Source organism: Salmo trutta, chromosome 1, assembly GCF_901001165.1.
Source record: "Salmo trutta chromosome 1, fSalTru1.1, whole genome shotgun sequence".
Classification (NCBI taxonomy): Eukaryota; Metazoa; Chordata; class Actinopteri; order Salmoniformes; family Salmonidae; genus Salmo; species Salmo trutta.
Window position 1 is genome coordinate 41,821,593 of NC_042957.1, and position 283,276 is coordinate 42,104,868.

General features: G+C 42.7%; 12 protein-coding genes, 3 long non-coding RNA genes and 1 pseudogene across 25 annotated transcripts; 4 read left to right on the plus strand and 12 right to left on the minus strand.

The window, feature by feature from the left end:
• Positions 1-1,511: 1,511 nt before the first annotated feature.
• Positions 1,512-23,419, minus strand: LOC115196073 (uncharacterized). Of its 5 annotated transcripts, XM_029756630.1 has the most exons (11): positions 22,697-22,969; positions 22,245-22,527; positions 21,881-21,954; positions 21,664-21,736; positions 19,931-20,008; positions 19,387-19,437; positions 19,233-19,304; positions 5,769-5,916; positions 3,333-3,420; positions 2,467-2,537; positions 1,512-2,386 (listed from the first exon to the last, which is right to left on the minus strand). In XM_029756630.1, exons 3-10 carry the CDS (start codon positions 21,948-21,950, stop codon positions 2,482-2,484), a joined length of 636 nt encoding a protein of 211 aa, XP_029612490.1. In that variant the 5' UTR covers positions 21,951-21,954; positions 22,245-22,527; positions 22,697-22,969; the 3' UTR covers positions 1,512-2,386; positions 2,467-2,481. The 5 variants fall into 5 exon arrangements, with proteins under 5 accessions (XP_029612490.1, XP_029612455.1, XP_029612481.1 ...); XM_029756595.1 differs by lacking the exon at positions 2,467-2,537 and having other exon boundaries at positions 22,697-22,959; XM_029756621.1 differs by lacking the exons at positions 1,512-2,386; positions 2,467-2,537; positions 3,333-3,420 and adding an exon at positions 23,021-23,419 and having other exon boundaries at positions 5,780-5,916; positions 22,697-22,715.
• A 736-nt stretch (positions 23,420-24,155) lies between these two features.
• Positions 24,156-51,465, minus strand: LOC115196093 (manganese-transporting ATPase 13A1). Of its 3 annotated transcripts, none has more exons than XM_029756653.1 (25): positions 50,768-51,465; positions 50,440-50,529; positions 49,887-50,150; positions 49,414-49,569; positions 48,187-48,256; positions 40,004-40,110; positions 38,335-38,464; positions 38,046-38,101; positions 37,784-37,910; positions 36,451-36,588; positions 36,165-36,285; positions 35,685-35,842; positions 35,373-35,548; positions 33,433-33,543; positions 31,117-31,242; positions 30,847-30,955; positions 30,167-30,360; positions 29,339-29,435; positions 28,896-29,086; positions 28,697-28,811; positions 28,213-28,409; positions 27,357-27,499; positions 27,022-27,133; positions 26,630-26,773; positions 24,156-25,505 (listed from the first exon to the last, which is right to left on the minus strand). In XM_029756653.1, exons 1-25 carry the CDS (start codon positions 51,095-51,097, stop codon positions 25,395-25,397), a joined length of 3,573 nt encoding a protein of 1,190 aa, XP_029612513.1. In that variant the 5' UTR covers positions 51,098-51,465; the 3' UTR covers positions 24,156-25,394. The 3 variants fall into 3 exon arrangements, with proteins under 3 accessions (XP_029612513.1, XP_029612504.1, XP_029612523.1); XM_029756644.1 differs by having other exon boundaries at positions 28,893-29,086; XM_029756663.1 differs by lacking the exon at positions 50,440-50,529 and having other exon boundaries at positions 28,893-29,086.
• Positions 51,466-51,528: 63 nt separating this feature from the next.
• LOC115196105 (coiled-coil-helix-coiled-coil-helix domain-containing protein 5) lies at positions 51,529-55,866 on the plus strand. The gene is made up of 4 exons (XM_029756677.1): positions 51,529-51,683; positions 53,981-54,121; positions 54,690-54,841; positions 55,216-55,866. Coding segments are annotated over exons 1-4 (324 nt in total). The 5' UTR covers positions 51,529-51,681; the 3' UTR covers positions 55,245-55,866.
• A 1,754-nt stretch (positions 55,867-57,620) lies between these two features.
• On the minus strand, positions 57,621-80,987 carry LOC115196110 (LIM homeobox transcription factor 1-alpha-like). Its single transcript, XM_029756691.1, has 9 exons — positions 80,747-80,987; positions 77,144-77,229; positions 76,856-77,048; positions 61,325-61,557; positions 60,948-61,108; positions 60,718-60,795; positions 60,371-60,452; positions 59,886-60,041; positions 57,621-59,796 (listed from the first exon to the last, which is right to left on the minus strand). Exons 1-9 carry the CDS (start codon positions 80,788-80,790, stop codon positions 59,639-59,641), a joined length of 1,191 nt encoding a protein of 396 aa, XP_029612551.1. The 5' UTR covers positions 80,791-80,987; the 3' UTR covers positions 57,621-59,638.
• Positions 80,988-88,043: 7,056 nt separating this feature from the next.
• LOC115196117 (GEM-interacting protein) lies at positions 88,044-131,614 on the minus strand. 3 transcript variants are annotated; one of them, XM_029756704.1, is made up of 21 exons: positions 130,885-131,614; positions 121,997-122,140; positions 119,090-119,177; positions 116,062-116,158; positions 115,675-115,726; positions 106,559-106,684; positions 104,052-104,116; positions 102,182-102,289; positions 101,873-101,953; positions 101,508-101,672; positions 101,196-101,333; positions 100,554-100,744; positions 100,171-100,304; positions 99,872-99,967; positions 99,245-99,405; positions 97,153-97,329; positions 96,867-97,004; positions 93,346-93,548; positions 91,041-91,374; positions 89,322-89,424; positions 88,044-88,940 (listed from the first exon to the last, which is right to left on the minus strand). In XM_029756704.1, the coding sequence occupies exons 1-21, from the start codon at positions 131,120-131,122 to the stop codon at positions 88,222-88,224; spliced, it is 3,558 nt and encodes a 1,185-aa protein (XP_029612564.1). In that variant the 5' UTR covers positions 131,123-131,614; the 3' UTR covers positions 88,044-88,221. The 3 variants fall into 3 exon arrangements, with proteins under 3 accessions (XP_029612564.1, XP_029612573.1, XP_029612581.1); XM_029756713.1 differs by lacking the exons at positions 121,997-122,140; positions 130,885-131,614 and adding an exon at positions 121,097-121,445; XM_029756721.1 differs by lacking the exon at positions 89,322-89,424 and having other exon boundaries at positions 88,811-88,940; positions 130,885-131,613.
• A 1,402-nt stretch (positions 131,615-133,016) lies between these two features.
• On the minus strand, positions 133,017-169,224 carry LOC115196133 (procollagen galactosyltransferase 1). 2 transcript variants are annotated; one of them, XR_003878804.1, is made up of 13 exons: positions 168,835-169,224; positions 143,590-143,700; positions 142,587-142,704; positions 139,861-139,995; positions 139,494-139,698; positions 137,969-138,088; positions 137,607-137,683; positions 136,954-137,060; positions 136,561-136,693; positions 135,538-135,665; positions 135,279-135,367; positions 134,927-135,133; positions 134,471-134,612 (listed from the first exon to the last, which is right to left on the minus strand). XR_003878804.1 is itself a non-coding variant. In XM_029756733.1 (12 exons), the coding sequence occupies exons 1-12, from the start codon at positions 169,050-169,052 to the stop codon at positions 134,342-134,344; spliced, it is 1,830 nt and encodes a 609-aa protein (XP_029612593.1). In that variant the 5' UTR covers positions 169,053-169,223; the 3' UTR covers positions 133,017-134,341. The 2 variants fall into 2 exon arrangements, 1 of the variants encoding a protein (XP_029612593.1); XM_029756733.1 differs by lacking the exon at positions 135,279-135,367 and having other exon boundaries at positions 133,017-134,612; positions 168,835-169,223.
• A 136-nt stretch (positions 169,225-169,360) lies between these two features.
• LOC115196153 (6-phosphogluconolactonase-like) lies at positions 169,361-177,565 on the minus strand (annotated as a pseudogene).
• LOC115196137 (zinc finger protein 572-like) lies at positions 177,117-179,362 on the plus strand. The gene is made up of 4 exons (XM_029756750.1): positions 177,117-177,658; positions 178,031-178,118; positions 178,215-178,323; positions 178,518-179,362. The coding sequence occupies exons 1-4, from the start codon at positions 177,333-177,335 to the stop codon at positions 179,195-179,197; spliced, it is 1,203 nt and encodes a 400-aa protein (XP_029612610.1). The 5' UTR covers positions 177,117-177,332; the 3' UTR covers positions 179,198-179,362.
• A 663-nt stretch (positions 179,363-180,025) lies between these two features.
• LOC115196145 (zinc finger protein 24) lies at positions 180,026-187,697 on the plus strand. The gene is made up of 4 exons (XM_029756764.1): positions 180,026-180,481; positions 183,407-183,543; positions 183,853-183,958; positions 186,235-187,697. The coding sequence occupies exons 1-4, from the start codon at positions 180,178-180,180 to the stop codon at positions 186,846-186,848; spliced, it is 1,161 nt and encodes a 386-aa protein (XP_029612624.1). The 5' UTR covers positions 180,026-180,177; the 3' UTR covers positions 186,849-187,697.
• Positions 187,698-188,430: 733 nt separating this feature from the next.
• Positions 188,431-191,034, minus strand: LOC115196162 (zinc finger protein 808). The gene is made up of 4 exons (XM_029756785.1): positions 190,324-191,034; positions 190,010-190,122; positions 189,618-189,723; positions 188,431-189,389 (listed from the first exon to the last, which is right to left on the minus strand). Exons 1-4 carry the CDS (start codon positions 190,577-190,579, stop codon positions 188,452-188,454), a joined length of 1,413 nt encoding a protein of 470 aa, XP_029612645.1. The 5' UTR covers positions 190,580-191,034; the 3' UTR covers positions 188,431-188,451.
• A 111-nt stretch (positions 191,035-191,145) lies between these two features.
• On the minus strand, positions 191,146-199,320 carry slc25a17 (solute carrier family 25 member 17). The gene is made up of 9 exons (XM_029756798.1): positions 199,035-199,320; positions 198,757-198,817; positions 198,577-198,643; positions 198,306-198,457; positions 195,978-196,094; positions 195,607-195,755; positions 194,528-194,623; positions 193,176-193,261; positions 191,146-192,132 (listed from the first exon to the last, which is right to left on the minus strand). The coding sequence occupies exons 1-9, from the start codon at positions 199,107-199,109 to the stop codon at positions 191,982-191,984; spliced, it is 954 nt and encodes a 317-aa protein (XP_029612658.1). The 5' UTR covers positions 199,110-199,320; the 3' UTR covers positions 191,146-191,981.
• Positions 199,321-199,823: 503 nt separating this feature from the next.
• LOC115196176 (uncharacterized) lies at positions 199,824-200,943 on the minus strand. Its single transcript, XR_003878806.1, has 2 exons — positions 200,643-200,943; positions 199,824-200,272 (listed from the first exon to the last, which is right to left on the minus strand). It is a non-coding gene; the product is annotated as an uncharacterized LOC115196176 (long non-coding RNA).
• A 215-nt stretch (positions 200,944-201,158) lies between these two features.
• LOC115196183 (uncharacterized) lies at positions 201,159-204,312 on the minus strand. Its single transcript, XM_029756817.1, has 4 exons — positions 203,752-204,312; positions 203,370-203,441; positions 202,807-203,099; positions 201,159-202,164 (listed from the first exon to the last, which is right to left on the minus strand). The coding sequence occupies exons 1-4, from the start codon at positions 203,963-203,965 to the stop codon at positions 201,454-201,456; spliced, it is 1,290 nt and encodes a 429-aa protein (XP_029612677.1). The 5' UTR covers positions 203,966-204,312; the 3' UTR covers positions 201,159-201,453.
• Positions 204,306-217,604, plus strand: LOC115196193 (uncharacterized). 2 transcript variants are annotated; one of them, XR_003878813.1, is made up of 5 exons: positions 204,306-204,389; positions 204,603-204,739; positions 205,874-206,062; positions 206,303-206,433; positions 216,336-217,604. It is a non-coding gene; the product is annotated as an uncharacterized LOC115196193 (long non-coding RNA). The 2 variants fall into 2 exon arrangements; XR_003878811.1 differs by having other exon boundaries at positions 205,874-206,433.
• An 11,403-nt stretch (positions 217,605-229,007) lies between these two features.
• On the minus strand, positions 229,008-230,088 carry LOC115202557 (uncharacterized). The gene is made up of 2 exons (XR_003880012.1): positions 229,651-230,088; positions 229,008-229,192 (listed from the first exon to the last, which is right to left on the minus strand). It is a non-coding gene; the product is annotated as an uncharacterized LOC115202557 (long non-coding RNA).
• A 95-nt stretch (positions 230,089-230,183) lies between these two features.
• Positions 230,184-254,183, minus strand: LOC115196203 (nuclear body protein SP140-like protein). Its single transcript, XM_029756828.1, has 15 exons — positions 253,646-254,183; positions 247,102-247,276; positions 246,648-246,869; positions 244,707-244,826; positions 243,029-243,162; positions 238,940-238,987; positions 238,478-238,526; positions 238,128-238,331; positions 233,937-234,076; positions 233,663-233,731; positions 231,758-231,885; positions 231,504-231,621; positions 231,247-231,321; positions 230,918-231,061; positions 230,184-230,681 (listed from the first exon to the last, which is right to left on the minus strand). Exons 1-15 carry the CDS (start codon positions 253,787-253,789, stop codon positions 230,568-230,570), a joined length of 1,884 nt encoding a protein of 627 aa, XP_029612688.1. The 5' UTR covers positions 253,790-254,183; the 3' UTR covers positions 230,184-230,567.
• Positions 254,184-283,276: the final 29,093 nt, after the last annotated feature.

Consider the following 283,276-nt stretch of genomic DNA (forward strand, 5'->3'; position numbering starts at 1 on the left):
TGAGAGAGCAGCTCCACTATATGAATTGGGAGACTGGATAGACATGGAGGAAAGAACTGCTGTGCTGGAATGATGGGTGTGCACACCACGAAGGGGAGTGCACAGGACAAAACTGGCAGTGGATTATGCTGACGCTCGGCACATCCCTCTTCTACAGTCTATGCCTAATCAATCTGAAGTTAGAGAAGGGAGAGGGGGTAGATTTTATAAAGACCTGGCCTAACAGGGAGAAAATCATTTTTACAGAACCAACAGGCATTTACACATTAGAAGTAGGCCCAGGCCTGTTATGGGTCACAAGAAACCATCACGTTTAACCCTGTTTATTTGAGTACATTTTTGGTCCATTTGCAAACTCTATATTGTAAGAGTAATGTTAAGCAGGGATGTCAACACTTATAAACTATACATGATCAATAACTAATAAGCTAATCCATATGTTGTATCTAGTGCTGTATTTTCCTATTTATATCCTGTTTGTTCTGTGAATGTTGTTTTCTTCAGTGCCTGAATATGTGACTTGACTTTTCAATTTGTAAACAGGAGAAGCCCTCTCTCGTTCTCATCCCACAAGCATCCAGCCTTATTTTAATCTAAATAAGAATTAATCTCTTGCCGTGCACCACCCTCCCTCCGTGATTCCCCAGCGCTCACGGTCACAACCTCACTTTTCTCCCACTCCTCCTCTGTCCTTTCTCTCATTCTTACCATGCACCCCACTGCAAGAACAGCCCACAGACAATACATATGTTTGTAATACAGCAATAAATAAGATGAAATATCATGGTGATTTGAATCAGTAGGCACCTTTCCTATTTGGTGGTCAGAACTTGAGCCAATCTGATTCCTTTTACACAATTTCTTAAAAAACAGACATCACACTGTTCATGCAAGTGTAACCCTATTGACTGTTAAACTTCTCTGAGGAAATATTCCTTGTCGGGGCCACATTCAGTTGTTCATCATGTTTCTCCTGGTAAGAGGAAGGCTCAAGGCTCAACCTTATAACATGAAAGATGGTGAGAGAAAACTTAAGATGTGAGAGTGAATGAGATTGAAAAAGGAAGAAAGGGGGGTTATGAAACACTAGGCATAATGTCAGGCCTTCGTTCTGCGCCAGTGACCCGGTGAAAGGAGAGGGAGTCAAGATGAGGTGGGGGAGGGGCTTCCTCCCTGATGGACAGGAGAAGGGACAGAGGAAGACATAGCAGTGCTGGAGGAGAGAAAAGAGGACTGAATCTCTGGACAAAACAGAAAAGATTGAGGGATAAGAAAGGGACAGGGAGTAAAGTATTATACATATGATACAAGGGTGTGTTGAGAGAACTAACAAGTTGTGTGTACAGAGAATACTTCCCCTTGTTACACACTGAAACCAATAGATGTTTCAAAGGAGTTGGGATGGCATAATGTTTCACATTTCCTTGTTTATGAAGGGTTAAAAACAAATACAGGATTGGACCTGGTTTTAAAACAACTGATTCAATGGTCAGAAAATTCAAGACAAATTCAGATAATTACTGTTTAATAATGAATCTTTTTTTTTTAAATCATACATTTTTTTTTACAAGAAAAACAGACAAGAATGTTCAGGAAAATAAAGGAAAGCAGGTATCTTACAAATTAACTCCAAAATGCATCCACTGCAAGTGAATATTTTCTACATCTTTTACTGTAGGTGAATATTCATTAGCTATTTAAATAAAGGGTGAGATCGCCCTCTGGTGGCCAACAGCATACGTTTTGTAGGGAGACCGGCCTCCGTCCCAAATGGCACCCTATAACCTATACAGAGTAATACTTTTGACCAGAGCCCATAGCACTCTGGTCAAAAGTAGTGCACTATATAAGGAATGGGGTGCCATTTGGGAGGACTAAAATAGTATAGTGGTGGAATAGAATTAGAATAGATAGAAAGTTATAGTTGAAATAATCCACATTCATCCCATGAAGAAAGATACCATAGAGACGTATTTACAAACACAACCACACAAGGCACCACAGAAAACAGCTAAGTTAGGGAGCCATGGGTACAGAGTTAAGACATGACATAAATACTGGAAATACAGAAAAAGCCAGACTGATCTTTCTCATAGGTCATTCACTGAGTGAACCTGGACGAGACCAAAGGTCACAATAGAGTCTGTGCTATTAAAGGTGTGCTTTGCCCTGCTTGTACAAAGCCAGAATTCAGTTTGCTTAGTTATCTTTTTTTGCCATGAAAAATCTAGTTTGGTTGTACCATGATAGTGTATTGTGATAACCCTAAAACAGAGGTACTAGAATGATACGGTGGATGATGTGTTGGTTGATACAGAGGATACGGGTCCTGCCAGTAGATCCCTGACTGGGTCAGAGGAGAGATCCTGAAATCCCACATCAGCCGCTGATGGGAGCAGATGTACACACTTAATACATGATCACAACAAATACATTTAATAAACACAACAAAGAGAATATACTCACTAGGCGGCAGGTAGCCTAGTGGTTAGAGCGTTGGACTAGTAACCGGAAGGTTGCTAGATTGAATCCCCAAGCTGACAAGGTAAAAAAAAAAAAAAAAAAAAAAAAAAAAATAGGTTGTTCTGCCCGTGAACAAGGCAGTTAACCTACTGTTCCCCGGTAGGCCGTCATTGAAAATAAGAATTTGTTCTTAACGGACTTGCCTAGTTAAATAAAGGTTCAATAAAAACATAAATCAACTCAAAACAATTGAAGGGGCAACGCAGTTAAAAATGTGATTTTCCAATTTTTAAATTCTTCCACACAGAGGTCGAAATAACACTGAAATTGTTAAAATTATGATAATGCCCTTTTTGTAAGAGCGGTTTGAAAAAAAATGCCTGGAATTTCAGCCCGTTCAGGTGGGATGGAACTTTTGGCCCACATCATGACTTCACAAGGTCATCTGCTTATAATAGACCAATGACTGTTCATCTGGGTAAGGGGGTAGGCTCTAGACCATCCTATCAGGGATGTGTATGCAAATATCTTCAAATTTGCTTCCTAACACCCACAAGATCAGACTGAACATTTCAACAGCCAAAGGAGGCGCAGGGAATAAAATGATCAAGATTTTTTAGTTATTTTTCATTAAATAAACAGTGAAATATTAGACATAGTGATGATTTAAAAATCAAAATAAAGACTGCACGAGGTCTTTAATAAGTCAAGAACTGTTCAGCAGGGAGAAAACGTTTTGAAACAGAATGAAAGGGGAAGGTACTACCTAAATTGAAACAGATTTGAATTTTCTGTTGCAAAGGCTCTGCCCTACTGAACACGACCCTGAGAACCACTACACCCATCCATCCAGACAGACATGTCCTTACCCAATCTCCTGCTTGTCTCCTTCACCAGTAGCTGAGACTGTTCCTGTATGGACAGCAGCTCCCTGACCATCTTACACTGGGTGTCCATCTATGGAGGAACATAGATGGGGTTTTTTATTACGTGTATAGCTAGCAAACCACATTTTAAGAGGGTGATATAAGCTTTTCACAACTTGAACAGTAATAAACACCGACCTTCGATATGCACCCATCTATAACAAAAGCCAGGGCTGCACCGTGGTTGAGGCAAATAAACACTCGGGCGATATGGCCAAAATATGTCACAATACTTTATTTAAATTTTTTTTTTTTAAATACAATTTCTAAATATGCTTTATGAGTAGTGCATGACTCTAGCATGGCAACATATTAATTCTAAGTGTTTTAATGGGCTTTCTCCATTTTGATTGAACAATATAAAACAAATCAAACTTCAACCAAAATGTTGAATATAGTGACTGGGCACTTTGAATACAGTGTTTGACATGACAAGGAATCAAAAAGCCAGAGGGGTTATTGTGACAGGGTATGAACCAAATGTTGGTCAGTGTTTTCCAGTGGATCCTAATTAGAGGTTACATTTCATGTGCTCTTACTTGATGGAGCTAAAATAGTAATGTGTTTTACATTTTGAACTTTATTTAACTTGGTAAGTCAGTTAAGAACAAATTCTTATTTACAATGACGGCCTACACCAACCAAATCCAGACGACGCTGGAGCAATTGTGCGCCGCCTTATCACGGCTAGTTGTGATACAGCCTGGAATCGAACCAGGGTGTCTGTAGTGACGCCTCAAGCACTGAGATACAGTGCCTCAGACCGCAGCGCCACTCGGGATCCCAGGCGTTGCCTATTCCTCTCAGATTTAGAATATACCATTGCACAAACACACTGGTATCAGCACAGATAGATATTCCACCGGACGTATAAATGTGAAGCATCCGCTTGGTGTTTCCACTCACTGGAAGCCCACTTGGCCAGCAGTGGGAGAAGATGGAACTAGATGGATTTTGGCTGACATTCTACAAATGTTCTCATCAATGGAACATTTGATCTCAATACAGTTCTGTTCCCAAAACTATAATCTGTTATGAACAGAGTGGACTACCCTTTGCAAAAGTTTTTATTTTTTTATTTTATTGTTTAGGAGAGCAAAGGGGAATTGAGTTATTGCACACGCGCACTTCACAGAGTAGGCGCTCCCTTACGGAAATATGCAGATGCATGTTAGAACGCGCCAATAGGATCTCGCTAGCTCGTGCTTGGCTCTGCCCACTATGACTCAACTGTTCCCATTGGAAACGACAGGCTGTGGTCCATCTTGGTTTAGTTGTAAAAAATCTTTGGTATCAGGCTAGCTTGCCAGCTTAGCGATTCGCGTCTAACACAATTTGTTTGAGGCACAATTCTCTAAAAAAAGACAAACTGTTTGCAGACACTAAGATACAAACTAATAGTGTAATTGTAGAACGTTTGTGGATTTACATTATGAGCAAAGTGGAAAGCAGCATTGTTGTCAACATCTTGTTGCATCTGCAGCGTTGACCATGCAGACAGTTACTGTGAGTGAACGGCTAGTATACCAGTATATAGTAAAATACAGTATACCGCCTAGCCCTATCTCGGGCTACTAATGGACGTTTTATGTTAGATTCATTAACACACACAGGGGTGTGATAAAAATGGAGAACAAATAATTGCTCTACCCTGAAGGCAAGTGTGGACACTGTTCAGACACATTAGCAGTCAACAAAACAAATATTGCATTGGAGCTATAATGTGTGCACTGCAGCTACCATCTTTTACTTTCTGAGCATGGGACATAGAACACTGAGGGGTGAGCCCACCCAACTACCTCATCCCCATATTATTTATTTTTCGCTCCTTTGCACCCCAGTATCTCTACTTGCATATTCATCTTCTGCACATCTATCACTCCAGTGTTTAATTGCTAAAATGTAATTATTTCACCACTATATGGCATATTTATTGCCTTACCTCCCTAATCTTAATACATTTGCACACACTGTATATAGACTTTTCTATTGTGTTATTGACTGTACGTTTGTTTATCCCATGTGTAACTCTGTTGTTTGTGTCGCACTGCTTTGCTTTATCTTGGCCAGGTCGTAGTTGTAAATGAGAACTTGTTCTCATCTGGTCTCCCTGTTTAAATAAAGGTGAAATACAAAAAATTGACATCAATGCATGACTAAGTGAAAATTTGACTTAAATGCAAGTTAAGATATGCCCAATAGAACATTTAAATAAATAAACTCCAAAAGGCCTTTTTCCTGGACACAAATCCAAATACTGGACTACAAAACTATTACGACAGAGATTCTCCATTGAGCTTGCTTTTAGTCTAGGACTAAGCCTAATATGTGTCCAAGAAACCGTCCCCAAATGGTATAATACTAGTTTGTCCATATTACCACCATGTCCATAGTGGACAGTACAGTCTGCTGTCTGCAGAGCAGGCTGTGGTAATCAGGTTTGTTCTGGATGAGCTGGCTCTGTGAGGACTGGGCCAGGCAGCTAGCGTCTAACATCACCCCCTTCTCCTGGCACTGCTCCACTTGCCTGCAAAGGGAAAGAAGATGAGATATACCGACACATTTACACTAGGCAAAAACCATGGGCTGTAGCCAACTCTTGTGTCGTTTTCATGCCATTCTGAACAATGAACAATCATTGGGGGTAGATCAGCTTTAATATTACAGATAGATGGTAGCTTCCATCAGTGTAATTGTATGCATAACTTCCAATGCTCCATCCATATACACACACACACACAGTACCAGTCAAAAAGTTGACACCTACACATTCAAAGGTTTTCATTTTTTTTTTACTATTTTCTACATTGTAGAATAACAGTGAAGACATCAAAACTATGAAATAACACATGAAATCAAAATATATTTATATTCTTCAAAGTAGCCACCCTTTGCATTGACAGCTTGGCATTCTCTCAACAAGCTTCACCTGGAATGCTTTTCCAACAGTCTTGAAGGACTTTCCACACATAAGCTGAGCACTTGTTGGCTACTTATCCTTCACTCTGCGGTCCAACTCATCCCAAACCATCTCAATTCTGTTAAGGTCGGGAGATTGTGGAGGCCAGGTCATCCGATGCAGCGCTTCATCACTCTCCGTCTTGGTCAAATAGCCCTTACATAGCCTGGAGGTGTGTTGGGTCATTGTCCTGTTGAAAAACAAAATTATAGTCCCACTAAGCACAAACCAGATGGGATGGCGTATTGCTGCAGAATGCTGTGGTAGTCATGCTGGTTAAGTGTGCCTTGAATTCTAAATAAAATCACTGACAGTGTCAACAACAAAGCACCCCCACACCATGCTTCACGGTGGGAACAACATGCAGAGATCATCAGTTCACCTACTCCGCGTCTCACAAAGACACGGCGGTTGGAACCAAAAATCTCAAATTTGGACTAAGACTAAAGGACAGATTTCCACCTGTCTAATGTCCATTGCATGTGTTTCTTGGTCCAAGCAAGTCTCTTCTTATTGGTGTCCTTTAGTAGTGGTTTCTTTGCAGCAATTCCACCATGAAGGCCTGACTCACGCAGTCTCCTCTGAACAGTTGATGTTGAGATGTGTCTGTTACTTGAACTCTGCAAAGCATTTATTTGGGCTGCAATTTCTGAGGCTGGTAACTCTAATGAACTTATCCTCTGCAGCAGAGGTAACTCTGGGTCTTCCTTTCCTGCGGCGGTCCTCATGAGAGCCAGCTTCATGGTTTTTGAGACTGTACTTTCAAAATGATTGCATTTTTCCGGATTGACTGACCTTCATGTCTTAAAAGTAACGGACTGTCGTTTCTCTTTGCTTATTTGAGCTGTCCTTGCCATAATATGGACATGGTCTTTTACCAAATAGGGCTATCTTCTGTATACCACCCCTACCTTGTCACAACACAACTGCTAATGCTCAAACGCATTAAGGAAAGAAACACAAATTAACATTTAACAAGGTACACCTGTTAATTAAAATGCATTCCAGGATGAGAGAATGCCAAGAGTTTGCAAAGCTGTCATCAAGGCAAAGGGTGGTTACTTTTAAGAATCTCAAATATATTTAACAAGCTCTTTTTTGGTTACTAAATGATTACATGGGTGTTATTTCATAGTTTTTAATAGGGATGCACAATATTTAAAAACAATTCGGTAAACATAGCGGAATCGGACGATATTATCTAAAATGCCAACATCGGTATCGGCCAGATGTGTAGTTTAACGCCAATGTGCAAAACCAATGTCAAAGCTGACGTGCATACCTATATACATGACGTAATGACTGCACATAAAATGTAACGCTACACATGCAACACAGCCTTCCTAACCTAGCCCACAATGTCTGCTGTGTGGATCGAGCAGTCAACAAGTCGAGCAGTCATTTGAAAGCGTAAGAACACTTCAGCGAGACAACTCAAAAGGCAAAACCCATTAACACCAAGATAATGAAATTCATTGCCCATGACAAGAAAACGTTCTCTGTCATGGGTGATGTTGGCTTTCGCGACTGGTCGAGCACAGGTACACACTAACGGTTACCAAGTGCGCAATTTTTCAGATGTCGCCCTACCGGAGTTAAGTTACACAGTAATAGCGTCACGACATACTATGGAACGTCATTTGGGTCTTTGTGTGTCAAAAAAGATAAAGCTCAAATAAAACTGACGTGTTGAATAAGCTTTTAATTTGACATGTCAAATAACAGTTCTATTATATAATTGTGTGTTCTGAATTTGCACGTGCAAGCCAAGCGCCACCACTACTATCAGTAGCACTGTCAAAACTTTCCAAAACGCAAACACAGGCCACGAACGACGTGTTTACAATACTTTATAGCGTACGCGGTATTATTTGTTCGGCTAGCTTCATCTGGCTAGTGATGCTCGACCGGACCGGGTTGTGAAGCTAGCCACAATAAGGATTAGGCACAATAGTGGAATTTGCAGACTGCCTTCAAAATAAAAGTACATATTTGAAAGCGATGCAGAAGGTTACGATTGGTGGAATCATGCCATATTTAGACTAGATAATGTTAAACAAGGTTGTGAAGCAATGAAATGGGGTATCAGTCTAAATCGGTGACACCCACAGAACACAACTGTGAAGAGTTTACGCAAATATTAGCGTTGTAGGTCTTATCACGGGACATCGCCTTCCCAGTCAACCTATTGTGTGTATTGACATTCATATTGCACTGTACAGCTTTACCTAAGGATTGGGGATCAATGAAATGGGGTATCAGTTTACACAATACCCAAGATATTTTTTCCCAGCATCTTCCTCAGAGTTATCAGACTCCAAAACATCCATGCAGTATTGTTTCTCCCCCTCGGGAATAGTGTTCAATACACATAGGTTGACAAATGTGGCTCAATTCACTTGTTTCAGAGTCCCGCAATAAGCGCTACGACGCTAATGTTCTCTGGGTGTCACCGAGTAGACTGATACCCCGTCATTGATCCACAATCCATAGGTAAGGCTGTATAGTGAAATAAGTATGCCCCAATGCAATTCTGAAGTATAATACATCCAGTTTATTTATTTAACCAGGTAGGCTAGTTGAGAACAAGTTCTCATTTGCAACTGCGACCTGGCCAAGATAAAGCAAAGCAGTTCGACACAGAGTTACACATGGAATAAACAAAACATACAATCAATAATACAGTAGAAAAATCTATATACAGCATGCACCAATGAGGCAGGATAAGAGAGGTAAGACAATAAATAGGCCATGGTGGCAAAGTAATTACAATATAGCAATTAAACACTGGAATGGTAGGATGTGCAGAAGATGAACGTGCAAGTTGAGATACTGGGGTGCAAAATAAATACAGTATGGGGAAGAGGTAGATTGGATGGGCTATTTACAGATGAGCTATGTACAGGTACAGTGATCTGTGAGCTGCTCTGACAGCTGGTGCTTAAAGCTAGTGAGGGAGGTAAGAGTCTCCAGCTTCAGAGATTTTTGCAGTTCGTTCCAGTCATTGGCAGTAGAGAACTGGAAGGAGAGTGCCAAAGGAAGAATTGGCTTTGGAGGTGACCAGTGAGATATACCTGCTGGAGCACGTGCTACGGGTGGGTGCTGCTATGGTGACCAGTGAGCTGAGAAGGCGGGGCTTTACCTAGCAGAGACTTGTAGATGACCTGGAGGCAGTGGGTTTGGCGACAAGTATGAAGTGTGGGCTGGCCAACGAGAGCATACAGGTCGCATAGATAGACTGCATCCAATTTGTTTTTACATTTTAGTCATTTAGCAGACGCTCTTATCCAGAGCGACTTACAGTAGTGAATGCATACATTTTTTTCCGTACTGGTCCCCCGTTGTTGAGTAGAGTGTTGGAGGCTATTTTGTAAATGACATCACCGAAGTCGAGGATCGGTAGGATGGTCAGTTTTACAAGGGTATGTTTGTCAGCATGAGTGAAGGATGCTTTGTTGTGAAATAGGAAGCCGATTCTAGAATTAATTTTGGATTGGAGAAGTTTAATGTGAGTCTGGAAGGAGAGCTTTCAGTCTAACCAGAGAAATAGGTATTTGTAGTTGTCCACATATTCTGAGTCAGAACCGTCCAGAGTAGTGATGCTGGACGAGCGGGCAGCAATCGGTTGAAGAGCATGCATTTAAGAGCAGTTGGAGGCCACGGAAGGAGAGTTGTATGGCATTGAAGCTCATCTGGAGGTTAGTTAACACAGTGTCCAACAAAGGGCCAGAGGTATACAGAATGGTGTCGTCTGCGTAAAGGTGGATCAAAGAATCACCAGCAGCGAGAGCGACATCATTGATGTATACAGAGAAGAGTCGGCCCGAGAATTGAACCCTGTGGCACCCCCATAGAGACTGCCAGAGGTCCGGACAACAGGCCCTCCGATTTGACATACTGAACTCTATCGGAGAAGTAGTTGGTGAACCAAGCGAGGCAATCATTTGAGAAACCAAGGCTGTGGAGTCTGCCAATAAGAATGTTGTGATTGACAGAGTCGATGAATACGGCTGCACAGTAATGTCTCTTATCGACGGCGGTTATGATATCGTTTAGGACCTTGAGCATGGCTGAGGTGCACCCATGACCAGCTCTGAAACCAAATTGCATAGCGGAGAAGGTACGGTGAGATTCGAAATGGTGGGTAATCTGTTTGTTAAACTTGGCTTTCAAAGACCTTAGAAAGGCTGGGTAGAATAGATATAGGTCTGTAGCAGTTTGGGTCTAGAGTGACTCCCCCTTTGAAGAGGGGGAGACTTTCCAAGCGGCAGCTTTCCAATCTATGGGAATCTCGGACGATACGAAAGAGGTTGAACAGTCTAGTAATAGGGGATGCAACAATTTCGGCAGATCATTTTAGAATGAGAAGGTCCAGATTGTCTAGCCCGGCTGATTTGTAGGGGTCCAGATTTTGCTGCTCTTTCAGAACATCAGCTATCTGGATTTGGGTGAAGAAGTGGGGGAGGTTTGGGCGAGTTGCTGTGGGGAGCGCAGGGCTGTTGACCGGGGTAGGGGTAGCCAGGTGGAAAACATGGTCAGCCGTAGAAAATGCTTATTGAAATTCTCAATTATTGTAGATTCATCGGTAGTGACAGTGTTTCCTAGCCTCAGTGTAGTGGACAGCTGGGAGGAGGTGCTCTTATTCTCCATGGACTTTAGTGTCCCAGAACTTTGAGTTTGTACTACAGGATGCAAATTTCGGTTTGAAAAAGCTAGCCTTAGCTTTCCTAACTGCCTGGTTCCTGACTTCCCTGAAAAGTTGCATATCACGGGGGCTATTCGATGCTAATGCAGAACGCCACAGGATGTTTTTGTGCTGGTCAAGGGCAGACAGGTCTGGAGTGAACCAAGGGCTATATCTATTCCTGGTTCAACATTTTTTGAATGGAGCATGCTTCTTTTAAGATGGTGAGGAAGGCACTTTTAAAGAATAACCAGGCATCCTCTACTGACGGGATGAGGTCAATGTCATTCCAGGATACCCCAGCCAGGTCGATTAGAAAGGCCTGTTCGCTGAAGTGCTTTAGGGAGCGTTTGACAGTGATGAGGGGTGGTCGTTTGACCGCAGACCCATTACGGATGCAGGCAATGAGGCAGTGATCGCTGAGATCTTGGTTGAAAACAGCAGAGGTGTATTTGGAGGGCGAGTTAGTTAGGATGATATCTATGAGGGTGCCTGTGTATACAGATTTGGGGTTGTACCTGGTAGACTCACTGATAATTTGTGTGAGTTTGAGAGCATCAAGCTTAGGATTGTAGGATGGCCGGTGTGTTAAGCATGTCCCACTTTTGGTCACCTAGCAGCACGTGCTCAGAAGATAGATGGGGGGCAATCAATTCACATATGGTGTCCAGGGCACAGCTGGGGGCAGAGGGTGGTCTATAGCAAGCGGCAACGGTGAGACTCGTTTCTGAAAAGGTGAATTTTTAGGAGTAGAAGCTCGAACTGTACAGACCTGGATAGTAAGATAGAACTCTGCAGGCTCTCTCTGCAGTAGATTGCAACACCGCCCCCTTTGGCAGTTCTATCTTGGCGGAAAATGTTATAGTTAGGGATGGAAATTTCAGGGTTTTTGGTGGTTTTCCTAAGCCAGGATTCAGACATGGCTAAGACATCCGGTTTGGCAGAATGCGCTAAAGCAGTGAATAAAGCAAACTTAGGGAGTAGGCTTCTAATGTTAAGATGCATGAAACCAAGGCTTTTACGGTTACAGAAGTCAACAAATGAGAGCACCTGGGGAGTAGGACTGGAGCTAGGCAATGCAGGTCCAAGATTAACCCCTACATCACCAGAGGAACAGAGGAGAAGTAGGATAAGGGTACGGCTAAAGGCTATAAGACTGGCCATCTAGCAAGTTCGGAACCGAGAGTAAAGGGACCAGGTTTCTGGGCACGATAGCATAGATTCAAGGCATAATGTACAGAAAGGTATGGTAGGAAGAGAGTACATTGGAGGTAAACCTAGGCATTGAGTAATTAAGAGAGATAAAGTCTCTAGAGACGTTTAAACCAGGTGATGTCATCGCATATGTGGGAGGTGGAACATGGTTGATTAAGGCATATTGAGCAGGGCTAGAGGCTCTACAGTGAAATAAGACAGTAATCAGTAACCAGGACAGTAATGGACAAAGCATATTGATATTAGGGAGAGGCATGCGTAGCCAAGTGATCGTATGGGTCCAGTGAGTGGTTGGGCTGGCTGGCTGCACGTTGATTCAGACAGTTAGCAGGCCGGGGCTAGCAAGCTAGCACAAGGGCCTTAGAGGGACGTTGCTATGGGGGAAAGTATGTTTTTGCCTCCTCGAGCGGTGACGTCGATAGACCAGTCGTGGAATTAGTAGTGTTCAAAGTACCAGAGGGGTTCAAGTCCAATTGGCAAAATGGGTATAGTGGTCCAAGTAACTGGCCGATGGATCAGCTAACAGTCCAATATGCTCTAGATAGCTAGCAGGCCACGGTTAGCAGAATGGGCCTTCAGGGGACGTCGCGCCTGAGGGGCCTGTTGGGATCCTCGGCAGATTATGTCGGTATTCCAGTCGGGTTGCGGTTAGCTAGCTGCAATGAATCAGATGAAAAAGGTTCAGAGTTTGCGGTAGGAATCTGGGGATATGGAGAGAAAAATAGGCCCGGTATGCTCTTGTTTGAAACATGTTGTACGAACTGGCGAGAGCTTTCTGAGCTAAAGGTTAGCTGATGACCGCTAGCAGTGGTTAGCTGACTGATAGCTGATAAGCTAGCTAGCTTCAGTTGAGGTATTCCAGTTAGAAAGTAAATAGAAATAGTTTAGAAAAAACAAAAAACAGATCCACACCACATTGGGTGAGGCGGGTTGCAGGAGAGTATTTTGAAGTTGAGGTTTAGGAAAAATATTAAAAAGAATGCGAAGAAAAAGATATATACATGGGACGAGACAAGACAAAGACGTCTGACTGCAACGCCATCTTGGATTCCTTCAATGTGATTTCAACAGATGTCAACTTACCAAAATGATCTTTTGTTGATTTTATATAAAATATTCCAACCACGTTTAGCATGATGCATTCAATTATGGCATAATTATACTATTTGTATTAATTTGCATCACTGTCAATGACATACTTTTATTTTGAAGGCTAACCGCAAAGTCCACTATTGTGGCAAATCCTTATTGTGGCTAGCTTCACATAGATGGGTCCGACCACCATTAATCAAATAAGAACTGTCTTATAAATTAGGGTTATTTTAGATGATGACACCTAGCTATATAGCTAGCTAACTATAACTACTGAAACAAATGTCGTTTTGCTATGTTTTTGGGGAAGAACATTGTTTGCATCCATGAGCTAGCTAGCTTTTTTATGACCAGCACCGTAGGTGAGCGAGACAACTTTACCAGCATCATAGCATACATAACGACGAATCGTTGTGATATGAAATACCAGTGAGTGTAATAACTACATAAAAAAAATTATGAACTCGTTAAATTATGTGACGTGCTGATTCAGGTCCTGATTGGTCAACAAGCAAAGACCCAAATGGCGTTCATTAGAAATCCTGATTGAGAATGAAACGATTGAACAAATGAACAACGAAACAGCCCAACAAGTGAAAGAAATAGGTTTTGATTATGTTTTACTGGTAATGGGGACATACGTAAATGCCAACAGAATAGCTTTTTGGTCAGTGTGGTGTGTGTGTAACCTTTTTATTTAAATAGGCAAGTCAGTTAAGAACAAATTCTTATTTATAATGGACGGCATACCCAGGCCAAACCCGGACGTTGCTGGGCCAATTGTGTGCCGCTCTACGGGATTCCCAATCAGGGCCAGATGTGATACAGCCTGTATTTGAACCAGGGACTGTAGTGATTCCTCTTGCATTGAGATTAGAAGTCGACCGATTATGATTTTTCAACACCGATACCAATTATTGGAGGACCAAAAAAAGCCGATACCGATTAATCGGACGATTTATATTACATATCTGTAATAATGACAATTACAACAATACTGAATGAACACAACGTAATATAATACATATAAAATCAATTGTGTCCAATAAATAATGAAACATGTTCAATTTGGTTTAAATAACACAAAAACAGTGTTGGAGAAGAAAGTAAAAGTGCAATATGTGCCATGTAAAAAAAGCTAAATTCTTTGCTCAGAACATGAGAACATATGAAAGCTGGTGGTTCCTTTTAACATGAGTCTTCAATATTCCCATTTAAGAAGTTTTAGGTTGTAGTTATAGGACTATTTCTCTCTACACCATTTGTATATCATATACCTTTGACTATTGGATGTTCTTATAGGCACTATAATATTGCCAGTCTAATCTCAGGAGTTGATAGGCTTGAAGTCATAAACGTCGCTGTATTCAAGCACTGAAGGCTGCTGGCAAAAGCAGGAAAGTGCTGTTTGAATGAATGCTTACGAGCCTACTGCTGCCTACCACCGCTCAGACTGCTCTACCAAATCATAGACTTAATTATAATATAACACAGAAATATGAGCCTTAGGTGAAACCCGGAAACTACCATTTCGAAAACAAAATGTTTATTCTTTCAGTGAAATACAGAACCGTTCTGTATTTTAATCGAACGGGTGGCATCCATAAGTCTAAATATTGCTGTTACATTGCACAACCTTCAATGTTATGTCATAATTCTGGCAAATTAATTACGGTCCTTGTTAGGAAGAAATTATCTTCACAGATCGCAACGAGCCAGGTGGCCCAACTGCTGTATATACCCTGACTCCGCTTGCACAGAACACAAGAGAAGTGACACAATTTCCCTAGTTAATATTGCCTGCTAAAATGAATTTCTTTTAACTAAATATGCAGGTTAAAAAATATATATACACTTGTGTATTGATTTTATTAAGAAAGGCATTGATGTTTATGGTTAGGTACATTGGTGCAACGACAGTGCTTTTTTCGTGACTGCGCTTGTTAAATCATCACCTGTTTGGCGAAGTAGGCTGTGATTCGATGATAAATTAACTGGCACCGCATTGATGATTTGCAACGCAGGACAAGCTAGTTAACCTAGTAATATCATCAACCATGTGTTGTTAACTAGTGACTACGTGAAGATTGATTGTTTTTTTATAAGTTTAATGCTAGCTAGCAACTTACCTTGGCTCCTTGCTGCACTCACGTAACAGGTGGTCAGCCTGCCACGCAGTCTCCTCGTGGAGTGCAACGTAACCGGCGTCCAAAAATGCCGATTACTGATTGTTATAAAAACTTGAAATCGGCCCTAATTAAAAATCGGCCATGCCAATTCAATCGGTCGACCTCTAATTGAGATGCAGTGCCTGAGACCGCTGCCGCCATGTGTGTGTTAACTATTGAACTGTACTAGAATGTTTAAAAGGCTGCTAAAAGTTATAAAAATTAAAAATCGGTGTGTTTTTTTGGCAAAGAAAATATTGGATATCAGTATATGCCAAAATTGTCATATCGGTGCATCACTAGTTGATGTCTTCACTATTATTCTACAATGTAGAAAATGTGTTTATTTTTACTAAGAAAGCCTGGAATGGAGTAGGTGTGTCCAAAGGTATGACTGGTACTGTATGCATGTATACAGCCTTTTAAAAATATATTTTCCTTTATTAATTTTCAACTAACCCTCCCTTAATTGCAGTAAACTACTGAACAGCACTTAGGCTTCTACTTCCAGCTTACACACACACACAATTGGAAGACCCATTTGTGACCAAGCTTCAACTTCCTGACTGATGTCTTGATATGTTGCTTCAATATATACACATAATTTCCCTTCATGATGCCATCTATTTTGTGAAGTGCACCAGTCCCTCCTGCAGCAAAGCATCTCCACAACATGATGCTGCCACCCCCGTGCTTCACAGTTGGGATGGTGTTCTTCGGCTTGCAAGCATCTCCCTTTTCCTCCAAACATAATGACGTTCATTATGGCCAGACAGTTCCATTTTTGTTTCATCAGACCAGAGGACATTTCTCCAAGAAGTACGATCTTTGTCCCCATCTGCAGTTGCTAACCGTAGTCTGGCTTTTCTATGGCGGTTTTGGAGCAGTTGCTTCTTCCTTGGTGAGCGGCCTTTCAGGTTATGTCGATATAGGACTTGTTTTACTCTGGATATAGATACTTCTGTACCTGTTTCATCCAGCATCTTGACAAGGTCCTTTGCAGTTGTTCTGGGATTGATTTGCACTTCTATCACCAAAGTATGTTCATCTCTAGGAGACAGAACACGTCTCCTTCCTGAGCGGTATGACGGATGCGTGGTCCCATGGTGTTTATACTTCCGTACTATTGTCATACTGATGAACGTGGTACCTTCAGGCATTTGGAAATTGCTCCCAAGAATGAACCAGACTTGTGGAGGTCTACAATTGTTTTTCTGAGGTCTTGGCTGATTTCTTTTGATTTTCCCATGATGTCAAGCAGAGGGGCACTGAGTTTGAAGGAAGGCCTTGAAATACATCCACAGGTACACCTCCAATTGACTCAAATGATGTCAGCCTATCAGAAGCTTCTAAAGCCATGACATTTTATGGAATTTTACAAGCTGTTTAAAAGGCAGAGTCAACTTAGTGTATGTAAACTTCTGACCCACTGGAAGTGTAATACAGTGAGTTAAGTGAAATAATCTGTCTGTAAACAATTGTTGGAAACATTACTTGTGTCATGCACAAAGTAGATGTCCTAACCGACTTGCCAAAACTGTAGTTTGTTAACCTCCCTGGGCAAGGTGGGACGCTTGAACAACAATGTTGTTTTGGTTCCAAATAATCCATAGTTATATTGAAATAGCTCCGTTTTGTTTGTGCGTTCAGGTCAGTATCCTAAGGGTGACGCGCGAGCGCATTTCGTGACAAAACATTTCAAAATATTCCATTACCGTACTTTGAAGCATGTCAAACGCTGTTTAAAATCAATTTTTATGCGATTTTTCTCATAAAATAGTGATAATATTCCAACCGGGCGACATTGTATTCATTCAAAGAGAGAAAGAAAAACATGGAGTCTTCTCGTGGACGCACATCTCCAGTGTCATTGTTCCCTGCCTGACCACTCACAAAAACTCCAGCTGTTTTTCGCCCAGAGACGTCATTCCACTTTCTGGCGCCTTCTGAGAGCCAATGGAAGCCTTAGAAAATGTCATGTTACAGCAGAGATGCTGTATTTTTGATAGAGATGCCACAGAAGGAGAACAAATTGTCAGACAGGGCACTTCCTGTATGGAATCTTCTCAGGTTTTGGCCTGCCATATGAGTTCTGTTATACTCACAGACACCATTCAAACAGTTTTAGAAAATCTAGAGTGTTTTCTATCCAAATCTACTAATTATATGCATATTCTCATTTCTGGGCAAGAGTAGTAACCAGTTTAAAATCGGGTACGTTTTTTATCCGGCCGTGCAAATACTGCCCCCAAGCCCCAACTTAACAAGAAATTTAGGGAGTGGTTGAAAAACAAGTTAATGACTCCATCCTAAGTGTATGTAAACTTCCGACTTCAACTGTATGTATGTATAAGATTCTATTGGTTGTAAGATTTTTGTTGTGTATCAGTTTTTAAACCTTGTGCCATGGAACCGGTACATAAAAAAAATAAAAAAATCTCTTCCCAACTATTTAGTAACCTATATGGCACAGATGTGAATTTTGGGGTCCTTAACTGAAACTGGTATATTTTTTATTTAACACAACGTTCTTTAATGCAGGGTCGACAGACTAGTTCCTTACTTATTCACTTCCACTTGCCTCTTCCATTTTTGCAGAAATGCTGCAATTAGTTAGTTGTAATTTTGGGTAGAGCAGACATTTCCATATATTTTTGTTAGCTGTACGTGTGACAACGCCACCAGTCCTATCTATTCTATCATCTTTGTAAATTTAACTTAACATTTTATTGAAAAAGGTTTTTAATCAATTAGTATATTTAAGTTGAACCACAATATTTGTTTTATGATTTTTTGTCTTTTCTGGTGGATTAATTTTGTCTGGCTTGTCATTCCAAATAAAATGTAATATTTTTTGGCCATATAATTTAACAAAAAGCAGGTCGCTAGGTGTAGGCAAGACCATAAGCAAATAGGTAAACTGGGATATGACTGAAGAGTTAATCTGGGTGATTATTCCAGAAATAGGCAGGTGTTATCCTTATCATGGTAGCAAGATATTATCTATATTTTTGCTAACTTTCTATTAAAAAGATATTGAGTGAGAATTTTATTTATTTCAGGACATATATACCGAGTATGTCCAAATCCCCATCAGACCATTTTATTGGTAAACTACATAGTAATGTAAAAGTTTTAAAAAATTGTGCTCAATCATAATTTGGTTTTAATCCAGATATACTTTTTCTTAACATAGATCCTCTATGAGGCTGTGGAGGGATCCAAATTGTGGATTTAATAGGAAACATGACCTTTGTTTTCAAGCCCTGGATTACTAACCCCTTAATATTATTGTTGGATCTAAAATTTAAACAGCTAACATTTCAGTGGCAATAATAAATAGATATGTTGATAGTGGACAACCTTGTTATACTCCTCTTGACAGTTTAAAACTTCCTGAGAAGTAGGCATTATTTACTATTTTACACATAGGGTTACTATACATACCTTTAACACATTTTATAAAAAGAGATTTTTGCTAAAATTGAAATATTCCAGGCATTTAAAAATAAAGTCCAGTCGTACTTTATCAACGCCTTTTCAAAGTCTATGAATACCAGGCCTGGGTATTGATAGCTGACTTTGGCTAATGCCCAAATTGGACTGTAGCACCAGGCACATGAGAAGAAAATCACTTTGACAACCGGAAACTTGGAGCATGGTGAGTGCAGAACGAGAGTGAACAAGTGCATGTAATTTGTGTGTGTGAGAGAGAATGTGCTCACCTGGCCAATTCTTCAGCTTTACTCCGGTGCTTGTCTAACAGGGACTCCCAAGATGCACTCTCAGCCTGCAGCCTGAAATCACACAGGTGGAATAAAAATAGAACATTTTTATTCACTACAGGCACACACACACAGTGACGAGGAAGTCAGTTACCTGTGTATAGCCTTCCTGGTCTGCTCCATGGTGTTCTGCATTGCAGTGTCACTAGCGAGAAAGAGAAAGTGAGCCATAACAGATGACTGAAAGAATACAGAAATGGCTGAACTAGAAATAAAGGACAATACAGATGAATGACAGCCCTTTTTCCTCTAGGGCTGTGCTGATACCAGTATCGCAATATACTTTCCATGCCAAAAACAAAAAGCCTTCCTTTAAAAACCTGCTGTATGTAAAATATTGTGTGCTATAGCTTTTTTGGGGGGGGGAGAACTCTGGATGACATGACGCTGCTTGTTTCCAACATTGGGGTTGTTTTCCAAAAGAAGTTAAATCTGTTTCCTTGCCACGATACTGACTAGTATCGCGATACTCGGATCATCCCGGCCCCATTTTTGTCATGTTAAAGGATCAGGAAGAAAGAAAATCAGTGCTGGAATAATAAGGGTAAAAGAGACTGCTCAGGAAAAATGTAAGTATGTTTAAAGACGTTAAGTCAGTGAACAAAATGAGGTTGAGGGCTGTGACGAGACAACATTACCTGGCTGTGCTAGTGGGAGGTTGCTGACACTGCGGCGGTCTTTGGCCAGGCAACGCCACCCCTTCTGTACTGCCGCCACTGAGACAGGGAAAAAAATGGTAGTTACGAATTGTTAACATTATTAGACAACACTTAAAGTGAATTCGGAAAGTATACAGACCTTAACTTTTTCAACAACTTCTTCCGTTACAGTCTTATTTTAAAATTAGTTAAGTTGTCCCTCCCAATCAATCTATACCCAAACAGAGCAAAAACAAGTTTGTAGAATTGTTTACTAAAAAATAATAAAGACATTAACATAAGTACTCAGACCCTTTTCTCAGTACTTTGTTGAAGCACCTTTGGCAGCAATTAGAGAGCCTAGAGTCTTCTTGGGTATGACGCTACAAGCTTGGCACACCTGTATTTGGGGAGTTTCTCCCATTCTTCTCTGCAGATCCTCTCAAGCTCCGTCAGGCTGGATGGTGAGTGTCGCTGCACAGCTATTTTCAGGTCTCTCCAGAGATGTGCTGTTGGGTTCAAGTCTGGGCCACTCAAGAACATTGAGACTTGCCCAAAAGCTGCATTATCTTGGCTGTGTACTTAGGGTCCTGTGGGAAGGTGAACCTTCACCCCAGTTGGAGGTCTTGAGCAGGTTTTCATCAAGGAGCTCTCTGTACTTTGCTCCGTTCATTATTCCCTCTATCCTGACTAGTCTCCCAGTCCTTGCGGCTGAAAAACATCCCAACAGCATGAAGCTGCCACCACCACCACGCTTCATTGGAATGGTGCCAGGTGGAATCCAGAAGTTACACTTCGCATTCAGGTCAAATAGTTCAGTCTGGGTTTCATCAGGTCAAATAGTTCAGTCTGGGTTTCATCAGGCCAGAGAATCTTGTTTCCTCATGCCCTGAGAGTCCTTAGGTGCCTTTTGGCAAACGCCAAGCGGGCTGTCATGTACCTTTTACTGATGAGTGGCTTCCATCTGGCTACTCTACCAAAAAGGCCTGATTGGTGGACTGCTGCAGAGATGGTTGTCCTTCTGGAAGGTTCTCCCATCTCCACAGAGGAACTCTGGAGCTCTATCAGAGTGACCATCGGGTTCTTGGTCACCTCCTTGACTAAGGCCCTTCTCCCCCAATTGCTCAGTTTGGCCGGCCGGCCAGCTCTAGGAAGAGTCCTGGTGGTTCCAAACTTCACCCATTTAAGAATGGAGGACACAGTGTTCTTGGGGACCTTCAATGTTGCAGACAATTTTTGGTACCCTTCCCCAGAGCTTTGCCTCGACAATCCTGTCTCAGAGCTCTACGGACAATTCCTTCAACCTCACGGCTTGGTTTTTGATCTGACATGCACTGTCAAATGTGGGATCTTATATAAACAGGTGTGCCTTTTCAATTGATTGGACATGATTTGGATTTACCACAGGTGGACTCCAATAAAGTAAAACATTTCAAGGATGACCAATGGAAACAGGATGCACCGTAGCTGAATTTTGAGTCTCATAGCAAAGGGCCTGAATACTTACGTAAATAAGCTGTTTTTTTTATAAATTTTTAGAAAAAAATTATCTAAAAACCTGAAAACCGTCCGAATGCACTGTATGCCTTCTGCAAGGCACACAACTTAAGCTCCATTCAAAATACAGCACCGAACCAGTAGGGGGCAGAAGTAAACATTGGATGTTTTTTTTTGCTGGATGTTACAATCCAAAACCATTACTTATTTGATAGACTTACAAGGATCCTACCAACCTTGCGTCTGAAGTGACTCTAAACTGCCGTTGGGTGTCATGCTCAGTGAGTCTTGTAACTTCTTGACTGCCAGCTGGAGACAAAGAGGAGAGAGATGGGACACAAAGACAGCTAAATTGTCAGCCAGGATCACAGACATTGAAATAACCTCCAGGTTGAAGTTAGCCTGACTTTCAAAACACACAGACACTAGCGAATTGCAATCACTTAAACATACCCTCATAGAAGCCTTCATCAGTTTCTCTAGCCTCTCCTCCTCTGGTAGGGATTGGCTGATTGACCTGCATATAGCTGGATAAGAGGCATTTAGACAGAAGCATAGCATTTACAGGTTACAAGAGAGCATTTTGTAAATCACTTGGCACAATTGGGGCTTCTGTCTCGTACTGCCATTCATTGTTAAGGGTCAACCTGGGATAGGTGGCTGACTCTAGCCATAGCTTGGAAAGAGTATATGTTTTACGGCTCAAGAAGACGTAAACAATACTCTCTATCCTACCAGACGCTCTGGCTAGTGTCACTCATCCCAGACACCACAGCCAATGTTGTCGATATTGAAAAATACGGGACTCGGGTCTCACTCTGGGAGGTGTTGGGGAGGGAAGGGAGAGAGCGTCGGTCCCTGGTCGACCTCCTCCAGGATTTCCTTCGCGCGCTGCTGGGGCTCAACGACCGACCCTCTGTTAGAACACCCCCCTCAGGATCCCCAGAACACGGCTCCATCTGTACCTCTGTTTCTGACATCTGGATGTTGGTGGAGGCAGGAGTGTGTCTGCAGGGAGTTTTGGGGTGAGGAGCTACTGGGCTTGGACTCCCAGGGCAAACTCTTTTGAGTCCCCGCTGAGGCTTTTCTTCATCGTGGGCCTTGATCAACAGACAAAGTGGGCTTTTAGATCCTTCGTATGTTATCGTCAGTGCTATGCTAACTTCATCAGCTAGCTACCATTTTAGTAAGGTTATATTATGTATATTGGCCCTTATGTGCAACCAAAACCGCTTAGACCACAACACAATGAGCTGTTGATTGTCTTACCTTCTTCTGGTGTTCGCAGCTGCTGATGACGTCAATGGAAAGAGAAAGATTAACATAACCACATGAGCATAGTTTATGTTGAAATGGCTAGTTAGCGGTCTATAGACGTGGCTACCACTAGGACTACTTTAAAATAGGGGGTGTTGCCGGTGTTAGCTAGTAGCTAACGTGAGGTCGGAAGTTAACGTTAGCAAGCTCCTCCTTTGACGTGAAATACAATACGACCCTCTGAGATAGCGCGCTAATTCCACCCAATTCTTCACAGCAAACAAGTGAACTTCAGGAAAACTTTCAGAAACGTTATTAACTAAAACAGATACAAACCTTTCCGATTGCTTTCCAGAATGAATATCCGCCATATTTTTTTTTTTTAAATCTACTCGCGCTCAAACAAAATCGTCCCCTCCCATTTACAGATATGCATGTCGGGAAATGTGGTGTTGAGTGACGTGGCCCACTAGGAGCATCTATGCACTGCTTTGGCTCTAGCTACCATTTCTCTGCATGAACTGTCCCTTAAGCAGTTTTTTTGGGGGGGAGGGAGGACGAGTTGCGTTCTATTCCTCTCAAGATAACAACCAAAGTGTTACCATAATTCAGCTTTTGAAACAACCCATAGTTTTTCGCACGGTTTGGCACCAAATGGAATCTTTATTATACTTATTATACTGAACAAAAAATATAAACGCAACAAGATTTTACTAAGTTATAAGGAAATCAGTCAATTGAAATAAATTCCTTAGGCCCTAATTTATGGATTTCACATGACTGGGAATACAGATATGCATCTGTTGTTCACAAAAAAAATGTAAAAGTAAGATGGCACCGACAGACATGGAAGCTCTGCTTCTAGCTCCTAAGCAACTTTGCAGACAAGCGTTTCGCTACACCCGCAATAACATCTGCTAAATATGTGTATGCGACCAATAAAATGTGATTTGATACCTTTAAAAAAAAAAAAATGCCTCAGAATGGGCTTCAGGATCTCGTCACGGTATCTCTGTGCGTTAAAATTCGCATAGATAAAATGCAATTGTGTTCGTTGTCCATAGCTTATGCCTGTCCATACCATAACCCGACCGCCACAATGGTGACATCAGCAATCCGCTCGCCCACACGACACCATACGTGGTCTGCGAGGCCAGTTGGACGTACTGCTAAATTCTCTAAAACGACGTTGGAGGCGGCTTATGGTAGAGAAATTAACATTAAATTATTTGGCAACAGCTCTGGTGGACATTCCTGCAGTCACCATGCCAATTGCATACTCCCTCAAAACATGAGACATCTGTGGTATTGTGTTGTGTGACAAAACTGCACATTTTAGAGTGGCCTTTTATTGTTCCCAGCACAAGGTGCACCTGCGTAATGATCATACTGTTTAATGAACTTCTTGCTATGCCACACCTGTCAGGTGGATGGATAATTTTGGCAAAGGAGAAATGCTCACTAACAGGGATGATTATCAAATTTTTTATTTCAGCTCATGAAACCAAAACTTTACGTTTATATTTTTGGTTTATGGGTGGCCCGTACCACATTCATCATGACATCATCCCACCTCTGTTGTCAGTATAGTAATCTCATCACCAAAATCAACTACTAGATTTTAATCTGTCACAATAGATTGCCAGTGTAGCAAGCAAGAGTGCACCAGATATTTTTACATTTAGCAGATGCTCTTATCCAGAGCGACTTACAGTATTGAGTGCATACATTTTTCATACTGGTCCCCCATGGGAATCGAACCCACAACCCTGGCATTGCAAGTGCCATGCTCTACCAAGCGAGCCACACGGGACTTAAAGTCCTCTCAAACATAAAACAAAAGGATCTGAAGGCTTTTCTTGTGGCCTCAACTTGACTTCCAGTTCAAATGTATGCAGCTCACTCATCACTTAAAAAATATATGTTCAACCCCTATGTAGGTATAGTAGGCAGTGCACCAATGGAACATGACAAAGTAGCACTTGACAAAAAAAGCACCACTTGTATTTTTTGGTCTTTTATAAGTCAGTAAGAGTTTTATCTTTTTACAAAATGAAGAAGAAAAAACTAAATGGAAAAAAATCAAACACTTCGCAATTCTCTTGGAGAACGCCCTGTTGTGTGTGTGTGTGCATTTCACATGGGCCGGCACACAATCTCAAACGCCACACAATACTGCTGTCTTCTTGGCCTTCAGTGATAGAGGGAGGGATGGAGAGGGGGAACGGGAAGGCAAGAGGGGGAGTCTAACTAGACCTGGGTATCCAATAGTATTTATTTTCTTTCAAATACTTTAGCTGCACTTGTTTCAGCTTGCCTGGCGCAACGGAACAGTCCCAAAAGTCCAAACCCTGCTTATCTGGGGCTCCTGGCAGGATCAACCAAAACGCTCAAAGTATTCGAAAGAAAGCAAATACCATTTGAGGCCAAGTTTGTCTCTAGCATAAAATAAATATAATTTTAAATACATTAGTGAAGAGGGGGAACAGAGGGACAAAGCAGGACAGTAGAGAGATGGGGTAACATTTAGGGGTGTGGTGCAGCAGTACTGCGTGTCTGCCTGACATGCCTAGTCCATCTCCTCAGCTGTCTTGTGCGTCACATCAGCCTTCAATCTTTTCCTCCCTCCACAAGTCTCCTCAAACCTCTCCCTTTACAGTTTGGTTGCTGAGGGCAGCTGGTTGCTCAAGGCAGCTGTTGGCATGGCGATTCAGGAAGGCAGCCTCAGGGTTCCTTTTCCCAGCAGGAACTGCAGAACGCGGTCGACCAGCAGGGCAGCGACAAAGTCAACCACTAGGACGCGGGCAATGACTAGCTTGAACTGCAAGGGAGAAAACACATAGATTATAATAATTTATACATCCTTTTGCGCCGTTTTCCCAGACACAGATTAAGCCTAGTCCTGGACTAAAAAGCAGTTAAATGGAGAACTTCCAAACATATTACTATAAACTTTGTTAATTCATTATAAAAAGGTTATAACAAGTTATGAAGCAATACATCAAAGCAATCACACAAAATGTGTCTGAAAGTACAGATATTGGATCTTAATTTGACCCGTTTCATTGCAGGAGGAAAATAATCAAGCAGGAGTTGAATGTTTGAAGAAATATTTTGAATCACCGCCAGGGGGCAGCTGGAAGCAATGTTTATGTACAATGCAATAGCGTACCTACAATGTATCTTAGCCTGCAGGTTCACGGTGTGCCAGTTCAAGGAGCCTATGCAGGCTCTATGCAGGCAACAGTGCGTCTCGTGTGAATTCTTATGTGGATTATAAAACATTTAAATATTTGTTGGGGCTATATGTATTTTTTGTTAGGGAAAATCCTTTTTTTTTATCAATTGTTTTATTATATGTTCAAGGCAAGCAATAGGCAGAATCAATTATTGGTGGCCTCAGTGCCTGTGTGGTCCAGCGTCTACAGCGTCTACATATCTGACCCCGGGACAGATATGCCTGTGTCGGCATTGTTTCAAATCCATCCCACTGCCTCTTCAATAAAAGCAAAACAATTACGAAAAACACACTCTTTAAAAAATACCTTTAAGAAATAATAAATCATCGGACAAATAACAATTAGATTGTGAGCTCACATCCAACATAAAACATAATTATAAATAATATAAGGTATGCTAAATTGATTAATAGAAAATGCACAGACCTAGCAAGCAACAATAGACTGTGAAACAAACAGTAGCCTATTATTGGTTTTCACACCTTTCATTATGTGACAATAGATAGGCTAATGGTTAGCCTACAGAATATGAACAAATATAGCCCCACTGGTCTGAAAAACTCGACTGCTCCCGCAAGGAGAAAGAGAACTGCTGCTTTTCAGTTAACATAACTACTATAAATCACGAAGCTCATTTGAATTTCCTAATGAGCAGGACATTTTTGTGATCAAATTAAGATCCGACATCTGTATAATATATGCTGACCTCTGTTGGTATATCTACAAGAGCAAACTGCTCGTTGAATTCAGGCGAGGATCCTGAGAGAAGGCCCACGATGGCCAGACCTGAAAGGGCGATACTCCATAGCAGCGGTCTGTTCTCACTCAGAGACTCCATGAAAGGATGGCCCTAGAAAAACACACAGTATTAGTGGAATACATGTGTTATTCAATGATGGCTAGGATAAGTACTGCATAGTCTATCCATTGTATAGAAAATGGGCCACATTTTTTATTAGGTATCCCTTATGTAGGCTTAATGAAGCCTTCATAAGCCCTATATAGAAGCCTCAAAAATATTTTATATGCAAAGAAAGGCCTTATAAGGGATCATGAAGGCTACATTAAACCTAAGACATGGAGGAGGATGAGCAGTACCTTGTAGTTAATGGCAAAGGTAGCCATCTGCATGGCCATAGACATTATGTACACTGTGCTGTTGATGAGACTGGGCTCAAACTCTTTGTACAGGTCCGCAAACCGCTCCGCCCTAAAAGATAAAGGACAACAGACAGAGGATTATGAGAGGGGATATTTGGACTGGTTGGAAACAAGACAATGTCAATAATTGTAAGGTGAACATGTACGGTTAGTACTGTATGGGCGCAAATACAGTATGAGCAAGTCTGTAGGTATCTATAGTGTGTGTGTTTGTGTGTGTGTGAGAGAGAATGTGTTTGCACGCTTGCATGTGTGTATGCATGTGTGTGTACCTTGGAGGACTTCTGCTCTGCGCTCCTTTGTACAGGTATACCAGACTACAGAAGTGAACAGCAAACTGCAGCAGTACTGTCAGAACAGTGTACAGGTTGAAGATGTTAGGTAAGGGCCGCTCTTTAGACAGAGTCTTCAGGGGCTGGACAGGACAAGAGAAAATAGGATGAAAACTTAAAAGGGCGCTTTCACATCTCCCCTGTATGATCCATTTCCTGGAGCGTTTGGTGCCCTGAGCCGCACTATAAAGCATGTGTGAAACACAAATTAATCCTGGCTAAAACGAATCCTGGACCTGCATTTGTAACGGGTCCAAGATCCAGGACCAGAGTATCAGGAGTCACATGGAACTTTTTGCCAATTGTAAACAAGCTAGCTCGCTAACGTCATGTAGAATGTGCGTCTTGCTAATCGCACCCTGAAATGGTTATTTTCAGGTCTTGTGAAAGCAAAACTTATTTTGTAGAATTCTCACACTCTCCAGGAAAACGGACCAGGGCACCGAATTTAATGGGAAAACCCCCTAAGTTGAGTTAGAGGCTTAACTTGAAACTACACCTGTTAGCACTAGGGCTACATAATGATATGGTTTCCTACCAATCACAACTACAGTACATGCATTACATGGATGTCACAGGTTCTTTCTTAATACTCTTTCCTCGATTCCTTATGTCCTTTCCTCCTAAAAAATGTCTGTCGGGAACTGATGAAAGGATTCAAGGAAAATAAACGCTTCCCTCTGACGTTTTGAGGAGGCAGGGAAGGAGGCAGGGAGGAGAGGACACAAGGAACTGAAGGAAGAAAAACTATCAAGAGAAAGCACTACAGTATTTTTTCCTCCATGTGACCTTTCACCTTTGACCTGGAGATGAAGAGAAAGCAGCCGGCCAATAGCAGGCCCTGTAGGGTGGCCTGGAAGTCACTGAACTTGACCCCCTCCAGGTAGAGGACAGACTGGCTGTAGGCCAGCACCAGGGCGTTCAGCGCCAGGATCTTAAACATCTGTAGTGTGGTCACCAGCGTACAGCGGCCCTGCTTTATCACGTGGCAGACTAGGCAGGAGGAGGTGATAAAGAGGGAGAGGGAGACCGTGTGTGAGTGAGAGAGAGAGAGACAGTGAGTGAGTGAGAGAGAGACAGTGAGTGAGTGAGAGAGACAGTGAGTGAGTGAGTGAGTGAGTGAGTGAGTGAGTGAGTGAGTGAGTGAGTGAGTGAGTGAGTGGGCGAGCGAGCGAGAGTTTGTGTTAATTTGTGTTTGTATACAGTGTGGGTGTAAACAAAAACACATTTTATAAAATTTAAAAAAATGTGTATTGATTATGTGTGTGTATGTTCCTCACTGCACTGTATGGAGGACAATTTGGAGGTGAAGGGGGCAGCAATGGAGGCATCTCCCAGTTTCACTACTTGTATCTGATCTTCTTCCAGCTCCCTTAAGACTTGACTAATCCTCTCCTACAACAGAATAAACACCAAATGGTTAACAACACGCGCAATCACCTCTCCCTCTCTCCCTACCCCAACACACACACGCACCACCTTCTGTGCAGCTAGCTGCTCCTCTCTCTGGGCCATGACCCTTTGCCTGGCTGCCCTGGAGGTCAGTTTGACCCCTGAGCTGGTGACCGGAGGTAGGGAGGGTCTGGAGTCGGCTGCTGGGGTCTCCTTCTCTCTGCCCCTCTTCCTCCTCTCAGGCATACGCTCTGGAGCGTTGGCCAACAGAGCCACACCTGATGGGGGGAAAGGGGGAGGGAAGGAGAGAGGGTAGGGGGAGGGGGGAGAGAGAGAGAGAGAGAGAGAGAGAGAGAATGGTCACAAAATGACACACATATAGCGACATTGTTTATGATAAGAGGATGGCATAAATTTCCCTACTGAGACAATAAAGGTTGAATTGAAGGTATCATGGTCTAAGACAGGTGTGTTCGTTAACGTTGCTGAATATTGTGCACAGCTTTGAGTGACATGTCAAGTGACCTCACCGATATGAGAGTGTTTGAGTGCTCCGACGTCATTGGTCCCGTCTCCGCACATCAATGTTGTATAGCCCAATCCTTTAAGACTAGTGATTACAAACTCCTGCAACACAATAACAATACACACAGTTAGCACAAAACTAGCCTCAAAATATACCGCCAGTTCTTGAGTGTTGCTTGTGCACCGAGTGTACAAAACCCGAAAAACATTTTCCTAATATTGAGTTGCACCCCCCCCCCCCCCCCCATTCTTGATACACACAGGAAACTGTTGAGCATGAAAAACCACAAACCAGTGCATCTGGCACCTACTAACATACCCCGTTCAAAGGCACTTAAATATTGTGTCATGCCCGGTAGCCCTCTGAATGGCACACATACGCAATCCATGTCTCAATTGTATCAAGGCTGAAAAATCCTTATTTAACCTGTCTCCTCCCCTTCATCTACACTCCCCAATAAGGGATCATAGCTTTCAGCTGGATTCACCTGGTCAGTCTGTCATGAAAAGAGCATGTTTTCATAATGTTTTGTACACTCAAGAATATATGTAGTCCATTTTTTATTATCTAATAAATTCATTACATCAACAAAAATTTTGTAAAATAAGAACAATTGGAATTGAAAGGTAATCAAATCAAACAAAGCTTTATTGACACAAAAATAGAATTCAGTGGCAGTGTCCAAAATTGAACCCTATTTAATCCCTATACTGTATAGTGCACTACTTTTGACTAGAGTCCTATGGGCCCTGGTCAAAAGTAGTGCACTAGAAAAATAGTAGGGTGCCATTTCTGACATAGCTAACGTCTATATGGAGGCAAGGAGACTGACCTTCTGTTTAGGGCTGACCCGTGCGAACACCCGGACATGCGGCAGGAGGGCGTGGAGCAACCGGGTGTCACTGGTCAGTCTGGTTAGCCCCTCCCCCGTCACACACAGATCATACTGATCAACCAACGAGGGGACAGATGGTGGGGGCAGCGGAACACACACACTGCCGTCTATAGACTCCCACTGCCACTCACCTGGAAGGAACAACGGCACAAGTTACCGTATTATAGGGCATTCTTAAAAAAGCGACACACTACACCTGGGTTAAAAACATACATATTATGTCAAATAGTCTCAAGTACTTAAGGTGCGCTTGATTTGGTTTGCATATTATTCCATTGTACTGGGGCGAAGTAGATCAAGTGCAGCTCAAGTATAATATATATGCATTTGACCCAGGTCTACAACACATGCACGGTCCACTATAAATCCCTTCATTACAACAATCATATGGCTATATCATCAATGGATTAGTCTGTAGATTAGTCTAGTACAGAGCCCTCCAACCATGTTCGTGGAGAGCTACAGTCCTGTCTGCTTTCTGTCCAACCCCAGTTGTAACTAACCTGATTCAGCTTATCAACCAGCTATTAGAATCAGGTGCACTAGATTAGGGTTGGAGTGAAAACTGACAGAATAGTTTTCAGATCAAGCATAAATTGGCTCTTAGTTTTCCCTACCCTGGTTGGGTCTGGCCTGCAGTATGAGTGTGTGTTCCTTCTGGATGAAGTGGAGCTCTCTGGCCACATGGCACGCTGTTAGAGGGTTGTCGCCTGTTATCATCACCACCTGAGGGAGAGACGGAGGAGAGGAGGGTTATGTGTATGTCTGGTGTATAGTGTGTGCGCGTGACTGAGTGACTGCGTGCATGGATGTGCCTGATATTATTGTAATAATTGTAATCTGTGTGAATGTGTGTGAGCGTGAGTGTGTTGAGACAGCCTCCTCACATGATGCGATGCCTCCTGGATCTCTTTAATGACAGCCTTGCTGTCGGTCTTCAGGGGACACGAGACGACCATGAAGCCGGCAAACTGCAGGTCACACTCCAGAGCATCACGAGTCACCTCCCGCACCTGTACAGACAGCCACAAAGCACCCATTCACACAAACAACCAACCCCTGCTGTAAAAGAGAGACACCCTCAACTAACCGCTTGGCTGAGGTTCACTAAAGCCTTGCAGCTAACGTGGTACTTTATTTATCTCGAAGACCCAGAACTACCCCACCCTCTCTTTCGGCTGAGTAGCTGGGTTGTTGAGAGTATTGAAATAGCGTGCCACGTTAACTATGAGGCTTTCGGGAAACTCATCCCCTCACACAGAGCAGGACAGGACCGATAGATGAGTTAGGTGAGTTAGACAGGACAAGTAGGTGAGATAGGTGAGTTAGAGAGAACAGGGCAAGACGGGTGAATTAGACAGGACAGGACAGTTTATTAGGTACACCCATCCAGAACAGCCTGAACTCTTTGGGGAATGGACATGTTGCTCAATTAGTATCAAGGGACCTAACATGTGCCAGGAAAACATCCCCCACACCATTACACCACACCACTAGCCTGTACCGTTGACACTAGGCAGAATGGGTTCATTATGTTTACACCAAATCCTGACTCTGTCATCAGAATGACACAACAGGAACCAGGATTCGTTGGACCAGGCAATGTTTTTCCACTCCTCAATTGTCCAGTGTTGGTGATTGCGTGCCCACTGGACCTGCTTCCTCTTGTTTTTATCTGATAGAAGTGGTCATCTGGGTGGTCACCTGCTGCAACAGCCCATCCATGACAAGGATTAACGAGTTGTGCGTTCTGAGATGCCGTTCTACACACCACTGTTGTACTGCGCCGTTATTTGCCTGTTTGTGGCCCGCCTGATAGCTTGCACGATTATTGCCATTCTCCTTCGACCTCTCTCATCAACGAGCTCTTTTCGACCACTAACTGGATGTTCTTTGTTTGTCGCGCCATTCTGTCGTGCATGAGGGCGGTCGTTTCTGAGATAATGGATCCGGCGCACTTGGCACCACCGATCAGACCACGCTTAAAGTCGTTTAGATCACTCGTTTTGCCCATCCTATAACGTTCAATCGAACAGTAACTAAATGCCTCGAAGCACTGCCTGCTTTATATAGCGATCTATTTTCGTGAACATGGTGGTGTACCTAATAAACTTTTATTTTGTACCCCTTTTTCTCCCCAATTTCGTGGTATCCAATTGGATCGCTGCAACTCCGGTAAGGACTCGGGAGAGGCGAAGTTCGAAAGCCATCCATCCTCCGAAACACAACCAAGCCGCACTGCCTCTTGACACAATGCACATCCAACCCGGAAGCCAGCCGCACCAATGTGTCGGAGGAAACACCGTATACCTGGCGACCTGGTCAGCGTGCACTGCGCCCGGCCCGCCACAGGAGTCGCTAGTGCGCGATAAGACAAGGATATCCCTGCCGACCAAACCCTCCCTAACCCGGACGACGCTGGGCCAATTGTGCGCCGCCCCATGGGCCTCCCGGTCGCGGCCGGCTGCAACAAAGCCTGGGCGCGAACCCAGATTCTCTGGTGGCACAGCTAGCACTGCGATGCAGTGCCTTAGACCACTGCGCCACCCGGGAGTCCCCAAATGTAACAAATTTTGACCAAGGGATCCATGGAATAAGTATAGAGAGTGTTATACAATACAATGTAATATTATTAATCTACAATTTATGTTCTTAACCTTGGGCAACATGGGCCTGGGAGGCTAACATATACTCCACCAATTATCAATTTCTCAACTCAATACTTATTTTCCCCAAATGTATTATTGTAATGTTTTTACACAAGTGAACTGTCATTTAAGCTTTAAAATTGCTACGTTTTTCCTCTCTGCCCCATGGAAAAATGCTCTGCCCCATGGAATATGTAGCGTTGCAGGATATTAGCTTTAAATCTGCAATAACAACAATTATCTCTGCCACATGACAAAATGTGTAGAATTGCAGGAAATGTACTTGAAAACGAACGTTTTCTCTCCAATGCTAAGAGGCAGGTCTTCCAGGGCACAAAATTTGGGTCGTCCAGCCATGTACAACCGACGTCATAGTAAAACTCACTGTATGCTATCTTTTTATCTCACGTGAGTTGTGTTCTGATTATGAGGGGGTCCCTGATGAATTTGCTATCACAAAAGGGGTCCCCGGCCGCAAAAAGTTTGAGAAACCCTGAGTTAGATAGGACAGGACAGGTAGGTGATAGGTGAATTAGACAGGACAGGTAGAGTTACCTGTTGGTGGCTGAGGTGTCCGATCTCTCTGTATCCCAAGGCCAGAACCCTGGCCCCTTCTCTGGACATCTCCCTGTGCACCTGGTCATAGCTGGCTGGGCACTCTGAGAACTACAAAAACAAACAAATGGTTAGAACAATGATAATGACGCAAAGAAAGTGTAATAAGCAGGTTGTAACTGCAGCAATGACGTATCTACTCAACACTGAGATGATGTACTTCTATATGAAGTGTAGTACAGTAGACATGTATTAAAATGACCATAAAGATACAGTTGAAGTCGGAAATATACATACACTTAGGTTGGAGTCATTAAAACTATTTTTTTCAACCACTCCACACATTTCTTGTTAACAAACTATAGTTTTGGCAAGTCAGTTGGGACATCTACTGTGTGCATGACACAAGTACTTTTTCCAACAATTGTTTACAGACAGATTATTTCACTTAATCACAATTCCAGTGGGTTAGAAGTTTACATACACTAAGTTGAATGTTCCATTAAATAGCTTGGAAAATTCCAGAAAATTATGTTATGCCTTTAGAAGCTTCTGATAGGTTAACTGACATCATTTGAGTCAACTGGAGGTGTACCTGTGGATGTATTTCAAGGCCTCCCTTCAAACTCAGTGCCTCTTTGCTTGACATCATGGGAAAATCAAAAGAAATCAGCCAAGACCTAAAAAAAAAAAAAATTGTAGACCTCCACAAGTCTGGTTCATCCTTGGGAGCAATTTCCAAATGCCTGAAGGTCCCACGTTCATCTGTACAAACAATAGTACGCAAGTATAAACACCATGGGATCACGCAGCCGTCATACCGCTCAGGAAGGAGACACGTTCTGTCTCCTAGAGATGAACGTACTTTGGTGCGAAAAGTACAAATCAATCCCAGAACAACAGCAAAGGACCTTGTGAAGATGCTGGAGGAAACAGGTACAATAGTATCTATATTCACAGTAAAATGAGTTCTATATCGACATAACCTGAAAGACCGCTCAGCAAGGAAGAAGCCACTGCTCCAAAACCGCCATAAAAAATCCAGATTACGGTTTGCAACTTAACATGGGGACAAAGATCGTACTTTTTGGAGAAATATCCTCTGGTCTGATGAAACAAAAATGGAACTGTTTGGCCATAATGACCATCGTTATGTTTGGAGGAAAAATGGGGAGGCATGCAAGCTGAAGAACACCATCCCAACCATGAAGAACAGGGGTGGCCGCATCATGTTGTGGGGATGCCTTGCTGCAGGTGGGACTGGTGCAATTCACAAAATAGATGGCATCATGAGGCAGGAAAATGATGTGGATATATTGAAGCGACATCTCAAGACATCAGTCAGGAAGTTAAAGCTTGGTCGCAAATGGGTCTTCCAAATGGACAATGACCCCAAGCATACTTCCAAAGTTGTGGCAAAATGGCTTAAGGACAACAAAGTCAAGGTATTGGAGTGGCCATCACAAAGCCCTGACCTCAACCCTATAGAACATTTGTGGGCAGAACTGAAAAAGCGTGTGCAAGCAAGGAGGCCTAGAAACCTGACTCAGTTACACCAGCTCTGCCAGGAGGAATGGGCCAAAATGCACCCAACTTATTGTGGGAAGCTTGTGGAAGGCTACCCGAAACATTTGACCCAAGTTAAACAATTTAAAGGCAATGCTACCAAATACTAATTGAGTGTATGTAATCTTCTGACCCACTGGGAATGTGATGAAATAAATCACTCTCTACTATTATTCTGACATTTCACATTATTAAAATAAAGTGGTGATCCTAACTGACCTAAGACAGGGAATTTTTACTAGGATTAAATGTCAGGAATTGTGAAAAACTGAGTTTAAATGTATTTGGGTAAGGTGTATGTAAACTTCCGACTTCAACTGTATATTAAATTATACATTAAATGTTAGTATTCTATTTAAAACAATGATTTTTACCATGTCCCTGAGTGTCTCTGGAGCTCCTTTGACAGTGGAGACATAGCAGAGGTCAGTGGAGCCCAGTTTCTCATAGGAGGCGAGGACAGACATCCTCTTCAGAGCACTGGCAAAGTGGAACCGCTGGTGGATCTTCAGGCCTGGGGTCTTTATACCGCGAGCAAACACCTTTTCATCTACACCACAGAGAGAGGGACAGAAGGGTAGATATGATGCAAACATATGGAGACACACACTTTCACTTCTGGTGTACAAAGAGGAGACAGAGCAAAAATCCTGAGGTGTACACACACACACACACACACACAAAACCTTTAGTGAGGGTCCAGTCAGCAGCAGTGAGCATGGCCTTCTCCAGGGGGTCGCCTACCAGCTGTCCGTCGTCAAGGGTAACTAGTGAGTGACACGTAGCAACCACCCGATGCGTTTCCACTGGGATCTCTGACACAGGCATCACTTCTTTCCCTTCTCTGGAGGAGTTTAGAAAAGGTTTACAAACAAACGTAAAAACGAACTTCATATTCTTCCAAAGATTTTAATTTGATTAAATAATACTAAAAACGTGTCAGTTGCTCTGTAAATGTCACTCCTCAATATGACAATACTCACAGTATGACACCAGCGCATAAGGGCATTGGTAGCCACTTTACTTAACCCAGACCGTTACAATGCATTATGATGCCATTATGAATCCTTTCAAATGTCTTAATATCATCAGGTCCAGTCTGTCTTTGTAAAACTTTGCAACAAAGAAATGGATCATACTGGAAAATCTAAAAAAATAAAGTGTACCTGAGGCCTGCGACCCCCTGCACAACCAGATGGTCGCTGGTCAAGGTGCCCGTCTTGTCAAAGCAGCACACCTCCACCTTGCCTGCAAACGGGATCCTGAAGGGCTCAGTGCAGAACACATCTATGAAAGGGAGAAGAAAGAAAGGGATGAGTCAAAAAGCAGAACAGCGAGGTGGACTGGCATCATTAAGTACTAGAAAACATTACCATGCCAGTTTCAGAACCACTTTCACAACACATACATCCACATACCACCCCGCCCGCCACACACACACTGTTGACTCACAGAGCTTGGCCAGAGCGATGAGGGATGTGTTGACTGCCAGAGACAATTCTATAGGGAGCTCAGGTGGAACCACGGAGGTCAGGATGAGAGTACACTCCAGGAACAACTTATACCGGTTCCTGCTAGGGTCCTTAGTTCCTGCAGGGGAGAGCACACAGATTTGCCAGTTCGTGCTGTGAGATGTTACCCCACTCTTCCACCAAAGCACCTGCAAGTTCCCGGACATTTCTGAGGGGAATGGCCTTAGCCCTCACCCTCCGATCCAACAGGTCCCAGACGTGCTCAATGGGATTGAGATCCGGGCTCTTCGTTGGCCATGGCAGAACACTGACATTCCTGTCTTGCAGGAAATCACGCACAGAACGAGCAGTATGGCTGGTAGCATTGTCATGCTGGAGGGTCATGTCAGGATGAGCCTGCAGGAAGGGTACCACATGAGGGAGGAGGATGTCTTCCCTGTAACGCACAGCGTTGAGATTGCCTGCTACGACAACAAGCTCAGTCTGATGATACTGTGACACACTGCCCCAGACCATGACGGACCTTCCACCTCCAAATCGATCCCGCTCCAGAGTACAAGCCTTGGTGTAACGCTCATTCCTTCGATGATAAATGCGAATCCGACCATCACCCCTGGTGAGACAAAACCGCGACTCGTCAGTGAAGATCACTTTTTGCCAGTCCTGTCTGGTCCAGCGACGGGTAGGTTTGTGCCCATAGGCAACGTTGTTGCCGGTGACGTCTGGTGAGGACCTGCCTTACAACAGGCATACAAGTCCGCAGTCCAGCCTCTCTCAGCCTATTGCGGACAGTCTGAGCACTGATGGAGGGACTGTGCATTCCTGGTGTAACTCAGGCAGTTGTTGTTGCCATCCTGTACCTGTCCCGCAGGTGTGATGTTCGGATGTACCGATCCTGATTATTAATATTAATAAATAAAGTTATACTGCATGTAGTCAAGAAAAACCTGCTGCTCTCTCCTGACTTCAGGGCCTATTTGTTTTATAGCATTTTATAAAGGAGGAATTTGTGTTTAAGTCATGTTTTTTTTTTTATGAATAGGGCCCTTCGGCAAGACTGTCAATGTTCAGTAAAAATGTTTAGTGAGTACAAGAATCTCTCCTTAAATTGTCTCTTGGCTAATAAACTACCGCCATGATATAAACAAACTGTATAATGGAGAAATGCTCTAAGTAGGACTAACTGTGCTTCTGCATTGCCTGTTCCATGGGGTTTAGAATGAAGAACTTTGTGACAACTGCTGACATAAAAAGGGCTTTATAAAACACATTTGATTGATTGATTTCGTTGCGTTGTTCACTGCATCCCTCACCTTCCACCCACACATAGCCAGCAGCAGCGATGGCGAACACCAGGAGGAAGAGGATGAAGATGAATGTTTCCAAGTTGTTGGCTGTCACCCTCTTCACTCCAAACAAGATGGTCCTCAGCAGTTTACCCTGTAGACAGGCGTGGTTAACAACACCAGGGTTGTATTCATTACTGAACACCGTAGCCAAACATTTTGCAACAGAAAATGAAAACAAGCGGTTCTTATAGGACAAGTTCGGTAGTCAAGGGCAGCAGCCCCTCACCTGAGAGGTATAGAATCCGGTTCGCAACACATAAGCCACACAGCCATTGTCCACAGCTGCAGAAAAATGAAAAATAAGAAAAACAAACTATTATGATTTGCTCTTAGTGAGACAAGATAGATACAAGGGCAGATTCAATCCATCTATTCTGAGGCTGAGATGACAGTTGAAACATAATTGATCTAAAATATAGATTTGTTTTTATATTGATAAGTGATAACAAAATATAGATTTAAAGTGCTTTATAATTATAAGTGAATAATATACAGCATAGTAGGTAGGAACTGACGTTTGAGTCCTACAGTGGCACGGAGCGGGGGGCTATGCTGCACCACCTTAGTCCCACCCGAGATAATGTGGAGGCGGGCATCACCCTGAAGGTCCAGTACCCTCTTTGTATCCAGATCCTCCACCGGCTCCTAAACACACAACATGGTGGAACTTCAAATTAAAAACTACTTTTAAGGATTAATGGAGCCTATGATTTATAAGCATATGATTTTGCTAAATGATTTGTGGAGCAACTTTGATATTCTATGCGTATGAAGTCTTTATGAATGATCTATAGTAACATTCCCATTGTTTTGACAATCTACAGTGATCATCCTTGAGAAGTTTCTACAACTTGATTGGAGTCCCACAACTGACAGTGCATGTCAGAGCAAAAACCAAGCCATGAGGTCAAAGGAATTGTCCGTAGAGCTCCGAGACAGGATTGTGTCGAGGCACAGATCTGGGGAAGGGTACCAAAACATTTCTGCAGCATTGAAGGTCCCCAAGAACACAGTGGCCTCCATCATTCTTAAATGGAAGAAGTTTAGAACCACCAGGACTCTTCCAAGAGCTGGCCGGCCGGCCAAACTGAGCAATCGGGGGAGAAGGGCCTTAGTCAGGGAGGTGACCAAGAACCAGATGGTCACTGACAGAGCTCTAAAGTTCCTCTGTGTATGGGAGAACCTTCCAGAAGGACAACAATGTCTGCAGCACTCCACCAATCAGGCCTTTATGGTAGAGTGGCCAGACAGAAGCCACTCCTCAGTAAACGGCACACGACAGCACGCTTAGAGTATGCTAAAAGGCACCTTAAGATTCTCATACCATGAGAAACAATATTCTCTGGTCTGATGAAACCAAGATTGAACTCTTCGGACAGAATGCCAAATGTCACATCTGGAGGAAACCGGGCACCATCCCTACGGTGAAGCATGGTGGTGGCAGCATCATGCTGTGGGGATGTTTTTCAGCAGCAGGGACTGGGAGACTAGTCAGGATCGAGGCAAAGATGAAACGGAGCAAAGTACAGAGAGATCCTTGTTGAAGAGCGCTCTGGAGCGCTCAAGACCTCAGACTGGGTCGAAGGTTCACCATCCAACAGGACAACGACCCTAAGCACACTGCCAAGACAACGCAGGAGTGGCTTCGGGACAAGTCTCTGAATGTTGCTGAGTGGCCCAGCAAGAGCCCGGACTTGAACCCAATCGAACATCTCTGGAGGGACCTGAAAATAGCTGTGCAGCAACGCTCCATATTCAACCTGACAGAGCATGAGAGGATCTGCAGAGAAGAATGAACACTCCCCAAATACAGGTGTGCCAAGTTGTAGCATTATACCCATGAAGACTTGATGCCGAAATCGCTGCCAAAGGTGCTTCAAAGTACTGAGTAAAGGGTCTGAATACTTATGTAAATGTGATATTTCAGTTTTTAGATTTTTTATACATTTGCAAAAGTGTATAAAAGCCTGTTTTTGCATTGTCATTATGGGGTATTGTGTGTAGATTGATGAGGAAAAAAACGATTTAAATCAATTTTAGAATAAGGCTGTGTAACGCAACAAAATGTGGAAAAAGTCTGAATACTTTCCGAAGGCACTGTATATTGTCCAGATAGACTGCATTGTTTTACATGGTTGTTATCTAGTCTAGTATAGTACTGGACAGGCTTCCCGTCTGTCTGACCTTCATCTGAGGAACTGACTCTCCCGTCAGCATGGCCTCGTCCACGATGCAGCGCCCTCTCAGCAGCAGCACATCACATGGAACCAAGTTCTCCTGGGGAGAGCGGCCTGGGGGGAAGAGAAAGACAGATATATACTGTGTCAAACCAACATGAGAATGCTGTTCTTTGACTACAGCTCAGCATTCAGCACCATAGTATCCTCAAAGCTCACCACTAAGCTAAGGTTCCTGGGACTGAACATCTCCCTCTGCAACTGGATCCTGGTCTTCCTGACGGGCCACCGCCAGGTGGTGAGGGTAGGCAACAACACATCCGCCATGCTGACCCTCAACATGGGGGCCCCTCAGGGGTGTGTGCTTAATCCCCTCATGTACTGACTGTTCACACATTAAGTTTGCCGACAGCATGACGGTGGTATGTCTGATCACCGACGACGATGAGACAGCCTATAGGGAGGAGGTCAGAGACCTGGCAGTGTGGTGCCAGGACAACAATCTCTCCCTCAAAGTCAGTAAGACAAAGGAGCTGATCGTGGACTACAGGAAACGAAGGACCAAGCACACACCCGTTCACATCGACAGGGCTGCAGTAGAGCGGGTCGAGAGTTCCTCGGTGTCCACATCACTAAGGATCTATCATGGTCCAAACACACCAACACAGTCGTGAAGAGGGCACAATAACGTCTCCTCCCCCTCAGGAGCTGAAAAGATTTGGCATGGGCCATCAGATCCTGAAAAAGTTATACAGCTAAACCATTGAGAGCATCTTGACTGGCTGCATCACTGCTTGGTATGGCAACTGCTTGGCATCAGACCGCAAGGCGCTAGAGGTAGTGCGTATGCCCCATTACATCACTGGGGCCGGGCTCCCTGCCATCCAGGACCTCTATACCAGGCGGTGTCAGAGGAAGGCCCAAAAACTGTCAAAGATTCAAGCCATAGACTGTGCGGTAGTAGAGAGAACAGTCTATAACCAACAGGGCCCTGAACAGCTTCTACTACCAAACCATACGACATTAAATAGCTAATCAAAATGGCTACCCGAACTACCTGCATTGACCCTTTTTTGCACTAACTCTTGTACTGACTATGCACACACACTGGACTCTACCCACACACTCACACATACTAACACCAACACAACATATGCCCAAACACACACTTTCAAACTCACCACATACACTACCGGTCAAAAGTTTTAGAACACTTACTCATTCAAGGGTTTTTCTTTATTTTGACTATTTTCTACATTGTAAAATAATAGTGAAGACGTCAAAACTATGAAATAACACATATGGAATCATGTAGTAACCCAAAAAGTGTTATATAAAATATTTTTGGATTTGTTTATGAGATTCTTCAAATAGGCACCCCTTGCACTGATGACAGCTTTGCACACTCTTGACATTCTCTCAACCAGCTTCACCTAGAATGCTTTTACAAAAGTCTTGGAGTTCCCAGATATGCTGAGCACTTGTTGGCTGCATTTCCTTCACTCTGCGGTCCGACTCATCCCAAACCATCTCAATTGGGTTGAGGTTAGGGGATTGTGGAGGCCAGGTCATCTGATGCAGCACTCCATCACTCTACTTTTTGGTAAAATAGACCTTACACAGCCTATAGGTGTGTTGGGTCTTTGTCTTGTTGAAAATCAAATGAAAGTCCCACTAAGCGCAAACCAGATGGTATGGCGTATCGCTGCAGAATGCTGTGGTAGCCATGCTGGTTAAGGGTGCCTTGAATTCTAAATAAATCAATGACAGTGTCACCAGCAAAGCACCCCCACACCATCACACCTCCTCCTCCATGCTTTATGGTGGGAAATACACAAGTGGAGATCATCTGTTCACCCACACCGCGTCTCATAAAGACACGGCGGTTGAAACCAAAAATCTCCAATTTGGACTCCAGACCAAAGTACAAATTGCCACCAGTCTAATATTCATTGCTCGTGTTTCTTGGCCCAAGCAAGTCTCTTCTTCTTATTGGTGTCCTTTAGTAGAGTTTTTTAAAGTAATTTGACCATGAAGGCCTGATTTCACACAGTCTCCTCTGAACAGTTGATGTTGAGATGTGTCTGTTACTTGAACTCTGCAAAGCATTTATTTGGGCTGCAATTTCTGAGGCTGGTAACTCTAATGAACTTATCCTCTGCAGCAGAGGTAACTCTGGGTCTTTCTTTCCTGCGGCGGTATAGGGCTATCTTAGGGCTATCTTCTGTATACCACCCCTACCTTGTCACAACAAAACTGATTGCCTCAAAAGCATTAAGAAATTCCACAAATTAACAAGGCACACCTGTTAATTGAAATGCATTCCTCATGAAGCTGGTTGAAAGAATGCCAAGAGTGTGCAAAGCTGTCATCAAGGCAAAGGGTGGCTATTTGAAGAATCTCAAATATATTTGTTTTACACTTTTTTGGTTACTACATGATTCCATTCGTGTTATTTCATAGTTTTGGTGTCTTCGCTGTTATTCTACACTGTAGAAAACAGTAAAAATAAAGGAAGTAGGTGTCCTAAAACTTTTGACCGGTAGTGTATGCTGCTGCTACTACTGTATGCCGCTGCTACTACTGTCTATTATCTATCTTGTTGCCTAGTCACTTTACCCCTACTTACAATGCATTCGGAAAGTATTCAGACCCCTTACCCTTTTCCACATTTTGTTACATTACAGACTTCTTCTAAAATGTACTAAATAAATAAAAATCCTCATCAATCTACACACAATACCACTGATGAGTTCTGACTATAAACTTGAAATATTGTTAATTATCAGGTATCCTATTGAAATATTGAGTGCCATAGTCTAGTTTCCACACCAGAAGTGAATGGTTATCTGTAAGCTTGGAATGTATTGAGTAAAGGAAGGGCAATCATGTAGCAGGTCACATTAAGGGAGAAGGAACAGTTTATGGCCCACATCCCTTACTTTCCTGCCTAGCAATAAAGATGTCATATTTCGAGAAAAGGAGGACGTCACCCAAATTGGGGTATATATATACTACCACTGGTGGAACCATGTCTCTGTCTTATGCAGCTGAATAAACTTGTTTTAAGCTTTACTAATCGTCTGTGAGTTTTACTAGGTTCATTTAGAACCTAACACCACATAATGACAAAGCGAAAACATTTTTTTTTACATTTTTGAAAATGTTATAAAAATAAAAAACAGAAATACCTTATTTACATAAGTATTCAGACCCTTTGCTATGAGACTCGAAATTGACTTCAGGTCTGAATACTTTCCGAATGCACTGTATATGTACAGTACATGGCTACCTCAATTACCTAGTACCCCTGCACATCGACTGGATACTGATACTCCCTGTATTTATACACATTTTATTTTCTACTCCCTATATATAGCCATGTTATTTTTACTTGTTATTCGCTGTGTATTTCTTCCTCTTGTCACTATTTAGATTTTACAATTTTGTATCTTATCTTTAACTCTGCTTTGTTGGGGCCTCCTGAGTGGCGTAGCGGGCTAAGGCAATACATCGCAGTGCTTGAGGCGTCACTACAGACCCGGGTTCGATCATAGGCTATGTCACAGCCGGCGGTGACCGGGAGACCCATGAGGTGGCACACAATTGGCCCAGGTTCGAGTTAGGGGAGAGTTTGGCCGGCCGGGATTTCCTTGTCCTATCGCGCTCTAGCGACTCCTTGTGGTGGGCCGGGCACGTGCAAGCTGACTTCGGTCGCTAGCTGGATGGTGTTTCCTCCGACACATTGGTGCGGCTGGCTTCCGGATTAAGCGAGCAGTGTGTCAAGAAGCAGTGAGGTTTGGCAGGGTCGTGTTTATGGAGGACGCATGTCTCTCGACCTTCGCCTCTCCCGAGTCCGTAGGGGAGTTGCAGCGATGGGACAAGACTGTAACTACCAATTGGAAATCACAAAATTGGGGAGAAAAAGGGGTAAAAGAAATACAACTTTTATAAAAATAATTAAATATACACTACCGTTCAAAAGTTTGGGGTCACTTAGAAATGTCCTTGTTTTTGAAAGAAAATCACATTTTTTGTCCATTAAAATAACATCAAATTGATCAGAAATACAGTGCAGCCATTGATAATGTTGTAAATGACTATTGTAGTTGGAAATGGCTGATTTATTTACAGAATATCTACATAGGCGTACAGAGACCATTATCAGCAACTGTCACTCCTGTGTTCCAATGGCACGTTGTGTTAGCTAATCCAAGTTTATAATTATCAATTAGCATTGATCGTTAGAAAACACTTCTGCAATTATGTTAGTGAAAACTGTTGTTCTGATTAAAGAATCAATAAAACTGGCCTTCTTTAGACTAGTTGAGTATCTTGAGCATCAGCATTCGTGGGTTCGTTTACATGCTCAAAATGGAAAGAAACAAAGACCTTTCTTCTGAAACTCATCAGTCTGTTCTTGTTCTGAGAAATGAAGGCTATTGCAGGGGAGATACAGAACTTAACTCTCCTGGTGTGAGCATCCTTGGGGGAAGACAAAGTCATATTCACACTGTGTCAAACTGGCTGGGGCTCGATCTCAATTAGTCTCTCCACGATTCCTCGCATCTCATCTCCTCGCCTCCTTCTCAACAGTATTCGAGGACAAAGTCCAAGGTCCCTCCCCTTTTTCTCCAATGCATTTTAAAAAGGAGGCGAGGACGTACGATGTGTGAAATTAAGGAAAGATGGTTTGAGAAAGAGCCAGGTTCTAGACAGAGGAAATACTTTGGAACGGGAAGGGTTAACAGACTTTTTAAAAAAAACATATACCACACACACACACACACACACATGAATGTGTGTATGTATGTATATATGTGTGTGTGTGTGTGTGTGTGTATAAATATACACACACACACACACACACAACCTTTAACTAGGCAAGTCAGTTAAGAACAAATTCTTATTTACAATGACGGCCTACCAAAAGGCCTCCTGCGGGGACGGGGGCTGGGATTAAAAATAAAAATTAAATACAGGACAAAACACACATCACGACAAGAGAGACAACACAACACTACATAAAGAGAGACTTAAGATGACAACATAGCATGGCAGCAGCACATGACATCACAACATGGTAGCAACACAACATGCCAACAACATGGTAGCAACACAACATGGCAGCAGCACAACATGGCAGCAGCACAAAACATGATACAAACATTATTGGGCACAGACAACAGCACAAAGGGTGAGAAGGTAGAGACAACAATACATCATGCAAAGCAGCCGCAACTGTCAGTAAGAGTGTCCATGATTGAGTCTTTGAATGAAGAGATGGAGATGAAACTGTCCAGTTTGAGTTTGTTGCAGCTCATTCCAGATGCTAGCTGCAGAAAAAATGAAAAGACGAGCGACCCAGGGATGTGTGGGCTTTGGGGACCTTTAACAGAATGTGACTGGCAGAACGGGTGTTGTATGTGGAGGATGAGGGCTGCAGTAGATATCTCAGATAGGAGGGAGTGAGGCCTAAGAGAGTTTTATAAATAAGCATCAACCAGTGGGTCTTGCGACGGGTATACAGAGATGACCAGTTTATAGAAGAGTATAGAGCGCAGTGATGTGTCCTATAAGTAGCATTGGTAGCAAATCTGATGGCCGAATGGTAAAGAACATCTAGCCACTCGAGAGCAACCTTACCTGCCGATCTAAAATTACGTCTCCGTAATCTAGCATGGGTAGGATGGTCATCTGAATCAGGGTTAGTTTGGCAGCCTGGGGTGAAAGAGGAGCGATTACAATAGAGGAAACCAAGTCTAGATTTAACTTTTAGCCTGCAGCTTTGATATGTGCTGAGAGAAGGACAGTGTACCATCTAGCCATACTCCCAAGTACTTGTATGAGGTGACTACCTCAAGCTCTAAACCCTCAGAGGTAGTAATCACACCTGTAGCGAGAGGGGCATTCTTCTTACCAAACCATATGACCTTTGTTTTGGAGGTGTTCAGAACAACGTTAAGGGCAGAGAAAGCTTGATGTGGAGTGTTTAACACAAATCCGGGGAGGGGCCAGCTGAATATAAGACTGTATCATCTGCATATAAATGGATGAGAGAGCTTCCTACTGCCTGAGCTATTTTGTTGATGTAAATTGAGAAGAGCGTGGGGCCTAGGATCGAGTCTTGGGGAACACCCTTGGTGATAGGCAGTGGCTGAGACAGCAGATGTTCTGACATTGTACACTGCACTCTTTGAGAGAGGTAGTTAGCAAACCAGGCCAAAGACCACTCAGAGTAGGGCTGGGCAATATATAGAGTTTTTTCTATATATTCGAGTGCGATATGGAAAATGCCTGTATCGCAAGAATCGAGGCTCTGTTATAATGTTGTAATGTTTTACAAATGCAGCATCTCACTGTCTCTTCTCTGTCAGTCCAATGACGAATCATGTCCAAATTGCGTGACAACACGTGCACAGAGGTTATCCATCAATCACAACCCAAGACAGCATTTCACAAATTGTTACCACCCCGGAGAAGTGTAGCGGCGGTAAGCGTTCCACCAAAATGGAAAGTGAGGAAGTGAGCTTAGCCTGTCATGAGGATGAAATCATCCCCCAAAAGGGCAGCAATGATTTTTTCAGTAATATAGAAGTGGTTCGGGTTTAAGAGGTCTGATGTTCAGCAAATGAATGTCCTGTGCAAAATGTGTCGAAAGACAATTGCTACGAAAAGCAGCAGCACAGCCAACCCCTTCCATCACCTGCAACTGAAACACGCGGTGGAATGGAAGGAATGCGTGAGACTACGCAATGCCGATTCCAGTCACCCGATTCCCAAAACGTCTGCTAAAAGACAAACTACCATAGCCGCATCATTTTCAAACGTAATCCCTTATGACAAGAAAAATTTGAGGCGGAAGGAGATCACGGATGCAGTGATGTATTAAATAGCGAAAGATATGGTTCCAATGTTTACAGTAGAAAAGCCAGGCTTTAAAAAGCTGCTAGATACAGTTGGCCACAAATATCTGCTGCCAAGACGTAAGTATTTCACAGAAGAAGCCCTGCCGCGATTATACACTGCTACCTGCGAAAGAGTGGCAGAGAAGCTGGCTAGTGTTTCTTATTTTTCCACCACAGCCGATCTATGGTCAGATAGAACGTCAGAGCCATACCTAAGTTTGACAGTCCACTACATAAATGAAGACTGGAAATTGCACAAAGTCTGCCTCCAGACGTCTTACTTCCCCGATGATCATACGGGTGAAGTAATATGCCAGAGAGTCTCAAAGACTCTCTGGCATCGTGGAAGATGAGCGAAGACCGACAGGTGTACATGACAACTGACAGCAGGAGCAACATGATAAAAGCATTGCGATTGAACAACTGGACCCGCCTGCAGTGCTTTGGGCACAGGCTTCACCTCGCCATCGGTAAGTATGACATTGGATAATTAAAGTGCATTCAAAAAAGTTATGTTCAGGCCAGCTAATGTGTTAGTAGTTGTGTCATTCTGCCAATCGAATAGGAAATAACCACAGGCTGTTTAAATTATAACAACAAATTAACTAAATTAATACATTTCGATCAAAATGATTTTATAAATTACATATTCAAACAGCTAGTGGTCAAACATTCCTAAACAATAGAATAGAAGTGTGGGTGTGTGTTGTTAACTTGTGTTGTTCATTTGTTTTGCACAAATAGGCCTTGAGGCCTTGTATATTTTTTATTTTAATAAAGAAAATTCAGTTAAGAATTATGTCTTGGACTTTTTTTATTTTGTTTAGAGAAAAACAAGAAATCGAGTTATATATCGTGAATCGTCCAAACCTCAAAAAAATTGAGAGATATTACTTTTAGGCCATATCGCCCATACCTACCTCAGAGACACCAATACTCCTTAGCCGGCCCACGAGAATGGGATGGTATACAATATCAAAAGCTTTGGCCAAGTCAATAAAAAAAGCAGCACAACATTGCTTAGAATCAAGGGCAATGGTGACAGCATTGAGGAGCTTTAAGATTGCAGTGACACATCTATAACCTGAGCGGAAACCAGATTGCATACCCGAGAGAATACTATAGACATCAAGAAAACCAGTCAGTTGATTATTGACAAGTTTTTCCAACACTTTTGAAATACAGAGCAAAATAGAAATAGGCCTATAAATTAGGATCAGCTTGATCTCGCCCTTTAAATAAAGGACGAATCGTGGCTGCCTTCCAAACAATGGAACTTTACCTATTGAGACGATGTCCCCGGGGACTAGTTCATCACTGGACACAGGCCTCCACTTCCTGTTGCGGTAAACCTGTTGGGAAACATGGGCACAAACGTGTAAATATCAGGGGCCTGTTCAGTAGGGAGAAAATGTCTTGACACAGTAAAATAGGGAGGTACTAGCTACACTTTTTCAATAATATGAACACACATATATGTTCGTTTCCGTTTCAAAACATTTTACACGGTGTGCCCTACTGAACACGACATGGACAGATCTATATAAATCCAGATCAAATCGATAATTTGGTTAATGCAGCATTTCCCAAACTAGGGGTCGCAAAACTCCTACATGGGCGGCAGGTAGCCTGGCGGGTAGTAGCGTTGGGCCTGTAACCGAAAGGCAGAAACTGAAAGGTTGCTGGATCGAATCCCCGAGCTGACAAGGTAAAAATCTGTTGTTCTACCCCTGATCAAGGCAGTTAACCCACTGTTCCCCGACCGCCAATGACGTGGATGTCGATTTAGGCAGCCCCCCACACCTCTCTGATTCAGAGGTAGGTTAAATGCAGAAGACACATTTCAGTTGAATGCATTCAGTTGTACAACTGACTAGGTATCCCCGTTTCCCCCAATTGTGGCTCTAACTTGTGAACGATATGAGCTATAGGCTATTATGACCATATTCCTGCAAGCTAAGACTCTCAGGAACAAGTATGTGTCTTCTGTTTCCCTCTACCACGCACAAAAGAATGACTCGTTAGAACCGAGTGGACAGAACCAGCCACCAAATCAGACTGAGGGGGATATTCTGGGAGAAAAGATTATCATAATTGAAAGCAATGATGGTGTTCTTTTCTACACAGAAGATCATACACAATTATTGGCTGATGATTTTCTGATGCATTTCAATCACTTCAAACCATACTTCTCTCAGATTGAAGTACTGCCAGACTGATTTGCCATAGACCCAAATAAAGAAGTAAACATTGGCTGTTGATTACATCATTACATCACGCAAAAGAAGTTTACCAAAATGGGGTCTCAGCCCAAAAAAGCTTGGGAACCCCTGGGTAAATGAGTCTGATGCTAGTATATAATGGAAGTCAGGGCCTTCGTTCTACAACTCTAAAATAACAAGGCTCTGGTAAGAATTTGTTGATCTGCACTTGAGCAAGAAGAACAGGCACCTGTTCATATCATCAAATATCAAACGACATGATTTACGATAAAGGTACAGTAGTTCACCTGGATCATGTAGGGTTTGTTCCCCATGCGTCGTATCTCAGACATATTCCTCATTTGCTGTTGTACCAGAGAGGCTTCGAAGGCTACCAGCATGAAGAGAGTGAACACGCTGTAGTACCAGTACTCATCCAGACACCACAGACCAACACAGAACACCTGAGGAGAGAGAGAGCATCCATCTGTACACCTGTTGAGCGGTACTGAGCTGGCCTGGTTGACGCATCGGCATCCACCATAGTTGCTAGAACTGTACTAGAAAGGACCATGTGAAAAGAAAATATCTGAGCTTGTGCAGTACGGTTCAGGTTAGCACGATAGTACTGAAAGGGTATTATTATTGAGTCAATACTATCCCATATGCCCTTAAAGAGATCAATATAGAAAGTGAAAGAAAGAGACTTGAGAGTGATGTTACTACGTGTCATATTACTAGACAAAACAGCACGCAAATATGCAAGCACACGCGCACACACCTGGAAGACGAAGAAGGGAGCGGTGGCTCTCTCCCTGAAGAGTTCCAGGAAGTCCGGCACCACCATCTCAGCGCGGTTGGTCCCATAGCGCTTCTCGGCGGAATGCAGGTCTGTCTCCTCCTGGTAGCCTCGCCAGGTCTGGAAGAAGCCCATTGGCTGTCTGACGGGGAACGACACAGGGAGGAAACACTTCCTCTCCTTGCTGTCGAAGATGTAGCAGATCTTCTGGAACTCAAAGGAAAGGATTCCCTTACCATTCTCATCCTGAGGAGAGAGCAGGAGAGAGATAGAGAAAGAGAGCGAGCGTGTACATGAGTTAAAACACACACACACACAAAAATGTGCTATCCAAAAAGCAGTATAACTGACTTGCATAGAGATGTTAAGAGGACCATTCTGACGCCATGCATTGCCCACAAATTTCAACCAGTGTACCTGGGTCATGTTCAGCACAGCACACTGTAGCAAAACGTTTTGCAACAGTTACAAACGTTTCTCCTCATTGAACACAACCATAAACAAGGTGTAGGCCAGGGGAACAAGGCAAATTCACCTTGTCGCTCTGCAGTTGTACCAGCTCAGCAGAACCGTTGTTGGGGGTGGGTATAACCTTAGCCAGGGTGGCCTTGTGTGGGTCTGGCTCCTGTTTATACACATCGATTCACAGCATGTGAGCAATTCACATACTCTGACAGACACAGCCTTATAATCAGGTCAAAACTTTCTGGACATGGGCACAACTCACTTACACAATTTCAAAATGTCCTTGTGTAGAGCATAAAATAATGCTAACTAGAGTGATCACCAGTTATGTTGGGCAGTGTTAGTTCAATCTCCAACACCTAATTCCAAAACAACTGCAGATGATCCCTCCACTTTACCTTGGAGCAGGTGAGCCAACAGTGCGCGTGCACGGACCAATAACCGGAGAGCGCTGTGAGGACGTGCGCGATCCCGATGGCGGCGAGAGCAAGTAGGCCTGCTTCTGGGTACTCGGAAGTACCGTACACTCCGAGCCACACGTACAACCACCCAGGGTACAGCACGGCTAAAAATGGTAGAATCGTGCCGTGGAATAGCCGGGGCCTGCGCCGGTACAGCAACACTGAGCTAACGTTCTCGTCGTCAGTCTCGGCGCTGTCATGCTGGCTGTTCATTGAGGAGGCATTTTGCTGGTTCCCCGGTCCCTGATTCCCGTCCTCCGCAACCATATTCCCCAGTTTCTTAGTCGCGTTCGTTTTTGTCCTTCTCTCTCCGGGCCCCCTCTATCCTCCACCTGCCCCCTAGCTATTAGTGTCGGTGGTAAGGCAGTTTCACACAATCCAGTTGTTTCAGTCCAGTGTCAGGTCCAGTTTTCTGAATCGGCTCGTTCTCACACAGCTGCTTCCGTGTACGCAACCACGTAACGAAACGTGTCCTTTTTGCTGTCGTGTGGTTATTTCCTGCCGATTTGATCACATTTGTTTGACATCAAATATCCTCAATCAAGTGCATATTAAAATGAGCATTTTAAAAGCAGGGTTTAACAAAATACAGGTTAAAATATCACAGGACAATCGGTTGTTTTTCCTTTAAGAAATCGACGGTTTTGGACTAGAGCAGGAAATGTCAAATCTGTGATTGACAACAACCCAGGACCAATGGAATAGAACAATGGCAGTATGCAACGTGTTTCGACCAGTCGAACTAGAGGAGGGTGTATGCGGTAGATATTCTGTGTATGGCTGTGAACACATTTTATATTCTCTCTTTACTTTCTTTCTAAACAAGCCTTCAAATTACCTCCACCACAAACATGTAAGTGTCTTCAGCGTTATGCATTTAATTCAATATCATAGCTATCTATTTGAGTAAATAATCTACGTTGTAAACTGTACTCATTTACACCAATAAAATACAGTTGTGACCAGTATCTATGCGTTAGAGACATCTAACGACCAGATAGCTCAGATTCAAACTACGTTATAACAAGCGTTTTAATGTCAAAATACGTTCGTTGATTACCAAATATGGAGTTTCGCTGAGAAAATCTTAATTTACTACCATTACGGCCGGTATGTACTTCCCAAAAATGTCTAAATAAAAATTAACAAGCAACCGAAAAAATAGCTCTTCTGTATGGTCATGGCTAGAAGGGATCCATCCAGTTTTTGTCAAATTATCGTCAAATCTGACTTTTCGTAACGGGTTAGGAAAGAGATTGCAAGATAATATTTATTATTGCTCCTATCTGTCACACGCACTTGTGTTAGCTTTTTTTAAAGCTTTAAAACTGGTAACAAAGATGTTCAAAAGTAGTCCCAACTAAAGAATAAATCAACAGACCACGTCAGCTACAATAACATTCTCAATAATGTTATAATTTTTTTGATGTTGCTATGACTGTCATATGTTGATTTTTTTTATCTACCTTTATTGAATGCACTAAGTCGCTCTGTATAATAGCATCTGCTGAATGACCAAATTGTAAATGTAAAAACAAACACTTGCAAAGCATGCTGGGTATTACTGTAATGAGCTCCGCCCCCAAACAAGTACATATTTGGTCGGTGCGGACCAGAACCAAATCTGAACCAATCATAGACGTCTATGCTACGTTTCACAAGTTTGAACATCACATCACAGTACAGTACAGTAGAGTATGCTACTGTACGGTACAGGCCAGTAGAGTTTTATTCAATATAGTACAGTAAAGCAGGGGTTGTCAAACTGGAGTCTGCGGAGGGGCTGCAGGGGGTCCGCATAAAAAAAGGGCATTTTTTTTAATGCGAAATAATTAATTTATGAGTTTCGCTAGCTGCAACAGAATACCATCGTGGATACCATTTTTATGTCTCTGCGTCCAATGTGAAGGAAGTTAAAGGTAGTTTCACGAGCCAATGCTAACTAGCTTTAGCGCAATGACTGGAAGTCTACAGGAATAGTTAGCATGCTATCTGTTTTTGATCACATGACTGGGGAAGTAGATAAGTGGCTTCATTTCCAAAATCTCGAACTATCTCTTTAATATGGAGGAAATACAATCATTGGAGCTAATTACAGGATCTTTCTATATAGAACATTTTTTAAGCAAGCCGTCTAAGTGGTCATTTTCAGGATGGAAAAACGGTTCCAGTGTCAACTTAAATGACCAAACCAAGATAGAAAGCATGCATAAAAAATATTGAAATATATATATATATAATCTATTTATTATTATATATTTATTTATATAATATCATCTTTGAAAACCAACAATCAAATAAAAGCTAGACAGTCAGGAGGAATCAAAAGAAAAACCCAGATATTCCCGGTACATGCCCATAGATTTTTTTATAACGTTTGAGCAGAGGGCTCCCGAGTGGCGCTGTGGTCTAAGACACTGGGTTTGGCCGGGGTAGGCCGTCGTTGTAAATAAGAATTTGTTCTTAACTGACTTGCCAAGGTAAATAAAGGTTAATAGAAAAAAAGAAAAGAGGAACACAGCATAGAATTGCAGAAAATTAGCTTTACAACAGCACCATTTTCTCTTCACCGCCCAGATACCTTTCTAGCTAATAGACTGTTAGAGTTTACACCTTCTCTTCCAATGAACTGTGGGGAGATCAAAATAATGAAACTGCCAACCAAATCTATTAATTTTAAAATGTTGGTTACTTCTACTTGCCATTATCATTCACATGATAAAAAAACAAGACCCTGAATTTGCTAACATGATGGGGTTTTGTCAGGGTGACCTGTCGTTTTTTGCCTGCCCCTGTACTAGTAATAAACTTTTGTTACATCGACACAGTCTGCATCTGGGTCTTACTTGAAATGTAATAGTCTATAATTGGTTCAGATTTGGTCCATGATTGGGCCAAATATAGGCCGGTCCGGACTTCTGTGGACGTTGAAATCAAGGCTGGTCCAGACCGGACCAAATCTCAACCAAACGTAGGCATCTAAAACAAGGACAGTCCGGACAATAAACAAATGCTTAGTGGGCAATTTTGTTTTTCATTCCTTGCACAATTGTCATTGTCACAGAAGAGGACACACAGTCCATGATTGGATTTCACTGTAATTGTCTACGCATATCACAGAAACTGTTCTGCATGTCTGTCATCCTTCAGGCAGGTTGCCATGGATATCACCACCAAGTATTGCCATAAGGAGATGGAGAGCTATGGGCAGTGTGTGGCCGCTCACCCGTCAACATGGCAACAGCATTGTCAAGACCTGAAGATGAAGGTGGCACAGTGTACTTCTTCACAGTAAGGAATAAGCTCAGTCAACTGTCTTAGCCTAAAATCCATAACCTATTAGGCTAACTTTCAACTCCTTGTACTCTGTGTCAATGTTTTGCATGTTAAGGAGTAGAATGATAGCAGCAACAGACTGGTAGTACCCAGGCTATAACTGACTAGCCGTGATGGTCATATGTAAACCCGATACAGAGTGGACCCCCTCTCTGAGTCTGGTTCCTCTCTAGGTTTACTCCTATTTTGACAGTTGGAAAAACAGGCAAGTGGGAGAACAGTAAGAAGGTGGACGTGGGGAATGAATCTTGGTCTCCAGTGGGGAACAGTATATGTGACTAGCCGGGAGCGTTAACGCTAGACCACAGGCTTTGCACAGGTTCTCCTACTAGGCCTAGGCCCTATTCCTTCCACTGTGCTGCTGCTTGTTCTTTGAGGGTCTAGGTTGGGTTACTGTAAAGAACTGTTGTGAAAATAATTCAGATGCAAGAAGTCAAACTAGTGAGTACTGTACAGTGCTGATGTGAAGTGTAGGATTGTGTTTAAGTTTTCTTCAAGATCTTATTGATCAATGTTTCTGCAGCCCTGTGATCCAGAAGATCCGGACAGACTGTTCAAAAGAGTTCACAGAGTTTGAACGCTGCTTACTAGAGAACCAGAACTCACCTACCTCCTGTTCAGCACACGTAGCACGCTTCCTCGGCTGTGCCGAGACAGTGGACCTTGCCGGAGTGGGTTAGTGTTCACTGATTGTAGATCAGTCTCTGGCTCATTCACAGCCCTCACTTTTCTTGTGATTATACTAACTTTTGACTGCCCCTTGGCCTTGAGAGAGTGCTTTACATCAGTGTCTTTTATATTCGGTCTTCAAGTACCCCTAAAAGTAAACATTAAAGAACTATCTTACTACGTGGTATAAACTGGGTCTTTCTGTCCTTAGTATTCATACCTGTCCAGTGTCCGTACACCATAATGTATTTGTTAATCTCGGTTAACCCAGAACAAACATCTTGCGTAATTTTGTCATTTGTTTAGGTATTCTGTTTCTGAGAGATTACCTTTTTGAATATTTGGTGTAGTAGTTGAAGTGAATATATCTTCTCTTTCAGCAGTGAACCCGGTTCCTCAGCCCTCTTAGGACCCAGCAGGGACCATCATCCATCCCTCTCAGAGAAGATATCTCCTTTCTGCAATACTGACGCCGGACTGCTCTATCAATCATGGATAAATCAATGCCCATGTCATATTGATAACATCCTGACTTTGTACATGAATAAAGTGGAATCTTGTCCATGGCTACTTTAGGATTTGTCAAGAGAACTCGGAATATTAGACATTTACAAGTTACTGGGACGGATTTCTGCCTGAGACCGTCAAGATTCAAGACGGGTTATTTCTTGAAGTGATTTAATAACTCTTCGATGCTACAGCTCTCTGAAATACACTGGGACAATGGGATTCAGAGGTGTCCTCTTTTCTATATGTGAAAAGAATCACTGTGCAGCAGGTTTTAGTGTGTGTAATACATATTTATAACACTGTAGTAACCTCAGGTAGCAGCATAAATGGTTCTTTTCCTCTCCAATGTATATTGAGAATGAATGTGTGTAACGGTTTGCAACCTTTGCAACCTCACTCCGCAGCATATCTGTGCACAACTGCGTGTTATCCAAGTATCCCTGGTTTGCGGTGTAGTGGTCTCTTGTAAATGTTATTTTGGGTGAAGTTTATCATTAAACTCCTATATTTCAGTCCTATTACTCATCCAGTTTGGATACATACTCTGATGTTATGGTGCTACTCAAGGGTGCCTCTCTCTCGCTCCCACGCTTATTTTCTTCAGGTCCATGAGTCATGGTAGAATATTCAACCGTGGAATGTATGATATCTCTCCCACACATCTCTCCTTGGCTACTCACTTGTTGAGGGAAAGGTGGCTGGAAAGTTCGAATTTGAAGGCGCTAAGGAAAGGTGGAAGGAAGGAGAAGTAGGGGGGATGAAACAAGAGGCTTTCCACTGGCGGAGGGTACAGAGCCCAGGAAAATGGAGAAGGTGGAGGCTGTGGAGTTATAATCTGTGTGACCATAGAGAGACAGACGAGAGGGAGGATGTTGAGTTATGTGCCCTTTGACTACTAATCGGAACAGGCCACCTTTTCTGCTTAAATTATTAAAGGATGAGGTAGACGCAATCAAGTGGAGAGATTCTTCCTTAGAATTGTCAGTCTTCAAAAAGGTCAAAACTTTCACACAAACAACATGCAGAGGCTCTTTCTACAATTACATTATAGCTCCCTATCATACCACTGAGTGTACAAAACATTAAGAACACCTTCCTAATATTGAGTTGCACCTCCCCCTTTTGCCCTCAGAACAGCCTCAATTCGCCGGGGCATGGACTCTACAAGGTGTCGAAAGCGTTCCACAGGAAAGCTGGCCCATGTTGACTCCAATGCTTCCCACAGTTGTCAAGTTGGCTGGATGTCCTTTGGGTGGTGGACCATTGTTGATGCACACGTGAAACTTGAGCATGAAAAACCCAGCAGTGTTGCAGTTCTTGACACAAACCAGTGCGTCTGGCACCTATTATCATACCCCTTTTGAAGGCATTTAAATATTTTGTCTTGCCTATTCACCCTCTGAATGGCACACCTACACAATCCATGTCTCAATTGTCTCAAGGCTTAAAAAACCTTCTTTAACCTGTCTCCTGTTCATTTTAACAAGTGACATCAATAAGGGATCATAGTTCAACTGGATTCACCTCTTCAGTCTGTGTCATGGAAAGAGCCAGTGTTCATAATGTTTTGTACACTCAGTGTAGCAGAAGAAGCCTTGCATCATCAGCATCACACACATACTCAGAATAATGTAGGCATATTTAGTCTGACTGAATTGACAGGTTATATTGAAGAAATGCGACATTACACTCAAAAAGCACATACACTGGAATTGGTCACAGAACAAAAACTTGAACAATTTCTTTCAAACAATCTAAGAATAAGAATTTCTCATACCTTCCAGAGAAATGTATCCCACAATAAATTATATCCATGTAAATACTATACTGTAAAAAATATATATCATCAGTCAATTATGAGAAATCATATAGGAAGTGGACTCCACAAGATGGTCCCAGTGTGGGTATAAGCTATAGGAAAATACTGTCATTAGTGCTATGTTCATAGTAATAATTATTTACATTTTAAAAGTGTGACACACAGCTCATGCTACAACATAAATATTTAACCATAAGAGTACAAAATATTGAACAACATCTATTGTAAGGTGTGTTTTCGATCAAAGATAAATAATTACAGTGATTATACCTATAGTAGTACTGTATTATTCATTGTAACAACAATAATATTAACACAATTATTTTACATTGGAACACATACATGTTTATCGTAGCTAGGGCCAGTAGTTTTCCTGACCACATGACCTGACCAGGAAAGACTCCTTGGCCTAATCATACTTTATACTTAAGTGTTACACACCAATTAGTATTCAACTTCTACATTTTAGTTAGGGCCTAGAGTTTTCCAGCCAGGACAAAAACCTGCACCTTTATTAGTGAATACTTCACAGTATCAAATAAATAATTACATGAAAGCTAGCTCTGGTCCAGGGTGTTACATATGGCTTGCTGATGCTGAGCAATCCCAAGCAAGCCCCACATAAACCCCTGAACCAGAGCTACATGAAAGCATTACACTTTCCTTTACACAGCCCTGTTTCCTTTATAAGGTTCTCTGAATGATCCTGTTAGCCTACTCTATAGTGGTGTTTCTCAATCCTGGTTCTGGGGACCCAAAGAGGTGCACATGTTTGTTTTTTCCTTTCGCACCTGACAACGCACCATCTTGACCACACAGCAGCGCAGAGCTTTCAAGGCCTCCTTCGAGGTATCCTCCAAACCATGCAGAAAGGTAAGCAGACCAGGCATAACATTGCTTCTTTTTTCTTTCGCTCTCTTTTCAATATGTGCACCCCTTTGGGTCCCCAGGACCACGATTGAGAAGCACTGCTCCATAGGACCCTGTTAGCCTACTCTATAGGACCCTGTTAGCCTACTCTATAGGACCCTGATTGTATCTATAGTCTAAAAATCTCCTTTCACTATGTTGACTAATGTGAACTAATCAAGGGTTAGAGTGATTTGTAAATCATTTCCTGTATAACATTGCTAAAAATTCTAACACTAACCTGAGAGCAAACTCCCTAGACCTAAGTTACCTAACCCACATATTTCAGTCATTCACATACAAATCGAGCGTGCCACTCTGTATCCTTCAACTCATCTCAACCTATAATGAAATCTATCCCTCCAATGTTCCTCCAGATCCACCAGTACCTTTATTCCAGTCATTCATTTAGGCTCAACTTCCATTCACTTTCTGATTTGGCTGAATTGACCCCATCCGTGCTATGAACCAGTGGCCATCTCCAATACAACGGTTTTTGGGTTGAATCATGTTCTGGTGGCAGCTCTGCCCCTAGCCTGCTGTAACCTCTCTGGTATGCGTCTTCACTCTGCTCCTAAACCCTGCTGCCAAGAAGACTCCCTAACCATGTGGACACCATAAGTAGGTCAGATCATGAGCTAAATGAATGAAACATTCCCCATTCATTAGCAACCTAATAAGTAACATAGGTTTCTGACTCACAAACACACAGACCTGGATTCAAATAGTATTTATTTTCTTTTAAATACTTTAACTGCTCTTGATTTAAGATTTCCTGGGCAATCCTCCCCTCCCTTATATGAAACAAATGAGAGAGTATCAGATAAAGTATGTTGTCATAGGATTTCACATCTGTCTGCTACAGGTAGGATGTTGGGATCAAGCAAAAGAGTGGCCGTGTCCGAATACCCATACTTGCGTCCTAAATAGTAGTCCGTTTGAGTATGTGAAAAAAAAGTTCTATAGTATGTGAAATCTTGAAGAGCTAGTATACTTTAAATGCCCTGATGTCATACTCATTTTGGCTTTCCATCTAGTAGAATTCGCGAGGCACTATTGAGGAAGTGTGTTCGACAACAACTGATAATCAGATTAGGGGACAAAAGCGATTGCGCATTCGATGATGCCTTCTCAGCATGGATGAGTAGTATTTTGGTATTTGTTGCTTACTGCATACGTTTGTACTAAACAGAATGTTCTATATAGTATGTAATATGATTAGTACACAGTATGCAGTTTAAGTAATGGGCAAGCCAGATTTCGGACACGGCCTAAGTCATAGTTGAGACCTTAAATGGCTACCTGGGTCGTGTTTGGTATGGAAAAATGTGTTCTTAGTGGATAAGTCAAGGTAGTACCTCCCTGTTTCACTCCTAAGGTTTCCTCCCTACTGAACATGACCCAGGTGTTTCCTATTATGCTTTTACAAGAAGCCTGGTCATGGACATGGACCCAGCTCAAGCATGGTTGGTGTGATGACCTTGTGGGCCTAGTAGGATAACCGGTCATTAGCTGCTTCTCTGAGTGGTGATTGGTGGAGTGAGTCAGGGGTCAAGGGTGAGGGGTCAGGATGTGAAGTAGGAGTTCTGCATGGAGTAGAGGCGGTCGATGGGGTTTCCCACCCGTCCCGCCAGGAGCCCACCGTCCGCCACTGCCAGGAGACAGTCGCCGAGGTGACTAAGGCTCCCGTCGCTGTCCAGATCGTGGAACACAGTCTCTGAATCTAAAGAGAGAAATAGAGTAAGTATGTCTGTCTGTTTGGTCTGTCTGTCCATCTCTCGCTCTTTTTATATTTCTCTCCCTCTCTCTCACCGTAGGAGTGAAGATGTTCAGAGCCCAGCTGAGGGGGTGTGAGGCCATGGCGGAACGGCTCTCCTCCGTAGATGTTGGGGTCCAGAGCCAGTAGCTGCTGTCGTGGCAACGAAGAGTACGACAACAGACCGTCCAATCCGTGACCACTAGAACCGTCTGGGAAGAGAGAGACAGAACATTAATCAATCCCTGCATCTCTTCCTCTCATCCTGACCCTTTACCTCCAGAGACATTGTTTCACCTGCCTTGAGGTGAGTTTCCTGAAACTTAGCTACTTTGGCAAGCTACTGTTTTAATTGTTACTTTTGTAGCGAAAGACTAATCTTCCTGTGCATGAATGAACAAAAATTGTCAAATTAAGCACTTCTATATCTACCGTTCCGTGAGTTAAGTACCAGTTAGCTACAAGGCTTTTGGGAAACCCCTGCTCTGTTCTCCCCTCTCTTACCCTCACTGTCATCGTTGCTCTGTCGCCCCCCCCCTGCTCGGCCCTCTCCTGGACCCTCCCAGCTGCTCCTGCTCCTGCTGCTGCTGCTGTTGCTGCTGCCTGCGAGCTATCTTCTTCATCTGCAACGCACAGGACCAACACACACTGGCACACTGATAATGGACCCAATGGCGCTATTGCTCTGTCGATCGTTAAAAGGATAGTTCACCAAAGTTGCATTGTTATTTGGGTGAACTATCCTTTTAACTGTGCTTTAGCCTTTAAAATAAATGTTAGCATGTGGTTTCAGAGCAATTGCACCATTAGATTCATGATTAGTGTTATTGGTTATATTAATGTCATGGGCGGGGGGAGTGGGGATTCAGGACAGGTCAAATATCTCACCTTTGCTCTCTGGTTTTGGAACCACACCTGCACGACTCGAACCGTCAACCCGGTCTCAGCTGCCAGTGTCTCTCTCACCTGAAGATTAGAGAAATTAAGCCATGACACTAAATGGGACAGTGTGTGTATATGTCTGTGTGTGCGTGTGTGAGAGAGAAAAAAAGAGAGAAAGAAAAGTGAAAGAGAGAAGGAACAAAATAAATAAACCGTGTTACACCTGGTCTGCTTACCTTTCTGCAAGGTTTAGAGGACACCTCGAAGGAGGCCTTGAAAGCTCTGCGCTGCTGTGTGGTCAAGATGGTGCGTGGTCGCTTTGACCGTTTGTGGTCCTTCCCTTCGCTGCCCTTCCCCCCTACAGAACCGCCCCCACCATCCTCATCCTCACTCTTCACTGAGGGGTGTGGGGAGAGACAATAGGATCTTCAATTGACAGACAAACTGGTATCATATGGTGCCTAGTAGTGAATCCCAATGAAAAAACAAGTCATTAGGTTATCACTGTGTAATTATGTAATCTCCTGCACTTTCTGCACCATAACAAAGTGCCATCCAGTGATTTTATTGGTTGATTGATTGATTTGTTGGTTGCCCTGTCTTTTCCTGTTACCTGACTCAGTGGGTGTGGGGCTGATGGCAGCCAGCATCTCTCTCTCCTTCTCATAGTCTCCTCTGCAGAGCAACTGTCCCTCCTTCAGGACAAACTCATCTCCGCGCTGCAGCCGGCGCTCACATTCACAGCAGCTGAAACAGCCCAGGTGGTACACCTGCCCCAGTACACGCATGATCAGCTCTGAGCGCCCAATCACCTGCAGGCACGCACTGCACTTCCTGACAAACAGCCTATAGGGACAGAGGGGAGAAAGGGTGCGTTCCAGTGTGTAATAGATAAGTTGTCTTTATTGCAGTCGGGTGTGTTCCAGGTTGTCTTTTTTGCAGTCCTGAAGAAGTTTAACGTCTCTAGAATCACAGTAGGAATATTATCAAGTAATATTCTGAGATGTGCAGAAGACACCGTCTTGACCACACAGCAGCACAGAGCTTTTAAGGCCTCATTTGAGGTGTCCTTCCAAACCGTCTTTTTTTGTAGTTGGGCTGCAGATGATCAGGTCTCACATCGCTTGCAGGAGTTGTTGTAATTTCTCACTAACATGATATTAGCAGTCCTCTGAGATGTGCCGAGTGACTGAATTAAAGACAACATGGAACGCACCCAAAGGCAGAGACAGATTGCCTGAAAGATTAGACCTCATTTGCACCTGTGAAGATTCTCAATCAAACCTGTATCTAATTAAATGTCACATCAGCATTTCCCATAACTTAAAGCTTGAACATGTAACATAGCTAACATCTATTTACTGCAATAACAGTACGTGGTAATGCTTTAGAATGTCGTTCTTCACTGATGACACTTGGGGGCAGTAGTCAACTGATGTGTAGGGAGCCTGCACTGAAGTGTTGGTGGATTCTAGGTCTTTTACAAATTCTTTACATCAATCTATTGAACGAGCTGGTACAGCCCATCATTACCTACTATTCACAATTAGTAGGATTTAGAAGAGAACATGTGAAACAAGTATCATGCTTGGACAGTTTTTTTAACAGTTCACACACTGTCATTCACGGGGCTTCGTTGTCTACCTTCCTTTTGTCCATTCACCACTACTCTCGTGTGTCCCACCCCTTTCATTTTCTCCCACTCTTCATTCTCTTCTCATCAACATATCAATTCAATTTAAAGGCCCCAAAACTCCTGCTTTTAAATTCCTCTTGAATCCCAGTTGTTTTATCCCTATATCCCCCCTTCTTCTATCTCTCTCCAGTATTTTCTGACAGGATTCCCAATTCTCCCCCCTCCCTCCATTCTCCTTCGCTCCCTCCCTCCACAGTTCAGTGAAACTAATAAAGACAGGATTAATTAGATTGTTGTTTAAACAGTGCGATGCCCAGACAGACGCTGTAAACTCATAACCAGGGATTGGCCATAGCATGGGGTTAATCTCTCTCTCTCCTCTCTCTTTTACACACCAAAAAACACGCACGTGCGTGCACACACACACACACACACTTTTTCTTTATCGGTCTCTCTAGCCTAACCCAACCCATAAACTCTCACATATATTTACAGGAAACCAGGGTTACTCATCAATATATGGTGAGTATTTCCATATACATTTCTACAATATATATATATGCATATTTAAAACACACACCTGCACATGCCTAATCATATGATGACATATTGACACAGGAAATCCTGGGTCATTAAACAAGACCGCAAACAATAGGTCTGCTGTGCAGAGACTTAGCTCATAGAAAGAGAGACCATAGAGAGAAAACTATTTCTGTTGAGCAAGGGATGACTGGATGAGATGAGAAAGTGACAGGATGACTAGGGACAGAGAGATAGAGGGAGGAAGTTGGAGGGAAAGAAGGAGAGAAGTGTTAAGGCTCCCTGACTGGGTGAGAGGAAGGTGTTAGTACCCCAAATCTGAAGGGCGGCGAGGGGAAGAGGTGAGAAGAGGAAAGGAGGAGAGGAGAGTGAGCCAGGTCGGCTCCTAATCTGTGATCTTGTCCTGTCCGAACCACAGCTGCCACGGATAATCTCTCTCAATCCATCTGTCTGCCAAACTAGCTAACACTCCCGAAAATTACCCCAATCACAGCCCACCACTGTCACACATACTTACTTAACCAAACATACTCACTTGCCAAACACACTTACACACACACGCATGCGCATACTCACACACACACAGACGCACGCACACACACCGATCGAGGAGTACCACTTCAACACTAATCCAGTCAACACCACCACCACGACTATCAATTCACTTCACACTCCATTATACCGAGCTGTCTCTGTCTACAACACACAGAAAGTTATCTCAAGTGCCTCCTCTTAATTGCCTCATTGCCTACAGCAATTGTAAGTAAAATATCTCATCCAATAGCCCCGAAAATGGCAAACCAGAACTTTTCATTTTAAAGGGGAAATCTGCTATTTTTTTTACTTTAACATTCACAACATATACACATTAATTATTGAAGAATATAACTTATGCCTCATGAGCTTAGTTCAATTGTCATCCTTACCCAAAATATAAGATTGTTTACAAACAAAGCAGTAAAGCAAAGTAATTGTAAACAGACACTGGAAAGCCTCAAAATATTGGTTAAAACTATACATTTGATCTCATGGATGGTCAGTCCTTGCATCAATAGCTCTGTATACATTTGAGAGTAGATACAGTTCTCCATCCCTCAGCTATTTACAAAATCAATGGCAGCTATTTACAAAATCAATTCCATGTTATTGTTTAAACAGCAGATTTCCCCTTTAAATCCCAGTTTGTTTTTTAATCCCATTTTATACTGCCAGAATTTACTCAACATAAAGGCATCTTGGGACAACGGTCACCAGACCACAATTCCTCTACAGTGTTTAAGTCCTGATTTTTGGTTATTAATCCCATTTCATAGTGCCACATATTGTAGAATTTAATAAACTTGGAAACTAAAGGCAATGGTCACTGAGGGAGGTCTCTAAGTAGATCAGTCTAATCCCCCTAATAGAAGTGTAATTCACAATAGACCCACCCACCTCTGTCCCAAATGGCACCATATTCCCTTTATAGTGCACTACTTTTGACCAAGGCCCAAATGGCTCTGGTCAAAAGTAGCGCACTATATAAGGGATATGGTGCCATTTGGGACGCATCCCCAATAACCCAGGGAGAGGAGAAATGGCTCATGGCTGCTATCAAGATGAATGGTCCCACTTTAGACGAAACATAATGAAGCCTTCATAAACCCTTTATAAAGCCTATATAGGTGTCTCCGAAATTATCACAAGCATTCGTAAGCAAACTGAGTTACATTTTACCCTGCTTGGCACTTTGACCTCCCCAATTCACGGCACCAATGAGATTGACTTGGTTCGAACCCCAGTGGGTTACGACTGTTAACCCACTGAGCTAAAGCAGAGACATTAGCTTGGGGAGCGAATGCAAGTCCTCAGATCTCAGCAAAGACTATGTTATGCATGTGTTAGTTGTATATTGATGTGTATGTGGAGCTGCTTGCTCCTATGTGCGTAAGCATGCATGTTCGGTATGTGTCCATCCATGTGAATGGACTAGTGAAAATGTGTATTGGGTTTTGTATTGTCAGCTATAAGTGAAAGTTTGTTTTAGCATATTGGAAATGTAAGCTTGGGTGAGGTTGTGGGTATGGTATCTTTACAGTGATCTGGATGTTACAATCTTAGTATAGCTTTAGTATCATTTTATTTTGGTGTGTGAGCATGTGTGTGTGGTTGTGTGTGTGCGCGTGCATGTGTGTGTGCACGTTCAAGTGTGTGTGTGAGCGGATATTGCACTGTGAAGCAGGATGGCTCAGAGCCAGGGTTCAGTAATCACATCATCTCCTTTTATTAAATCTCCCTGCACTGCTTCTGTGTTATTAAAATTTCCCAGCATTCCCCACGATAACGCTCCCCCCGCCGCCACACATACACACACACGCACGCTCGTGCCTCACACACACACACACACACACACACACACACACACACACACACACACACTAAGATGCACGGATACAAAAACAGACACATACACAAAAAAAATGCTGGGTTGTTTGGTTGACCCAACTGCTGTGTTGCAGGCGTTTGGTCATTTGGTTGGGTTGTTTTCTTTAAAAACTGCTAGGTCTTTGGTGCTGGGTTATTGATCCAGCAGGTCAGATCATTAACTGGAGGCCTAGTTTAGTAGGGTTGTTGCTTTCAGATAGTTATTTTTAGCCACCCATGAGAGTAAACGTCATTCCTGTTAATCTGTTCTGTTGTATAGTTATCACACGTTTAGCTTCAATGAAGCTTACATAAGTGTATGAGTTCCCGTAAAAGCTTATGTAAATCCCACTGTTGCGATACAATAAGGTGGTACACCTTATTATAATTAAGCAATAAGGCCCGAGGTGGTGTGTGGTATATGGCCAATATACCACAGCTAAGGGTTGTTCTTACACACAACGCAACATGGAATGCCTGGACACAGCTCTTAGCCGTGGTACAAAAGTGTGTGGACACCCCTTCAAATTAGTTTGGCTATTTCAGCCACACGCGTTGCTGACAGATGTATAAAATCAAGCACACAAGCCATGCAATCTCCATAGACAAACATTGGCAGTAGAATGGCCTTACTGAAGAGCTCAGTGACTTTTAACATGGCACCGTCATAGGATGCCACCTTTCCAACAACTCAGTTCATCGAATATCTGCCCTGCTAGAGCTGCCCCGGTCAACTGTAAGTGCTGTTATTGGAAGTGTATACGTATAGGAGTAACAATGGCTCAGCCGTGACGTGGTAAGCCACACAAGCTCACAGAACGGACCGCCGAGTGCTGAAGCACATAGTGTGCAAAAATTGTCTATCCTCATTTGCAAAACTCACTACCGAGTTCCAAACTGCCTCTGGAAGCAACGTCAGCACAAGAACTGTTTCTTCGGGAGCTTTATGAAATGGGTTTCCATGGCCGAGCAGCCTCACACAAGCCTAAGATCACCATGCGCAATGTCAAGTGTCAGCTGGAGTGGTGTAAAGCTCGCCGCTATTGGACTCAGGAGCAGTGGAAATGCATTCTCTGGAGTGATGAATCACGCTTCACCATCTGGCAGTCCGACGAACGAATCTGGGTTTGGCCAGGAGAATGCTACCTGCCCGAATGCATAGTGCCAAGTGTAAAGTTTGGTGGAGGAGGAATAATGGTCTGGGGATGTTTTTCAAAGGTTCAGGCTAGGCCCCTTAGTTCCAGTGGAGGGAAATCTTAATGCTACAGCATAATTCTAGACATTCTAGACAATTCTGTGCTTCCAACTTTGTGGCAACAGTTTGGGTAAGGCCCTTTCCTGTTTCAGCATGACAATGCCCCCGTGCACAAAGTGAGGTCTATACAGAAATGGTTTGTCAAGATCGGTGTGGAAGAACTTGATTGGCCTGCACAGAGCCCTGACCTCAACCCCATCTAATACCTTTGGGATGAATTGGAATGCCGAATGCGAGCCAGGCCCAACATCAGTGCCCGACCTCACTAATGCTCTTGTGGCTGAATGGAAGCAAGTCCCTGCAGCAGTGAATCAACATCTAGTGGAAAGCCTTCCCGGAAGAGTGGAGGCTGTTATAGCAGCAAAGGAGGGGACCAACTCCATATTAATGCCCATGATTTTGGAATGAGCTGTTTGACGAGCAGGTGTCCACATACTTTTGGTCATGTAGTGTATATTGGCCATATATCACAAACCCCCGAGCAGTGGTGGAAAAAGTACCCAATTGTCATGCTTGAGTAAAAGTAGAGATACCTTTAATAGAAAGTTACCCAAGTAAAAGTCACCCAGTAAAAGTATTTGGTTCTAAATATACTTAAGTATCAAAAGTACATGTTATTGCTAAAATATACTTAAGTATCAAAAGTAAAAGTATAAATAATTTCAATTTCCTTATATTAAGCAAAGCAGATGGCACCATTTTCATGTTTTTAAAATTTACAGATAGTCAGGGGTACACTCCAACACTCAGACATAATTTAAAAACAATGCATTTATATTTAGTGAGTCTGCCAGATCAGAGGCAGTAGGGATGACCACGTGTTCTCTTGATAAGTGTTCTGCTAAGCATTCATCATGTAACAAGTACTTTTGGGTGTCAGGGAAAATGTATGGAGTAAAAAGTACATCATTTTTTTAAAGGAATGTAGTGAAGTAAAAGTTGTCAAAAATATAAATAGCAAAGTAAACATACCCCAAAAAACTGCTTAAGTAGTACTTTAAAGTACTTTTACTTAAGTACTTTACACCACTGCCCCCGAGGTACCTTATTGCTATTATAACCTGGTTACCAACGTACCTAGAGCAGTAAAAATAACTTCTGTCATACCCGTCGTACACAGTCTTTTATAAACTGAGCCCTGAATGCTGATTGGCTGACAGCCCTTAGCCGTGGTATATTGGTCATATACCACACCGCCTTGGGCCTTATTTCTTAAACATACCACGGCTGTCAGCCAATCAGCACTCAGGGCTCGAACCACCCAGTTTATAATACAGCATGTAATAAATTATCTTCACATTATAGAAGAATGTGTCAAATGAAAAAACAAAATAACAGCTTGTTTTCTAGCTGAAAATAATTTAAGGATTACATTAAAACAGACCTAGCTGCTAGGTCAACTCAGCATGAGAGTAAAAACTACCCAATTGATGCTTAAATTTACCCATGTGTGGGTAATCCCAACAACTCAACTTGTTGGGTTATTCACACAACTCAACTGTCTGGGTCAAAATAACCCTGCGTGTGTTCTGTCCAATATTTAGCCAGCGTTGGGTTACCAAATAATCAAAATTGGGTTGTTTTTACACAGCATTTTTTGGTGTGTATGGGTCACGGACACGGTACATCACAGAACAGTGATATACAAACAGAAACAACTTGCAATCACACACACATATGCAGATGGAGGGCATTTCCTTCATCGCCTATGTGTACATATAGACAACGTGCATCAGACAGTCTTATTTGATTTCCAAACATTTTGAGGTATACAGTATGAATGACTCTCTGATTAGTATAAAATACAATATCAAGGTCTATTACTAATGATTAGCAGACCAGTCTCTCCATAGACTCCTAGCTTTTCTCAGTGCAACTATTTACACTGTTCCTAATAATACTTTAGATATTCCATACTCTGATCTCGACTGAAAGACTACCCTTTAATGACAGTTCAGATATGGCATAACATGACCAAATGTAATATACCTGCAAAGAGTAACGACTGAAAACTGTGCAGAACACTGTGCTTGATGCTTGGGAGAGTGTGAGAGGAATGTGATATGTGTGAGGACATGGATGAGTCTGTGTGTGTGTGTGTGTGTGTGTGTGTGTGTGTGTGTGTGTGTGTGTGTGTGTGTGTGTGTGTGTGTGTGTGTGTGTTTAGATAAAAGCTAATCCCCAGGCCACCAGAACGCAATATCCTGTCTGGCGGTTTCTCATTTCCTGTCTCTCTCTGGTGGAGCGGGATGCAAGGGGGAGGGTGGAGGAAGACTGGGGAGGGGAGGGGACTCGTTGCCCCAGAAACAGGAGATACAGCCCCCCGATTAGAGAATGTTGACACCGCTCTCTTTCTGCCTCTGTCTGTCTCTCTCCCTCCCTCTTGTTCTCTCACTCCCTCTCTCAGGTCCACCCCCCCATCTTTTCTTTTCTCTTTTTTTCTCTCGCTCTTCTTCTTTTATTATCTCAGATTTAATAACGGCGAGGCGAGCAGCTTGTTCTTCCATGAAACATTTATTAGCTGTCTGTAATGAAATTGTTGTGGGGGAGGCCAGATGATGGGGACTCATCGGGCATTATGCAAAAACTGTGGCAATATTACTAGGGGGTGACACAGACACACCTTGGCTCACACCTCACCTTCCCCCTCTTCTGTCTTCTCCTCTCTGGCTGTCTTCTTCTCCTAAATCTCAATATCTTTTGCTCTCTCTTGCTTTTATCCCATTCTTACTCCCCATCTGCAATTTATCTTCTCTATCAACTTTCTCCAACTTCTCATTTTCAGTCACATCTCTGTTCTCTTTATGTCCTTTCTCTCTGTATTGCTTTGGCACAATGCATGCCTTGATATAAATGTATCACTGTAAGTTTCTGTTTCTCCATCTATATTCTCTTCCTATCTCTTCTCTCTTTCATCACCTGTTGACCTGAGCTGGAAGGTGACGTAAGAACCCTTACTGTGTGTCTGGTGGAAGAGAAGGTGTGTGTCTGAAATAGCACAATCTGACTTGTATAGAGGCACTACTTTTGACCAGACTGGTAACCTATTCCCTATATAGTGCACTATAGTGAAATACTTTAATGCCATTTAGTGTTATTTCAGGTAGAAACAAGACATTGTGTTAAAAACCACAATACTACTCCTCAGTCGTGATATGGAGTACTAAAATTGTCTGTCCATCCGTCCGTCCGCCCGCCCATACCCCCTGTGGACGACCGTGTATGAACCAAGACCAACAACATATCCCTAACGCACTCCTACACTCCCTCAGAGTGAACTATAGTGAGTGCAAACACATGGGATGAATTCCTAACAAATCTACAAAAAAGTGAGTATTCTTCAGAATGGATATCATTGGCTGCAATAGGCTATGCTTTGGTTCTGACTGTGTACTCCATTGTACAGTAGGCTTGCTGCAGTTGTGTATCAATCAGCTTTGTGGGTTTTGGCATATACGTTTTAGCAGTATATGTTTTAGCAGTATGGGGTAGAATGTATTGATTTAACCCATTCCCTCCACTGTGCATACTAACTAATTATCCATCTCCTAGCACAGTTATACTGTATATTACAGTATATACAGAATATAACTATATACTGGTACTGTGCATATATAGTTATTCTCTTAGGCTTGCCATCACTGGAGTGGCTGAGTACATTTGGAAATTAGCGCTGTGTCCAATCAACCCCCTCCCTCCATCCCACCCTCCCTCTCCTCCCATCCTGAGACACAAAGAGGCGCTGAGCAGAGAGACGATTAAGAGAAAACGAGGGATAAACAGAGAGATAAACTGATTGGTGTCATCACTGCTATCAATCTCAACGAGAGGGAAATGAGGTTTGGAATCGAGAAATATTATTACAAACCAGACAGTGATGAACGAGGTAATAGAGAGAGGAGGAGCGAGAGAGGGAGGCGGGAGGAGGATAAGGGGGATGGGTGGGAGAGATACTGTATCTGTGTGGAAGACATGATTTCTCTGTTCTCAATCCCAGCATAGGACAACAGTGATTCCACATATAACCATGTAAGATGAGAAGGTGGGCTTCTGGCCTGGCAGTTTGAGAGATTGTTTGGTCAGTGAACGTTAGTCTTGGCTGTGACTCTTGGGGTCTCTGCTTCCCTGTGACTGTGGGAGTCTCCCCTCTCCCCTGCTCCAGACAGGGTCTCCATGTCTCCCACCCCACATAGTGATCTATTAGAGCCAGCATTGAGGGGCCAGAGGGTTAGGTCTAGCATTTACCTGCGCTACCACCTTGCGTGCAGATGCCTGAGTGAGTGTGGAATCGAATCCCAGTCCTGCCGTACTTTCCACACAAACCTCTAACTTTCGTTTCCTGTCTCTCTCCACTTTCTCTACTACTAAAAACGTCAATGGTGTTTTTACCAACAATATCACCACCTATCGTGATACAGTGATATCCACTGTAGTGGATAGCTTCTAAAGCCAACCCATATGTATGTGCAGTAGGAGCAGGCTATGTGTTGCCTGGTGAGCGGGGGGTGTAGATAGGCCTCAGAGCCCCCCACTTTAGACTGATATTGAACCTGGGCTCCAGGCTCCTCCAGGCTCTAGTCACCCGCCGGGCCCCAGGGGCACAGGGCCTTTATTGGTCTGAGACCTGGGTCAGCCCGAAGACCCTGCTCTCTGTTGCTCTGTGGGAAGTGTGTATCAGAGTGTGATTGGGGGATACTGGAGAGTCTGTATGGGCAGCGGTCTGTCTCTTTGCCCGTCTTGGAAATTGTGTGTAATAAAAACACACACAACTCTCGCCTAAGAAAAATGACTAATATGAAAATATTTGAAAACAATGGCTAGACGGAGATACTATAGCGGGAGGAGGCAAACAGCAGGGCTCAGCAGAGTGGAACCATGCTCCTCACGTAATGAATAAACCTAACCCTAGCTTCAACCACTACCCTTACTCTAGCTTCAAGTCCACATCCCAGTTCAACCCTAATCCTAACCCTAAATCCAACACCAACCATAATCCCCCACCTCCAAATTCACAGTTTAAACCCTGATTAGCTCCCCAAGCTAAAACCTAGGCTTAGCTCAGCGGGCTAACACAGTCTTAGGACTAACACAGGAGATCTGGGTTCAGGAAACCCAGTCGGTCACTACAAGGTCACTATGAGAGTGCTATGGGAATAATACACTAAGTTCTCGATTCAATCAGATCCGCTTTAGCCTGCAATAACCAACAACTGCATAGCAGTATCATTGCTTTAATTAGGCGATGTCAGAGGTGGAACTGCGTTGGAACTGTCAAATCAGCAAGCGGCTCCCCGTGTTATACCTATCATGGACATTGTCATTGGATGCACCCAGTTGCATTTGTATAAACTGATTGAATCTACGCCTAAGCACACACAACTCCAGACTGCAAAGAGTTCCTGCAAAAAAAAGATCTCCCTCCAATATTAAGCTTTACACTATTTCTAGTAAATTCTTATACACACAGACACTCACTCACTTCAAATTATCATACATCGTGTGTGTGTGTGTGTGTGTGTGTGTGTGTGTGTGTGTGTGTGTGTGTGTGTGTGTGTGTGTGTGTGTGTGTGTGTGTGTGTGTGTGTGTGTGGTGCTGATGGAATGACTGCAGGGAACACAAGGAGAAATTGTTACAGATCTTCTGAAGGTCATAAGTAAAGACGTGTGCCAAGTCTCTCACAGAGACAGACATACACTGTACACACACTATATAGAAAGAGAGAGACTCATCATATGTACACTATATAGAGAGAGAGATTCAACATATACAGTTGAAGTCGGAAGTTAGGTTGGAGTCATTAAAACTCGTTTTTCAACCACTCCACAAATTTCTTGTTAACAAACTATAGTTTTGGTAAGTTGGTTAGGACATCTACTTTGTGCATGACACAAGTCATTTTTACAACAATTGTTTACAGACAGATTATTTCACTTATAATTCACTGTATTACAATTCCAGTGGGTCAGAAGTTTACATACACTAAATTGACTGTGCCTTTAAACAGCTTGGAAAATTCCAGAAAATTATGTCATGGCTTTAGAAGCTTGTGATAGGCTAATTGACATAATTTCAGTCAACTGGAGGTGTACCTGTGGATGTATTTCAAGGCCTACCTTCAAACTCAGTGCCTCTTTGCTTGACATCATGGGAAAATCAAAATAAATCAGCCAAGACCTCAGAAAAACAATTGTAGACCTCCACAAGTCTGGTTCATCCTTGGGAGCAATTTCCAAATGCCTGAAGGTCCCACGTTCATCTGTACAAACAATAGTACTCAAGTATAAACACCATGGGATCACGCAGCCGTCATACTGCTCAGAAAGGAGACGCGTTTTGTCTCCTAGAGATGAACGGACTTTGGTGCGAAAAGTGCAAATCAATCCCAGAACAACAGCAAAGGACCTTGTGAAGATGCTGGAGGAAACAGGTACAAAAGCATCTATATCCACAGTAAAACGAGTCCTATATCGACATAACCTGAAAGGCCGCTAAGCAAGGAAGAAGCCACTGCTCCAAAACCGCCATAAAAAAAGCCAGACTACGGTTTGCAACTGCAGATGGGGACAAAGATCGTACTTTTTGGAGAAATGTCCTCTAGTCTGATGAAACAAAAATGGAACTGTCTGGTCATAATGACCATCGTTATGTTTGGAGGAAAAATGGGGAGGCTTGCAAGCCGGAAAACACAGTCCCAACCGTGAAGCACGGGGGTGGCAGCATCATGTTGTGGGGGTGCTTTGCTGCAGAAAGGACTGGTGCACTTCACAAAATAGATGGCATCATGAGGATGGAAAATTATGTGGATGTATTGAAGCAACATCTCAAGACATCAGTCAGGAAGTTAAAGCTTGGTCGCAAATGGGTCTTCCAAATGGACAATGACCCCAAGCATACTTCCAAAGTTGTGGCAAAATGGCTTAAGGACAACAAAGTCAAGGTATTGGAGTGGCCATCACAAAGCCCTGACCTCAACCCTATAGAACATTTGTGGGCAGAACTGAAAAAGCGTGTGCGAGCAAGGAGGCCTACAAACCTGACTCAGTTACACCAGCTCTGTCAGGAGGAATGGGCCAAAATTCACCCAACTTATTGTGGGAAGCTTGTGGAAGGCTACCCGAAACGTTTGACCCAAGTTAAACAATTTAAAAGGCAATGCTACCAAATACTAATTGAGTGTATGTAAACTTCTGACCCACTGGGAATGTGATGAAAGAAATAAAAGCTGAAAGAAATCGTTCTCTCTACTATTATTCTGACATTTCACATTCTTAAAATAAAGTGGTGATCAGGGAATTGTTACTAGGATTAAATTGCAGGAATTGTGAAAAACTGAGTTTCAATGTATTTGGCTAAGGTGTATGTAAACTTCTGACTTCAACTGTACACACTATATATAGAGAGACTCAACACATATATACAACACACACACACACACACACACACACATATATATATATATATACTGTATAGAGACTCAAATCTATCTCTATATGAGAGACTCAAGATGGGGCACTCATTCTATAGCCTACTTACAACATGGGAGCAAGTCTACTCTGTATAGGTTAAGTCTTTGATCTAGGTTAGACAATACAACATGGTCACTCATTCTATACTTTCAATAACTATATGGATGTACCAATATCGAATGCGATAAGGAAGATTTTCTTAAACACCTGAACTCATGGGTAACACCTAAACTGTATGTGTCAAAGTATTCACACCCCTTGACATGTTGTTGTTTTACAGTCTGAATTTAAAATGGATTAAATTGAGATGTTGTGTCCCTGGCCTACACACAATACTCCATAATGTCAATGGGAATTATGTTATTATACATTTTTACAAATTAATAAAAAATTAAAAGCTGAAATGTCTTAAGTCTAAGTATTCAACCCCTTTGTTATGGCAAGCCTAAATAAGTTCAGGAGTAAAAATGTGCTGAACAAGTCACATAATAATTTGCATGAACTCACTTTGTGTGCAATAATAGTGTTTAACAGGATTTTTGAGTGACTACCTCATCTCTGTACCACACACACAATTATCTGTAAGGTCCCTCAGCCAAGCAATGAATTTCAACCACAGATTCAACCACAAAGACCAGTGAGGTTTTCCAATGCCTCACAAAGAAGGGCAACTATTGGTAGAATCTTTTTTTTTAAAGCAGACATTGAATATCCCTTTGAGCATGGTGAAGTTATTAACTACACTTAGGATAGTATACACTCAGTCACTACAAAGATACAGGCGTCCTTCATAACTCAGTTGTCGGAGAGAAAGGAAACCGCTCAGGTTTTTCACCATGAGGCTAATGGTAACTTTAAAACAGATACAGAGTATAATGGCTGTGATAGGAGAAAACTGAGGATGGATCAACAATGTTGTAGTTACTCCACAATATTAACCTAACTGACAGAGTCAAAAGAAGGAAGCTTGTACAGAATAAAAATATTCTAAAACATGCATCCCGTTTGCAACAGAGCGCTAAAGTAATACTACAAAAAATGTGGCAAAGAAATTAACTTTATGTCCTGAATACAAAGCGTTATGTTTGGGGAAAATACAACACAACACATCACTGAGTACCACTCTTCACATTTTCAAGAATGGTGGTGGCTGCATCATGTTCTGGGCATGCTTGTCATCGGCAAGGATTAGGGAGTTTTTTTTAGGATAAAAAGAAACAGAATAGAGCTAAGCAGAGGCAAAATCTTAGAGGAAAACCTGGTTCAGTCTCCTTTCCAACAGACACCAGGATATAAATGCACTTTTCAACATGACAATAACCTTAAACACAATGCCAAATATACACTGGAGTTGCTTACCAAGACGACATTGAATGTTCCTGAGTGGCATACTTACAATTTTTATTTAAAATTGGCTTGAAAATCTATGGCAACACTTGGCTGTCAAGCAATGATCAACAACCAATTCGACAGAGTTTGAAGAATTTCAAAAATAATAATCTGCAAATATTGTACAATACAGGTGTTCAAAAAGACTTACATAGAAAAACTCATAGCTGTAATCGCTGCCAAAGGTGATTCTAACATGTATTGCCTCAGGGGGTTGAATACTTATGTAATCAAGATATATTAGTGTTTTTTCATGAATGTTTTACAAATATTATAATTGTTCTTCCACTTTGACATTACAGAGTATTTTGTGTAGATCGTTGACAATTAAATCAATTTTAATCCCACCTTGTAACACAACAAGGAGTGTTGACGTAAATGTAACAACAAAATGTGTTAAAAGTAATGGAGTATGATTACTTTCTGAAGGCACTGTAGTATCAGACACTGTTAAAGGGACTGAGACAGTGACAACTAGACAACTCAGTGATTAAGACCTAGACAACTCAGTGATTAACTCAATACCATTTCATATCTGTCGCACTCCAATTCCCCCTACTAACACCTCACCCAAATGACCCCGTAACGATACACACACTCATCTTAGTTGCCTATTATTAACATGCTAAGAATTTACAAAGAAGCAGTGACCGAAAACTTCTCTACTACTCTGTCTCTCTCTTCATATCTCATATCTCCACTCTATATCCTCCTTCACCTATCCCTCTGTCTGTCTCTCTCTCCCTCCCTCCCTTCAACTCCCCCTCCCTTTTCCCCCCTCTCTCATCCAGATGTCTGCTACAGTGGGGGAGTCTGTGCGCCTGGACTCGTCTGACACTTTTCACAACAATGATAACGACCTGCAGGCTACGTCCTTCAGCCATCCATCCCTGGAGATCTCACACACACCACCAACAAACAAACAAATACACACACACACACACACACACACACACACGTCGAATGCACACGCGACCACACACATGCATACATACACCCACACCTAGACTGACCAACAGACCCCCAGACTGATAGAAACTCCACACCAAGTAACATTTATCAGAGAAGAAAGTAGAGCTAGCTTACTGCCTCACTAATAGCAATCAAGCGTTTCATGTATATACCCACCAAACATTCAGGGACTAGGGACTAGTTTTTTCATTTCAATTTAGACCTAGACAACCAGGTGAGGGGAGTTCTTTGCGGAAACTCGCAGACACTCGGCCCTCCATGGAATGAGTTTGACACGTTTTCCATATGTTCTGTCATATATTCCATATATACCAATTCCTATAAGCCCCTGAGCCATTTCACAACTTTGTTCTATCCCAAAACCAGCACACCTGATTCCGGAGGGGCACAAGGACTAGGTGACAAAACACATTGATTAAGACCATGCAAACTCTAACGTTTGTGTGTCTTTTGGGATTTTAGTAGTATTGACGTTCTCTTACTTTTCGTAGTCATGCTTGCAGTAGAGTAGTCGGTCTCTGCAGTAGCATGTCCCACTAAGCACGCTCAGACACACCGCACACTTGACGCAGGTCTCGTGCCACGAGCGCTCGTTGACACGCAGTAGGAAGCGATCCGCAATGGGCGACTCACACCCCGCGCACACCTCGCCGTCTCCACCCATATGTTCTGAACCTGAGGGGATAATGTTTAATAATAATAATGACAATAATGTTAAAATCATTATGTGCCAGTCAGGCCCATGATGTCAGTCCCATTTCACTCCTCACCGAATGGCGTAGAGGCTGGAGGCTTCTGAAGACATGATTGGGTCTCCTCTGTTTTCATCCCGTCCCTCCTTCCTTCGTCGTGTTCGCTGGACGAGAAGGAGAAGAGAGAAAAAGGACAGTTACCCTCTAAATACAAGCCTACAGTCAACAAGTGTGTAGAATGAAAAAATGGAGGGCAGATTGTCGTCGCCGAAAAGTGAGAAAGAGGATATACTGTAAGGGGGAAATAAAACGCATCAAAAGTCAATGAAAGACACGTAGGCTAAGGCCTAAACATGACCGTGGATATTATATTTCAGTGTCCTCTTGAAAACATATTTAATATCCAATGTATGAATTAATTACATAAACAGTCGACCTGCAATGCGCACATATTGCAACAGGAATAACATCGGATTGGATAAATGCATAGGAAATAAAATACATGTGCTAGGCCTAATAGTCTACTCAATTCGGTCTACTCAACAGAGTTTTAAACACCTGACACACTGAGATTTAACGTTGGAGCCGAAGGTGGTGTGTGGTCCTATTCATGTTTATTTATTTGCATATATGATACCCGAAGTCAGATTGGGGGTCGAACCGGATATCTGGTTTTGCCCTAATATTGACCAAAAACAGGTCGGGATTAAACCCCGTGACCTGCTGACGCCACACCGCTACACAAACCCAGAAACGGCCCAAACCCATCCTAGTCCGTTGTTGGAGAGGGAAAATGCAATACCTGATATTTCAAATAAATAAACATAATTTTGTCGAATATGATTCATAGAAATTTATGAAATCAAAATTCAAACTAAAGCATGGGGATTCATTAATATACTTTGAATAATAATACCAATATGAATAATAATACGGTAATAACTGTTAATATAATAATAATAATAATATGATAATACATTTACTAACGGTGTTAATGGTGTGGTAGGCTATAGAATTGCCCAATCCCGACACTTAGTCATGGACTTCTCAGACCTATTCCATGAACACAAACGTAATCTACATAAATCGTGACATTTCAATAATGCACTATATTCAATAGGCCTATTGCAACATACCGTGAACATGTTTATCTATTAATTGACAATATTCCAAATCAAAGTGACATTAAGTTTGGTTTTTATGAATATTTATAATTAAGAACGCCTAAATCTAATTCCATCCGATATCCTACATTTCGAAATGAACTAATTGTTCTGAATGACCAATTTAATTTAAATACATGATTTATTTTTAAATTGATCTAGGCTTGAAATGATAAATTCTCAATTATTGGGTTAAAAGATAACAATTCTTAATCGAATATGAAGCTTACATGTTTATGAATTGAACTGATAAAGACTTTCAAGATACCTTTGCTCTCATTGGAGGAATGAGGGTGTCACTGCTTCGAATAAAAATAAAAGGGATTTAAAAACAATGAAACCTGAAAAATCATCAAGAAATGTGAATCATAATTGATTTAGGCTATATAAAATGTAATTTACACCGTCATTACAAATCGAAATAATTATTAGGCCTCGTATAAAATAGCCTACTAAATCAAATAATTTAGGCCTATTTAATGTGCATAGACTACAGAACTGTATCCACTAACTTCAAAAATATGTATTTCAATTGATTATTATTCCAAATGATCACAACAGTGATTACAAGATATGCTATAAGATAATATTAGAAAACCACATAAACCAATAAAATCACCTGAAAAACAAATATGGAATATTCTTGTTTTCGACAAACTGCTATAATGGACACTATATGTCATATAATTTGAGCCTTGTTGTTGCCTTGCTTGCCAAAGCGCGCGCGTCTCTATTCGCCTATTTCTGAGAGCACATAACTGATTACAATTTCATGTCTATTATTCATAACTGTGTAAGGGAGACATGCAGACTATGCAGACTAATACTGCAGACTAATACTGTGGGCCAGAACGGCATATCCTTAAACTACTATCATATAAGCTTTATGTTATACCGATAATATACTGGACAAAACTGAAGGGGCACCTCGTTTTGTCTCACCCCCCTCTAAAAAAAAGCTATATAAAGCTTTAGGCCCCGTGTGGTGATAGGGCTATCAAAGCTTTACACATTAGTTAACATTGAGAAACTTTATAGGTGAAGAACAATATGTTCTGTGAACACCAAAGTCTGGGGAATGTGCTCGGAAGTTGTAGGTTATGGTTAGGGTCAGGTAAGGGTTATGGTTAAGGTTAGGGTTTAAGATTAGGGTTTAGGGTAGGGATGTCCCATGGATCGCAGATAGCACTAACAATGAACGATCGCATATATGCACCGTATTTGCTGGTAATGCCGTCAATTTTCTTGGAGCTATGTTATTACTGCATCATCATTATACGTTCACAATAAGGCTGATCAATATTTGATATCATATTTCCCCCATTATATTCACATAACTAGGCTACCACTGCCTTTTTCAACTTGCTTCACCCTGTAGCCTATATTATCCACAACATGTTGATATAAACGTGTAGGCTACTGTTCGACAAATATTTTTGTTTGTTTGGGATAAATAGTATATTTCTTTATGGGCTAATACCAGCACACATTTCTACAACTAATTGGAAAGACATGCATACATTGACTTTTCATACCAAATAAAATCTAACTTTATTTTTCACATGCGCCGAATTACAAGTGTAGACCTTACCGTGAAATGCTTACTTACAAGACCTTAACCAACAGTGCAGGTTAGTTGAGTTAATTTGTACATGTAGGTAGGGGTGAAGTGACTATGCTAGATAATAAAAAACGAGTAGCAGCAGTGTACAAACAAATGGATGGGGGGGGGGTCAATGTAATAGTCTGGTGACTTGGCGCTCCGGTACCGCTTGCCGTAGCAGAGAAAACAGTCTATGACTATTATCAAATTATATACTCAGTATCAAACTCGATGAAGAGCGAGACTCCATCATCATCATACAGGTAGACATGAGATAGGCCAGTGCTTTTCATAACCATCAACGGGGACGTGCCACAACGTCTGGAGGTCAGGTAAATCAGGTGTGCTAGCTCTTGCATAGTTGACATTTTGGAACGGGCTGGGGTCTCGGGGTTCCTGATGAGAGCTCTGAAAACCCCTGAGATAGGCTATAATAATTTCAAAATATCGATAAGGACTAAAAGTTTACTATGGACCGCAAGCCTATAATAAGACAGAACATGTATCTCGACAACCTTATTATTCAACAAAATATTAAAGTCAAATATTACAAACTATTTGGGTATTTAAAAGTATGCTATGTTAAAGTTGATAGGCCTACAAATATAAAATTAAGTAGGTTAGTCAAGTAGGAGATTAGGCTACAGGCAATATGCAACACATAACCTACACTTGGATAAAAGTCAAACCTTTGTAGGAATTCCCATCAGCCTCTGAAATAATAACATCAAGAAACCGATGTAGGATCACTCCTATTTCAAAGGAAGAATAAGACACGTAAAGGGGGTGGGTGGCCTGGTTAAATGTGATGAAAAATGTAACACTTTATATTTGCAACATATCTGCGAATTGAGGTTGGCAAATGCACCGACAACCTGTCGACGCGTTCTGGATGTTGGCGGCAGACGCACATACCTTGAGGTGAAACACACTCCTTCCGAAACCTCTATCGGTAGCATTAAAATAGCATAAGACTAGTCGGTCCGTGAATGTGCACGCGTCGTATAGTCCTATTTCAAACTCCAGAAGGCGAATAGCAGCAAAATAGCATGTTATGTTAAGGCAAACTATTCTATTGTGCTCTCTTTTCTCCCCGTCGCTCTAAAGCGGACTGTGCGCCCGGAGTTCGGTGGGCATAAAACGACTGAGAGGAGGAGCAGGAGAAACGGTGACGGTTCTTAAGGTGAGGGGGGTGTATTGACGTAGTGATAACGTGCTGTAATGGTAAAATGGATAATATGGGGTGATCAATGTTGTTCTTTTTGGATAATTGGATTGTTTTAACAAAACCATCATGCATTAACATTGACAATAACTTTACTTTCAATAAAATTCAGTGTAGAAAAAAAGAATCCATTGACCATCAATGCGTAGTTTATACATAATCTTATGAAAGAGTGCTGCTGCATTATAGGAACTATTTCAGTGAATTATTTTTATTAAATTTTGTTATTTCAAAACGTATCCTATGCTTGGCTATACCCATATTCTCAACTGTTGAGATGACATCGAAATATTTTGATAGTTAGACCTATTGAGGTTAAATTAAAAGGGTTTTGCCCTAGCACTGCACAGCTAATTCAAATAATCAACTAATCTTCAAGCTTTGATAATTTGAATCAGCTGTGTAGTGTTAAGGCAGAAAACAAAACGTTCACCCCTTGGGGTCCCGAGGACCGAGTTTGGGAAACACTGGATTAGGCCCTATACGTGGTATGCCCTACCTACATGTGTAAAGAGAAAGGGTTTGATGAATTATGTGTGGATGAGACAAAACATACACCTAACTAAACAATTATAAACAAATATTTTCCTACTTGCTAGAAACAATAAGTGGTTTGTCTAACGTTTGGACCCTTTTGTAAAAAAAAAATAAATGTAATCACTTTTCATGCAGGGAATTCTACTGCCATCGTGTGGCAAGAGAGGTGGAGGCGCATTGCTTATAGCCATCCTTTATAGCCATCCTATAGTTGTTAAAGTTAATATGGAATATATTATAAAAGGGAAGCTCAATGTAAGTACATCTTTATATTTGTTTATTAATATAAATATTACAGCATTCCAATGAGCTGCCTATAAAACATAGAAAAATCACACATGTATCAACAGTTTGTTTACAGTAGAAGCCTGGCATTCACGTTTTTAAAGGAATAACAAACAGTGCACGAAACACGTGTCAGAGCTGGAGGGGATCAACTTTTTTCAGAATTCCTCAAGAGGATGAGGTTATAGACAGAGATTTATTGTCCAGACTATCTAGCCTATGTATTTGTGTGTGCTATGCTGCATAGAGTATACTTCTCCCCACAATTCTCAAACTCTATCGAAATATTTTCCTTAGTAGTCCCGAGTTACAGTTACAAATATTTCAGAGCAGTCCAGATTATCTTTACAAAAAAATGGCATATTTGTCTCGTCCAAGTTTTACTGGAGAGAGAGAGAGTAGTCTGTCTGCAGTCTGTAACTATGCCAGGGTTGGACTCCAGAAAGAGAGAGAGTGCTTCCTCATTATAGGGATGAATGTGTCCCAAATGGAATAGAGTGCCATTTGGGGCAGAGACACATGGACTTCTCTTTAAAGGGGTTATTACAGTGATTCTCCTGCTATATTTAGGTTCTGGAGTCACTTCTTCACCAGAGCTGGCTGTTGGTTGCTGGCCCAATCCTGGCTTGTTAGAGATACAGTGTGTATTCATATGTGCACACCATAGCAAATCGTTTCACAATGAAAACAAGTTTCGGTATCACTTTATAATAATGTAATAAAGCATTTATAATGGATCAGTAAATAGTTTATTCATCACTTATTCATCATTACTCATTCATAAAATGTTTAATATAAACTCAGCAAAAAAAGAAACGCCCCTTTTTCAGTACCTTGTCTTTCAAAGGTAATTCAAAAAAATCCAAATAACTTCACAGATCTTCATTGTAAAGGGTTTAAACTGTTTCCCATGCTTGTTCAATGAAGCATAAACAATTAATGAACATGCACCTGTGGAACGGTCGTTAAGACACTAACAGCTTACAGACGGTAGGCAATTAAGGTCAGTTATGAAAACTTAGGACACTAAAGAGGCCTTTCTACGGACTGAAAATCACCAAAAGAATAAAGACAGCACTACAGGGAGACAGGATGGACAGCTGATCGTCCTCGCGGTGGCAGACCACGTGTAACAACACCTGCACAGGATCGGTACAGCCGAACATCACACCTGCGGGACAGGTACAGGATGGCAACAACAACTGCCCGAGTTACACCAGGGACGCACAATCTCTCCATCAGTGCTCAGACTATCCGCAAAAGGCTGAGAGAGGCTGGACTCAGGGCTTGTAGGCCTGTTGTAAGGCAGGTCCTCACCAGACATCACCGGCAACAACGTCGCCTATGTGCACAAACCCACCATCGCTGGACCAGACGGGACTGGCAAAAAGTACTCTTCACTGACGAGTCGCGGTTTTGTCTCACCAGGGGTGATGGTCGGATTCGCATTTATCGTTGAAGGAATGAGCGTTACACCGAAGCCTGTACTCTGGATTGGGATTGATTTTGAGGTGGAGGGTTTGTTATGTTTTGGGGCGGTGTGTCACAGCATCATCGGACTGAGCTTGTTGTCATTGCAGGCAATCTCAATGCTGTGCGTTACAGGGAAGACATCCTCCCTCATGTGGTACCCTTCCTGCAGGCTCATCCTGACATGACCCTCCAGCATGACAATGCCACCAGCCATACTGCTCGTTCTGTGTGTGATTTCCTGCAAGACAGGAATGTCCGTGTTCTGCCATGGCCAGCAAAGAGCCCGGATCTCAATCCCATTGAGCACGTCTGGGACCTGTTGGATCGAGGGAGAGGGCTAGGGCCATTCCCCCCAGAAATATCCGGGAACTTGCAGGTGACTTGGTGGAAGAGTGGGGTAACATCTCACAACAAGAACTGGCAAATCTGGTGCAGTCCATTAGGAGATTCACTGCAGTATTTAATGTAGTGAATCTCCTAATGGACTGCACCAGATTTGCCAGTTCTTGTTGTGAGATGTTACCCCACTCTGTTGCTTTTGATTTTGACCCCCCCCCCCCCCCCCCTTTGTTCAGGGACACATTATTCCATTTCTGTTAGTCACATGTCTGTGGAACTTGTTCAGTTTATGTCTCAGTTGTTGAATCTTGTTACGTTCATACAAGTATTTACACGTTAAGTTTGTTGAAAATAAATGCAGTTGACAGTGAGAGGACGTTTCTTTTTTTGCTGAGTTTAGGTCTGTATAAACTATTTTCTAATCATTTGTTAAGTATTTTTGCAAGATCTAAAGAGTGGGCTATTTATACTTTATAAATGCTTTGAGTGACCAGTGTTTCTCACAAAAAGATGGACATGTCATTCATTGGTAGACATTCTAGAAGTACCTCCTACGCCTTAAGGTTTCAAAATACCCCCTAGAACAAACCAATGGTTAAACAATAAGCACACAATACAGACGATGTTTAAATATATTGAACATTTTATTCCAAAACAGTCACACTGTTGTAATAGTGTGATGTGTAACTTCAGACTCACTCTATGCTGAGTAAAATAAAATAAAAATGTCTGAAAATGCTAACATTAGCGTTTCTTGGCAGTGACATTTCTACCAAAACCAAAGTGTGGATTGCAGTCACTCCTTAGAGCAGTCTATAGACTGCATGCGAGGTAGGGAAACAAATATCTGAATTCATAACTTCTCTGAATTATCCCATTATGTTTAAAGAGTTACTACCTTTAAAGGCCCAGTAAAACAAAACCGTGTGAAAATAGTCTGTGGTTAAAAGACTGAAGCACTGGAAGCATTTTAAAGTTATACATGTAACATTTATATCTGCACATCATACATGGAACATGTCTACCTCAATCACGTAGGCCTATCGGTAGTAATGGAGGAATAGAGAGAACAACCGAGGTTGACAACATTAGCAAAACATTCACATTACAATAGAGGGCTGCATTCCCGTGGGAGACAGGGTGGAGTGAGCTGCTTCACATAAGCCTAAAAGAACATTGCGGGACTGCAGTTGGGTTCGGGACCAGTTCTTGCAGTAGCGGGTGGGAGTCGGAGAGAAAGCCAGCAGCGAAAAACTGCGGGTGAGGGTGGGAGTGGGTGCAGGCAGGAGTGGGATGAATAAATGAGTCTGGTGCAGACCTCTACATTACAACTCTTCCTCATGTCCTTGCAACAGTTGTTTTACATTACTTTTCGTGAATAAAATGTTTGATATATTTCCTTAAAGGCCCAGCGCAGTCAAACACTAGATATTCCTGTGTTTTATACATATTTCCACAACATGTTGGAATAATACAGTGAAATTGTGGAAATTATGCCCTTTTAGTGTAAGACCTTCTACTTAAATTTTTTTTGCCTGTTTTGGTGGGATGAAGTTTTGGCCTGCCGGGCGGTAAATTAGTGTCACGTCCTGACCATAGTAAGATGTGATTTTCTATGGTAGAGTAGGTCAGGGCGTGACAGGGGGTGTTTTGTGTTTTTCTATGTTTTCTATTTCTATGTTTAAGTTCTAGTTGTTCTATTTCTATGTTGTTGTTTCTTGGGTTGATCTCCAATTGGAGGCAGCTGGTCCTCGTTGACTCTAATTGGAGATCATATTTAAGTAAAGGGTTTTTCTTCCTGGGTTTTGTGGGTGATTACATTTTGAGTAGTGTTTGTTCTCTCTGTGTCACGGTTTGTTGTTTTGTCAATTTAGTTATTTATGTATTGCAAAGTTTCACATATTTAATAAAATATGGAACTACGACCACGCTGCACTTTGGTCCGATCCTTTCGACAGCTGTGACAATTAGTTAATAGACCATTAAGAAAGAGTTCCAAACCTCTCTGTCAATAACAGCTACTGTAGTTTTTTTGTTTTCCCCTCCCACCCAGACCACTCCCAGACAGTCCTAGCAAAATTCTTTATTGAGAAATTTCTCATTGCTAAGAAGCTATTTTTGTTTCTTTTTGACCATTTAAGTTTACCCAGAAATGATTTGATATTGAGATAAAAACGTCTGCATTGGACCTTTAAACATCCTGTGTTGTGTGCTTGTTCTTTTACCATTGATACTGTATATTCTGGGCTATTTTCAGACCTTAAGGAGCATCAGGTACAGCTGGACTGTCCATCTTTTTGTGAAAAATTACACTGGTCACTCAGAACATTTATAAAGTACCTATAAAGTGTAAATAGCACACACTTTAGATGTGGCCATGCAAAATGATTATTAAATGGTTTAAATGACCTATATTAAACATCTTATGAATGGAATAATGAGTAATAAATGATGAATAAACTATTTACTAATCCATTACAAATTCTTTATTACGTGGAGTTATTATGAAGTGCTACCAAAGTTTCTATTGGACATATTCAGGTAGGTCCCTCCCCGCTTGGTTCAGTTTGGTTTCTGTTGAAGACAGTGTGCATGACTGGAATTTTCACGGAAGTCCTTCTGTTGATTATCATTACAGTACATGTTGATGCAAATTATACATACAGTATAGGCCTTAATTATGTAAAGTCAAGATTTGGCCCTGTATATAGACAGTGCGTATGGACAGTGTGCGAGTAGGCCCTTTGATGAGCGTTTCATTTATGTGTATGTGCATCACTGTGATGAGTCACAGTACCAGTCAAAAGTTTGGACACACCTACTCATTTAAGGGTTTTTCTTCATTTTTTACTATTTTCTACATTGTAGAATAATAGTGAAGTCATCAAAGCTATGAAATTACATATATGGAATCATGTAGTAACCAAAAAAGTGTTAAACAAATCTAAATATATTTTATATCTGAGAATTTTCAAAGTAGCCACCCTTTGCCTTGATGACAGCTTTGCACACTCTTGGTATTCTCTCAACCAGCTTCATGAGGAATGCTTTTCCAACAGTCGAAGGAGTTCCCACATATGCTGAGCAGTTGTTGTCTGCTTTTCCTTCACTCTATGGTCCAACTCAACCCAACCCCCCCCTCACTGCAGAATGCTGTGGTAGCCATGCTGCTTAAGTGTATTTTTATTTTTTTAAGTGTGCCTTGAATTCCGCGACCGGGAGACCCATGGGACGGCGCACAATTGGCCCAGCGTCGTCCGGCTTAGGGGAGGGTTTGGCCGGCAGGGATGTCCTTGTCCCATCGTGCAGTAGCGACTCCTGTGGCGGGCACGCTGACACGGTTGCCAGGTGCACAGTGTTTCCTCCGACACATTGGTGCGGCTAGCTTTCAGGTTAAGTGGGCATTGTGTCAAGAAGCAGTGCGGCTTGGTTGAGTTGTGTTTCGGAGGACGCACGGCTCTCGACCGTCGCCTCTCCCGAGTCCGTACGGGAGTTGGAGCGATGAGACAAGACTGTAACTACCAATTGGATAAAAAAAAGTGTGCCTTGATTTTGAAAGAAATCACTGACAGTGTCACCAGCAAAGCACCATCCCACCTCCTCCTCCATGCTTCATGGTTGGAACCACACATGCAGAGATCATCCGATCACCTACTCTGCTTCTTACAAAGACACGGCGGTTGGAACAAAAATGTATTTGGGCTGCAAACGGAGGTGCAGTTAACTCTAATGAATTTATCCTCTGCAGCAGAGGAAACTCTGGGTCAGAAACATGTGTCGGTCCACATGGTTTCTGTGACTGCACTTGAAGAAACTTTAAAAATTCTTGAAATTTTCCGTGTTGACTGACATTCATGTCTTAAAGTAATGATGGACTGTTGTTTCTTTTTGCTTATTTGAGCTGTTTTTGCCATAATATAGACTTTGTCTTTTACCAAATAGGGCTATCTTCTGTATACCACCACTTCCTTGCCACAACACGATTGGCTCAAACAAATTAAGAAAGAAAGAAATTCCACAAATTAACTTTTAACAAGGCACACCTGTTAATTGAAATGCATTCCAGGTCACTACCTCATGAAGCTGGTTGAGAGAATGCCAAGCGTGTGCAAAGCTGTCATCAAGGCAAAGGGTGGCTACTTTGAAAAATATCAAATATATTTTGTTCAACACTTTTTTGGTTACTACATGGTTCCATATGTGTTATTTCATAGTTTTGATGTCTTCACTATTATTCTACAATGTAGAAAATAGTAAAAATAAAGAAAAACCCTTGAATGAGTAGGTGTGTCCTAACTTTTGACTGTATGTTAGTATGTTCTGTATTTATGAGTATTCTGGAGTAATCATGAGCGGATGTAATTTTTCACTGTATTTGTAAAAAACATTTGAAGTTACATAGTACAATTCATCCCTTCCATGGGTTTAACCATAGAAATAGAATCCTGCCAGTCACAAAACGTTGATTTGAATGAGGAATGTCCATTCTCGAATGTGATTCCAATTCTATGGTTTAAAGTTTCATCCTTTCTCAGACAAAGTGTTGCTGCAGTCCTGAGTGGCTGCGTCTGAGCTTCAGTCCTGACAGGATCCTCTGGGCCGGGCCACTCAGACCCTCCTCTCCGCCCTGTCTCCGACTCTCACCCACCCAACCCTGACTGTTATTGGACTGGTTCATGTTCAGCTGAGACAATGTGGCTAACCGACTTCTAAGCCACGCCTCCTGAGCACCGGTGCTCGGTGTCGGATTGGCTCCTGCCGCTACTGCTGTTGCAGCAATTGAGGGTTCTACTACCACTGTCCCCGCCCGCAGCCTGCCCTGTGGAACCTCATACGGACGTGTCTTCTCTCTTTCTGTCTGGTTCTCTGGTGAGCGGCCTCCAGCCTGGCTGAGCAGGTGGTAGGCGGTGGTCTCGGGGGAGAGATCCAATCGAAGGCTTCTCCTTCTCTGGCTTCCAGGGTCAGGGGAGGGGCTACGACTGCTGTCTTCGCTCCTCGACTGGTTTCTCCGCCTCTCCTCCTCCTCTTCATCCTCCTCTTCTTCATCCTCCTCTTCCCCGAGCTGCCCGGCCCTGGTAGTGCCCGCGGAGCGGCGGAGACCCGGGGTGGGCTGGCGCTGGTATTTGACAGGCTGCCTACTGAAGTGGCTCTGTGGCTGGGTCCCCACAGAGGGAGAGTCCCCTGGCTCTGGACCCCCCACCAGATCACCCAGAGCAGCAGCCTCTGCTGATGCCCCCCTCACAGCCACGACTGGGGAAGCAAAGGGGAGGAGAGGCGACAATAAGACAAACCAGAGAAACACAGATTAACCACTGTATTTCCCTTTTAGCTTGGCAAAGTAAATACTCTGTCTCTTTCTATCATAACGTGTTAGTTTAGCCTTGCTTTTGAGAGGCTGTTGAATTTTGTCAAAAGAAAGCAGAAAATGCCTACAGTCAAGTCAGCAGGGGGCGCTATAACATGACAAAAACAGTGAGCAGCGAGCAGACAAAATATCTGATGGTAGCAGAGAAAGGTTATGTAAAGAAATGACAGATCAGATAAGAAAAGCAAAGTCCTCTAGCCCACTTGTTTACCAACAATACCCATTAATCCAATCATTCCTCTGATACTAAAGTACATCCCGCCTACCTGCTCTCTCATTGGCTTCAGGGCTGAGCTGGTCCACTGCCTCATTGGACGATGACTTGTCAGATATATAACCCTCACTCAAGTCTCTCTTGATTGTGCGAGTCTGTTGAAATGACACAAACTCTTAAGTTTTGGGGAATAGATACCAGATATTTGGGGTAGGAAGTGTTGGGAATGGAATGCTGTAGCGAGATACATACTATAGCTCTAGGTCTAGAAAGTGAACCCCAGTGGATTAAAGCGATATTGGCAGGTATACATTAAACAGGGATTTTTATTCTTATTGGATAAAATCAAGTTGCCTGGTCACTTGTTCTCCTAGTTCTATTTTTCAGGCAAATTTTTTTATAAATTCCTTGTGTCCCTAAACAACTTCAAATTCACATGTAGAGGGTAGGGCACTAACCTTCTCTTCCACCCCCACACCTCCCAGTATTTACCAGTGGTCAGTGTTGTGTATTTAGTGGCCAAGAACACCAATGCTAGGGCTGTGTCTCAATAGCTTTAACTTGCTTCCTCTCCTCATGTCCTTTCCTACCCATGAACCCTACAGTTTCCACAGTATCCAGTCCTTTGGCCTATCAGTGGTAATGAAGGAGAGGAGAAAGGAAACAAAGTAATTGTACAATAGAGGAGGAAGAACAGGAAGAATTTGACAATCATTTGGCTATATTTCACAGAGAAAGCCATTGACCAGTTTTGAAACCCAGCCAGGGTAGATCTGGTCAGCAAAGGAAGGGTCAGATCAGAGTCCAGTCAGAGGTAGCATACATACACACACACCCCAATGTTGCACTGTGTTAAGCTTCACAAAAAAAGCATGTAATCCCTTCCGGGTTGGCAACAGCAGAGTCACAGCATGGCGAGCCAGGAGCATTAAAGGGGCAATCTGGGATTGGTACATCTGTTTTGGGACTTTTAATTTGAATAAATGATATAGCCATTGACTCTTGAAGAATATTAGTAATAAATGCCTTATTAGTTACATTTCTTCAGCCTCATCCCTCAGCTGTTTACCAAAAAAAGTGACTGGAGTGACCTCTTTCTTGTTGTTTGAATCCCAGATTACCTCTTTGAGACAACAACAGGTAACAGAAGCCAAAGGAGCTCAAGGCAGCATGCTGAGGCTGAACTCCATGAACCCTGGCTGTGAGGCAGACTTGGGTTCAAATACTATTTGAAATCTGTCAAATACTTTGAGTAGTTGCTCTAGCCTTCCTGGAGTGCCAGATGGGCTGGGTGGGCAGATGGGCTGTGGCTAGTATATTGGTACTATTGGGTCAGGCAAGCTCAATGAAGCCTGGCAAAAGTATTTTAAATAATTTCTAATAGTATCTGAACCCAGGTCTGACTGTAGGGCATCATGAGCCGTCCTAATGTTACTTAGACTTAGAAGACCAATCACTGGCTGACAAACCTACAGCTGCCAGATGTTTGATCAAGAGGCCTCAGATTCAAAATTAAGTGTTTGATTGAGGTTAACATTGCCCTCCTATTCAAACCCTTGAAAAACATTGTAGAAAATCTGTATTTAAATGAAGTTCAGTATAGGGGGTTTATGAAAAGTATTTGAAAAGTATATATTTGTCTATCAGCCCAGGGTTAACCCATCTGTTAACCAGACCTGGGTTCAAATGTTATGTTTGAATTCAAATACTTAAGCTGCACTTGATTGAGCTTGCCTGACACAATGGAATCCACCCTCAGTGTGTCCCTTACCTCTAGAGAGCGGGGGCGTTCTCTGGACGAGGCTCCTCCAGCGGGGGTGTCCTGAGAGCCAGGGTCAGCCCCAGCAACAGTCTTCTGGGCCCCTCCTGAACACGTCGCCCGGGGCGGGGTGTCAGGGAGGGGGGTGGTGGGGGCGGGAGGTGGAGCGTCGAAGATGTGTTGGTGGTGTGTGATGAGGAACTCCACCAGTAGGGCTTGGTAGGTCGTCTCCAGTAGGGCCAGCATGGACACGTCTACAGACACCAGCGGGCGCAGCAAGGTCGGACCAAACACGATGCCCAGGTTACTGGGAGACATCTTGTTCTCCTCGTAGTTCTCTGATACTCTGTGGAGAGAGAGAATGTGAAATGAGTGAATAAAAGAGAGGATAGAGTATGGTCCAAAAAATACCATCTGGAGGAGGGCCCAGCACCCCTCTTATGACCATGTGACCGACTGTTCTGCTGCACGCCACAATAATCTGTTTTCCCAGTGAGCTGAAGCCGACGAATAACTTTTGGGAGCTAACACAAGTCTATGAGCATGGTTCACTGAGCCATCTCCACAACAACCAGGTTTGCTAATTGTGTAGGTGACGCATCAAGTGCTGCATTGTGCAGTAGTATCTGTGTAGGTGACGCATCATGTGCTGCAGTATGTAGTAGTATCTGTGTAGGTGACATCTGCTGCAGTGTGTAGGTGACACATCATGTGCTGCAGTGTGTAGTAGTATCTGTGTAGGTGACATCTGCTGCAGTGTGTAGGTGACACATCATGTGCTGCAGTGTGCAGTAGTATCTGTGTAGGTGACATCTGCTGCAGTGTGTAGGTGACGCATCATGTGCTGCAGTGTCTAGGAGTATCTGTGTAGGTGATGCATCATGTGCTGCAGTGTGTAGTGGTATCTGTGTAGGTGACACATCATGTGCTGCAGTGTGTAGTAGTATCTGTGTAGGTGACGCATCACATGCTGCAGTGTGTAGTAGTATCTGTGTAGGTGACGCATCATGTGCTGCAGTATGTAGTAGTATCTGTGTAGGTGATGCATCATGTGTTGCAGTGTGTAGTAGTATCTGTGTAGGTGACGCATCATGTGCTGCAGTGTGTAGTGGTATCTGTGTAGGTGACGCATCATGTGCTGCAGTGTGTAGTAGTATCTGTGTAGGTGATGCATCATGTGCTGCAGTGTGTAGTAGTATCTGTGTAGGTGACACATCATGTGCTGCAGTGTGCAGTAGTATCTGTGTAGGTGACACATCATGTGCTGCAGTGTGTAGTAGTATCTGTGTAGGTAATGCATCATGTGCTGCAGTGTGTAGTAGGATCTGTGTAGGTGACACATCATGTGCTGCAGTGTGCAGTAGTATCTGTGTAGGGGACATCTGCTGCAGTGTGTAGGTGACACATCATGTGCTGCAGTGTGCAGTAGTATCTGTGTAGGTGACATCTGCTGCAGTGTGTAGGTGACACATCATGTGCTGCAGTGTGCAGTAGTATCTGTGTAGGTGACATCTGATGCAGTGTGTAGGTGACACATCATGTGCTGCAGTGTGCAGTAGTATCTGTGTAGGTGACACATCATGATAAGAGACTGCGTGTGTAGCATGAATGTACTGTGTGTGTGTGTGAGTGTGTGTGTGTGTGTGTGTGTGTATGTCTGTGTGGGCGTGCATGTGTGCTAAGGTGTGGAGAATCAGATCAGGTGGTCAGTCCAGTTCAAGTGTTCAGCAGTCTGATGGCTTGTAGCTCATCACCTTCCCTGTAGCTCAGTTGGTAGAGCATGGTGTTTGCAACGCCAGGGTTGTGGGTTTGATTCCCACGGGGGGCCAGCCCAGAAAAAAAAATGTAAGTTGCTCTGGATAAGAGCGTCTGCTAAATGACTAAAATGTAATGTAAATGTTGTGGATAGAAACTGTCTCTGAGCCTGTTGGTATCAGACCTCATGCTCCGATACCGTCTGCCTGTTGGTAAGGGAGTGAACAGCTCGTGTGTGGGGTCCTTGATGATGCTGCAGGCATTCCTCAGGCACCATTTTGAGTAGATGTCCTGAATGGGTGGGAGCATGGTGCTGTAGTGTAGTACCTGTGGAGGTGACGCATCATATGCTGCACTGTGTAGTAGTGTAGTACCTGTGGAGGTGAGGCATCATATGCTGCACTGTGTAGTAGTGTAGTACCCGTGGAGGTGAGGCATCATATGCTGCACTGTGTAGTAGTGTAGTACCCGTGGAGGTGAGGCATCATATGCTGCACTGTGTAGTAGTGTAGTACCTGTGGAGGTGACGCATCATATGCTGCACTGTGTAGTAGTGTAGTACCTGTGGAGGTGACGCATCATATGCTGCACTGTGTAGTAGCGGTATGGGGGCAGTCTCCCCAGCAGGTCTCTCAGGTTATATGTGAGGTCCTCCACTATCCCAGGAGTCTCTGCTGTCGCCTCCCTCTCACTGAGACGTTGGATCTCCTTGCCCACCCAGATGAAGTCATTGTACAGGTCAAAGGTCAACAGCGGCTCTGGAAGCTGGGGATGAAGATGGTTTTATTTCTAATAAATAATAACAATAGATTGTTATTAACATATAATAATAATAAATACTTATTAGCTTCGATGCATTGACTGACAATTGTACCACATGATGTTCACCAAGAGGGAAATCCTGAGTTAAGATATGAGTAATATGGACATAGGTTGGCATAATCATGAAGGGGAGCTTTGTGTGAGAGTTGAAATAACAGTGTATGTCCATTCGACTCTTAATTGTCTTTATTAACTGTGTCGTTGGCTCTACAGTATAATGTCTGTATTAACTATATTGTTGGCTCTACAGTATACTGTCTGTATTAACTGTGTCGTTGGCTCTACAGTATAATGTCTGTATTAACTACATTGTTGGCTCTACAGTATAATGTCTGTATTAACTGTGTCGTTGGCTCTACAGTATACTGTCTGTTAACTATATTGTTGGCTCTACAGTATACTGTCTGTATTAACTGTATCATTTTGGCTCTACAGTATACGGTCTGTATTAACTATATTGTTGGCTCTACAGAATACTGTCTTTATTAACTGTGTCGTTGGCTCTACAGTATAATGTCTGTATTAACTATATTTTTGGCTCTACAGTATACTGTCTGTATTAACTGTATCATTGGCTCTACAGTATATTGTCTGTATTAACTATATTGTTGGCTCTACAGTATAATGTCTGTATTAACTATGTTGTTGGCTCTACAGTATACTGTCTGTATGAACTGTATCATTGGCTCTACAGTATACTGTCTGTATTAACTATATTGTTGGCTCTACAGTATACTGTCTGTATTAACTGTATTATTGGCTCTACAGTATATTGTCTGTATTAACTATATTGTTGGCTCTACAGTATACGGTCTGTATTAACTATATTGTTGGCTCTACAGTATATTGTCTGTATTAACTATATTGTTGGCAATACAGTATACTGTCTGTATTAACTGTATTGTTGGCTCTACAGTATATTGTCTGTATTAACTATATTGTTGGCTCTAGAGTATATTGTCATTATTAACTGTATCATTGGCTCTACAGTATACTGTCTGTATTAACTGTATTGTTGGCTCTACAGTATACTGTCTGTATTAACTATATTGTAGGCTTTACAGTATATTGTCTGTATTAACTGTATCGTTGGCTCTACAGTATACTGTCTGTATTAACTATATTGTCTGTATTAACTTTATCATTGGCTCTACAGTATACTGTCTGTATTAACTGTATTGTTGGCTCTACAGTATACTGTCTGTATTAACTATGTTGTTAGCTCTACAGTATATTGTCTGTATTAACTTTATCATTGGCTCTACAGTATATTGTCTGTATTAACTGTATCATTGGCTCTACAGTATACTGTCTGTATTAACTATATTGATGGCTCAACAGTATATAGTCTGTATTAACTATATTGTTGGCTCTACAGTATATTGTTTGTATGAACTATATTGTCTGTATTAACTTTATAATTGGCTCTACAGTATACTGTCTGTATTAACTATATTGTTGGCTCTACATTATACTGTCTGTATTAACTATATTGTTGGCTCTATAGTATATTGTCTGTATTAACTGTGTCATTGGCTCTACAGTATACTCTCTGTATTAACTATATTGTTGGCTCTACAGTATATTGTCTGTATTAACTGTATCATTAGCTCTACAGTATACTGTCTGTATTAACTATATTGTTGGCTCTACAGTATACTGTCTGTATTAACTATATTGTTGGCTCTACGGTATACTGTCTGTATTAACTATATTGTTGGCTCTACAGTATACGGTCTGTATTAACTATATTGTTGGCTCTACAGTATATTGTCTGTATTAACTGTATTGTTGGCTCTACAGTATACGGTCTGATAACTTGTTATGGATAGGGGGCAGTATTTTCACGGCCGGATAAAAAACGTACCCGATTTAATCTGATTATTACTCCTGCCCAGAAACTACAATATGCATATAATTATTAGCTTTGGATAGAAAACACTCCAAAGTTTCTAAAACTGTTTGAATGGTGTCTGTGAGTATAACAGAACTCATTTGGCAGGCCAAAACCTGAGAAGATTCCAAACAGGAAGCGCCCTCTCGGACTATTTCTTGGCCTTCTTGATCATCTCTATCCAAAACAGGGGATCTCTGCTGTAACGTGACATTTTCTAACGCTCCCATAGGCTCTCAGAAGGCGCCAGAACGTTGAATGATGACTTTGCAGGCCATGGCTGAAAAATAGTAACGCATTTGGATAGTGGTCGATCTGAGAACAATGAGATTTTAAACAGCGTTTGACATGCTTCGAAGTACGGTAATGGAATATTTTGAATTTTTTTGTCACGAAACGCGCCGGGCGCGTCACCCTTCTTTGCCCTTCGGATAGTGTCTTGAACGCACAACAAAACGCCGCTATTTGGATATAACTATGGATTATTTGGAACCAAACCAACATTTGTTATTGAAGTAGAAGTCCTGGGAGTGCATTCTGACGAAGACAGCAAAGGTAATCAAACTTTTCTAATAGTAAATCGGAGTTTGGTGAGTACCACACTTGGTGGGTGTCAAAATAGCTAGCCATGATGGCCGGGCTATCTACTCAGAATATTGCAAAATGTGCTTTCACCGAAAAGCTATTTTAAAATCGGACACCGCGATTGCATAAAGGAGTTCTGTATCTATAATTCTTAAAATAATTGTTATGTTTTTTGTGAACGTTTATCGTGAGTAATTTAGTAAATTCACCGGAAGTGTTCGGTGGGAATGCTAGTTCTGAACGTCACATGCTAATGTAAAAAGCTGGTTTTTGATATAAATATGAACTTGATTGAACAAAACATGCATGTATTGGATAACATAATGTCCTAGGAGTGTCATCTGATGAAGATCATCAAAGGTTAGTGCTGCATTTAGCTGTGGTTTTGTTTTTTGTGACATTATATGCTAGCTTGAAAAATGGGTGTCTGATTATTTCTGGCTGGGTACTCTGCTGACATAATCTAATGTTTTGCTTTCGCTGTAAAGCCTTTTTGAAATCGGACAGTGTGGTTAGATAAAGGAGAGTCTTGTCTTTAAAATGGTGTAAAATAGTCATATGTTTCAAAAATTGAAGTTTTTGGATTTTCGAGGAATTTGTATTTCGCGCCACACCCATCATTGGATATTGGAGCAGGTGTTCCGCTAGCGGAACGTCTAGATGTAAGAGTTAACTATATTGTTGGCTTTACAGTATACTGTCTGTATTAACTGTATCGTTGGCTCTACAGTATATTGTCTGTAATATCAATGTTCTTTGTTGTCTGGGAAACAGTGAAGTACCTCCTTAAAGAAGTGTTTGAGGACTGAGGTGACGTCATGAGGTGAAAGGTCAGAGAGGTCGACCTGGTCCTTCTGGGTCTCGAAGACCTGACACAGCTTCTGGATACGAGGCTTCGACCCACTGATACGATACACCCCCTGGGTAGGAGGGATGGATGGGGGGGGGGGGGGAGAGAAAACAAGAAGGATTGAGATAAGGGCACTGTACTGTCGCTTCTGCAAAACAGTTTTACTGTTTGCTTCAGTACTTATTCTAAGCCATATTACATCCAGGTTAATACAGTACCTGTAGAGTGAGGGCCCTGCTCTCTATCTCGGCCGTACAGCACTGGACCACGAAGGGCACCTCGTCAGGCCGGTCCCGGGGCAACAGGGAGAAACCCACCCCGAACAGAACGCCCTTCCTGTTCTCACACTCATGCTGTAACACCTCCAGACACTTCCTATGAACTGCCACGCCACACTACAGAGACGGCAGGCGGGACAGAGGCAGGCGGGACAGAGGCAGGCGGGACAGAGGACATGGATTAGTAAACCACAGGGTGAGCTCAAACCACACCCTACAGTGGGGGAAAAAAGTATTTGATCCCCTGCTGATTTTGTACGTTTGCCCACTGACAAAGAAAGGATCAGTCTATAATTTTAATGGTAGGTTTATTTGAACAGTGAGAGACAGAATAACAACAAAAAAATCCAGAAAAACGCATGTCAAAAATGTTATAAATTGATTTGCATTTTAATGAGGGAAATAAGTATTTGACCCCCTCTCAATCAGAAAAATTTCTGGCTCCCAGGTGTCTTTTATACAGGTAACGAGCTGAGATTAGGAGCACACTCTTAAAGGGAGTGCTCCTAACCGCAGCATGTTACCTGTAAAAAAGACACCTGTCCACAGAAGCAATCAATCAGATTCCAAACTCTCCACCATGGCCAAGACCAAAGAGCTCTCCAAGGATGTCAGGGACAGGATTGTAGACCTACACAAGGCTGGAATGGGCTACAAGACCATCGCCAAGCAGCTTGGTGAGAAGGTGACAACATTTGGTGCGATTATTCTCAAATGGAAGAAACACAAAAGAACTGTCAATATCCCTCAGCCTGGGGCTCCATGCAAGATCTCACATCGTGGAGTTGCAATGATCATGAGAACGGTGAGGAATCAGCCCAGAACTACATGGGAGGATCTTGTCAATGATCTCAAGGCAGCTGGGACCATAGTCACCAAGAAAACAATTGGTAACACACTACGCCGTGAAGGACTGAAATCCTGCAGCACCCGCAAGGTCCCCCTGCTCAAGAATACATATATAGGCCCGTCAGAAGTTTGCCGATGAATATCTGAATGACTCAGAGGACAACTGGTGAAAGTGTTGTGGTCAGATGAGACCAAAATGGAGCTCTTTGACATCAACTCAACTCGCCGTGTTTGGAGGAGGAGGAATGCTGCCTATGACCCCAAGAACACCATCTCCACCGTCAAACATGGAGGTGGAAACATTATGCTTTGGGGGTGTTTTTCTGCTAAGGGGACAGGACAACTTCACCGCATCAAAAGGACGATGGACGGGGCCATGTACTGTCAAATCTTGGGTGAGGACCTCCTTCCCTCAGCCAGGGCATTGAAAATGGGTCGTGGATGGGTATTCCAGCATGACAATGACCCAAAACACACAGCCAAGGCAACAAAGGAGTGGCTCAAGAAGAAGCACATTAAGGTCCTGGAGTGGCCTAGCCAGTCTCCAGACCTTAATCCCATAGAAAATCTGTGGAGGGAGCTGAAGGTTCGAGTAGCCAAACGTCAGCCACGAAACCTTAATGACTTGGAGAAGATCTGCAAAGAGGAGTGGGACAAAATCCCTCCTGAGATGTGTGCAAACCTGGTGGCCAACTACAAGAAACGTCTGACCTCTGTGATTGCCAACAAGGGTTTTGCCACCAAGTACTAAGTCAAGTTTTGCAGAGGGGTCAAATACTTATTTCCCTCATTAAAATGCAAATCATTTTATAACATTTTTGACATGCGTTTTTCTGGATTTTTTGTTGTTATTCTGTCTCTCACTGTTCAAATAAACCTACTATTAAAATTATAGACTGATCATTTCTTTGTAAGTGGGCAAACGAACAAAATCAGCAGGGGATCCAATACTTTCCCCCCCCACTGTATATACCTGGTTCAACCTGAACCATACTGTGCTGGCGCCACTATGGAGTATAGCGAACCAAACCAGCCCAGTACAGCTCAGTTCAGCTTGGCATCGGTCAGGCTCTTTAGTGTGACTGTGAATCAGGCAATAATGTTATACATTTCTCATTAAAGAGGCTGCCACATAAATGTCTGTCAGTCATTCCTCTCTCCTTCTCTTCCTCCTCTTTCTCACCTCCTCACACTCAATGCCGTTGACCACGATGTAATTGTCACACTGTTTGCACTTCACCATCTTGCTCTTCATCTTCCTGAGTCGGTGTGTCAGTGCGGCTCGGGACGTAGTCCGTACCTTCCCCGCCGTACCGTTCCCCTCTGGAGTGGAGTCCACACAATCTACGAGGAATCACAGGACAGGAATCAGTCATGGTGGGAAACACTACCCACCAAATTTACCCCTAGTTCCAAACAAACTCAACTCCGTAGCAACTCCTGTAGACCTGAGAGGATTGGACAAGTGGAAGAATATGGAAACATTTCCACCTAGCCAATCAGTAGACAAGAAGCAATTGCCACAATGATCATCTAATCCTCTCAGATCTACCGGAGTGGCTAGGGTGTAGGGGTTAGGGCACACAGCTGATTAAAATAATCAAAGCTTGATGTTGAGTCGGTTGGTTATCTGAATCCGCTGTGTAGGTCTAGGGCAAAAACCAAAATATGCAGCCCTTGGGGTGCCCGAAGACCGAGTTTGGGAAACAATGGGTTAGGGGTAGATTCGGAATTCAGCAGAAGAATTTACGTATAGAGAGCCATTAGTTGGCGTCTGTTGTGTGAGTTAGGTGATGACGGTGACATTCACCTCCTTCCAGGACGGTGCCTATGTCCCTCTCATCCAGGTCATCTGATGACATTGTCCCTGTGGAGGGGGCTTTAGGAAGCCTCCTGTTGCCATGGGCTACAGGGTTCAGGGTTCAATGTGGGTAAGACACACAGAGAAGGAGGAGAGACCAGACAAACAGGACAAGGTGAGTTTCCCGTAAGCTTCGTAGCGAACACATTATTTCTCTCCACTACCAATTATGACATCGATGTTTGATGATTGGTCAATCTTCTGAGCATGATTAAATGAAATCTGTCAAATGAAGCACACAGGCTTACCTGGGCTGGTCAGAGACTCCAGACTGCCTCCTATGCTCTCACTGTCACTGTAGCCCTTTCGTTTAACCAGACTTTCCTCAGGCAGGGAGAAGGAGTCCTGTAGAGAGCTGGGGTTGCTGGTCTTACGACGGCCACTTGGAGGTGCCACACACAGATTCGGACACACACACATGCACACACACACACGCAGGCAAGCACACACACACGCAGGCAAGCATACACACACGCAGGCAAGCATACACACACACACACAATGAACATTTACAAATAAAATCTTGACAGCAACTCTGAATATAAGACAATAGGCACTAATGGGACAAACAGCATCATCCATTAGAGCCGTAGCCTATCTCGAACAGGACAAATCATCCATCCGTCCGTACCTCTTGTTCTGAGGGACAAACTCCTGGAAGGTGAAGGTTTGTAGGGGCTGTTCTTGGCTTCTCTTCCTGAAGACGTAGAGCAGGTAGGGCTCCCCGGGTTCACACGGCCTGCAGGTCAACTCCAGGTTGTGGTATCCCAGGGGAACCGGCTCCGTCTGCTGACGCTGGAAGTAGAACATGTTCACTGTGGCCTAGGGGTGGTAGAGGTACATGATTAAGAGGGATTATTTGAAAATTATTCATCCCATTGAGCTCAAGAAACCTCTGTAGCTCAGTTGGTAGAGCATGGCAACGCCAGCATATTCGGTTAAATCCCAGTACCACCTGTATGTAAAATGTATGCACGCATGACTAAGTTGCTTTGTATAAAATGGTCTGCTATATGGGATATATTATATTAATATATTATTTAGAAAAGGAGACCTGGACCATATTTTAATGTTTTTTGTTGTTGTGTGGGCAATTGTTTAAATCAAAAGCATTGACAGTCTTAAAAGACTAATTGAAACGGCTGCTGACTGCTTGCCTTGAGTCTATTTACTCTTATACCCACTCTTATGCTATCACTATCCCTATTATGCACTGCACTTGTTGCATCCAGCACAGGGAATATCTCTATCGCCAATAGGCTTTGACACCTACCTCCTTGAGTATAGTGTCCCCCTGGCAGATGAGTTTGCGGGTGTGAACTATGATCTTCTCCTTCAAACTCTCCAGCTTGTCCTGGTGGTCCTGGGCCTCACACACACACTGTCTGTACTGCATCTCTGCCTCCATCACCTGGTCGTAGGGGTGGGGTGAATGAGAGAGGGAGAGAGAGAAAGAGAGAGATAGGCACAGTGAGTCACATGATGACAAAAAATATAACAATCCTAATATTCCTATTAAAAAAAATGTAAACCTAAAAAGTGGGATATGTTTCCGTGAACCCCAGTTGGACCCGCTGTACCACACCTTTGACTGTGCGTCGTCACGTGACTTCCTCCTCTTGTCCAGGGTCTTGTGTCCCGCTGTGAGCTCGTCCCCGGCCTTGGCCGTCACAGCCCTGGTCTTCTCCAGGTCCTCGCTGCGCTGCAGGTACTGCTGACGAGCCTTTTTCAGAGCCGCCACCGTCTCATTCTGACCAATGAGAGAAGCTGTTACCACATTGTTCTGACCAACGAGAGAAGCGGTTACCGCATTTTTCTGATCAATGGGAGAAGCTGTTACCACATTGTTCTGACCAATGAGAGAAGCTGTTAGTTAACGCAATGTTCTGATCAATGGGAGAAGCTGTTAAAACACACATACACAGTAGCGTCTAAAAAAACAGCATTTACCATCCTCCTCTGTTCTCTGGACCACTGCTCCTTGAACTCCCTGCGCCACTTATCAATCTCATTCTTCTTGGATGCCAGGACCTTCAGGATTAAGACGTAGGATTAACCACATCATACTAAATCACTTTACATATTATTCCACATTTTCTTGTATACAGGAATGTTTGACACATTGAATAGGCTTGCTAATTGTGTCTGTCTGTCAGCGTACCTGGCAGCAGTTCTCCTGCCGGTTGGTCGCTGTCTGTCTGTCTGTCTGTCTGTCTGTCTGTCTGTCTGTCTGTCTGTCTGTCTGTCTGTCTGTCGTACCTGGTAGCAGCGTTGCTGCAGCAGTTCTGATGTCTGTTTAGTAGACTGGCTGGTCTTCACATCGTGCTCCAGGGCCATGGTGTAAATGTACTGCAGAGGCATCATGTCCTGTAACAACAGCACAGTAAGAACCAGGTCATAGATATAATTTCAATACGTTATTTATAGATATATTTCAGTTATATTAGAGATATTAGATATACAGTATTTCAGAGAATATGTAGAGAGAGTGGTGAAATTAATGAAATAATATGTTTCTATGCAATACTGTACATGTGCCTTCAGAAAGTATTCATACCTCTTGACCTATTCAACATTTTGTTGTGTTGCCTGAAAACATGTTTGTAGATTTTTTTAGAAAAATTATTGAAAATGAAATACAGAAATATCTAATTTACATAAGTTCTTCACACCCCCGAGTCAATACTTTGTAGAAGCACCTTTGGCAGCAATTACAGCTGTTAGTCTTTCTGGGATCTTTCCACACTTGGATTATTATTTTTTAAATTCTTCAAGCTCTGTCAAATTGGTTGTTGATCATTGCTGGACAACCATTTTCAGGTCTTGCTATAGATTTTCAAGTAGATTTAAGTCAAAACTGTTACTTGGCCACTCAGGAACATTTACTGTCTTCTTGGAAAGCAACTCCAGTGTAGATTTGGCCTTGTGTTTTAGATTATTGTCCTGCTGAAAGGTAAATTCATCATCCAGTGTCTGGTGGAAAGCAGACTGAACCAGGTTTTCCTCTAGAATTTTGCCTGTGCTTAATTCCATTCAGTTTTTTTATTTATCCTGAAAAACTCCCAAGTCCTTAACGATTATAAGCGTACCCATAACATGATGCAGCCACCACGTTGCTCGAAAATATGGAGAGTGGTACTCAGTAATGTGTTGTACTAGATTTGCCCCAAACATAACACTTTGTATTCAGTACAAAAAGTGAATTGCTTTGTCACATTTTTTGCAGTATTACATTAGTGCCTAGTTGCATACAGGATGCATGTCTTGTAATATTTGTATTCCGTACAAGCTTCCTTCTTTTCACTCTGTCAATTAGGTTACAATTGTTGAGTAACTACAATGTTGTTGATCCATCCTCAGTTTTGTCCTATTACAGCCATTACACTCTGTAACTGTTTTAATGGTGAAATCCCTGAGTGGTTTCCTTCCTCTCTGGCAACTTTATCTTTGTAGTGACTGGGTATATACCATCCAAAGTGTAATTAATGACTTCACCATGCTCAAAGGGATATTCAATGTCTGTTTTTTTTTTTTACCAATCTACCAATAGGTGCCTTTCTGTGCGAGGCATTGGAAAACCTCCCTGGTCTTTCTGGTTGAATCTTGGTTGAAATTCACTGCTCGAATGAGGGACCTTACAGATAATTGTGTGTGGTACAGAGATGAGGTAGTCATTTAAAAATCATGTTAAACACTATTATTGCACACAGAGTGAATCCATGCAATTTATTATGTGACTTGTTCAGCACATTTTTACTCCTGAACCTTTTCAGGCTTGACTCAAAATATTTCAGCTTTTAATTTTAAATGAATTATTTCTAAAAACATAATTCCACTTTGACATTATGGGATATTGTGTAGGCCAGAGACATTTAATCAGTTTTAAATTCAGGCTGTAACACAACAAAATGTGCAAAAAGTCAAGGCACTGCAAAACATTTTATATTGGTAATTTAGCAGATGCTTTTATGCACAGCGACCTTCAGTGCATTCCACTAAGGTAGCTAATAATAAGCCTAAAGAGTAATCTGATATGGATTTAATATGTTTCTATGCAATATTGTACACATCATCACATGTACAACCTATACAGCCCCATACACACGAGAGACAACAAAAGCATCCATACCTGCTGAGCCACACAGGGCTTAGCCGTTTCTGCTGCCTTTATGATGTTCTTGGCAAACTCTTGCTCTGTAAACAGACCAGAATAAGTCAGTATGATGGATTATGTCATTGATTTTAGTAAAAAGGATTTATTAGCATTACAATATTGTCAGGCAGTCTTATCAAAAGCTTTTATCCAGCCAAATATCAGTATGACTTTTGGAGCTGTTGCATGTTCAATTTAGGTCTTTCAATGGTGATAAAACAACCAATATGTAACATATCAGATCCCATATCAGGCCATCAGACCTCAGAGAGGAGAGGTCAGTTCAGATTGTTAGCTTACATCACCAAATATCAAAATCAATGCTCTGCTTTGATTGCCTAAGTGCTGCCCTACTTCAAGTACACTAATCTGCTGATCCATATTGATGCTGTGGTGTCAGTGTTGCAACCATTCAACCAGTGGAGGCTGGTGGAAGGAGCTATTAGGAGGATTAACTCGTTGTAATGGCTAGAATGGAATAAATGTAACGGAATCAAACATGTGGTTTCTATAGGTTTGGCGTGTGATACCTGCCCATTTATCCCATTACAGCCCAATGAGCCCTTCCTCCTATAGCTCCTTCCACCAGCCTCCACTGCATTAAAGTGTCCACAGTGGCTCAGAGCTCTGACCACTGGCTCAGACCTTTCCCTCTATGTTGACCACTACCCCTACATTGTCACTCTGACCTCTCTCCATTTCCTATACACAGCTATGCAAACACAGGTCTGCTTGGCAGCACCTTGGTGAGCTGATCCCTTTGCCCTCCTACAGCACAGAACAGTAACGATATACTACAGTATTGTATTTTACAGTACAGTATAGCAGAGTACATTACAGTACAGAAGGCTACAGTACAGAGCAGAACAGTAGGCTGTCCATCCTCCTGCGGCCTGGTTAATCTGCCCTGTAGTCTCTGTGGGGTTCCCCTGAGGGGAGTGGCTGGCCCACTCCGTGTTATCCTCATTGGCTACCGACCCTACAGATCTACTTTGTTGTTGTTGTTATCATCTCAGAGTAGGTTTACCGCTCCGTAATACCCTAACAGTGTTTTTTCAGGGTAGGTTATATCACACCGTAATACATTTAGTCATTTTACATTTAGTCATTTAGCAGACGCCCTTATCCAGAGCAACTTACAGTAGTGAATGCATACATTTCATTTCATACATTATTTTTCTGTGCTGGCCCCCCGTGGGAATCAAACCCACAACCCTGGTGTTGCAAACACCAAGCTCTACCAACTGAGCTACAGGGAAGGTAATACCCTAACAGTGTTTTTCAGGCTAGGTTATACCGCTCCGTAATACCCTAACAGTGTTTTTCAGGCTAGGTTATACCGCTCCGTAATACCCTAACAGTGTTTCTCAGGTGTCGGTTATACCGCTCCGTAATACCCTAACAGTGTTTCTCAGGGCAGGTTATACCGCTCCGTAATACCCTAACAGTGTTTCTCAGGGCAGGTTATACCGCTCCGTAATACCCTAACAGTGTTTCTCAACCTAAGGGTTCATGGAACCAGTCTGTGATATCTTACTGTTCCTGAAATGGTTTACTGACAATTATTTTCTCATATCTTTTCAACCAGTTTTGCTCACCCAGAATGTAAACGGTCCCTATAACAGTCCTTGTAATACCTAACTTCTACCACCAGAGGGTACTGTGGAGGATACTGTTCATCCTTTCACACAGGGTTCAACCACAAGGTCTATTATCCTATTACAGGTGAGGAATAAACACACATTGTCTAATGGCAGGGTAGGCCTACTTTAGACTCAGCTGTCTTTTCCAGAAATAGAGTGACTGACTCCTAGTCTTTCTTAGGAGAAGAGCTTTGGTTGCTGTAGTTACTGCAGTTCCATACCAGCAAAACAACTTTTTACAGAGGGATAAGACAGCCTTTCGTGTTGTCCTAAAATGATTATTGTTTATCTTATGTCTTGAGAAGGCTACCTGTCTATGAATGCCAGAAACATGGTATATACTTCACATTTGGTATGTGAACTATTTCATTTGTTTACATGTAAAGCACATAGTTAACATACAATACCATATTTACAAATATATGTGTTTGTGAATATGTTATACTTGTGTAGTTACATTTACATTTTTACATTTTAGTCATTTAGCAGACGCTCTTATCCAGAGCGACTTACAGTAGTGAATGCATACATTTCATTTCATGCATTTGTTTTTGTTTTTGTACTGGCCCCCCGTGGGAATCGAACCCACAACCCTGGTGTTGCACACACCATGCTGGCGTTGCAAACACCATGCTCTACCAAGTGAGCCACAGGGAAGCCACAGGGAAGTCTGTACCACATTGCAGTGACACACTATGGGCCATGCCCTCATTTGAGACAGGTGCACTTAACTTTAATTAAATCATGTGTTTATGTCAATGTAAGATTTGCAAATATGAATGAGACAGACAGACAGTCTAGCAAGCAGACAGACACAGAAACACCCATGTCTCCACTCACCCAGGTTGATTCTCTTTTCCATCCAGGCCAGCAGGTCCTTGGCGTAGCGGCACCACATCTTGGCATACTGCAGGGCCAGCTCCACGCCTCCCTCACAGCGACACAGGGCCAGGTCTGCTTCCTGGGCTGAGAGTGAGTACATCAGCATCACTGCATATCTTCTCTACCTCACCCTGATAGCACACAGTCAGGAGGTTTTTAACCCCAAAACACACACAACTGGGCAGTCTGGACCCCCACGGGGCATCCAAGACCCCTCTCCCCCCTGATTCCCAAGGAAAAAGCTGGGCTCACAGGTATCCTTTGTGTTCCATACTACCAATAATGTGTAATCCGAATAATGTGTCATCCAAGAAACAAACACAAAGGAATAAAAGAGAACAGACAAAAAAGTGTCTCTCCTATTTCTCAAATACGTGAGTTCATCAGAAACACAGCTCTGTTTCCACAGCAGGTTTGTGGTTTAGCCAAACAAATTCTATGGAGAAGAGAGACTGAAAACGACTGGTCATCAGGGCTAGTCCTCAAGGTCCAAGTGCTGCTGTTGTCCACAGGGTCTCTGTCTCAGCACAAGTGGTCACTACTACACCAACACCGGTGGAGGTCTGGTCATCTCAAAGCATGCATAGCAAGAGGTCATCACATGGGAAATCTAAATGTCCCAAGGAAATTCTCCTGTCCAGTCTAGATTAGCCCTGGAAGCAGCTGAACAGACAGTGCTTTAGCAGACAGAAGTGAAGAAAGGAAAAGAGAGAGAAAAGGATTGCCTGAGAGTCCCAAACAGGCTTTTTAGGTATATCTCCTCTCCCCGCTCTACCTCTCTCCTCTCCCTGGCTTCTCTCCCCCTCCTCCCTCCAGCACCTGTTCTACCGCTCCCCTCCTCAGTCAGAGAGAGAGAAAATGTGACAGTCTGAGAAGATTACCGTGGCAACTCCTTGGTGCCAGAGTGCTGTAATCGACGTGGCAACATCAGAGCAGGTGTGTTGTGGTTGTTATGGAAGTCAGGGTGTTGGTGTGACTGACAGCACTCTGAAGTCAGTCAGCTTCTCTCTCTCGCTCTCTGTGTTGTCTTCCTCTCTGACTCACAGTGACAGCGGATGGCGATGTGCAACAACCCTGCAATGCATGTCATGTGCTTCCTTCCTTCCTCCCTCACTCTCCTTTCTAATCGCTCTTTCCCCCGGTCTCTGTCCTCTTTTTCCCCTCACTCGTTCTCTTGCAACGTCACTATCAGCACCGCTGTCCTTTCACTTCTTTGACCTATCCACAGTCGAGCTGCATGCAAAGAAATCTAGCAATACTGCAGTCTTCTGACAAGTCTAATTCCACTTCTTCTTCTCCAACACAGATGTATAGTCCTACACTCCAATTCTGAGCTCAAGTCCTCTCTGTGTGTTGTCAGACGTCCCTCTCAGTTCCAAAAGTGAGAGCAGAGAAAATATGTTCCTACAGAGCATAGAACAGGCTTCTCTCTTGAAACAAGTAACTCCATGTCTGAGAAAAATCCACAAAAAGGTTAAGACTCTCTGTCCGAGTGTTGTTCTGCGTTGACCTCTCTCTCTCTCTCTCCGTCTCTTGCTCTCCGTCTCGCTCTCTTGTCGGCACACCTTCACACTTCGGCAACGAGTGTCCCTGTGCCACCTGTGTGTGTGTGTGTGTGTGTGCGCACACGCCCATCCCCCTTCCCTCTGCTCTGCCTGTGCTGGCTTCTGGGACTATGGATTATCCAGAGAGGGCAGGTCCAGATTGTGGAGTGACAGGCTTTAGATCACAACCAGGTTTTACCTCCTGGTGTGTGTGTGCGACTGACAGACCCTGTCAGGAGGACTATGAGGGTGGATGGGGTGAGGAACTGGTTAGAGCTCAGTACAAACTGTTTATTGGTGCTCCTTCTTACAGTGTTTTTTCTGTACTTGATCTTTCCCCCCCATCTCTCCCTTTCTCACCCTCTCCCAATCTCTCCCTCTCCCTTTCTGTCTCTCTGTCTCAGTTGAGAGAACATCACAGCTGTAGGTTAGTGGAGTTACAGTATATCAGGAATATTGAATATTGATATGACTGTCAGAATGTCAACTTGTGTTACACAAGTGCCAAAACTAGTTAGTTACAAAAGCTCAGAACTTGGTCCATGCTGTTATTTGCCCTTGACACCCATTAACACAGATAAACAACACAGTTGACACGCGCACATATACAGTGCAAGGATCAATCAATGTCAACCCGACGGGACTGACAACAGGCATTACAGAAAGCAGGCCACGGCATGGACCACTCAACTCATCAGCCCTACCACCCTACCCCCACCGCTCGCTCCTATCCGCAGCCCCACCCCTCGCCCCTCCATTTGGCTTATTACAGATAATCTCCAAACTGGTGGGGAGTAGCTGGGAGAATTTGGGATTGGGAAGTGTGGATTGGGTTAGGGTGAGGGCAGAAAACTGCATTAGATGTAACTGAATGAAGAGAGAGGAGGAGGGCACTCAGAGGGAAGGTATAGCTATATACATAGTAACATGATAAATAAGAGGTGCTCCGGGGTGAAGTTTCTCCAAGCTGCAGATCTAGGATCAGCTTCCCCTCCCCCAATCCTAGCCTTAATCATTTGTGGGGAAAATGTCAAACTGACCAAAATATAGTATTTGATCATTTCAAATACATGCAACTTAAAAGTTGATTTGACATCTTTTGGACATCAGATCAACCTTTAGGGAATGTTATTTGAGTCAGAAAAGGATGTTCATATGATAGGGAAGATTAACTTCATCTCACTGTCAACTGCGTTTATTTTCAGAAAACTTAACATGTGTAAATATTTATATGAACAAGACTCAACAACTGAGACATAAACTGAACATGTTCCACAGACATGTGACTAACAGAAATGGAATAATGTGATCCTGAACAAAGGGGGGGGGGGGGTCAAAATCAAATGTAACAGTCAGTGTCTGGTGAGGCAACCAGCTGCATTAAGTATGGCAGTACATCTCCTCCTCATGGACTGCACCAGATTTGCCAGTTCTTGTTGTGAGGTGTTACCCCATTCTTCCACCAAGGCACCTGAAAGTTCCTGGACATTTCTGGGGGGAATGGCCCTAGCCCTCACCCTCCGATCCAACAGGTCCCAGATGTGCTCAATGGGATTGAGATCCGGGCTCTTCGCTGGCCATGGCAGAACACTGACATTCCTGTCTTGCAGGAAATCACACACAGAACGAGCAGTACGGCTAGGACAGTCTAATTCCACTTCTTCTCCAACACAGATGTACAGTAGCATTGGTAGCATTGTTATGTTGGAGGGTCATGTCAGGATGAGCCTGCAGTACCACATGAGGGAAGAGGATGTTTTCCCTGTAACGCACAGCATTGAGATTGCCTGCAATGACAACAAGCTCAGTCCGATGATGCTGTGACCACACTGCCCCAGACCATGATGGACCCTCCACCTCTAAATCGATCCCGCTCCAGAGTACAGGCCTTGGTGTAATGCTCATTCCATCGACGATAAACGCGAATCTGATCATCACCCCTGGTGAGACAAAACCGCGACTCGTCAGTGAAGAGCACTTTTTGCCATTTCTGTCTGGTCCAGCGACGGTGGGTTTGTGCCCATAGGCGACGTTGTTGCCGGTGATGTCTGGCGAGGACCTGCCTTACAACAGGCCTACAAGCCCTCAGTCCAGCCTCTCTCAGCCTATTGCGGACAGTCTGAGCACTGATGGAGGGATTGTGCGTTCCTGGTGTAACTTGGGCAGTTGTTGTTGCCATCCTGTACCTGTCCCGCAGGTGTGATGTTCGGATGTACCGATCCTGTGCAGATGTTGTTACACATGGTCTGCCACTGCGAGGACGATCAGCTGTCGATCCTGTCTCCCTGTAGCGATGTCTTAGGCTTCTCACAGTGCGGACATCGCAATTTATTGCCCTGGCCACATCTGCGGTCCTCATGCCTCCTTGCAGCATGCCTAAGGCATGTTCACGCAGTTGAGCAGGGACCCTGGGCATCTTTCTTTTGGTGTTTTTCAGAGTCAGTAGAAAGGCCTCTTTAGTGTCCTAAGTTTTCATAACTGTGACCTTAATTGCCTACAATCTGTAAGCTGTTAGTGTCTTAATGACTGTTCAACAGGTGCATGTTCATTAATTGCTCATGGTTCATTGAAAAAGCATGAGAAACATGTTTAAACCCTTCACAATGAAGATCTGTGAAGTTATTTGGATTTTTCCGAATTATCTTTGAAAGACAGGGTCCTGAAAAAAGGATGGTTTTTTTTTGCGGAGTTTACAAAACCTTGTAGAGAGCATGCCCAGCTGACAATCTCTTAGAAAAAACTATAAACTATTGGAACCAAAACTTAAAAAGAACTGATGTTGGCACAAGATGGAAAGTTGGAGCATAACTAACGAAATTACGCTAACACTTTACTTGACAACCAGCGTCATAACAGGTTATGACACGGTCATAACCATGTCATAATATGTCGAAACAGCTGACATAACCTGTCATAATATGGTCATAACACTGTCATGACACATATATTTAAACCTGTTGTGACATATAAGACACCTACATAAGAGTCAAAACCCACAAAACCTACCATACAAGGCAAAACATTCCATTACACCATAGCCTACCTGTTAACAGTATGTTTATGTTATATACCATTTTCTGAAATTCAACCATATTAAACTATCATTGTAATTGTGCAAACATTGATGTCAGACATGCACTTACTCTGATGATACTCTGATGCTGATGACTGGGATGAATACAGGAGCAGATTTTAGGAGCAGGAGAAGACACCCTCTTTTTGACTGATGACTGATTTAATTAAGCAGTAAGGCACGAGAGGGTGTGGTATATGGCCAATATACCACGATTAAGGGCTGTTTTCAAGCACGACGCAATGTGGAGTGCCTAGATACAGCCCTTAGCCATAGTATATTGGCCATATACCACAAACCCTCGAGGTGCCTTATTGCTATTATAAACTGGTTACCAACGTAATTAGAGCAGTAAAGATAAATGTTTTGTCATACTTGAACCACCCAGTTTATACGGGAATGTACGTGATTGGCTTATACGATTATGATAGTTATAATGCTTTTTGACAGTGTCATAAAGTGCATTTTCTTAGTACAAGTGACACAGGATGAAAAAAACATGACTGTAAAGAATTCATTACAACAACAAAGGACTTAAGAAACAAACTTTGAAACGAAAGGAAACTTCTTGGCAGGGAAAAAACACATTTGAATAAATGTGGGTATTGACACTTATGTAGGTGTCATAACCAGCCATAAAATAATGCAGTATATGTCACAACAGGTGTAAATATATGGGTCATGACAGTGTTATGACCATATTATGACAAGTTCTGTCAGCTGTTATGACATATTATGGCATGGTTATGACCGAGTCATAACGTGTTATACTGGGTGTTAAGTAAAGTGTTACCCGAAATTACAATTAACGAAAATGTATGCTTAATCCAGTATAAACTAATGTATAAAATGTATTATACAAGAGTCAAAAATCACAAATTCTACAGCACAACGGCAGAGTCATGTGTGAAGTGTAAAACGAATAATGACTCAATAATCCATGCTTTCTGGGAACGCTATAAAGTCCAGAAGTTGTGGGCAGAGCTAGAAAGTTGGCTGTCAGAAGTATTACAATTTAAACTACCTTTTAATCTGTCAGTCTGCATTATTTCAAGGCATGCCATATGGGGGTGTCGTGAGATACCCGATGGGTTGGATGATTCTCTTTTCATCACTCATCTTGAAAAAAACGTTTACTAAAAACTTGGAAATCAATCAATCCGCCATCATTAACACAATGGAAAAATGATTTATTATTAAAATATTGAAAGTGTGTGGGCTACAAAATGATGAAGTTTCAGGCCATGTGGCGGAAAGTGATGCGGGCACTGGAGATTGGGGTGTGTGCTAGTGGGTCTGGGTAGGTGGATGTCGTTGATGTTTGTATGAGGTTGTCGTTTGTATGTGTAGATTTTTTATTGTTTATAAAAGATAAAATAAAATCTTAAAAAAAGAAGAGGTGCCTGTCTGGTACACTGCAGTAGGCCTTCCTTGTCGTGCAGCACAGTGACTAGGCACGGCTCCAGGATGTTTCCATTCTAGTCTTATTTAAACACTGCTCTAAGTGGTCCTGTAATCCTTAATCTCCATTGGGCGACGTATGTTTGTGCCCATGGAATTGGGGTTTAATGGGGTCAAAGGACATCCCTACATACATACACAGTTCCTGGAGAAACAAGTGGGCTGTGTTCAGTAGGGGGAAAAAGTTTCAAAGCATTGTGAATAAAAATAAAAAAAATTCAGTTTCCATTGCAAAATGTTTTGCTACGTTGTGTCCTACTGAACACAACCCTGGTCTAACATGTCCCCCTCTCATTCCTATTTCCCCATTATCTCACTAGTCTTCCTTTCTGTCTCCTTTGTAGTTTGTTTTTGTCTTTCAGGCTGAACAATGCTCTTTTCATTCCTCACTCTGTGCTCACTCTTCCCTTCTGTCTGTTTCTCTCTTTCCCCTCCCATCCCTTTACGGAAAAACCACATAATTTCACATGTGGAAAATCACATGATGTTTTGCACATGTAAAATGAAATGTCACATGTAAAACAATGTGGTTTTAGAACACTTCACGTGATAATATTTCACATGATCACATAACCTTTAACATGTGGATTAACATTTTCACATGATGCCCTGCAGACAAAAATTTGTTGTTAGAATATCGCCGGAACATCACCAAATAGCTGCAGTGTTTTCAACTTAAACACTTTGACATACATGATTACATTGTGTATGTTTATTTATACAGTAATAATTATTCAACATATCCTCACATGGGATTTGAACTCACAACCTCTTGGTTCACAGCATTCCAATCCTCCTGCAACGCCACCATGTCTGTGTCATTGACAGATTTCACCTGTATTCTTATACTTTGGACTTCAAAGTAAATCTCAGCTTTGTATAATACACCCAATAAAAACGAATATATTTGTCATAGTGATTCAGGAGTAACATTAAAACAGAATAATACACTTCACCAACATTAGACAACTATACAGAAAACTCTCAAATTGCAGAATTAAGTAAATGAAATCAATGATGAGAGAACAGTCAGATTAACTGATATAACAAAAGCAGTGCAGATGGCACTCTTTTGTTAAGTGCAGAGACGTATTATAGGTAAGTAATGTGTAGGGAACTTCTGAGAATGTTACAGGTTTTGTGGCGCAGCAGAAAGCGGACTTCAAACCCCAGGTGGTGTCATATTGAGAAGTCAGTACTAAGTGACATTGCTTGTCCTAATATCTATATATTTCTTAATTCCATTCTTTGACTTTTATATTTGTGTGTATTGTTGTGAATTGTTAGATACAACTGCACTGTTGGCGCTAGGAACACAAGCATTTAGTTACACCCGCAATAACATCTGCTAAGTATGTGTACGTGACTAATAAAATTTGATTTGATGTCAAATGTAATCATATTATCGCAGATTTTTTTTCAACTATACTATTTTAGCTGATCAGCGTATCAGTTAACTTAAAACCCCTATACCATTTCATCACTTCCCTTAACTGTTTTCACATGTTGAGCTAAAATTTCACGTGAAAACAAAAAAAACACATGAGGTCAGTTGTTCACACGTGAAACTATACATTCACATGTATTCACCACCTTTTCATGTGAGGAAGAAAACATGTTCTCACCTCACATTGTGGAATTTGCAGTTTCACATGAGTGAAAATCATATTTGCACTTTCAAGTGAAAAACTTTAAAATGTTTTCACGTGTAGTTACATGTTATCACATGTTTCTTTAACATGTTGTCACATGTTATCATATTAACTTCACATAAGATCACGTGAAATTAATGTTGTTTTTCCATAAGGGATCTCTCCTCCTCTCTTTTTCCCATCCCTCTCTACCTCCCCTTTCCCTCCATTTTTCCCTCACTCCCACATTTCTCCCTTCCTCTATCTCCTTCTCTCCCATCCCTTCCTTCCCCTCTTCCTCCCTCCCTCTCTCTCCTGTTTGATGGATAGGGGTAAACTAGAGAGCATCTGTCCGCAGCTCTAATCCTCTCTCTCCCCCCACCCTCTCCAGTCTTCTCCTAATCTCGTTAACACAGAGGCAATTAGCACCACCGGCTAATTACACCTCAACAAGAGAGGTTGAATAGGTGGAGATTAACCACCGTGACTGGCTGTCACCCCACTAGCCCCGCCCACACCACTCATCACATCTCACCTGGATTGGCTGTCTATTAGTGTCAGTCACCGGGCAGTGTTTCCAGAAGAGAATGGCTTGGACTCTTGCATCCCTTTCACATAAAGACCAAAACCCCATTAATTTACCATGCCTGCATTTTTATACCAGCTTTTTTGTATATCTGAAAAGCATAGGGGGTAGAAAAACATGGAAAAATAAAAGCCACCTAAAGACTTGGCTTGGATTCATGATTCCTGCATTTTCACAGACCCTGTAACCAAAATACAGGTATCGGGTCTGTGTGAATGGTTCTCTGATTATTTGCAGGTAAATTCATTAACACTTCCATTGTTTAAGACATCCCTAATTTGAAATGCAAACTGCCCCCATGGTTTAACAACACCCCACAACCCTCCGAATTTGGCTGTTACCCACTGATATGTATAAAATGGGTATACCTGCAAACAAGTGGTAAATAAGGGTCTGTTTGAAATAAACATTGCCTAAATATTTTTCTATCGTTATTGAGGGAAGTAATTACCTCGATAATTACTGATATTGATTTATCGCCCAGCCCTACACTTAGCCCACTGAGCTATAGCCTAAGTAAGTTTTAGCTGTGGGAGCTAATGCAAGTCTTCATGTCTCTGGCAAGGTTACTCATCACACTGAACCAACAAACCACCTCCGTTACTCACACCAGGGTTGGGGTCAATTCGAGTCAGTCCAATCCAACTGATTTGAATTTAAATAAAAGAAATTGAAAAACACACATGCATACAACACACCACGTTCTGTATAAGCACTTTGTGACATCTACTGATGTAAAAAAGGCTTTATAAATTAATTTGATTTCATTACAAACATACCTGATAGACCTCCATCTTTGTCATCACCATCTGGGGGGTAGACATCCTCACACTGCAGGGCAGAATACAGACCATTACACAGAAAAATGGATTTGGAGACAAGACGATACACACTGTACTTCATATCAGTAGAATATGAGCAGAACCTACGTTCAAATGATTCCCCTGTTGGCTAGTACAAACGGTACCAAAAGTATCAACACAATGGAGCACCAGGTTAGAAAAAAATGTGATTGACTGACAGAGAGAACATAGTAACGATTGATTGATTGTTTGTTTTTAGGCTGGGTATCTCTAAAGCACTTTGTGACAACTGCTGGTGTAAAAATGGCTTTCCAAAATAATTTTGATTAGTTGCTTGATTGACTAATAGTACTGCTCCCCTACCGTCACATGATCCAGCTCAGTGTTGTCTGTGGTTTCCGTAGAGACGGTCTCAGCAATCGACTGGGAGTCAGGGTCTGGAAACATCTCCTCTACAGTGCTGATGGATCAGAGGGCCAATACATGTTATAATGGCTTTATGAAGCCTTCGTAAACCCTTCATAATGCCTAGATGCTTCACTTATTATTTATGTGCAAATTCATACTATACTTAACAAAAATATAAATGCAACATGCCACAATTTCAACATTTTTACTGAGTTCGCAGTTCATATAAGGAAATCAGTCAATTTAAATAAATTCATTAGGCCCTAATCTGAATTTAAGTTTGCTCTCTCTAATTCTTTCTTTCTTTCTCTTTTTCTCTTTCTTTCTTTCTTTCTTTCTTTCTTTCTTTCTTTCTTTCTTTCTTTCTTTCTTTCTATGTGTCACGTCCTGACCATAGTAAGCGGTTATTTTCTATGGTAGAGTAGGTCAGGGCGTGACAGGGGGGTTTTCTAGTTTAGTTTTTCTTTGTGGTTATGTTCTAGTGTTGTATTTCTATGTTGGGTTGTTCTAGTTTTGTATTTCTATGTTGGGCTTTGTTTGGGACGATCTCCAATTAGAGGCAGCTGGTCATCGTTGTCTCTAATTGGAGGTCATATTTAAGTTGGTGTTTGTCCCACCTGGGTTTGTGGGAGATTGTTTTTGAGTTTGTGTATGTTTCGACTCTGCGTCACGGTTTGTTGTTTTCTTATTCAGTTTATGTATATGTATTGCATAGTTTCACAGTGTAAATAAAATGTGGAACGACACACATGCTGCACTTTGGTCTGCTCCTTCCTACGACAAACATGACACTATGGAACCCTGACCTGTTCACCGGACGTGCTACCTGTCCCAGACCTGCTGTTTTCAACTCTCTAGAGACAGCAGGAGCGGTAGAGATACTCTCAATGATCGGCTATGAAAAGCCAACTGATATTTACTCCTGAGGTGCTGACCTGTTGCACCTTCGACAACTACTGTGATAATTATTATTTGACCATGCTGGTCATTTATGAACATTTGAACATCTTGGCCATGTTCTGTTATAATCTCCACCCGGCACAGCCAGAAGAGGATTGTCCACCCCTTATAGCCTGGTTAGGCTGGGTTTCTGTACAGTACTTTGAGATATCAGCCGATGTAAGAAGGGCTGTATAAATACATTTGATTTGAACAAATCCAAAACTATTTTATAGTTGATATTCTTCAAAGTAGCCACCCTTTGCATTGATGACAGCTTTGCACACTTGTCATTCTCTCAACCAGCTTCACCTGGAATGCTTTTCCAACAGTCCTGAAGGAGTTTCGACATATGCTGAGCACTTGTTGGCTGCTTTTCCTTCCCTCCGCGGTCCAACTCATCCCAAACCATCTCAATTGGTTTGAAGTCAGGTGATTGTGGAGGCCAGGTCATGTGATGCAGCACTCCATCACTCTCCTTCTTGGTGAAATAGACCTTACACAGCCTGGATGTGTGTTGGGTCATTGTCCTGTTGAAAAACAAATGATAGTCCCACTAAGCACAAACCAGATGGGATGGTGTATCACTGCAGAATTCTGTGGTAGCCATGCTGGTTAAGTGTGCCTGGAATTCTAAATAAATCACTGACAGTGTCACCAGCAAAGAACCCCCACACCTCCTTGCTTCACGGTGGGAACCACACTTGTGGAGATCATCTGTTCACCTACTCTGTGTCTCAAAAAGACACAGCTTTTGGAACCAAAACTCTCAAATCTGGACTCATCAGACCAAAGGACAGTTTTCCACCTGTCTAATGTCCATTGCTCGTGTTTCTTGTCCCAAGCAAGTCTCTTCTTATTATTGGTGTCCTTTGGTCGTGGTTTCTTTGCAGAAATTCGACAATGAAGGCCTGATTCACTCAGTCTCCTCTGAATAGTTGATGTTGAGATGTTTCTGTTACTTGATCTCTGTGAGGCATTTATATGAGCTGCAATTTCTGAGGCTGGTAACTCTAATGAACTTATCCTCTGCAGCAGAGGTAACTCTGTGTCTTCCTTTCCTGTGCCGGTCCTCATGAGAGCCAGTTTCATCATAGCGCTTGATGGTTTTCGCGACTGAACTTGAAGAAACATTCAAAGTTCTTAAAATGTTCCGCATTGACTGACCTTCATGTCTTAAAGTAATGATGGACTGTCATTTCTCTTTGCTTATTTGAGCTGTTCTTGCCATAATATGGACTTGGTCTTTTACCAAATAGGGCTATCTTCTGTATACCACCCCTACCTTGTCATAACACTACTGATTCACTACTGGCTCAAACGCATTAAGGAAAGAAATTCCACAAATTAACTTTTAACAAGGCACACCTAACTGAAATGCATTCCAGGTGATCACCTCATGAAGCTGGTTGAGAGAATGCCAAGAGTGTGCAAAGCTGTCATCAAGGCAAAGGGTGGCTATTTTGAAGAATCTAAAATCTAAAATATATTTTGATTTGTTTAACACTTTTTTGGTTACTACATGATTCCATATGTGTTATTTCATAGTTTTGATGTCTTCACTATTATTCTACAATATAGAAAATAGTAAAAAAAAAAAAAAAAAACCTTGAATGAGTAGGTGGGTCCAAACTTTTGACTGGTACTGCATGTACTCAGATGTATGCGGAAGAATATACTCGGTTTACAATCTCACGTAGGTGTACACTTCCTCTCTGGCAACTAGTAGCAGACAACCCCCCCCCATAAATAAAAAATATGTACTTTTCTTGCACTAACAGTCACACTTGTCTTTTCTTACTAGCACTGACTTTGCTGATAATTGCTTTGTTGAGGAAAGGTTTTACTTACTATGACTGTGATAGTCTCACCTAGCTATTTAAAGATTAATGCACTAACTGTAAGTCACTCTGCATGGGAGAGTCTGCTAAATAACTCAAATGTAAAACATGTCAAGGTGTTCTGAATGATGGACTGATTATGATGTGGAGGGTGACAATGGTAATACGTGTACATGATGAGTGAATCTAAAAGTCAGACTTACGAGTTGACCAAAGAGAGTTCAAAATTATCGAAGTCCCGGAAGATCTCGCTGTAGCGCTTAGTCTCTGATTTGTTGGGGACCTTCACATCTGGGGTAAAATACGGATGACAAACGTGAGCAAGAGGCAAAATTATCACTTTTTCTTTTTCATAAAATAAATATTACACACAAAACACACAAGTTGAAATTGCTTTTTGCAGCCCCCAAAAAGTGATCTGTAAAAAAAAAAGCTTACAAAATATCTTCTATTTTTAGAAATAACAAATAAAGGGGTAAACCAACAACCAACACCCAGTCGTAAAACAATGTGTGAGGAAATAAAGACGTTTGTGGATTTGAAGGCTGCTGGTGGTGGTGGTGGTGGTGGTTGAGGCCTCAGATGTGTGATTGTATGTTTGTGTAAAAGGCATTTGTTGTAACACTGTTGTCTTTCAATTCTCCAGCCTCTGGTGAAAAACATATATCACTGTTGGTCACCCATTAAAACACACTGAGTACTACTGAGATGGCTCAGAATGGTTGTAAAAACCTTTGTGTGAATGACAGATAAGCATATTTACTTTTTATATAACATCTAATATGGGAAGGAGTGCAACTAAACTGAGAAAAAGAGAAATGCAACTCCAACAAAGGGGTTCTGTTCATTTCCTAGCCTGGTTAGGCCAGACTGAATGCTGTGCTCAGTACTGAGTGCAGCATTCAGTCTGGTTTAACCAGGCTATGCATTTACAGTACATGACTAGGCTGGGTAAATACAGGTTGATGACACCCAAAACTGAATGATGGTACATTAACCCTGAGTAAACTACAACCTAATGCTGTAGTCTCTCTCAACATACGTTTGTGGGCTAGCATCATGTGCTGAGACTGCATATGAGGCTAAAAACCTATAGGAATCTGTTACAGTTGAAGCTGACTGTGTTTCACTTTAAGGGCAGTTAATATGCAAAAATACTCAACTCCCAGGGTTAACAGATGAAAAAAATCTACATCTCTCCTCCCTCTCTTTTGCTCTCTGTCTCCATTTAGGTCAACCACATCCTGCTTGTGATTTGTGTCATGTTTTGCTCAGAAGAAACAAAGTCCTTGTTTTTCACCTTAGCAGAGTTCTGTTCATATGGCAGTCGAAGACAGGTACGAGATAGTAGAACTGTACACAACCAAGCTCTGCCAAAGTTCAGCTCTATAGCGCAAATTACATTTAAAAGCAATGTTCCTGCATTTCCATGGAGACTGCATTCACAGCAAACGCTGCATATGTCAGCTCAATCAGAAATTAACTTCAAATATTAAGCGAGCTATAGTGCTGAACTTTGTGATATGGATTGAATCAAGCCCTTAGTCTAACAGAAAGCAGGGCCCTATAGCCTACTGTGCATGTCAGAGTTCTAGAGGGAGCTCGAGAGTGGGCTCAAATAGTATTTGTTTTCCTTCCAACCCTTTTCTCTTAAATCATGTGGACTGACGTCCCTGACTTGATGGTTTCAAGAGCTTAATTTAAAAAAATGTTTCACGAATGGCTCACACCAATATGCAAAATGGAGGATGAGTTCAGGAGGTTCACTGGTCCTGCACTGACTGGGAGGATGTAGCATGCAATCACACATGTTTGTTTTATTATCCTTGTGGGGACCAAACAATTGATTCCCATTCAAAATCCTATTTTCCCTAACCCATAACCTAACCCTAACCCCCTATCTCTAACTTCTAACCCTAAACCTAACCCCTAAGCCTAAAATAGCCTTTTTCCTTGTGAGGACCGGCGAAACTTGTCCGAAGTATCCTTGTGAGAACTTCTGGTCCCCACAAGGACAGTAAAACCAAAAACACACACACATACACACACCTTCCCTGAAACATTTTCTCACCTCTTCTACCTAAATGGATGGTTCCCAGACGGAGACTATTCTCCATTGAGCATGCTTTAGTCCAGGAGTAGGCTTAATCTGAGCACTGGAAACTGGCCCAAATGATAACAATCTTCTGTTTTCTCTTGTTGTTACTCACCTGGGGTTTTGGAGTGCTCCTTCTCTTTAACTTGGGGTTCTTCTTCCCTCTCCATCTCTATTTGAGACTAAATATCACAAGTGCACCTAGCCCCAAACTATACCACAGCAACCCCATCAATGTTCCTCGCACCACCAGCAACGTTCCATCAACCTTCTATCAATCAATCTATCAACTCCATCAACGTTAGCAATGCCTATTCGTTCACAAGACAAACAGCAGCTACAGAGCAGGAAATGAACTCGAGTTCCTCTAGTTGCACTCAATCACACTAACGTTTGACTAGAACACTGCTGCTGTCTGGTAAAGTGCTTGGGTTTGACCCTTCTCTTCTTGCTCTCTCAGTTATCTTCCTCTAGTGCAGAGAGAGGTTGGCCAATACGGTTTCACCATCATGATAAGAGGAAGTGTGATTCTGTACAATCTAGGTCACACTTACGTTGTCACACGTAGCTAGATATGTGTGAGAGTGTGCAGGAGGAAAAAGAGAGAGAAAAAGGGATTCTGCATTTGCAGAAAGTGTTAGTGCACTTGCCTCTGTGTTATACTGTTTGTGTTGTGCAGATGTTCAGAGATCAAACTTTGACCTCTAAAATGATCTCTCTCATGGGTGTTGAAAGCTGAATGATATTATGCACATCTCTGCAATTCAAACTCAACAGCAACCTCTTGAGATTGCAATCTCATAGTCCTCACCAGTGTCGTAGTAGGCAGTAAACATTTTGAAACTGAGTGAAATGGGAATACTAATTGTACCTTTACTAACTGTAACTATACCCAATAACAACATAGGTTTCCTTTTTCTGTTGCAAACATTTTGCTAGTGTGACCTTACACAACCCATGATAGTGAGGTAAAAATGTCCAGGAGATGGATTCTAGGGTGCTTATACTGACTGACCTGTGAGGGAGAGATGCAGTATGGTGAGGGCGTAGCTGACTGGAGGTCGACCCATGGATGGGTAGCATTCCATCAGGGGCTGGAGAGACTGCTGTAGGGCCTGGAGCCCCATGGACACATTCAGCTGGTTAGGACCACCCAGGTCTGGGAGGGAAGGTGGGAGGGAAAAAGAGAAAGATAAAACATTTAGATTGAGAGATTACGCACTGTAAAAAAATATATCTAAAATAAAAGTGGTCTGTGTGTGTGTGTGTGTTTGTGTGGTAATTTGTAAACTAAAACACTATATATGTTTCTATAGTCAATTGGCAGAGTGGTGACCCGTCATTCAGGGCAGGTGGGGCAGAGCAGCAATTACAGCCTCAAGTCTTTTTGGGTATGACGCTACAAGCCTGGCACACCTGTATTTGGGGAGTTTCTCCCATTCTTCTCTGCAGATCCTCTCAAGTGCTGTCAGGTTGGATGGGGAGCGTCGCTGCACAGCTATTTTCAGGTCTCTCCAGAGATGTTCGATTGGGTTCAAGTCCGGGCTCTGGCTGGGCCACTCAGGGACATTCAGAGACTTGTCCTGGAGCCCCTCCTGCGTAGTCTCGGCTGTGTGCTTAGGGTTGTTGTCTTGTTGGAAGGTGAACCTTCGCCCCAGGCTGAGGTCCTGAGTGCTCTGGAGCAGGTTTTCATCAAGGATCTCTCTGTACTTTGCTCCATTCATCTCTGCCTCAATCGTGAATAGTCTCCCAGTCCCTGCCGCTGAAAAACACCCCCAAAACATGATGCTGCCACCACCATGCTTCACCGTAAGGATGGTGCCAGGTTTCCTCCAGATGTGACACTTGGCATTCAGGCCAAGAGTTCAATCTTAGTTTCACCAGACCAGAGAATCTTGTTTCTCATGGTCAGAGTCTTTAGGTGTCTTTTGGCAACCTCCAAGCGGGCTGTCATGTGAGGAGTGGCTTCTGTCTGGCCACTTTACCATAAAGGCCTGATTGGTGGAGTGCTGCAGAGATGGTTGTCCTTCTGGAAGGTTCTCCCATCTCCACAGAGGAAGTCTGGAGCTCTGTCAGAGTGACCATCGGGTTCTTGGTCACCTCCCTGACCAAGGTCCTACTCCCCCAATTGCTCAGTTTGACCGGGTGGCCAGCTCTAGGAAGAGTTTTGGTGGTTCTAAACTTATTCCATTTAAGAATGATGGAGGCCACTGTGTCCTTGGGGACCTTCAATGCTGCAGAAGTGTTTTGGTACCCTTCCCCAGATATGTGCCTCGACAAAATCCTGTCTCGGATCTCTACGGGCAATTACCTCGACTTCATGGCTTGGTTTTTGCTCAGACATACACTGTTAACTGTGGTACCTTATATAGACAGGTGTGTGCCTTTCCAAATCATGTCCAATCAATTGAATTTACCACAGGTGGACTCCAATCAAGTTGTATAAACTTCATGGAAGATCAATGGAAACAGGATGCACCGGAGCTCAATTTTGAGTCTCATAACAAAGGGTCTGAATAACTTATGTAAGTTTTTCTGATTGTATTTATTTTTAATACATTTGCAAAAAAATCTAAAAACCTGTTTTCACTTTGTCATTATGGGGTGGGTATTGAGTATACATTTCTGAGGATTTGTTTTTATTTAATCAATTTTAGAATAAGTCTAACGTAACAAAAAAAAGTAAAGGTGCCTGAATACTTTCCGAAGGCACTGTATATTTTATATATATATTGGTTGTTGTCTGTTTTGCATGCTATTTTGGCATTAATACGTGTTACATATCAGTTTGCAAACAATGTAAAAAAAAAAAAAATCATTGTGTTAATAAAGCTGCATATAAACATGATCTCTTTTTTGCTTTCTTGAGTAAGCCAGCTCCAAAATGCAGGTGTTTCACCTGCCCTGAATGACGTATTGCCACTGGTTTAGTGTTGGGGGTATGCCCCACCAAGATTTACATGCTAAAATCGTCAGACATTATGCCTGCAACTTGCATTGGAATCGGAAGTAGGATGGCGACCCCTTGAGGCATGGTCGGTAGTAACATGAATAACACTATTTGACATGTCAAATAACACTATAGTATACATATGATATGAGTAATGTAAGATATGTACACATTATTCAAGTGGCATTATTTAAAGTGGCATTGTTTAAAGTGACTATTTGTTAAAGTGGCCAGTGATTGGGTCTCCATGTAGGCAGCAACCTCTGAGTTAGTGATTGCTGTTTAGCAGTCTGATGGCCTTGAGATAGAAGCTGTTTTTCAGTCTCTCAGTCCCAGCTTTGATGCACCTGTACTGACCTCGCCTTCTGGATGGTAGCCGTGGCTCGGGTGGTTGTTGTCCTTGATGATCTTTTTTGCCTTCCTGTGACATCAGGTGTTGTAAATGTCCTGGAGGGCAGGTAGTTTGCCCCCGGTGATGCGTTCTGCAAACCTTACCACCCTCTGGAGAGCCTTGCGTTTGAGGGCGGAGCAGTTGCCGTACTAGGCTATGACACAGCACAACAGGATGCTCTTGACTGTGGATCTGTAAATATTAGTCACAGTTTTGGGTGACAAGCTACATATCTTCAGCCTGCTGAGGTTTGTGTCTGTGTGGGTGGAACATTTCAGTTTGTCGTTGAGGTGTACGCCGAGGACCTTAAAACTTTCCACTTTCTCCACTGCTGTCCCTTCGATGTGGATAAGGGGATGCTCCTTCTGCTGTTTCCTGAAGTCCACGATCATCTCCTTTTTTTTGTTGACGTTGAGTGAAAGGTTGTTTTCCTGACACAACATTTCCGAGTGCCCTCACCTCCTCCCTGTAGGCCAGGCCTCGCCAACCCTGTTCCTGGAGAGCTACCATCCTGAAGGTTTTCACTCCAACTCTAATCTAGCGCACCTGATTCGAATAATTAGCTGGTTGATAAACTGAATCAGGTTAGTTACTACTGGGGTTGGAGCGAAAACCTTCAGGAGGGTAGCTCTCCAGTAATGTAACTTTTGGATTACGCAAAACTCGGCAATGTAATCTGATTACATTCCCGTTCTTTTAGATTACTTTCCCCTTAAGAGGCATTAGAAGAAGACACAAATGTATGTTACCAATTGAACGACATCTATTGCAGGATAAATCAATGTTGAAGTTTACATAGCTGGCCATATATGGATGTTACATTTTACTTTATGGGTTGGTTATGTAGGCTTCTTCTAACCCCCAGCTTTATACTACAGAAAATATAATTTAATAATATTATCTTTACATTAAAAACCAAAGTCTATCAGAATTCCAGTCATTCCAATAAATGTTATACCCCTTGATCTTCAAGAAGAGGACTTGGAAACATGGAAGTATAGATTAGCCAAATTGTTTTACCTGAGCATAGCCCCAAAACTAAGGATTTATTAGCCAGCCCTACTCTGTTGTTTATGATTTTGTTGTCATTGAGGACTGATTGGGCTCATTGATTCGAGTTGAAAAATATATGCTGTGCTCATGGAATGGCATGCTTTGCCAAGAGTGTGCAAAGCTTTCATCAAGGCAAAGGGTGGGTACTTTAAAGAATCTAAAATCTAAAATATATTTTGATTTATTTAACACTTTTTTGGTTAGTACATGATTCCATATGTGTTATTTCATAGTTTTGATGTCTTCACTATTATTATACAATGTAGAAAATAGTAAAAATAGAGAAAAACCCTTGAATGAGTCGGTGTGTCCAAACTTTTGACTGGTACTGTATATATAATTTATAAGTCCAAAAATGGATGTCGTAACTACAGATTGCCCCTTTAAGTTTATCAAAAGTGTGCAAGTTTGAGCATGTGTCCATTAGGCCTATGGATTAAAAAATAAATAAAAATATGGGCATGAATTAGAAAGCCCCACTTTTATTCCATAGGCTTGGATCCGCACTATGCAGCTTTTGCAAGAGCACATATTTCACTGGCTGTCCACCGGTTTCAAAAACATGTTTTTTAACCTTTATTTAACTAGGCAAGTCAGTTAAGAACAAATTCTTATTTTCAATTATGGCCTAGGAACAGTGGGTTAACTGCCTTGTTCAGGGGCAGAACAACAGATTTGTACTTTGTCAGCTCTGGGATTTGATCTTGCAACCTTTCGGTTACTAGTCCAGCGCTCTAACCACTAGGCTACGCTGCCGCCCATATCAATAATAAGTTATATCTGTATCGCTGTAGATTACACCACTACTGTCATCCTTACCTCGAAGCGTTTATTCAAGTTGGATACTCTTTGGATGCCGACAGCAGTCGCACCATTGGAAGATATACAGTTGAAGTCAGAAGTTTACATACACCTTACCAAAATACATATAAACTCAGTTTTTCACAATTCCTGACATTTAATCCTAGTAAAAATGCCCTGTTTTAGGTCAGTTAGGATCACCATTTTATTTTAAGAATGTGAAATGTCAGAATAATAGTAGAGAGAATTATTTATTTCATATTTTATTTCTTTCATCACATTCCCAATGGGTCAGAAGTTTACATGCACTAAATATTTGGTAGCATTGCCTTTAAATTGTTTAACTTGGGTCAAACATCTTGGGTAGCCTTCAACAAGCTTCCCACAATAAGTTGGGTGAATTTTGGCCCATTCCTCGTGACAGAGCTGGTGTAACTGAATCAGGTTTGTAGGCCTTCTTGCTCACACACACTTTTTCAGTTCTGCCCACAAATTGTCTATGGGATTGAGGTCAGGGATTTGTGATGGCCACTCCAATACCTTGACTTTGATGTCCTTAAGCCATTTTGTCACAACTTTGGAAGTATGCTTGGGATCATTATCCATTTGAAAGACCCATCCCAACCGTGCTTCACATTAACTGCGCTACAACAGTGAAAGCACTGAGCTAGGCTGAAACACCTGCATTTTGGAGAATACTTACTCAAGAAAGCAAAAAGTTTATGCGGCTTTATTAACTCAATATTTTTCACATTGTTTGCAAAATGATATGTGACACATATTAATGTCAAAATAACATGCAAAACAGGAACCCCCCCCCAAAAGTTTATTTATTATGATTATTTTTAGCTATTTTGGTGGGGCTCAAAACAGGTGCATTGAATGACTGGTCGGCTCTGCGGGTTGGTACAATGATTATCTACACTATACTTGCTTGTTTTGACACAAACAAAAATTTGGCAAACTATTAGAATTTTATCAACCGGGAAATGGAGAAAGCAATTTCTGAATATTTTGTCTTGGCCATTCAACCTCTGAATAGAATACAATACAATACAATACATACATAATCGATGTCTCAGGAATAAAAATCATTCTTTAACCTGTCTCTTCCCCTTCATCTACACCGATTGAAGTGGATTTAACAGGTGGCATCAATTAAGGAACATAGCTTTAACTTGGATTCACCTGGTCCGTCTATGTCATGGAAAGAGCAGGTATTCCTAATGTTTTGTACACTGTTTATATTTTATAGTAGGCTAAGGATATAATGAAATAAATCAGAATAAAATACAAACAATATTTTTCAACATGTGTAACCGATGTCATTAAAAAAAGTGATATTTTCAAACAGAGCCCAATGCAAGCCCGTGGTTTTTTGATCCCCGTTTCATCTCTTTTTATACCCGCACTCTGCTTTGTCAGGGAGCAGGCGTCGGCTCTTACATTGAGTGTCTTAATCATTATACCGATACAAAATAATAGTAATCTATATTTTCAAAAACATTTGAGTCTCATGTTCATATTTAACAACCTCCGTGGGCCTATACGTGATCGAGCAAAATAATAGGTCTACACTTGATTTAAACTACATTATTGCATGCTAAATGTTTCTGATCAGTGATAGATGAACAAACAAATAGATTAGCTATACCACCTCCACTTATTTGGTCAGCTAGAGAATTAACTAAATATAGGCTACAGACGGAGATTCAGTTAAACAAAATCATATTGATTGATTACGACAAGTCACAGGCTTTTGGCCTGCAGTAGGCTGGCTATAGGCCTGGGCTAAGTGACTGAAGAGCAAAAATAATCCACTTGTTAAGGTAGCCGACATAACATGCTGGCAAAAAAATCTGATCACAGCTAATAAATGACCCACCTAGACAAGATGATCCTGAGCAGCACGCCTCCATTTAGCTAACATTTCCACAGCCTAATTGTAGCCTAACCCAGGGGTTCCCAAACTTTTTCACTCGGGGCACCCCTTCCAGCATTCGTGAACATCCCGCACCCCCTCCACGTGCAACATCTATTTCTATGGGCACAAACTGTTCACACCCTTCTTGTTGGTGGAGAGAATTTTTAAGGTTAAAAGCTTATTTCCTATTATTCTCCACATTTTGTCATGGGGTGCAAAGAAAATGTTGCAGTTTTAAAGCAACATTTCTTGCAATTCTATACATTTCGTCATGTCTAATGTGTATTCATGTGATATTTGAGTGACAAAAAAATATATATAATATCTATGTGCTAAAAATCCTAAATAAAAAAATAACTGACATGGTCTAGTTAATCTGGACATTTCTGACAAGTTATAAATAGCTGTCTAGGGTATGCAATGACAAGAGGGAAACTGATTATGCACTACCCAATTTCGAAATTGCCTTGTCCATTTTACGATTACAGCTTTCAAGAGTAAATTGAAAGCCGGACTGAGTTCCTAAAGCCGGACCCCCGCACCCCCCCCCCCCCCCTGCCGACCCCACAGTTTGCGAACCACTGGCCTAAACAATATCCAAACGACGATTCGGTGAAAATAAAAATCTGACGAATGATTTATCAAGACCCTATGCTTTAATAGCGCAAAACGGTGCTGAAATAGTTGACGATCCGCGAGTTGCTTCAATTGCTTCAATTGCTTCAATCAAATGCATTAATAATTTTCTGTACATTGAGTGTTTTGTCCTTCATGTGATTGAATGAAATTATGTTCTTTACATGCTTACCGACAAAAGCAATATAAAAGGTTGAGAAATACACTGCAGACTGTACTGAGGCTGACAATCAATTAGCCTACCACACAGTAAGAACCTTTGTGGACTCCATTTAAATCAGATCCGTTACAATTCCTTGTTTCAGAATCGCAAATAATAACAAGGAAGGTACAAGGGCATGAATTAATGGCAAACAGAGCATATGCCATGTTCTGCAAAAACACCTATGGTTCTCATTCTAGTAGCCCATGCACTACTGCTCATTGAAGCACAATAATCCTTAGCTAGATGTAAAATGGGGCGACCAAGACTCCCTCACTGACATATTTATTATTTTAGCTTAGATTAACTAAGACAGGTTTGAGGCAGAAATGGGGTTCAGCAGACGATGTCACATAAGTGTAATATTTTTTAATGTTATGGCAGCCAGTGGAGGCTGTTGATGGGAGGACGGCTCATAGCCTAATAATGGCTGGAATTTAACGGCTCATAGCCTAATAATGTCTGGAATTTAATGGTAGTTTGTTTGATACCATTAAATTCCAGACATTATTAGGCTATGAGCCGTCCTCCAATCAACAGCCTCCACTGATTGCAAAAGTAACCAGACTACTTTCAGTGGTGTAAAGTACTTAAGTAAAAATACTTTAAAGTACTACTTAAGTAGTCTTTTACGGTATCTGTACTTTAATATTTATAGTTGACAACTTTTTCAACTCAATTTGAAATTGCACTTTTGTACTTTTGATACTTAAGTATATTTAAAACCAAATACTTTTAGACTTTTACTCAAGTAGTATTTTACTGGTTGACTTTCACTTGTGTCATTTTCTATTTAAGGTATCTTTACTTTTACTCAAGTATGACGATTGGGTACTTTATCCACCACTGACTACTTTAGATCTATCCCATTACCCTTCGCCGGCGGAATCCGAAGCGCTATCTGACGTAGACAATGAAGCCATAGGCAGAACTTTACCGCAATCATGACTAGGTCTGGTTGGCAGGAAATAAAAGTATAGGCTTTTTAACTTTTATTTTATCAGGGAGTCAAGGTCTCTTTTACAGATGAGCCCTGATTTACATAAATTACTGAAAATACACATCAATATAAATACAAAAATGCAAGCAGAAAGAAAAAGCCATAAAAAAACAACACATTGTTCAGCAATTAAGGTCCTCAAATCCGCTTTCTGAATTGTCCTACATTTATTTCACATTTTGAAGATAGTTTTCTTGCACCTTATTTGTGGAACAAAGTTGATTTAGGCTACCTAGAAGAGACCAAGTTAATTTCCAGAGTTAGCCATCCCTGATACTGGGTGTGGTAACTCGTATGTCTTAAGTTTGTATGATGTTAGGTACAGTGGAACTTTATGTAAAATGGCTTTATATATGAACATCTAGCAATTTATCAACCCTCGTGACATCAAATAGGGCCAACCAACTTCTCTGGTAAAAAACGTTGGCCTATATAAAAAACAGTTGGAAAGATGCGAAAGTTGTCGGGAAAACGTATTGGTTTGGTGTAAAGGTGTAGCCTATTAGCAATCTACAGATCATTGCGCAAGACTGCGTGAAGATGGCGTACGGCGTAATGAAACACGTCACGATGTGTAGCCAACAGGGCATTATGCCGCGTTCAGGTGCTAGTTGGAACAAGGAAACTGAGATTTCGGACTTGCTAGTTGAACGCGGGATGTGTATAACTACAAAAAGTTAGCAGGTCTGACATTTCCGAGTTTCGACAAGGACATTAACAAAGCTTAGTGTCAGACTCAGAGCGCACATGAACGTCTCCCAGACAGTCCTTTGGTTTAGCCAAATTCATGCTTGGACATGTGTGGTATGCCTTTGCAGACGCGAAAATCTTCAGATAACATGACAGAACTGCATAGTCATAGGCCTATTCGTCTTGTCTGTAAATCGTTAGACCTACAAAATAAAACCATGTGTGTGAAAGTCGTAAATATGTTCCATTGACTTACCGCAACAGTCCTCAAAAAGCAGCCTTAGTTGTCTCAGACATTCTGCCACTGTGCGGAGTCTTGACACTGTCCATGTTATATCGTAGTATTTAATCCTACGAATACCACTACCGTTTTGACACGGGATAAATGTGGTGTTCATTCCCGGTAAATGAGAACCATTCTCTCCCTGTTCAGTAGGCGTATGTTTTACACCACGCCGCTGGCGCAGGTGTATATTCAACTCCAACAAAGACATTTCTAGCTGTCTGACTCCATGTAGGCACGCAACACAAAAGTATTAAGCTAACACGCATTCAAATAGCCTAGCACAAAATGTGGTAGGCTATATTGACTAAAATCAAAAACATTACTTCCATTTCATGCAATGTAGAACAAAAAACCTTCAAAAAAATCTATAAATTTCCCACAGAGGTGTGTAATTGTCCGTTTGAATAGGCAGTGTCCTTTGCGCATCCCTGTAGCCTAGCCCAGAGTCCACTCAGTCGTTATCGGTTGTCTCATATCCTCCGACTGATTTCCTCAATCTCTTTGAGAAGTAAAACTGTGTCATAGAGCCATCTTTTCAGGTCTATCAACTAGGGTTTTCCGTCCCTACTTAGTCTTGTTCCGCTAAGCATCTTGTCCTACCGCATTCCTATGTCGCAACATTATTGGCGTCAACTCAACCCTGGTTATAATTGTTTTTCTGAGGGATATAAAAATTACAGCAGGCGGTGTGACCGTTACGCAAGGGCATTTTTTTATGTTTGATTTATAAACCACTTAAATTACAGTTTTGGGGCACAATGCCTATCAAGGTTCAATTTTCGCGGGCCATCACACTGGGAGCAAAAGAGCTGGTTTATAGAGCACACATGACACAGAGTAGACCTAGCCTAGGTCTTATTCCCATTTAGCAGAATTCCCTGACTGTAGGCTTCCATTTTTAGTAACTTGTTGGTAAGTAGAAAGCATGGAGATGCCGTAGTTATTTTTTATTCTGTGTTAGTTTGTTCACTGAGGAGTTATGGCACATGTAAAAAGGAACTCTGCAAATGTTGCACAGAATATGAAGGGGATGGCAATTTGACACCCAACAACCCTATAATCACAGACAGACAGAACTTTGATAAGGTTTCAGTGGTGCAACATCTAGCCAATTTGGTCATGACATATCAATCTCAAAGTAAAATGGAGAAATTTCTAATTTGACAATCTGGAGGAAAAGAGACCATAATTATCTTTTTTTAACAAAATATTTTATTATTTGGTATGAAGTTACAAAAATGCTGTTATGACAGACATCTCAGACTACTATGAGTGAATCTCAACTGAATCTTAATATCTCCCACCTAACAGCTAGAACCAATGCCTTGGAAGGTAGGGCTACAGCTAGAACCAACACCTTGGGAGGTCCCCAGACAAGGGGTGTCAAACTCATTCCATGGAGGGTCTAGTGTCTGCTGTTTTTTTCCCCTTCCTTTCAATTAAGACCTAGACAACCAGGTGACGGGAGTTCCTTACTAATCAGTGACCTTAATTCATCAATCAAGTACAATGGAGGAGCGAAAACCCACAGACACTTGGCCCTCCGTGGAATGAATTTGACAAGTGCCCTAGACCAGGGTTTTCCAAACTTGTTCCTGGGGACCCCCCTGGGTGCACGTTTTGTTTTTTGCAGCTGATTCAAATAATCAACTCATCATCAAGCTTTGATTATTTGAATGTGCTGTTTAGTGGTAGGGCAAAAACCAAAATGTGCACCCAGGGGGGGCCCCAGAGCCAAGTTTGGGAAACCATGCCCTAGGCAATTCCAGTCCTCGAGGTGCTGATTGGTGTCAGTTTTGCCCCAGCTAACACACCTGACTCCAATAATCACCTAATCAGTTTAGAATGCAATTTGATTAATCAGCTGTGTTTGCTAGGAATGGAGAAAGAGTGTGACACCAATCAGGCCCCCCGAGGACTGGAGTTGCCCACCCCTGTTCTAGACGGACACCTCTTCTGACAGGCCAGCAATAAATAACTAAAAGATGAAAAGCATGACCATCCATCCAAGTTCTGTCTCTTATCTGTTAAACACAGGCTTCTATTTAACTGCTATACTACAGGTCCAAAGTGTTTCTGCTTTCCACTTTCTATCTTAATTCTGAGAGAGAGGTGGAGACGCAGGCCGACCGACCAAGTTTGGATGTGGCTGGGAGGAATCACATGGCTCCTCCTCGACCACAAAAGTGTGAGGCGCCTACTGCGGTCGCTCCCGCCTGTGACCCTCTGTGTGAAGGCGACAAGCCATTAGCCTGGAAACAGACCAGAGGTGGCAAGTGGGGGAAAGGAGTACTCCACTGCTATAAACAGCTCTACTGTAACTCAATGGCCATGGACTGACAGGGAAGGCGGATAGGGGTGAATCCTAACTTCCACATAAGTCAAATTTTTACTTATAGTGATGCACTGATGTCAATTAACAGATGAGGAAGATTTGACATAAGTGGAAGTTAGGATTCTACCCATAGTTATTAACATTGGGAGCTGTTGGTTTTTAAGAAGATGTACTCCACAGCTATAAAAGAGCACTACTGTAGCTCAATGGTTAGGGTCTGATAGGGAGGGCGGGTAGCCAAGTCATTCCTTCGGGGAGATGTTGCTTTTTAATTACTACTGTTTTGGTATTAATCTCATTTGTCATATGATAGGACTTTGAGCTCCATGGTGAGGTTTTCGTAAAACTATGGGACTCGTTTGCGAAGCAGCACACACAACTTTCAAGCATACATCTCTAATCGATGCAATAGATGTTAGGTCTAGCTATAGTTTTACAAATGAACAAATGAAAAAGGTCCTCTTAAAGCCATCTCCAAAAAGCATGCAGATGCTTGTCTTTTCCAGTCCTTTCAGAAAGACTGCTACAGTTAACTGTTATAGTACATGCACACACATTAATTAATTAACAATTAATAAATGAATTATTCATTCTAGAGGTGACAAGGTCTCTGGTCAGTTGTGAGATTTGGCATGATGAACTAGGCTATAAGGCACTTGAGGCATGGTAGTGACCAATCAGAAACAAAGTTCCAGTTCACAGGCCAATCACATCACTGAAATGTAATAGACAGCCCAACCAGATCACTGTTGACATACAGATCCCAACCTGTATTTGGGTCTTGTAAATGCAGCAACAAGAAAAAGGTGAGTCCAACATATTTCTGAAATGAAAAAGGAAATGGAATAATTTTTTTCCAAAAGAATGCAACTAATCCCTTTAACTTGTAATCTTTGGTTAAAAAAGGAAACAAAAACAGGCCCCTACATACTATACGTCATGTTGCTGCAATGATGCAAAGAAAGGGGGCTAAAACGTAAAATAACGACACAAAAAAACCCTTGGTGGTTCACATCACTCACGATGGTTCTTAATCTTCAGCATATCTCTCCATCGCCAATCCCATCCCCTTCCTCTCCACCCCTTCTCCTCTCATAGTTCGTCCCGTGTGGCTGTGCTGTCCAGAGGTGACTGGAGTACGTCAGAGTTCTGGGCCTCGCTGCTGATCTCCGCCTGCTCCTGGGTCTTCCCCGAGCGGGCCCGGTCCCAGTCCGTACGCACCTTCTCGTTGTCCCACACCACGGAGGTCTCTGTGTCGCTGATGTAGCCCGGGTCTCCTGTGTAGTGAGTGGGGAACACTAGCAGGGGCTCGGCCGAGAAGGCCTTTAGGTCCCGCTCCTCAAAGTGCTCCATGTAGTCCGAGCTGGAGAGAGAGGTAAAGAGAGAGGAGATAAAGATGTCACGGGATACATTGAAAAAAGGAATAGGTGAAAAGGGGTGAATCTCAAGTCTTTTCCTTGATTCCTTTTGTCTTGCCTCCTTAAACCGTGAAGGGGAGCTTCGAGAAGAGAATATCTTTCTCCTCTCATGCTCCCTTAATTTCCTGCAGACACTTTGAAAAGGAGGTGAGAAGAGAGGATTCAAGGAATCTAGGAAAATACTTTTGAGATTTACCCGGAGAGACAGGCAACAGAAAGACAAAGAGAGAAAGCGTGCGACAGAGAGAGGTAAACTTACACAGGGTGTTTATTGAACATGACAGGGAGGAACTCATCTACGGGTAATATCCTCTTCAACGGCTCTGCCCTCAGCAGCTTCTGGGCTCCTTGTAATGACATCATATAGCCCAGCGTCCAATAGGAGTAGTCGGCCTCCACCAGGTTGTGTATATTGGGCACGGACTTCTCAGGGCGGTCCACCTGCATCCTCTTCCTGCCGATATAACTGGGAGGAACAGTTGGAGAAGAGAAAGTTGACGTTTACACCACATGGGAAGGGTAGACAGTAAGTGCGGAGTCAGCAAGCTAGAACGGGGGTTCTTAACTCTTAAAAGGACTGCTAACATTACAATTAACACTTAAGAACTAACCAAATACTGTATCATATGTCTGAGGGATCAGCCAGCGACATCCCAGGGACCAATGCCTGTCCGCGGACCAGAGGTTGAAAATCACTGACCTAGAATAGAGGATATCCTGTGTGTATAGTGGATGATATACAGTCTATGGAACACTTACATCAGGTCCCAGTCTAGACCCTGGCTCTCCACTTCAGTCATCAGAACACAACAGTTATTTAATGTATCTCTGAGTGGAGCAGGCTAGTGGAACAGTGTATGAAACACTTACATCAGGTCCCAGTCTAGCCCCTGGCTCTCCACTTCACTCATCAGGTTCATCAGGCGTCGCTTGAAGAAGACCTCGAAACGCAGATCGTCCTCGATCACCAGGGAACTCTTTAGACCCCGCTCTGCGATCTGAACACACAGATAAAACAGTGACCCTCACATTCAGAGGACGCAAAGAAACTTCTGTACACCATCTATACCTGAGAGTGACAGCCAGAGGTGTGTTCCAGGGTTGGGCTCAATTCAGAATGGACTCCTAGTCAACTCAGGAGTTGAAATTCGAATTGAATAGGCCACACCCAACAGCATGTTGAATTTGAGGGAAGTATAATTTAATTCAAAGATATACCACTCAGTCATAGAACATGAGAGTTTCACTGATTCCGACAGGTCACACTTCCAGATACCAAAGACTATATCACTAGAATAGCCAATTATATTTCCACCAACCATTTTATTTCTTTGGCTTCTTTTTGAAAGCCTCAGGGTCAACTTGAGGGTTAAACTAATACTTTCTAGGAAATGTTGTATTTTCCCCAAATTGAACAAAGTTTCAGTGATTCATGAAATATAATAACTTATTCACATACAGGTCAATGTTATTTTTCAATGTTATTCGCATGCAGGTTTTGTTTTCATTGACTATTCATTTTAAGAGTTTATCCTGCATGTTTGATGTTTTATGTGGAAGATGTACTGTAGAATAGAAGAGGCATTTGAATTTCATTGAATTAAATTCTATTTACTTTAATTCAAATTTGAATTGCAATTTTGTATCCAGTTTACTACTTCAATTCAAATTCAGTTCAAGAATTGATTTGGAATTTGGAGCATTCTCAATAATATGATGAATTGAGCCCAACCCTAATGTATTCATTCGGAGAGAACACTAGCAAAATTTAAAACAAATAATTAAAATCTGTGTTCTTATTGGACAAGTTCAGGTACTACCTCCCCTGTTTCACAGTTTCTAAAAATGTTCTCCCTACTGAACACTACCCGGGCCTGCAGCTGCAGGGCTCACCTCTTTCCAGATGTTGTAGTGTGAGAGGAAGCAGCCCAGCTCTCCCTTGGTGAGGGGCCTACCGTGGTACGGGTCACTGTAGCCTGGTAGCATGTGGATCCCCAGGGTATTTATCTCACTGATGTTCATCGCTCTGAGGGGGAGAGAGGGAGGGGCAGGAGAGAGAGGGGTGAGGGAGAAAGAGACAGAGACAAAGAGAGACACACAAATAGAAATGGAGAGAGAGATAACGGGGTCATTTTGAGCGCTTGAAGACTTAGCGATATGACATCATAAACAGTGGGGAAACTTCTGCTGTGTGTGACGATGTCCCATCACTGAGTCTACCTTTAATGGTACAAGAAGTATATGATGTGCAGATAGAAGAGTGCCTTCAAAAAGAGGTCAACTTACTTGCCGTCTACCGCTTGAATGACCTTGCAGGCAATCTCTTGCTCGTACAGAGTCCTCAGCATGCGATCCCGCCGGTCGGTCCGTTTTTTTAGGTTGATCATGAACACCTGCACACACGCAATACCTTACTGTACAGTAGTGAGTCAACACATGCAATACCACATGACACCCACAGAGGGAGGCATTTAGAGCTGAAGGGTACAAAAGAGACATTTTGAATTCTAGTGATAAATTCCAAAACAACAGCTACCCTTAGACACTCGGAAACAATTGGATAGGTGTATGAAATGTGGTGACAATTCAACCGAGCCTACCAGAAGACATAGTGAAGCAATTGCCTTATTGCTTAAACCCATTAGATCCTTACACATCTTCAGGAGTGCCTAGGGCAGGGCTAACAAACTCATTCCATAGATTGACCGAGTGTCTGTTGTTTTTTGTAATTTCATTTCAATTGTGTCCAATTAAGACCGAGACAACCACGTGAGGGGATTTCCTAACTAATCAGTGACCTTAATTGATCAATCAAGTAGAAGGGAGGAGTGAAAACCTGCAGACACTCAGCCTCCATAGAAAGAGTTTGACATTGTGGGCATAGGGGCTCGGGGTCAATAAGGAACAGCAACCATATTCTGAGCTGGCTCATATCCCACCTCATCAATGCCCAGTTTATCTTGTATCTTTACGGGGGCCGGGATGTACTCCGAGGGCAGCACATGAGGGTTCCGCACTGACGTGAGAAAGGAGAAAAATGATAGGAATGATAAAGAACTCTCACATGCTGACCAATAACATTAGTTAGAGAAGAACGAAAAGCTCCAACTTCCAGCTGTGTTCCGATATCCACACTGGCCTACTACTTAGAATTAAGCAATGTATTGAGCATCCATCCTAAGTGGTAACCCAGTGAGATGTCAAAAAGACGTAATTTTAACCAGTTTTGCCCATTCGGATGCTAGTATGGCCATTAAAGCCGACTACCTTTTGACCTGTGACAATATGACATAACACTCACCATTGACCTCCAACAAGGAATGCAGGAAGCTGTCTGCTTCGTCTGTCAGGGAGTTGTGGGCTCGCAGTGGCACGGGGAAATACCCATAAGTCTCTCTGTTACATAGGAACATCTGCACATCTGAGGAAGAGTAGAGTGTAGAGGGAGAAGAGAAGTTTGTTATTAATGACAAGGTTACTACAAACATTTATGCTTTTCTATGCCTATTCACACTACAAGTCTCACTGCAGATTAGGTTCTTTGTGTCACACCTCAAAATATCAACCTTCAAAATTAGACACTTACGTATTTATGCAAAAGTGTATTAAGATATCTTACACAAAGCATACCCTATGTCCATGAATGGAATTAGAAAAAACAGACTCTGGGAACTAACCACTGTCTGTTAAACCCCCAGGAATTTTGCAAAAAAAACATGCGCAGTGATTCACCCCTTAGATTTGAGAAATAAGTTTCCTGAGGGGCGGGACGGGGGTGAGGCAGGGGTGAAAATTACGTAGTCGTAGCCTCAGCTTATTCACAAAGCACCTCGGGAGCTGGAGAGCTGATCTAGAATCAGGTCCTCCCTGTCCATATAATCTTATTTATTACTGTTGTGGAAAACTCAGATCTAAAAAGGCAGCAATCCTAAATAACCACATTAGACATACCTGCCATGTAAACAAAATAACAACAGTAGACCTACCTGCCATATGAACAGAATAACAACAGTAGGTCTACCTGCCATGTGAACAGAATAACCACATTAGACATACCTGCCATGTAAACAAAATAACAACAGTAGGCCTACCTGCCATGTGAACAGAATAACAACAGTAGGCCTACCTGCCATGATAACAGAATAACCACATTAGACATACCTGCCATGTGAAAAGAAAATAACAACAGTAGACCTATCTGCCATGTCAACAAAATAACAACAGTAGACCTATCTGCCATGTCAACAAAATAACAACAGTAGACCTATCTGCCATGATAACAGAACAACAGTAGGCCTACCTGCCATGATAACAGAACAACAACAGTAGGCCTACCTGCCATGTGAACAACAGTTAGGCCTACCTGCCATGTGAACAAAATAACAACAGTAGGCCTACCTGCCATGTGAACAAAATAACAACAGTAGGCCTACCTGCCATGTGTACAAAATAACAACAGTAGGCCTACCTGCCATGATAACAGAACAACAACAGTAGGACCTACCTGCCATGTGAACAGAATAACAACAGTAGGCCTAGCTGCCATGATAACAGAATAACAACAGTAAGCATAGCTGCCATGTGAACAGAATAACCACAGTAGGCCTACCTGCCATGTAAAACAGAATAACAGCAGTAGGCCTACCTGCCATGTAAAACAGAATAACATCAGTAGACCTACCTGCCATGTAAAACAGAATAACAGCAGTAGGTCTACCTGCCATGCGAGTGTAGAGGGCAAACACAATAAAGTTTATCAAATCATTATCATGCTGTATGTGAAAGCTACTAAGCAGGATAAAAGAGAGAGAACACATTAACAGTACCTGCCATGCGAGCGGAGAAGGCGAAGACAATGATGTCATCGAAGGCCCAGCTGTAGTCTGGGTGAGGGGGGTGGAAGGCCAGCTGGCGTGACGCCTCCTTCCTCAAGTCAATCAGGAAGGTGGAGTGCACCATGGGAACCGCGAAGCATCCTTTACGCACCTGCTTTCTCATAGGGATGTAGGCCGGGGTGCGCTTATAGTAACCCTGGAGGAGGTAGAGGGAGAAGTGTTTGGAATACGATGAGTACTTCTGTTTCAATCAAGGTTATTGTGCTAACGCTTTAGTGCATGATTGCACGCAAAGTATTTGGGAGGATACGACCGCACGCGCAAACACACACAACACACCACACAAATAGTAGCGTACCTGGGAGGTCATGCCACACCAGAAGTTGGAGTAGGCTGCACGGGACTCTAACATGGGAGCTACGATGGTCTTGTTCTCCTTGATGAGCTTCCACAGTACATTAGGATTGGTCAATAGGTTATCACAGTCCACCACCTAGACAGGATAGAGTGGAAAAGCGTGTGACTGTGTGTGTGTGTGATGGAAGGGGGAAGAGGGAACAGCGAGACACATTATCCACTTCAAGCTTTAAAAATCACTCTGCAACATCAATCCTCTCTAGTGACACTTTGAACAATGGATGTCATTGTAGCGGCAGCCTAAGTCCAGCCACCAGAATCAGTGTTAGAATGAGTAGGCAGTATAGGGCACAGCCTTGGGTTCAAATAGTATTTTTTTTCATTCATAAACTTTTCTTTACGAGGTTCCAATTCACCCTTTCCTACATTCCGGGGTCTCGGAACCGGAAGGCCGACGCACTGTTGCGTCTCTACGACTCCGAGGAGCGGACCATCGATCCGACTCCCATACTCCCGGCGTCCTGTCTAGTGGCACCGGTGGTATGGGAGGTGGATGCGGACATCGAGCGGGCGGTTCAGGCGGAACCCACTCTCCCTCAATGTCCCGCGGGTCTGAAGTTCGTTCCGCTTGGTGTTCGCGATCGCCTGATCCGATGGGCTCACACTCTACCCTCCTCGGGTCATCCTGGAGTGGAACGGACAGTGCGAGGCCTGAAAGGAAAGTACTGGTGGCCCACCTTGGCTGAGGATGTAAGACACTATGTCTCTTCCTGTTCGGTGTGCGCCCAGCGCAAGGCTCCTAGGCACCTGCCTCGGGGGAAATTACAGCCCCTCCCCGTTCCACAACAACCTTGGTCTCACCTCTCGGTGGATTTCCTTACGGATCTCCCGCCATCTCAGGGGAACACTACCATCCTGGTTGTTGTGGATCGGTTCTCGAAGTCCTGCCGTCTGCTCCCATTACCCGGTCTTCCTACGGCCCTACAGACCGCGGAGGCCCTATTCACCCATGTCTTCCGGCACTACGGGGTGCCCGAAGACATCGTATCTGATCAGGGTCCCCAGTTTACTTCCAGGGTGTGGAGGTCATTGATGGAGAGGCTGGGGGTCTCGGTCAGCCTGACCTCGGGTTTTCACCCCGAGAGTAATGGGCAGGTTGAGCGCATTAACCAGGATGTGGGCAGGTTCCTGCGGTCGTATTGCCAGGACCGGCCAGGGGAGTGGGCGAGGTTCGTGCCATGGGCCGAGATGGCCCAGAACTCTCAGCGCCACTCCTCTACTAACCTGTCACCTTTCCAGGTAGTGTTAGGTTATCAGCCGGTCCTGGTGCCCTGGCAGCAGAGCCAGACGGAGGCTCCTGCGGTGGAGGAATGGGTACAGCGCTCTCAAGAGACCTGGAATGCTGTCCAGGAATGCCTGAGGCGAGCGATAGGTCGACAGAAAGAGAGCGCTGACCGCCACCGCAGTGAGGCTCCCGTTTATAATCCAGGGGACAGAGTCTGGCTCTCGACTCGGAACCTGCCCCTCCGCCTGCCCTGCCGGAAGCTGGGTCCGCGATTTGTGGGGCCGTTCAAAGTCCTGAGGAGAATAAACGAGGTGTGTTATAGGTTGCAACTCCCATCATACTACTGTATTAACCCGTTTCATGTGTCTCTCCTCAGGCCGGTGGTAGCTGGTCCACTACAGGACGCTGAGGTGCGGGAGGTCCCTCCGCCCCCCCTGGACATCGGGGGGGCCCCGGCGTACACAGTCCGGGCCATCTTGGACTCCCGGCGTCGGGTAGGGGGCCTGCAGTACCTCGTGGACTGGGAGGGGTACGGTCCAGAGGAGAGGTGCTGGGTTCCGGTGAGGGACATTTTGGATCCCACTATGCTCCAGGAGTTCCATCGTCTCCGTCCGGACCGGCCGGCGCCTCGCCCTCCGGGCCGTCCCCGAGGCCGGTGTCGGCGCGCTGCGGGAGCCGCGCGTCAGGGGAGGGGTACTGTCACAGTATCCACAGAAAATGGTGCCCCTCCTCGGCCGGGCGGCGCTCGGCGGTCGTAGTCGCCGGTCTACTAGCTGCCACCGATCTATGTTCTGTGTTCGTTGTGTTTTGTCTGTTTAAGTCCGCACCCGTTTCCGTTTCTGTAATTAGTGGGGGGGTATTTAGTTTGTTCCTTGTGGTTTGTGTTTTGTGCGGGATTGTTTATTCGTCAGCGGGCAGGTCTGTGAACGATTGTGTTTTTTGCACATTTTTCCCAAGCGGCTTCTCGCTAGAGGAATGTTATATTTGCCGGGCTGCGCCCCGTGCGTATCTTTGTTTTCTCGGGGTTAACTGTGTTCCCGGGTGGTCTCTGGGCACACCCTATGCCCTTGTGTTACGCCGAGTGGTTTTTTCCGGTGAAATAAATATACCGTTCTACGGCACAACTGGACTACGTCTCCTGCGTTTGACTCTGCCTTTTCCTCCTGCCTTACGGAACCGTGACACTTATTGGATTATTGTTCTTATAAAGGAAAAGTCTGCGTCTCTGTAAAATAGGGCGGGTCGTCATGGCGAAAGACTTGACTATCCCAAATTGCACCCTATTCCCTACATAGTGCATGGCTTTTGACCAGGGCCAATCTGCGTCCCAAATGGCACCCTATTCCCTACACACTATGTAGGGAATAGGGTGCCATTTGGGATGCACTCAGTTTATCTGTAAAAGAGGGTGGGGTCGTCATGGAGACTGGAGAAAGAAGTACCATGAAGTAGTCTGCCCACATGTCTCTTGCGGAGTCCAGTGCTGCCTGCCGTAGCTTCATCACGTGTGCGTAGCGGAGGTTGGTCCACTGCTTCGGGCTGTCTGCATCCTGGTACTCTCTGAGGGACAAACATAAACAAACAGGACATTCAGTACATCCTCTCTGGGAACAATTTACAGCAAGGTGCCTCTCCGTAACACTTTACATTAAGGTGCCTCTCCGTAACACTTTACATTGTGGTGCCTCTTTGTAACACTTTACATTATGGTGCCTCTCCGTAACACTTTACATTATGGTGCCTCTCCGTAACACTTTACATTATGGTGCCTCTCCGTAACACTTTACATTATGGTGCCTCTTTGTAACACTTTACATTAAAGGGGCAAACTGCAGTTGCTACATCCCTTTTTGGACTTATAAATAAATGAATGATATGTAGGCTTACCCATTGATTCTTGAAGAATATAGGTTAATTGATAAAGGCCTCATGAGCTTAGTTCAATTTTTGTACCCCATCAGAACCCAAAATATAAACTTGTTTTGTTCCAATGTTTGTAAACAAAGTAAATGTAAACAAACACTATATAGTCTCACAACATGGTTAAAACTATAATGTTGATATAATGGATGGTCAGTCCTTGCATCCATAGCTTTGTCTATGAATTTGAGTTGTTATATTTCTCAAGCCCCATCCCTCAGATGTATACCAAAACAGGGGGACGCTTTATTATTGTTTCTACCGCTGATTCATTCTTTAAGGTGCCTCTCCGTAACACTTTACATTAAGGTGCCTCTCCATAACACTTTACATGAAGGTGTCTTTAAGGAGGATGTTAAGTGTTTATACGTAGTTTGTAGACAGTTAATTTGTAGTTTATAAATCACATATTAACCATCTAGAAATGACTTATAAATGTAATGTAAAGCGTTCCCTCCTGAATAAATGACACAGACAGATACAGAAACACACACAGTTTATAAAGTGAACATGAGAGGAACTCACGTGGGCTCCTCCTGCGGCCTCCACTCCACATAGTGGTAGAGTTTTTGGACCTTGACGAGCCAGTCACGCAGGATGGCTGTAGTGTTGTCCACATTGTGGTCCGTCGCTACCCTGTACAACACAGAGACAGAGGCACATTATTATTACAGGCAGGATTCATTTGTTCCTTTTCTGGATAACAGTGTAAGGGGTAATAAGCACACAGACACACAGGAGCAGTGGCATTGGAAGTAGACCTGAGTAAAGTAGAGACAGTGAATGCGAAAGATCATATCAGGGCTCAGATGACAGTACTTCAGTTTTCACTTCATTGTGGCCTATTGTCAGGAGCTGTGGGATACTGACTCCAGCATTGAATTCCATACAAGCATGTCGTACACCCATACCAAAGCAGCTCTAATATCCACCACCCATCCTTTCCGGTTTACTAAAAAACTGAAAATATACTAAATAAGCAAGAATGCTGGGGAAGTGAAACTTTATGGTTATTAGCTACTGAAAAGGACTGTGTGTTTGAGAGACGTCTTGTGCCAGACTGACAGTTTGCGTGCCTGATTCCATTCTGCTGAGGTTCCAACTAAAACCACATCTTCGGTCTATGTGAATAGGAACTGGGAATCCTGTTACAACTAGAGAACGACTGACTGATAATCAGCTGAGCTGATATATACCCGCTGATATTGGCCTTTTCTAGTCTTTATTTTGTACTTTTTACCCCAATTTCGTGATATCCAATTGGTAGTTACAGTCTTGTCCCATCGCTGCAACTCCCGTATGGACTTGGGAGAGTCGAGGGTCGAGAGCCATGCGTCCTCCGAAACTTGACCCTGCCAAGACGCACTGCTTCTTGACACACTGCTTCTTGACACACTGCTCGCTGAACACGGAAGCCAGCCGCACCAATGTGTCGGAGAAAACACCGTACAGTTGGAGACCGAAGTCAGCATGCATGTGCCAGGCCTCCACAAAGAGTCGCTAAAGCGCGATTTGACAAGGACATCCCAGCCGGCCAAACCCTCCCCTAAACCGGACAACACTGGGCTAATTATGTGCCACCTCATGGGTCTCCCGGTTGTGGCCGGCTGCGACACAGCCGGGATCGAACCCAGATCTATAGTGACTAGAGGTCGACCTATTAATCGGAATGGCCGAATAATTAGGGCCGATTTCAAGTTCAGAACAATCGGTAAATCTGCATTTTTGGACACCGATTGCCGCCGATTACATTGCACTCCACGAGGAGACTGCGTGTGCAGCAAGAAGCCAAGGTAAGTTGCTAGCGAGCATTAAACTTACCTTATAAAAAAAAAATCTAACATAATCACTAGTTAACTACACGTTTGATGATATTACTAGTTTATCTAGCTTGTCCTGCGTTGCATATAATTGATGCGGTGCCTGTTAATTTCTCATCAAATCACAGCCTACTTCGCCAAACGGGTGATTTAACAAGCGCATTCGCCAAAAAAAAGCACTGTCGTTACACCAATGTGTGCCTAACCATAAACATCAAACAAGTGTATATTTTTAAACCTGCATATTTAGTTAATATTGCCTGCTAACATGAATTTCTTTTAACTAGGGAAATTGTGTCACTTCTCTTGCGTTCCGTGCAAGCAGAGTCAGGGTATATGCAGCAGTTTGGGCCGCCTGGCTCGTTGCGAACTGTGTGAAGACCATTTCTTCCTAACAAAGACTAATTAATTTGCAAGAATTGTGACATAACATTGAAGATTGTGCAATGTAACAGCAATATTTAGACTTAGGGTTGCCACCCGTTAGATAAAACACGGAACGGTTCCGTATTTCACGGAAAGATTTTACCATATTAATGACCTATGGCTCGTATTTCTGTGTGTTATTATGTTATAATTAAGTCTATGATTTGATATTTAATTGAGTGGTGGAAGGCAGCAGCATGCTCGTAAGCATTCATTCAAACAGCACTTTCCTGCATTTGCCAGCAGCTCTTCGCTGTGCTTCAAGCATTGAGCTATTAATGACTTCAAGCCTATCAACTCCCGAGATTAGGCTGGTGTAACCGATGTGAAATGGCTAGCTAGTTAGCGGGGTGCGCGCTAATAGCGTTTCAATCGGTGACGTCACTCGCTCTGAGACCTCGAAGTAGTTGTTCCCCTTGCTCTGCAAGGGCTGCGGCTTTTGTGGAGCGATGGGTAACGATGCTTCGAGCCCAGATAGGGGCGAGGAGAGGGACGGAAGCTATACTCTTACACTGGCAATAATATAGTGCCTATAAGAACATCCAATAGTCAAAGGTATATGAAATACAAATGGTATATAGAGAAATAGTCCTATAATAACTACAACCTAGAACTTCTTACCTGGGAATATTGAAGACTCATGTTATTAAAAGGAACCACCAGCTTTCATATGGTCTCATGTTCTGAGCAAGGAACTTAAACGTTAGCTTTTTTACATGGCACATATTGCACTTTTACTTTCTTCTAAATTGATTTTATTGATGTATTATATGAAGTTAAAATAAAAAGTGTTCATTCAGTATTGTTGTAATTGTCATTATTACAAATAAATAAAATCGTCCGATTAATCGGTATCGGCTTGTTTTCGTCCGCCAATAATCGGTATCGGCGTTCAAAAATCACAATCGGTCGACCTCTAGTAGTGACGCCTCTAACACTGCGATGCAGTGCCTTAGACCGCTGCGCCACTCGGGAGGCAGGCCTTTTCTAGTCTATCGGCTATTGGCCCATCTCTAACGGCTTTGCTGATAGTCCCTCTGCATAGCAAAACTGCAGCTATGCCAGCCGCCACTCACCGTCTGAACGGATGCAAATGAATGTCTAGCTGGGAAAATCAGCAGCAAGCTAGCTCATTCTCCAAAAGAAAGGTGGAGTATTGAGAAATGGATGAATTGACAGTGACAAAAATCAAATAATTTTTGTTAATTCAGTAATAATAAGGTAATCTAGTCACGTTCGCATACACCGATTCATGGACCGTCTATATCCGGGTTGCATCCGGTTTATATGGACCAACATCACGTCAATAGCACTCAGTGTGCACAGAGAGTAGCGCGAGAAGCGATGACGTCAACACATCATCCAAAAACATGTCAGACGAAAATAAAATGGTAATATCTTCGCCTGTGAGTGATGAAAAACAATTGGCCTCAGCGACAATTATTTGAATAATTCAATGGATGTTTTGTGCACAAAGGCAATGACTAGAAAATTCCTAATAAGACATTTTAATCTGACTTCTCTATGTGGCCGTGTACCGAAATCGTCTTTTTGGGCCGGGGCATTAGTTAAACTGTAATACCGATGCAAAACTGTAGGAGCAGTCAAAACCATGCTTCTAGATCAGAACCCTGAAATTAATACAGGTTTAGGAGATATTATACGTTGTGTACTATGAAATAATATCAATCAGTTAAATTTACCTTATGAATTATAAAGCCTTTTATGCTTCATTTTAATAAAATCATTTTAAAAAGTGATGTTAGCTAATGAAAATGGTCTCATAGAACAAAACGTATAAGATCTAAGCCTGTGTTTACCAGAGGCCTATCAACAACAAAAAAATACAAAAACTCATTCATTTTCTCATACCCTTTGTCCAACGAACTATGGCGGAGTTAGTGCCTACAAAAATGCGTCTTTACTATTGCTCTCTAGCTGGCTAGATAAACATGGTGCTAAAATATCAGATAGGCGCTAATAGCAAATGTGGCTAGCTAGCTACATGCACCATTTTCGGCAACGAGCCACCTGACTTGCTGAGTAACGTTAGCTATTTACTGGTTTGCTGATCTGACCAGCCGCAATCGTATCCGTATATTGACGTGCATCATCGTTTCATAGTTTTTCCTATCTTTGCTCTCCTTGTAAGATATTATGCACATTTATGGCTTGGTAGCAAATGTCATCGCCATTGAGCTAGTTCTCATTGTAGCAGTAAACAGAGCCAAGTGATACACTACATGACCAAAAGTATGTGGACACCTGCTCGTCGAACATCTTGCTATGACTGTCATATGTTGTTGTTTTATCTACCTCAGTTGAGCAAGTCAGTCTGGATAAGAGTGTCTCCTAAATTACCAAAATGTATATGTCAACAGAACATGCCAAAATGAACTGCAAAGCACACTAGGTATTATTATTGGCCTTGTTTCAGGGCGGAGCTCATTAAAATAAATCAAATCAAATTTGATTTGTCACATACACGAGTTTAGCAGATGTTATTGCGGGTGTAGCGAAATACTTGTGCTTATAGTTCCGAAAGTGCAGCAATATCTAACAAGTAATATCTAACAATTTCTCAACAAATACCTAATACACACACATCTAAGTAAAGGAATTAAGAATATATAAATATATGGACGGGCAATGTCAGATCGGCATAGACTGAGATACAGTAGACAGTATAGAATAGAGTATATACATATGAGATGAGTAATGCAAGATATATAAACATTATTAAAGTTACATTATTTATAGTGACTAGTGTTCCATTTATTAGTGGCCAATGATTTCAAGTCTGTTTGCAGGCTGCAGCCTCTCTGTGCTAGTGATGGCTATTTAACAGTCTGATGGCCTTGAGATTGAAAAACAGCTTCGGTCTCTCGGTCCCAGCTTTGATGCACCTGCACTGACCTCGCCTTCTGGATGATAACTGTGTGAACAGGCAGTGGCTTGGGTGGTTGTTGTCCTTAATGATCTTTTTGGCATTCCTGTGACATCAGGTGCTGTAGGTGTCCTGGAGGGCAGGTAGTATGCCCCCGGGGATGCGTTGTGCAGACCGCACCACCCTCTGGAGAGCCCTGCGGTTGTGAGCGGTGCAGTTGCCATACCAGGTGGTGATACAGCCCGACGGGATGCTCTCTATTGTGCATCTAATTCTTCAGCCTCCTGAGATTGAAGAGGCGCTGTTGTGCCTTCTTCACTACACTCTCTGTGTGGGTGGACCATTTCAGTTTGTCCGTGATGTGTACGCCGAGGAACTTAACTTTCCACCTTCTCCACTGTCGATGTGGATTGGGGGCTGCTCCCTCTGCTGTTTCCTGAAGTCCATGATCATCTCCTTTGTTTTGTTGACGTTGAGTGAGGTTATTTTCCTGACACCACACTACCAGAGCCCTCATCGTTGATGGTAATAAAGCCTACTACTGTTGTGTCATCTGCAAACTTGATGATTGAGTTGGAGGCGTGCATGGCCACGCAGTCATGGGTGAACAGGGAGTACAGGAAGGGGGCTGAGCATGCACCCTTGTGGGGCCCCAGTGTTGAGGATCCGCGAAGTGGAGGTGTTGTTCCCTACCTTCACCACCTGGGGGCGGCCCGTCAGGAAGTCCAGGACCCAATTGCACAGGTCAGGGTTCAGACCCAGGGCCTCGAGCTTGGAGGGTACTATGGTGTTTAATGCTGAGCTATAGTCAATTAACAGCATTCTTACATAGGTATTCCTCTTGTCCAGATGGGATAGGGCAGTGTGCAGTCGATTGCATCGTCTGTGGACCTATTGGGGCGGTAAGCAAATTGGAGTGGGTCTAGGGTGACAGGTAAGGTGGAGGTGATATGATCCTTGACTAGTCTCTCAAAGCACTTAATGATGACAGAAGTGAGTGCTACCAGGCGATAGTCATTTAGTTCCGTTACCTTTACATTCTTGGGTACAGGGACAATGGTGGCCATCTTGAAGCATGTGGGGACAGCAGACTGGGAAAGGGAGAGATTGAATATGTCTGTAAACACACCAGCCAGCTAGTTTTCACATGCTCTGAGGACATGACTAGGGATGCCGTCTGGGCCGGGAGCCTTGCGAGGGTTAACATGTATTAAATGTCTTAAATGTCTCATGTCGGCCACGGAGAAGGAGAGCCCACAGTCCTTGGTAGCTGGGAGCAAGGCGTCGGTGTCTGCGACGTAGCTGGTTTTCCTTTTGTAGTCCGTGATTGTCTGTAGACCCTGCCACATACGTCTCGTGTCTGAGCTGTTGAATTGCGACTCCACTTTCTCTGTACTGACGTTTTGCCTGTTTTGATTGCCTTACGGAGGGAATGACCACTCTGTTTGTATTCTGCCATATTCCCAGTCACCTTGCCATGGTTAAATGCGGTGGTTCGCGCTTCAGTTTAGGACGAATGCTGCCATCTATCCATGGTTTCTGGTTAGGGTAGGTTTTAATTGTCACAGTGGGTACAACATCTCCTATACACTTCTTGATAAAATCAGTAACCGTCTCAGTGTACACGTCAATATTATTCTCCGAAGCTACCTGGAACATATCCCAGTCTGTGTGATCAAAGCAATCTTGAAGCGTGGATTCCGATTGGTCAGACGAGCGTTGAATAGTCCTTAGCACGGGTATTTCCTGTTTGAGTTTCTGCCTATAGGAAGGGAGGAGCAAAATGGAGTCGTGGTCAGATTTGCCGAAAGGAGGGCGGGGGAGGGCCTAGTATGCATCCTGAAAGTTGAAGAAGCAATGGTCCAGTGTTTTTCCAGCGCGAGTGCTACAGTCGATATGCTGATAGAATTTAGAAAGCCTTTTCCTCAAATTTGCTTTGTTAAAATCCCCCTCTTCAATAAATGCAGCCTCAGGATATATGGTTTCCAGTTTGCATTAAGTCCAGTGAAGTTCCTTGTCTTAGCAAAGGGACTGAATACTTATGTAAAAAAATAAACGTAAATACATTTTTAAAAACCTGTTTTCGTTTTGTCATTATGGGGTATTGTTTGAAGATTGATGAGGAAAATGTTTTATTGAATCCATTTTAGAATAAGGCTGTAACGTAAGAAAACGTGGAAAAAGTCAAGGGGTCTGAATACTTTCCGAATGCAGGTGAGACAACAACATATCACAATTGAATCAAGTACTTTTTCCCCTCAACAAACATTTAAACATATACATTTAGTTAATTTAGCAGATTCTGTTGTCACACCATAGTGTATCAGACTTCTGATACAAATGCAGGGTGAACCGCTATAAACATTTTTTATCGAAAAGTATTTTGTATTTTGAAAATACATTAGAGTGTAGTTCAGTCGTGTAATTCCAATTCCAACATATTTAAAAGTAATTAAAATACGTATTTCAAATACATTCAACAGAAATACTGCCCATTTCGAATCAGTTGTAGGCTAATATAAGTCCGAAATGGAAGACAAATAGATTTTGTTACCAATAGCACCATAGCTACACTCCACTGATAAGTCAAAACAAGCTCAATAACTCAATGCATGCACACTCCTATTGAATATGCATTCACCTGTATTGTGAGTAGGTCTATGCCATCTTAATTTACCAAGTTTATCAAGAGATTTACCATTCAAGTAAAATAATGTTATGTAATTAAATTGGTAAAAATAAAGTCAAATGTATTGTGTGATTTTAAAATGTATGTATTAACAAATATACACTGCTGTCTCTGGAAAATTGTCATCAAAATGTTCAAATGTAATGATATTGAATATCAGCCTAAAATATCGGCCATTGGCCTCCTTGACCCCCAAAAATTGGTATTGGCCCTAAAAAAAATCCATATCTATAAGGGCACAAGGCGAGACCCAGATGCATACACAGGAGGCAGATGGTAAGAGTCTTTGAAGTTTATTAAATCCAAACAGGGGTAGGCAAAAGAATGGTCGTGTAAAGGCAAAAGGTCAAAACCAGTTCAGAGTCCAGGAGGTACCGAAGGTCAGACAGGCTCGAGGTCAGGGCAAGCAGAATGGTCAGGCAGGCGGGAATGGAGTCCAGAAAACTGTCAAGGGTCAAAACCGGGAGGACTAGCAAAAAGAGAATAGAAAAGGAGTATGGAAAGCACGCTGGTTGACTTGAAAACATACAAGATGAACTGGCTCAGAGACAGGGATAAATACACCAGAGAAAATAAGTGACACCTGGAGGGGGTGGAAACAATCACAAGGACAGGTGAAACAGATCAGAGTGTGACAATATCGGTCGTTCTCTAGTTACAACACCTATCACTCCTCCTGAGCCCTAGGCCCCGTCAAGAGACAACCCCTATCCCCTACCTTCTTTAGGCATGTAGATCTGAGAGGATTGGCTAGGTAGGCTACTCTATAAGCAGAGGGCAATGAGGAGCGAACTATCTTCATGTTTAGTCTGCAGGCCTTCCTGTCAATTTCTTCCAGATCAGTGCCTCGGGGTTAGGAGCTAGGGGCTGTTTCTGGATGGGGCACTATGGGAGGAGCTACTTCCCATATTGCTTAGCCTTAACCTATCCAAATCCTGCAGAATAGTGCCTAGGGGTTGTTTCCAAACAGGCAACAGAGTCAGAGTGCTGGTCTGGCCTAAACCTCTAGGCACAACAGTGCCACTGACAGCTTATAATTCTCCAGTCCTAATAGCAGGCAGCCAAAGCAGGTTCTATCTTCTCAGTGTGGAGTGGAGTGCTGATGTCACACTGGTCTGTGAAAACACTGCAGCTCCTTGCTAAGTTTGTTCACTCCTGTCTCCTCATTCTAGCTGTCCAAGATTTACTTACATACTCATCAAACTCCCGATTACATAAACCAAGACCTCTCCAAGTCGTGTACAGTCGAAATCCGATCCTCCTCTGCTCTCCAGAAACCATATGCAGGGGTAGCCTACAAATGTCATTCTGCCCAAGCCATTGGTTGTGTAGATCCAGATAGGCCTATTCCAATAATGACATTTTCCATTCATTTTGGATCTCAGGCATATACAGTTGAATTCAGACATTTACATACACCTTAGCCATATACATTTAAACTCAGTTTCTCACAATTCCTGACATTTAATCCTAGTAAAATTTCCCAGTTTTTTGCTGTTGTTTTTTGTACCTTTATTTAACTAGGCAAGTCAGTTAGATCAGTTAGGATCACCACTTTATTTTAAGAATGTGAATTGTCAGAATAATAGAGAGAATTATTTATTTCAGCTTTTATTTCTTTCATCACATTCCCAGTGGGTCATAAGTTTACATACACTCAATTAGTATTTGGTAGCATTGCTTTTAAATAGTTTAACCTCTCTGGGGTATGTGGGACGCTAGTGTCAACAGCCAGTGAAATAGCAGGGCGGCAAATTCAAAACAACAAAAATCTCATAATTCAAATTTCTCAAACATACAAATTCTATATCCCATTTTAAAGATACACTTCTCGTTAATCCAACCACATTGTCCGATTTCAAAAAGGCTTTACGGCGAAAGCATAACATTAGATTATGTTAGAACAGCGCCGAGACAAGAAAAACCACACAGCCATTTTCCAAGCAAGGAGAGGCGTCACAAAAACCAGAAATACAACTAAAATGAATCACTAACCTTTGACGATCTTCATCAGATGACACTCTCAGGACTCAATGTTACACAATACATGTATGTTTTGTTCGATAAAAGTTCATATTTATAGCCAAAAACCCCATTTTACATTGGCGCATGATGTTCAGAAAATGTTTTGCCTCCCAAAACTTCCGGTGAATGAGCACATCAATTTACAAAAATACTCATCATAAACGTTGATAAAATTTACAACAGTTATTGAAAGAATTATAGATACACTTCTCCTTAATGCAACCGCTGTGTCAGATTTCAAAATAGCTTTACGGCGAAAGCACATTGTTCAATATTCTGAGTACAGAGCTCAGCCATCAAAGCAAGCTATACAGTTACCCGCCAAGTTCTGGAGTCAACAAAACTCAGAAATAGTATTATAAATCTTCACTTACCTTTGCTGATCTTCGTCGGAATGCACTCCCAGGACTCCCACAAGAAATGTTAGTTTTGTTCGATAACATATTTATGTCCAAATACCTACCGCGCGTTCAGATCACTATTCCAAAAGGCATAATGAACGAGCGCAAAACCCGAGACGAAAAGTCAAAAAATTCCATTAACGTTCGTAGAAACATGTCAAACGATGTTTACAATCAATCCTTAGGGTCTTTTTTGTCATAAATATTTGATAATAATATTCCAACCGGACAATAGCGTATTCATTACAGAGGAAAAAGAAGGAACGGTGCGCCTGCGTGACTGCGCAATAAAACAACTAATTTGCCTCAGGCAGTCTACTTGTTGAGTCAGCTCTTATTCTCTCCCCAGTAACAGTAGAAGCATGGAACAAGGTTCTAAAGACTGTTGACATCTAGTGGAAGCCTTAGGAAGTGCAAAATGACCCCACAGACACTGTAGTTTGGATAGGCGATTGCCTATCCAAGAAAAAATCCAACCAGGAAGTGGTTTGTAGTTTTTCAAGTGATTACTTGAAAAACTACAAACCACTTCCTGGTTGGATTTTTTCTCGGGTTTTTGCCTGCCATATGAGTTCTGTTATACTCAGAGACATCATTCAAACAGTTTCAGAAACGTCAGTGTTTTCTATCCAAATCTACTAATAATATGCATATCCTACCTTCTGGGCCCAAGTAGCAGGCAGTTTAATGTGGGCAGGTTAATCATCTGAATTTCTGAATACTGCCCCCTGTCACCAAGAAGTTAACTTGGGTCAAACGTTTCAGGTAGCCTTCCACATGCTTCCCACAATAAGTTGGGTGAATTTTGGCCCATTCCTCCTGACAGAGCTGGTGTTACCGAGTCAGGTTTGTAGGCCTCCTTGCTCGCACACGCTTTTCAGTTCTGCCCACAAATTTTCAATAGGATTGAGGTCAGGGCTTTGTGATGGCCACTCCAATACCTTGACTTTGTTGTCCTTAAACCATTTTGCCACAACTTTGGAAGTATGCTTGGGGTCATTGTCCATTTGGAAGATCCATTTGCGACCAAGTTTTAACTTGATGTCATGAGATTTTGCTTCAACATATCCACATAATTTTCCATCCTCATGAAGCCATCTAATTTGTAAAGTGCACCAGTCCCTCCTGCAGCAAAGCACCCCCGCAACATGATGCTGCCACCCCCGTGCTTCACGGTTGGGATGGTGTTCTTTGGCTTGCAAGCCTCCCCCTTTTACCTCCAAACATAACGATGGTCATTATGGCCAAACAGTTCTATTTTTGTTTCATCAGACCAGAGGACATTTCTCCAAAAAGTACGATCTTTGTCCCCATGTGCAGTTGCAAACCGTAGTCTGGCTTTTTTATGGCGGTTATGGAGCAGTGGCTTTTTCCTTGCCGAGTGGCCTTTCAGGTTATGTCGATATAGGACTCATTTTACTGTGGATATAGATACTTTTGTACCCGTTTCCTCCAGCATCTTCACAAGGTCCTTTGCTGCTGTTCTGGGATTGATTTGCACTTTTCGCACCAAAGTACGTTAATCTCCAGGAGACAAAACGCGTCTCCTTTCTGAGCGGTACGACGGCTGCGTGGTCCCATGGTGTTAATACTTGAGTACTATTGTTTGTACAGATGAACGTGGTACCTTCAGGCATTTGGAAATTGCTCCCAAGGATGAACCAGACTTGTGGAGATCTACAATTGTTTTTCTGAGGTCTTGGCTGATTTCTTTTGATTTTCCCATGATGTCATGTAAACTTCTGACCCACTGGAATTGTGATACAGTGAATTGTAAGTGAAATAATCTGTCTGTAAACAATTGTTGGAAAAATTACTTGTGTCATGCACAAAGTGGATGTCCTAACCGACAAGTTTTAATGACTCCAACCTTAGTGTATGTAAACTTCAGTCTTCAACTGTAGCTGGATCTATACAAAAATGGTCTGGAGCTGGGACGTGGAATTATCTCAACGTGAGCTGACAAAACATTGATGTTACAGTGAAATGTCCTTAAGCCTATTATTGAAATCCAGGTGCAAAACTGTTTGTTACTGTAAGGCTGTGTTTATAACATAGCTATATGTTTATGAAAGAACATTAACAACGTTTTAAAACATTGGAAACTTAATGGGCTTACAAACATCTAAACAAAATGCTTTACTTTGTTGTCTACCAGGCGTCCTTACCTAACACATATTACAAGTATAACATTGAATAAAAATAGCTTTTTTTTACACAAGCAGTAACAATGGAGTATAGCCTAAGCCCACACATATACCACAGTTAGGCTGGTATATTCAAAGACTAGTCTAGCCAGAACTCTGTGGTATATTGTGACCCCACTACACTGTTGCCCATTAATGGAGGTAGACCTAAAGTAGGTGAGTGAAGATAATTTTAGAGCATTCCAATCCTCTCCAGCCCGGCCCCAACCCCAGCCAATCATACAGCTTGGGCCTCAGAGCCTCATACCCAGGGGTAGGGTGACTGTTTGAGCATGTTGTTTGGGTGTAAATGGTGAACCCCATCCCCCCTTCCCTTCCCCATTGTCCCACCCTCAATGGTATAATGAAGTCTATTTCTTGTGATGTTTTTCGTCCTAACATACAGACAGCTGTGAAATCGGCTGGCTGTCTACCACCAGCCAGCCGATGGTAGACAGATGTTTACAGAACCTAGGGCTAGATCTCCATTTGCCACTTCCTATTCTGGTTCAGGTCAGGAGTATGCAGCGGTGAAAGTAAGCTGGTAGGGTCCAGCACAGAGTACAGGCAAAATAAATAGTGGGGGTATGCCATTCCAGTAAAACATGAGCCTATCACAATAATTAAAGCATAGATTCCAAAAAAACTAAGCTATTACACTATTTATCATTGCTGCATGTCAGTTGCATGAAAAATGTGTGGAATACGCTCCAAAATGTGTGGTTCCAGATAACACTGAAATTTTGCCAAGACAGAGATGAGTGGCCGAGATGTGCGTGGACAGCACTGTACGCATCAATTCAGGTTACAAGACTTGTAGGCCTAATGAATGAGACTAATAGAATGTCATTCATAAGACTTTGGTGTTTTGTAACTGATGTCTCTTTGTATTTATCAAATGGCGGGTGCACAGTAGAGGTCTTCACAGATCCAAAATGTTGGACCCGTTCCGAAATGGACCTGGCACTTTCCCACCCAGACATGATATGCAAAAATATTTTATTTATATAGGGAGACCCGTTCCAGACAGACCCGAAGAAAACTAGACCTGTTCCGTATAAACCTGGTTGGATCCAGAACTTGTCCGATCAGAGTGAGGAAAGCAGCAGAAAATACATTTAAGCTACTTTATTATCTGGAGCTGATAATGCGTGCGAGGAGGGAGAGAGGTGCCGCGCTAACGGCTCGTGTTCACTAGCATACCGTAAATTGCCGCGTACCGCTTCGGCCGCCCAGAGTGGCTCGCTTGTGGGCGTGCTGGCAGAATATGGCAGAAGTTTGGTTGTGCATCAAGAATTCAGCATAGAAAGTTTGTATGAAGGTCTGGTTATTAAATGGGTAAATAGTTCAATCCATTCTCCATTTCATGAATTTATTCACAGGTAAATAGTCCACATGGCTGGGAAAACCTATTCAAGTAAGTAAATACATTTCGAAAATGTAAATAAAAACGATGTATTATTAGCTAACTAGCTAAAGTGCAGGCTAACTCAAATGAGCTGGTAACGTAGCTAGCTAGCCAACTTTACATAATGTATATCTAGCTAAGTGAATTAAATATCACCGGCTACCTAACTTCATATTAGCTAGCCATCTTGATGTATTTATCATTGTAAAAAACAAAACTCCAAATGCATTTCTAGGTAGCTCGCTAACAGCCATGGAAGAGGGTGAAAGGAAAGCAGCTCCAACTGACAAAGGGAGAGAGTAGGCTATTCTGGATAGGGCAGGTACTTCTGTGTATTTCCAATCCCCAGAAGTGAGGACAGAGGTAATAGTAACATAATATTCAGTGCTGTCTAATTTGAGTATAATGAAGTCTATTTCTTATGATGTTTTTCATCCTAACATACAGAGAGCTGTGAAATCCTGTCTGCAGATGAAGAGGTCCTAATAAAGAGCAGTGGTTCTCAGTCCTGGGGACTCAAAGGGGTGCTCATTATTGTTTTCGCCATAGAACTACACAGCTGTTTCAAATGATCAACTCATCATCAAGCTTCAAGTGGTATTTATGTATTCATTTGTGATGCTATCCTTGATATAATCCTGCTATTGTCACATTCTACACATGCACATGTGTGCACATGCATCCATCTATCCAATGTTATCATGATTTGTTATAAGAGATATTATACATGAGTAATCCACAATGACTTGGTGATGTAAACTCAATAAAAAAGAAACGTCCCTTTTTCAGGACCCTGTCTTTCAAAGATAATTCGTAAAAATCCAAATAACTTCACAGATCTTCATTGTAAAGGGTTTAAACAACTGTTTCCCATGATTGTTCAATGAACCATAAACAATTAATGAACATGCACCTATGGAATGGTCGTTAAGACACTAAAAGCTTACAGACAGTAGGCATTTAAGGTCACAGTTGAGGCCTTTCTACTGACTCTGAAAAACACCAAAAGAAAGACGCCCAGGGTCCCTGCTCATCTGCGTGAATGTGCCTTAGGCATGCTGCAAGGAGGCATGAGGAATGCAGATGTGGCTAGGGCAATAAATTGCAATGTCCGTACTGTGAGACGCCTAATGACAGCGCTACAGGGAGACAGGACAGAAAGCTGATCGTCACTGCAGTGGCAGACCATCGGTACATCCGAACATCACACCTGCGGGACAGGTACAGGATGGCAACAACAACTGCCCGAGTTACACCAGGAACGCACAATCCCTCCATCAGTGCTCAGACTGTCTGCAATAGGCTGAGAGAGGCTGGACTGAGGGCTTGTAGGCCTGTTGTAAGGCAGGTCCTCACCAGACATCACCGGCAACAACGTCGCCTATGGGCACAAACCCACCGTCGCTTGACCCAACAGGACTGGCAAAAAGTGCTCTTCACTGACAAGTCGCGGTTTTGTCTCACCAGGGGTGATGGTCGGATTCGCATTTATCGTCGAAGGAATGAGCGTTACACCGAGGCCTGTACTCTGAAGCGGGATCGATTTGGAGGTGGAGGGTCCGTCATTGTCTGGGGCGGTGTGTCACAGCCTCATCAGACTGAGCTTGTTGTCATTGCAGGCAATCTCAACGATGTGCGTTACAGGGAAGACATCCTCCTCTTTCATGTGGTACCCTTCCTGCAGGCTCATCCTGACATGACTCTCCAGCATGACAATGCCACCAGCCATACTGCTCCTTCTGTGCGTGATTTCCTGCAGGAATGTCAGTGTTCTGCCATGGCCAGTGAAGAGCCAGGAACTCAATCCCATTGAGCACGTCTGGGACCTGTTGGATCGGAGGGTGAGGGCTAGGGCCATGCCCCCCAGAAATGTCAGGGAATTTGCATGTGCCTTGGTGGAAGAGTGGGGTAATATCTCACAGCAAGAACTGGCAAATCTGGTGCAGTCCATGAGGAGGAGATGCACTGCAGTACTTAATGTATCTGGTGGAAACACCAGATACTGACTGTTACTTTTGATTTTGACCCCCCCTTTGTTCAGGGACACATTATTCCATTTCTGTTAGTCACAAGTCTGTGGAACTTGTTCAGTTTATGTCTCAGCTGTTGAATCTTATGTTCATACAAATATTTACAACGCAGTTGACATTTCTTTTTTTGCTGCGTTTATAAGTCTAATAATGACATTACCTTCCATATTCCTACAGATAACTTGCAACTGGAGATTCCTTCAAAACGATTGCCTACAGTTACCGTGTAGGGCACTGCACGGTTGGTTGACCAGGGCCATCTGGAACTGCCTGGTGGGGGAATATAGGCATGTGTTGAGGCTACCTGTGTCCTGCATAACTTCCTGAGGATGGACACGAGGATCCGGAGGGGACATGCAGCTCTCCGCCGTGTGCCAGAGGAGAGATCTGCTGCTCTGCAAGATGTTGCCAGGATGGGGCCCAACAATGCAGCACCGGAGGCAATCCATGTGCGGGAGATCTTCACCTCCTACTTCTTCGAAGGGGGTGCTGTTCCCTGGCAACAACAGACTACACTATGCACAACCAAAGGCTCTTTTAAGAGCCATCCACATTGCAATAAGAGCATTCTTCCATTTACTTAGCGATGTTAGCTGCAGTTATTCAATTCCCAGTCCCTCTCCCTTTGATTTCTATTTCTCAGTTGAGGGTGCTGTTCAGGTATGGGTGATGTCTGTATGGAAACAAAACAGGCTCTTTTAAGAGTCACCAAATTGAACAAATGTAGAACAATTAGACACCTCATAACCCACACCTTCACACTTGTGTATCAACCTGGTTGACGGATTGTGTTGTGCAAGTAAGCAGGCTCAGCTGTATAACTGTGGCTCCTTCCACCTTCAAAGAATAGGAAAGAGGACCAACGATGGAGAATAGTAAGACATGTCGTTATTTCTATTTACAGTGCATTCGGAAAGTATTCAGACTTTTTCCACTTTGTTACGTTACAGCCTTATTCTAAAATAAACTTATTTTTTCCCCCTCCTCAACCTACACACAATAACCCATAATGACAAAGCAAAAACAGGTTTAGTAATTTTAGCAAATCTATAATTTTTTTAAAAATACAACTGAACTATCACATTTATATAAGTATTCAGACCCTTTACTCAGTACTTTTCTGAAGTACCTTTGACAGCGACTACAGCATCGTCTACCTGGGTGTCACCCTACAAGCTTGAAATACCTGTATTTGGGGAGTTTCTCCCATTCTTCTCTGCAGATCCTCTCAAGCTCTGTCAGGTTTGATTTGGAGGGTCGCTGCACAGCTATTTTCAGGTCTCTCCAGAGATTTTCGATCAGGTTCAAGTCCGGGCTCTGGCTAGGCCACTCAGCGACATTCAGAGACTTTTCCTGAAACCACTCCTGCGTTGTCTTGGCTGTGTGCTTAGGGTCATTGTCCTCTTGGAAGTTGAACCTTCGCCCCCGTCTGAAGTCTTGAGCAGGTTTTCATCAAATATCTCTCTGTACTTTTCTCTGTTCATCTTTCCCTCGATCCTGACTGGTTTCCCAGTCACTGCCGCTGAAAAACATCCCCACAGCATTATGCTGCCACCACCATGCTTCATGGTAGGAATTGTGCCAGGTTTCCTCCAGACCTGATGCTTGGCATTCAGGCCAAAGAGTTCAATCTTGGTTTCATCAGACCAAAGAATCTTACTTGTCATAATCCATGAGTCTTTAGGTGCCTTTTGGCAAACTCCAAGCGGGCTGTCATGTGCCTTTTACTGAGGAGTGGTTTCCGTCTGGCCACTCTTCCATTAAAGGCCTGATTGGTGGAGTGCTGCAGAGATGGGAGAACTTTCCAGAAGGACAACCATCTTCACAGAGGAACTCTGGAGCTCTGTCAAGAGTGACCATCGGGTTCTTGGTCAACTTACCTGACGAAGGCCCTTCTCCCCGATTGCTCAGTTTGGCCGGGTGGCCAGCTCTAGAAAGATTCTTGGTGGTTACAAACTTCTTCCATTTAAGAATAATGGAGGCCACAGTGTTCTTGGGGACCTTCAATACTGCAGACATTTTTGTTGGTACCCTTCCCCAGATCTGTGCCTCGGTACAATCCTGTCTCGGTACTCTACGGACAATTCCTTCAGCCTCATGGCTTGGTTTTTGCTCTGACATGCACTGTCAACTGTGGGACCTTATATAGACAGGTGTGTGCTTTTCCAAATCATGTCCAATCAATTGAATTTACCACAGGTGGACTCCAATGAAGCTCAGTTTCTAGTCTCACAGCAAAGGGTCTGAATACTTATGTAAATAAGGTATATCTGTTAGTTATTCTTTATAAATGTGTAAAAAATGTAAAAAAAACAGTTTTCGCTTTGTCATTGTGTGTAGATTGAGGAAGAACATGTTTTATTTAATTAATTTTAGAATAAGGCTGTAACGTAAACTCTTTTTGAAAATATCAAGGGGTCTGAATACTTTCCGAATACACTGTATATACAGTTGAAGTCAAAAGTTCACATACACTTAGGTTGGAGTCATTAAAACTAGTTTTTCAAACACCACAAATATCTTGCTAACTTGTTATTATGGATAGGGGGCAGTATTTTCACGGCCGGATAAAAAACGTACCCAATTTAATCTGATTATTACTCCTGCCCAGAAACTAGTTTCTAAAACTGTTTGAATGGTGTCTGTGAGTATAACAGAACTCATTTGGCAGGCCAAAACCTGAGAAGATTCCAAACAGGAAGCGCCCTCTCTGACTATTTCTTGGCCTTCTTGATCATCTCTATCCAAAACAGGGGATCTCTGCTGTAACGTGACATTTTCTAACGCTCCCATAGGCTCTCAGAAGGCGCCAGAACGTTGAATGATGACTTTGCAGGCCATGGCTGAAAAACAGTAGCGCATTTGGATAGTGGTCGATCTGAGAACAATGAGACTGGGGGCGCGAGCACGAGAAGACTCCATGTTTTTATTTTTTCGTCTTTGAACGAAAACAGGGTTTCCCGGTCGGAATATTATCGCTTTTTTTTACGAGAGAAATCGCATAAAAATTGATTTTAAACAGCGTTTGACATGCTTCGAAGTACGGTAATGGAATATTTTGACATTTTTTCTCACGAAACGCGCCGGGCGCGTCACCCTTCTTTACCCTTCGGATAGGGTCTTGAACGCACAAATAAAACGCCGCGATTTGGATATAACTATGGATTATTTGGAACCAAACCAACATTTGTTATTGAAGTAGAAGTCCTGGGAGTGCATTCTGACGAAGAACAGCAAAGGTAATCCAATTTTTCTTATAGTAAATCGGAGTTTGGTGAGTACCAAACTTGGTGGGTGTCAAAATAGCTAGCCATGATGGCCAGGCTATCTACTCAGAATATTGCAAAATGTGCTTTCACCGAAAAGCTATTTTAAAATCGGACATAGCGATTGCATAAAGGAGTTCTGTATCTATAATGTTTAAAATAATTATGTTTTTTGTGAGCGTTTATCGTGAGTAATATAGTAAATTCACAGGAAGTGTTCGGTGGGAATGCTAGTTCTGAACGTCACATGCTAATGTAAAAAGCAGTTTTTTTATATAAATATGAACTTGATTGAACAAAACATGCATGTATTGTATAACATAATGTCCTAGGAGTGTCATCTGATGAAGATCATCAAAGGTTAGTGCTGCATTTAGCTGTGGTTTTGTTTTTTGTGACATTATATGCTAGCTTGAAAAATGGGTGTCTGATTATTTCTGGCTGGGTACTCTGCTGACATAATCTAATGTTTTGCTTTCACTGTAAAGCCTTTTTTAAATCGGACAGTGTGGTTAGATAAAGGAGAGTCTTGTCTTTAAAATGGTGTAAAATAGTAATATGTTTGAAAAATGGAAGTTTTGGGATTTTTGAGGAATTTGTAATTCGCGCCACGCCTATCATTGGATATTGGAGCAGGTGCTCCGCTAGCGGAACGTCTAGATGTAATTAACAAACTATAGTTTTGGCAAGTCGGTTAGGACATCCACTTTGTGCATGACACAAGAACATTTCCCAACAATTGTTTACAGACAGATTATTTCACTTATAATTCACTGTATTACAATTCCAGTGGGTCAGACATTTACATACACTAAATTGACTGTGCCTTTAAACAGCTTGGAAAATTCCAGAAAATAATGCGATGGCTTTAGAAGCTTCTGATAGGCTAATTGACATCATTTGAGTCAATTGGAGGTGTACCTGTGGATGTATTTCAAGGCCTACCTTCAAACTCAGTGCCTCTTTGCTTGACATCATGGAAAAATCAAAATAAATCAGCCAAGACCTCAGAAAAACAATTGTAGACCTCCACAAGTCTGGTTCATCCTTGGGAGCAATTTCCAAATGCCTGAAGGTCCCACGTTCATCTGTACAAACAATAGTACGCAAGTATAAACACCATGGGACCACGCAGCTGTCATACAGCTCAGGATGCAGAGATGAATGGACTCCTGGAGATGAACGGACTTTGGTGCGAAAAGTGCAAATCAATCCCAGAACAACAGCAAAGGACCTTGTGAAGATGCTGGAGGAAACAGGTACAAAAGCATCTATATCCACAGTAAAACGAGTCCAATATCGACATAACCTGAAAGGCCACTCAGCAAGGACGAAGCCACTGCTCCAAAACCGCTATAAAAAAGCCAGACTACGATTTGCAACTGCACATGGGGACAAATATCGTACTTTTCGGAGAAATGTCCTCTGGTCTGATGAAACAAAAATAGAACTGTTTGGCCATAATGACCATCGTTATGTTTGGAGGAAAAAGGGGGAGGCTTGCAAGCCAAAGAACACCATCCCAACCGTGAAGCACGGGGGTGGCAGCATCATGTTGTGGGGGTGCTTGCTGCAGTAGGGACTGGTGCACTTCACAAAATAGATGGCTTCATGAGGAAGGAAAATTATGTGGATGTATTGAAGTAACATCTCAAAACATCAGTCAGGAAGTTAAAGCTTGGTCGCAAATGGGTCTTCCAAATGGACAAGCATACTTCCAAAGTTGTGGCAAAATGGCTAAAGGACAACAAAGTCAAGGTATTGGAGTGGCCATCACAAAGCCCGGACCTCCATCCTATAGAAAGTTTGTGGGCAGAACTGAAAAAGCGTGTGCGAGCAAGGAGGCCTACAAACCTGACTCAGTTACACCAGCTCTGTCAAGAGGAATGGGCCAAAATTCACCCAAATTATTGTGGGAAGCTTGTGGAAGGCTACCTGAAACGTTTGACCCAAGTTAAACAATTTAAAAGGCAATGCTACCAAATACTAATGGAGTGTATGTAAACTTCTGACACACTGGGAATGTGATGAAAGAAATAAAAGCTGAAATAAATCACTCTACTATTATTCTGACATTTCACATTCTTAAAATAAAGTGGTGATCCTAACTGACCTAAGACAGGGGATTTTTACTAGGATTAAATGTATTTGGCTAAGGTGTATGTAAACTTCCGACTTCAACTGTAACTACGCTATATTGTTTGTCCTCGAGTGTCTGTGCATGTTATTCAGTATAAAGTACTCTGCAGCAACTTAGTGTGGACACCAGTTGAGGCCACACACACAGATTCCTGTTGAACACTGCCTCGTTAACTACCTTATTTTCTCAATAACAGTCTCTCTCCCTCCTTCTCCCTAAATCCTCTAGGTTATATCAGCTGTGTCGGTGAACCCCTCATGCATCTGGCTGACACAGAGGGCACAGCATGATCAGAGGAGAGGTCACTTGATCGGGTCAACAGGAAGTATTATTAAAAAGAGATGCTTTACATTGGAATACAGATAGGGATGTAGTAGTCCCAGAGTTAATAATCCAAGGTCAGTTTTGCATTTCACCTCATGATGATTATGATGACAGAGTGTTAAAATTAAATAAAAAAAACACAAGGCTTAATCTCCCTCTCTTGATGTAAGAGAGGATGCCAACCCCAGTCCTGTCATCGCCCCCTTACCCACTCTTAAGATAACATTCGGCCAACTTGGGGCCCAGGGCTGGTTGGGAGACACTGCTAGAGACACTATTATGTAATTGTGATGACCTGAGAGAATATGAAGTTAAGTAGCACTGTAATTCATTAATCATATGCAGTCTTGCCTGCTCCTCTGTTCTTACCTCTTTCCCTTTCCCTTTCTGTCTTCTACACTCTCACACCTCTCCCCATCTCCTCTTTCTTTATAATGCACACCAGATGTGCATTGAAGTACAGATTTAACTTGTATTTATAATATAAAATTACAAATATAATATTTATAATGCATGTATTAAAACACTTGGATAATTAACTTCTTTCAATAAAGCGTTTCACAGTCTCTACTGGAATTGGTCCACATTCTCTACTGGTTGAAATTAAGTCGCCAATTTCATGAAATACTACACCTATCCTTTGTCCTCAGAACAGTGCAGATGAAGAAAATTAGATATTGAGATAAATCAGTTTTATAGTATTTACATGATGCATAGGAAGTGTGGTGTATTGTTTAGATTCTGTTTCTATATATATGAATTAAAAACCAGCCTTTAACTAGTTAAATCATGTGTTCTAGTCTAATGCATAGTTACAATGTGTAACCATTGATGTCCCAGGACCAGTAAACACTGTTGAAGTTTATAATTGTAATACATACATGCAGACACAGCATCATTCAAAGACTGGAGTTTGATAGTCCTGGTATTGGATATAACTGAAAAAGAATGCCACAGACATTCATACCTGAACCGCACCTTTATTTGCCAAGGTAGAGTACATGATCAGTGAATATATTCAATGTACAGGCTACAATGTGGGGAACTCATGCTTGGTAATAACTACATGTATATAGAACTTGCATCCTTGGCACAATAATGTCAATCTGAAAAATAGCGCACTTGGTAGTGTGTACTGGTGCTCGACCAGTCGCGAAAGCCAACATCACCCACGACAGAGAACGGTTGACTGTCAAGGGCAATGAATTCCATTATCTTGGCGTTAATGGATTTCGCCTTTTGAGTCGTCTCGCTGAAATGTTCTTACTCTTTCAAATGACTGCTCGGCTTGTTGACCGCTTGATCCACACAGCAGACATTGTTGGCTAGGTTAGGAATGCTGTGTTGCACATGTAGCGCAAAATTTTATGTGGAGCCATTATGTCATGTACCTACGTTAAATAGCTATGCACGTCAGCTTTGACATCGTTTTTTTACCGATGTTGGCATTTTTAGCTAATATCGGCCGATTCCGATATGTTCACCGATATATCGTGCATCCATAACTAACGTAAAAAATGTGGAAAAAGTCAAGGGGTCTGAATACTTTCTGACTGCACAGTATCTGTGACCAATATCTGTATTCCCAGTCATGTGAATACAGATATTAGGGCCTAAAAATGCATTTACTCAATTGACTGATTTCCTTATACAGTGAGGGAAAAAAGTATTTGATCCCCCGCTGATTTTGTATGTTTGCCCACTGACAAAGTAATGATCAGTCTATCATTTTAATGATTGGTTTATTTGAACAGTGAGAGACAGAATAACAACAAAAAAATCCAGAAAAATGCATGTCAAAAATGTTATAAATTGATTTGCATTTTAATGAGCGAAATAGGTATTTGACCCCTCTCAATCAGAAAGATTTCTGGCTCCCAGGTGTCTTTTATACAGGTAACGAGCTGAGATTAGGAGCACACTCTTAAAGGGAGTGCTCCTAATCTCAGCTTGTTACCTGTATAAAAGACACCTGTCCACAGAAGCAATCAATCAATCAGATTCCAAACTCTCCACCATGGCCAAGACCAAAGAGCTCTCCAAGGATGTCAAGTACAAGATTGTAGACCTACGCATGGCTGGATTGGGCTACAAGACCATCGCTAAGCAGCTTGGCGAGAAGGTGACAACAGTTGGTGCGATTATTCGCAAATGGAAGAAACACAAAAGAACTGTCAATCTCCCTCGGCCTGGGGCTCCATGCAAGATCTCACCTCGTGGAGTTGCAATGATCATGAGAACGGTGAGGAATCAGCCCAGAACTACACGGGAGGATCTTGTCAATGATCTCAAGTCAGCTGGGACCATAGTCACCAAGAAAACAATTGGTAACACACTACGCCGTGAAGGACTGAAATCCTGCAGTGCCCGCAAGGTCCACCTGCTGGCGCTGCACATATACATGCCCGTCTGAAGTTTGCCAATGAACATCTGAATGATTCAGAGGACAACTGGGTGAAAGTGTTGTGGTCAGATGAGACCAAAATGGAGCTCTTTGGCATCAACTCGCCGTGTTTGGAGGAGGAGGAATGCTGCCTATGACCCCAAGAACACCATCCCCACCGTCAAACATGGAGGTGGAAACATTATGCTTTGGGGGTGTTTTTCTGCTAAGGTGACAAGACAACTTCACCGCATCAAAGGGATGATGGACGGGGCCATGTACTGTCAAATCTTGGGTGAGAACCTCCTTCCCTCAGCCAGGGCACTGAAAGTGGGTCGTGGATGGGTATTCCAGCATGACAATGACCCAAAACACACAGCCAAGGCAACAAAGGAGTGGCTCAAGAAGAAGCACATTAAGGTCCTGGAGTGGCCTAGCCAGTCTCCAGACCTTGATCCCATAGAAAATCTGTGGAGGGAGCTGAAGGTTCGAGTTGCCAAATGTCAGCCTCGAAACCTTACTGACTTGGAGAAAAGAGGAGTGGGACAAAATTCCTCCTGAGATTGTGTGCAAACCTGGTGGCCAACTACAAGAAACGTCTGACCTCTGATTGCCAACAAGGGTTTTGCCACCAAGTACTAAGTCATGTTTTTCAGAGGGGTGAAATACTTATTTCGCTCATTAAAATGCAAATCATTTTATAACATTTGACATGTGTTTTTCTGGATTTGTTTGTTCTTATTCTGTCTCTCACTGTTCAAATAAACCTACCATTAAAATGTATAGACTTATCATTTCTTTGTCAGTGGGCAAATGTACAAAATCAGCAGGGGATCAAATAATTTTTCCCCTCACTGTATCTATATCAATAGCAGTCTAACCATAGTAGAGGTTCCAAGTCATTGTTTATTTACCTCAAAACAACATCAATACACTGTTCAGCAATAGGCTACACAGTATTTTATCTGACCTGGAGGTTAATACCAAGAAATACTCCAATTGACTTCCATCCCACCACCCACTCATTTAGACTGCTAAAATATAAAGATCCACAGTCCCCTCCCTGCTTTCATCATGGGGGACAATCAAGAGATTTGCTGTGGCTATATTTCCTGTAGTCATCATCTCAGTTTAATAGCTTAACTAACTGATCAGTATTTGGCCTATCCCTTAGGGCGACACATTCATAAATGTGAATAGTCTGCAGACTGAGGGGATATTGCTCTACTTGGCCAAGGTGAGGAGAAATACAGTAGAAGACGGATAGACAGGTCTCAGCTAGTTACAAGGAGGGGGCTCTATCCTTTCTGTTTCCAATGGGTGAATTATTACCACGTAGGCACTGGCTAGTAGTAGCTGCTACTACCGCAACTGAAATGCCAAACATATGACCAATTCAATTGAACACTATGCACCATGCAGTGCACTCTACGTAATTAATTCGAGAATATGGTGACGTTGCAGGAAAATGATTACCCCGTTTTCCCCCTAAATACTTTCCCAGACAGTGCAAGACTCAATGAAAGTCGCGCCCACCTCGACTGGATTCTTCTTTCCCGAACCTTTGTGATGATAGCTGTAATTCTGATGTTGCATATGTACAATGTGGTTGGACCTAGGAAAGTTGCTTTTGACGGTCATCTAAAATTTTTAAAAATTGACCAGTAACGAGGAATATGACACCCTGCCCTTGTAAATTACAGTAACGTTAGCTATCGAACATGCTAGCCACAGCAATACCATCAAAAGAGAGACCATACCTCACATTTAAACTGAGACACTTACCAAATTGCCACGCGGTCCTTGGGATAATTCAGACGTTCGATAGTTCCAAGGAAATAAGGCAGAGAATGTTCAGAGTTGCGGCAGACAAGGGCAATGAGGACCCGAGGGGCAAGAAGTGGGGATTCGGGGCTCCAGCGTTCTTCGGGGAAGTATCCTTGAGCTGGTCCGGAGAACAGTAACGTCAGGGCGGTGGACAGAAGGAAGATGTACCGGTGCATCGCAAAGCACAGCAAATGGAGAAAAAGCAAGTTATACACTAACAAAGACGCACACTATGCAGAAAGAGCAAATATTTCACTGACTTGAAGCCCTTTCATGAAAATATGTCACCACCGACAAAAACGCAACACCTCAGTGACAACGCTGCAAATAGTCTCAAGCTCTAGTCAACCAGAGGATTAAAGGGAATGTCCCTCGATGTTTAAAGGGGATGGGCCTAAACTACACGGTGGTTGTTACAATGTAACAGCAAGTTACATGTTGAATAATCATTTTTGCATGAGGAAACTATTGCGAATTGAGCAAATTCATTTTTTTAACCTTTATTAATCGATTTGTAATGTTAATATTGATAATAATTCTGTACAAATATTCACATCACTGTAGCCTTTAGCCAAGAAGGTCATGTGCCATTTCAGTTTATCATCAAAATCATAAATGTTTTGGTTAGACAGAAGTGCATGTCATACATTTTATCGCCCACTTTGAGAGTCCAATGCAAAGTCAGACTTCAAAGTGCAGCGGTCAACAGATTAGTAACAAAGTAAACACTGGTCTCATGTGGAGACTTTCTGGCGGAGGCTACCATACAAGCAGCTAGTTGGAATCCCATACAATTCCACGAGATAGTACACCCTAAGGAACCCTGAAACTTTAACAGTAAATCTATTTGTATTATTATGACATTACACCGTTTCCTCTGGAATGAATCGTCCAGCAACTACTTCAAATGGTTTCCCCATCATTATACATACATTCAGCACCGTTCTACAACTGATGTGTAAACAATCCAATGTTTTTCCTATTCATTCATTAATTCACTTAAATCCCATTTTCCTGATAGGTAGGGTTTAATCTCATGCCTAAAACATAACACTGTCAAATAGAAACAGGATTGTTCAGTGATATCCTGTACATTTTTCTCTGTGGGTGTTGAGTTTTTGAGCTCCTTTTTGTCCTTCTCTTTGGTCTTTAGAGTTTTGCTGCAGAGCCTGGTCTCTCCATTTGGAGTGTCAAGGAAGCAGTGGCTGGTTCATCTGTGAGCCAGAACAGCTCACCGTGGCTGGGGACCACTCTGGCTGCAGGTAGGGCCGGGCCTTCACCACCCTCCAGCACTTGAAAGGAAAAGCTCACTTGTCGTAGTGTTATCAACAACCACAGGAATGCTCTCAATCCATTACTGTTTTACAGTGAGATCTATTTTTGTGATATATATTTTTTTAAACAGTCAATTACAGATAAACATAAATACAAATAACCTGAATCAAGTCTTCATAGTGACATTTCTTGATGCTTAATAGGTTAGGATCAGGGTGAGATATTATTGCGTCAGAGAGGATGCCAGTTTGGCGGATAGGCTACAGTACCTTTAGCACTGGTGCTTTGCTGCCCCCTGTTGACACAAAGACCACACAATGGGCTAAGTTCATCATGGGAAATGTCATGGTCACACGTTGTGGTGGGGGCTTGGGCGAGTCACCGATTGGGGCCACAATTTTCTAGGTTTCCTAAAAGAGGAGTAAACCCAAAACACAAGAACGGTCATACATAGTCAGTGGAGTAACTAAAACAACACATGCACGGCAGGACAGGTGTATCCATGTGTGTGACGGAACACATTAAATAAACACACTACTGGTCAGAACCAGACTTGAATTAACTGAAAGGAAGAATCTAAAGATCATTTTTTAAAACCTTACACTGAGATGCCGGCTATACATTTATACTGGCTATACATTTATTTATAGCCACAAACCTCTGAATCCATATTTTAACCTACTGCATATTATCTATAAGTGTCTTTAAAAGATGTTCTAATTATGACAGACTGAAGGCTGGGTTCCCAGGGGTATTTATAACAATGGGTGTGTGAAGTGGTGTGAGATTTTCTAACATGGTTAAAAACGCCATATGTCGGTCTGACAGTAATTTGCAATCATGCATTCATGGCTTTGCACTACAATACATTATGTTTGTGTCAACATGAACGTCTTCCCTTACATGTGCTAAACATAAATATTTGTATTCAACTAACTATAGAGTGGTTATGGCTCATTTCCAGTTCAGATAACATGAAACTGGGAGAGGGCAGCTGCTTGGGACATGTATGCTGAGGGTTTTCTGATCTCCCATAACAGAAGACAGTTCTTCCTTCATGAAAGACTATCTGATGAGAATAGTACCTAACAGCTTTAATTACACCCAGACCAAGCAACGCCTTTTTAAACGTTTTTTTAACCCTCATGGAGAACAGATGTAATGTCATGATCTGATCATCACAAGACCATATGGATAAAAAAGGAAGACGTATTAGTAACATTGATGTAAATAGTTATCTGTTTTAGCTCCTTTGATACCAGAATTACAACCTAGTGAGTGATACAGGTGGCATTCCAGGTCGTCTGAGAAGATTGCTTTATCATATAAAATGCAAAACACTTCTCCAGGCATTGTGAGATTTGATAAACAGTGCAACGCGACTGCAAAAAAAGACAACCTGGGAGTCAACATGGAATGAGGCTACAGTGCAATAAAGACGACCTGAAACTGGGCTGTAGACTGTGCTCACCTACAGCAGGGGATGGTCTGGGAAGAGGGAACAGGTGTGTCCATCAAGCCCTGTGTCCAGCAGCAACAGATCAAACACAGAGATATCCTCCTTCAGGACTCAGTGAAATGACGTTGCCACAAGCAGCACTGGAGATATTAAGATGAGCGAGATGCAACACTTTGCTCTCACACAGTCGCACAAAGTATCTGCACGCTCCTGTACAGATAAATCAAATCAAATCAAATTTATTTATATAGCCCTTCGTACATCAGCTGAAATCTCAAAGTGCTGTACAGAAACCCAGCCTAAAACCCCAAACAGCAAGCAATGCATGTGAAAGAAGCACGGTGGCTGGGAAAAACTCCCTAGGAAAAACTCCTGAGAAAGGCCAAAAACCTAGGAAGAAACCTAGAGAGGAACCAGGCTATGAGGGGTGGCCAGTCCTCTTCTGGCTGTGCCGGGTGGATATTATAACAGAACATGGTCAAGATGTTAAAATGTTCGTAAATGACCAGCATGGTCAAATAATAATAATCATAGTAATTGTCGAGGGTGCAACAAGCACGTCCGGTGAACAGGTCAGGGTTCCGTAGCCGCAGGCAGAACAGTTGAAACTGGAGCAGCAGCATGGCCAGGTGGACTGGGGACAGCAAGGAGTCATCATGCCAGGTAGTCCTAGGGCTCAGGTCCTCCGAGAGAAAGAGAGAAAGAAAGAGAGAATTAGAGAGAGCATATTTACATTCACACAGGACACTGGATAAGACAAGAGAATACTCCAGATGTAACAGACTGACCCTAGCCCCCCGACACATAAACTACTGCAGCATAAATACTGGAGGCTGAGACAGGAGGGATCAGAAGACACTGTGGCCCCATCCGATGATACCCCCGGACAGGGCCAAACAGGCAGGATATAACCCCACCCACTTTGCCAAAGCACAGCCCCCACACCACTAGAGGGATATCTACAACCACCAACTTACCGTCCGAAGACAAGGCCGAGTATAGCCCACAAAGATGTCTGCCACGGCACAACCCAAGGGGGGGGGCGCCAACCCAGACAGGAAGACCACGTCAGTGGCTCAACCTACTCAAGTGACGCACCCCTCCCATGGACGGCATGGAAGAACACCAGTAAGTCAGTGACTCAGCCCCTGTAAAAGGGTTAGAGGCAGAGAATCCCAGTGGGAAGAGGGGAACCGACAAGGCAGAGACAGCAAGGGCGGTTCGTTGCTCCAGCCTTTCCGTTCACCTTCACACTCCTGGGCCAGACTATACTTAATCATAGGACCTACTGAAGAGATAAGTCTTCAGTAAAGACTTAAAGGTTGAGACTGAGTCTGCGTCTCTCACATGGGTAGGCAGACCATTCCATAAAAATGGAGCTCTATAGGAGAAAGCCCTACCTCCAGCCGTTTGCTTAGAAATTCTAGGGACAATTAGGAGGCCTGCGTCTTGTGACCGTAGCGTACGTGTAGGTATGTACGGCAGGACCAAATCGGAAAGATAGGAAGGAGCAAGCCCATGTAATGCTTTGTAGGTTAGCAGTAAAACCTTGAAATCAGCCCTTGCCTTAACAGGAAGCCAGTGTAGGGAAGCTAGCACTGGAGTAATATGATCAAATTTTTTGGTTCTAGTCAGGATTCTAGCAGCCGTATTTAGCACTAACTGAAGTTTGTTTAGTGCTTTATCCGGGTAGCCGGAAAGTAGAGCATTGCAGTAGTCGAGCCTAGAAGTAACAAAAGCATGGATTAATTTTTCTGCGTCATTTTTGGACAGAAAGTTTCTGATTTTTGCAATGTTACGTAGATGGAAAAAAGCTGTCCTTGAAGCAGTCTTGATATGTTCTTCAAAAGAGAGATCAGGGTCCAGAGTAACGCCGAGGTCCTTCACAGTTTTATTTGAGACGACTGTACAACCATCCAGATTAATTGTCAGATTCAACAGAAGATCTCTTTGTTTCTTGGGACCTAGGACAAGCATCTCTGTTTTGTCCGAGTTTAAAAGTAGAAAATTTGCAGCCATCCACTTCCTTATGTCTGAAACACAGGCTTCTAGCGAGGGCAATTTTGGGGCTTCACCATGTTTCATTGAAATGTACAGCTGTGTGTCGTCCGCATAGCAGTGAAATTTAACATTATGTTTTCGAATGACATCCCCAAGAGGTAAAATATATAGCGAAAACAATAGTGGTCCTAGAACGGAACCTTGAGGAACACCGAAATTTACAATTGATTTGTCAGAGGACGAACCATTCACAGAGACAAACTGATATCTTTCCGACAGATAAGATCTAAACCAGGCCAGAACTTGTCCATGTAGACCAATTTGGGTTTCCAATCTCTCCAAAAGAATGTGGTGATCGATGGTATCAAAAGCGGCACTAAGATCTAGGAGCACGAGGACAGATGCAGAGCCTCGGTCTGACGTCATTAAAAGGTCATTTACCACCTTCACAAGTGCAGTCTCAGTGCTATGATGGGGTCTAAAACCAGACTGAAGCGTTTCGTATACATTGTTTGTCTTCAGGAAGGCAGTGAGTTGCTGCGCAACAACTTTTTCTAAAATTTTTGAGAGGAATGGAAGATTCGATATAGGCCGATAGTTTTTTATAATTTCTGGGTCAAGATTCGGCTTTTTCAAGAGAGGCTTTATTACTGCCATTTTTAGTGAGCTTGGTACACATCCGGTGGATAGAGAGCCGTTTATTATGTTCAACATAGGAGGGCCAAGCACAGGAAGCAGCTCTTTCAGTAGTTTAGTTGGAATAGGGTCCAGTATGCAGCTTGAGGGTTTGGAGGCCATGATTATTTTCATCATTGTGTCAAGAGATATAGTACTAAAACACTTTAGTATCTCCCTTGAGCCAGGGTCCTGGCAGAGTTGTGCAGACTCTGGACAATGAAGCCCTGGAGGAATACCCAGATTTAAAGATGAGTCCGTAATTTGCTTTCTAATGATCATGATCTTTTCCTCAAAAAAGTTCATAAATTTATTACTGCTGAAGTGAAAGCCATCCTCCATTTGCGAATGCTGCTTTTTAGTTAGCTTTGCGACAGTGTCAAAAAGAAATTTCGGATTGTTCTTATTTTCCTCAATTAAGTTGGAAAAATAGGATGATCGTGCAGCAGTGAGGGCTCTTCGATACTGCACGGTACTGTCTTTCCAAGCTAGTCGGAAGACTTCCAGTTTAGTGTGGCGCCATTTCCGTTCCAATTTTCTGGAAGCTTGCTTCAGAGCTCGTGTATTTTCTGTATACCAGGGAGCTAGTTTCTTATGACAGATGTTTTTAATTTTTAGGGGTGCAACTGCATCTAGGGTATTGCGCAAGGTTGAATTGAGTTCCTCGGTTAGGTGGTTAACTGATTCTTGTCCTCTGACGTCCTTGGGTAGGCAGAGGGAGTCTGGAAGGGCATCAAGGAATCTTTGGGTTGTCAATCACCAGGACCCCACTGTCTGAGATGTTGATTTTGGAGAACAACTGATTATTTTGACAAAAACAAAACATGATTGAATATAAAGAGTTATTTAACCTGATAGATGCAGAAGAACTGTCCTTACTTAAGGTTTTAATGAGAACTAGAAAAAGGTAAATGCCCTGCCCCTGAATTAAATATGTGTGCTCGCAGAAAAATACAGACATCAGGCTGTAGATAAGAATATGCACAGGCACTGACTGTACAAAACATTAGGAACACCTTCCTAACATTGAGTTACACCCTCCTTTTCCCTCAGAATTGGCTCAATTTGTCAGGGCATGGACTCTACAAGGTTTCAAAAGCGTTCCACAGGGATGCTGGCCCATGTTGACTTAAATGCTTCCCATAGTTGTGTCAAGTTGGCTGAATGTCCTTTGGGTGGTGGACCATTTTTGATACACACAGGAAACTGTTGAGCGTGAAAAACCATGCAGTTCTTGACACACATTTGAACTGGTGCGCCTGGCATCTAGTACCATACCCCGTTCAATGGCACTTAAATATTTTGTCTTGCCCATTCACCCTCTGAACGGCACACATACTGCACACAATCCATGTCTCAATTGTCCTTCTTTAACCTGTCCCCTCCCCTTAATCTACACTGATTGAAGTGGATTTAACAACTGACATCAATAAGGGATCATAGCCTTCACCTGGTCAATCTGTCATGCTAAGATCAGGTGTTCCTAATATTTTGTACATTCAGTGTATATTAATTGTTATCTTTTGTGCATATCAGGTTTACAGTAAACTCTGTGATTTTAATATATGCAGCTGCCGAGGCAAGGACCAGTAAACTATGAGATTATGTTACCTTGTACAGTCCATAGGTACTCCCTCCATCGTCAAAGGGAACCAGCCTCTCATCACAGAAACCTGCTAGCCAGTGGCTGCAGTCCAGGTCTGGCAGTGCGGGCAGCTCCTTGCTGAGCATGGACACCAGGCTGCCCCCTGAGAGGCCCATGGAGAACCGGCCATGGTCCAACAGGGCCTTGTCAGCCCGAGATGCTACCAGGTGAGCCAGAGCTGGACCAAGCTCTGCTGCTGAAGAGAACACCACTACTCTTCTGCCTGACATCTTGATTGGAATAGAAGAGGGGAAAGAAAGAAGGTTGAGGTAATGGATAACAGTTTCTTTTATAATCAGTGATGCACTTATTATACCAGCAAGGAGGAAGTGTCAATCCACATCATTGTTTTACAATTCACCATGATATTGCAGAATTTCCCCAATTCCAGAGAAGAGGGCCAGCTACTAATAAATATAGCAAAAAAAGGCAAGACTAGACTGGTCTATAATAATAATGATGATGATGATGATGGTGAGTACTCTCGGGGGAACTTCACATCTCACTGTAGTCCGAATGTGACTACGCTTTCCATTGCCTGTACATCAGCCTAAGTTCAAATGTAATTGTGTTAAACATTCTGGCTTGTACAGAAACTTTCTACGTTTTTGCAGTGCTTAGTTTCAGGCTGTGTAACCAGAAACTGGTATAACAGTCTGATTTATTAGCAGAATCTCACTGACGCACGTTGTAATAGTGTCCACTATGGTGCATGTAAAAGAGCTCTGCAGTGCCATTGATAGCGTGCATCTCAACCTGGAGAGTAGGTGAAGCTCACCAGTTCCAGACAGGTATCAAATTCATACTATTAGCTCTAATAAAAAGTGTTGCTTAAAGTTAATCTTGTGGAATTACTTTATTTATTTTTGGTTGGCGAACATTTTGCCATTTCGCAGCACTTCCTGAAACTATTCATCCACTAGCCAATCAAATATCCAGGACCGCCCTGTTATGTTGCATACTGGTAATTGTAGTGATTGTGATTACCTCATATCCGATGTGTGTTATGTGCACTGTATATGGATTTAAGCCTAAAAACTGTCTTTAGTACACTATAATCGTCTTTGATTATCTGGATCGTATACGATATTAGATGGAAATCAACCAACTGATAATTAACAGTTTATGAACTACTTATAATAATTTAACCCCCCTTTACTCGATATAGTTATGGTAGTTGTTAAATTAAAATGTTCTAAAATGAAGTTGCCTCTTCTCTTTGCTGTGATTTCCCCTCCGATCCTGTAGATGGAACCATGTGTCTTTGTTGTGTGCATGTTTGTACAAAGAACTCGAGGCACACATTGTTATATTTAACAAACTAAATATTTGACAGCTCGTTGAAAGTAATACATACAGTTATCAGCCGCATATTTGAGTTGTATATATACTTTTGCCAAAATGTCGACAGCTTTTTGTTTTCAAGCACAGCTCGTTTCTGTCATGGACGCGTTATCAAAAACAGCTGTTTCAGAAATAAGCAAACTGGTCGACATCGAATCAAAGGTTTTAAAATTAGAAATAACGCGTGGTCGGAATGAAATAGCAGCACTTACAGAGAAACTGCAGTTGATGGAGAATTTGCTTTGGATCGACCGAGGGCACAGGCAGCACGCAACCACAGATACACGCACGAAAACACCACCAACAAGAGTGAGAGATGGTTCAATGAACGATTATTGTGAAATACCTCAGTCTGAGCCCAAAAGACCTGAAATCAAAAAAAGGTTTGCAAAGTTGACTCTTATTCAATATTCTACGGGCAGGTAATGTACTTGTGTATGTGAATATATCTGGGTCAAATACGTGTGCTGTGTTTTAGTCCCCAAAGTGCACATGCCTAATTTGCTATAGTTTTTAACCCAGGTCTGGATTATACTGGCCACAAATCACAGATATTAGAATGATTCTGCATGAAACCGTGTGCTGCTTGAATCCTGTGGCTTCTGCTTGCTCTTTGGGTTTAGGCCGGGTAACTGTAAAGTAGTTATTGATAAATGCTGATGTAAAAATAATTGTATGAAATACTTTATTTATTGATTGAACCCAACCCTTTTTATCTGGCAGAATTAAATCTATTTGTTTTCTTGTATGCTTAGTGAGAGTTCCTGGGAAAACATTTGTCCTCCCCAAGAGATGCACGTCATCCATCCGGTTGAAGATAGTGCTCTTGTTTTGGAAACAGTGGTAAGTTATGAACTGTCATTCCTTCTGTCAAGTAGCCTTACTGTAATGTCCTTCTAGTTACCATTTTTTACTGAGCTATTGTTATTTACCCTAAAGCCTACCACAGGGGTGAGAGACCAGCCTGAGTTGATTGTGATCAAGGAGGAACCTTCAGAGGTGGACATATGGGGTAGTGGGCCAAAGACCGAACTCATAAATGAAAAGGGTGAGTGTTAATGGGTTAAAAATCAGGGAGGACAGTGACTTGTGTTGGCATTGCTGAACAGTTGGGTAATCTAGTGCAATAATACAATAGGCAAAATGCAGAAGCATTGGCTTGTCTTGTGTAACTGAATAAAGATTTAACTGTTTAATTCTGTTCTAAATATATACTTATACATGCCTTCTTGTGTCAAACAGGAGCATCAACATCACTTGATACAGATGTTGGGTGTCTTGATGTGCATCAGCATTGTCCAGACGGCTCAGACAAACACCTTATGCTTACTGAGAGCCAAGTGAACCACAGCACTCCGCCCTCATCCAGAGTGCAATTGGAGGACCTGGACACGCATTGGATGCCGCCTGCATGTTCACAGAGCCAGGATGCACAGCAGATCACACCTGCTGCACAGAGAAACTCTATAACTGGAAACAGCTCTGGTGGTATAACAAATGTGCCCTCTCAGAGTTTCAGTGTGGCAAAGTCGAACATGAAGATCCACAGCCTGAGAACGTCAGGAGCTAAAAGATTTGGCTGTATGCAATGTGGCAAGAACTTCAGGTGTTACAGTCAGCTGGAAATACACCAGCGAAGTCACACTGGAGAGAAACCGTACCGATGCACGCTGTGTGGAAAGAGATACGCACAGAAAGGGCATCTTTATACCCACCAACGCACCCACACTGGAGAAAAGCCATATCGCTGCCTCGACTGTGGCAAGAGCTTCATTCAAAAATGCACTCTTGATATGCACCAGCGCACCCACACTGGAGAAAAACCTTATGTTTGTGTGAAATGTGGGAAGGGATTTACTAAAAACTGTAACCTTAAGAAACACATTGGTGTACATAGAGTTCAGCATGCATGTTTACAGTAAGTCCAGTTTTCAAGAGGACAGATGGTAAAATAGACTTCATCAGTACTAGTACCAACCAACCAGCCTCTGCAGTGGATTTGATGGATTTCAGTCATTAAAGGTTTTCCTCATAGAATAGAAGTCTTTACTTTTCAGAAAAATAAAGGTGTCCCTTTTTCAACATTTTGCCATATTCAACATTTGTCATATTTTTCCTCATTTCAAATGGGTTTTGGAGGTGAAATATAGCCCTGAAGGTAACAGCCAACTGCCAAGGTGTCTAGTTTTTTAATTGGCTCAAAACATTACTGCATTGAATTGTGGGATATTTGACAGTAAACCATGAATTAAAGCTCAACATTAGTGTGTTCGTGAAAAAAAAAGAAGTGTTTTCGTGACCTTTACTTCATGGTTTACGGTAAAGTATCCCACAATTCAATGCGGTAATGTTTAGATTAATGAGCGAGAGGTCTATTCAGAGATACTTTTGAGAAGATGGAAAACTCCATTGCGTTCATATTAACGCCCATTGTCTACGTTGCTCACGCGTCGTTAATGAGCCGCGCGGTGCATTCTGGGTGATTCTGGGACAAGGAGGCCACAAGCCAATGAGTGAATGGGATTCAATTGGGCGCTAGCGCAAAACCCCAACACTCGTCAACAAGAAGTACAACGTTACAAATATTTTCCGAGATGTGAGATATTTAACGTGTTCTCTGTAATATCGTATAGCTTTTGCATCGTGACATTACGTACTGTCGAGAAAGGATTGCGTGACGCAGCATGACAACTTGAACGCGATTGGTCGAGAGTCTGCTGGTGATGCGTTTTATAGGTTATCCATTCTCCTCCCAATGGGATTTCTATCTCCTAATTTATATATTATCTCTGGTCTATTTGAGCTAGCTAGCCACCAAATCAATGTCTATTATTATTCAGTTTTATTAATATCGCCAGCCTATCATACGCGTTGGACTTAGTTTCTTTTTAAAAACAAAACCATGAATACGATGATAAATCGTGGAAGTTTTCAGACCCAGTTAGCTTCCATTATGGAAATGCTAAGCAAAGCTGCTGTTGTTGAAATCGGTAAACTTGTCGACGAGTGCTCGGCGGTTCTCCGTTCTGAAATATCCCAACAACACATGAATGAGAACGAGGCATTAAAGAAGAAATGTTACTTGCTAGAGATTGAATTAAAGACGGTAAAACTGCTCGAACGTAAAAGGGTCATTGCCAGCCGTTGTCAGAATGGAGTTCAGGTCTCGGGACAAATATTTACGCATCAAGCAACTGAGAACCGAGGTGAGTATTTTTAGACGGTAACGTTAGATAGCTTTAATCAATGACAGGTTGCTAGCTAGCAACTGTAGCCGATTAAAATACAGTCCACGATTTACGAGTTAGACAAGTGTGGGCGGACTTTAAAGATACAACTAGTGATTTCAGCACCCAAATAGCCCGCAATAGCTGCACACATTGTTCTGTGTAATTGTGGGCTATTCTTTGGGTCATGTAATCAGTACATTATGTTGGTTTTTGTTAACTTTTTATGTGACGTCGGCCAAACAGCCAAATACTCCATCTAAACGTGACTCAATTCTCAATTTCGGTACAGTTCTAGAAACATAAAGCCTACTACTTTCATATCACATCAAAAACATTAAACAAATTCAAATTGTATAGTTAACGTTACTGCACTGTTTTAACACAGTTGCAGCCGACATTTTCAGTGACATGTTTGTTGCGCCCATCTTCCGTTTACACCAAGGTGTTCGGAGACGTCTTCCAGCAGTTTTCCGTTAACAAGCGACGTAAGGTGGACATTTGGCACTGTCAGAACCCTAACAAAGTAAAGGTGTGTTTGTAACCGATGTGAAATGGCTAGTTAGTTAGCGGTGGTGCGCGCTAATAGCGTTTCAATCGGGTGACGTCACTCGCTCTGAGACCTGAAGTAGTTGTTCCCCTTGCTCTGCAAGGGCCGAGGCTTTTGTGGCGCGATGGGCAACGATGCTTCGTGGGTGTCAGTTGTTGATGTGTGCAGAGGGTCCCTGGTTTGAGCCCAGGTAGGGGCAAGGAGAGGGGTAAAGCAAAACTGTTACATGTAGTAATTTAACCTTTTGATTTTAGAAAATTATTTCTCGCCGATATGAAAGATGTGTTCCTTATGTTTCCGAAATCATACCGCAAGCGATGAATTTTAATGTTCGAAATGAGTGTGGGGCTCTTAACAAACTTCCCAGGCCAGACGATATGATTATCAATATGTACTAATGGTAGTTAGATCTGAACCAGGGGAGACTTTAAAGGCCAGACGGATTACCAGGACGTGTACTCAAAGCATGCGCTGACCAGCTTGCAAGTGTCTTCGCTGACATTTTCAAACTATCCCTGACCTGGTCTGTAATACCAACTTGTTTCAAGCAGACCACCATAGTCCCCTTGCCCAAGAATTCCAACGTAACCTGCCTAAATTACTATCACCCTGTAACACTCGCATGTACATAAATGCTTTGAAAGGCTGGCCATTGCTCAAACAGATGACGCAATCTCTATTGCACACCACACTGCCCTCAGCCACTTGGACAAACTGAATACCTATGTAAGAATGCTGTTCATTGACTACAGCTCAGCATTCAACATCATAGTCCCCTCCAAGCTCATCGCCAAGCTCAGGACCCTGGGACTGATCACCTCCCTCATCAACTGGATCTTGGACTTCCTGACGGGCGTGAGGGTAGGCAACAACACATCTGCCACACTGACCATCAACCCGGGGCCCCTCAGGGTTGTGTGCTTAGTCAGAGACCTGGCAATGTGGTGCCAGCGCAACAACCTCTCCCTCAAAGTCCGCAGGAGAAAGGAGCTGATCGTAGACTACAGGAACAGAGGGGCGAGTATGCCCCCATCTACATTGATGGGGCAATAGTGTAGAGGGTCGAGAGCTTCAAATATCTCGGTGTCCACATCACTAATGAATTAACATGGTCCACACATTTGTGAAGAGGGCATGACAGCACCTCTTCCCCCTCAGGAGGCTGATAAGATTTGGCATGGGCCCTCAGATCCTCAAAGTTCTACAGCTGCACCATTTAAGAGGATCTTGACTGGCTGCATCAATGCATTGGTATGGCAACTGCAAGGCACCTGACCGCAAGGCGCTACAGAGGGTGGTGAGTACGGCCCAGTACATCACTGAGGCCGAGCTCCCAGCCATCTACCAGGCAGTGTCAGAGGAAGAACCCAAAAATTGGCCGACTCCAGCCACCCAAGCGATATAGACTGTTTTTTGCTACCGCACGGCAAGTGGTACCAGTGCACCAAGTCTGGAACCAACAGGACCCTGAACAGCTTCTACCCCCAAGCCATAAGACTGCTAAAGAAGACTTCTAAATAGCTAATCAAATGGCTACCCGGACTACCTGCATTGACCCTTTTTTTTGTACTGACTCTATACCCACATGTACTTACACTGACACCCCAACATACACACACTACATAATCCAACACACACTTTCACACATACCACATACGCTGCTGCCACTGTCTATTATCTATCCCATTGCCTAGTCACTTTACCCCTACCTATATGTACATAGCTACCTTAATTACCTCGAACCCCTGCACATCGACTTAGTACGGGTAGTCACTGTATATAGCCATGTTATTTTTACAAGATATTCACTGTATATTCATTTATTCCATGTATCACTGTTTTTATTATTATTAAAAAATGTATTTTTTATTGAACTGCATTGTTGGAAAAGGACCCGTAAGCAAGCATTTCACTGTTTGTTTACAGCTGTTGTTTACGAAGCAAGTGACAAATATATTTTAATTTGATATGACAAATCTCCTCTCTTTGCCCACAATGCTTCCATTCATCTTCCCATTAGACGACTCTGCAAGCATGTATGTACTTCCAAAAAAGGTCTAAATAAAAATGTATAAGCAACCAGAAATGTTTTCAATGTATTGTTTTTGGCTGGAAGAGCTACCAAGGGGCACCTCTTCCGGTCAAAATCAATATTTAATACATTATTTTCGGTTGCTTGTCATTTTTATTTAAACCTTTTTTGTAAGTACATACCCGGTGTAACAGCAGTAAATTACGATAGTTGCCTGCATATTTGGACATTTATATCGCTTGCAGAGCTGTTTAATGGGATGATGAATGGATGCTGGTTCAGCCACGGTCAGTATATTCATGATAGATGTTTCCATTTTCAGAGAAGCAGTCTGCCCCCGCCATAGAGGGTGTCTTTGGTAAGGACTGGTGCATGGACCTATGGAGAGATGGAGAGTCCATCCCTCAGGATAAAGAGACAATTGGATCGGCCATCTTGGGCGATGATGAGGTCACTCAGGTCAGATTTATTAATATCCTTGAATAGTGCATCTCTGCTAGCCAGGCTGTCCCAATTTGTTCCCTTTCCCTGACCTTAGTCCTACCCATTCGATGTTTGCAGATCTGTAAGGTGAAAGACCAAGCAATATGGTGGAAGCGCCATACACCACTGGTGTTTATACCTATTCAGATCAAAGGTTAAGGAGCGAATTGGGACTGGGAAGGGTTATACTCTTGGATCACAACAAAGGTTATTCCTTCTGTTACAGTCGGAATAAAAAAAGAACCATGTGTTGTCTAATAACTGTCACTCACCTGTCTTGTGTAGGCAATAGACTTGGTGGACAATGAGCCTGAGTTGGTGTTTATCAAAGAGGAGCTGTTTGAGGATCAGCCAGTGGACCAGCAGAGGGGACATGCAAGCAAGAGAAAAAGTATGTGTCTCGTGATCATAGAGAAATTCTGACAGCTCATTCATATGTAAAATAAACGACATCCTTTCATGAAGGAAGGGGGCAAGTTGCAATTGCAAGTCAGTCTCTGGATAAGCGTTGCATGCTACTATGACTTGTTAAGGAATTAGGGCTGTGGCGGTCATTACTGATGCGTGCCTTTTGAACATCTCCATTTAAAAAAGTTGAATAAATCAATTGACTACCATAATTTCCGGACTATTGAGCGCACCTGAATATAAGCCGCACCCACTGAATTTAAAAAAATATATATTATTTTGAACATAAATAAGCCGCACATGTCTATAAGCCGCAGGTGCCTACCGGTACATTGAAACAAATGAACTTTACACAGGCTTTAACGAAACACGGCTTGTAACAAAAATATATAGGCTTTAACGAAGCACGGCTTGTAACAAAAATAAATGGGCTTTAACGAAACACGGCTTGTAACAAAAATAAATGGGCTTTAACGAAACACGGCTTGTAACAAAACATTTTTTTTGTTGCAGTAAACAGTAGCCTACCAAGAAAGTCATTCGTCACTATCTTCCTCCTCCTGTGCACTGAAACCACTGAAGTCATCTCCTTTCAAAAAAAATTGAAAGCGGGAAAAATCCATATATTAGCCGCGTCATTGTTTAAGCCGCGAGGTTCAAAGCGTGGGAAAAAAGTTGCGGCTTATAGTCCGGAAATTACGGTATACATCACAATAAATTCATTATTTTAGGCAGAGCTAAAGAAACATGATATGAAGAAAATGTATTTCAGAAGAACAGAATATGAGTTGGACTACTGTATGTTATCTGGCTATGCACCACGCCATAGGCGTGTTCATTTAGCAGAGAAGATATGCTTATACGATCCGTGCCATTATATGATTTTATAGTAAGAAGAATATAATTGAACTTACCTGAATAAAATAGAATGGATGTTGCGCATATGAAGTGGCTATGTTGAGCGTAAAATGGATAATTTGAAACAGGTCATATACACTAGATTTAGAGTTATTTGGCAACTTTAGTTGTGAACGATACAAGCCTTAGAAATCAAAAGACATATGGGCTGCTTGTGCTCTTCCCTCAGGCTGCACACGCTGTTCTCTCAAGTGATCATATTTTCACCCATCAGACTTTTCTCAATTGAATCTTGTCTTTACTGCTATGGAAATCAGTTTAGATTTATAATGCCCCATTTATCAAATGGGCAAGAACAGAGGCAAGACAAAAAAGACATGTCATCCATATGCACTGGAAAAGTGGAGGCCACTTTACCGTCTGTATGTTTTTCACTCATGTTGGGTAGGCTACTCCAGTAATTGCACTGCGCCACAGATGACATCCCCCCCCCCCAAACTCTTTATGCCAAGGGCTCTCCAACCCTGTTCCTGTAGCTACCCAGTGCTTCATTTGGGAAACCAAGTGAAATCTGTTCGGGAACAAGGATAGTAACATGTTTTCACAACAAAACATATTTAATTAAACTGTTGACAGCCCCTCTCTGCGCTGGAGAAAGGAATGGAGGGGAGGAGATGGAAACTCAGTGGTGAGAGATTCTGTAGCTAAAGGAAATGTCAATCTATTAATTATGAAGAAGAAAAATACCTATTACTAGGCTATTCAAAAAGAAATTCACTGTAATTGTAGGCTAAATTTGAATTTGTTTAATTTCGGCCAGACCAATTATGTACCAATAATTTTTTCTGCCATGTGCAATATGTGGTAGAAATGTATAGCGGCACAATCATACATTTTTTTTCTCTGGCTTAGCGTCATATGGGTGTTTTTGAATGAATCATCACCTTAGAAAGCACTGTCCATTTCATTGTTAGGCTATGAAACAACATCCACAATGGCCATGTTTTCCACTCAGTTTCAACCTATTGATCAATTTGAAGAAAGAAGTTCAACAATCTCAGTTTTAAAAGCACATACTGTTTTGATGTTTGATGTGATTTTTCGATTGCGTTTGCATTGTTGTCAGTGGTTGGAGGCAAAGTAGAGCCCCGAGTACCAGGCCGTTAGTGACCTGATCAATTAGCGAGTTTGGTACTACTAATGCATGTGCTTAAAAGGAAAAAAGTGCTTAAAAGGATATTACCGTGACTCGACTATCACATAGAATTGTACTGCCTTTGTGACTCATGACTGCCGGTGTGGCAGTAATAGTCACTGCAACAGCCCTATATGGGACTGGTTATTGAATTGTTTCACAGCTGTGATGCCGGTATTGAGATTGTTGTAATTTGTACTGTACAGGGAGTGTAGCAGTGGAGGATGCTCCAGCAGTAGAAAGAACAGCTGCCAGTCAACTTCATCTATACCAGGGGGACTTGAACACATACCCTCCAATGCCTGACACAGAGCAGCCCACATCCATTGAGAGCCTCATGGAAGACCCCACTCTGGCTGGTCTGGTTGACAACACACCAGAGCCTGGCCCTGACACAGCCGATGGAATGTACATGGACTATCCTCCCCGCAACACATACGCACCAAGAAACCGGCCAAGCCACCAGCAGGGAACTGGAAAAGACCTGAAGCAGCAGTTTGACTGTTTGTTTTGTGGGAAGAGCTTTGGTTATTTAAGCTACTTGAAAGTCCACATCAGACGCCACTCTGGAGAGAAACCGTTTGGATGCACAGTTTGCGGGAAGCGCTTCGCTCAGAAGACGTACCTGAAGCTGCATCAGCGTACACACTCTGGAGAGAAACCCTACAGTTGCACAGAATGTGGGAAGAGTTTCTCTCAGAAGAGTTCGTTGAATGTCCATCTCCGGAGTCACACCGGGGAGAAGCCTTATAGCTGTGTCGACTGTGGGAAGAGCTACACCTATAAACACGGTTTTAACACACACCAATGTTTCAATTAAGGGATTAGGGAATAGTCATTTTATATTGTTAATTTGTTTTTAATTTACATTTCAACCTTTTTGAAAACTGGCAACCGAAACATCTTTAGCCTTATTGTAATCATGGTGGTTTTCAGTAGGTCAAGTTTGTTTTTAAACTGTTGCGCTACTGTGTGCCCTAATGAACATGACCGAGCTGTTACTCTTCACTACATGGCAGAGAACTGTTTCATTCGAGTTTTCCCTCTGCTCCGTCCGTAGGATTGCACACACACTGTGCCTTCTTGTCACACAATTGGCAAGAGACTATATGCCCCATTGTTAGATGAAGAGATTTGAGTGACATTTTTGAAGTATTTTTGAACAGTGGTTGTCCTGATACCAGTTGTTTGTGCTACTGTGAAGAATGCCAGTGTGGTTGACCGATCATGTAAGTGTGCCAAATAATTTTCTGTAATGAATTATGAAGTTAAAATAATGCATACAGTAATAATTTACTTATTTGTTCACATTACATTTGTATTATTCCATATTATAAAAATGTAAACATGGCAAAGATGAAGTTATGCTCTTTTAATTATGAAAGCAAATTAAGTTTACAGCAGATAAATATTCCAGAAAAACAACTGACACAATCATGGAAGCATTATGTACAAAACAAGTATGAAATGGAAAACATCCATTTAATGATATCTTGTATCAATGTATACAGAGGACAATGCAGATACAGTACAAACTACCAAACATTGGCAGGTTCAATCCTTGAGCCTAAAATATAGAACATGGGATAGTGGTAGGTGAACATTACAGTACTTATGAATAGTGCAATACTGATGCACCACGTTCTTTGCAAAATAAAACTTCATAATTTACCTTTTATTGTAGGTAAATCATACCAGATAGCCTAATACATGCTGTTAGTGTTGTAGCTAATTCAGACAAATCAAGTGTAATAAAAATACACTTAAAGGCTACAACATACTGTAGCGTATTTGGGGGGGGGGGGACTCCCAGGTCCACCGTCCAGATCGGAACCCCTTGACAAGGTCGTTAGGTTAAGGTCGCTCCAATATTGTGAAGTATGACATACAGTATTTGGTTCTCCAGTTTGAGCAAAGCAGGCACACAATCCTTTAAAGGGGCAATCAGCAGTTCAGATAAAGAGGCCTCCCCACCCGTTTCAGTAAAAAGCTGGGTGGCTGGGCCTGGAGAAATGTAGGCTAACCACTCAAATTCATAGAGCTATGGATGCAAGGACTGACCATCCATACCAAAATTATAGTTTTAACCATGTTTTGAGGCTATTTAGGGTGGCATGTAGCCTAGTGGATCACTGGATCAAATCCCAGAGCTGATAAGGTGAACTTAACCCTAATTGCTCCTGTTAGTCGCTCTGGATAAGAGCGTCTGCTAAATGACAAAAATGTAAATTGTTTATTTACTTTGTTTACAAGCTTATTTGGGGTTCTGATGGTGTACAACAGTTCAACTAAGCTCATGAGGCATAAATAATTATATTCTAAAACAATAAATGGGTACATAGAAATGTATAAGTCCAAAAATGGATGTAGCAACTGTAGATTGCCCCTTTAAGTCAAGAGTATTGCAATCAACCAAAAATACTTCATTTATTTTTATGAACAGCCATGTGTGTTTGGAGCAGTTGCTGATTGACGAAAGACAACTGACACTTAGAACATTTGTGCACTTGCGTCTTCTTCTTTTTCTTATTTTCTTCCTTTTGACCGTGAGCTTTGGCCAAGTGCTGAGTGAGGTATACTTTCTGGGTGAAACCAATTTCGCATGTGAGGCATTTGAACGGTTTCTCACCAGTGTGAAGGCGCATGTGACATTTCAGATTGCCCTTCTGTGTGAATCCTCTCCCGCAGACAGTGCACGTGTGGGGTCTCTCTCCAGTGTGCACTAGGTGGTGTATCCTCAGGCTTGACGGACAGCTGAAAGACTTGCCGCAGTAATGGCAAAAGTACTTTGAGCTGTTCGAGGCCAGATTATCGGGAGCAACACATTTGTGTTTTTTGAGCTGAGTTTTCCCAGGATAATAGTTCTTACACACACTGCAGTACAGTGACTTGTGAGATTTCATATGCATCGTCAGATGGTTCTGCCGCAAGAAAGTCTTCTTACAAATCACGCAACTTAACTTGTTTGTGTCGGATTTACTATGGGAGTGCAAGTTAAACCTGTTAAAGTAACTGAAAGTCTTAGTCTTCCCAGCTTTGCTTTTTGACTTTGCTAAAGACTTCTTTGCATACGTTGGCTTTGTGATGTGTTCATCTTGTCCTTCATTGGGCAACAGCTCAGTATCGTCTGGTAGGAACTCATTCGTCTCATCGTCCTCAATGGGAAAGACATGTTCGCCATATTCCTCCTCCAATCCGTCGATGGATATGAAACGTAAAGTGTGTCCTGTGGAAACATCCGTAGTAGACATCTCCAGTACCTGTTTATCCCGTCTCTCTGGCCTGTCCTGGCGGAAGGAATCAAAGGATGGATACACGCTGGAGGGCCCTTCTCTTCCATTGTCCACTAAGTCGTCATCTCCTGAAGCAACAGATAAAATACAAAAATAATACAAATTAGAGTTGTGGTTTCGATTGCCTGTCCACCTATTCATGAAAAACAATGTCCAACCTCCATGATGACCAAATAAGAGTCTCACATTGGCTTATTACTGTGCATGGTATCAAACGCATAGTTAAACCTATGTGATTTAGCACTACACCAGCCAGGCAAATCAAAAATCTCAGATTAAAACCGCTAACAACTTACCATCTAAAATTATTGTTGGTCTTTCCTGTGGGTCTCTGCTGTTTATGATTTCCACCTCAAAATCCTCCTCTTTAACATCAGCTTGGCCTGAAGGCACCCCTGTTGACTACGAGAGTAAGATAAATATTTTTAGAGCCACTAAAAAAAATGCAGACACTAAATAATAAAATGCATTGAAGGAATAAGACTTCTAAATATGACAGAAAGAGTAAGTGTCCATAATGAAGGGTAGCCTCGGATTCACTCATTTCAAAGAGCTGGGCATCTGACAGCATGTCCTTTGGTAAGCCTGAGTCCTCTGTTGGTTTCCACAATCCTGCCTAGTGCTTTCTCATATCAGTGTAGATGGACAGCAGACGAGGCAAGGAAAACTCCTCAGTCTCCTCACTCACTTTGGCAGTGTGTTGTGGACTGTTCTCTGTGCTGTAGGGATCCCCATGGTTCCATAGATCAAGACACCATTCCTTCCCAAATATTCCTTCGATGGTGGGGGATCCGTTTAGCCCTGGAAGAGAAGGCAGAACTGAATTGGCACTTGGGCATATTGTGTCATGAAAACAGCGTCCCGTATAGGATGAAGACACTATATAGACTAAAGGGGAAAGGAATGAAGACTATAAGATCCCCATTCTGCATGCATTCTTTGTCAACACAACATGCATCCTCCTCCTTGTCACGGATGCATTATAAAAGGACCACAACATACCTCTGTCTATTCTGGTGATAGTTTCACCAGTTTGAACACCAACAGAGCGATAGTTTCCAGCCAGCTTGGGAGCTGTGCTTTTCACAATTGTAAGTTCACTTTCCAGATTATGCAATTTCTCAGTGAGAGCCTCATTTTCTAAAGATATTCCCGCGTATTCGTCGTCAACCAGTTTGCACACATGAGCCATTGCGGTTCTAGACAGTATTTCCATGATGGAAGCCAGTTGTGTGTGAAAAGAAGCGCGTTTAGACATGGCTCTGCGTTAATTGTCCAAACACCGTTTGAATTGATATTAAAGTTGTTTAAAATTAACCAAATATCTCGCCAATATCGAACACAAAAGGCGTACCTAACCCAGCTGCTGAACAGTATCTAACCGGGAACAAAAACAAGAGGCAATGGAAATTCAACTTCCGGCCGACGCATATGTATGACGTAAAACAGATTACAATAGCGTACATGTGGATAAAAATATGCGTTGATAACTCGATTTTCTTTTGTTAAACGGAATACATTACAATAATTTGATTAAACATATAGCACCGTAGTAAACACTACATTTTAAACCTTTCTTATTTTGTGGGGCTGTGACCCCATCTACTGGTCCAAAATTATATTACTGTAAAATAAAAACAATTACGCGCCACATCAGTAAAAGGAAGTACGCAAATCAGAGAAAAAAACTTTTTTAAAATGACAATCTGAAAACGACAATTGTTGATGCATATTGCATATTTAACCTTGTACCCAGGCTCAACACAGAGAGAGACAGCTGGGTGAAGGAGATGAATGCATATGGTCAAAAAAGCTAAAATGTACTTATTTGAGAAGCAACATTTTATTTCTACCAACCTTTCTGAGAATCTGAAATTTTGGTGAATTATCCATCGATCACATTGAACAAAAATTAAAATACATCCCTTAATTTTCAACACGTTTGTCAGAGAGCCAATTAATGACACAATGAAAACATTTCCCAGTGATTTGACAAGAGCAATGCATCACAAAATAGCTGCTTAACTAAATCCACAAATTAATCTTAGAACATTGAAAAGTACAAAATGATGACATCCACATGAGTCTGAGGAACAAGTGGTGTCTACTTCTAGAAAAATAAATAGACAAAAAACCTGGGACAAGGAGAGCTCAGTCATGGCTAGAAGGGATCAAGCTTTTGTAAAATTAACGTCAGATTTGGTTTTTCGTAGCAGGTTAGGAGAATTTACGCAGCAGATTAGAAGAATTACCATAGCAGGTTAGGATAATTAGGTTAAGGTTAGGAAAAGGGTTAGGGTTATTCATGTTCATTTTGTGGTTTTGAGCTAGCTCCCAATTGACTGCCATTCACTCCTTGTAGGAGAGCTCTCCTTGTCCCAGAATCACCCAGAATGCACCGCGTGAGTCTACTGGGTGAAGCGTTATACATTCCTACATTCCTTGCCCAATGGGACTCCCATCTCATCCTCTCTCTAATATATCTGGTACAGTCTCAGCTGGTCTCAGTTCGATTGGAAGAGAAACATGGTGGAAGATTTACCCCTAGCTGCACTGCTTATACCGATCCAGACCTTTTATACATGCCAACATTGAGGGGCTAGGGCCAAGAGGAGACAGATAGGGAAACAATATGGGATCGGATGTCTGTCACAGACAGACTAGTGGCTGGACGCCGGCCTCTTCACTCCCATGACCCTGAAGATGTTGCTGGCGACCTTCTCGTAGAGCAGGAACATGAGGGCAGCAGTCAGGACGGTCTGTAGGAGTTTAGCTTCCAGGCCTTTGAACAGGCCCAGCATGCCATACTTCCTATGGGTTGGAGAAAGAATAAAAAAACTGAATATGTAAGCAGTGGTGGAAAAAGTACTCAATAGTCATACTTGAGTAAAAGTAAAGATACCTTAATAGAAAATGCTATGTTCTTTGAATTGAATCTGCGCTTCCCTGTAGCTCAGTTGGTAGAGCATGGTGTTTGCAACACCAGGGTTGTGGGTTCGATTCCCACGGGGGGCCAGCACAGGAAAAAAATGTATGAAATTGTATGAAATGTATGCATTCACTACTGTAAGTCGCTCTGGATAAGAGCGTCTGCTAAATGACTAAAATGTAAATGTAAATGTAAAATGACTCAAGTAAAAGTCACCCAGTAAAATAAAGTATTTGGTTTTAAATAGACTTAAGTATCAAAAGTAAATAGAATTGCTAAAATGTACTTAAGTATCTAAAGTAAAAGTATAAATAATGTCAACTTCCTTATATTAAGCAAACCAGAGAGCACAACTTTTATTTTTATTGATGGATAGCCAGGGGCAAACTCCAACACTCAGACATAATTTACAAATGAAGCATTTGTGTTTAGTGAGTCCGCCAGATCAGAGGCAGTAGGGATGATGTTCTCTTGTCAAAATGTAACGAGTACTTTTGGGTGTCAGGGAAAATGTATGGAGTAAAAAGTATATTATTTTCTTTAGGAATGTAGTAAAGTAAAAGTACAGATACTCCAAAAAACTACTTAAGTAGTACTTTAAAGTATTTTTACTTAAGTACTTTACACCACTGTATGTAGGAGATGAAGGCATTGGCTGCGATCCAGGTAGTCTTAATTGCAATGGTGCTGCAAAGATGATCAGATCTCACAATGCCTGGAGAAGTGTTTGACATCTCAGGAAACACATTAATATCGTATAGCAATCCTCTGAGATGCACAGCACGATGGCAATAAAGACAATCTGGAACACAACCACTGACTTTAAGTCTGGACAGTCTGGGTGTGGTACCAGTCATGGTGCTTGGTAAATAAAATGTTGAAATAAGGTAGGCAGGTGTGTGTGTGCGTGTGTGGACGGACCAACCTCACTCTATTGATCAGCAGATACATCACACTTCTCAGGCTGTTCAGCAATGGTGATCTGTCTGTGTGCTGCTTGTGTTGACCAAACTGAGAATGAGATGCAGACAACGAGCAGTGAAATTAGCACCCAGAGCTTATTCCACTGGAATAACACTAAACATTGGGATAACCCAATGTTCACAGCAGAGCACTAAAATGCAACATCCACATTGGCAGGCAAACATATACACAATCACATTATAGACAGACAACCCTCATGAAAAAGTACTACAGAATTACTACACAAAACTTATTTGTGCATTAGTGGCAATGTAGAGCCTTGTAGGGATTGTGTAGTGAATGTGTAGTTTACACACTACTCAAGATACACAAGTATGGTTTTGTAGTGTTCAGTAGGAAAACAGTAGTGTTTTTAGTAGTAATCAGGTAGACATTTTTACTACTTGATGTTGGTAGCTGAGGTGTTTGCTAGCACCGTTGAAATGTAGCCGTTATCGTTATGCTAATTAATAAGTAGGTGTGTTTGTATGCAAATGTACAGTATGTTCATATTGGTATACTTACCTCTTTTGACCTGTTGCCAAGGAGGCCCTCGACATAAGACTGGAGGCCATTGTTGGTAAAGTTAATATTGTTTATCAAATATTTATTTGTTTGTCTTATCTGACTTCTGTTAGCAGTGGATTGATAATGGCTTATAATTGTTTTGTTTCTTGTACTTGTCTTTATACTCTAAATACAGATAAGGCTTTAAAAGGATTAACAAAAAGTGTAAATATGTCATTTAATATGTCATTATTTTGCTATTACATTTGTATAAATGAATTATTTCTTGTTATGATATAACTACAGTTAAAAACTCAAGGAAATAACATGTGCACTAGTGTAGTAGTGACACAGTAGTGAAACGAGGAGATGTCAATAGTGATTTTGAATAGGCAAACAGTAGTAAATGTGTCAGTTTTCAATAGTAATTCAAAAAGGTTTAATGTAGGAAATGAAAAGGTATCAAGAGCAAATCAGTACTGACAACACTACTCACACTGAATGTGTAGGCATTAAGTATTAAAATAGTAAACATGTAGGAATTGTGGTAGAATGTGTAGGTTTTAAGTAGTAGATACCCAAAAGCTCAGTAACTAGGAAATATGTAGTGTTCACAAGTCTTGAAACGTCCCAATTTATCACTCATTACTACTTAAATCACTACTGGTTTACTACACATCTCAATAGCAATCAATTAGTAAAACCCAGTAGGCTTGTGTAGATCTTGGGTAGTAGTGATTCAGTAATACTTTTTCATGAGGAACATTCTCACACACACACGCACGCACACCCACATACTGTTCTTACCCTCAGAATGGACTGTACAGTCTGTAGTGGGTATGTGAATGTGGTGGCCACTGCTTTGGCTATGGCACCAATCAGAAATATCTCCAGAGACAACAGCTAGAGAAATGGACAGACAACAGTATCAGGATCAGTTAGTTCCAGTTTAAATAGGGTTGGGCAGGTATATGATAAACAGAATACCAGGGTATTTTTATATATTGGAGGTATGACTTCCAATACAATGGAAGCGTTTGTTAATAAATGTCAATATTTGTACTTTTTAAAATCAATATTTTCAATCAAAGTGTGTACTGATGCTTATTTATTAAACCCTCTTAGGCCTCACTCCCCCCTATCTGAGATACTGCAGCCCTCATCCAACACCTGTTCTGCCAGTCACATTCTGTTAAAAGGTCCCCAAAGCGCATATATCCCTGGGTCGCTCCTCTTTTCAGTTCGCTGCAGCTAGCGACTGGAACGAGCTGCAAAAAACACTCAAACTGGACAGTTTTATCGCCATCTCTTCATTCAAAGGCTCAATCATGGACACTCTTACAGACAGTTGTGGCTGCTTCGCGTGATGCATTGTTGTCTCTACCTTCTTGCCCTTTGTGCTGTTGTCTGTGCTCAATAATGTTTGTACCATGTTTTGTCCTGCTACCGTGTTGTGTTGCTACCATGTTGTACTGCTGCCATGTTGTGTTATCATGTTGTTGTTGTTGTTGCTACCATGCTATGTTGTTGTCTTAGGTCTCTTTATGTAGTGTTGTGGTGTCCCTCTTGTCGTGAAGTGTGTTTTGTCCTAAATTTGTATTTTATTTTTAATCCCTGCCCCCGTCCCCGCAGGAGGCCTTTTGCCTTCTTGTAGGCCATCATTGTAAATAAGAATTTGTTCTTAACTGACTTGCCTAGTTAAATAAAGGTTAAATTAAAAATGTAATAAAAAGTACCGGTTGAAAGATTAAGCTAATGATTCCACTTTGCTTTTCAGTTATACCATTTTTTTGTTAGTGAGGGAGGACTGCAGGGCTTTTTCCCCCATCAATGAGAATTAAATCTCATTGATAATTCTGCCCAGTCTTTGAAGTACACCCCATTACCTCTCTGTGAACCAAGCTTCTCAGCTGCCTCTTCAGGCCCTCATAGATCATGAACTGGACAGCCGGGTTGAGCACCAGCAGGAGAGAGGGGAATGTCCCGTTCCACAGGGCCCCCACCCCTTCGTCCTCAATGATTTGCACAAAGGCATCTGAGAGGAGGAGAGAGGGATACTGTTTACCCTAGAGACAATCTGACATAGTGAGAAAGAAACCAGACTAGGAAAACAGTAGTACAATGTGTGTTCTCCTGTGTGTAAAATAAAGAGAGAAAGACAGAGGGAGTGTGTATGTGTGCGATGCTTTAGTGAGAGAAAGAATGACAATGATATATCTACAACTGTATCTGTTTCCAACACGCATACTGCCTTTACCCATGATGCCTGAGTAGTTAGTGGGACGGATGTCTGCATTGCGGAACTTTGCCCCCTGAAGCTTGAGTCGTGTGTTGACCACCCACAGCGGAGTGGTCACAAGCACGTTCACTACACCTGCACACACAGAGACAGAGAGAGACAGCTCGGAATCATTCCTTAACACTAAGTGTTAAGTCTTAATTAAATCAAACTTTGTCACATGCGCCGAATACAACAATTGTAGACCTTACAGTGAAATGCTTACTTACCAACAGTGCAGTTCAAGAAAGAGTTAAGAAAATATTTACCAAATAAACAAAAGTAAAAAAATTATAGAAAGTAACAATAACGAGGCTATATACAGGGGGTACCGGTACCGAGTCAATGTGCGGGGTTACAGGGTAGTCGAGGTAATTTGTACATGGAGGTAGGGGTGAAGTGACCATGCATTGATAATAAACAGCGAGTAGCAGCAGTGTCAATGTAAAGAGTCCGGTGGCCATTTGATTAATTGTTCAGCAGTCTTATGGCTGGGGGTAGAAGCTGTTAAGGATCCTTTTGGTCCTAGACTTGGCACTCTGGTACAGCTTGCCGTGCGGTAGCAGAGAAAACAGTCTATGACTTGGGTGACTGGAGTCTGACAATTTTTGGGGCTTTCCTCTGACACAGCCTAGTATATAGGTCCTGGATGGCAGGAAGCTTGGCCCCAGTGATGTACTGGGCCATACACTACCCTCTGTAGCGCCTTGCGGTCAGATGCCGAGCAGTTGCCATACCAGGCGGTGATGCAACCGGTCAGGATGCTCACGATGGTGCAGTTGGAGAAATTTTTGATGATCTGGGGACCCATGCAAAATCTTTTCAGTCTCCTGAGGGGGAAAAGGTGTTGTCATGCCCTCTTCACGATTGTCTTGGTGTATTTGGACCATGATAGTTCGTTGGTGATGTGGACACCAAGGAACTTTAAACTCTCGACCCGCTCCACTACAGCCCAGCCCCATCAATGTTAGTATGGGCCTGTTCGGCCCGCCTTTTCCTGTAGTCCATGATCAGCTCCTTTGTCTTGCTCACATTGAGGGAGAGGTTGCTGTCGTCTCTGACCTCCTCCCTATAGGCTGTCTCATCGTTGTCTGTGATCAGGCCTACCACTGTTGTGTCGTCAGCAAACTTAATGATGGTGTTGGAGTCGTGTTTGGCCATGCAGTCATGGGTGAACAGGTACCAGGAGGGGACTAAGTACACACCCTTGAGGGGCCCCAGTGTTGAGGATCAACGTGGCAGACGTGTTGTTGCCTACCCTTAGCACCTGGGGATGGCCCGTCAGGAAGACCAGGATCCAGTTGCAGAGGGAGGTGTTTAGTCCCCGGGTTCTTAGCTTAGTGATAAGCTATGGTGTTGAATGCTGAGCTGTAGTCAATGAACAGCATTCTCACATAGGTGTTCCTTTTGTCCAGGTAGGAAAGGGCAGTGTGGAGTGCGATTGAGATTGCGTCATCTGTGGATCTGTAGGGGCGGTATGCGAATTGGAGTGGGTCTAGGGTATCCGTGTCCGGGAGGATACTGTTGATGTGAGCCATGACCAGCATTTCAAAGCACTTCATGGCTACTGACGTGAGTGATACGGGGCAGTAATAATTTAGGCATATTACCTTCGCTTCCTTTGGCACAGTGACTATGGTGGTCTGCTTGAAACATGTAGGTAAAACAGACTAGGTCGAGGAGAGGTTGAAAATGGCAGTGAAGACACTTGCCAGTTGGTCCGCGCATGCTTTGAGTACATGTCCTGGTAATCTGTCTGGCCCTGCGGCTTTGTGAATGTTGACCTGTTTAAAAGGTCTTGCTCACGTCGGCTACCGAGAGTGTTATCACACAGTCGTCCAGAACAGCTGGTGCTCTCATGCATGCTTCAGTGTTGCTTGCCTCAAAACAAGCATAAAAAGCTTGTTTGGTAGGCTCTCGTCACTGGGCAGCTCGCTCCCTTTGTAGTCGTATTAGTTTTCAAGCAATGCCACATCCGACGAGCGTCAGAGCCGGTGTTGAAGCCGATGACTGAGGTGGTAAACTCATCGATGCCATTAGATGAATCCTGGAACATATTCCAGTCTGTGTTAGCAAAACAGTCCTGTAGCGTAGCATCCGCATCATCTGACCACCTCCGTATTGAGCGAGTCACTGGTACTTCCTGCTTTAGTTTTTGCTTGTACGTGGGAATCAGGAGGATATAATTATCATCAGATTTGCCAAATAGAGGGCTGGGGAGAGTTTTGTATGCATCTCTGTGTGTGGAGTAAAGGGGTAACTTGGTAAGTTAGTTAGTATCAGCTTCTGGGTCTTATGTAGGCCTACCTGCAGCGATGCCCATTAGCAGGTCTCTGCTTGGAGTTGACTTGTGTCCCCTGAGCCAGCTGGCTCTCAGGCTGTGGAAGCAGTAGAAGTAGACGAAGTTGGAACAGCAGAGACTGCAGATCACTGGGAGCCAGCCCCTGTAGGGCGCCAGCCTGCAGAGGACAGGCAGGGGGACAGACAACCTCGGGTGATTCTGTTCAAATAAAAAAAATGCTACAAGAGCAGAGAGAGAAAGCAGAGCGAGGGAAATACAGAGCTCTTGTTTACTCACAACCCTTCTTCCTTGACAATCTCTGACAGAATGGCAGGAGTGGACCTGGCTTTCCTCTTTTCATCCACTATAGAAAAGGAGGAACAGAGAGAAGAATAGACATGAGACTTGCAGAGATATCTTATGTCCTCTATTCAGTTTTGCACAAAGGCATAAAGATATAGATGTAGCTAGCCTTACCTTGCAGCCGTAGTCTTGCAGTGTCAAGTGGGAAGAAAACGGTCATTGCCGTCACACTCCCCTAAAAACATATAATCCTATACTGTCAAATGTAGGGTCTTCAAATGATTTGCTGATATCAGGCTAACCTCATTTATAGGGGATACCGGTTTGGCAGTAATGGCCTGTCAGATAGTAATTTAAAGAAAAAAAATACTGCCCCTTGTTTTCATGTAATGCAGAGAATCTGCAATAACCTACTATAAAAAAGGCAATGCACATAAACAAAGTTTACTTACCACTGCTCCTGCCATTGCATGCACCAAGCTTTCGTACGAGAAAACTTCAGCAAATCTAAAGTCTTTAGTGCTCATTTTGATTGCGGTAGATACAAATGTAAACTTGACAATTTTGTTTGCATTCCACTATGCACAATAGTTAGGGAATAGAGATACTGTTTTTTATTTCAGTTCATTCCAGAAAACAACTACGCAGCTGAACTCTGTGATTGCTTCTCATAGACATTAACCCCGAATGCGCTTCTTGCTCGTTTTACATCCAGGTCGTTCGTATAGCCAATGGTAGATAGAATCCCTTTTCCCAATAAGGTGATTGGGCAATAGGTGATGCCGCTTGTTCATTTGATTGGCTTTTCCTTTTGTCATTCAAACAAATTAAACAGCAGGTTTGCGTTCAGTATGGTTTTACGTTCTGGAATGCTCAATTGAACGGAAACGGTGCTGGACTGAATGACCAGGTGAAGAACGCTGATGGGTTTGTGTCATACTGTATTGTATTTGGTTGGGGAACGCTGTCAGCATTGCCACTGCCCTTTCAATACTTCAAGCCACACTCACCAAACGTACCTCAAAGTCTGTTCAAGAACGTTTTGGGTAAACGTGTCGTTCAGTATAAACCGTTCCGCAACGTAGCAAACGTTCAAGGGAACTGAACGCATCTCAGGCCTGTCCAAAGAAACGGTACCACAGATAGAACCGTGTTTTCATAGTCTTGTTCATTCTACAGGCTAGCTACTACGTCGGTCTGTGTTCTGAATTCTAAAATGTGCTCCTTTCCAGAAAAGGGTGTTGTTTTGTGTTTGTAAATATTAAAGTTCACTACAAAATGTGCTTTCTGCAGCAAGAGAAAGAGAGCTCCCAGACCCATCACTACCAATACAGCCCTTACAAAAGCCCTCTGACATCCCATGATGTTCCAGCATCTACCCCCTCCTCTGTCCTTCGTCTTTTCTTCTCCCCCAGATGGAGAATGATCTGTCTCTCTCTGTTCCCTCTCCCATTGTTCCTTTTTGATGAACAATTGTTTTTTTATTGAATCACCTAAACTGTAGTCAATCATCCTCCCATTGTTTCATTTGAGGCAACCTGTTTTTCTTAGCGAAAGGTGAAACCAGTATCTGGTTAGCTGATATCCCACCCCCTCAGAGTGGATCAGTTCCTTCAGTCTGTCTCATGTTGACCACTGAAGGTTCCTCTTCTAAGGAGATCCCTCTCCATCACTGAGGTACTGGTTGCATCTATAGGTTAGAGAACCACGATGGAAATAATTTAATACTTTTGTGTCATTCTCAATTATATGATTTATGCACCTTGGCTTTACGGTATGTGTTTTTTAAATTATTTTTACAAGCCGGGAAAACTATGAACACACACATTTAGTAAACATTGCTCTCATTTAAGATATTCTTTGTCAAACAATTCACTTTACTGTAGCTACAGGTGCTGTTCTTTAAGGTTGTTAGCCTGCCTCAGAATGTCTGCATATGCCTCAGTCTGAATCGGCCTCATGCATGCTGCCTGACAATCAAACAGTTGAGATGACCGTGTGTGTTTTGGGAGTTACTGGTTGGACCAGATGCCAGACTAGTGAGTATAAGTTACACCTACTATTTCACCATCTTTATCCATCTGTGTAGGCCTAAATGGTGGTTTCCACTCGCCACACTGGTTTCTCCAACAGTAAATGCTGCAACCAAATGCTGTTATTGTAAATTACTTTATCATGATCAATCATTAATTAATAAACCATTTAATCAATCAAAATTGTTATTCCATTGTAAATTCTACAACACAATCAATCTTATCTCCCTCACTAGCTTTAAGCACCAGTTGTCAGATAGCTCATCTGTAAATGGCGCATCCAATCTACCTCACCCCCATACTGTATTTATTTATCTTGCTCCTTTGCACCCCAGTATCTCAACTTGCACATTCATCCTCTGCACATCCTACCATTCCAGTGTTTAATTACAATATAGCAATTTCTTTGCCACCATGGCCTATTTGCCTTCCCTCTCTTATCCTACCTCATTTGCACATGCTGTATATAGATTTTCCTACTGTATTATTGATTGTACATTTGTTTATTCCATGTGTAACTCTGTGTTGTTGTATGTGTCGCACTGCTTTGCTTTATCTTGGCCAGGTCGCAGTTGCAAATGAGAACTGGTTCTCAACTAGCCTACCTGGTTAAATAAACAAATAAAAATGTAAATTAACATTATCCGAGTCTGCATCCGAAATGGAATGCTAATTTTCATTCTTCCCCTCTAATCAGGGACCGATTTTGACCTGGGACACCAGGTGGGTTTTACTGTGTTTTAGCTCATAAATAGCGCAATATATAGGGAAAAAGAGTGCCACTTCGGTCGCATGCTGAGTGCCACTTCGGTCGCATGCTGCAGCAGGGCGATGACTGTCACTTCCTGTCTCTCTCGGCCAGTCTCTGAAGCAGGGCAATGACTGTGTCCTGTTTGGAGGAGAGCAGCTCCAGAGCTGTGGCCATCCTTCCCAGGGACTCTGCCATGCGTGCCTCCCTCCTCTCGCGCCTCCTCCCCCGGGCCTCTGCCCTGCTGTGACGGACCTGCTCCTCCTTGGCCTGCCCCTCTTGCCTCCTCAGGAACTCCTGCAGCAGGGAGGTGCCTTCTACTCGCTTCTGCTGCTGGGCCAGAAGGGAGATAATGGAGGAGCAGGAGAAGCGACCGTGCTTCTTTCTGCGGAGGTGCACGCGGCTGAGGTTCGAGGGGATGTAACGGGAGGCAGGGGGCTGTGCGACCGGATCAGGGGAGGGGTTTGGCTGTAGAGGGTCTGTGTTATTAGCTATTCTGGGGGAGGGTGTGTCTAAAGGATTGGGTAGAGGGAGGGAGGAGCAGACAGGGGTGGGGAGGGATCTGACAAAGGTATAGAGAGGGAGGGTGGAGGGAACTGGTGTGTGGAGTGGGAGGGAGGAGGGGACAAGGGTGAGTGTCCGAGTGCAGGCAGTGATGAGGTTGCCATGGGGAAGGAGAAGGGGCTTCTGCTCTGTTTTGGTGGTTTCCGTGGCGACATTCACCTTAGGGATGCTGGTTACTAGGGTAGGGCTGCTAGTGGTCTCTGCGCCGATGGTGTCACCAAGCATGGCATCCATCATCTTATGAGAGAATGAGAGAGCGACACAAAGAGAGATGGAATGTTGAGATAAGAGGGTCTTGTCAGCACCCTTGGGCAGCTTATAACAATCTTGTTTCTTACTTTCATAGTACACCCACAATGTCACTAGAATTGTTGAGCATTCACCAGAAGACCACTATGACCACAATAACAACATTTAACAAAATGAATAGACGGCTGCCTGACAACGTCACGAAAATGATGCGTGAGCAACGCAAGAGTAGAAGGCTGTGCGTTGCTGTGATCCTGAACAGCCAGACAGCTAGCAACAATGACAGGAAACTGCCATGTGGGGAATCGTAGGTGGTGGCTTGTTTCAGTTAATTGTATCTTGTTCTTGATAGCATTTCTTGTTTGAAGGTGTTTTGACTTATACCACGTCTATGATAATATGGCTCAAATTTGCTAGCTAGCTAACTAACAACTGTCACAATGTATTTGAGACACAAAAAGTGCTTACTGTGCAAATGCATGTATGTTTTCAATAAACATTTGGAGACAAAATACAGTTTCAATAATCCTATGATTCTAAGCCAACCCTGTCTGTTTTGCCCAGAAGAGCCACAAGCATCGGTTTTCTTGTTAAACAACACAAGTCTATTATTATAAAACAAACAAGTACCTCAAAGTACTCCCAGGAGGTTCTGGCCTGGCCGGTCTCCCTGCCTCTGTATTTGACCCTCTTATAGGTGACGATCAAGTTGTTCCACTTGCGGCGGATCTTCTCAACAGGGAGACAGTGACCCTGCTCCTCCAACTCCTTCTGCACGCTCTGGAAGAGCTGCGAACGCTCCCGGGTCCCATACAGGCTCCAACGGCGCCCCACTGCTTCGATCAGGTACACGATGGCCTGGTAGGAGAACTCTGGGGACACCTGGGGAGGAGGCCGAGGAGTCGGGAGGGTCGTGAATGGGGCTGAGGAGGAGAGGAGGGATTTTTAATAAGTACTGTAAGTCCAGAGCATCTGCTAAATTACCAAAATGTAAATCCTCTCATGACAGAGTTAACCATACAAATGTTATCGACCAGCTAGCCAGCATGCACAAGAGATTTGGTGCTGCAGATAAATGGTACATCTACAGTAGGTGCTTAGACCAGGAAATATAGGAAGGGGTAGTTCGATTCATTTTATGATCCTTCTCTATTTTACTCCCCTCTATCTTCAATTGGAAAAATAGGACTCACCTGGAGCTATCTTTAAGATGGTTTTGCCATCTGCAGAAGTCGAGGAAAAGAAACGGTCAGCACTCACAGGATCTAGTGGACAGAAAGAAAGAGGCAGATGCCACATGCAAAACAGTCAAATAGAGCAAATATTTTTGCGATAGCTCATAATGTCAATACAATTCTGATATTTCATTATAGATTGCACTAATGTTTCTAAAGTGTGCAGACTTTTTCCTGTTTCTCGAGGTTTGCTTTTTGCGTCCAGTACGTTCACTACTCAGCTCTGGGTGTGCGGTAGATTCTGCCTATTATCTAATGGTAGTTCTAAAGTAAAAGTTCCTGTGAGACAAGACCGAAAAATATTCCATGTCTGTCTGATTATACAGTACCAACAACTTACACAGTACGATGGGTTTGGTGGTGGTTTTAGTTGCCAGCCGCCCATGCTGTGTTGAATACCCTGCATTGTCTTCTATTGGACCGCCTTCTCCCGGAGAAATATCGTGACGAGCTGCAGACTCGGAGCCTCTTTTGCCAGAAAGCAGCGAAGATGATTCGTCTTCTTCGTCAAAGGACTCGGAGTCTTCACTTTTCACAGTGATATTCAACGACATTACCCCGTCTACCAAGCGCACTTTCTTGGCTATAGTATGGAATCGCTCGATCCCGTGTAAACAGGCTGCCTATGTGGTTGTTTCTCTCAATGCTTATGAGAAGGAAAAAGTTTTAGTCTCTCAATTAGATATAAAAGATATTCGCCTACAAACCCCCAACATCAGCCACTATTGCAGTATTTGCATTCTAGGACCTGTGGCTTTACAACAAGATGAAGAGAAATGGCTGCGTATTTCACCAAGCTGCGCAACGCTGCTGCGCAGCTCTGGGCAGGGATTCGCTGCTGGCAATTGTGGTGACGTGTACTAGCGTGCGCAGGCCCTGCACGAGTGCAGAGACGCAACGCAGACGACGCCCAAGCTGCCCTGAAGAGGGCGCTGCTGCTCTGTCTGATGATATTCTCCTCAACAGAACCACATTCTGGTAGGCTACACACAGTCAAACAAGTATACCTACAGTACGTTGTACAATGTTTTGAGAAAATTCGATGTATTTTGTCTTAAAAAATAGATATTATTTCATATTTCATATAATAAATATATTCAAATACACTGCAATATCATATGAACATTTATGGGTTTAGGCATCATCATTTTTTAATTTTTCTTTTACAATTTGTTAACATAATCTCTCTAGTCTAAGTGGACAGCGGTAACTCTGAGGTTCAGCACCACTGGACAGCTGAGGTCTCAGAGAATCCAACTCAGTGGAGAATCCCTGGACATAAATCCAGTAAAGCTTAACCAGAAGTAAGACATCTAGAGGCCTGGAAGGTAACAACTTACATGAGAAGTTTGGAGAGTGACATTCACTGTATGAAATGTAATGTTGTCACCATCATTCTATTTCAATGGTTATCACACACCAATTTCGACTGCTGGAATGAATGAAAGGAATTAATAAAATGACTAGATAGATGACAGTGAATAATGTACATGCATGGAAAATAAGAATTGTACAACTTGGTGTACAAGTCTGTATGAATGCTGTATAGAAGGACCAGGGCATGGGGAATATTCCCCGTTGTCTCATAGTGAGACAACAGTACAGACTTGATGAAGGCTCAACTGGCTATTGGATGCTGAATGTACTCTTGAACTCTTGTACTCTCAAATAGATCCTTCAATCCTTCGCCCATTTCACGGAACTCTGCATTATCCTTCAGAAAAAAAGAGACACAGCTTGTATAGAAAACATAATAAACAAGCTAGAAATGCAATAAACACAACTCATTTAGCCTGTGCAGCTTTGTTATGGATTAAACAAAGGCACATTGTTAGTGTTATTCATGCATTAGCACAAGTAAAGTTGACTAGCATGTCCAACATTTCTTTTCAAAATTTTAGCCCAGGGGTTTCACATTGGAGATTGCAGTAGTGCAGTCTTACCCTGTTAAATGTGGCACAGTTGGTGAATTTAAGCAACACGTCAGACACAAAGTGTTGCACTGTTTGGTAGAGATTCTGCTGCGGCTTCTCCATAACCCTGCCCAGCCATGTAGTGGTCTTAGTCACACTGGTCTAGTTTCTCACCTGGCAATGAAACATACAGACAGAGAGATATGTGAACTTAGACAGACAGACAGACAGACAGACAGACAGACAGACAGACAGACAGACAGACAGACAGACAGACAGACAGACAGACAGACAGACAGACAGACAGACAGACAGACAGACAGACAGACAGACAGACAGACTATATAATTGATTGATTGTTCGGCAGCTTTCCAGTTACATGCTCAGAGGGTGTTGAAAGCGTTTATCTAGCACAGTTAAAGCCGAACGTGTCCAGTGAGTGGAATACTGACACCTATTTGGGAGTTACAAGAAGCTTTATGTGACATTTACAAAAATAAATTATACAATTTCTTATCATGTATGCATTTATTTATTTGACCTTTTCAGCAAGACTACACGGATGTCCAAGGGAGTGGTGTAGGCAGTCAGTGTTTTGGTATGGGACACAGGCTCGGTTCCATTTCTCACCATAGCCACTTCTCCTAGCACCTGCCTCTAATGGACACCTGCCTCCCAATGGTAGCATTCATTCATTAGGTCTCCTCACCAGTAGGTTCAGCAGATCAGACCCACCTGGTAAGTCTTTTGACTGGGGTAACGCCACGACCGACTGGCCCTCAGTACACAGAATGTACACAGCCACAGAAGATTATCCCTGTGATTATACGCACGCACGCACGCACGCACGCACACACACACACACACACACACTAAGCTGACAGCTAAGTTTACCTACACAGAACAAACAGACCTCTCTTCTATCAATCTCTTTCTTGCACTCTCTCTCTAATCAACCCTCAACTCTTCTCACCCCAGCATAGCATCATCCACATTAGGAAGTTGACATCTCTGATGGAAGGAGCGAGGACACTTATCACAGCATATCAAGCTGCCCTGGCTCGTCATCGTTATCCTGATTGTGCTGCCAAGACAGAGAAGAGAGGAAGGTGAGAAGGAATTGGTTAACAATCAAGCAAGCCTGTTTGTTTGTTAACGAATATTGTACAGATTTGTTTCCCACACCCTCAGGTGTAAAACAAGGAGACACCTTATCACCAACTGTGTTTGCTATGTTTATTAATGAATTGGCAAAATAAATTAAACATTTAAATATTGGAGTAAGATATGATGATGAAATGCTAAGTACTCTCGTATATGGTGAAGATATTATTTTGATGGCAGAAACTGAACAAGACTTGCAGAAAATGATATTAAATGCAGTCAATTGGTGCAAAAGATGGAGACTCCTGCTCAATCAAAAAAATACACAAATAATGCATTTTAGAAAACCAAGTACGAAGAGAAGAGTTTTTCAGTTTTGTTTTGGTGAAGAAATTCTTGAGTTTACTAGCAATTATAAATATTTGGATCATTAATTTGATGAACATATTACCTTTCATTACGGCACATCTGCCCTGGATGACTCAGCAAGTACAGCTCTTGGGGGAGTTATAAAAAACAATAACACTCAAAGATATTGGGTATGCCATGTATTCCCAACTGTATCAGACGTGTGTTCTGTTCTGGACTATTCAGCAGGCGTGTGGGTTGCTAAGAGGTATCTCACAACAGTCCGTTATTTTTTGGTGAACACAAGCTTGCAACTATACTGGCAATAACTGGGAACACGGGCTGGGAACCCTGTGAGGTGAGATGGAAGACGTGCATGGTGAGAAATTAAAATACACATTTTAAATGTTTTATAATATATATTTTTTCAATATTAAAACATAAAATCATACATACCTGCAGTGAAGCCGCTCAACATTTACATTACATTCAGTCATCTAGCAGACTCCCATCCAGAGCGACCCACAGGAACAACCAGGGTCAAGCGCCCCACCCAAGGGCATGTCGACAGATCTTCCACCAAGTCAAATCGGGGGCCCGAACCAGCGACCAATTGGCCACCGGCCCAAGCTCCCAACCGCCAGGCCACCAACCATCCCCCCCCACCACAGTTCCCAGAGAGGTGCCCCTCAACCCTCAAAATGTGCTCACTCGTCAGGAAACTGTTGTTCAGAGGAACTAGCCAACAACACAGCTAACACAATCATTTCAAACTGAAGCTGGAAAGACTGCAAACTAGCTGCAAACTAGCTCCTTTTTTCAATTGACATTTCTTTGTAACCCTAATGATTTCAACTGGCTGAGAAATGCTGCTTGCCTTTCTGTCTCGTCCAAACTCCTGACACGTTCATTACTATGGAACAGCTGGAGATTGAATTTGAATATTGAAACAATGTTGCAAATGTCGGTGAGAGAGAAAAGCAAGGTTTATACAAATCTCCGCTGTTGAAAACTACAAAATCCAGAGCAACCCACAGGAGCAACCAGGGTCAAGCACCCTGCCCAAGGGAGCGTCAACAGATCTCCCACCAAGTCAAATTGGGGACCTGAACCACTGGCCCAAGCTCCAACCGCCAGGCCACCAACCATCCAAGATACCCCACAGTTCCCCAAAGGCTGCCCCTCAACCATCCGAGACAGAACTCTCTGGGAACTGTGGGGCGAAAGGTCAAATGAAACAAAGTGCAGCTAGTTTGCAGTTTTTCCAGCTTCAATTTTAAGTGATTGTGTTTAGTTGTGTTGTTGGCTAGCTCCTCTGAACAACAGTGTCCTGACGAGTGAGCACATTTTCCTACGCCAGGTGAAATCGCACGCATCATTAGCTCATTGTTATGGATGTATCCAAATAAATGTCACTAGAAAACAGCTTAAACAAATGCAAATGCAGCTACTTTGCTGTTATTCTGGCTTTTTGACGTGACTGTAAGTTAGCCGTAGTTGGCTAGCTAGCAAGCAAGCGATAAGAACGTTGCCAGCCAGTATGGCAGTGGAACATTTAGAACGAACGACTGGTTCACGTCCATAGATACAGAACAAAAAGACTGAACGACTGGGTCGCGTCTCTGGCAACCCGAACCGATAGAACGAACGACCAGCCGGGTTGGGTAGCAACCCTAGATTTGTGTCGGGACTATATCTTGTGGGCGGAAGAAATAGTATGAATAAATTCATCAAAATAAGGTTTTTAATGAAAATATGTAAATTGTTATTTGAATATGTTGGTAACCTGTTGTATAAAAGGGATAATGCCCTCAAAGACGGTGTTTGGAGGATATTGGCACGGTTTGCCGGCCCTCGACTTCGTCTTTGGCCTACCAACACCTGTGCAAATACAGTGCTTTCGGACACCTTACTCTTTCCACATTTTATTACGTTACAGCCTTATTTTAAAATTGATTAAATAGTTTTTTCCCCCTTATCAATCTACACACAATAGCCCATATTGACAAACAAAAACAGGTTTTTCTAAATTTTTGCAAATGTATAAAAAAAATGTAAATATCACATTTACATAAGTATTCAGACCCTTTACTCAGTACTTTGTTGATGCACCTTTGGCAGAGATTACCCCAGTCAAAAGACTTACCAGGTGGGTCTGATCTGCTGAATCTCTGACTACCTACTGCACAGCTATTTTCAGGACTCTCTAGAGATGTTTGATCAGGTTCAAGTCTTGCTTTGGCTGGGCCACTCAAGGACATTCAGAGACTTGTTTCCGAAGCAACTCCTGCGTTGTCTTGGCCGTGTGCTTAGGGTCGTTGTCCTGTTGGAAGGTGAACCTTTGCACCAGTCTGAGGTCCTAAGCACTCTGAAGCAGGTTTTCATCAAGGATATCGCTGTACTTTGCTCTGTTCATCTTTCCCTCGATCCTGACTAGTCACTCAGTCCCTGCCGCTGAAAAACATCACCACTACCATGCTTCACCACTCTGTCAGAATGACCATCGGGTTCTTGGTCACCTCCCTGACGAAGGCCCATCTCCCCCGATTGTTCAGTTTGGCTGGCCGGCCAGCTCTATGAAGAGTCTTGGTGGTTCCAAACTTCTTCCATTTAAGAATGATGGAGGCCACTGTGTTCTTGCAGACCTTCAATGCTAAATAAATGTTTTGGGGTGGCACAGCTTGCATTTACACAGGAGAGAGTGGATGGCCAGGATCTTTCTCTGAAAATGAGAAACAAACAAAGACAGTAGTAGTACTAGTAAAACGTTTTTGAAGAAGGGAAATGTTTTCATCACAGGTCCTTAAAGACCTGCCAGACTATCTTAAGCCATTCTTTGTACAGTAGGTTGGTAAGTGCCAAACACACATATTCTTTCTCTCTCATCTCTCTTCCTCTCTCTCTCTCTCTCTCTCTCTCTCTGTTCTCTTTCCCTCTGTACCTCGATGAGGATGTTGAGTGGTTTCCCGTCCCACTGGATGTCTTTCTTCCAGTAGGCATCTGCCAGAGCTGACCCCTCCGTCACAAACTTCACCGGGGTCATCCAGCACAGCTCTGTACGGATGCTCTTGCCACACGACCCTGGGGCAACAGAGAAGATAGGGACAAAAGGAAAAACTCAAATGAAACCCTATCATAACCTTAGTATAAATCCAATATGGCGCACTACAGCTGACCAGAGTGACATAGGGCCATGGTGAAAGAACCTGTAGTGTATTATCGATAACAGCTAAAGATGTGCACATACAGAGCAGAGAACAACATATGACAAGTAACACTTAGAATGCAGACAGACGGCGCAATGACACAAAAAGCAACCAAATAAAAGACAGAAAATTAACAAACAATATCTATACACCTCACAAACTACAGACAACAGACAACATGGAAAGCCGCTTTACACAGCTAATCACTTGTGTTCACACATCTGATTTTCCTTTAGCCATGTCTTTAGGTAATGTGGCGCAGTTACATGTGTCTGAAGACAGTGTGTTCCAGACATGGGAAGCTCTCACAGTGAAAGCCGTCTGACTGAAAGTGCTTTTCCTTAAAACCTCTTACATCTAGACGTTCCGCTAGCGGAACACCGCTCCAATATCCAATGAAAGGGCGTGGCGCGAAATACAAACTCCTCGAAAATCCGAAAACTTCCATTTTTCAAACATGACTATTTTACACCATTTTAAAGACAAGACTCTCCTTTATCTAACCACACTGTCCGATTTCAAAAAGGCTTTACAACGAAAGCAAAACATTAGATTATGTCAGGAGAGTACCCAGCCAGAAATAATCAGACACCCATTTTTCAAGCTAGCATATAATGTCACAAAAAACAAAACCACAGATAAATGCAGCACTAACCTTTGATGATCTTCATCAGATGACACTCCTAGGACATTATGTTATACAATACATGCATGTTTTGTTCAATCAAGTTCATATTTATATCAAAAACCAGCTTTTTACATTAGCATGTGACGTTCAGAACTAGCATTCCCACCGAACACTTCCGGTGAATTTACTAAATTACTCACGATAAACGTTCACAAAAAACATAACAATTATTTTAAGAATTATAGATACAGAACTCCTTTATGCAATCGCGGTGTCCGATTTTAAAATAGCTTTTCGGTGAAAGCACATTTTGCAATATTCTGAGTAGATAGCCCGGCCATCACAGGCTAGCTATTTTGACACCCACCAAGTTTGGTTCTCACCAAAGTCAGATTTACTATAAGAAAAATTGGATTACCTTTGCTGTTCTTTGTCAGAATGCACTCCCAGGACTTCTACTTCAACAACAAATGTTGGTTTGGTTCCAAATAATCCATAGTTATATCCAAATAGCGGCGTTTTGTTCGTGCATTCAAGACACTATCTGAAGGGTAACGAAGGGTGACGCGCCGGCGTGTATCGTGACAAAAAATTTCAAAATATTCCATTACCGTACTTCGAAGCATGTCAAACGCTGTTTAAAATCAATTTTGATGCGATTTTTCTCGTAAAATAGCGATAATATTCCGACTGGGAGACGTCGTTTTCGTTCAAAGACTGAAAATGTAAAATGGACTCTTCATGTGCATGCGCACGCCCGTCTCATTGTTCTCAGATCGACCACTATCCAAATGCGCTACTGTTTTTCAGCCAGGGGCTGCAGAGTCATCATTCAACGTTCTGACGCCTTCTGAGAGCCTATGGGAGCCTTAGAAAGTGTCACGTTACAGCAGAGATCCTCTGTTTTCAATAAAGAGGCTAAAGAAGGCCAAGAAATGGTCAGAGAGGGCACTTCATGTTTGGAATCTTCTCAGGTTTTGGCCTGCCATATGAGTTCTGTTATACTCACAGACACCATTCAAACAGTTTTAGAAACTTTAGGGTGTTTTCCATCCAAATCAAACAATTATATGCATATTCTAGTTTCTGGGCAGGAGTAATAAACAGATTAAATCGGGTACGTTTTTTATCCGGCCGTGAAAATACTGCCCCCTATCCATAACAGGTTAAGGGAACTACACATTCACCTCTCATGGCAGACGTTGTGGATCTGCTGCCATGGGTTTTATGCTTGATAAAAGCACTAAGTGGGGGCAGTATTTGCGGTGCAGCCAGAGAAAGAGGGTTGACAACATGTAAAAGTGTCTCCAGTACCTCCAATAGTTTTGGAGACATAGCAATAACTATAGGATTTTCTTATGTTTAGAATAAAAAAGAATAAAAAATGTACCTGATGCAAACCGATCCTCATGTAGCATTCCATTGATGGCTCCACAGGTGACTTTGAAGACAGACTTTTTCATACCACCATGGCTGACTCCTGTACTGCTCTCTCCTCCAGCAGTATTTGCCTGCTCTCCTCTCTCTCCTTCCTCTCTTTCCTGCTCAGCTTCTTCTTCCTCCTCTTCCTCCTCACCATCATCCTCCTCAGATTCTGAAGTAAAGATTGAAAAATTAACAAAGAGGTTTAGGGAAAGATGTTTCCTCTATAAGTGTGAACGGTCAGGCCTGTGTTATTCACAAATCTGTATAACATGTTAAATACTGTTGAAGTAAAATGGCTACAGGTTCATCTGCCTCACCTCAAGCCCATTCATGTGGGAAGCTGCTATAGACCACCAAGTGCTAACAGTCAGTATCTGGATAATATGTGTGCAATGCTTGATAATGTATGTGATATCAACAGAAAAGTATATCTTCTGGGTGATTTAAATATTGACTCGCTATCATCAAGCTGCCCACTCAAGAAAACACTTCAAACTGTAACAAGAGGGGAAACAACTGTAGACCACCTTTACTCCACAACAGAGACGCGTACAAAGCTCTCCCTCGCCCTCCATTTGGCAAATTTGACCATAATTCTATCCTCCTGATTCCTGCTTACAAGCAAAAACTAAAGCAGGAAGTACCTGTGACTCGCTCAATACGGAATTGGTCAGATGACACAGATGCTAAGCTACAGGATTGTTTTGCTAGCACAGACTGGAATATGTTCCGGGACTCATCTGATGGAGTATACCACATCAGTCATCATCTTTATCAATAAGTGCATCGATGACATGGTCCCCACAGTGACCGTATGTACATACCCCAACCAGAAGCCATGGATTACAGTGAACACCCAGAGCTAAAGGGTAGAGCTGCCGATTTCAAGGAGTGGGATTCTAACCCGGACGCTTATAAGAAATCCCGCTATTTCCCTCAAACGAACCATCAAACAGGCAAAGCGTAAATACAGGACTAAGATTGAATCCTACTACACCGGCTCTGATGCTCGTCGGATGTGGCAGGGCTTCTATTATGGACTACAAAGAGAAGCCCAGCCACGAGCTGCCCATTGACACAAGCCTACCGGACAAGCTAAAGGACATCTATGCGCGCTTCGAGGCAAGCAACATTGAAGCATGCATGAGAGCACCAGCTGTTCTGGACGACTGTGTGATCACGCTCGCCGTAGCCGATGGGAGTAAGACCGTTAAACAGGTCAACATTCACAAGGCCACAGGGTCAGATGTGTGCTGACCAACTGCCAAGTGTCTTCACTGACATTTTCAACCTGTCTTTGGCCAGGTCTGTAATACCTACATGTTTCAAGCAGACCACGATAGTCCCTGTGCCCAACAATACCAAGGTAACCTGCCTAAATGACTACAGACCATAGCACTCATGTCTGTAGACATGAAGTGCTTTGAAAAGCTGGTCATGGCTCACACCAACACCATCCCAGAAACCCTAGACTCACTCCAATTTGCATACTGCCCCAACAGATCCACAGATGATACAATCTGTATTGCACTCAACACTGCCCTTTCTCACCTGGACAAAAGGAACACCTACTTGAGAATGTGGTTCATTGACTACAGCTCAGCGTACAACACTATAGTGCCCTCAAAGCTCATCACTAAGCTAAGGACCCTGGGACTAAACACCTCCCTCGACAACTGGATCCTGGACTTGTAGACGGGCCGCCCCCAGGTGGTAAGGGTAGGCAACAACACATCTGCCACACTGATCCTCAAAACGGGGGCCCCTCCGGGGTGCATGCTTAGTCCCCTCCTGTACTCCCTGTTCACCCATGACTGCATGGCCAAGCACGACTCCAACACCATCATTAACTTCACTAGGGTAGGGGGCAGCATTCTGAATTTTGGATGAAAAGCGTGCCCAAATTAAACTGCCTGCTACTCAGGCCCAGAAGCTAGGATATGCATGTAATTGGTGGATTTGGATAGAAAACACTCTAAAGTTTCCAAAACGGTTAGAATAATGTATGTGAGTATAACAGAACTGATATGGCAGGCGAAAACCTGAGGAAAATCCATCCAGGAAGTACTATTCTTTTGAAAGGCTGTTTTTCCATTGAAAGCCTATCCACCATACAAAGACCCAATTCACGATCTCTACGGCTTCTTCTACATGTGGCCAGTCTTTAGGCATTGTTTCAGGCTTTTACTCTGAAAAATGAGGGAGATACAGCACTTTCAATGACTGGACAGTGGAAATTTCCAGACATGAGTCCAGCGCGTGATCGGGAGCGCACCATTCTTGTTTCTCCTTTTCTATTGACAAAGCTTTTGTCCGGTTGAAATATTATTGATTATTTATGACAAAAACAACCTGAGGATTGATTTTAAACATCGTTTGACATCTTTCTACGAACTTTTATTGTACTTTTTTCACTTTTTGTCTGGATGTTGAGAGCGCGCTTTGTGCCTTTGGATTACTGAACTAAACACACCAACAAAACGGAGGTTTTTGGACATAAAGAGGAACATTATTGAACAAAACAAACATTTATTGTGTAACATGGAGTCCTGGGAGTGCCACCAGATGAAGATCATCAAAGGTAAGTGATTAATTGAATTGCTATTTCTGACTTTTGTGAGTCCTCTCCTTGGCTGGAAAATGTCTGTATGGTATTTTGTGCCTAGGCGCTGTTCTAACATAATCGCATGGTGTGCTTTTGCTGTAAAGCCTTTTTGAAATCTGACACAGTGGCTGGATTAACAAGACGTTTATCTTTAATCCTATGTACAACACTTGTATCTTTCATCAATGTTTATGATGAGTATTTCTGTAATTTGATTTGGCTTTCAGCAATTTCACCAGATGTTATTTGAGACAATGCATTACTGAAGATAACGCGCCAATTTAAACTGAGGTTTTTGGACATAAAAAGGGACTTTATTGAACAAAACAAACATTTATTGTGTAACATGGAGTCCTGGGAGTGCCACCAGATGAAGATCATCAAAGGTTAGTGATTCATTTAATCGCTATTTCTGACTTTTGTGAGTCTTCACCTTGGCTGGAAAATGTCTGTATGGTTTCTTGTGGCTAGGCAGCTGTCCTAACATAATCGCATGGTGTTCTTTCGCCATAAAGCCTTTTTGAAATCGGACACTGTGGTTGGATTAACAAGAAGTTTATCTTTAAAATGGTGTATAATACTTGTATGTTTGAGGAATTTTAATTATGGGATTTCTGTTGTTTGAATTTGGCGACCTGCAATTTCACTGGCTGTTGTTGAGGTGGGACGCTAGCGTCCCAATGATACCAGAGAGGTTAAGTTTGCCGACGACACAACGATGGTAGGCCTGATCACTGACAACGATGAGAAAGCCTATAGTGAGGCGGTCAGAGACCTGGAAGTGTGGTGCCAGGACAACAACCTCTCCCTCAACATGATCAAGACAAAGGAGATGACCGTGGCCTACAGGAAAAGGAGGGCAGATCATGCCCCCATTGTTATCGACGGGGTTGTAGTGGAGCAGGTTGAGAGCTTCAAGTTCCTTGGTGTCCACATCACCAACAAACTTTCATGGTCCAAACACACCACGATAGTCGTGAAGATGGCACAACAACACCTATTACCCCTCAAGAGACTGAAAAGATTTGTCATGGGTCCTCAGATCCTCAAAAAGTTCTAGAGCTGCACCATCGAGAGCATACTGACTGGTTGCATTACCGCCTGGTATGGCAAATGCTCGGCTTCTGACCGCAAGGCACTACAGAGGGTAATGCGTACGGCCCAGTACTTCACTGGGGCCAAGCTTCCTGCCATCAAGGACCTCTATACTAGGCTGTGTCCGAGGAAGGCCCTAAAAATTGCCCACGACTCCAGCCACCCTAGTCATAAACTATTCTCTCTGCTACCAGACAGCAAGTGGTATCAGAGCGCCAGACTATTTGCATTGACCCCCCCCCCCTTTTTGACGTTGCTGCTACTAGCTGTTAATTATCTATTATCTATGCATAGTCACTTTACCCCTATCTACATGTACATATTACATCAATTACCTCGACTAACCTGTACCCCTGTACATTGACTCGGTACCGATACACCCTGTATATAGCCTCGTTATTGTTATTTTATTGTTGCTGTTTTATTTTTTACTATAGTTTATTTAGTAAATATTTATCTTGAATCTTATTTGTATAAAACTGCGTTGTTGGTTAAGGGCCTGTAAGTAAGCATTTCACTGTAAGGTCTTTCTTTACCTGTTGTATTCTGCACATGACAAATACATTTGGATTTGACTTGATTTTCCTCCTTTGTTTTCAGATTGACTGCAGTGCCGTCGAAGTAATGACGGATGTCGAACTTGCAAAATATGTGCCCAGATTTGGTGACCGTATTGCCCTAAGGCAGTACTGCAAAGAGAATTGGCCGCTCTCCAGGGATCCAGTGTCTAAAACTGCAGAGAAGCTTATGGAAAATTTTAAACACATAAAGAAGAGTCATGAGAAGTCAGCAAAACTTTGTGGAAACTCCAACGTTAAGAGAACAGGACATACTTTCCAAATTGGATGGCTGGAACAAGTTGGAGTAGACTCCTTCTGGCAAGTCATAGAGAAAAAAGGTGCTGGGACAAGACAATTAAAGTTACCAAAGACGGTTACTTTGGCAGAGCTTTTGGAGGTCAGTAAGGCACTTTTCTTTCCAAATGGAAAAAGCTAACTAGGGCATGTCAATGATTTTGAATTCACCATGCGAGACTTTACTGAGGAAGAGCTAGACCCATCTACTTCATTGGTCAAACAATACGAACTCAGAAAAGTAAAAATATTAAGACTATCTTTCCAGCAAAAAAAAGACAATGCGGCAGATGAAACTCTCAAGGCAGCTGCCTCTATCTCCACGGAGAAGAATAACAGAACCAAGTACAGCAGAACCGTCAATGTTTCCTCGTCCGACGACGAAAGCCTGGAATTTGAGGAAATCAGCACAGGGACATTACCATCTGCCTCAAAGAAAGCCTGGAATCAGAGGAAATTGAGGACAATACCATTATCACTCCCTCCGCTCACCTGGCCAGGAAGATGACAGAACAAACACATTAGCATCTGCTAGCGATAGACAGGAGCCTATTTATACCCCCTCACAACCAATAGATGAAATATCAGTTTTGAGTGACGAAATACCGGGTCCATCAATATCAATGGATGAAGAAATTCAAGTGGGATATGCTTTTCTAGATGATGACACATATAAAAAGGTTAATGGACCTCCCAAATTAAGCAAGGCCTGGCCATTTTGTTTGTGTTTACCCTACGATTTTTGCCACACACATGCCTGCACCCAGACACAACAAAATTACTAATAAAAAAAACTAAATAATGTATTTTTCGTCTCTCTATTTCATAATTTCCCTTCAATTCGCAAGAGGCAGACTGTATCTCACATGAGAAAACATCTGAGCGAGTGAATATGAATATTTGTTAGTGTTAATACTCTGTTTGATTTAAATGTGTGGGGTCTTATTATTTTGTTTTAGTGGGTTTTTCACGGGTTAGAAATGATGATGTACACAAATTAAAGTTTCTATTGTCAGAGTTTTGTTTGCACACATGTAAATTCTCTTGATTAGAAGAAATGTACTGAAAAACCCAATGTAAACCTGATACACAACATGTTTGAAATATCTTTAAATAATGTCTGAGGTACATTAAAACAAACACTCACTTAATAGGGCTGACTGACCTCTGACCTGACTTTTCACGAATCACGAATCACGATGTGAGTCTTGTGTCCAAAGGGGGAATTACTTGTCCCCTGGGGCCCTTTGGTAAATATGCAAATTCATTTTCTTCACATGCCTGCCTGTAAAAGGAAAAAAATGATTTTGGTAATGGTTGACAGTTACTTCAAATGAATTTAAGTTTTCCCCACCTCGAGTGATAGTATTGCTGTTTTGTTTTGTTTCTTTGTTTTTGTCCTGCTTCAATAACAAATCTCACCAGATTGGGATTTCTCCCTAAGGATTAGCCCTCCGACTCCCTGACCTGTAACGCCGCAGTGAGATCGCCAAGATGATCGGGGAGTATATGCCAATTTTGGGGGGGATGGTTTCAACTGTGTGTTGTTATTCTAAACTAAACTGTTGTTCTGGTCTGTCGAAGTTGGTATCTAGATGCATAGACGGTAATTCGGCCGATGAACAGTGCGAACCTTAACACCCCCTCTAACCGGCTGAAAATGCAGAGAATAGCGTTCAGTATGGTCCTTCACCACTTCTACCGTGAGACCTGAGTCCGAACCAGCAACCTGTACACAGCAGTCGAAGCTATCAACTGCCTGTTCTCTCATGCTTTTTCTCTCAGGAGTGCGACATGGGATGCATATGGAGTGAGCATGGAGAGAGATTCAGTCCAAACTTCTCTCATGCTGCTGGTGTACTGATAAGAAAATATATAAAGACATAATTACAGTAAAGGACAGAAGCGGCTCAAATGAGAGACATTATCAAGGACCATTCACTTTAAACATCTGCCATTAAAAGGACGAACTGAAACACTATCTGAAGAAGAACATGAAATGCCAGGAAAAGAAGAATGAGTGCAGTGAAGGGGGGAGGTCAACCATGCTCATAATTGATTTAAACTTATCCAAAAATGTTTATTTGGGGTATCAGGTTGATTGTGGAGGTCTGCACACTGCAAAATGTATAGTAATTTAGACTAAGAATGCATTTAGATACCAATATGTCATTACCACAAGGGATGAGAAAAGTGAGGGTCTTAAATTAGTGATTGAACCAATGTGAAGCACTAAGAACTGTCATTCTAAATTTGGGTTGGATAATATATCAATAGTTATAATTATGATATGGAAAGTCAAGGCTTCTTGAGGCAGAGCTGTGCCCTAAAAATGTGAGGAGAGACACTAGATTGTAGCTTGGGCTAACCTTGCCCCAATCTCATTCTTAGCAAGGTTAGTGTGAAACTGTTATAACGTGTCCTCACTCTCTTCCCTTTGAAATGTTAAGGCGATCTGTGCCTCTCTGGCTGATAAGATTTCAGCAGCTTTCATGTTTTCTACTCCTCCAGAGGATGGTGAAACAGTTAGATGCCAACTCAGGATGAGCTCACATTTCCCCCTGTAGATACGGATGATGAGTATTGATTTGGTTGTTTTCTTTTAACAAGTTGAGGGTAAGGTCATCTAAACCATTAACCTGTTTACATTATGTGGAACGCTGAGCTGATGAGCAAGTTAAACAACTGGGTTTTGTATTTTGACTAGGAGGAGGTCCCAGAAACAGTTTGTGAAAACATAGGTCAATGCAGCACGATTGTAGGGCTGGGCAGTATACCGTATTTTATGATATATTGACATTACAGGTATTGATGCAGGGACCGGTTTGGGATTTTACTTTACCTTCTATACCGGTATTTGAATGTTTGGTTTGTTAATTGTGATACACCATGTGCAATGTGAATTTTTATAGTTTACTTCGCTACTTGAGTCATCTCTCACCGCTCTTTCTCTCCGTGCCACTTTCCACACAGACCTAGCCACGCCCACTGTCACTCAAAAAGCATTTGATGTTCCCCAACCATGAGCCACTTGCGATCAGTCTGCATGGTCAATACAGCACATGCAACAATGTTGATGACAACAATGTTGTTTTCACCTTTCTTCTTAATATGAATCCACTAGTGTTCTATAATGACACTATTAGTTTGTGTTTCTTACATCAGCAAACAGCTAGTTTGTCTTTTCTTAGCAAGTTGCCCTAAATCTTGAGAGACACTAATTATTAGTAGCAAAAGCAAATAGCTAGCTAGCTAATAAATTTACTGAGTAAGAGCAAACGTAGCTAGCTAATACAGCCTGATAATACCAGTGATGGTGTAGACTTAAATCAGCATGTTGTTTGTGCAACAGTATCTTCTAAATCAAAGAGGAATATGCAAATAGGGTCCCCTAGGAAACACTTATCAACACTTTAGTTCCTACCCTGTCACAATAACTCCTCCCTGGCATTTTAATTCGTAGCCATCTCAAACAACACTGTATTCAAAGTGCTCACTATTATATTTTAACTATAGAATTAGAATAGTCATTCTATTTCCATGATTCTAACAGTTTTGCTCTAATTCGCTGGTCAAATCGCAACTGCAACATTTGGTTAAAAATAAGTCCTAGATTTTTTGCCCATATTGTGCAGCCCTACGTGGCAGTGTGGAAATGATCTCAATTGAGCAGTGGTGTAAAGTACTTAAGTAAACATACTTTCAAATACTACTTAAGCTGTTTTTTTTGGTATCTGTACTTTACTATATTTATTTATTTTTGACAACTTTTACTTCACTACATTCCTAAAGAAAATACTGTACTTTTTACTCCACACATTTTCCCTGACACCTAAAAGTACTTGTTACATTTTGAATGCTTGGCAGGACAGGAAAATGGTCCAATTCACGCACTTGTCAAGATAACATCCCTGGTCATCTACTGCCTCTGATCTGGAGGACTCACTAAACACAAATGCTTTGTTTGTAAATTATGTCTGAGTGTTGGAGTGTGCCCCGGCTATCCGTAAAAAAAATAAAAAAGAAAGTGGTGCCATCTGGTTTGCTTAATATAAGGAATTTGAAATTATTTATACTTTTACTTTTGATACTTATGTACCATTTATCAATTACATTTACTTTTGATACTTAAGTATATTTAAAACTAAATACTTTTAGACTTTTACTCAAGTAGTATTTTACTGGGTTACTTTCACTTTTACTTGAGTAATTTTCTATTAGCGTATCTTTACTTTTACTCAAGTATGACAATTGGGTACTTTTTCCACCACTGCAATTGAGTGCAGGAAATGCAGAAATAATAAAAGTGCTGAAACTTATTTTGGTTGAAGTTGAATTGAACAGTATAAAACAATCAGAATGGAAAAAGACTCATTAAAATTACTTAGAATGTATGTGTTGCCACCATAGTATCACTTGCTACTCATAAAGCAAATGTACAACTTCTATTATTCAAAAACCCAAAATACCGTCATACCGTCCATTTAAAAAAAAAATACTGTGATATAATATTTTGGCCATATCGCTAAGCCCTACCCGACTGTGGTACGAAATAATGATTAACATCGAGAGATTTATTCACCTCTGAATCTCCAGATCCGTTGTGTATTTTTGATACTCACTCCCATTAATAAAGTATAACCTTTATTATGATTATAGTATACCATACTAAGTGGATTGTACAACCCAGAACGAAGGGTTTGAAATGATGAAGTGTCTGGGGTTTTATCTGTGTTGATTTCTCTTACTTTAATAGAGTATAGAATATTTTGATATTGAAGCTAAAATAAAAATGCTTACTTTCAAATGTTATGATTATTATCACACATAGTGATAAGAGGATGGAATGTAACAGGAATTTTAATGTTTGTGCTTTCTTATAAAAAATGTCTGTGTTCCATTCATGTGCTGTTCTATAAACCAATTTCTGTGTTCATGCAAGTGGCTGACAGTACAAATGCTCACTTATCAGTAGCTGCAATTTGGCAGTACGCCCAGATCGTGTTTTGAGAACGAACAAAAGATATCTCAGTTTCAAGGTCTCAGCTGAGAGAGGAGAAGCCTCGAGTGGTGTTGGTCTGTCACATGTTAGGAAACAGTATTGGTCGGTCACATGAATGAAACAAAACGGTAATGATTAATTAATTATGCTAAATCAGGCGAATATAACTTGTCATTGTATAAGTGTACATAAGACAGCTGCTGGGACTTCCCAGGGACAGCTCCTGATTGACATGTGTACTATGGTGCATTGAGTTGGTTGGAAACTCTCCAGCATGCTGACAATGAACAATGATTCATATAAGACTGACTTCGAGTGTCCCTGTGTAAGAATTTCCACAACAATATTTACGTTATTGGGGAGCGGTATACATGTATCTGTCTTGTTCCACCAGGCTACCTCACCCAACCCCCACACCACAAATTATGTTGACAAAACATTCAACAACTACATTCACAATGTTATGTTTTACCCTGTCTTACTTTCTTAAACAGGTGCAAATGACCTTGTGTTGAGACCAAGAGTGACTTTGGAAGGAGCCCCCAACACTGCTGAAGAACACACATATGCTGTAAACATTGTTGTCCCAATTCTTGACTTTTTTTAAAAACACACTGACATTGCTAGAACTTTCTTCTGAAATTCGTCAGTTTATTCTTGTTCTGAGAAACAAAGGCTATTTCATGCGAGAAATTACCAAGAAACTGAAGATCTTGTACAACGCTGTGTACTACTCCCTTCACAGAACAGCGCAAACTGGCTCTAACCAGAATAGAAAGAGGAGTGGGAGGCCCCGGTGTACAACTGAGCAAGAGGATAAGTACATTAGTGTCTAGTTTGAGAAACAGACGCCTCACAAGTCCTCAACTGGCAGCTTTATTAAATAGTACCCACAAAACACCAGTCTCAACGTCAACAGTGATGAGGCGACTCCGGGATGTTCCTCTGTCCAGTGTCTGTGTTCTTTTGCCCATCTTAATCTTTTCTTTTTATTGGCCAGTCTAAGATATGTATTTTTCTTTGCAACTCTGCCTAGAAGACCAGCATCTTCAGTTTCTTGGCAATTTCTCCCATGGAATAGCCTTCATTTCTGAGAACAAGCATAGACTGACGAGTTTCAGAATAAAGGTCTTTGTTTCTGGACGTTTTTAGCCTGTAATTGAACCCACAAATGCTGATGCTCCAAATACTCAACTAGTCTAAAGAAGGACAGTTTTATTTCTTCTTTAATTGGGACAACAGTTTTCAGCTGTGCTTACATAATTGCAAAAGGGTTTTCTAATGATCAATTAGCTTTTTAAAATGGTAAACTTGGATTAGCTAACACAACGTGCCATTGGAACACAGGAGTGATGGTTGCTGATAATGGGCCTCTGTACGCCTATGTAGATATTCCATAAATAAATCTGCCGTTTCTAGCTACAATAGTCCTTTACGACATTAACAATGTCTACATTGTATTTCTGATCAATTTTATGTTATTTTAATGGACAAAAAATGTGCTTTTCTTTAAAAATCAAGGACATTTCTAAGTCACCTCAAACTTTTGAACGGTAGTGTACATTTGAACTTAGCTCATGAGGCATTTACAAGTTTTATTCTTCAAGAATCAATGGATATATATAGTACCAGTCAAAAGTTTGGACACACCTACTCATTCAAGGGTTTTCTTTATTTTTACTATTTTCTACATTGTAGAATAATAGTGAAGACATCAAAACTATGAAATAACACATGGAATCACGTAGTAACCAAAAAAAGTGTTAAACAAATCAAAATATATTTTAGATTCCTTGAAAGAAGCCACCATTTGCGTTGATGACAGCTTTGCACACTCTTGGCATTCTCTCAACAAGCTCCACCTGGAATGCTTTTCCAACAGTCTTGAAGGAGTTCCCACATATGCTGAGCACTTGTTGGCTGCTTTTCCTTCACTCTGTGGTCCAACGCATCCCAAACCATCTCAATTGGGTTGAGGTAGGGTGATTGTTGAGGCCAGGTTATCTGATTCAGCACTCCATCACTCTCCTTCTTGGTCAAATAGCCCTTACACAGTCATTGTCCTGTTGAAAAACAAATTATTGTCCCACTAAGCGCAAACCAGATGGGATGGCGTATCGTTGCACAATACTGTGGTAGCTATGCTGGTTAAGTGTGCCTTGAATTCTAAATAAATTACAGACAGTGTCACCAGCGAAGCACCCCCACACCATCACACCTCCTCATCAATGCTTCACGGTGGTAACCACACATGCATAGTTAATCCGTTCACCTACTCTGTGTCTCCCAAATACACGGCGGTTGAAACCAACAATCTCATATTTGGACTCAGCAGACCAAATGACAGATTTCCACCGGTCTAATGTCCATTGCTCATGTTTCCCTGCCCAAGCAAGTCTCTTCTTCTTATTGGTAGTGTTTCTTTGCAGCAATTCGACCATGAAGGCCTGATTCACTCAGTCTCCTCTGAACAGTTGATGTTGAGATGTCTGTTACTTGAACTCTGTGAATGATTTATTTGGGCTGCAATCTGAGGTGCAGTTAACTCTAAGGAACGTGTCTTCTGCAGCAGAGGTAACTCTGGGTCTTCCCTTCCTGTGGTGGTTCTCATGAGAGCCAGTTTCATCATAGTGCTTGATGGTTTTTGCGACTGCACTTGAAGAAACTTTCAAAGTTCTTGACATTTTCTGTATTGACTGACCTTCTCTTAGCTTATTTGAGCTGTTCTTGACATAATATGGACTGGGTCTTTTACCAAATAGGTCTATCTTCTGTATACCACCCCTACCTTGTCACAACACAACTGATTAGCTCAAACGCATTAAGGAAATACATTCCAGAAATGAACTTTTAACAAGGCACACCTGTTAATTGAAATGCACTCTAGGTGACTACCTCATGAAGCTGTTTAAGAGAATACCAAGAGTGTGCAAAGCTGTCATCAAAGCAAAGGGTGGCTAATTTGAAGAATCTCAAATATAAAATATATTTTGATTTGTTTAACACTTTTTTGGTTACTACATGAATCCATGTGTTATTTCATAGTTTTGATGTTTTCACTATTATTCTACATTGTAGAAAATAGTAAAAATAAAGAAAAACCTTTGAATGAGTCGGTGTGTCCTAACTGTTGACTGGTACTGTACCGTTGTGTCTTCTTCTAATGCCTCTTAAGGGGAAAGTAATCTAAAAGTAACGGAAGGTAATCTGATTACGTTACAGAGATTGGGTAATCCAAAAGTTACATTACTGATGACATTTTTGGACTGGTAACTAGTAACTGTAACATATTACATGTCTAAAGTAACCTACCCAACTGGGGAGTATTTTTTTAGGATACAAATTAAATGTAATGGAGCTAAGCACAGGCAAAATCCTAAATAAAAATCTGGTTCAGTTTGCTTTCCTCCACACACTTGGAGATGAATTCACCTTTCAGCCTAAAACACAAGGCCAAATCTGCACTGGAGTTGCTTGTCAAGTAGACAGTGAATGTTCCTGAGTGGTCTTGGAGACTTACCCAGAAAGACTCACAGCTGTAATTGCTGTAAGGTGCTTCTACAAAGTATTGACTCAGGGGTGTTGAATACTTATGTAAATGAGATATTCTGTATTGGTATTTTCAATAAATTTGCAAGAATGTCTAAAAACATGTTTTCACTTTGTTATTATTGGGTATTGTGTGTAGTTGGTTGAGAATTTGTATATATTTAATACATTTTTTATTCAAATTGCAACACTACAATATGCAGACTAAGTCCAGGGGTTTAAAAACTTTCTGAAGGAATTGTATCTTGTAGCCTATATTCATTACCAAAACGGCCTTGCTTTAGTGTGTAGGGCGCCATCCATTGTGCTGATACAGTGCAGCAGAGATAGGCTACAGATTTCGCGCCAACCTGTCAATTAAAAGTCTCTGCATTTTAACTTTATTTTTATTGTGGTATAGTGTGATGTAAGCAGAATTCAATATAATTCCAATGCAAGAACCCCCTAAAATTGTTCCCCGTCACTGATTTCAACTACCCCGTTAGTCACTTTATCCTGGTCTGGAACAGCACCATCCTGATCTCAGCACCCTTCACCACGTTCTTTACTGCCCTGACTGCCTAGACACTCAACAAACCCAGATGGCCACCCCACTCACTGCAGCCACCCTGGCCCCCAGCCCCACTCACCCCGTTACCCACAACCTCCCATCACACCCAAGGCTCCAAGAACTCCACCGCCAGGCCCACCCATCTGCAGCACCCACAACCAGCCCGAACAGAAGCCCCAAGAAGTGGGTGCGAAGCACTGATGCGACCAGGCCATTAGACCCAGAAAGGACCTCTGCTATCCAGACCACTGAGACGGCTGTTACTCCTCTAAGTAGCCCAATGGCGGCCGCTGTGGCTCTCAACACCAGATAAACACAAAAGGTGGTAATCCAGCTGTCTTGTTGGTGGCAGTGACTCTGCTTCCACTGGACTCCCCTTCTCCTCTATGTCTTCCAATCCCAGTGCTGTCCATGCTTTAAGAGAGAGAACTCCCAGTAAGCTCCCAGTAAGGCCCTTACGAACGCCCTCTGACGTCCCATGATGCTTCTGCATCTACCCCCTCCTCCTCCTTCTATGTCCTCCTTGTGTTTTCGATCAGTCTCTCTCCGTTTCCTCTCCCATTGCATCTTTTTCATTAACAATACTTTTTTATTGAATGGCCTAAACTGTACAGTCAATGTGCGAGTTCAAGCAGATAATTTTTGTGAAGTCAGTGAGCATCGGTGATCATCACCGTTCAAAGTGTGTTGCATTATGGTGTAAAAAATAACCAGACTTGCGCCTACATGTCGACTGCATGAACTTTACAAAATGTGATCTAAGTTCATGAAGTTTTGACTGCAAGTTTCTGCAGTTGCATTTTACCAACTTCATCCTGCAGCCATTGCCTGCATTGTGGGAGGATCTATTTTCAACCAATCATTAAGTTGTTTTTGTTTGATCATGCAAATGAGACCAAAGACATGAATGTGATATTTGAGGCTCTCTGTCACTGATTGATTGTACAATGTAGACCTAAACACATATCATTTCAGTTTGTGAGTGTGTGATAATATTCTGAACAAAAATATAAACGCAACATGTGCGTGTTGGCTCCATGTTTCATGAGCTGAAATCCCAGAAATGTTCCATATGCACAAAAGGCTTATTTCTCTCAAATTTTGTTCACAAATTTGCTTACATCCCTGTTAGTGAGCATTTGCCCTTTGCCAAGATAATCCGTCCACCTGACAGGTGTAGCATATCAAGAAGCTGATTAAACAGCATTATTATTACACAGGTGGACTTTGGGCTCCCGAGTGGCACAGCATCTCATTAAAGAGGCGTCATTATAGTACTTGGTTCGAATCCAGGCTGTATCACATCCAGCCGTGATTGGGAGTCCCATAGGGGGGCGCACAATTGGCCCAGCGTCTACCTGGTTTGGCCGGAGTAGGCCGTCATTGTAAGTAAGAATTTATTCTTAACTGACTTGCCTAGTTAAATTAAAAAACATTTAACAAATTGTGCTGGGGACAATAAAAGGCCAGTTTAAAATGTGTCATTTTGTCACACAACACAATGCCACAGATGTCTCAAGTTGAGGGAGCATGCAATCATCATGCTGACTGCTGGAATGTCCACCAGAGCTGTTGCCAGAGAATTAAATGTTAATTTCTCTACCATAAACTGCCTCCAATGACGTTTTAGAGAATTTGGTAGTGCGTCCAACCGGCCTCACAACCACAGACCACGTGTAACCACGCCAGCCAAGGACCTCCACATCCGACTTCTTCACCCACGGGATGGTCTGAGACAAGCCACCTGGACAGCTGATGAAACTGTGGGTTTGCACAACCAAATAATGTCTGCAAACTGTTGGAAATCGTCTCTGCGTACTCGTCGTCCTCACCAGGGTCTTGACCTGACTGCAGTTCAGCGTCGTAACCGACTTCAGTGGGCAAATGCTCACCTTCGATGGCTACTGGAGAAGTGTGCTCTTCACGGATGAATCCCAGTTTCAACTGTACCGGACAGATGGCAGACAGCGTGTATGGTGTCGTGTGGGCGAGCGGCTGGCTGATGTCAACGTTGTGAACAGAGTGCCTCAATGGTGACGGTGGGGTTATGGTATGGGAAGTCATAAGCTAGGGACAACGAACACATTTGCATTTTATCAATGGCAGTTTGAATGCACAGAGATACCGTGACGAGATCCTGAGGCCCATTGTCGTGCCATTCGTCTGCTGCCATCACTTCTTGTTTCATCAAGATAATGCATGGCCCTATCTTGCAAGGATCTGTACACAATTCCTGGAATTTGAAAATGTTCCAGTTCTTCCACGGCCTGCATACTCACCAGACATGTCACCCATTGAGCATATTCGGGATGCTCTGGATCAACAGCGTGTTCCAGTTCGCGCCAATATCCAGCAACTTTGCACAGCCATTGGGACAACAATCAACAGCCGGATCAACTGTGTCACGCTGCATGAGGCAAATAAATGGTGGTTACACCAGATACTGACTGGTTTTCAAAAAACACGCCCCTACATTTTCTTAAGGTATCTGTGACCAAAATGCATATCTGTATTCCCAGTCATGTTAAATCCATAGATTAGGGCATTATTTATTTCAATTGACTGATTTCCTTATATGAACTGTAACTGTAAAATCGTTTATATTTTTGTTTAGTATATAAATATATATTATTTTATGAACAATGACACTGCCATGGTGATCTGAGCCTTGCTGTTGGAAAACCACATTAGTATCCAACTTTCGGGACAAGTGCCATCACTCCTGGGCCGCTGCCCTGCCACGACGCTCCTGCTCCCCCGGTCTCCTCAGGAAATCCTGGAGCCCGGATGTGCTCTCCTCCGCTCACCTCTGCTGCTGGGCTAGGAAGTTGGTAATGGAGGAGCCCTGGGAGGTGGAGCAGGAGAAGCGATGGCGGACGTCACGGGAGGTAGTGCGACCTGAGCAAGGGAGGGATTAAACTGTAGAGGGTCTGTGTTATTGGCTATCCTGGAGGAGGGCGTGTCCAAGGGGGTGGAGGGAGGTAAGAGCGGACGGGGTGGGGAGGGATCTGACAAAGGTGTAGAGCGGGAGGGAATGGGCGTGGGGTATTTGTATTTATTATGGATCCCCACTATTCTTCCTGGGGTCCAGCAAAATTAAGGCAGTTAAAACCATTTTAAAAACATTACAATACATTCACAGATTTCACAACACACTGTGTGCCCTCAGGCCCCTACTACACCACTACCACATATCTACAGTACTAAATCCATGTGTATGTATAGTGTGTATGTTATTGTGTGTGTGTGTGTGTGTATGCATGCATGTGTCAGTGCCAATGTTTGTGTTGCTTCACAGTCCCCACTGTTCCATAAGGTTTTTTTTGTTGTTTTTTTAAAATCAAATTTAGTGGGAGGTAGGATGGAACTGGGGTGAGCTTCAGAATGCAGGCGGTGATGGGGTTGTCATGGGGAAGGAGGGGCTTCTGCATGCTGGTTACTAGGGTAGGTTGCTGGTGGTCTCAGTGCAGATGGTGTCACCAAGCATGTCATCCATCATCTTCTGAGAGAGAGAGACAGAGTGCAAGAGAATGTTGAGATAAATGGGTCTTGTATTGAGGTGTTTTAACTATGATAATGTGGTTCAAATTCGCTAGCTGGCTAACCAACTAGCTAACAACTGTCACAATGTATTTGAGAGACAACAAGAGCTTATTGTGCAGACTAAAATATCGTTTTAATAATCCTATGATCCTTGCCAGGGAAGATGCATTTTATTTTGTGATAGCTCATAATTTCAATACAATTCTGATCTTATAGATAGTAATAGTATTTCTAATTTCTAAAGTGTGCAGATACTTTTTGTTTCTCCAGTTTTGCCTTTTGCCTCCAACACCTTCACTAGCTAATCAGCTCTGGGTGTGCGGTAGATTCTGCTACTATTTCTAAAGTAAAGGTTCCCGTGAGACAACACTGAAATATATGCTAACTCTGTCTGATTATACAGTACCAACAACTTACACAGTACGATGGGTTTGGTGGTGGTTTTAGTTGCCAGCCGCCCATGCTGTGTTGAATACCCTGCATGGTCTTCTATTGGACCGCCTTCTCCCGGAGAAATATCGTGACGAGCTGCAGACTCGGAGCCTCTTTTGCCAGAAAGCAGCAAAGATGATTCGTCTTCTTCGTCAAAGGACTCTTGAGTCTTCACTTTTCACAGTGATATTCAACGACATTACGCACTTTCTTGGCTATTGGATCGCTCAACCATGTCTAAATAGGCTGCCTATGTGGCTGTTTTAGTCTTTCAATTAGATATAAAGACATTTGCCTACAAACCCAACATAGGCCACTATTGCAGTTTTCGCATTCTCGAACCTGTGGCTTTACAACACGATGAAGAGAAATGTTTGCATCCTTTACCAAACATGTCGGATTCGCTTCTGGCAATTGTGGTACTGCCCTGAAGAGGGCGCTGCTGCTCTGTCTGATGATATTCTCCTCAACAGAACCACATTCTGGTAGGCTACACAGTCAAATAAGTATACCCACAGTATGTTGTACAATGTTTTATAAATTCATTAGTTAATTTTTGACAGAATCCCTGGACATAAAATCTAGTATGGCTTAACCAGAAGTAAGAAGCCTGGAAGGTAAGACTTTGCATGAAGAGTTAGCAAAGCAACATTTACTGTATGAAATGCAATGTTATCACCATCATTCTATTTCAATTATTATCACACACCCATTTTTGACTGGTAGAACAAATGAAAGAAATTCCTGAAAGGACTAGATGGAAAATAATGTACATGCATGGAAAATAAGATCTGTACAACTTGGTGTACAAGTCTGTATGAATGCTGTATAGAAGGACCAGGGCATGGTGAATATTCCCCGTTGTCTCATAGTGAGATAACAGTACAGACTTGATGAAGGCTCTACTGGCTGTTGGATGCAGCTGGATGCTGAAGTTGGATGCTGAATGTACTCTTGAACTCTCTCTCAAATAGATCCTTCAATCTTTCGCCCATCCCACGGAACTCTGCATTATCCTTCAGGAAAAAAAAAGACAGACACATTTGTATAGAAAACATAAAACAAATTAGAAATACAATAAATACAACTCATTTAGCCTAATGCACCTTTGTTATGGATTAAACAAAGGCACATTGTTAAAGTGTTATTCATGCATTAGCACAAGTAAAGTTGACTACCATAATTCCAAGATTTTCTTTCAAAATGTTAGCCCTGAGTCTTCACATTGGATACTGCAGTAATGTAGTCTTACCCTGTTAAATGTGGCACAGTTGGTGAAGATAAACATCACGTCAGACACAAAGTGGTGCACTGTTTTGTAGAGATTCTGCTGCAGCTTCTCCACAACCCTGTCCAGCCACATCGGAGTCTTTATCACACTTGTGTAGTTTCTCACCTGGCAATGAAACACATAGACGGAGATATATGTGAACTTTGACACACACACACACACACACACACACACACACACACACACACACACACACACACACACACACACACACACACACACACACACACACACACACACACACACACACACACACACACACACAGAGAGAGAGAACCAAGCAAACTTACATTGATGCAAGGATCCGTCACAAAGATGTTGTCCTCGTCCGCTTTGTACAGACACAGCAGGAGGTACTGGCATTCCTGTCAGAGTAAACGTGACTGGTCAGAGATTGTTTACATTTAATTCTGAATAATTATTTCATGTCAAGTATATAGTGATGCCTATAATGGACAGACAGACGGATAGGTTGAGTAATTGATTGATTGAAGGAAGTTGGAGACAATTGGCCCAATTGTAGCAGTCATTAATACAGGCTCCTCACCAGTAGGTGGTCAGAGATTCGGCAGGTCAAGGCTTCCTGGTAGGTCATTTGTTTGGGGTAGCGCCACAACTGACTGGCCCCCAGAACACAGAATGTACACATCCACGTACGATTATCCCTGTGATAACACACATTTCAATAGTGCACAAATTAGCTGACAGCTAAGTTTACCTACAAAGAACAAACAGACCTCTCTTGTATCAAATGTATTTATCTTACTCTCTCTCTCATCAACCCTCAACTACTCTTCTCACCCCAGCGTAGCATCATCCACATTAGGAAGATGACATCTCTGATGGAAGGAGCGAGGACACTTATCACAGCATATCAAGCTGCCCTGGCTTCTACAGATGAAGCAGTCGTCATCGTTATCTTGATCATGCTGCCAAGACAGAGAAGAGATTGGTTAACAATCAAGCACCAACTTCATGTTTGTGTGTTAACGAATTTCGTACAGATTGGTTTCCCACACCCTTGTGTGTAAAACAAGGAGACTCCTTATCACCGATTCTGTTTGCTATGTTTGTTAATGATTTGGCCAAATAAATTAAACAGTTAAATACAGGAGTAAGATATGATGTTGAAATGCGGATTATATTATTTTGATGGCAGAAACTGAACAAGACATGCGGAAAATGTTATTATGTGCAGTCAATTGGTGCAAAAGATGGAGAATCATGATTTTAATTTATTTAATTTTTTAATGCATTTTAGAAATCCAAGTACTAAGATAAGTTTTTCAGTTTTGTGGTGGTGATGAAATTTTTGAGTTTACTAGCAATTATAAATATTTGGGTCTTTATTTTGATGAACATACTGTATGACCTTTCAATATGGCACATCTGCCCTGGCTGACTCAGCATGGAGAGCTTTTGGGGGATTTATAGGAAAAACAAAAACACTCAAAGATATTGGTTATGCCACATATTCCAAACTTTATCAGACATGTGTGTCCTGTTCTGGACTATTCAGCAAGAGTGTGAGTTGCTAAGAGGTATCTCAAAGCAGTAGTTATTTTTTAGGTGTCCACAAGTTTGCGCCTATACTGGCAATAACTGGGGATATTGGCTGGGAACCCTATGAGGTGAGATGGAAGGCGTGTATGCTGAGACTTTGGAATAGACTGTTGGATATGCCAATTGCCAGAAAAGTTTTTCAATGGGATCTCTTCACAGGAGGAGCCTGGGCAACCGAAATGTCGGACCTTTTCCAGCAGTCTGACTTTGAACATTTGTACAAAAAACAAATGAAGGGAGACATAGACACTATTAAAAAACAACTGATGATGCAATATGAAATGAAATAGGTGGGGGAGGTTAATCATAAACCCAAATCGTGTGTGAGAGAGACAGTATATTATGTACAACCTATCTAAATGCAAGAGATGTAAGATCATGAATATTGCCCCTTTGTATTGAAACAGGTTGGTATAATGGTGAAATGGATGAGGAAAGACTATGTAACTATTGTGACCTCAAAGAAATAGAGAATAACATTCATTTTGTCATCTATTGCACTTTGTACCATGATATATACACTTTCCTTATTCCAGAAAGCCCACCAGATATACCTTGAAAATATGTGGCTGAGCGATGAGGAGAAACTTAAATGTTTTTTTGTCCATTGTGTATTTCTGTTTGCTGAATTTTTTGATAAAGCCTGGAATAAAAGAAAAAGTATTTAACTCCTATATAGCAAAGTGCACGTGTGTGTCTGTAGGCCTGTCTCACACTTGAATCTTCTCTTTGTGCGAGACCAGGTTTAAATACCTTCTGTTGAATTTTCCGCTATTTATTTTTTATAATTTTTACTGATCGAGGGTTCTTATTATTATTGCTAGGAACCTTATCTACTATTATGCACTGATTTCTTTTTTCATTATTTATGCGGTGCGCACTTCGCAGAACACCAGAAGAATTATCACTGAATTATCACTGTGAATCATTGAAATGTTTGTTATATGTCAATTAATCCTGTAAGGGATGGGTTGCCAACTGATGATTTCACACGAAAATGTCATTCATTCATTCCTTATACAGTAATGTTAAGAAACATTTTGGAATTTCATTTTTACAACTGAAGCATTCGTTTAATCAATGTGATTGGCTGATTGGTAAGTGGGTGCCACCATGTTCCCGAGGGTCGAGGGGGAAACTTACCTGGTCTTTGACCGTGGAGCTGCACAGCTTGCACTTACACAGGAGAGAGTGGATGTGCAAGAACTTACTCTGAAAATTTGAAACAAACAAAGACAGTAGTAGAACTAATAAAACGTTTTCGAAGAAGGGAAATGTTTTCATCACAGGTCCTTAAAGACCTGCCAGACTATCTTAAGCCATTCCTGGTACTGTAGGTTGGTAAGTGCCAAACACACATATTCTTTCTCTCTCATCTCTCTTCCTCGCTCTCTCTCTGTTCTCTTTCCCTCTGTACCTCGATGAGGACGCTGAGTGGTTTCCCGTCACACTGGATGTCTTTCTTCCAGGAGGGATCTTCCAGAGCTGACCCCTCCGTCACAAACTTCACCGGGGTCATCCAGCACAGCTCCGTACGGATGCTCTTTCCACACGACCCTGGGGCAACAGAGAAGATAAGGGCAAAAGGAAAAACTCAAATGAGACCCTATTATAACCCTAGTATAAATCCAATATGGGTCACTACAGCTGACCAGAGTGACATAGGGCTATGGAAAAATAACCTGTAGTGTATTGTCGACAATAGCTAAAATTGTGTAATTTACTTTACTTTATTACGTTTATTTTTGCAGGGACATTTTCATTAAAAGTGCCAGTTTTAGCCAGTCAGCTAATTTTCAACCGTAGTCGCTGGGCAGTACTGTCACGCCCTGACCTGAGAGATCCTTTTCATGTCTCTATTTAGGTTTGGTCAGGGTGTGATTTGGGTGGGCATTCTATGTCTGTTTTTCTATGTTTGGGATTGCTTTGTTTCGGCCGGGTATGGCTCCCAATCATGGTTGTTGCTGATTGGGAGTCATACTTAGGTAGCCTGTTTTTCCTTTGGGTTTTGTGGGTGAATGTTTTCTGTTTAGTTTTGTAACCTGACAGAACTGTTGCTGGTCGTTTTTGGTTTATTTTGTAAGTGTTCATTCGGTCCATTAAAATCTTTCAAGATGAACACATCCTCCGCTGCACCTTGGTCTCATTTTGACGACGGCCGTTACAGATTCACCCACCATAAACGGACCATGCAGCGTGAGAAGAAGGAGCAGAGGGTTCAGGATTCGTGGACGTGGGAGGAAATACTGGATGGAAAGGGACCATGGAGGCAAGCTGGGGAATATCGCCGCCCGAAAGAGGAGCTGGAGGCAGCGAAAGCTGAGAGGCGGTGGTATGAGGCAAGGGAGCGCAACAGGCACGAGAGGCAGCCCCCAAAATTTTTTTTTGGGGGGGCACACGGGGAGTGTGGCAGAGCCAGGATGGAATTCTGGGCCAACTTCCCGTGCTTACCGGGAGCAGCGTAGTACTGGTCAGGCACCGTGTTATGCGGTGAAGCGCACGGTGTCTCCAGTACGTGCTCATAGCCCGGAGCGCTACATGCCAGCCCCCCGCAAGTGCCATGCGAGAGTGGGCATCGAGCCAGGGCGGATTGTGCCAGCTCAGCGCGTCTGGTCTCCAGTGCACCGTTTCGGTCCAGGCTATCCGGCGCCAGCTCTGCGCACTGTGTCTCCGGGGCGCTGGGAGGGCTCAGTTTGTCCTATGCCTGCGCTCCGCCCGTGCCGGGCTAGAGTGGGCATTCAGCCTGGAGTAGGGGTGTCAAGCATACGCACCAGAACTCCAGTGCTCCCCCACAGCCCGGTCTATCCTGTGCCTCTTCCTTGGACCAGGCCTCGAGTGGGTCTCCCCAGCCTGGTCTATCCTGTGCCTCCTCCTCAGACCAGGCCTCCAGTGGGTCTCCCCAGCCTGGTGAGTCCTGTGCCTGCGCCCAGAGCCAGGCCTCCTGCATGTCTCCCCAGCCTGGTGAATCCTGTGCCAGAGCCGCCCGCCAGTCCGGAGCCGCCAGAGCCGCCCGCCAGTCCGGAGCCGCCAGAGCCGCCCGCCTGTCCGGAGCCGCCAGGGTCGCACGCCAGCCGGGCGCAGCCAGGGTCGCCCGCCAGTCCTCCGGTGCAGCCAGGGTCGCCCGCCAGTCCTCCGGCGCAGCCAGGGTCGCCAACTAAGTGGGCTGAGCCAGTGGTGGAGCGGGGTCTGCGTCCCGCTCCAGAGCCTCCACTGCGGAGAAATGCCCACCCAGACCCTACCCTATAGGTTCAGGTTGTGCGGCCAGAGTCCGCACCTTTGGGGGGGGGGGTACTGTCACGCCCTGACCTGAGAGATCTTTTTATGTCTCTATTTAGGTTTGGTCAGGGTGTGATTTGGGTGGGCATTCTATGTCTGTTTTTCTATGTTTGGGATTGTTTTGTTTCGGCCGAGTATGGCTCCCAATCAGGAACAGCTGTACATGGTTGTTGCTGATTGGGAGTCATACTTAGGCAGCCTGTTTTTCCTTTGGGTTTTGTGGGTGAATGTTTTCTGTTTAGTTTTGTAACCTGACAGAACTGTTGCTGGTCGTTTTTGGTTTATTTTGTAAGTGTTCATTCGGTCCATTAAAATCTTTCAAGATGAACACATCCTCCGCTGCACCTTGGTCTCATTTTGACGACGGCCGTTACAAGTACAGACAGACAATGAGCACATACAGAGCAGAGAGCAACATATGACAACTAACACTTAGTACGCAGACAGACAGAGCAATGACACAAAAAGCAACCAAACAAAAGACAGAAAATGAACAAACAATATCTACACACCTCACAAACTACAGACAGGTTGTGTGTTGCACAGTTACATGTGTCTGAAGGCAGTGAGTTCCAGACATGGGAAGCTCTCACGGTGAAAGCCGTCTGACTGAAGATGCTTTTCCTTAAAACCTGTTGAGGCCACGGGTTAGCAATGAACCCTGAGACGGGATTGCTAGCAAGGCTGGAAATTCAAAACATCAAAAATCTAATAATTTCAATTTCTCAAACAATCAACTATTTTACACCATTTAAAAGATAAACATCTCCTTAATCTAACCACATTGTCCGATTTTCAAAGAGGCTTTACGGCAAAAGCATAAAGTTAGATTATGTTAGGACAGTACATAGCCACAAAAGTACAAACATCCATTTTCAATTCAAGGTCAGGCGTCACCAAAAGCAGAAACCAGCTAAAATTATGCACCAACCTTTGACAATCTCCATCAGATGACACTCCTAGGACATTATGTTATACAATACATGCATTTTTTGTTCCATTAAGTTCATATTTATATCCAAAAACCGCATTTTACAGTAGCTGTGAAATTCTGATTTTTTTCTTCTCTGAAATGCTTCCGGTGAACAACGTTACAATTTTCAAAATTACTATTCGAAAACATTGGTAAATTATAATATTGTCATTCAAATAATTATAGTTTAACATTTCGTAAATGATACTGTCTTGCCAGATTTCAAAATAACTTTACTGGGAAATCACAAGTTGCAATAAACCAGGTGCTGTGCTAAGAACAATAAGCTAGCCTAATTAGCTTAGCATCATCTTGTAACCATGTAATATCAATAATACTATTGTCAATAATCCATTACCTTTGATTATCTTCATCCATTGGCAGTTCCAGGAATTCCAGGTCCACAACAAATGTGGTTTCTTTTGACAAAGTTCATAATTGATGTCCAAAGAACTCCAAGTTGTTCCATGTTGTTAGCGCTTCGGTGGCTACTAAAAAGTAGCGCGGGGGGGTGTGTGAAGTCACGGCAAAAAGTTAAAAAAGTTACAAAAATAATCTATTTATGTTTGTTCAAACATGTCAAACGTTGTTTAGCATCAATCTTTAGAGCCATTTTTAACGTGAAACATCAGTAATGTTTCAACCCGACCTCACCTGTGTCTAGAAAAACGTTTTTGAAAAATGTCCCGTGTCTCATGATTGCGCAGGTGCAGGCCATAATGGAAGTGACGACATCCCACGGACGTCAACTTCAATGCATTCTTATTTGCTCCCTGTTAATCATGGAAGCTTCAAACAACTTTATAAAGATCGCTGACATCTAGTGGAATCCGTAGGAGTTGCGAACTGAATCCTTTCTCACTATGGTATCTAATAAACAATGACACTAAATAGTACAGCCACAAAATTCTCATTTTTTTTTAAATCTATTTTTCTCAGGTTTTTGCCTGCAATATGAGTTTTGTTATACTTACAGACACCATTCAAACTGTTTTAGAAAATTCAGAGTGTTTTCTATCCGAATGTGTTAATAATATGCATACCCTAGCTTCTGAGTTGGTGTAGGAGGCAGTTAAAAATGGGCACGTATTTTTTTCAAAATGCTCAATACTGCCACCGTGGCCCGTAGAGGTTAAGGGAACTATACAGTCACATCTCATGGCAGACCTTGTGGATCTGCTGCCATGGGTTTTCTGCTTGATAAAAGCACTAAGTGGGAGCAGTATTTGCGGTGCAGCCAGAGAAAGAGGGTTGACAACATGTAAAAGTGTCTCCAGTACCTCCAATAGTTTTGGAGACATGGCAATAGCTATAGGATTTTCTTATGTTTGTTAAACCCTGGGAGAATAAAAAATGTACCTGATGCAAACCGATCCTTATGTAGCATTCCATTGATGGCTCCACAGGTGACTTTGAAGACACACTTTTTCACAACACCATGGCTGACTCCTGTACTGCTCTCTCCTCCAGCAGTATTTGCCTGCTCTCCTCTCTCTCCTTCCTCTCTTTCCTGCTCAGCTTCTTCTTCCTCCTCTTCCTCCTCACCATCATCCTCCTCAGATTCTGAAGTAAAGATAAACAAAGACGTTTAGGGTCAAAAACCTTATGGCAACAAAAACACATGGTTAGACAGACATCATCCCCTTTACCAGATAGTCATGTCTAAAGGATTCAGAAAGATTCCATTGAGTTGTGATTGGTGTACATACCTGTGATTGAGCCCGCTGATTGGTTGGAGGGAAACAGTGCTCTCTTGGCCTAGAAAGGAGAAAATAGACAGACCAGTTGTACATATATCAGTCACATAATAGACTTCTTTATCTAATATGGTAAGGTCATGGACAAAGAAAATTATCATTGGTCAAAGTATGATCACGCCCAAGAAATATAAATTCATGCCCGTATAAACATCACAATATCGACGGCTAAGGCTAAGCCATTGTCAAGCTTAGATGTTGCAATAAAACTGAATCATGACTAACATTCATAAACAACATGTATTCAGATGCTATGACGATGCAGCACTTTCTTTGCATTTTCAATGGTCCCACATCTTTCCATTTATGATGTGGATGTAGTAAGCATTTGAGGGCATTTGTACAACTAAATAGTCTAATTAAATTTGGCTGTTAATCCAGATGATGTGGTATGTTGAAAGATTGGTCTCATACCTGTTCACTCTTTCTTCTTTTCAAGTCTGGTGCAGTTAAATGTCCTTCCTGAGGTGGGTAGGATGGTGATGGGAGGGGGTTGAGAAAGGGAGACAAGACATTGCTTTTTAGTGTTGAATGGCTGAATGGCATATCGGTGAAATACCTGTACAGTTAGTTTCTTTACAGAAAAACATAAAGGGTATAATGTATAGCTATAGTTTGTTGTTACGTCTGGCCAAATTTTCTGGTATATGTAATGATAAACCGATATGCTGTGGTAAGATTAGGGGAGACTGGGGGTGGTTGCCTCACGGGGTGGTTGCCTCACGGGTTGGTTGTCACAGTGCTAACTACTACCAATCTAAATGGCGCTGTGTAATGTTTAAGTTAAAATGTGTGAATTCTTCGAAAGAACTCATTCACCTGGTCAATTCATGTCAGCACGACAAAACATTGAGGTGAGGGGAATTTATGTTTCATTTAGGTACAAGGGGGAAAAAAGTGTGATATTTCTTCGTAAATGTTTTCATTATGGTATTATCCATGAACACGTACGTTTGTTGAAAATTGGAAAGGGAGAGCTATATTTCAAACCTATTTCTGAGTCCCTAGGTCAAGCTACGTGAACTAGCATCTTAAATGATTTAGTCGTTATCCCAGTTTATCTATTTACTTATGGCCCTGCCTACACCGAACGACTTAAAAAAAAGAAATCTATGAACCAAAAAATATTCCACTTTATTTGGAATGGCAAGCAACGCAAAATTAAACATGCCTATTTATATAATGAATATGAATTCGGAGGGCTGAAATGATTAAATATTAAAGCATTGAACCTCTCTGTCACATGGATGACGCTGGAGAGACGAAGCAGGTACGGTGAGTCAAACATTTAAGAAATAACGGACATGGAACGAGACAGGAACAGCGTCAGCATACAAGAAAACAAAGACAAAAAACAATCAATGCAGAAGCGGGGAACAGAGCTGGGGAACTGACAAATATAAGAGAGGTAATAACAGGTGATGAGTGAGTCCAGGTGAGTCCAATATCGCTGATGCGCGTGACGAGGGAAGGCAGGTGTGCGTAATGGATGATAGGAGCACGTGATGCAGGGCAGCCTGGCGCCCTCAATCGCCAGAGGGGGTGGGGAAGAGCGGGAGCAGACGTGACAGTACCCCTGCCCCCCCCCCACCCCCCAGGGGCGCCACCTGGACGAACCGGCCGAGACATGGGTGCTGGGCAAGTCGGTTGGGGCGTAGAAGCCCAACGAACCGGCAGGAGCGTGATAGCCTGGCGAGCCGGCTGAGGCATGGAAGCCCGACGATCCGGCTGAGGCAAGACGCCTGTTAATTCAGCTGCAGAGAGGGAGCCCGATGATCCGGTGGAGTGGGATGGGAAGCCGCCGAGCCAACCGAGGCAAGGAAACCTCTCAAGCCAGCCAGGGCGTAAAAGCCCGACGGGCTGGCTTAGGCACCCCCGGTTCCATCGGCGCGGAATCCACCCCGACGTCACCAACAAAACGAACAAAAAACTCCTGACCGGCTGGGTGAACAAAAACTGACGTTCCGGCTGAGGCCCGAACGTGGGATGGGCGCCATCCAAGCCAACTGGGGCAAGGAAACCTCTCAAGCCAGCTAGGGCGTGGAAGCCCGACGAGCTGGCTAGGCACCCCCGGTTCCATCGGTAGCGACCCAGAACTCCCCGATGCTTCGTGTGGTTGGCTTCTGCATTCTGTCACATGGATGACGCTGGGAGGGGTTTAGATATGGATATTAAGATACCTTGATATTTAAACTATTCGCACTCTTCAAAATAGTTATTCATGAGCTGATCTGGTCATCAACTAATCATCAACAAGACTTTGCCAAAATATTCTGACATTCGTTTATTATTAGGTTATCTAGCCAGCTTAGCAACTATGGTCATTTGAATTCTCATTTGACTGCTGTTTGTATGATTTGACAACGCTATAGTCGGGATGTGCTCTGTGCGTCCTGAGTGAGCTCTGTGTCGTGAATTAATTGAGGAAAATGATAACGCTCAGAATTTATGAATGGCCTGTTTTGCAATTCACAACGCCATTGGCGATCAAAGATCATTCTATGAAGGCGTCACTACAGATCCGGGTTCGATCCTGGGCTGTGTTGCAACCGGGAGACCCATGAGATGGCACACAATTGGCCCATCGTCGTCTGGGATAGGGGTAGGTTTGGCCAGCTGGGATGTCCTTGTCCCATCGCGCTCTAGCGACTGTGGTGGCCGGGCGAATGCACGCTTACTTCAGGTCACCAGCTGTACGGTGTTTCCTCTGACACATTGGTGCGGCTGGCTTCCGGGTTAAGCGAGCAGTGTCAAGAAGCAGTACGGCTTGGCGGGTCGTGTTTCGGAGGACGCGTGGCTCTCGACCTTTGCCAGTCCCGAGACCGTACGGGAGTTGCAGCAATGGGACAAGACTGTAACTACCAATTGGATATCACGAAATTGGGGAGAAAAAAATGGATAAAATCAATTAAAAGTTGTTTGTATGTGTGTGTCAAGGAGTCAGTGTAAGTATGTGTGAATGTGTGGTTCCAGGTCCAGGTTAAAAATGGATAAAATCAATTAAAAGTTGTTTGTATGTGTGTGTCAAGGAGTCAGAGTAAGTATGTGTGAATGTGTAGGTCCAGGTCCAGGTTGTGTGCATAGAATCAGTGCAAGAGAGTTATTGCAAAAAAGGGTCAATGCAGGTAGTCTGAGGGCTTTTGCCAAATCTTTTCAGCCTCCTCAGGGGGAAGAGGCATTGTCGTGCCCTCTTCATTACTGTGTTGGTGTGTTTGGGCCATGATAGATCCTTAGTGATGTGGACACCGAGGAACTTGAAGCTCAGGACCGGCTCCACTACAGCCCTGTCGATGTGAATGGGGGTGTGCTTGGCCTTCCGTTTATTGTAGTCCACGATCAGTGTCCTTTGTCTTGCTGACGTTGAAGGAGAGGTTGTTGTCCTAGCACTACACTGCGAGGTCTCTGACCTCCTCCCTATAGGTTATATCAACGACGTCGGTGATCAGGCCTACTACCGCTGTGCTGTCGGCAAACTTAATGATGGTGTTGGAGTCGTGCGTGGTCACGCAGTTGTGGGTGAACAGGGAGTACAGGAGGGGATTAAGCACACACCCCTGAGGTGCCCTGGTCTTTAGGGTCAGCGTGGCAGATGTGTTGTTGCCTACCCTCACCACCTGGGCGCGTCCATCAGGAAGTCCAAGATCCAGTTGCAGAGGGAGGTGTTCAGTCCCACAGTACTTAGCTTAGTGATGAGCTTCGAGGGTACTATGGTGTTGAACGCTGAGCTGTAGTCAATGAACAGCATTCTCAAGTAGGTGTTCCTTTTGTCCAAGTGGGAAAGGGCAGTGTGGAGTGCAATAGAAATGGCGTCATCTGAGGATCTGTTGAGGCGGTATGCGAATTGGAGTTGGTCCAGGGTGTCTGGGATGATGGTGTTGATGTGATCCATGACCAGCCTTTCAAAGCATTTCAGGGCTACAGATGTGAGTTCTACTGGGCGATAGTCATTTAGACAGGTTACCTTGGCGTTCTTGGGCACAGTGACTATGGTGGTCTGATTGAAGATACGTAGGTATTACAGACTGGGTCAGGGAGAGATTGAAAATGTCAGTGAAGACACTTGCCAGCTGGTCAGTGCATGCTCTGAGTACGCACCCTGTGGCCTTGGGAATGTTAACCTGTTTAAAGGTCTTACAGTGACTCCATGTTGGAATTAGATATGAAGATAAAAAGGGTCAGTCCACATTTCAACCCAAGACCTCTGTGTTTCTCCTAATATTGAAAATAGTTTTGTAAGATATACTAGTGCTGAGAAACACACACAAGAGTAAAAAGTGTGACAACCAACCCCAGTCGCCCCTATATGATATTGTATATGATACAGACTATATGATACCGACCTATATATATCCCAGAGTGTAGTGTATGGCAACATTGTCCAAATGACATAGGCCTGACTAGAGTATGAAAAGTGACCAAGCTGTTCAACTTTCCTGTTATCACGTCTGGTTGAATTGTGCTTTTTAAATGGTCAAATAAATTAAATAAAAATATATGCTGTACCTGGATCAGTTTTTCCAGAGTGGTGTCTCTACAGTGGATACTGTACTTCCAGTTCTTACAGCTCTTCTTCCCCCCAAACTCCTCAAAGCCACTTGGGGTGAACCAGCGACCCTGGACCACAATGCACATCTCCCCTGAGACAAACCAATAAGGAAGTCAGACATCAACCAGCAACCCTGAACCACAATGCACCTCTCCCCTGAGACAATCCAATGAGGAAGTCAGACATCATACACACCACCACAAATTAAAACCATGCAAAGTCAAATAGACTGTAGTACACATGTGCCTGACAGTGATTAAAACCTGGGTCTCCTGCACATCACAATACTGTGTTAACCCACTAAAGGCTATGCATTAGATCTGGGCCCGTATTCACAAAGGGTCTCAGAGTGGAACATTTATTGTAAGTGCTGATGGGTAAAAAAGAAAAACTATCCTTAATCATAAAAGTTACACCTAGTCAACAGATTTTTAGGACACCTCATGAGCTGTCCTAACAAGTTAAGAGTTACCAGCAGGTGTCTTGATAATAGAAAAATGCAGCGAGTCAGTGGTTCCAGCGCCACATGCAATTACTTTGGAGTTGTTAAAATAATGTTATGATATTTCAACTGTATATGATCAATCCATAAATGATCTAGACCTACTGTACATGTAACAGTATCTCTTGAGCATTTGACAATGATTTCACATGAGGCCTATTCCACAAGTATATGCTTAAATACTTATAAACATTAGGCTAATAAATAAACAAGTTTTTCTTTTGATTATTTATTTACCTACATCATGTTATTTCAAGTTATCCAACATCACTTTGTTAAAAAATATGTTAAAATTGGGCATGCCTATAAATTGGGCAATTGATGGCATCTAGGGCTTATGTTAAATTTGATTGTGTTCGATGAAAATGATAGACCTTTCAAACGCTATTTACAACGTTGTATGCAACATTATCTGCAAGTGACTTGATGCCTTGTGTGCCAAAGCGATTCAGAGTTGTTAAATGGAAGTGACGAGTGTGTTGATATAACGGTAATATTGTCAAAATTACACTTTAAACAACCATCAGAATTGGTTAAAAAAATGATGCATGCCAACATATTAGAGTAGGCAACAGTGGATGCTGCTGAGGGGAGGACGGCTCATAATAATGGCTGAACGGCGCAAATGGAATGGCATCAAACAGATGGAAACCATGTGTTTGATGTTTTTAATACCATTCCAATCATTACCACGAGCCCTTTCTCCCCAATTAGGCAAAGTGATCGTGCCAGGTGAAAATAATAACCTACTTTTTACCATTGCAACATTTGATGTAGGCTACAGTCACATTCACTATGGTTGCGTGTTACCTATAGAGTTAACAGGCAAGGACTGACCATCCATGCTATTAACAATATAGCTTTAACCATGTTTTGAGGGTACAACCATTGGAGTAAAACAAGCGTATACAGCATTTTGTTCTGATGGGGTAAAACAGTTGAACTAAGCTCATGAGGTAATAATAAGTTATATTCTTTAAGAATCAATGGGTACATATCATAAATGTATAAGTCCAAAAATGTATGTAGCAACTGCAGATTGCCACTTTTAAGGTCTCAGGCAAGGTTATTCAGCCAAACCACATCCATCATTACACACAAACACATCATATAAAGTCCTTGTTATGACCTACCTTTGGCCAGCTTGTCCCTGTTGAGCATGCCTTCTTTGTCCCCACAGGTGACTGGGAGCTGGCTCTTGTAGATGGGCCAGGTCCAGATGTCAGCTTTCTCCCCCTTCCTGAAAGGAGAACCTGCATGGGGACACGTTGGGGACAGTCATTAAGATTGGACTTGAAATAAAAAATAAATATACACTGCTCAAAAAAATAAAGGGAACACTTAAACAACACAATGTAACTCCAAGTCAATCACACTTCCAACAGAAGTGTGATTGACTTGGAGTTACTCCAAATCAAACTGTCCACTTAGGAAGCAACACTGATTGACAATAAATTTCACATGCTGTTGTGCAAATGGAATAGACAACAGGTGGAAATTATAGGCAATTAGCAAGACACCCCAATAAAGGAGTGGTTCTGCAGGTGGGGACCACAGACCACTTCTCAGTTCGTATGCTTCCTGGCTGATGTTTTGGTCACTTTTGAATGCTGGCGGTGCTTTCACTCTAGTGGTAGCATGAGACGGAGTCTACAACCCACACAAGTGGCTCAGGTAGTGCAGCTCATCCAGGATGGCACATCAATGCGAGCTGTGGCAAGAAGGTTTGCTGTGTCTGTCAGCGTAGTGTCCAGAGCATGGAGGCGCTACCAGGAGACAGGCCAGTACATCAGGAGACGTGGAGGAGGCCGTAGGAGGGCAACAACCCAGCAGCAGGACCGCTACCTCCGCCTTTGTGCAAGGAGGAGCAGGAGGAGCACTGCCAGAGCCCTGCAAAATGACCTCCAGCAGGCCACAAATGTGCATGTGTCTGCTCAAACGGTCAGAAACAGACTCCATGAGGGTGGTATGAGGGCCCGACATCCACAGGCGGGGGTTGCGCTAACTGCCCAACACCGTGTAGGACGTTTGGCATTTGCCAGAGAAAACCAAGATTGGCAAATTCGCCACTGGCGCCCTGTGCTCTTCACAGATGAAAGCAGGTTCACACTGAGCACATGTGACAGACGTGACAGAGTCTGGAGACGCCGTGGAGAACGTTCTGCTGCCTGCAACATCCTCCAGCATGACCGGTTTGGCGCTGGGTCAGTCATGGTGTGGGGTGGCATTTCTTTGGGGGGCCGCACAGCCCTCCATGTGCTCGACAGAGGTAGCCTGACTGCCATTAGGTACCAAGATGAGATCCTCAGACCCCTTGTGAGACCATATGCTGGTGTGGTTGGCCCTGGGTTCCTCCTAATGCAAGACAATGCTAGACCTCATGTGGCTGGAGTATGTCAGCAGTTCCTGCAAGAGGAAGGCATTGATGCTATGGACTGCCCGTTCCCCAGACCTGAATCCAAATGAGCACATCTGGGACATCATGTCTCGCTCCATCCACCAACGCCACGTTGCACCACAGACTGTCCAGGAGTTGGCAGATGCTTTAGTCCAGGTCTGGGAGGAGATCCCTCAGGAGACCATCCGCCACCTCATCAGGAGCATGCCCAGGCATTGTAGGGAGGTCATACAGGCACGTGGAGGCCACACACACTACTGACCCTTCTTTTGACTTGTTTTAAGGACATTACATCAAAGTTGGATCAGCCTGTAGTGTGGTTTTCCACTTTCATTTTGAGTGTGACTCCAAATCCAGACCTCCATGGGTTGATAAATTGGATTTCCATTGATTATTTTTGTGTGATTTTGTTGTCAGCACATTCAACTATGTAAAGAAAAAAATATTTAATAATATTATTTCATTCATTCAGATCTGGGATGTGTTATTTTAGTGTTCCCTTTATTTTTTTGAGCAGTATATTTCACCCCGCCATAAAAATAAACCTACTTCCTACCCTATGAATTCAGGAGTCAATATTTACTCAATAAAATGTCAGTTTGAAGTTAGAGGTACTTTAGACTTTCCTACTCAAGGCCTCCTCTTTTCCCCAAGGGAACATAAGCCGGGGACTTACAGTATTTGAGCCTCTGGACTTTCCTCTTCTGACTAGGGGTGGACTGGGTGGATGTGCTGGGCTGCTCCTCCTCCGCACTCGCACTTCTCTTTTTCTGGTTCCTCTTTTTCCTTCCTGTCTTCTCCTCCTCCTCTTCTCCTTCCGCTGAAGCCTTCTTCTTCTTATCCTCCTCCTCTTCCTTCTCCACCTTCTCTGGCAGTTTCTCATAGAATGTGAATGACCCTACAAGGGATTGGTGGCAAAACTGAGCAAACCATGCAACCTAATTCATGTACACCTAATAAAAAATTATTATAAATACAAATTAGACAGGGCTTTGAACCTTAACTTCAAAGTATCCACCATTGAGACTACATTTATATTATACTATGAGTTAGAATTATATATAGATATTAGCCTATCCATACAAATGCCATAATAAGAGAATAGTAAGAGTGAAGGCTACAGAACTGACCATCCAGCAGGCGGTTTCGTAGCAGGCGTAACGTTGGGTACTGCTGCAGGAGGTGGTCCCTGAACACACAGTTCCAGAACACCTTGATGCTGTCGGGCCTCTCTGCCTCCACCCAGTCCAACACCTGGTACACACCCTTCTCCCTCAGCTCCTTACTCCTAATCAAAATCAACTTCTGCAGGAGGGGTCAAATACAAAACCATGGTCCAATTTGTGGGGGTTAACAAATTGCGGCTGGAGTAGAGTGATAGACTTGATTCTCTAGAAGCAACTACCATCCCAGTCAGTTCATGTGACAGACAGGAATTCATGGACACACATCAGGCATTACTAATCAATGATCATCAACTCCAATGTCCACTCTTACAATTAACATTCAAAGACTTGTTATTTATATTGTTTGTACCCAGCTAGTAATAGGACAGTGAATGGTATTAGTGTACACAGTACACTTTTAGAATTAGTGTTGACCCAATGAACCCTGGAGAACCTCAAGGAACCTCTAGCGGTCAAATTATTACAATCGTTTTCCAATCAAATCAAATCAAACTTTATTAGACACATGCGCCGAATACAACGGGTGTAGACCTTACAGAAAAAAATCCTTACTTACGAGCCTCTAACCAACAGTGTAGGTTAAAAAAAATACGGATAAGAATAAGAGATAAATGTAAGAAGTAATTAAAGAGCAGCAGTAAAAAATAACAATACATACAGGGGGGTGCCAGGAACAGAGTCAATGTGCGGGGGGCACCGGTTAGTTGAGGTAGTATGTACATGTAGTTAGAGTTAATTAAAGTGACTATGCATAGATGACAACAGAGAGTGGCAGTGGTGTGGAGGGGAGGGGGGGGGCAATGCAAATAGTCTGGATAGCCATTTGACTAGGTGTTTTGGGGTCTTATGGCTTGTGGGTAGAAGCTGTTTAGAAGCCTCTTGGACCTAGACTCCGGCACCGCTTGCCGTGTGGTAGCAGAGAGAACAGTTTATGACTAGGGTGGCTGGAGTCTGACAATTTTTATGGCCTTCTGCCTGGTATAGAGGTCCTGGATGGCAGGAAGCTTGGCCTCAGTGATGTATTGGGCCGTTCGCACTACCCTCTGTAGTGCCTTGCGGTCTGAGGCCGAGCAGTTGCCATACCAGGCAGTGATGCAACCAGTCAGGATGCTCTCGATGGTGCAGCTGTAGAACTTTTTGAGGATCTGAGGACCCATGCCAAATCTTTTCAGTCTCCTGAGGGGGAATATGTTTTGTTGTGCCAACATCATGACTGTCATGGTGTGCTTGGACCATGTTAGTTTGTTGGTAATGTGGACACCAACGAACTTGAAGCTCTCAACCTGCTCCAATGCAGCCCCATCGATGAGAATGGGGGAGTGCTTGGTCCTATTTTTCCTGTAGTCCACAATCATCTCCTTTGTCTTGATCACGTTGAGGGAGAGGTTGTTGTCCAGGCACCAAACGGCCAGGTCTCTGACCTCCTCCCTAAGGCTGTCTCGTTGTTGTCGGTGATCAGGCCTACCACCTGTGTAATCGGCAAATATAATGATTGTGTTGGAGTCATGCCTGGCCGTGCAGTCATGAGTGAACAGGGAGTACAGGAGGGGGCTGGGCACGCACCCCTGAGAGGCCCCTGTGTTGAGGATCAGCGTGGCGGATGTGTTGTTACCTACCCTTACCACCTGGTGTTTAGGTGTTCAGTCCCAGGGTCCTTAGCTTATTGATGAGCTTTGAGGGCACTATGGTGTTGAACGCTGAGCTGTAGTCAATGAATAGCATTCTCACATAGGTGTTCCTTTTGTCCAGGTGGGAAAGGGCAGTGTGGAGTGCAATAGAGACTGCATCATCTGTGGATCTGTTGGGGCAGTATGCAAATTGGAGTGGGTCTAGGGTCTCTGGGATGATGTTGTTGATGTGAGCCATGACCACGGGTCGGTAGTCATTTAGGCAGGTTGCCTTTGTGTTCTTGGACACAGGCACTATGGTGGTCTGCTTAAAAAATGTTGGTATTATAGACTCAGACAGGGAGATGTTGAAAATGTCAGTGAAGACACTTGCCAGTTGGTCAGTGCATGCTCGCAGTACACATCCTGGTAGTCCGTCTGGCCCTGTGGCCTTGTGAATGTTGAACTGTTTAAAGGTCTTACTCACATCGGCTGCGGAGAGCGTGATCACACAGTCTTCCGGGAAACAGCTGGTGCTCTCATGCATGTTTCAGTGTTATTTGCCTCAAAGCGAGCATAGAAGTAGTTTAGCTCGTCTGGTAGGCTCATGTCACTGGGCAGCTCTCGGCTGTGCTTCCCTTTGTAGTCTGCAATGGTATGCGTCTCTGTGTGTGGAGTAAAGGTGGTCCAGTTTTTTCCCCTCTAGTTGCACATTTAACATGCTGATAGAAATTTGGTAAAACGGATTTAAGTTTCCCTGCATTAAAGTCCCTGGCTACTAGGAGCGCTGCCTCTGGGTGAGCGTTTTCTTGTTTGCTTATGGTGGAATACAGCTCATTCAATGCTGTCTTAGTGCCAGCCTCAGACTGTGGTGGCATGTAAACAGCTACGAAAAATACAGATGAAAACTCTCTAGGTAGATAGTGTGGTCTACAGCTTATCATAAGATACTCTACCTCAGGCGAGTAATAGCTCGAGACTTCCTTAGATATCGTGCACCAGCTGTTATTTACAAAAATACATAGTCCCACGCCCCTTGTCTTACCAGACGCCGCTGTTCTATCCTGCTGGTACAGTGGATAGCAAGCCAGCTGTATGTTGATAGGTCTACCTCTGCACAGCAGGGCCGTAGCTACATATAAAGACACCGAGGTCCGGACCTCACCTTGAAACTTGGTTGTACATCAGCAGTTTTCCTCGTTATCTCACTCACTGACAGTCACTTAGTTAACTTTTAAAACTGCAAAAACTTCTCCCCACCAAAGGGCAAATGTATAATTGAAGGAAATTAGCTGTAAAACTGCAACAACAACAAAAAGTTATGTTAAGCAAATGTATTTGTTGACCTTTTGTTAATAAAATATATTTTTTTGCTAACAGATCCCTCTGTACATATTAAATTGTCGATTTTAAACCCGGTGCTGAGTTAATGTGAGTTAATGTATAGCGGCTAATTGTATAGTCAATAGGCTATGTCTTTGTAGATCACCTTAGGGGACTGAAGCTCCAGCAACCGATGTGATAATGGTTGTTGTTTTTTGGCTTTCTCTTTTTTGGCTTTCTCTCTTTTGTTTTTTTTCTGTTCTCCAAATAGAATTTTGTATAGAAATGCAGTAAATGAGCTTCAACTTTCTTAAAATGTCTAAAACTCAGATCCTGGCTACAGCCCTTCACATCAGCTCCAGTACTCCTACAAACCAATACGAACCAGGTTTGATACTCTGATAAACCAGGTACACTTGTAACTATTCAGCAAAACTTACATAAGGTCTACCATTGTGTAAGATACACTAAACAAACCTATTGACAATACATATTTGATCAGTTATTACATTACATTACAGTTTATGGGTATTTACATGGCCAACATTTTACAGTCAAAATCACTGCTTTAAACATATGTAAAGGCGAATGGATAATGGTAAAATCATCTGTGAAATAATCTTGATCAAGTATATCCATAACCCAACATAAGGAGCATCATGGATTCAACACTGTAATAGAGATCTGTAATTTATACGGTAATTTGAGGCATTATCAAGAGTAAAAAAAAACTGAAACATTTTACTGCAGCATACTATAAAATGGTGCATTTTAGCAGAATTGCTGTATATTGAATGGTACTGTAATTCCCCCCCCAGAAAATGTTTTGACCAATTTTGGGTCTATGGTAGTGTTGTTTCTGTACCGTTAACTTATTTCGAGGCGCACCTTGTAAGAGGCTATATTTATTGCATCCGTGATTGAGAATGCTGTACCAATTTAACTCGTATGTGGTTATAGTGTCCCATCAATTTAAAATGTGGGGGTTCAGATTGGAGTTGCAGCTAGTCTTAAACCTTAAATGGTTGAGCAAAAGGCATTTGCCATGTCCTTTAGGTCTGCTTTGCCCTGAAGTTGCTGCCAATTTGGAAGCCTTTCTTAAGGTCTCTAGAAGTGCAAGTGACATAAAACACTAGTGATGGGAAACCGATGCTTTCTGAAGGCTTCGGCGCTTTCACCAAAATGTACCGAAAAACGGATCTTCATTATCTGTTCACAATGCACATTAGTGACATCTGCTGGTTAGAAATAAACAGCAGTGTATGATTATCAGATAGACGTTGTTTTAATCCACTGCTTTCATCTGAACTCTGTGGCACAGCGGTAAATTGTTGGCTTCAGTAGCCTATAATCAGTTGGAATACCAGCTTCGCATCTTTACTGTTTTTCAAAAACTGAATCTATGACATTATTTAAGATGCTTAAGACAGAAGTTTATACTATACTAAATAAATACAAATATTTGAACAGTGCAGAAAGTGTTTCACATAAAACCATTTTCAAAATAGTGTGCCTTCAACAGGATTCCAACTCATACCTTCACAACCCTGAATGTTCTCTACTCTACCAGGTAAGCTACCAGTCAGCTGAAACTTTTTCTACAAGATCCTAACTATATTTGAAAGTACGTGTCTAGTACAGGTCGGTGTTTGAAAGCAGCTTGGAATCGAAGACAGCACCGGAACCACAGAGAAATCAGTGGGATTTCGTGTTTTGTAACACACGGTTTGAAAAAGCATGTGATGAAATGAAGCTTCGGACGTCATTGATGACATACTCCTGATAAAGTGATACACACATCAGCACACTTCTTTGAAGTAGCTGCTTAGCGATTTTGACACATGCCTCAGAGCTCCGGTATCAAACGTAACACTATAAAACACCAAATATCAATTCATATGCTTTAGGGGAGAGTGGGGTAAGTTGAGCATTTTTTACATTCAGCATCACTCCGTCAAGGGAAATATAGTGTTCTTTCTAACAAAGATATCTACATATATTTCAGGATGTTGTGTATCCTCGGACATAATCAGAATTCAAGAAAACATAACAATTTTGAAAACATAGCTAGTCCCAAAAAAGTGGTCTCTTGGCACAACTTATGAGGTAAGGTGAGCTGTGGAACAGGGTAAGTTAAGCCTCCTAGAAATGTCTACTGAATGAAATATTGCCACTACCTTTTAAAAACCATGTCTATCTTTATATCCCAAATACAATTCACAATCACTTTTTGTCTTTTAATAATTTCAAGCATCTTTTAACACAGGCTTAACACCTAACAAACACTTTTTTAAAACACTTTTAACATAGACCAGGCCCTATTGTTGCCTCATATGCCAGCAATAATGCCTTGCATTACACCTGGGAAGAAAACACTTCAAATTGCTCAACTTGCCATTGGCTCAACTTACCCGATGGGAAACATTTTGACTATATTAGCCCACACAGCTACAAGGATGCACTTTTATGCTAGGTTTAGGATCTCATATTGAAGCTTATAGAGACTCCAACTGATGTACAGAACAATCTTATAATGATCTACTTTGGTTCAGATAAAAGCATCATGATACCTCTAACACAATAAATGTATTTGACTTGTTGAAAATCTGTTTTTTGGACTTAACACTTTCTTCCTTCACAGACACCATCAGATGATGACCTCTTCCTAAATATTTGGTCAAATCTTGCACCAATCCCTTGTAATTACAGTAAAATACTAAGAAATTCAAACTCTCACCTCAATAAATGTAATTCATTCATCCAATCATTCATTCCTTTCAATGATAGTAGCATTTACAGTATAGGCCTAATACAGTACATTTTACGGTATTGTACTGTGTCATTACACAGTACTTGCTATGATTCTGTATTTATATTACAGTACCTGTACTTTAATATTAAATACAACATTTTACTTGCCACCGAGCTGCCTATAAATTACTGTCAAATTCATGAGGACCCCTTTAAAGTAAATTAAGGAACATAGCCTATTTTTTTAACGAGGCAAGTCAGTTAAGAACACATTCTTATTTACAGTGACTGCCTACACAGGCCAAACCCAGACAAGGCTGAGCCAATTGTGCCGCCCTATGGGACTCCCAAACACAGCCAGTTGTGATATAGCCTGGAATCGAACCAGGGTGTCTGTAGTGATGGCTCAAGTACTGACATCCAGTGCCTTAAACCTCTGCGCCACTAGGGAGTTCATGTAAACTAGACCCTTTAAACATTAAACTAAATATGTAAACATTTCAACAATCTATTTGTTTTTTAAGCTGTTGAATACAGACTTCTGGTGTAAAAGTAGGTCTAAACCTTGGAGATTTATCCTTGTCTTGTGACCATTTTGAGAAATCTAATGAAACTTCTCTGAATCATACTTCACCTTAATAATGCATAATATATTACTTATTTGTTAAGTACAGCTTTAATGTATTTAAAGCCTGTAAACTAGGACCTACAAAAGTTTGTTTCGGTATTGTGACCGATGGGATTAAATTGAACCTTTGATTGGGCGGTTATGTCTATAGAAATTTGGCGGTCTCTACTGCTCTCACCTTGTACATGTTCTCCGGAATGAGGTGGTGGTCACGGAGCTGGTTCAGAAAGGTGTGTGGTTGCACCATGCACGACATCTCTGTCCTATTACAGCGTAAAAACTGCAGTAACTGCTTATCTGTCAGAAAAGCCAACGGGTCCATTGGCGCCGATCGCAACTGTAGTTCACCTCTTCAATTCAGTTTTCTTTGTTGAAAAAAATCCAATATTTACCAAGTCACTGAATATATTAACAGTTTAATAATTAATGAACAGGCTAAAATTGGGTTGCACGTATAGATTCATAAATTAAAGTATGATTGTAGGCTATTTACATTTCAATACAGGCCCAGGGTGGAATGATTCATTCAGACGATAGACGCGCAAAAGCAATCGAGACGAAAATAGCCTACATTCCAGTTTGGACGATGGACGTAATCAAAAAGTTTTCAGTTGTAGGCCTACAACATGTTGCTATTGTTATTTTCGAAGATAAAATAGATCTCCCGCCTGCACTGAAACCCACCTCAAATGACGTTTGGAAAGTGAAAGTGCTCATGTGACCGGCCGGTCCCGGCCGCAATAGGCGATACCACAAAATTGCCGCCCCTTATCAGAATAGTCCCAGTAAGCAAAATTACGTTAAAAAGACGTCTACAATACGTATTTTCAAGACGTTGAAGTTAGGTTCATTGTAGGTTCTGAATGAAAGGTGGAAATACGTATTTTCCAGATGATGAAATCAGGTTCAAATCAAAATGTATTTGTCACGTGCGCCGAATACAACAGGTGAAGACCTTACAGTGAAATGCTTACATACAAGCCCTTAACCAACAGTGCAGTTTTTTAAGTAAAAAAATTGATGAAAGTTGAAAATACGTAATTTATAGACGTCTACGTTTGGGCCAAATCAAGGCTGGTCCAGATGGCACCAAAAAAGACATCTGGACAAGACCAAAAAAATGCATCCAAAAGGCATCAGTGTCGGTCAGTGCTTACTGAGGTATAGCTTACAATGTCGCCTGAAATTGAATTTTAGGAATTCTCATCTATGTGGTAGGCTTACCATTTGTAAAACACAAAAAAGACTGCAGGTCCGGACAAGAACAAAAAAAAGATGTAAAATAGACGTTGGCCCGTTGGCCCGTGCTTACTGGGGTGTAGCCTACCATGTCGGCATGCAATGGAATTTTATGAATGCATCGATATGGTAGACCCACAGTTTGTAAAGCAGGCCTTTGCATTGGCTTTATTAGTCCGAAAGGGATATTTAAACTCTGAATATCAGCTACCCAACTTTATCAGGAGGAGTTATCCTGAGCCTATTTGCAATGTGTTGACACTGTGGGAAATGCAGAAGTATTTTCTTTTTCAATAAAAAATAATTATGGACACAAACTTGAAACCACTGAGCATGACAATTTAGTCCATGGGATGAAACTAATGGACAGCAGTTGTGAGTAGCCTGATTGTCCATTCCGTATTGTCAATTTTACTTTTACCTGTCCTGTTTTTAGGACATGTTGTTTGTTAACATGTCAGCACATTTTTTATTTGATTGGGCACCATTTTGGTTAGGCTATTTGATCGAAGAATCCTAATGTAAAAAGTTTCCATCTCATTACAGTTTCATACACTATCACCAGCCTGTAGGCTACAGAAAAGGCCACATACTCATTCTACCATATGCTATATCTGCTACACGATTTATGTTAGATTTGTTTTTTTGCGTTTCCATCAGCACCCTGGAGATGCAGGCTAGGAATGGATAAGATAAATATTTTGCATCCTTGCCTTTGACAAAGTGGACACTGCTTATCACAGGGCGGCATCAGCGCTCACCTAAAAAGCCCATATGCCACTGGTCGAGAGAAATTGTCATTGTTTCTGGGCAGAATTATGTGAGGTCTTATGTGTTGTTGGAGGTACAACTTGGTCAGTTTAGCTAAAAAAATAAATGCCGCCCTCGTCAATCTGCCGCCATAGACCTAATTTACATTTTTTGTATTTTTTATTTCACATTTACATTTACATTACATTTAAGTCATTTAGCAGACGCTCTTATCCAGAGCGACTTACAAATTGGTGCATTCACCTTATGATATCCAGTGGAACAACCACTTTACAATAGTGCATCTAAATCTTTTAAGGGGGGGGGGTTAGAAGGATTACTTTATCCTATCCCAGGTATTCCTTAAAGAGGTGGGGTTTCAGGTGTCTCCGGAAGGTGGTGATTGACTCCGCTGTCCTGGCGTCGTGAGGGAGCTTGTTCCACCATTGGGGTGCCAGAGCAGCGAACAGTTTTGACTGGGCTGAGCGGGAACTGTGCTTCCTCAGAGGTAGGGAGGCGAGCAGGCCAGAGGTGGATGAACGCAGTGCCCTTGTTTGGGTGTAGGGCCTGATCAGAGCCTGAAGGTACGGAGGTGCCGTTCCCCTCACAGCTCCGTAGGCAAGCACCATGGTCTTGTAGCGGATGCGAACTTCAACTGGAAGCCAGTGGAGAGAGCGGAGGAGCGGGGTGACGTGGGCTAGTTGTGAACAAGTTCTCATTTACAACTGCGACCTGGCCAAGATAAAGCAAAGCAGTGTGACACAGACAACAAAACAGAGTTACACATGGAATAAAATGGAATAAACAATAAACAAGTTAATAACACAATAAACAAGTCAATGGCACAGTAGAAAAAGAAAGTCTATATACAGTGTGTGCAAAAGGCATGAGGAGGTAGGCAATAAATAGGCCATAGTAGCGGAGAATTACAATTTAGCAGATTAACACGAGTGATAAATGAGCAGATGATGATGTGCAAGTAGAGATACTGGTGTGCAAAGAGTAGAAAAGTAAATAAAAACAGTATGGGGATGAGGTAGGTAGATTGGGTGGGCTATTTACAGATCGACCATGTACAGCTGCAGCGATCATTTAGCTGCTCAGATAGCTGATGTTTAAAGTTGGTCAGGGAAATATAAGTCTCCAGTTTCAGCGATTTTTGCAATTCGTTCCAGTCACTGGCAGCAGAGAACTGGAAGAAAAGGCGGCCAAATGAGGTGTTGGCTTTGGGGATGATCAGTGAGATATACCTGCTGGAACGTGTGCTACGGGTGGGTGTTGTTATCGTGACCAGTGAACTGAGATAAGACGGAGCTTTACCTAGCATAGACTTATAGATGACCTGGAGCCAGTGGGTCTGGCGACGAATATGTAGCAAGGGCCAGCCAACTAGAGCATACAGGTCGTAGTGGTGGGTGGTATAAGGTGATTTGGTAAAAAAAAACGGATGGCACTGTGATAGACTGCATCCAGTTTGCTGAGTAGAGTAGTGGAAGCTATTTTGTAGATGACATCGCCGAAGTCGAGGATTGTCAGTTTTACTAAGGTAAGTTTGGCGGCGTGAGTGAAGGAGGCTTTGTTGCGATATAGAAAGCCGATTCTAGATTTGATTTTGGATTGGAGATGTTTAATATGAGTCTGGAAGGAGAGTTTACAGTCTAGCTAGACACCTAGGTATTTATAGTTGTCCACATATTCTAGGTCAGAACCGTCCAGGGTGGGAATGCTAGTCAGGCGGGCGGGTGCGGGCAGCAAACGGTTGAAAAGCATACATTTAGTTTTACTAGCGTTTAAGAGCAGTTGGAGGCCACGGAAGGAGTGTTGTATGGCATTGAAGCTCGTTTGGAGGTTAGTTAGCACAGTGTCGTCTGCGTAGAGGTGGATCAGGGAATCACCCGCAGCAACAGCGACATCATTGATATATACAGAGAAAAGAGTCGGCCCGAGAATTGAACCCTGTGGTACCCCCATAGAGACTGCCAGAGGTCCGGACAACAGGCCCTCCGATTTGACACACTGAACTCTGTCTGCAAAGTAGTTGGTGAACCAGGCGAGGCAGTCATTAGAGAAACCAAGGCTGTTGAGTCTGCCGATAAGAATACGGTGATTGACACAGTCAAAAGTCTTGGCCAGGTCGATGAAGACGGCTGCACAGTATTGTCTTTTATTGATGGTGGTTATGATATCATTTAGTACCTTGAGCGTGGCTGAGGTGCACCCGTGACCGGCTCGGAAACCGGATTGCACAGCGGAGAAGGTACGGTGGGATTCGAAATGGTCAGTGATCTGTTTATTAACTTGGCTTTTGAAGACTTTAGAGAGGCAGGGCAGGATAGATATAGGTCTATAGCAGTTTGGGTCTAGAGTGTCACCCCCTTTGAAGAGAGGGATGACCGTGGCAGCTTTCCAATCTTCAGGGATCTCAGACGATACAAAAGAGAGGTTGAACAGGCTGGTAATAGGGGTTGCAACAATGGCGGCGGATAGTTTCAGAAAGAGAGGGTCCAGATTGTCTAGCCCAGCTGATTTGTACGGGTCCAGGTTTTGCAGCTCTTTCAGAACATCTGCTATCTGAATTTGGGTGAAGGAGAAGCTGGGGAGGCTCGGGCGAGTAGCTGCGGGGGGGGGGGGGGGGGGGGCGGAGCTGTTGGCCGGGGTTGGAGTAGCCAGGAGGAAGGCATGGCCAGCCATAGAGAAATGCTTATTGAAATATTCGATTATCAACGATTTATCGGTGGTGACCGTGTTACCTAGCCTCAGTGCAGTGGGCAGCTGGGAGGAAGTGCTCTTGTTCTCCATGGACTTTACAGGAGTTAGAGCTACAGGATGCAAATTTCTGCTTGAAAAAGCTAGCCTTTGCCTTCCTGACTGACAGCGTGTATTGGTTCCTGACTTCCCTGAACAGTTGCATATCGCGGGGACTATTCGATGCTTTTGCAGTCCGCCACAGGATGTTTTTGTGCTGGTCAAGGGCAGTCAGGTCTGGAGTGAACCAAGGGCTATATCTGTTCTTAGTTCTGCATTTTTTGAAAGGGGCATGCTTATCTAAGATGGTGAGGAAATTACTTTTAAAGAACGACTAGGCATCCTCGACTGACGGGATGAGGTCATTATCCTTCCAGGATACCTGGGCCAGGACGATTAGAAAGGCCTGCTCGCAGAAGTGTTTTAGGGAGCGTTTGACAGTGATGAGGGGTGGTCGTTTGACCGCGGACCCATAGCGGATACAAGCAATGAGGCAGTGATCGCTGAGATCCTGATTGAAAACAGCAGAGGTTTATTTGAAGGGCAAGTTGGTCAGGATAATGTCTATGAGGGTGCCCATGTTTACGGATTTAGGGTTGTACCTGGTGGGATCCTTGATGATTTGTGTGAGATTGATGGCATCTAGCTTAGATTGTAGGACTGCCGGGGTGTTAAGCATATCCCAGTTTAGGTCACCTAACAGAATGAACTCTCCAATTTGTAAGTCGCTCTGGATAAGAGCGTCTGCTAAATGACGTAAATGTAAATGTAAATGAAGCTAGATAGGAGGCGATCAATTCACATATGGTGTCCAGGGCACCGCTGGGAGCGGAGGGGGGGTCGATAACAGGTGGCAACAGTGAGAGACTTATTTCTGGAGAGATTCATTTTTAAAATTAGAAGTTCGAACTGTTTGGGTATAGACCTGTAAATTATGACAGAACTTTGCAGGCTATCTCTGCAGTAGATTGCAACTCCTCCCCTTTGGCAGTTCTATCTTGACGGACAATGTTGTAGTTGGGTATGGAAATCTCTGAATTTTTGGTGGCCTTCCTAAGCCAGGATTCAGACACGGCAAGGACATCAGGGTTGGCGGAGTGTGCTAAAGCAGTGAATAAAAGAAACTTAGGGAGGAGGCTTCTGATGTTAACATGCATGAAACCAAGGCTTTTTCGATCACAGAAGTCAACAAATGAGGGTGCCTGGGGCCACGCAGGGCCTGGGTTTACCTCCACATCACCAGAGGAACAGAGGAGGACTTGGATGAGGGTACGGCTAAAGGCTATCAAAACTGGTCGTCTAGAGCGTTGGGGACAAAGAATAAAAGGAGCAGATTTCTGGGCGTGGTAGAATAGATTCAGGGCATAATGTGCAGACAGGGATATGGTGGGGTGCGGGTACAGCGAAGGTAAGCCCAGGCACTGAGTGATGATAAGAGAGGATGCATCTCTGGACATGCTGGTTATAATGGGTGAGGTCACCGCATGTGCGTGAGGTGGGACAAAGGATGTATCAGATGTATGATGAGTGGAACTAGGGGCTCCATTGTAAACTAAAACAATGATAACTAACCTAAACAACAGTATACAAGGCATATTGACATTTGAGAGAGACATAAAACGAGGCATAAAGCAATCTCAGGTGTTGATTGGGAGAGCTAGTTAAGACAACAACAGGTCAGACAACAACAGCTAATCAGCTAAAACAACAACATCAGGTAAAATGGTGATGAATGGGCAGAGAGGGTCGGTTAACTACACACAGGGCCTGAGTTTGCGGCTGGGGCTGACAGATAAACAAATTATAAACAGAATGGAGTACCGTGATTAATGGACATTCCAGCAGGCATCAGCTATGTAGCCAAGTGATCATAGGGTCCAGGGGACAGCAAAAGACGGAACAGTGAAGCCGCGAAGTAGTCGCACTACGCTAGCACGCGGGCGACACAGCGTTTAAAGTTAGCAGCCCGGGGCAAGTAGAAGCGTATGCTCTGACATCCGACGGAGGCCGGTTGAAGGCACAGCGGATGCAGTATTCATCGGCAGACCAGTTGTGGTGGTGCGACAAAGGATCCAAGCCAGATGGCGAAAGAGGTATTGTAGTTGTAGTGATTTAGTTTGCTAGCCGGGAGATGCGCCTGGCTCACGGCTAACTGGTGCTAGCTTCGGGACAGGGGCATTAGCCACTATAGCCACTTGGTAGCAGCGGTGATCCGGTGCCAAGGTCCAGAGCTTACGGCAAGGATCCGATGGAGTAGTGGATTTTAGCTGTGTTTGGGTGGAGTCCGGGTGAACAGCTGTGTAGGCCGGGAGGTGGGCCTAGCCTGGCTCAGGTATAGCTTCGGTACTGGGTCACTCGGTGGCAGCTAGCTAGCTGTGAAGATCAGGGGTAATGGTCCAGGGTTTATGGCAGGAATCCGGCGATGTAGTGGAGAAACAGTCTGATACTGGTAGGCTGGCGAGTATTATCCAGGCTAAAAAAGGGCCGGTATCTGTGCAGAAGGTAAAGGCCGCTAGCAGTGGCTAACAATGACTAAATAGCTTGTAGCTAATTAGCTGGTTAGCTGGTGGTTCTGGCTATAAGGTCTAAAAATAAAAAAATGATAGCGGTTCCGTAGAACGGGTCGGCAGATTTCAGACGTCCCTCCCACAAACAGGGCAATAATACAATCGCACACTCAATTTGTGCAAATATGTACAAAAAAGTATTTCAGCAGATTTCGTGCATTTTTGTTTGTTTTCGTGTGGCTTAATTCTTGTGAAAAGACACACATTTTTGCGCGACTTCATTCTGAGGAAAATACATTTTTGGGGGGCAAACTTCAGAACAATCTTTTGAAAGTTATTAGAGTAATGGTGATCTTCTACACTGCCTTTTTTGTGTGTCCCACATTATTTATATAAAAACGTGTTAACAACCCAATATTGTTAATCAACCAGGTTGTCACAGAAATAATTATAATTACGAGTTTTTTATTTTATTACACCCAATACTGTTTTCTATGCCTGTTTTTGCTTAATACTTTGTGATACTGGTGCACTTGTAGACAGAGAGGTCATTTTTTTTATGTAGGCAACAGTAGGCCTACACAATTTTATTCATAATGCATTTAATACAAGGCTCCACTTTTTCATGTACATTACACAATTTGTTTCATAATGCATTTTATGAGGTTTTCCAGATTGGAGAAAAAAATATATTTTTATTTAATTTTTTTGTGGTATCGATGAAGGTATTTTATTGGGGAATGGGGATCCATTTTTATGATGGGAAATTATTACACACAAACACTTACACACATATAAACACAATCACTTTGTTAGTACTCATGTTATAGCCAACTCTTGACTTTTGTATGAATTATTTGTATCTAGTAGTCATGTATTCATTATCTTTAACTGGTTAAATGTTTGTAGTTTGCATGTTTCAGTAATGATTAACATGCTTATATTTTGCATTTTTATACATATTCTGTATTTCCACTGAAGAAAGCAATAATTAATCAACACACTACTGTAAATAAATGGACACTAGCTGTTATAAAATGGAAATTGCTCTCCGGAAATAAATTGTGAGAAATGCTCAGTCTGAAGCCATTCGGCTGTGGATTTCACAGCCCTATAATAATGACACAAGTTATATCAGCTTAAAAACGGTTTATTTACAACCTATGGGTATAATATGTTGAGAATAATGGAATAGGAGAGTCTGAAATTAATTAAATACCCTAACCCTAAGCTATGTTCAATGTCAGCAGCAATTTCCAGTGAGAAATGCTTAGTCTGAAGTCATTGGGCTGTGGGTTTCACAGCCCTATAATAATGATGCAAGTTATATCAGCTTTAAAAGGGGTATAACATGTTGGGCAAAGGGGTATAAGAGAGTCTGAAAAATAACCCCTAACTTGAGTTCAGTCTTCGCCAAAGAGAACCAAGAGGGGCCTAGCTTCGTCCTTCATGACTGGGAAAGGCCTCAATTCTAGGTCGTAGAAAATCCTACAGCTATCTCATTAGATCAGAACAGGATGGATCAACAGTGATATTACTGGTTTGCATCCTAAAAAAAGGATAGTTGTGTTTTGCATAACACACTAACATTATTTGTCTACCTATATGATGTGGATCATTGTCAGGTTATTTGATATTTATACCATGGGTAGGTCTAATCCTGAATGCTGATTGGTTAAAACCGCATTCCAGCCAGTGTCTATTCCACAAGTTACCACCGGCTAAATCTATGATGTTAAAATTACCATTTACTCTGACTGCGCAATCCACGCTTCTCATTAGCCCAGCCAAGCAATTTATAAACTTGATCTCCACTATAAAAAGCATCTAGACTTTCTCACATTTCCTTTAGACTAACATTTCGTTTTCAAAAGATGAGATTTGTATAAACATTTCTGTCAGTCTCTCCGACATTTGCAACATTGTTTCAATATTCAAATTTGATCTCTAGCTGTCCCATAGTAATGAACGTGTCGGGAGTCGGGACGAGACAGGCAGGCAGCGTTTCTCAGCCAGTCAAAATCATGAATCAGATGGCATAATGTTTTGGATATATACAAAGAAATGAAATGTCAATTGAAAAAAGGTCAAAACAAAACAAAGTGCAGCTAGTTTGCAGTCTTTCCAGCTTCAGTTTGAAGTGATTGTGTTGTTGGCTAGCTCCTCTGAACAAGTGCCCTATGCCATTTTCTATGCTATGCGATATCACGCCTCATTAGCTCATTGTTATGGATGCATCCAAATAAATGTCACTAGAAAACAGCTTAAACAAATGCAAATGCAGCTACTTTGCTGTTATTCTAGCTGCATGTGACTGTAAGTTAGCTGTAGTTGGCTAGCTAGCAAGCAAGGGATAATAAAGTTGCCAGCCAGTATGGCAATGGACCATTTAGAACGAACGACTGGGTCGCGCCCATAGATACAGAACAAAAAGACTGAACGACTGGGTCGCATCTCTGGCAACTGAACCAATAGAACGAATGACCAGCCGGCTTGGGTAGCAACCCTAGATTTGTGTTGGGACTATATCTTGTGGAAGGATGAAATAGTATGAATACATTTATTAAAATAAGGTTTTTAATGAAAATATGTCAATCATTATTTGAATATGTTGGTAACCCTGTCACACCCTGATCTGTTTCACCTGTCTTTGTGCTTGTCTCCACCTCCCTCCAGGTGTCGCCCATCTTCCCCATTATCCCCAGTGTATTTATACCTGTGTTTTCTGTTTGTCTGTTGCCAGTTCGTTTTATTTCGTCAAGCCTACCAGCGTTTTTCCCATGCTCCTGTCTTTCTCTAGTTCCTGTTTTCCCGGTTTTGACCATTCTGACTGCCCTGACCCTGAGCCTGCTTGCCGTTCTGTACCTTGTCACACCAACCTGGATTACTGACCTCTGCCTGCCCTGGCCCTGAGCCTGCCATTCAGTACTTTTCGGACTCTACTCTGGATTACTGACTTCTGCCTGCCCTTGACCTGATGTTTGCCTTCCCCCCTGTTTTTGTAATAAACTTTTGTTACTTCGAAACTGTCAGCATCTGGGTCTTCTCATGAGCCTTGACACAACCGTTGTATAAAAATGAGAATGCCCTCGAAAGCCGGTGTTTGGAGGATATATATGCATGGTTGGGCTGTTATGGTGACCGTATTACTGCCACACCGGTGGTCACGAGTCATGAAGAGTCAAATTCCACATGACCATTTAGTTACGGTAACTAGTCTTCTCCAAGCTCTGATGCTGCTGATGTGTAGCCTACCAACCTTGCTAACTGCCTGGTACTCAGCACTCTATTGTCCCTCTCATCACTCTGACATCGATGCAAATGTAATCAAAAATCTAATCAAACACTTCACGAGAGCCCATGAGCTCATGTCGCGCAGCATTTCTATAGGCTATGCAATTGCGTGAGAAAACATAGTGATGGCCTCTATTAAAAAGAGGTGGATCCCATCAGCTTTCTTAGGCTAGGCATACTGTATTTATTTCTCAACATTCTTAACATTAAGCACATTTCCTCTCTTTACAACATGAGTATAGCCCACCTGTCTGTTATGGAAATCCTCTTCGGGATCGGATCCCGCTAACGGGATCAAATTCGACAACATCCAGTGAAATTGGAGCGCACCAAATTCAAATTACAAAATCGTAATATTAAACATTCATGAACATACAAATGTCTTACATCATTTAAAAGCTTAACTTCTTGTTAATCCAACCGCTTTGTCAGATTTCAAAAAGGCTTTATGGCGAAAGCATACCATGCGATTATCTGAGGACAGCGCCCCACATCAAAATACTTTTTCAACCAGCACAGACTTAAAAAAAATCACAAATAGCGATAAAATAAATCACTTACCTTTGAAGATCTTCCTCTGTTTGAAATCCCAAGGGTCCCAGCTACACAATGAATGTTCGTTTTGTTCGATAAAGTCCTTCTTTATATCCAAAAAAGTATGTTTAGTTGGCGCTATTGATTTCAGTAATCCACTCCTTCAACATGCATACAAAGGAATCCAAAAAGCTACCGGTAAACTTTATCCAATCAAGTCAAACAATGTTTCTAATCAATCCTCAGGTACCCTAATGTGTAAATAAATGATAATATTTCAGACAGAAAGAACGGTGTTCAATAGAAAAGGAAAATAACAAAGAGCCCACCCTCATCAAAAACCTACCTTTCCAGATGAGAACGCCTTGGATAAACTACAACTACTTGTTAATTTTTCAAGAAACAAGCCTGAAACCCTGTATGAAGACTTTTGACATCTAGTGGAAGCCATAGGAATTGCAGTTTGGGAGCTATTTTTTTTGTATATCCCATAGGCTTGCATTGAAAATACCTAATTTCCGGATAGATTTTCCTCCGGTTTTTGCCTCCCATATCAGTTCTGTTACACTCACAGACATTATTTTAACAATTTTAGAAACTTCAGAGTGTTTTCTATCCAATGCTACCAATATGCATAGCTTAGCTTCTGGGCCTGAGTAACAGGCAGTTTACTTTGGGCACGTCAGTCAGCCGGAAATTCAGGATACTGCCCCTTAGCCTTAAGAAGATTTATGGAAATGAACCACGGGAAAAGCGTCCTCCATTTGCTATTTACGTGCATAGATGAAATGCATTTTTTCACTTGCCCCTGTTTCGAGACAGGTGCATGATAATTGTCTATTCCTAAATCAAAACAAATTTCACACATATATTATTTAGTATATGTAAAGACAAGATTAAATCAAGAATAGTCTGATGGGTAACAATATTAGCCTATCACTTTTGAATGATATATTATCACTTGTGAATGATGCCCAGCATAAGGCAAGAAACAATGCATTCCTTTTTTTGCAGACCTTTTCCAAATCATATTCACACACCTCATGTAGCCTAGCACATAGGGCTATATGTTTAGATTTTTTTATTTGATTTTTGGTTTGTATCACAAATAAAGTGGCCAAATAACTTCTTAAAATGAAGCACATTAATCCGCTTTACAACGGGTGTAGAACATAACTGGTATACATACGCAGAACATGAGTTTCAAGTTTGGGGAAGATCACCTGTTTTGAGCCCCACCTGTTTAGCTAAAAAATAAAATAAAACAATATATATTTTTTGTGTGTGCCTGTTTTGCATGTTATTTTGACATTAATACGTGTCACATATCAGTTTGCAAACAATGTAAAAATAAATCATTGAGTTAATAAAGCCGCATCTCTTTTTTGCTTTCTTGAGTAAGGCAGCTCCAAAATGCAGGTGTTTCAGCTGGGGCAGTCAGCAGAAAATATGGAGCGTAGGGTTTGGTAATGTTCTTTAGTTGTGCCGTGATTGGCTCAGTGTTCTGTCACTCATGGGGACACAACGTCACTGCAAAATCTACAAGTAGAGCTTGGAAATTCAAGCCCCTTGGGTGCGCCATAGAGTTGCATTAGAAGTGCCCATCCAAGAATGCTCAAGGTCATTGTCCACAGTTAAAATGACAAATCATGTTATATCTACCGTAGCTTTGAATGGACTGATCATGTCAACATCATACTTTCAAAATCTTAGCTAGCAAGCTAGCAGTCATCATCATGAATCAAGTTGACAATCTACTGGCAAATCCTTGTCATGTGAAGAGAAATTATAGATAAAACGTATCGGTGCTCATCGGCCATTGGACATAAACATTACACAACAACTTGGAAATCGCAAATTCAACAATGAGTGGTTTGGAAGGAATCAGTGGCTAGCAATCACTAGCCTGCTATTCAGTGGAGTGGGTGTGTGGTCCAAGTCTGGGTTTAAGGCTCTCTTTACCAAGCTTAAAATGATAAACATTCAATATGATGGGCCAGAAAAGGTTCAATACATTAGCCATGCTGTCAATCCAGCATGACTTCTGCTGTGTTCAAGGCAACTGGAAACTCAAATTAGCAAATTAGCTCCGACTGAATTCCGACTCGGAATTCCAAGTCGGGAACTCGGGCCTCTTTTTAGAGCTCAATCATTGATATCATGATTGAACCTTGTTTTTTTTGTCTTGAAAGCACCACAAATCCAGAAAATGCAAGAATTTGTGTCACGCAACTTGGGTCAATATCTGTTTCTTGTTTTGCTCTTAGGAATAAGGCACTATTGAAAGGAGTGATTTCTGAAGAAGAACCACCGCACCACCTTCATGTTCAAGTGAGCACAGCACAACAACGTGAGTCCAAAAATGTCTCGTATGCTGCTGCATAAATGATGTAGTATGCCAGGGAGATATATATACTGTAGCTAAGAAAGTAATGCTAAGTGTATTTTGTGTACTAAGCTGTTAGTTGCCCATGTGCCTCACCCTAATAATTTGGTCCCTTTCCCCCTCCTGACTTAGCCTACTGTTTTGGCTTGGTGGTGCACATGTAGCCTGTTTTAGTCATGATATTGTTAGAGCTTCATTGTCTGCTTATATGTACCCTTTATTTATTCACGGTTCTGACTTGGTGTACAGGGCGAACACTGTAAGAACGGCCCATGTTCTGAATTCTGTCGCTGTACATTTCAAAAGTGCTGAACAAATGACTACATCCATCCTAGCTCGCTCATTAATGTCTTAATCGAAATTACAGATTGCCTCTTATCCGGACGTTGTCACCTTATGCCATAGTTTGTACATCTCAATTGTCAGTTGAAACCACATTTATTTAAGCAAGTCTGCCATATCAGCTGTGTTTTTTAAAAGGCAGTAAATGAGGCTGAATGAAATGTTTCGCTGCCAGACAAGGCTCCGCTAATAGCCAGGTGTAGCAGTGGTAAGTGTTGGGATTCGTTCCTTGTTCGTTGTTAATCATTGGCTCATTGGTGAAATTAGCATTCTGACAATATCTTTAATTAAATCATTCAAAAACCTTTATTAATGCTATTGCAGACAGAAGTTGACAACAGGAACATAGCACGCATGTTTCCGAGTAAGTTCTGCAAAATAGAAAAGGTCCCAAGTTATTTTATTAAACCCGAAGTCCAGCCCTAGTGATGTCACTGCATACGTCATTACCTTCTACTCATCAGACCAAACCCATGCATACACAGCTATACAAACTTGCAAGAGAGATACAATAGTTCCAGTGTTTTCTAAGGGCTAAGCAGTAAATGTCCACTCCCCAAGTTGATTTATTGTGGAATGTCTGACTTGTAACATGGGTCGTCTAAAGGGGACCAAGGCGCAGCGTGTAGAGTGCTCATATTTACTTTATTAATGAAACGCGTAGCAAAAACAACAAAACGATCACCAACAGTTCCGTCAGGTAACACATACAAAACGGAAAACAACTACCAACACCCACACATGAAAAACAGGCTGCCTAAGTATGGCTTCCAATCAGAGACAACGATAGACAGCTGCCTCTGATTGGAAACCATACCTGGCCAAAACATAGAAAACAAAAACATAGAAATAGAAATCTAGAAAACCCCACATAGAAACAGAAAACCAAAACCACCCAAAACACCCACCTGTCACGCCCTGACCACTCTACTATGGAAAATGACCTCTTACAAGGGTCAGGACGTGACATGACTAGTCTCTTATCTCTTACACTCCCCTGCAGAGTTCTGTCTCAGTCACACATTTCTCAGACCGTTTCTTTAAGAGGCAGAGAGACTAGAAAACAACTGTGGAACAATATTAAACCTCTATAATGAATATATATATTGTTAATCTGTAGTCTAGGACCCTATAAATGTAACCCCTCCCCTTCTATTAATACAACATAAGCATTATCAATTATTATAATACATTAAACATTTGGTACATCCCCTATAATGACCCCTAGGTGAACCCCTGACATAAAGATTCACTCCATTGTGCTGAAAAGATAGTTCTGCTGTTGGGACAGCTTTATGTAGGCCCTAACAATTTGTGTGCACCGTTTGTAACCGTTACAGTGCAATTAATGTATTGTTTAGTGTCGTGTTGTGTTGTGTTGTGTAGTGGCTTTGCTGGCATGCATCTAAAAAAAGTTTTTGAGTTTGCCCCACCAACATTTAAAAGCTTAAATCGCCACTGGGGAAGATATTTTCACCATAAAAGGCTCCTTTATAATAAAATAATTACATGCATAATCACATTTGCGGTCACTTTTGATGATGGTGTTTTCCCTCTAATGGACATTGTGCACATTGTTACCTTAGTCTTCCCTGTGGCTCAGTTGGTAGAGCATGGTGTTTGCAACACCAGCGTGGTGTGTGCAACGCCAGGGTTGTGGGTTTGATTCCCACGGGGGGCCAGTATAAAAAAAATGAACAAATAAATGCATGGTATGAAATGTATGCATTCACTACTGTAAGTCACTCTGGATAAGAGTGTCTGCTAAATGACTAAAATGTAAAATGTATAATGTTAAAAAATAGCCTAATAGTTTATCAACGTTATAAATGTTCTGATCTGTTGCGTTATGCTAGTGGTTGTATTAATTTGGAATATTTCTTCCTCGAATAGAATAAGTCAACTTTTGAATATGGGGGACAGTAGATTGACATAGGCTAGTGCTTTTGCTGTTCGTTAGGCCTACTGATCTTATTGGCTGACGAAAAGTAAATGTGGACAGTTCTTACAATATCTTCGGAAAAGAACTCGAGCAGTCACGTCCCGGATGTGTCTGTCTTCACTTGTAGCCTGTGAGAAAGACCCGATCACGTGACGGGAGAGGTGCTTCGAAGCACGCAGCATGCAGCCAGGAGAAGGGAATTATAGTTATTATATTCAGCCTATGGGCACAACGGCCACTGGCTGCAAAAGGCATGGATTTTTTTAAGGGGCAGTGCGGCCACACAAAGGGGATGCCGGTGTGACATTTTAGGCATTATCAAGTGCTTGTTAAATTGTGAATGAGAGACTCATGAAGTGTGTACAGCCTGCGCAAATAAAGCAGAGCTCATGCCGTTCATGCAACTTTTTCATGCAAATCATCATTAGAGTCGCATCATGCAGACTTAGAATGTATTAAAAATCTATAGCCCGATGTTTTGTATCACAACTAAAGTTTCATAATAACTCTAAATTAAGCATATAAGAGTACCTGTTTCTTTGTTAACCACTCAACACAGAATAGCTGCATGTGCGCACCCCCTGAAATCATTTGAAGAAAATATATTTCCTATTTTATTCAGCTTTGTTAAATTGTATTGTTCATACTATAAAATAATATCAAATAATGCTGCGGAATTCTAAGCAAATCTTGTCTGCTAAATGAACTAGTGTAGCCCACAGCTATATGGCATAGCCAGATCAGGACCTATCATACGGACAATTCAGAGTATGCTATTCCGTTCTTTTGAAGTAGACTACATTTTCTTCGTATCATGTTTCTTTAGACCTGTCTAAAATAAATATTGTGACAGTGTAGGCTATATTACATAGATTGATTAGACTTTTTTTTTAATGTAGATGTTCCAAAGGTCTGCATCAGTGGCTTGTAGGCGATGTGTGGAAGCCAGGAGATGCTAAATGTGTTTATGTTAATTAACGGTCAATTACTGTGAGACCTGCAGTTATTTGCTTGACAATCACCGGCTGACGAAATTGTGACCGCCACAGCCCTACACCCAAGTACTTCTCTGCAATGGTCACCTACACTCATCAAAACCCATATCTGTTTCTGCCTATGCCAACAGCCTGGGAGGATGGGACACCACCCCTCAACAAACCCTGTAACCCTGTCAAATCTCATATACCCAAATACTTCTCTGCAGCTGCCACCACAACATCTATTTTCTGTGGTTAACTTTCAATTTCTGTGGTACAGTTGAAAACCCTTGCTATGAATGCTAAGAAGCCAACCTTACTGAAGCATAACTCACTCATTACCCTATCCCTTTGTACTGGCACAAATCTACTACTCACTGGGATCCTCTCAGGATCCATCACCCTTGACCCATCCTCCACACTAATCTGCCTCTCTCGCACCGGACACTTACGATCCCCAGCATCATGTGCACCCCTACAATTGACACACACAACTTTATCCACTGAAAATACACAATCCTCTGTTGCATGCCCTCCAGCACACTTCCCACATCTTGGAATCTCCCACTTACACACTTCTGCAAAATGACCAGAATTGTTGCATCTGAAACAGTGCAATGGATTCTGCACAAAAGCTCTAACAGGATAACTAATATATCCTAACATGACTTTGAGACTGACTCAAAACTCAAAAGGACTGACAATTACTTTTTCACCACGCTCCCCACCTGGTCTGCATCGCACCAAACGGGATGCATCACAAAGACCAGGAATTTTCAACTTCAATTGTTCCACCTTCACACTTAACGCTACCCCAGAAATCACTCCTTTCAATAGTGCCTTATTCCTAAGAGCAAAACAAGAAACAGATATTGACCCAAGTTGCGTGACACAAAGTGCCTTCTCCCTCTGGCCAGAAGTAACACACACAAATATCACAAGTCCACTGCAGACTACCTTCACTGATTCAACTGCACGCAACTCCTTTCTCACCCACCCTGTGAAACCACAAATGGATCAACCAAAAGGCAAGCGTCCGAAAAGGCAGGCTGAGTGACAACTCTTTGAAAGGCCTATGTCAAGCAACTTGGATTCAGTGAGCAGCAATGCAGTGAAATCATCTCAAACAACATTGAAATTGCATCAAAGATATATATTATTTATATACACATCTCCCATTTGGCATGCTTCTTGTGATGCGCTGACGAACTTTGGGACTGGTAGGGACATCTCTTCTCCTTGTATCTGTCAGGTGAAGGTCAGGTTTGGCAAGGTACAAAAGGAAAGTTGTTACATTTTTTTCTTTCTCAGCTTGATTTCATTAAAACAAACTTTAATGAATTAAAAATGTAAAGAAGTAAAGAAAAAAATTATAAAATAGAGGAGGAGGGATTGGGTAAAGCATACAAACCCAGTTTAGGATAAAGGTTTAGGTTTAATAAGGCAGGGTTCCCAAACTCGGTCCTCTGGACCCCAAATAATCAACTAATCATCAAGCTTTGATAATTTGAATCAGCTGTGTAGTGTTAGGGCAAAAACCAAAACTTGCACGCCTTGGGGTACCGAGGACCGACTTTGAGAAACGCTAGTTTAAAGGGATGTGTTGGAAATAGGATACGGGTCTAGTTTAGGGTAAGGGGTCTTGGGTTAGGGGTAAATAACTTTATTAAAAATAGAAAGTAGGCAATGAAAACCTGTTCTTCAGAATACTATGGGGGGAGTGGTGGTTTGTGATTTTTAAGCCGTGGGATGAATGGTCGTGGTTATTGCTGATGTTGTTTGGGATGAATGGCTGTGGTTACTTGTTTCAAGACATTAAGTTAAATATGTATTTGCATGTTATTAAAAAAAGTGATGCCTCATTATCATATAATGTGATGTAGCAGTGGCTGATGTTAGTTGATAAATGTACTATACTTTTATATAATACATTCTAATTAAATTATATCAATAAAAAAGAGAGAAATTACAAAAACATGAAGTTAAAAAAATTCACCATATAGTAACCTAAACATTATACTGAAACATTACATTACACTATCAATATTGAACTGTCAAATTATTCAGATGAGTGATGTGGTGTAAACCATTGCCTGGCTTGGATCAGAAAAATAGCCCTAGAGAAAACAATTTTAACAAGAAAAAGAGTGATGTATTCACAGAAGCCCAATTCTCAAGGGATGAAAGCAGTGTTTTGTGGAGGCAGGGGGTTCTGTTGAAACCCTGTTCCCATATCGTCTCACTCAGGACCCTTTGGGTAGATCACAGTCTGTAGAAACAACACAGTACATAATAGGACAGATATGTCCCAAATGGCACCCTATTCCCTATACTTAGTGCTCTATCTTTAACCAAAGCCCGCACCCTATACCCTAAGTAGTGTACTATATAGTGATTAAGATGCCGTTTCGGTTGAAGACTATGATAGAAATTATACAATAGAGAAATGTTAACAAAAAAGCTACAGTACACATGCTCAGTATTTACAATTTAAACTGATTACTTACTAGGTTGAGCCTGTAGTGTCAATATTGCATGATCATCACATCCTTGTTATTATATCATTTTTAAGTTTTAAGTTATATCTATTCGTTTTTCAATGTTTATTTTTAATTCAGTTCAGTTTCAGTTCGTTTTCAGACCTTTATTGTTCGTTTTTATTTAGTTTAAGTGATATATATATATACATTTACATTTAAGTCATTTAGCAGACGCTCTTATCCAGAGCGACTTACAAATTGGTGCATTCACCTTATGATATCCAGTGGAACAACCACTTTACAATAGTGCATCTAAATCTTTTAAGGGGGGGGGTTAGAAGGATTACTTTATCCTATCCCAGGTATTCCTTAAAGAGGTGGGGTTTCAGGTGTCTCCAGAAGGTGGTGATTGACTCCGCTGTCCTGGCGTCGTGAGGGAGCTTGTTCCACCATTGGGGTGCCAGAGCAGCGAACAGTTTGGACTGGGCTGAGCGGGAACCGTGCTTCCTCAGAGGTAGGGGGGCCAGCAGGCCAGAGGTGGATGAACGCAGTGCCCTTGTTTGGGTGTAGGGCCTGATCAGAGCCTGAAGGTATGGAGGTGCCGTTCCCCTCACAGCTCCGTAGGCAAGCACCATGGTCTTGTAGCGGATGCGAACTTCAACTGGAAGCCAGTGGAGAGAGCGGAGGAGCGGGGTGACGTGAGAGAACTTGGGAAGGTTGAACACCAGATGGGCTGCGGCGTTCTGGATTAGTTGTAGGGGTTTAATGGCACAGGCAGGGAGCCCAGCCAACAGCTAGTTGCAGTAATCCAGACGGGAGATGACAAGTGCCTGGATTAGGACCTGCGTCGCTTCCTGTGTGAGGCAGGGTCGTACTCTGCGAATGTTGTAGAGCATGAACCTACAGCATCGGGTCATCGCCTTGATGTTAGTGGAGAACGACAGGGTGTTGTCCAGGATCACGCCAAGGTTCTTAGCACTCTGGGAGGAGGACACAAGGGAGTTGTCAACCGTGATAGCGAGATCATGGAACGGGCAGTCCTTCCCCGGGAGGAAGAGCAGCTCCGTCTTGCCGAGGTTCAGCTTGAGGTGGTGATCCGTCATCCACACTGATATGTCTGCCAGACATGCAGAGATGCGATTCGCCGCCTGGTTATCAGAAGGGGGAAAGGAGAAGATTAATTGTGTGTCGTCTGCATAGCAATGATAGGAGAGACCATGTGAGGATATGACAGAGCCAAGTGACTTGGTGTATAGCGAGAATAGGAGAGGGCCTAGAACAGAGCCCTGGGGGACACCAGTGGTGAGAGCGCGTGGTGCGAAGACAGATTCTCGCCACGCCACCTGGTAGGAGCGACCTGTCAGGTAGGACGCAATCCAAGCGTGGGCCGCGCCGGAGATGCCCAATTTGGAGAGGGTGGAGAGGAGGATCTGATGGTTCACAGTATCAAAGGCAGCAGATAGGTCTAGAAGGATGAGAGCAGAGGAGAGAGAGTTAGCTTTAGCAGTGCGGAGAGCCTCCGTGACACAGAGAAGAGCAGTCTCAGTTGAATGCCCAGTCTTGAAACCTGACTGATTAGGATCAAGAAGGTCATTCTGAGAGAGATAGCAGGAGAGCTGGCCAAGGACGGCACGTTCAAGAGTTTTGGAGAGAAAAGAAAGAAGGGATACTGGTCTGTAGTTTTTGACATGGGAGGGATCGCATGTAGTTTCTTTCAGAAGGGGTGCAACTCTCGCTCTCTTGAAGACGGAAGGGACGTAGCCAGCGGTCAAGGATGAGTTGATGAGCGAGGTGAGGTAGGGGAGAAGGTCTCCGGAAATGGTCTGGAGAAGAGAGGAGGGGATAGGGTCAAGTGGGCAGGTTGTTGGGCGGCCGGCCGTCACAAGACGCGAGATTTCATCTGGAGAGAGAGGGGAGAAAGAGGTCAAAGCACAGGGTAGGGCAGTGTGAGCAGGACCAGCGGTGTCGTTTGACTTAGCAAACGAGGATCGGATATCGTGAACCTTCTTTTCAAAATGGTTGACGAAGTCATCCGCAGAGAGGGAGGAGGGGGGAGGGGGAGGAGGATTCAGCAGGGAGGAGAAGGTAGCAAAGAGCTTCCTAGGGTTAGAGGCAGATGCTTGGAATTTAGAGTGGTAGAAAGTGGCTTTAGCAGCAGAGACAGAAGAGGAGAATGTAGAGAGGAGGGAGTGAAAGGATGCCAGGTCCGCAGGGAGGCGAGTTTTCCTCCATTTCCGCTCGGCTGCCCGGAGCCCTGTTCTGTGAGCCCGCAGTGAGTCGTCGAGCCACGGAGCAGGAGGGGCGGACCGAGCCGGCCTGAAGTATAGGGGACAGAGAAAATCAAAGGATGCAGAAAGGGAGGAGAGGAGGGTTGAGGAGGCAGAATCAGGAGATAGGTTGGAGAAGGTTTGAGCAGAGGGAAGAGATGATAGGATGGAAGAGGAGAGAGTAGCGGGAGAGAGAGAGCGAAGGTTGCGACGGCGCAATACCATCCGAGTAGGGGCAGAGTGAGAAGTGTTGGATGAGAGCGAGAGGGAAAAGGATACAAGGTAGTGGTCGGAGACTTGGAGGGGAGTTGCAATGAGATTAGTGGAAGAACAGCATCTAGTAAAGATGAGGTCAAGCGTATTGCCTGCCTTGTGAGTAGGGGGGGAAGGTGAGAGGGTGAGGTCAAAAGAGGAGAGGAGTGGAAAGAAGGAGGCAGAGAGGAATGAGTCAAAGGTAGACGTGGGGAGGTTAAAGTCACCCAGAACTGTGAGAGGTGAGCCATCCTCAGGAAAGGAACTTATCAAGGCGTCAAGCTCATTGATGAACTCTCCAAGGGAACCTGGAGGGCGATAAATGATAAGGATGTTAAGCTTGAAAGGGCTGGTAACTGTGACAGCATGGAATTCAAATGAGGAGATAGACAGATGGGTCAGGGGAGAAAGAGAGAATGTCCACTTGGGAGAGATGAGGATTCCAGTGCCACCACCCCGCTGGCTCGATGCTCTAGGGGTATGCGAGAATACGTGGGCAGACGAGGAGAGTGCAGTAGGAGTAGCAGTGTTATCTGTGGTAATCCATGTTTCCGTCAGCGCCAGGAAGTCTAGGGACTGGAGGGTAGCATAGGCTGAGATGAACTCAGCCTTGTTGGCCGCAGACCGGCAGTTCCAGAGGCTGCCGGAGACCTGGAACTCCACGTGGGTCGTGCGCACTGGGACCACCAGGTTAGAGTGGCAGCGGCCACGCGGTGTGAAGCATTTGTATGGCCTGTGCAGAGGGGAGAGAACAGGGATTGACAGACACATAGTTGACAAGCTACAGAAGTGTTGTTTCTTGTATTATTGTCTCTTGTGTCTTTAGAGAACTGTTTCACTTTGATATCCTTTTTCTTCTGTCCTGATTTTCTCTTTCTTTTCTTCTGTTAACTAGATATTCTTTGTTATTCTTCGTTAGCTAGCTAGCTTCTTCCAAAAGAGTCCCTAGCAACTGCTTAGCAACTGGTAAACAATTCAGCTAGCTAAGATAACTACAATTTTATGAAAAATAGTAACTTTTTTCAAAAGCCTATCTTCTTTGTTTGTTGCTTGTTTTTTCTCCTATTCAGTCTTGCAGTTTTCTTTTGATTTTTTCCGATGTACTTCACTCTAAAAACCATGTAAATTTCAATATTTGTAGGAGCTCATTTTTCAGCTGCTGCTGCTCAAATTGGAATTCCGTAAATATATAGTTATATATATAGTTCTATATTATTTATTTGTATTTGTTTTGTTACATGCTAACAGTGAAATGCTTATTTACAGGGCATTCCCAACAATGCAGAGAAAAATAATAAAATCAGGAATAAATACACAATGAGTAACGATAACATGGCTATATACACGGGGTACCAGTACAGAGTTGATGTGCAGGGTTACGAGGTAATCGAGGTAGATATGTGCATATAGGTAGGGGTAAAGTGACTAGGCAACACGATAGATAATAATCAATATCAGCAGCGTATGTGATGAGTCAAAAGAGTTTGTGCAAAAGGGGGTCAATGCAGATAGTCCAGGTAGCTTTTTGGTTAACTATTTAGCAGTCTTATGGCTTGGGAGTTGATGCCGTTCAGGGTCCTGTTGGTTCCAGACCTGGTGCATTCAAACCGCAGTAACAGAGAAAACAGTTTATGAGTTGGGTGGCTGCAGTCTGGATTATGTTTAGGGCCTTCTTCTACCACCGCCTGGTATAGAGGTCCTGGACTGCCAGGTCACTGACCTTCTTCTTATAGGCTGTTTCATTGTTGTCGGTGATCAGGCCTACCACCGTTGTGTCGTCAGCAAACTTGATGATGGTGTTGGAGTCGTGTGTGGTCATGCAGTTGTGGGTGAAAAGTGAGTACAGGAGGGGACTAAGCACACAACCCTGAGGGGCCCCTGTGTTGAGAGTAAGCGTGGCAGTTCCCTACCCTCACCACCTGGGGCGGCCCGTCTGGAAGTTCAGGATCCAGTTGCAGAGGGTGGTGTTCAGTCCCAGGGACCTGAGCTTAGTGATGAGCTTGGAGTGCACTATGGTGTTGAACGCTGAGCTATAGTGAATGAACAAATCTATTTTTATTTGTCACATGCACGGAATACAACTGTACACCGTGAAATGCTTGCTTATGAGCCCTTCCCAATGATGCAGAGTTTAAAAATTACAATAAAAAATATAACAAATACACAATAATGGAGTTAGATACAGGGAGTACCAGTAACAGATAAATGTGGAGAGGTATGTACAGTTGAAGTTGGAAGTTGCATACACGTAGGTTGGAGTCATTAAAACTCATTTTTCAAACACTCCACAAATTTCTTGTTAACAAACTATAGTTTTGGCAAGTCGGTTAGCACATCTACTTTGTGCATGACACACGCAAAATGGATTAAGGATAACAAAGTCAAGGTATTGGAGTGGCTATCACAAAGCCCTGAACTCAATCCCATTGAAAATCTGTGGGCAGAACTGAAAAAGCGTGTGCGAGCAAGGATGCCTAGGAACCTGACTCAGTTACACCAGCTCTGTCAGGAGGAATGGGCCAAAATTCACCCAACTTATTGTGGGAAGCTTGTGGAAGGCTACCCGAAACGTTTGACCCAAGTTAAACAATTTAAAGGCAATGCTACCAAATACTAATTGAGTGTATGTATACTTCTGACCCACTGGGAATGATGAAATAAATAAAAGCTGAAATAAATCATTCTCTCTGCTATTATTCTGACATTTCACATTCCTAAAATAAAGTGGTGATCCTAACTGACCAAATCTACTAATTATATGCATATTCTCGTTTCTGGGCAATTATATGCATATTCTCGTTTCTCTCAACCAGGTGAAGCTGGTTGAGAGAAGAGTGTGCAAAGCTGTCATCAAGGCAAGGGGTGGCTAATTCAAAGAATCTAAAATCTAAAATGTATTTGGATTTTTTAAACACTTTTTTGGTTACTACATGATTCCATGTGTGTTATTTCATAGTTTTGATGTCTTCACTATGTAGAAAATAGTAAAAAATAATGAAAAATCCTTGAATGAGTAGGTGTGTCCAAACTTTTGACTGGTACTGTAGGTGTTCCTCTTGTCCAGGTGGGAGAGGGCAGTGTGGAGTCCAATAGAGATTACGTCATCTGGGGATCTGTTGGGGCGTTATGCGAATTGGAGTGGGTCCAGGGTGTCTGGGATAATGGTGTTGATGTGAGCCTTGACCAGCCTTTCAATGCATTTCATGGCTACATATATGAATGCTAAGGGGCAATAGTCATTTAGACAGGTTAGTTTGGACTTCTTGGGCACAGGGACTATGGTGGTCTGCTTGGAACATGTATGTATTACATACTGGGTCAGGGAGAGGTTGAAAATGTAATTCAAGACAGTTGCCAGCCGGTCAGCGCATGCTCTGAGTATGTGTCCTGGTAATCCGTCTGTGAATCCTTGAATGTTTGAATGTTAACCTGTTTAAAAGGCCTTACTCACATCGGCTATGGAGAGCGAGATCACACAGTCATCCGGAATAGCCGGTCATGCATGGCTCAGTGTTGCTTGCCTCGAAGCGAGCACAGAAGGCATTTAGCTCATCTGGTAGGCTTGCGTCACTGGGCAGCTTGCGACCGGGTTTCGTTTTGTAGTCCATGATAGTTTGCAAGCCCTGCCACATCTGACAAGCGTCAGAGCCGACGTAGTAGGATTTGATCTTAGTCCTGTATTGACATTTTGCCTGTTTGATGGCTCTTCAGAGGTGGTAGCGGGATTTCTTATTAGTGTCCCGCTCCTTGAAAGTGGTAACCATAGCCTTTAGCTCAGTGTGGATGTTGCCTGTAATCTATGGCTTCTGGTTGGGATATGTACAACAAATCTAAATCAAATCAAACTGTATTTGTCACATGCGCCGAAGACAACAGGTGTAGGTATACCTTAAAGTGAAATGCTTACTTACAAGCCCTTAACCAACAACGCAGTTCAAGAAACAGAGTTAAGAAAATATTTTCTAAATAAACTAAAGTAAAAAATAAAATAATAAGTAAGACAATAAAATACAGAGTCTATATACAGGGGTGTAGGTTGGTCAAGGTAATTTGTACATGTAGGTGGGGGTAAAGTGTTAGTGTAAATAAGGGGGGGGGGGGTGTCAGTGTAAATAATTGTTCAGCAGTCTTATTGCTTGGGGGTAGAAGCTATTAAGGAGCCTTTTGGATCTAGACTTGGCGCTCTGGTGCCGCTTGTCATGCAATGGCAGAGAGAACAGTCTATGACTTGGGTGACTGGAGTCTTTGACAATTTTTGGGGTTTTCCTCTGACACCGCCTAGTATATACAGTGGGGAGAACAAGTATTTGATACACTGCCAAAAGGAGGGGGTGGAGTGTCAATGTAAATAGTCCGGTGGCCATTTGATTAATTGTTAACAGGTCTTATGGCTTTGGGGTCTGGAGAAGGTCTGTATGGAGGAGTGGGCCAAAATCCCTGCTGCAGTGTGTGCAAACCTGGTCAAGAACTACAGGTAACGTATGATCTCTGTAATTGCAAACAAAGGTTTCTGTACCAAATATTAAGTTCTGCTTTTCTGATGTATCAAATACTTATGTCATGCAATAAAATAAAAATCATACAATGTGATTTTCTGGATGTTTGTTTTAGATTCCATCTCTCACAGTTGAAGTGTACCTATGATAAAAATTACAGACCTCTACCTTCTTTGTAAGTAGAAAAACCTGCAAAATCGGCAGTGTATCAAATACTTGTTCTCCCCACTGTAGATCCATACATACAGTGCATCGACGACAACAAATCCCGGAACATATTCCAGTCTGTGCTAGCCAAACAGTCTTTAGCTTAGCATCCGCTTCATCTGACCACTTTCGTATTAAGTTCATTACTGGTACTTCCTTTTGAGTTTTTGCTTGTCAGCAAGAACGAGGAGGACAGAGTTATGGTCAGATTTGCCAAAGGGAGGGCGAGGGAGAGCTTTGTATGTAATTCTGTGTGTGGAATAAAGGTGATCAAGAGTTTTGTCCCCTCTAGTTGCACAGGTGACATGCTGGTAAAAATAAGGTAAATCTGATTTCAGTTTCCCTGCGTTAAAGTCATTTTCTTGTTTTCTATACAGGTCATTGAGTGTGGTCTTAGTGCCAACATCGTTTGTGGCTGTAAATCACTGGAGGCTGCTGACGGGAAGATTGTCACAGAATGAGTCGTACGGGAGAGAGAAGGACCAAGGCGCAGCGGAAGTGTGGACACTCATTCTTTTAATTGGTAAAAGGCAAAGCATCCACCAGAAAACAAAACAATAAATGATACTCACACCATGGACAGTCTCACAGGCTATGCAAACGCAGTGCAAGAACAACCACCCACAACCCCAAAGAAAAACACACACACCTATATAGGACTTCCAATCAAAGGCAACTATACACACCTGCCTTCAATTGGAAGTCCCAATCATCCACACAAACATTCCCAACACAAACATGCCACGTCCTGACCCCAAAACTAAAACACTAGCTCCATCTGCTGGTCAGGACGTGACAGTACCCCCCCCTCAAGGTGCAGTCCCCGGAATGCACCTACCAACAGAAAAACACCAACAAAAAACCCATAAACAATAACCCCTAAACAATAAGGGAGGGAAGGGAGGGTGGCTGCCGTCACCGACGGCACTGTGCTACACCCTCCCTCCCCAACCCACCTATCCTGGAAGTGGCTCAGGTGCAGGCCGTTCCTGGCTGTCGGGGCGGTCTGGCAGCTCGGGGCAGTCTGGGCAGTCTGGCAGCTCGGTACAGTCTGGGCAGTCTGGCAGCTCGGGACAGTCTGGGCAGTCTGGCAGCTCGGGACAGTCTGGGCAGTCTGGCAGCTCGGGACACTCTGGGCAGTCTGGCAGCTCGGGACAGTCTGGGCAGTCTGGCAGCTCGGGACACTCTGGGCAGTCTGGCAGCTCGGGACACTCTGGGCAGTCTGGCAGCTCGGGACACTCTGGGCAGTCTGGCAGCTCGGGGCAGTCTGGGCAGTCTGGCAGCTCGGGGCAGTCTGGGCAGTCTGGCAGCTCGGGGCAGTCTGGGCAGTCTGGCAGCTCGGGGCAGTCTGGCAGCTCGGGGCAGTCTGGGCAGTCTGGCAGCTCGGGGCAGTCTGGGCAGTCTGGCAGCTCGGGGCAGTCTGGGCAGTCTGGCAGCTCGGGGCAGTCTGGGCAGTCTGGCAGCTCGGGGCAGTCTGGCAGCTCGGGACAGTCTGGGCAGTCTGGCAGCTCGGGACAGTCTGGGCAGTCTGGCAGCTCGGGACAGTCTGGGTAGTCTGGCAGCTCGGGACAGTCTGGGCAGTCTGGCAGCTCGGGACAGTCTGGGCAGTCTGGCAGCTCGGGACAGTCTGGGCAGTCCGGCAGCTCGGGACAGTCTGGGCAGTCCGGCAGCTCGGGACAGTCTGGGCAGTCCGGCAGCTCGGGACAGTCTGGGCAGTCCGGCAGCTCGGGACAGTCTGGGCAGTCCGGCAGCTCGGGACAGTCTGGGCAGTCCGGCAGCTCGGGACAGTCTGGGCAGTCTGGCCACTCCGGCAGTTCAGGGCAGTCTGGCCGCTCCGGCAGTTCAGGGCAGTCTGGCCACTCCGGCAGTTCAGGGCAGTCTGGCCACTCCGGCAGTTCAGGGCAGTCTGGCCACTCCGGCAGTTCAGGGCAGTCTGGCCACTCCGGCAGTTCAGGGCAGTCTGGCCACTCCGGCAGTTCTGGGCAGTCTGGCCACTCCGGCAGTTCAGCGCAGTCTGGCCACTCCGGCAGTTCAGCGCAGTCTGGCCACTCCGGCAGTTCAGCGCAGTCTGGTGACTGTTGACTGGCGGGCAGCTCCGACTACTGTTGACTTGCGGGCAGCTCTGACGACTGTTGACTGGCGGGCAGCTCTGACGACTGTTGACTGGCGGGCAGCTCTGACGACTGTTGACTGGCGGGCAGCTCTGACGACTGTTGACTGGCGGGCAGCTCTGACGACTGTTGACTGGCGGGCAGCTCTGACGACTGTTGACTGGCGGGCAGCTCTGGCGACTGTTGACTGGCGGGCAGCTCCTGCCCCGTCACACAGCCCTTGTGCCCCCCCCTAAAAATTTATTGGGGGTGCCTCTCGGTCTCCCAGTCCTCGCCAGCCTTCTTCCGCTGCTTGGTCCTGTGTAGGTGGGTGGTTCTGTCACAGAATAAGTTGTACGGGAGAGAGAAGGACCAAGGCGCAGCGGAAGTGTGGACACTCATTCTTTTAATTGGTAAAAGGCAAAGCATCCACCAGAAAATAAAACAATAAATGATACTCACACCATGGACAGTCTCACAAGCTATGCAAACGCAGTGCAAGAACAACCACCCACAACTCCAAAGAAAAACACACACACCTATATAGGACTTCCAATCAAAGGCAACTATACACACCTGCCTTCAATTGGAAGTCCCAATCATCCACACAAACATTCCCAACACAAACATGCCACGTCCTGACCCCAAAACTAAAACACTAGCTCCATCTGCTGGTCAGGACGTGACAAAGATGGCTCATAATAATGGCCGGAATGGAGCAAATGGAATGGCATCAAACACCTGGAAACCATGTGTTTGATGTATTTGATACCATTCTACTGATTCCGCTCCAGTCATTACCACAAGACCGTTCTCCCCAATTAAGGTGCCACAAACCACCTATGTGGTAAACAGACAGCTACGAAAGAAATAGATGAAAACTCTCTTGGTAAATAGTGTGGTCTGCAGCTTATCATGAGGTATTCTAACTCAGGTGAGCAAAAACTCAAGACTTCCTTAACATTAGAGATCGCGCACCAGCGGGAGTTAACAAAGAGACACACCCCTCCCCCTTAGTTTAACCCGAGGTTGCCGTTCGTTCTAAATGATACATGGAAAAACCAGCAAGATGTATCTTATCCATGCCTTTGTTCAGCCACCTCTCTGTGAAACATAGAATATTACAGTTCTTCATGTCCCGTTGATAGGATAGTCTTGTGTTCTAATGATTGTACATTCGCCAATAGAACAGGGGTTAGGGGCGGTTTATTTGCTTGCCAACATAGTCTCATCAGGATGCCGGCTCATTTGCCTCTTTTAAATCCCAGGGATTAGGGTCTGGTCCGGAGAAAGCAGAACTG

What these genes read in the sequence shown, in the direction of transcription:
- LOC115196105 (XM_029756677.1), top strand. An exon ending in GCACAGTGTACTTCTTCACA is followed by an intron (nt 54,122 to 54,689) that starts GTAAGGAATAAG and finishes ATGTTTCTGCAG; the next exon opens with CCCTGTGATCCAGAAGATCC. An exon ending in AGTGGACCTTGCCGGAGTGG is followed by an intron (nt 54,842 to 55,215) that starts GTTAGTGTTCAC and finishes CTTCTCTTTCAG; the next exon opens with CAGTGAACCCGGTTCCTCAG.
- slc25a17 (XM_029756798.1), bottom strand. Translation starts at nt 199,109, where the DNA reads ATGAGCACTAAAGACTTTAGATTTGCTGAAGTTTTCTCGTACGAAAGC. An exon ending in TGCAAGACTACGGCTGCAAG is followed by an intron (nt 198,644 to 198,756) that starts GTAAGGCTAGCT and finishes CCTTTTCTATAG; the next exon opens with TGGATGAAAAGAGGAAAGCC. An exon ending in GAAGCTTGGTTCACAGAGAG is followed by an intron (nt 194,624 to 195,606) that starts GTAATGGGGTGT and finishes CCATTTCTCTAG; the next exon opens with CTGTTGTCTCTGGAGATATT.
- LOC115196203 (XM_029756828.1), bottom strand. Translation starts at nt 253,789, where the DNA reads ATGGACCCGTTGGCTTTTCTGACAGATAAGCAGTTACTGCAGTTTTTA. An exon ending in TTCCGGAGAACATGTACAAG is followed by an intron (nt 247,277 to 253,645) that starts GTGAGAGCAGTA and finishes CCCCTCCTGCAG; the next exon opens with AAGTTGATTTTGATTAGGAG. An exon ending in CTCTGGAAAAACTGATCCAG is followed by an intron (nt 238,988 to 243,028) that starts GTACAGCATATA and finishes TACCCACCTCAG; the next exon opens with GAAGGACATTTAACTGCACC.
- LOC115196110 (XM_029756691.1), bottom strand. Translation starts at nt 80,790, where the DNA reads ATGCTACCGATAGAGGTTTCGGAAGGAGTGTGTTTCACCTCAAG. An exon ending in GGAGTGTGTTTCACCTCAAG is followed by an intron (nt 77,230 to 80,746) that starts GTATGTGCGTCT and finishes CTTCTCGTCCAG; the next exon opens with CGAACACGACGAAGGAAGGA. An exon ending in TCCAGCCTCTACGCCATTCG is followed by an intron (nt 77,049 to 77,143) that starts GTGAGGAGTGAA and finishes TTATCCCCTCAG; the next exon opens with GTTCAGAACATATGGGTGGA.
- LOC115196183 (XM_029756817.1), bottom strand. Translation starts at nt 203,965, where the DNA reads ATGTCGTTGAATATCACTGTGAAAAGTGAAGACTCCGAGTCCTTTGAC. An exon ending in CACCAAACCCATCGTACTGT is followed by an intron (nt 203,442 to 203,751) that starts GTAAGTTGTTGG and finishes TCTGTCCACTAG; the next exon opens with ATCCTGTGAGTGCTGACCGT. An exon ending in CCTCCTGGGAGTACTTTGAG is followed by an intron (nt 202,165 to 202,806) that starts GTACTTGTTTGT and finishes TTCTCTCATAAG; the next exon opens with ATGATGGATGCCATGCTTGG.
- LOC115196093 (XM_029756644.1), bottom strand. Translation starts at nt 51,097, where the DNA reads ATGGTTGCGGAGGACGGGAATCAGGGACCGGGGAACCAGCAAAATGCC. An exon ending in ACTCAAACACTCTCATATCG is followed by an intron (nt 29,087 to 29,338) that starts GTGAGGTCACTT and finishes TCCCCCCATCAG; the next exon opens with GTGTGGCTCTGTTGGCCAAC. An exon ending in TTGTAGATATACCAACAGAG is followed by an intron (nt 25,506 to 26,629) that starts GTCAGCATATAT and finishes TCTCCCTTGCAG; the next exon opens with TTCAAGCTAGTCATTGCCCG.
- LOC115196073 (XM_029756595.1), bottom strand. Translation starts at nt 21,950, where the DNA reads ATGCAGGTCAATCAGCCAATCCCTACCAGAGGAGGAGAGGCTAGAGAA. An exon ending in CCTCCCACTAGCACAGCCAG is followed by an intron (nt 19,438 to 19,930) that starts GTAATGTTGTCT and finishes CTTTCTCGCTAG; the next exon opens with TGACACTGCAATGCAGAACA. An exon ending in GGAGACAAGCAGGAGATTGG is followed by an intron (nt 2,387 to 3,332) that starts GTAAGGACATGT and finishes TGCTCCCATCAG; the next exon opens with CGGCTGATGTGGGATTTCAG.
- LOC115196137 (XM_029756750.1), top strand. Translation starts at nt 177,333, where the DNA reads ATGTCGACAGCTTTTTGTTTTCAAGCACAGCTCGTTTCTGTCATGGAC. An exon ending in CTCTTGTTTTGGAAACAGTG is followed by an intron (nt 178,119 to 178,214) that starts GTAAGTTATGAA and finishes TTTACCCTAAAG; the next exon opens with CCTACCACAGGGGTGAGAGA. An exon ending in CGAACTCATAAATGAAAAGG is followed by an intron (nt 178,324 to 178,517) that starts GTGAGTGTTAAT and finishes TGTGTCAAACAG; the next exon opens with GAGCATCAACATCACTTGAT.
- LOC115196145 (XM_029756764.1), top strand. Translation starts at nt 180,178, where the DNA reads ATGAATACGATGATAAATCGTGGAAGTTTTCAGACCCAGTTAGCTTCC. An exon ending in TCAAGCAACTGAGAACCGAG is followed by an intron (nt 180,482 to 183,406) that starts GTGAGTATTTTT and finishes TTCCATTTTCAG; the next exon opens with AGAAGCAGTCTGCCCCCGCC. An exon ending in ACATGCAAGCAAGAGAAAAA is followed by an intron (nt 183,959 to 186,234) that starts GTATGTGTCTCG and finishes TGTACTGTACAG; the next exon opens with GGAGTGTAGCAGTGGAGGAT.
- LOC115196133 (XM_029756733.1), bottom strand. Translation starts at nt 169,052, where the DNA reads ATGCACCGGTACATCTTCCTTCTGTCCACCGCCCTGACGTTACTGTTC. An exon ending in CTTCTCCGCTCGCATGGCAG is followed by an intron (nt 138,089 to 139,493) that starts GTACTGTTAATG and finishes ACTCTTCCTCAG; the next exon opens with ATGTGCAGATGTTCCTATGT. An exon ending in ATAAACTGGGCATTGATGAG is followed by an intron (nt 137,061 to 137,606) that starts GTGGGATATGAG and finishes GCGTGTGTGCAG; the next exon opens with GTGTTCATGATCAACCTAAA.
- LOC115196162 (XM_029756785.1), bottom strand. Translation starts at nt 190,579, where the DNA reads ATGTCTAAACGCGCTTCTTTTCACACACAACTGGCTTCCATCATGGAA. An exon ending in TATCACCAGAATAGACAGAG is followed by an intron (nt 190,123 to 190,323) that starts GTATGTTGTGGT and finishes CTTCTCTTCCAG; the next exon opens with GGCTAAACGGATCCCCCACC. An exon ending in ACCAACAATAATTTTAGATG is followed by an intron (nt 189,390 to 189,617) that starts GTAAGTTGTTAG and finishes CTGTTGCTTCAG; the next exon opens with GAGATGACGACTTAGTGGAC.
- LOC115196117 (XM_029756704.1), bottom strand. Translation starts at nt 131,122, where the DNA reads ATGTCTTTGTTGGAGTTGAATATACACCTGCGCCAGCGGCGTGGTGTA. An exon ending in TTTGTCCCTCAGAACAAGAG is followed by an intron (nt 100,305 to 100,553) that starts GTACGGACGGAT and finishes GGCACCTCCAAG; the next exon opens with TGGCCGTCGTAAGACCAGCA. An exon ending in ACGGCATTGAGTGTGAGGAG is followed by an intron (nt 97,330 to 99,244) that starts GTGAGAAAGAGG and finishes CCGTCTCTGTAG; the next exon opens with TGTGGCGTGGCAGTTCATAG.